General features: G+C 41.0%; 4 protein-coding genes and 1 long non-coding RNA gene across 22 annotated transcripts; 2 read left to right on the top strand and 3 right to left on the bottom strand.

Annotated features, from left to right (window-relative positions):
• The first annotated feature begins 5,986 nt into the window (after positions 1-5,986).
• ranbp3b (RAN binding protein 3b) lies at positions 5,987-24,138 on the top strand. 3 transcript variants are annotated; one of them, XM_085142127.1, is made up of 17 exons: positions 5,987-6,096; positions 7,953-8,008; positions 8,326-8,362; positions 8,455-8,532; positions 8,646-8,717; positions 12,981-13,046; positions 13,898-13,990; positions 14,159-14,268; positions 15,789-15,908; positions 17,248-17,345; positions 17,456-17,531; positions 17,641-17,737; positions 18,204-18,328; positions 18,428-18,548; positions 19,164-19,306; positions 20,382-20,577; positions 21,446-24,138. In XM_085142127.1, exons 1-17 carry the CDS (start codon positions 6,075-6,077, stop codon positions 21,487-21,489), a joined length of 1,554 nt encoding a protein of 517 aa, XP_084998253.1. In that variant the 5' UTR covers positions 5,987-6,074; the 3' UTR covers positions 21,490-24,138. The 3 variants fall into 3 exon arrangements, with proteins under 3 accessions (XP_084998253.1, XP_084998252.1, XP_084998254.1); XM_085142126.1 differs by lacking the exon at positions 5,987-6,096 and having other exon boundaries at positions 6,103-8,008; XM_085142128.1 differs by lacking the exons at positions 5,987-6,096; positions 13,898-13,990 and having other exon boundaries at positions 6,103-8,008.
• Positions 24,139-38,235: 14,097 nt separating this feature from the next.
• On the bottom strand, positions 38,236-47,464 carry LOC146497450 (uncharacterized). Of its 3 annotated transcripts, none has more exons than XM_085142140.1 (3): positions 46,749-47,464; positions 40,886-41,195; positions 38,236-40,431 (listed from the first exon to the last, which is right to left on the bottom strand). In XM_085142140.1, the coding sequence occupies exons 2-3, from the start codon at positions 41,166-41,168 to the stop codon at positions 39,989-39,991; spliced, it is 726 nt and encodes a 241-aa protein (XP_084998266.1). In that variant the 5' UTR covers positions 41,169-41,195; positions 46,749-47,464; the 3' UTR covers positions 38,236-39,988. The 3 variants fall into 3 exon arrangements, with proteins under 3 accessions (XP_084998266.1, XP_084998264.1, XP_084998263.1); XM_085142138.1 differs by lacking the exon at positions 46,749-47,464 and adding an exon at positions 44,054-45,145; XM_085142137.1 differs by lacking the exon at positions 46,749-47,464 and having other exon boundaries at positions 40,886-45,144.
• A 2,328-nt stretch (positions 47,465-49,792) lies between these two features.
• LOC146497449 (la-related protein 6-like) lies at positions 49,793-55,193 on the bottom strand. Its single transcript, XM_085142132.1, has 3 exons — positions 51,197-55,193; positions 50,941-51,127; positions 49,793-50,824 (listed from the first exon to the last, which is right to left on the bottom strand). Exons 1-3 carry the CDS (start codon positions 51,211-51,213, stop codon positions 49,883-49,885), a joined length of 1,146 nt encoding a protein of 381 aa, XP_084998258.1. The 5' UTR covers positions 51,214-55,193; the 3' UTR covers positions 49,793-49,882.
• Positions 55,194-55,341: 148 nt separating this feature from the next.
• On the bottom strand, positions 55,342-217,766 carry LOC146497447 (receptor-type tyrosine-protein phosphatase F). Of its 14 annotated transcripts, none has more exons than XM_085142111.1 (35): positions 217,163-217,765; positions 156,238-156,412; positions 145,577-145,722; positions 144,654-144,795; positions 122,834-123,022; positions 120,411-120,428; positions 118,151-118,261; positions 111,363-111,632; positions 109,585-110,166; positions 109,153-109,286; positions 108,656-108,800; positions 104,220-104,525; positions 103,250-103,443; positions 98,396-98,422; positions 95,262-95,379; positions 94,319-94,903; positions 93,467-93,567; positions 92,612-92,859; positions 91,308-91,386; positions 89,992-90,216; positions 83,699-83,853; positions 80,098-80,210; positions 77,261-77,293; positions 75,771-75,868; positions 72,447-72,570; positions 71,916-72,091; positions 66,602-66,721; positions 65,757-65,911; positions 65,001-65,286; positions 63,542-63,720; positions 59,483-59,609; positions 58,429-58,554; positions 57,226-57,380; positions 56,975-57,110; positions 55,342-56,338 (listed from the first exon to the last, which is right to left on the bottom strand). In XM_085142111.1, the coding sequence occupies exons 2-35, from the start codon at positions 156,335-156,337 to the stop codon at positions 56,270-56,272; spliced, it is 5,772 nt and encodes a 1,923-aa protein (XP_084998237.1). In that variant the 5' UTR covers positions 156,338-156,412; positions 217,163-217,765; the 3' UTR covers positions 55,342-56,269. The 14 variants fall into 14 exon arrangements, with proteins under 14 accessions (XP_084998237.1, XP_084998238.1, XP_084998239.1 ...); XM_085142112.1 differs by having other exon boundaries at positions 94,331-94,903; positions 217,163-217,764; XM_085142113.1 differs by lacking the exon at positions 98,396-98,422 and having other exon boundaries at positions 118,139-118,261; positions 217,163-217,766.
• Positions 201,897-215,124, top strand: LOC146497448 (uncharacterized). Its single transcript, XR_014870973.1, has 2 exons — positions 201,897-205,165; positions 205,323-215,124. It is a non-coding gene; the product is annotated as an uncharacterized LOC146497448 (long non-coding RNA).
• Positions 217,767-254,821: the final 37,055 nt, after the last annotated feature.

The following is a 254,821-nucleotide window of genomic DNA, read 5'->3' as shown; positions in this document are numbered from 1 at the left end:
GACAGATGATAAACTTTGCATTAAAGACACTTGTCAGAATCCATCTATGCATATCCACCCGTGTTAATTCCTGACAAGAGGCTCCAGCGGCACATTTAGAAGGATTCTTTTTGAACGCCCTGTGACAGGTACTAATGAGCCTCAAGCGGCTAAGTGGACATCTGATAGCACTCTTTGGTGTGAAGCGTGCCACTGACCTGTCCCTTTCTTTTTCTTTTGTGCCTGCAGGATACTTATGCTCACTTCAGTTATTTACTGCTCCCACATGCAACCTGCATGTGTCGTAAAGAAAGAATCTGCATTTGATGCCACCCAGGCTCTAAAGACGTTTACATACGTTCAGATTGCTCTGATTAAATTGTCTCTATTTTTTTTTTTTTTTTGGAGGGGCAATTCTGGTCTTGCAGTGAATATTTCATGTTAGATGTGCGGGTTTGATCACAGTACAATTCAACTGAACATTCATTGGCAAACCAATGAGTAACTTTCTAAGAAAAAAAAGGTTGTTGGCTGTGCCGAGCTCTGTTCCTGTATGTGACTGCATATTTGAAAAATCCTGATGGATTAATGGTATTGAGTATTTGTCAGAAGATGATGGTCTGCTGCCAAAGCTACTTGGACTCTGTCTGTGCAAAGATGCACAGTGTTGTCTTCAGCATTCCCGTCAGATAATGTGATATGTTGTTTTATCCCTTCATTATCGCTGTCATTTAACATCTCCAAGAATACATTTATCATTGTGTGAGAAACTTTACTTTGGCACGCAGTACAAAAAAAAAAAAAAGAAGCAGCAGTATAGATGAGGACAGGGCTTTTTACTCGCCGCAGACTGAATAATGATACTGATTTAACATTTACTTCTCTTGCAACGATCCATTTGTAAACTGCAGTGTACCAAAAAAAGGAAAAATGAAAGCAAACACATGGGAAAGCTATCTAAAACAAGTTAGCTTCTACTATTTCTTTTTCAGTTTTATTATTATTGCTTTATTTTGAAGCAAAGGTCAAGGAGTTGGAAATCCGTCCTTTCTTTCCTTCCTTCCGCTCTTCCTTTCTTTTGGAAGCATGCTGGTGAGGAAGCCTTCAAAATTCATTTGAGGTTTAAATTTTAACTGACTGCTTTCTGGAAGGAAAAATAACCGTGTCAACATGATCAAAAGGTTCTTTAATCTCAGGGGCATTGATTTGTGCCGCAAACGTCACTATGTGTGCATGTTATGTAGTAATGTGGATAGTAAGATTAGGTGGATGCATATTCCTGTCCTGTCCCAGACCTGTAATTTATTCCATCCATATATCAGTGATATATTCGCTGAGTGTTGCGGGGGCTTGGATTCTGTTTGAGCTATGACTGTGAGACTGTGAGAGGCAAGACACGGGTCACCAGTCAATCACAAAGCTGACTCTAATGATAGATGAGTAATTTTACACCTGCAGGCACTTAGAGTTGTCTGTCAGAGTCTGGAAAAAATGTATTGCAGACTCAGGGAGAAAATAGGAACACTTGGAGAACACTTCAAACACATTTGGCACACTAGAAAACCCAAAACAAATGACCAAATATGCACATTTTTTGCGGGATTCGAGTTGAAATGAAAGACAACACTGCTAAACTTTATGGACCAAAGAGTATGGCACATTACAGCTGTAGACCATGGACCATGGAAAACCATAGGATGAAGCTCCCAGTGCACTGGATTTGTGCTGATGTTAACACCAGAGGAGCTTTGAAATTTCTAAGCAATATATGCCTCATCACTCATCAAGCTCACTCTGTAACTTTACGGTGCTGTGGTTGCTAAACATTTCCACTTTGCAATAATATCACTGACAATCAATTGTCGAGTATCTTGGAGGGAATCCTGCAGCATTACTATGGTTGAGCTGTTTAGAATGACTCATTCTTTTACAAATGTTTGTAAAGGCAGGCTGCATGGCTAGGATCTTTTATATGCATGCGCCAATGGGGCGGAAAACAGCTGAATTCAAAGACTAAGACATGTGGCCCAATACTTTTGTCCATATAATGTGGCTACGTTGAGCATTTTTGGAGTTTTTAATTTTCCCCTAGCAGTTTTATTTTATTCTAATGTATTATGCAATCAGCTATGCCCTTCAAATGACAAGTTTCAGTCGATAAGATCCAACATTATACCACTGAACAAATAACATGGTTTTGGATTTTGTGGAAGAAAGTTACATAACCATAATTACCCCCTGTTTTTGTAGGGGACTCCCCTCAAGGGTTTCATCTTTAGGTATTAGTTACAAAACTCTGGAAAATGAGAAGCCTGTTATGTAAAAGGTATTGTTAATCTTGGACTACTTCAAAGTAGATGTTATCATTACACAGATATTACACATATCAGGAAGGCAGAAAGTCAGGTTTTGCACCACGCATGGATTCTGACTGAAAGACTACTTTTTACCCTCCTAATAATGCTACAGGATCTGCCATGATGGGTTTTGACTCGTTATGATAGAAACACCATCGAGTGCATTAGAGTTATGTGAGCGTTACAGAGCCAGTTTGCTATTCGTACGCGGGGGAGTGTGTTCCAACTTTTGAGTGAGGGGTGTTTGTTGCCTGTAGACGCAAACACAGTGATGCACAGTGGACATTCGCCACACCAGTGGATAAGTACAAAAGAGAAACTGATATGACCCAAAGCAGAAGCCAAGCTCGTCTGATGGATGACAGCCCTCAGCAGCAAAGAGTATAAACACATGCAGTGGCTTGTTTGAGGGGAGCCTGAGGGGAAATCTTAAGCACGATTATTCCGATTATTATTACCAACTTTTGGTCAACTCAGGCAAACTCTTATGAAATGTCCTTTTTTCAGTGTTCCTTAGCCACATTTGAGCAAAGAAGGCAAAGATCTGCTTTGTATTTATGTCTGTGTTGTATTTAACTATTGTTTTATGCTGAACTTACATTTCTTAATCTAGTTCATAACTAAGCAGATGGCTGTGCCTGATATGCAGGGAAAGACCATTTATTGGAAGATGAAAAGCAGGGGTACTTACCATTATCACCAAATAATGAATCACGTAATACCAATATTCCCACATTACAACATTTCTAATCGTAACAGGATGATTATCCTGTTATCTTCAGGAAGAATGTTGTATTACGATAAGAGATGGTCTGGAAAGTTTAACAAGTGCTATGGGAAATGCAATTTCAAGTTGGCTCAACTTACAAAAGGCTGATGAACATATAGCTGCTAACAAAGGCCTTTTAAAAGAAGGCTAAAATTATTAACATTTTATTATTAGAAAGAATTTCAAATCTTTTCAATTTAATTAAACATTCTCACCATAAAAACACATAGTGTCACAGCTTTGCCTTCACTGTCTGAGCATGCACTATCTGTATTTTATGATATTTTATGAACGTTTAAGCTCTAAGAGTGATTCTTGAGCCTCTACAACCACATCAACACTTGTAGCCTAACTAAATGTGCACATGTACATTCTCAGCATTACACTTTTTTAAAGAAAGTTTAACACAGTTGTCTGTTAAACATGCAAAGAAAAAAGAGAAAAGAAAACAACTCAGTGCTTTACATTTCACTTCAGGCACTTTCCAAACTGCCAAACTCAACACCACAAAGACTATGGCCTGAAGGGTGTACTAGAAAGTGAGATTAATGGCCTACTAAGCTATGTTGGGCTTAAAGTTGTAGTTTCTGTGTCACAGAAGTGCTTGTGATAAATTACCGTGGTAACTTATGCCAAACACATCACCTGGTCAGGTGCAGGTTATGTTTCCCAGTGTTAATTTAAAATCTTATGGAAGCACCATAGTTTGAATGATTCTTTTATTTACAGCATGCAGTATAACGCAATATAGATTCTCTGCTGGAATATATTTTATATGTGCAAGAAAACCACACAGTAAAGTGCAAACTGAAGGTTGCATACTTGAGTCTAATCTACAGCTACGTCTCTTTCACACTACTTGAATTGCAGCTAAAAGAACACAGAACACACACCAACAATACCGCTTCAGTCAGTGAAATTAATTTCCAATTGACTGGCCCACAAACCACAGCTCTTAACTGTCTAATGTGTAGCCACACCTTAATCACTTAACCACCATTTATCTTCATGATCCTCTGATAATGTCTGTGATTGGAATAGGCGTCACTCATAGGGTCATTTAGTGTAGAGGAATCATGACCTGTGAAATGCCCCATTATATGTGACCACGCATACAACTTGAAGCAGAAAACCTGGCTTAACAGAGAATATTGACAACCCCCATAATTATATTTGATAAATCCAGGTGGGGCTTTAGGTTTTATCAAGCCGGCCAAGGCAAACAAGATGCACAAATAAGCTCAGAACTTGCTTTCGTTCTTTCTTTTTATGTATAGCACAAATCTTTTTGTTTTCAACTGCTGTGGTTTTATTGTTTTGAAACTCCTTCAGGAAACAAAGGAAATACCTTCCGCCCATATTTTTCATGATACTGTATCCAGAATAAACATATGTAGTTTACACATTTGGATATCTGCGTGAATGCTTGCTTACTATATGCACGCCAAAATTGTTTTGTACAAAGAATTTGCAAAAAGTACAAAATGCAAACAGCAAACCCCCACGAGTCAATAATTTTATTTATACTGTCACTGCAGAGTTGGTACTTCATGCACTTGTGCAGTTTATGGTTTGTGTTTATCTCATCCACTGGAGAAAATATATATTTTATATATTTATTTATTGTTTTTTACAAAAAAAAAAAATGAACTGCTTTTGTAGTTGGTGTTGTAAAGTTGCCTGGAGTTTCAAAGCTTGTCCCGAAGCCATCAGGAAAAAATGTAAACACTGCTTACCTGTAACAGATTTGCTCAGTTGCAGTAATAGTTCGCCCTCTAGTGGAAGCAAAGTGGAACTGCACTGACAGGACACTGGAAAAGGACATTGAACGTTATTGCACATTTCTGTGCAAAACACATAGCTGTGAAAATCTCCTGACAGCTGAAAAAGTACACACGTCTAGAAAACAAAAACAGAGAAAATGGGCAGAATTCAAATTCATCCTTAGGAAAGGATTTTCATGACCTAATCACTCCTATAATAATGCACTTCATGTAAATAATGTGAGTCATGATCACACGGTGTTTTGGTTACAGGCCTGGTAAATTCCAAGTGCTACATCAGCACAGAGATTGCTTAAATGTTATTTATCTATTTGTTTGTCATCTTGGTATTGCTCATTTGAGTTATCCTTTACCACTCACGATTTTTTTTTTTTTTTTACTTAGGCGTGACGTTTATGGCGTTATCTCTGCACTGCTCTAGCACTTGAAATTTCCTTGCTGATCTTATACTTATGATATCTTAAAGAATGCCGTTTTTGCGTGCACGTGTGTGTATGTGTGTGTGTCTATCAAAACCAATTGGCACTGCAGTATAGTCACTGTAAATGTGGCCTTTACAAACAACCCCAGGAGAAAAAAAGGGCCAATAGATTCAAACTAACAGGACTTTTTACTATGAGGTGACCTTGAATAAACCATGTGTATAAATGTAAGCACAGTGATTACAGGACACACATCGTTTGGAAACAGGAAATATGAACGACGCCTTGGTTGTTTACCTTTACTTTACCGGGAATCTGATTAAATCACCACTTAACACTGGCTGTGGTGATGCCTTTGTGACGTGCTCGGAGGCTGTATTTTTGTTTTTCCGCCAAACCACTGTTTTCTAGGTTAAGAAACCTGAGCCATTCATGTCATCATCTGGTGTTTGTGTGCAGCTTTATCGTAGTTAATAATACCTTTAAAGTCTGTGTTGGTACACAGGGGCCTGGGAAAGCTGTAATAGTGGGTTAAGCGACCCAGGCAAACTTCAAGCTCTTCCTTTGGACCAGCTGAATTATAAATAACCACATAAACATATCGATAAGCATGGACATATACTAGAGTTTTGGTTTACTAAAAGAGTGGTGGCGAGGGCAGGGGTCGCTGGCTGCATTAGCAAACGGGTGTCTCTGAGCACATTGCTGCCTTGACTGGTGTTATCTGCGCGGTGGGTTGTGGGTGTGTGAGCGTCGAAGTAAAATGGCGGACTTGGCAAACGAAGGTGAGTAAGTGGCAGAATGAGAAAAACAATACAGCTACTGTGGCCATGTAAAGCGTGTCTCTTCGCGGTTTGCATATTTGATAGCTGAAATCAAGCAACTGTGGCACACGTAAATGGCGACTTCAGGTGGATTAATAACGTCGCGGCGTTTATAAGGTTACAGCGTTAGCAAACAGGCTAACAATGCTAACGCTGGGCTTGGGGTAATACCTGGAATGTCTCGGAACGCCCTCCAGTTCTGCCTGTCAGTTAGCCGGTTTACCTCCTAACGCTAGCACCCGGCTATTTATAGTCGGTGTGTGTGTATTTGTTGCCATTTGTGGTGAGCTAAACGATCTAAGGTGATTATAAACACCAAACTTGGCTAAGCCATATTTGAAAAGCACAGCTTGTAACGAAGCTAATGTGTAAGAATAACAGTGATTGGAAACAGTGTCCGTGTTTATTTCATGTTGTTAGCTTTACGTTTTAGGTTTGCTTGACGTTCATTTAGGCGCGTAGAGGAAAAATGTCAGCCAGTCAGACAATGCTTCGGTTTAGCCTCTGCTTGTTTGCGCGTTTTCTTATTCCATCAAAATCAGATTGTCATTATGTTGGGCTTCTAATATGGGAGAATGAAGTGAGGACCGTATTGACATTGTTTGTCAGGCGACATGACTCATGCTGGTTGGAGCGCATTAGCAGGCTAACTAGCCATCGAGCTAAACCTCCCTCGGCTTTAAGGAACAACCATTGGCGCCGACTATTTACTGAAAAGGGTCAGATGGGTATATATGCTAACTGGTTAACATAAGCAAGGGACGCATTGGGGCTACTTGTATTTCAGATGTGAATAGAAGTGTTTCATGCCGGAAATCTTATATTCATTGGACAAGTTAGCTGATTGTGAGACAGACGGCAGATACAAAGGTGGGGGTAAAATGTAGGTCACACAACATTTTCTTTAGTTTCACACAAAAATGATCAGCTTAAACCATGCGGAGCGTGTGTCAAAGCGGTGATTGTCGCTTCAGGAAACAATCGTGGCTATGTGCTGCCGGCTTTTGGCTTATATCGCATGCATGCATGTTTTGCGCAGCTACAGCGATGCTACACCTGTTCAGTGTGCAGGCCTGACCCAGACAGAGGAAAACCTTTGTCTGCTAACGTTATAGGATTACACATCTTACACCAGGGTACAGTGTGAACATAGAGTCGTTAAGTGGCTTGAGCTGACATCATGTTATCGCCTAGCCTGGCTTTAGCTATTCTTGTTATGTTATGATCATAGATTATGGAGGCAAGAAAATACCGGTGGAAAGCGTCATAATTTCTCATTTATTTATTTATTTAAAATTACAGTCTCTGTCTAGTTTGCCTATTCTGCAATACGTGTATTTGCATATCTTACGTTTGATCACGTTATTTAGTTTATTGTGGATTGTTCACTCTGGGTAAACTTAATGTGATTTAATTGTTCCAGGAACTTCTAATAGGATTGTATGGTTAAGTTTAGTGTACTCGGTTTGATGGCATGATTTCGCCTGGCTGGTTGACACAGATAAAAATCAGATTGTTGTTAAGCTGCATTTTTGCAGGTCATCTTTTTAAGTTTCTTACATTTAAATGAGTTGTGAACAGTTGTTTAACTCACTGGAATCTTTACCACAGCAATTTTTTAAAAGTTAGACTTTTTATTTTTAATCAGCTGTACAGTCTATAAAATAGAAGATGTCCAAATACACTTACAATGTTCAGGTACACAGAAGAAGTAAGCCACAGCATAGGGTCTTTTGAGCATGAAGAATCAGACAGACAGTACTGCTGCACACCTTAAGTTAGTGTTTAGATGACTAGCCTACATCTTTTCTTAACAGACAAGCCTGCCATAGCGCCCCCTGTGTTTGTTTTCCATAAAGATAAACCACAGAAGGTAAGTTTCTGTTTTGTTTTCCTTTTCTTCATCTATAAGGGCTAACATTGTCTTTTTGAGTTTGTAGATGTTATTTATGCCAACATTTAGTCAAGCTCAGTTTCTGAAAAGCACACATCCCAGAAAAGTTCTTGGATTCAAATTTGTCACTGTTAGCAGCATTTCCTGCAATCTTTCACATCTTTCTTGCTAGTTTGTTTCTAATTTAATTAAGTCAAATTTTCATGAATTTAAGAAAGCTACCTAGGATTTATATGAGTAATGGTGCTCCTTTGGTATAAATAAAAAAAAACCAAACGTTTCGCACTTCCTTGCAGAGATCTGCTGAGGGCTCAAGTGCAGAGGATGGAGAAGGTAAATGAAATATCCAAATTGGCCGCTTTGTTTGTCCATGTTATCTTTCTGTTTAAACTGACATACAGTCATTATCATTTCACTTCATTCAGATTCAGATAAAGATGAGGGAAGCTATACTCCCCCTGTGAAAAGGGAAAGGACCTCATCATTCCCACCCCCACATTCTGGTAAGGGCACGTGATGACTAAGCAAAGCAGAGCGTTTACTTTATGTTGCTTCTTGCCTGTGGTGTACACATTGATTTGTATGCTGATTGCAGTGTCTGTCTGTTACTTTGCAGTTCCTAAGAACAATGTATTCATGCCCTCAAGTTTCTGCCAGTCTCCGACTGGGAACTCTGACTCCGAGCCAGGTGAGCAATCTAGACCACTATTAGTTTTCCTTTCACTGCTTAAAGGGCCCCTGTGGTAAGAATCTCAGTATTAAAAATCAAACACATCAACAATTTAAAGCAGTTGGCACAAGATGGTCACTAAAACTGGTAAATAGTATCTTTTGCTGACTTAAAGATTTTAAGTCACAGATCATTTTGGTAATTCTAAAAGTGTCACAAACGCTTAACTCTCACCAAGTTGACTCTTAGTGCTAGTTGACTCTTATTTAGCTATTTTACTCTGATTTTGTCCATTAAGTTTTGACTGCTGTCCTTTCAGAGTCTTTACTGCATAAACATAAACTGAAAGCTAATTTTTATAAATGTAGTATTGGTATTTACTTTGCAACTTTTTAAATTATTCAAAAGATTTCTGCATCTTGTTTTTGTTTGGTTTAAATGTAAGTCTTTGTATTTAGTCTGGTTTGAGATTTCACTTCTCCTTGCTCATTTCTCATTTGGCTCTCACTGCTCCAAAGATCTGTCAGTTTGTGTCATGTGTTGCACAAAGACCGTTCAGTATACCAAGCAGGGAGAAGTCTTTTTCTATATGTTGTAATTCGCCGCCCTCTCAAAACCTTCAGTAATACAGAGAATTTGTTTTTCTTTTAAGTTATAAGAACAATATGGCCTTGAGTCGCTTGTGATCCTGCCTGCATATAATATAGCTCTGAACTGTCAGATTCAACTGGAAAACAAATGTATGATGCTTGAATTTGAAAAAGGCAGAGTTAAGGTTAACATTAGTAAATACATAGGGTTTGTTATTATGATTTCCTAGTGTCATGTGGTGATAGCTGACAGCAATTTTCCTAGTGCCACTGCTATAGAGGACTAGCTTATTGGGTATTAAAAGCTAGTTTATTTAGCGCCGTCTTAGGTGCAGGGCTCTAGACTAACTTTTTGACATGGGCGCACCAGTACGCCTAACTTTAAAAATTTAGGCGTACCGGCACAAAAGTTAGGCGCACTCAAATTTTTCAACCGCATTGCTTAACACCGCAGTTTTACATGTGCACTTTCTTTGGGTGGAAAGTCCATACAGACAATATTCATTTCTAAATTATTAACTAACAATCTTGTGCTTAAAGTGCTTTGTCAATATTGTAGAAAATGTTAAACTTAATCATCATCTTGGCCTCCTCTGACGACCTGTTTGCTTCTGTCTGTTGCTGAAAGGCAGTGGGGAGAGGGGACACTTGGGCAGTGCATTTATTGCAGCATATAATATGTTTCCTGGATACACTGTGCTTTTTCAGCGTTCAAAGATTGATGGCACTGTGTCAGAGCACTGGCTATGAATTTCAGACAGATCAGGCCTCAACTTAACAAAAAAGTTATCAATCGTTCTTTTCATCTTTCATCCCACAGCTACATCCACTTCTCTCAGGCCTAGGCTGCTCACTAGGGCTGGGTATCATCACTGATTTCTATAATCCATTCGATTCCGGTTCTCAAAGTCCTGATTTGGTTCAATTTAGCCTCAGACAGTCAGAAATATTATAATTCTGATCATTTATCAGTACTGATACATGTGAGACTTCATCAGAATTGTGAACATCACAGCAGATGCCTTTGTGTGAAAAACATGAAGGAGATTTTCCTGGTCTGGTTTTTTTTATAGCAGATAACCTTAAAATATTCTGCAATATTCTGCAATTTTGCATAATTTTAAGAAATTTAAATTTCTTCAGTATAGAACAGCAGAAATTAGGCTTTCTTGTCCGAGGTCATTTAAGTGAAAAAAGAAAAACACAGCGCTGTAAACAACGGTAGACTGGTGGGTAATAAGAGAATGAATAATGCAGAAAACAGAGATTTGAGATGGGAAACTGTTCCTGAAGTACACAGAGAGAGAGAGAGAGCTGTGCAGGAAATATGATTTTTATCGTGGTGGAAGCAAAACAGCAAAAGTCAGAGGGAATTCATGACGACATTGATCAAATGTGAAGCGCAGTTTGCTGCTTCTTTTCCTGCTGGCTCGGCGAATTTTGGTTGGAGAGAGACAAAACCTGCAGCTCAGAATCAGCGCAAAAAAGACGTAAACACAGACCCGACACATCAGAATCGCTAAGCTCCGACAGCGTGTCTGTGTTCGGGCCGTCGGGTGAGAAAGCCAAGAAAGACAAAGCTGATTCTGATGCGTCGGGTCCGCTCTGTGTTTACGTCTTTGTGTGGAATCCGTTAATGAATCGATATCGCTTTATTCAAGCTACTCACCTCTCTCTTCCACCTGCACTTTCAACTGGACCACGGCCAATCAGAGAGGTCCCGCCCCTGACTATCTCTGATCGGTTTAGTCCACGATAGGGGCATAATGTGTGTCTGTTGTTGACCACACGGAGAGTTGCAGAGATTTTTTTTTTTTTTTTTTTTTTTTGTTACCCGAACAGTTGGTCGCACCTGTGCGACCAAATATTTATTTTTAGTCACACCACTGAAAAATTTGGTCGCATTTGCGACCAAATTGGTCGCACTCTAGAGCCCTGAGGTGTCTATGGTGTCTTTCTATGAATACAGTATGACTTGGATATAATAGCTGTTCCCACACTAGATCCTTCTTTGTAGCTGAAGTATTTCTTTCTTTGCAAATTTATAAAATATAACCTGAAATTCTAAATAAGCTGCAACTGGTAGGTTAGGGTAAGTTGGGCTTTAAACTTTAAAGGTTTCCGCTTCATGACCTTGCTTGTGAAAGCTCCTTGCCAGGGTTAGAGGTGTGTCAAACTATAAAATTTGTCATTTTTTTTATGTTGTTTATGCCCTTTTGTTAAGTTAAAAAGCCACGTAAATCTCTCTCCCCCCCCCCCCCCCCGCCCAAACAATAAATTTAGTCATTTGCAGTTTATGTATCTGTTGTTCACTTGCACAGGAAATCTACAAGGCCAAAAAAGTAGTTATATTAGTTGACATAAATTAGGCTGATGGGAACTAAAACATATGCATATTTGTTAAATAAGAAATTAAACAGTAACTGTGAGGAGAGGAAGTTAGGGTGAAGCTGGATTAACAACATTGTTTAATCAGTAGCATATCTCTAACACAAAGCTTGTAAATAATTATCTTGTGGTAACTTTGCTTTGAACTCAGCAGCACTCGTGTGTGTCTGGTTTTCCTGCCAAAGCATTATATTTATAGGACGTCTGACCAGTAAATTTGTTGTATCACTTTAGATGTTAAATGATTTTGTTAAATTTATGAAGCTCAGCTTAATCAGTCATTTGCCGAGTAGCCGTTCATACTTTAATTTGTTGAATCATTTTCATCAAGGTCATATTACACTGGTAAGACGAGTCAAAATGGGGGAAAATATCATTATGAAAAATACTGACTAGTTAATAGAGATATGAAATTATTATTGCAGAAGCACTTTAAGGGAGAATAAGGAAGTATGATTTTATATGGATTTTTTTTTTAATCCCATCTCTTGTCAAAGATAAAAGTGACCCAATCTTTTTTCTTTTTTTTACTTTAATGGCTTGAGCTCAATTGAAAAGTGACGTAGAGGTTTAAATCACTAGTCAACAGATTTACGGAGAGGACTTCCACTTGAGCAAACAAACAGGCTGTAGTTAATAACTGCCTGAAGCATGTTACATAATGTGTGTATTTGAAAGTAAAAATAATGATGAACAGACCCAAAAAATGTTGTTAGTAGGGACGCAGAACTACACTATGTGCTGGAAGTTTGGTTATTTTAGTTGCATTTAAAATGTTTATAGTGCTTTTATTGCTTGTGTGGTTTTTTTTCTTCATTGTTTGCATGCATGTCCTGAGAGTTGCTGGTTAGTAAAAATGTTGAAAGATATTCACGTTCATTTATATTTAATTATGCAAATACTTCTTATAATTAGATTGAAAATGTTTTTCTTTAGCATATGTGCAATCTAAGCTTCACACATTTATGCACACTGGAAGGGTCTCCTAAACGCTGAGGACAAACAGGATGTGGCTTTTCGCATGTGCTTTTGGGTTTCTGTTCTAGTGCTGATTACTTAATGGTATCCCAATAAAGCCACTGAGATGAAGAGACGGAGGTAGAAATAGATCAAAGGCCCTAGAGCCCGCCATGTTACTGAGATTCCAACACAACTCTTAAGGCTGTACAAGGGTTGCTGTGGTAACTGGCTCTGTGGTTACAAAATTTGCAAAGACAGAAGAGCATGCTCACATTAGGTTGTTGTGCAATACCTGAATATGTTTTTTTGAACTTTTGCTTCTTTTTGTGGTTTGTTACACCAGAGGAGAAGCCCGTGGGGTTCCGTTTAAAACCACCGACTCTCATACATGGACAGGCACCAAGTTCAGGTAGATGTTTAAAATGTTTTTGTTATTTTTTTCTATTTATACTATGGTTTTGTTATATTCCTGACCACAAAAATCTAGCAAGTAGCTTTTGCAGTTGGTTCAGTTTTTCTGTTTATTTGCAGTATAATACAAAAGCTATTGCTGGATTTGCATGAAATGTTTTTGCATTAGGTGTTACTTGGTCCACACATACAAAATATTTGGAAAAGGTTTCTACTGTTTTAGATGGAGCAAAATTGCATCATATCTTCACAACTACTTTAGATTTGTTACTGAAATAAGAAAAACTGGCAGATATCATCAGATATCGTCATGAGGCTCAAAAAACCCCATCTAGATGTAAACTCATTGTTGATCCCGACACTCAGTTCATGCACAGGGTGGAGGGAACTTTCATCCTTGGCAGATGTTTACTCAGACCGATCCTGTTCATTATGCATTATCATTTATTATTCAGGCTTTATCTGATGAGGACATTTAATCTTAATTATCAGCACTGACATTGGTACAGTCCTCATGAACAATTGATATGATTATACAAGTTACAACTATGTTTGAAAGCTGTCACAAAAAGTCAAGCATTTGAATGCAGGTTATGGTCTGGAATAACATCAGATTGTGCAAATATGCCGCGCGCCCCTCCCCTCTCAAATGAAGGGATCCCAAATGACTACTAATGTCATATTGACCTACCCCTTACTTGTACTCTACTCCCAGGCAAAGCTTTGAATATTTGCAGATTATTTTTAGTGAATCCAAAAAATTCTTTCTGAGCAGCCCACACATCGACATGTACATGTAAAAGATATAACTGTGTGTACAAAGCATGAGAAAAACTGCCTCGGTTGCAGGTGTCCCTAGTCAGAAACCCAAGGAGCAGCAACGCAGTGTCCTCCGCCCTGCAGTTCTCCAGGCACCGCCCTCTAAATCACATTTAGAGTCCAGTGAGTAAAGCTCAGAGTCTTACACTCATTAGTTAATCACATGTAATTTAAGATATAATTGCAATCGTTGTTCTCACTGTGTACTGTTTTGCTCATGAGGTGTGTCGCTTCAAATGCTATCAGGATAGGTGAAAAGTTGGAATAATTTCCCCTTTTTTCTGTCTGTAGATTCCAGTTGTGGAACCAATGGTGTGAAAAAGTCCTCAGATGGTGCACCTGTGACCCAGTCCCTCTTCCTGAACAACACAGAGCACTCAGCCACGCTGACTAAGACACCGGTGAGAAATAGCGAAACCTAAACAATTTATAATTAGGAGACAAAAATCAAACATGACTGCATTTCCTGCAGTTTTTGTTTGTTGAGTTTTTTTTATTACAGTTTTTGCTTGTGTGTTTTATTTGTCCTGTTGACATATTTGTCTTTTTACTGTGTTAATAGATACAAGTCAGAATGAAAAGCTCCAGCATAGAAAATTCATGTTTTTTAAAAATGTTTTTTGTTTACATTTGATTAAATAATATAAACATATTTATTAAAACATACATGTGTAAACTGTTGTCACAAACATGTTACTACATTGCAACACTTGCTTTTCTGTCATTACCTCAGCTCTCCATCGTTACAGGGGTTTGTTTTGTTTTTGTTTGTTTTGTTTTTTTTAATGAATCCTTCAGCCACAGCTGAAAAAGGCAAACATAATTTGACTAACAAAGAGAAACCACACAGGTTGCGTGAGTTTGCTCCTCGTAGTGTTCAGAACAGCAGTCCAGCCAGTTTCAGTCATTTGTTTAGGCCAAATAAAAATTTGTGCTGTGACTGTTTTTAATAAATTCATTATGATTAGGCTTCGGTTTCAGCACCCAATAAAGTCCAAATGACTTCAAAGTGACTCATTCACATGCGTATCATTTGTACAAGTAAAGCAAACATTTTGGCTTCATTATTTCTTAAGTGACAAGTATTTTAGAAATTCTGATAATTGAAGAAGTAATGAAGCACAGATGTTGCTAGGACACATTTCTTCAAACGGCATGAAAATGAACGAGACCGCCTTGGAGTCATTTGGCCGCACATATATGTGCTTCAGCAGGGTTAGCATAGTTGTATTCAGTTTCCCACAATACTGGATATTACAACTGTTGATACTTTGTGAGGATGAATAAAGGAAATTGTAAGTTTTTATCCTGTGCATAGACCCCAAATCCACTGTCTTTGTCTGCAGCTGGCCCTTCACTAGCTCTTCAGAGTGTCATTACTAGCCACTGTCTAAAGCTATGCAGCTGGATTTGCAGTGAGACCAGAAACTCGGGCAGCTTGCTGATTCTTATTCTTGATTCTTTATGATGGGAACCTCCCACTACATTGCATGAATTAACTAGTAACTAAATTATGCTTTCTGCAGTCAGTTTCATCCAGAAATATTAACTATATTGCTGTGCCACTAATAGGCTTGCTAAGTAAATGGATTTGCATTAGGAAAATTAGGCACGTCTTGCTGCTGTATGCCACTTTTCTAGTATTTTGGCTACATACTTGACAATGACCCAGACTGCTAAAAGTGCAATGTCCCTTTTTTCTAAGTGAGACTGGGTCCCGTTTGTTTTTATGCAACGCACAGTCAACTGCAAACACAGTTAAGGTGCAAGTTGCAGTCAGTGTGGTTTGTGGAAGATATTAATGAAACTTGCTGCATGCAGGGGAAGTTCGTGTTGGTAAAAGATCCTTCAAATCTGATAAAGGCTCAGTGAACACTAGTTATATTAGTTGACCCTGCTGCTCTGTTTCTTCCTGTTTCAGAAACATGAAAATGAGGAAGATGGCTCGAGTGGTAACAAGGACGGAGAAAGAAAAGAGAAGAAAGAGTCAAATGTAGCAATATCATTTGTGTTTGGTCAGAATATCAAAGACAGAGCAAAGGTGAGTTTTCCTTCTGCTGGCTGTGAGCAGGTGAATTCGAAGCAAGAATTTTTGTGTCAAGCAATAGTGTGTGTTTGGTGAAATTGGATTTAAAAAATAAAGTTTTCTAGAGCATGTGTAGCACCATCCTGTTTAGTACATAATGTGACGTCACTGGTTGATTGGTTGGTTGCTGCTAATAGCTAACATATGGTAATGTTAGTCTAACTGATGACACAGTGCAAATGCAACTAAGTTTCTTACCAAAGTGCAATCAAGAAGCCTACCATCATCAGGATGTTCAGAGGGGAATAGATTAATGTGGGCGATGACCCGAAGGGGGTGGGGTGGGGGGCACACAGGAGCTTCCAAGGAAGAGATGCCGTAGTTCTTGGAGCCCTTCTTTGTTTTAGTTTTGAAATTCTGTTGGGAAACTGCTGTGGAAAATTGTTTAGGTGAGCACATTATCTCACTGATTACTTTTACTCACTTCTAATATGAAGTAAATTAAAATAAGTGAAGGGGAGTGAGACGTGAAGAGTCCCACCTGCGAAGATGCTAATGGTTATCAAGATTCCTAATCTTGCTTTGATAAGAAACTTTGTTTGCAATGCATGTAGTAACCAGTTATCTTGTAGTTTCGCTGTGCTTGTGAAAAGAAAGATTTAACTTCGAAATAACTGGGGGTTAAACCTACTGATCCTATTTTCTGGGTATGCACTCTGTTGGCTGATTGGTCGCTCGGTCTGTACACCAACCTCATGAGATCAAATCAAATAGTGGGGAAGGTGCTTGACTCCAGCTAGTTGGTTCAGTGAACATCTGACTTAAACAGGCTCTCCCTCACACAGACCTATTTTACAAAGTCATATACAAACCTTAACATTATGGCTAGTTTTGGTAAGTCCTGTTTCAGTGCAGCTAGCCAACAGTGAAGAACCACTTTCTGCCTATGAGACAGAGTGGACAAGATATTCTAGTTTTTGTTTTTAACATAAAACTCATTGCTGCAGTCAGGGCCACCATAAAAGTGAGCCTTTTAGCTGTCACAAGTTAGCTAGTATATGCTAATAACCAACCCACCTAATGACATCACATTCTTCACACAAGATGGCACTTTTTTTAAGAGTAAGGTTTCCTGGAGTAAATGAGCCTTAATACATGTAAGTGGACATATTTATTGTGAAATTTTAAAGTGGACATGAAACAAGTGCTTATTTATTGCTTGGACCAACATGATGCTTGGATTACATCATATTGGGTTGGTTAAGATTTGTCTGTAGAGATTTCTTAATCTACTTTCTGTCGTAAGATTTCCTTCCTGTGTATTTTCCTTTTTTCTCTTTCTCTCTCTCTCTAGTTGGAGGAAAACAATAAAGACAATTCAAAGGACGGCGTGCCGCTGGACTCTCAATCAGAGGGCACAAATTATTTCTTGCAGTACATCTCTACCACAAGGTAATTAAAAAATGTGTTCTACTTTTACATTTTTAAAATAGTATTTCTGCGTAATTCAGTATTAACTTCGATCAACGTGTTGATGCACACTTGCATTTCTGCCTTTTCAGTTCAAAAAATGCCACAAACAGTGCAGACAGTGGAGCAAAATTTGTTTTTGGGCAGAATATGTCTGAACGAGTTCTGGTGAGTTAATACGGTGAATTCAATAGTCTGTTTACCTTCTGCAATACTGCAGAATTCCTAATGACTACAATTGAACGAGCTGCAATGATCAACTCTGTTGTGTTTTCAGAGTCCACCAAAGGGTGACTCTTCAAATGAGGAAAATAAAGACGTGTCAGCTGCCCCTGCTTCAGAGCCCTCATCGCAGGAAGCCACCCCAGAGAAAGGTAAAAAACCCATCCCTCCTATTATTTACAAAAATGGTTGCTATTTGGATTGATTACTAGCACAAAACTTTACTCCACTCAAGACAAAAACAAGACCTGTGGGCTTATGACTGTATATTAGTTTTATGTTGTCTTAAACTTGGATTGGTTTCATAATTTACTAATCATAGGCTTGTACTTTGTAACCAGGGTTTGTGTCTTTACATACAAAAGGGGAATACTGAGTGAGAGAATATTTTACTTTGTTCGGTGACTTTGAAAAAGAATTTACCATTTCATAGCTACTCAGTGCCCAGGCAATCATTAATGTGGGCGCAGAGCTCAAGTGCCTCTGCTCTGGAAATGATGCAGAGAACATTATCAAGCTTCTCTGTTCGGGGATGGAAGACAGGCCCCTTGATTACTCTGCAGTAGCACTGTTTCTGTGTTGCCAAAGGATCAGTTATATGTTTGTGTTTTATGTCAGTGAACAACGTGTCAGAGTCTTTGGAGGAGTCTGCAGCAGCATACACCAAAGCCACAGCCAAGAAGTGCATCTTAGAGAAAGTCGATGTGAAAACTGGAGAGGAATCAGAAAGCAATGTTTTACAGGTAAAAGACAAGGCGGGGTATTTCGCTTGAAGACGTGCAGCGAGTAACATGGTGAGAATGTTTTATAATCTTATTTTTTCCCCTCCTCTTTTACTTCAGATGCAGTGCAAGTTGTATGTTTTTGAGAAGACTGCTCAGTCGTGGATAGAGAGAGGTCGGGGTTTGCTGAGGCTCAATGACATGGCATCGACAGACGACGGCACGCTACAGTCCCGTCTAGGTAAAAGCACCTTCAAAAAAGCCGCTGGAGAGAGGGGAAAAAAGGGGGAAAAAACCCTTCCTGTTATGAATGTGCACGGTTTGTTTTTACAATTCAGTCACCCAAATGGCTTTAGCGGACGAAAGCATCTGTGATTGTTTTTACTGTTATTCTACCGGGACAGGTAGGGGCGACTATTATCTCAGTAAACCAAAACATACCTTTTGTGACAAAACCTAACAGTGAACACAAGAGGGAGTCTGTTCCTACTATATGGCTCTGTTGACTGGCCACCGCAGTAGTATTGTGGTCATGTTTATATATGGTGGTTTCATTCAGACAAATCAAAATCTAAGTGGACAAGCACTCTGAAGTTTTGTTTTTAATGAATATTCAACTGTTTCAGAAGTTTCCTTTCACTGTATCCTGGTTAATATTTGACTAAACTGTAAAATCCTGGTACAAATCACTTTCTCAGTGACAGAACAGAGCAGTTTCTAGGACTATAGCTGTGTATTTACTGCAAATACTAGTTGTGCCTGTTTAGTGAAGAGATTTTACAGTCAGTGGGCTGAAGAAATGGTAAACACCATGTGCATATTTGCATCTGTATGTCACTGCTGTCGTGTGTTGCAGTAATGAGGACCCAGGGCAGCCTCCGGTTGATCCTCAACACTAAACTTTGGCCCCAGATGCAAGTGGACAAGGCCAGCGAGAAGAGTGTACGAATCACTGCCATGGACACGGAGGACCAGGGTGTCAAGGTCTTCCTAATATCGGTATGTGTTACTAAACGTTTAACATTTGAACATTTCATTTTTCCAAACGGTGTTAGCTTTTAAGTGTTTTTCCCCTCCCTGTGTATACATCAAAAGTAAGAAAAACACAGAAAATTGTAAAAATAGAAAAATTGTACAAGCATTGAACTGGGGAAACATATTCTGCCTCGGTTTCACGCTGTCCCTTCCACTGTTAATGCGTCTTTATCATCTGTCTCATTCTGTTTTTATGTATTTTTCTACTTTAGTAAAAGGTGAATACATTTCCATGTTATTAATTTGATCAGCTCAGTATTGTCCTGTGATATTAAAACATTCAGTGCCTACAGTTGGTACAAGAATACTGCTTTCAGACATATTATTTTGAGGTAGTTAAAAACTGTTCTTAATAAAATGCATTACTTCCTCCCCCAGATGTTTAACATTCCAGCCGTTCTGTGGGTTTTGGAAAGCATTTAATCTGAAACATCTGCGTGTCGAAGTGGCAATTTTATCATTCATATAACACATTTCATTAAATGTAAACTCAGTGTGCATAACCCAAAAATGAAAAACATAAAAACAAATGTAGGCTTACTTAAGTCAAAGCAATAAAAAACAAACTTTACAAGAAAGTTTAAAAAAAGAGGTTTTAAGCTTGTTTTGTAAAGTGTAAACAGTTGTAAATGACCTCAAGTCAGCAGGCAGCTTGTTCCAAGGTTCAGTTTCCACAGTAACTGAAGCACCCTCAGCACACTTGGATCTAATTCTGAGAATAGTTAAAAGATCTAATTAGGTTATAGATACTGAGAAAGTCAGCGATGAACTGGGAGGGCAAACTACTGAGAGCTTTATAATCTTGTAGAAGGACTTGTACAGGTAATTCTGTGTTGAACTGGTAGCCAGTGAAGTTACTTCAGTAGCTGGGTAATATGTTGAAATCTGTAAGGACTCTGGCTGCTGCGTTCTCAACAAGATGAAGTCATCCTACTGATAATTTGGAAAATCCTGCAAATGGAGCGTTACAGTGTACCAATGCAATGTGCATGTGTCATGTCCATGTGGCTGAATTTTGTTTGCACTTTTGCATATTTAGGGTAGCTCTAAAGACATAGGTCAGCTGGCTGCAGCGTTACATCACCGTATCCTGGCCCTGAAGAGCAGGGTGGAACAGGAGTCTGAGACCCCGGCAACAACCATCCCCGATGCTGAGGTACCGCAGTCCAACGAGGATGACAGCGACGAGGAGGACAATGCCTCTGCCTCCGCTTCAGCCTCTACTCCTGCTACAAGTCAGTGATTTTTATTTCTTATTTTGATTTTGTAGTTTTTACTGCAGCAGCTCTTGTTTGTTTTTCAGTGATTCGACTAAGGCTATGTTCACACTGCAGGCGAAAGGGCATCAAATCCGATTTTTTTTTTTGACCCTATGCGACCCATATCCGATCATGGTATGACAGTGTGAACGGCACAAATCCGATATTTTCAAATCCGATCTGGGTCACTTTTGTATGTGGTACTGAATCCGATACATATCCGATGTTTCAGAAAGCGACTGCTGTGTGAATGGTCAAGTCGCATTAAATCCATCTTTTACGTCACTGACACAAGACAGACGCCAATTATCAGCGCTGGAGAAGCGCCCGTTAAGACACCGCGAACGCTTCCTGGCCATCCAGTGTAGATGTCAGTGAAACTGTTGGGAAGACGACGTTGGAGAAACGTTAACATTTTATTTGTACTGTATAATCTGCAGATTCTGACAGAAATCTGCAACTATCCTTTGAAACACCGCCCCTCTAAAACAGCAATAAGGATAATTATTAGGTTATCTACATTATTATGTAAATAACAAAATAACTTAAAGCAAAAATTGGGAAACGTGAAATCCGAAGTCTTTATATTAAGGGCCATCAGTCAAACAATACTGTTTGCTCTGGGTCTAAACAGAGCGCGTTGTGTGTGACATCTTCTTTTGCGCATGCAGGCCGCTTTGAGCGTTCACACTAGAGCGCGTTTGCTGTCGCATTTTATTTGTAGTGTGAACGAGCAGATGACAAAATCGGATTTGATCAAAAAATCGGAATTGAGCATTAAGACCTGCAGTGTGAACGTAGCCTAAAATACCTTTGCTGACATGTTGCCACTCTGCTCCTGCAGGTAATTCAGAGGGAGGAGAGAGCCAGGCAGCTGGAAGCACATAGCGTCACTCTTGGAAAGCCTGCTGAGATGCCGCTGTAGAAGCATTTTGCTGCAGGCATCTCCATGGACACCCCATGACCAACGTGGGTCCTCCAGACCAGTACTTTTGGATATTAGAAGTCTAGCTCCAGGAAATAACCCCCTGTGCCGGAGTGTCTCACCCAACTCGTGCAGTTCATCTTCTCTGCGTTCAGCGTAATATCTGGAGTCGTTTCTTCCCGCCCTCTCCTGTTTTTGTGTTTAATTTTTGTTCTCGAGTATTTTTTTTTCTTCCTCTCCCCGATAGCAAAAATAAAGACTTCAAAGCTTTGGTTTGGGACTTCTCTGCTCATCATATTGATGAGTGTAAGGGTGTTTTCCTCTACATTTTAAAGTACGGCACATGTTAAGACTGCAGTTTCTACTTTGGGACCTTTATACTCACTCTACAGCCGTACCTCTGGACACCACACATCCAGAGGAGCTTCATTCACATTGTATTTGACTCGTCATCCAGTCGTTTGTTGTTTTTTCTTTTTTCTTTTTTTTTCTCTTACATCAAGTCCAGCCTTCCTCTTGCCCCCCTCATCCTGACCAGTCTGTGCGTTAAGTTTTGGCAAATGTAATTTATTTTGGGCTGTCATTTTCATGAGGCATCTCAACACATATGTGCTGTTTGTAATGGCTAGCCAAGACCACTCGAGTTGTCATTAATAGCAGTTTCTTATATTTCCTATTGACCTATATTATAGCGAATAAAAGACTGAAACAGTGCAGTTTCCGCTAATGTGAGTTAATGATTTGGGGACAAAGGGGCAGTTCACCACAATGTTTCGTCTAGATTTCTACGATGTGTTAGTCATTCAGCGTCTGGTTTTTCTTTTTTTCCAAAATTAGAAAAAAACATGAACTCACCCGTCTACATTCTGCATGTAACTGTTACTTTTCTCCTTTTCCAGCATCCCAGGGGTTTATCGTGTTGATTCATATTTTTATGTTGAAGTTTTTTTTTTATCCATTTACATTTGGAAAAAAGGTTTTGAATGAAAGAATTCATGTGTGGAAAATTTGAGTGACAACTGTAATACCCTTTGAATGTCATGTACATTTGAATATATCATCATTTAGTAGCGCACCATGTTTTCTCATCTCCAGCTGCCCCCTTTACAAAATAAACCATTTTGGACTGACCGCTATTGTGCCCTCTGAAACTGGGTTTTCTGCACTAGCAAGAGGGGTATCAGTATAGTATATGTAATACTTAGACATTGTCTCCTGTGATAAGTAGTACCTGTAAGCAACAGTACAATAATGAATAACTCTCTAAAGAGGGAACAAATTTTACCCTTGGACATAATTGAATACGTGGAATGAGAACAGCCTGTCTGTTTTGTATTCATGTGCTGGATCTGGCCTGCAGGTTGATGAATGCTGTGCTGACTGCACTGAGCAGGAATCAGACTAAATCTTGTTTATATACAGTATTCATCAGGCACAAGGTCATGAATATTTGATGCATGTACCTATCATAACAGCCCAGCCTAATCGTATACATCCAAACTAGAAACATAACTGCCACCGCTCACAAATTCTTAGCCTTATCTGCCTTTCTGTGGTGACTCGGCAGGAAAGCATTTTTCTGCAGCGTCTCCTGTAAATGATTGCAGTTGTGTGGTGAAAGTCAAAGCTAAACACTCCGAACTTAGATGCTGGGCTAGTGTAACAAGTCAAGCACTACTAACTTTTTGGAGTTTTACTTGAGGCCTTGACGTGCGCTGCAGATTCTCTTTAATTCTCATCAAATGTGATTCATCTTCATGCTTTTCTTTTAAAAATCGAAATACTGGTAACAACCAAGGGCACGCATCTTTATTGTGATGGTGTTTGTTTGAAAGATTGTTGACTTTGTGAACATGTCTTTAAAAGCAGGGTCGTCGTCAGCACAAAGGATCTTCGCCTCATTGAATTCCCAAACATTAAACTTCACACATAAACCATTTGGTTTTCACCTGAAAGATTGGGCCGCAAACAATAGAAATCTTCTTAACATTTTCTCAAAGTACTTTAAAGTAGTGGGGAAGAGGGTGAGATAAGATAAGCATCAGAGAGGAAAATGAATTGCACAACATGCATACCCCCAGTTCTAAAATCAGAAGAAAGCCACCAAAGGTGAATTAAATGGAAACACACTTGAATAGTTTTTTTCACCTGGCTTTTGTCAGTAGTGAAGTCAAACTATGTAATGACTAAGCTATAACTGCAATGCGTTTTAAAGTTAGTTATACGAACAAAGTAGTTAGTCAGGTTGTGATTCAGCTTGTTAGGTCAGAATAGAGAGATTGGGACATGGTCTCGACTTAAATGGAGCTTAAAACTGGGACTGTAATTATCAGGGTTTTCCACTAACACTCAGCTACTGTGACTAAAAGGGTTTTTCTCCCAGAACTTCTTGGCGATTGGTATCTATGCCAAGGTTTAAACTTACCATAACACCATCAAACTGACACATGAAAAAATGGAGGAACTAATGAAACAATGTGAAGCATAAATTTATTACTAGCATAATTACGACAAAGTTAGAACAGTTTTTTTCAAGGCAATTCTAAAGAAAGACAGAAAATCTTATTTCCTGTTGTCTGTTTTTGCAGAAATAAAATATTTCCTTAAATGCATACCTTGTGAATAGTTTGTTTTAGCCCTGCATCTGTTCTTCATAGAAAACTTGCTGGTCCTGCACAGATTTGGACCACATTTATGTTCCAGCTGATCAAATGGAGCACAAGCACTTTTTAAGGCTGAAGAAATATTAAGACCACAGTTTTCTACTAGAGTTGGCAAGCCACAGACATTCAAGAAGAAATTTAGAGCATACTAAAACATAGGTGAAACATAAATGTGCTAACGTTGTTTCCACTACTCAGTCTGTCCGCTTATCTTTTGTAGTCACACTGGAGCTCTAGCTAGACTTTTCATTAGGCATCTCATCCTAGTTTCCATGTGTTATCTTGGGGATGTCTCCCAAATATAGTCACGAATTCTGCTTTGCAGTAAAAAAAAAAATTGAGCTCCAATAATAAATGAATGAATGAAACTTGAGTATGTGGATCCAAAGCACTGGGTTTAAATGTATTTTGTAATGCTTTGTAATGCTGTTAGATTGGCATTAAATTAAGATTAATTTTTTCCCATCATAGGATGATGAGAAAAATCCTCTTCTCTGCAAGCCTGTGTTGATTTATGGGGTTTGTAGATAGCTTTCCTTGAAAAAAAAAAAAAAGTATTAAATAAACAAACAGTAATCCCCTGGAAAAAGTGGACTTAATATTGACAAGTGGTAGGTTTTCAGCTAGCTCCAAAAAAAAAAAGCGTGTTAGAACATAACTGGTGCTCTGAATCACATCTTTTATTGTTTGCCTTAGGCACTGGTGTCATAAAGAGGTAATAATAATCACAGTGTTTCCATAATCGCCATGTATTGTGGATACTACTAGGCAACACTTTAAGGTAAATATTTTTAATATTGCAGCAGATGATACATATAATTGAAGTGAATTTGGTCTGTTTTGCAAATGTTCAGTCTACCACATTGATCCAGATACAGCAGCTACAGAAATACACGGCTACCTGTAGACATACGGTGCCAATTTTGGGAGTCAGCATTTGACTCGAGGCTTCTCAGGAAAAATACTCCCATCAAGAATTTGTCTGTTCAGACTGTGGTTAACATTGGTAAGGTTGTTGTCATTTTGTCCAGCCTTATAGGTTTTTATTTTATCCATCCACTCTCACTTCTCTCACATATTGATGATGTTGCGATGATGAGTAGAACTGATAAATTCAAAAGAATTGCTAACTTGGTGTCTTTCTGCTCCCCTTTCTTGCCTTAATACATGAAATATATAAGAATTAAATACACATTAGTGCTTTCCACGCTCATAGGAAATGAAAATTACTATACAAGGAGCTTAAACCCTCTTCTTACTTCTCTTAAACGTCACCATAGATTTCCTGACTCTTCATCTGTTCTAACTGAATTATTCCTTCTCAGTTTCATCTGTGGTGTGGTCACACAGAGTGTTTTAATATGGTTTCATTTGAAGGATAATTCGTCATTTTTTAAAGGAACCTTTTGTAAGGAAATATTGTCACAGGTAACTGTGCTGAGATGGGCTCCACCCTGCACCGCAACCGTGATTTGAACAAACCGTTAGAATGAATGAATGGATGAAATTTGTGTGTCAAATTTGCATCAAACAAATGTTAATATTAGACAGCGATAACATGAATACACATAAAATGCAGTTGATGATTTTATTTATTAATACCCCGTCTTGTGTGGAAAAGTATTTGCCTCCTCTTGTTAAATCATACATTAACTGTGATTAACTAAAGTTTTTGGAAAGCTCAGCTCAGTTTTACTAGCCACACCCAGGCCTGATTACTGCCAGACCTGTTGAATCAAGAAATCAGTTAGAGTATAACCTGTGTGGCAATAGGAAGGCTAAAAGGTTTCAGAATGCTGCGTTCTAAAGAAACTAAAGAACAGATGAGAAGCAAAGTTCTAATTTCCAAGGTTTTGAAACCACATTGAGAGCCATTATCCACAACTCATCCAGGAGGTCACAAAAGAACCCAGAACTGCAGACCTCACTCATCTCAGTTATGACCAGTGTTGATGATTCAACAATAAAAAAAAAAAAAGATGGACACAAATGTTTTAAGCCAAAAAAGAACAAAGGCTCGTCTCACATTTACTAAAAAACATCTGATAATCCCAAAGACTTTTGGAAAAATATTCTGACAAGTCAAAAGTTTTTGGAAGTTTTCTGTCTCGTTACATCGGGCATAAAACTAACAGCATTTCATAAATGAACATTATATCAACAGACAAACACAGTCTGGGGCTGCTTTTCTGCTCCTTGGGTGAGACGACTTAATTGACGGAACCATCCTTTCTGCTCTTTACCAGAAAACCTTGAAAGAGATTGTCTTCTCAGGTCTCAAAACAACAAGGAGTTTGTTTTGAAGTGGCCTACTCAAAGTCCAGACTTAAAATCCAATTGTGAGGCTTTGGAACGACCTCAAACAGACCCGTCATACCTGAAAGCCCTCCAATCTGGCTGAATTAAAGACATCCTGTAAAGAAGAGTGGGCCAAAATTCCTCCACAGTGATGTGAAAGACTTATTGCCAGTCATCACAAATTGCATTTTTAGTTCTTGTTGCCAAAGGGCATAACCTGCTATTAGTTTTACAGGGCAATTACTTTATCACTAAGTTGGTTTGGATAGTTTTTTTTCTTCCGAATAAATGAAATAATCACTTAAAAACCAGATTTTGTATTTGCTCAATTTATCTTTGTCTAATATTATTGATCTGAGACATGCAAATGTGAGAAATATGCAAACAAATAGGAAATCAGGGGAAAAATATTGTTTTTCCTCATCACTGTAAAAATAAAAATGTTCCCCTCAGTTTGCACCGTTTCAGGATCAAATGAACACTCAGACTGATGCTTTTCGCCCAACAAATGCAAATGGCGCGCTGTAGAAACACATTACTTCAGACCAGGTGGAAGCTATTGCAAAGTGATACCGCACCTATTATGCATTGTTTAGGAAAGTAAAGCTCAGGAATGAACTCTTATATCACAGCTGAAAGAGTTCCCTTTAAGAATTCCTTACAGAGGACAAATTACAATTGCTAACACAACACTCGCCGCTCTTCTTCATGGAGTCGGCGCTGGTGTTGTAATTCACATGGCACTAAAAGGGACGCCGTGTCTTAAGACCTGTTATCACCCGTGAGCTGAACCGTGTTTACAAAAGGCAGATCTGTAAATGAGTCATGTACTTCTAGCTGATCCGAGAAGTTTTGGCAATGCTTGAAGGACAATCTTGTCAGAGAGGATTAAGTTCTGAGGTAGAAGCTGATAAAAGATTGTGATGCAGGAGAAGGGGGAGTAGTATTTTAATGTCAGCGAAGAGAGGTGAGTATCTATCATAGTTGTATTATATCCTTCCTTCTGAGCAGATTAAGTGAACAGCAGGTGCCACATAAAAACAGCCATCAAAACCAGAGTAATATTTATATGATCTCCCATAAAGAGGCGCCGATGATTCTTTGTGTCATTTATTTCCTTAGAAGGAATTAAGCCATTCCTAGGAGGCCACGGAAAATAAAAATCACTTCAGCATTCCTATTTCAAGTATGAGACATTTACGAGCAGCATCCTCCTCTGGGATGGAAATGTTGTATAAATAAAGGAAAAATATCGTCCAGAATGAATGAGATGCAAAATGGTGTGGAATTTTAGCCAAATGCACAAACCCAACCTAATGATCTAGCATGGTTTTTTATTGTAAGTCTAGACACTAGACAAATGGCTTGTGTTTTTTCTCCGTGCTGATACCCAGGGAACGTTTGTCTGGTGACAAACACTTGTTTGTGTACTGCAGTGCTCAGGCAACAGTACCGACAGCAGAAAGCATCACAGATGTCGAGGAATTGTTTCATTATGCATGAGCCGCATTCAATTTTGTCTCTTTTTCCTCCTAAATTGTAACTACATCTGACTCCTCCTCACTACATGAAGTTTAGATGTTCAGATTTGCATATTTCAGAGCAGTTTAAGGATTTCTTTTCAAAGCATTATAATTCTGGGAAACAGCAGAAGGACTAGAAGTTGTTTAAGAAAATGAAATATATGTATCATCCCTATACTTTTTGATAACAGGTGTAAATTCAGCATGTCCTTAAAACAGTTGGACTTCCTGTTTTTTACATTTAGATATAAAATCACATCATATACTCTTTTTTTAAGCTGTCCTTCTTCTATATTCCACAAGGTGGGGCTATGAAACGAGAAGGATGCCTCAAGTTCAGTGAAACTTTGAGGTGAAACCTCTATGGCAATAATTAAATAAATAAATAAGAGGCCACCTTGCCTCTGTAAATATTTAACAATAATAATATATGAATAACAAACCTTTTTATTATTTAAATCTGACAATAAATTCATTTAAAAAGCTTATTCGTGTGTAAAATAACAGTCATCACTTTATTAGCAGATTAAATCTGCATACTAAATATCTAGCAGCAACTTCCTGTATACAAGACAAACAAACTGTAGTTTAAAATTGGGATTCATCAGTGTAATTATGACCCTAAAAAAGAACATTAACATCTTGGAGCTGAAGTGTGCCGTAAGCTCATTGCTTCCTCTGGCCTTCCAGACCTACACCTTTCCTTTTTTTCTTCCTCCCCTCCCTTTAATCCTCCACTGTTCCATCAAATCCCACCACTCCCAGTGATCACCCCACCCCAAAGCCCCTACAAACACTCATGCACACTACAAACACTCACACACCCAGCATTGAAAAATAAACATCCCTGCACGCACAGGCCTTTTAATATCTGACTCAAATCAAAAACATTTTAACTTAAAACACCTCTCCCCTGCCTGTTTAGTGTGTGAACTGTGAGAGAGCCTATAGTTTACAGATTGCAAGGTGTGGAGCGTATCCTTATCCAGATGGGAACCAATGACTAAACGGAACACTAAATAAACAAATAAATAAGAGCACCACAGCAAGTAGCACAGAGAGCATAAAGGAAGAATGCGGAGGCTGAGAAAACACTGTCAGCTTTACTGCCGATGCCTGACATATCTCAGCATGCTATCGGCACCGTTAATGTTCATTGCTGAAGCTCGCCCAGCTCTCAGTGGCATCTCTGCAGCTACATTCCTTCAACACGAACGAAACACTTCAATAGAACCTGTCTGAGAAAGTGAGGTAGGCTAACAGCCGAGTGTTCACTGCTTGCAGAGACTCACACCGGAGGACATCACAAGCAGTCCTGAGTTTATGGAACATCCCCAGTTCCATAAACTCACACCAGCCTGCCTGCAGAATGGCCGTCTTTATCTTCAACAGCAGAGGCAGTGCCATCCAAGATCTGTTTAGAGACAAACGTTGCCAAATCAAGCCACCGTTTCCCCACTAGTGCTGTGGAATCAGCTCAATCCTGCAGCGGCCCAAGTAGATCTGGTTACGATATTCTGCCGCTCGCTGTGATCATTTATGCCATATGCAACATAAGCTAATCACCGACTAAGGTCTTTTCTGAAACACAAAGTGTGCACAAGTGTTTTTCAGTGATCCGCCATATGAATGTAATGAATTATTAATGATTATTTATGTTTTAAGCACTTAAATATTTATGGATGTGAAGGCAAAATGAACATAAATTATGAATGAAGAAGGATGTACAACTGCATTTCTATGACTCATATACATCGATCTCTATGAGAAAATGATTTATCCATGATCTAAAGTACCCACCCCCCCAAAACAAATCCTATATAAATCAAGTAATTTAATTAAAAATATTAACGCCCAGTGTCTTAGAGGAAGCATACTGTTATACAGCCAAAAAGGGATTGTGCTAATTTGTCTTTGGAGAGTTCAGGGTTGCTCTGGAAGAGGAGAAACACCTGCGCGCTGCAGTTGTTCAGGCTGTTTGGGTTCTCCAGAGTCATTGCTGCATCCTCCGTGCCTCTATCTTCCTCTAAAACTGTCTGAATTCACCAACACGCTGCAGCTGGACATGGGAGGGGGGTTGTAAAACTTTGGCATGTTTATTGTAGATCTTGTCAGTGCCGTTAGCAGCAACAGATGTCTTACATGCACTAACACTATTATCCCCCAAAACACTAATGTTGACAGGAATATTCTGGGGTTTTTCCTTAAATCTGCAAACACAAACAATCATCTGTGATGACTTTCTCCAGCATGTGGACAGCTTACAGTTTGCACAAGAAAGGTCCAAAAAGGTGACATTAAGGAGGGATTATTGCGGTTAAAATGGTTTAACTGAGCGTCGCTCAACACATTCTTGGTTCGGTTTTACTTAGCTGTCGGCGGGAGGCTTCCCTTCTTTCAATTTGGACTTTAATTACCTCCCGCTGGCCCGAAGTCTAACCTTCTTTTAATGCTCCATGAAATCACACAAGGAAAAACAAATAGTTGTAATGATTATTTCTCTGAAAATGTCAAACCACGGTGCAGGAGTGTTACAGATTCCTCTAGATTAATCATACTTTGTGATCAAATGGGTGCCATGTGTCATTATGTAGTTTACATTTCTCACCAGTGTTGCTTTGATTAAGCAGCTATCAACATTTCTTTCCTGCAGGTCTTCCAGTTCTCTGCTGTGGATGCATGTGCAGGCGCTTTGGTTTGACCTCCATTTGCTGAAGTGGTAAGTAGCGGAAATATCTGTTTATGTCAGAGGAACAGATTCTTTTTCAGTGCAGCTATAAACATTTTAAGCACATTTTTGAGGGTGCAGTGTATGAGAAGCGATCAGGAAATTGCAGAAAGAAAACAATGTAAATACAACATGCATGAAGTTTTTCCTCTTCACTCTGGTGGTAACTGGAGTGAGGAGTTGTCAATTCAAGGGCAAAATTCTTTATATTTCAGATCTAATTGCATCCAAATGTTTGAGGGTACTGTGTGTTTCATGCAAAAGAGGCATGCACTTCCCTGCTATTCCTGAAGCTTGACTTTAAAATAAGAAATCTTTCAAAATACAAACTGTTGAAATCATTTCACCCCCACAGCTGTAGTAAACACATTAAGTCCCACTCAAGCTCAAACATGTGCTTGCTTGGCCAAATAAAACCCAAAGGGTTTTGTTTTCTGTTGTTTTTTTAACTCACAAATATACAAAAGTTTTCACTGAGCGTAATCTCTAAGAAGTGTCTCTGTTCAGCTCTAAACTCAGATAACTGAAGCCGACTCCTCGGTTAACTTCAAATACCTGCAATCACGGTTTACGGATGAGCTCCAAGAGGTGGCGTTGCCTCATTTAAACCCAGCAGAAACTTGTAGAAGTTGTGGCGTCTGGAGTTTGCTGGGATTTGTGTCTCCTGGGTATAACAAGCACTTCATGCATGTATAACTCAGGAAGAGCTTTTCCTGCTTAATTTAGTGGGTAGTCGGAGGATGAATAATGGCGACAACACATTAAATTTTAGATATCTTGCAGCCACGGTGAAATCCAGAGTATAAATTTTAAGCAAAACAAGCACACCTGACATACATTACCATGATTTCTGTCCACTACAGCCTCACTGCGCTGTTCATCATAATAAGTCAGAGCTGGCATCTGCTCACCATGCAGATACCTCAAACAAATACAGCTCTTGAATTACCTTCCCATGAGAGGTGTATTTCCAAAATAATACAGTATATACTACACTCGTGTTGCCACATGAGAAACCCTCTGACTTTAAGTTAAAGCCTAAATGACAGCACAGATGCTCATTTAGAGTTTCAGGAACTGTTCTTAATTAGCTTCACTGATTTAACCACATTCCCTTCTCCGTCCTTTTTCCATGGCCATTTTTTACAGCAGGAAAATCATCAGTAAACTGGAATAAAATAATGATGTTCCATTTCAGTATCCCAATAAGTCATAGCAGTGAACCCATCAAATAAAAATAGTAAACACAACTGTTCTTTACCTACAATAACATGAGACAATACCAATCAACCCTATATCCTACAAAGTTCCAGGACTCCACCATAGAAACCCAATGATGTAGGATTTTTACCCATATTTGCTGATTCAAAACTGAAAACTTTCAGGCAAATGAAAGATAAACAGATTTTCCTAACATTTGTTTTACGTATGTAGTTACTAGCCCTTACCAACGATTACTTGTTGATACTCTAGTTGGTTGGTTGTTGTGTTTGTGGCTGTTGCTGCACAGTGTCCTCTGGTGGACAAACTATGCAACACCAACACTGACAACTTAGCTGAAGGGTGTTTCTCCCGTCTCTCCTTTACTTTTTAAATGTTCATTTATTGGCTATTATAAATGCAGGTACTGATATAGCAGTACATCAGTATAGAGGTATTATCAGCCTCAGTCGAGCTCTACTTGGATAGCAGCAATGTTTTGAGTGTGATTGCTGTTTTTAGATTTACTATGCTGGCAGACACAGGAAACCTTCTTGGAAAGACACGTATGGATATGCTGTCCGGGAGGAGCTGGGCTGCATGTGCAACGAAGCTAAACTAGAGAAAAATCAATCAGGTAGGACAGGGTTGTCAAACTCAAATACACAGTGGGCCAAAATTCAAAACAGGAACAAAGTCGCGGGCTAACGTTAATATTTATTGAAATATATTTATTCCTCCAGATATAAGAATGAATCTTTTCTTAGGGACTCAAACATGTTTTGCTGAAAAACTGAATATGGAACAAGCAAAGTTTAATACTAAACAATATATATATTAGCTGTATAATACCAGTAGGCCAGCTCTAATAGTAATTTGGTATGGCTTTGCGGGCCAAATGTAATTAGGCTGTGGGCCAAATTTGGCCCGCGGGCCAGAGTTTGACACCTATGAGGTAGGATATGGGGTGCACGGCAGTCTATGTCCATCGCCTCCAGTTCTCCTATTGTGACTGTCTTCTGCACCAAAGCAGGTAAAATGGAGTCACAGTGGTTTATGCTTCCCATCAGGACAAATCGATACCGCTGAGGTTTAACTGATTTTGTGCTATACTGTGAAAATAAAGTGTTCCCTTAATTTTTGAGCAGTGTATTATATGACCAAACATACTCAAATGCTCACACTTAAATAGGGTTGGATTAAAGTTTTCTATAACATCTTAACAAAGACAAAGTTCACTTTTTAAACACAGCCTCACTAGAGACTTATTTGAAATTACATCAGTTTGTTTGTAATTTCAAGTAAAAGCTCAGTAAATGCAAACCATTACTTAGCCTATTGATGAAACAATCAAGCAATCAAGCTTAATGCTTTATTTAAAGTAACTACATTGGAGGGTATACCGCATGGCCTAGCCTACCGATCTTCCCAGCCTTTCAGTTGTGGTGATGTGGATGCCTAAACTTGTTGATAGTAATGTACAGTGCAAACACAGGATATTTGTATTACAAAGATGACACCTCAGTGAAACATAATGTAATGGGTCCTAATTGTATATAATAATAGATTTTGTCACTGTAGACAAATGCTGTTCAAATGCTCAGAGACAATTCTGAAGTCTTGTCAGTTTACTACATTTCAGCAGCTGTTCATGCAGTATTTAACTTGCAAGTTTAATTTTCCGTGGCAGAACATTGCAGGCACACCAGAGTGCAATTATAAATGCAAACAATGCTGCCCGCTAATACAGGCATTCAAGGTATACAAAAGACAACAAGCCCTACCTTTCTGGATTCTTCCACTGAATACTGCTGTTTGGTGTCTGCGTCACAGACGGGCACAGCTCTACTCAGCAGAGAAGAGCCTACTATACATGAAAATCAGATACAGAATGGGGCTTCCAGGTCAACCTCCAAGGGACTAAATTTAAACTAAAGGTATAGTATTTAGGGTTAGCTAAGCTATATTGCTGCTGTTTTACATATGTGGTATACGTTAACAACATTGTCATTGACCAAATTTAACAAGCTAAGCTATTAGCTTAGCTAGTTAGCTATTTTTTTGCAGTGTAGTCTAGTTAGCTAACAGTTTTGCAGTGTCGTTTTTAGTCTTGTACTGGAAGTAAAACCAAACCTGCACTTAGTATCATTTTGTACTATTACTACTACTACTACTAATAATAATGCTTATTATGTTTCTTATTCTAAACAGAAAATGAGTAAACAAAGACATCAGTCAACATTTCGAAATGAAAATGAAAATGTTAGGGGATTATTTATTTTACATCAGAAATCCTTAAGCTGTAAAATAAATAAAGGGCCCTTTATGTAAAAACCTTCCCATGAAAAAGGTTATGCCCATTCTGTAGATTATCCAGTATAACTGGACTGCTCTTTCTTGTGAATTCTCGTGTGCAATGTTTTCTGTTTGATTTTTCAATGCTACGAGCACAAACAAATTTATCTCCACCTACACTATATTTAAGTGGAGGCAGATGTTGAGAAGCTGGGTAAATCCAAACCTAAACTTTCTGCTTTTCTAAATACTATCGGGTACTGACAAAATTTGTTTTGTTTTAGTTACAGCACAGCGTTGAGATGAGCGTACTTTTTAAGGGTATTTCCCTGTAAGAAAATGCTCTTCAAGTGTTAAGAAAGCATTCTACTAAACCAAAGGCTGCATGGTGGTCAAAAAAAAGTAAGGTTGTTTACTTCTACCTGAAAAAGTTTACTTCTTGAGACAATGTTCTGGGGCTTGGAGGGATGCATTTATGCATCTTAGAGAAAAACATTCCCTGAAGACTAGCTTGCTTATAAAGAATTGTGGGATTTCACTGAGAGGATTATTTGATAGTGTTTTAAATTCTCCCCACATCAAAATCTCCTCTTGACTACTGTTTCTGCAGCACTCTGCCCCCAGGGTCTCCACTCCCAGTCAGTTCCGACTGAAAACTTTAAAACAGGTCTCAAATTTACCATCCATCCATCCATTCGCTTCCGCTTATCCTTTTTTCAGGGTCGCGGGGGGCGCTGGAGCCTATCCCAGCTGTCATAGGGCGAGAGGCGGGGTACACCCTGGACAGGTCGCCAGTCTGTCGCAGGGCTAACACATAGGGACAGACAACCATTCACACTCACATTCATTCGCACATTCACACCTAGTGACAATTTGGATTATCCAATTAACCTATCCCCACAAGCTGCATGTCTTTGGACGGTGGGAGGAAGCCGGAGTACCCGGAGGGAACCCACGCAAACACGGAGAGAACATGCAAACTCCACACAGAAAGACCCCGGCCTGATGTTGGAATTGAACTCAGGACCTTCTTGCTGTGCGGCAACAGTGCTAACCACTGTGCCACCGTGCTGCCCGTCTCAAATTTACAGTTTAGCTTATTTCTAGTTGGTTAAACGGTTTCTCAGACTGGAGTAAACAATAGATCTTGCTGAGGATTATGTTGTCCCTCAGATTCACACATGTCTGAATTATGATGTTGTTTTTTAATGGCAGGATGGTGCTTGATGCGTTTTTAATACTCTTTTGTTTAGTTTATGTGAAGTGCTTTTGCAATGTTTTGACAAAAGACAACATTATAACCACAGTGTTTCATATTGAGATGAAGACTGGCCTTCCTTTGTTTATTTTCTAAATCTCAATAACTCAAAGTAAATACATTCACAGGCAGTACAATGTTTGGTGTTTTGTTACTCCCTGTCACTGTCTGGGTGAAAGCTCTGTGGGCTGCCTCGTTCAGCACCACAGAGCTGCTATAACAGATTACAGTGCTGTGAAAAAGTATCTGACTCCTTCAGATTTTGTAGTTCTTTTGCATATTTGTCACACTTACAGGTTTGAGATCATCAAACTAATTTTAATATTAGACGGAAGATAACATTCAAAAATTGTTTAATGATCTCAAACACGTCATCTCAAACATTGTAATAGTAGACTACACTAGTAGGATAATGTCTGTGCACAGGGCTGGACTGGGACAAAAAATTGGCCCGGGCATTTTGACTAGAGACCGGCCCACCAAAAATGTGACGTCATTCAGGGGTAAAACCGCAAAGGATTCTGGGAACTTGTGGCAAGAGGTACTAGCGCACGCAGGCTTTCAATTGAACTCAGTTACACAGCGATAAAAAGAAACACAAAAAATGGCAAGAAGCTGTTGTATTATTAACTGCAATAGCCGGTGTTGTGCCAAAAAGTGATTGTCTGCCAAAAACTGATTTCTGGTATTTGCCAAAAACTGATTGCTCATATTTAAATTGCTATAAGTAACTTGTTGGGCTATAATATGTGAAACATATGTCAAATGCATCCCTCATGGATGACATAAAGTCATATTGAGCTACAAACAACATTAGTGTAACAAGGTAGAAGCCGCAATCAGTCTTTGGCAGTGACTTTTATATAACCTTTATTTATGCCGTTAAAAATATCGAATTAACATTAAAAATGTCTTTTGTAAGAAGTAGTTGGACAGCAGAAATGGCTCAAATATTACAATAGTTCTGTAAAAATATTTAAAGTGGGGATAAAGGACCGGATTGGTTATAATGTAAGTACAATAACACAGAGTTGTAAAGATACTTGAAAAAACAGCTAATATTTTAATTCCATATATAGCCCCTTTGTAAACGCTGTTCACCGAAGTCTATTTACCAACATACGTAAAGATATTACACATAAAAAATACACGCAAACATTGGAAATCAGTTTTTGGCAGGCAATCACTTTTTGGCACAACACCGGCGGCCGCCTCGGGTCTCTCCTCCTCTTGCCTCCCCTTTCCCTTATCCACCTGCTGGCCTCCACCACTTGCTGATGTTGCTAAATCTGTGGAAGCTATGCCATAGCTACCACCAAACAATTCAGTTATTTTTACACATTTGGCAGCATCTGCCTGAAGGGCTTGTTTCTTTTTGGCCCTAATTTTTTCTGCACCTCCTTTCCTTTTTTTGTTCTCCATTTTCTTTAGTTCGTCTATAAGATTGCTAAACAAGGGGGCGGGTGCATCCAACCTCCTCGGCTGTAATTGGTCCAGCCCAGAGTCGATCATGACCAATTGGCCAATCCAACGCCTTTCATTATTTATACCCTTCCAAAAAAAAAAAAAAAAAAAAATCGATCGGCCCATAAAAACAAAAAATCGCCAGCGGCCCACCGGGCAAATGCCCGGTATGCCCGATGGCCAGTCCAGCTATGTCTGTGCATTATTATGCCAGTACTCTGGCTTCCTCCCACAGTTTAAAGACATACAGTTAGTAGGGTGGTGATTCTGAATTGCTCATAGGTGTGAATGTGCATGTGAATGATTGCTTGTCTTTTTGTGTTACCCTGCGACAGGCTGGTGACTTGTACAGGGTCTACCCCACTTCTTGTTTTATGGTGGCTGGGATGGGCTCCAGCCTTCCCGCAACCCTGGATTAGACACGTCTTAGAGAATAAATGGATGGGCAAAGATAACCCGAGTACTTACAAAATGCATAGAAAGGCTTACAAAGCCATTTCTAAGTCGTGGGGATTCCAAGGACCTGCGATGAGACCCATTATCCACAAATGGAGAAAACTTTAAGCGTTGGTGAACCTTCCCCGGAGTTGCTGGCCAACCAAAATTACTCCTTAAGCACAAGACTTGGGGGGAAAAAAACCTTTGTTCACTGACCAGACAAAAGTGCTAGTTTTTGGAGGGTTTGTGTAAAACTAGCCAGCATTTTATAAAAAGTCATCATCCCTAAAACACGGTGCTACTTGTGTAATGATCTAGGACTGCTTTGCCACTCAGGGCTTGGATGACTTGCTCCACAAAATCCTGAAGGTGAATGTCTAGCTGTCATTTCATAAAGCTCAAGCACATTCAGTTAGATACAGCAAGACAATAATCTGAACATATCAACAAGTTCACCTCTGAATGGCTCAAAAGAATAAAAGGAAGGTTTTGGAGTGGCCAAGTCAAAGTCCAGACCTAAATTTGATTGAGATGCTCTGGCACGATGTTAAACAGACCACAAAAACCCTCCAATGTGGCTGAATTAAAACAGTTAAACCAACAAGAAAAAAAAGTAGGCCAAAAATTCCTTCACAGTGATACGAAAAACTCATTGCCAGTTATCATAAATTCTTGATTGTAGTTCTTGCTGCCAAGGGTGGGACAACCACTCATTAGATTTAGGGAGCAATTTACTTCAACATTGGGCAGGAAGGTTTGTATAGCTTTTTTTTTTCCCTTTAATAAATGAAATGATCATTTAAAAACAGAATTTTCTTTTTCCTTTCACAGAGCACTGTATACACTATCATGACAGTGGCGCTGCATATTTAATCTGCTAGTTTATTTCTTGTAATATGATCATAAGCCAATCCTGCCTTCACCAAAGACGTCACCTTCTGTTTGAAATTTCTGCAATTATCAAGAGGATGATACATTGAAAGTTTATTGTTTTATTTATTTTCTATTTTAAATACAATCTGAGTACAGAATATTTGACACCCCCAAAATCAGTGACTTGGGAGAAACGATAAACATCCATACGTCTGAAATTATATTTATTCAGCAGTCAGTATAGAATGTAAGATAAACATTTTTTGGCACAGTTTCTTAATGATGATAAGCTGTCCCATTTCTGTGTGGTAATCTAAATAAATATGCAAAACCATAATTTATTTCCCAAATAAATACAATAAGAACAACAAAAAAAAGATGCACCGCATCTCCATTTCACCTTCCCGGAAAAAAAAAAAAGTCAAGGAAAAAAACAGACAGACATAATGTGTTTTTACTTCAGGCAGTTGCTATGGGTTCAAACCAAATAAAAATCGGCGAAGGTGAAAAAGATGCTTAATGATTCATTTCAACACCTTTTTCTCCCCTAAAAGTCAACCAGGCAATACAACAAAGGAGGCATTTGAAGGGCCAGTGGAAGGCTGTACTGTGGGTTCTGGATTAGAAAGGTTGCATGGTTTTATGGAGAAGTGTGAACATCACTTCAGATCCCAGCATCTACTTTGCCAAGTTTTTAGTTTTTCACTAAAACCATTTTTCTCTTTTACACCTGCTTCTCAAATTAGCTAATGACCGTGCAAGTGTAAACATTCACAAATGACACCCAGAGACAAAAATGAAACGGGTTATATCACCGGCAACCTGATACGTGCGATGTTTATGAATTTAACTTTGTGGATTCCCGCGCGTGTTGATTTGACTTGGTGTGTTATGGCAATTATTTGGGGAAAATAATTCCTGAAAATTATGGGTAATTGCTTATTTTAGACTGGGGTGTTTTGAGAAAGTAGAACTCAAGAGAGCATATGTGTGAAATGTTTAAATTGCTCTGTTGCTGTTATTCAACACAAATCGACATACACTGGAGTTTTTAACGTGGGCATGAAACCTGGAGCTATAGAAAAGGATTTTCTTGCATTAGCAAATTCTAATCAGTAACACTTTTTTCTTTTACCTGTGTAATAACACTGCAGTTAGTAACATTGCATAGAAGTAGGGAACCAAAGTCATGGCCTGTAATAACAACACGCTTTAAGCCAGATCACAAAACATTATAATCAGGCCACGAGGCTGAAGTGTCCTGTGATTAACACCGGTGGGAATGAAGTCCAGTTACAGCACTGATCTGGTCCCCTACAGCTTATAAATCATAATCTGTTTCCTTTACTACTACTGAAATATGACATCACAAACAAAACCTTGCTACATTGTTGTTACACCACAGTTTACAGTGTTACTACATGGATAGAAAAGATACAAACTTGTGATTTAAGCAGCCATTGTCTGCCTTTGTACATGTCAAGTCTTGCTGTCCACGTGACACTGTCTCAGCTTGTGAAGACTGATGGTCAAATGCCAGAGTCTATCTGTCCAACAAAAAAAATAAAATTATTATTTTTTTAAAAAGCTGCTTTGGAGCATCCAGGAACATATTCACATCTTCCTCTCATTGAGTTTATACTCCATAGATTTTCTGTTAACAGCAACCATGACTCTTCCATCAGAGAGTGAGAGCAGCATAAAGAAGTCCATATCTCTGGGTCATACACATCCGCAGTTCTTTGCCGATACGTTGTGTATGTTCCGATAGCGGCTGGGGTGTACTGTTGTGTCCAGGACGGTAAAGTTCTCAAATGCAGTCGGTCGGCAGCAGGGCTGAATGCTAACTTTGTCCTTGCGGCCCTTCTTTCTGAAGCCCACTGTCATCATGTGCTTCATGACCATGTCATAGTTTTCCCGGTGTTTATCGCATTTGCCACTGCAGTAGCGCAGCAGCACCGTCTCTTCGCTCTTATATTCGAGACCCAGTTCATTAACTTTCACTTCGAGCTGCCTGACGGAGCACAGCTTGCGCTTTCGGGCCCTTTTAGTCCTGCGGCCCTGGGTCTCAGCAAGCCGCCGGCTCTTCCTTCGCTTACTTTCTAGCAAAGTTCCGACCACGTGCTGAAGCTCGCCCTCGGTGAAGCTCTGCAGCATCATGGTAACTGACAAAAAAAGGGGAATAAATCAACAGAAAGTGTTATTGGCAGGTCACGAGGGGGGATTATCTGGTTTCTGTGTCATTTTGTGTCTAACATTTTCAACAATCAGAAATGTCAACGGAACAGATGGCTCACACAGATAATGCACTGAAGTTGGCATGAAAATCAAAGTCAGGTGCAAACAGAGGACCACAAAAATGTTATCTATCATAACAGCAACAAACTATCCTTATCAGCGCTAGCTAAACAGAAAGTGTTTAAGTTCCACAGAGCGAGGTTTGTTGATGAATGTCTTCATGGAGATGTTCTGTGGAGAACCGGTGAACTATGACCGGTGCTAACTGACATCAGTGTGCGAACAGTTAAACCTGCTCCGTAAGCAACAGAGTCAGGTGCTGAGTGTTTTGTCAGAACCCTTTCACAAGCTTGTGAAGATGAAAGCAACAGCTTATCTTACACTCTGAGAGGAAAGATTTCATGTCGTCTGTTGAGCGTTTCCTCCGATGCAGATCACCCATCTGTTGGGGCACTGGCCTTGATTCTGAGGAGGGCGATGACGATGATGGCGGTGAGGTCTTGGATGCTGATTCTAATAATGCAGACGGTCTCGACGAGGGTGAAGATGGATATTTTGTGTTAAGCTTGAACTGTCTGATGGTGGCCATGTTTCTAATGAGGATGGTGGACAGGGCTGCAGCACAGAGCATGAAGGCAAAAGTAGCACCTTTCCATAACTTCATCTTAGAACGTGGAAGAGCATTGAAACTCTGCGGAGAGAGCGAGAGAGAGGCAAAGTGTGCAACATCAGACATGTTTAAACAGTCACGCCTTCAGCCATGTACTTTTGAACTTGTCACGTTAAAGCACAGACACATCAGTGTCGAAACTGCTATATCTACCACCATCACATTTCTGCGACCTTTCCACAAATCTACTTCTCTCGAGTGAGGCTTCTGCAGCGGGGCTTTTAATTTACCACCGGTTTACTTTCTCTGATTCTGCTGCCAGCTCATTCTCACTATAAGTGAGGTCACGATCTGTGAGCTCGACATCACTCGCTGACACCCAAGAATGCAGATGTGTGTTTAAAGTTGTATCACTGCAGCCTGGGAAAGTGAAAAAAGTAGAAAAAAGGAAAAAACAACATGGCTGCCATTCCTTATTTGAGCTGAAGACAAACGGGATGCAACCCCTGCAAACCTGCAGAAAATAATTATAGAATACCTGATGAGAATGAGCATCTGAGCCGCCTCCACCCCTGATTTCTAAAACCTCCCCAAAAAACTTTTGAAAAGAGGGAAAACACATTCCTTCCTTTACAATGTCTCAACCACACCTATTTGGAATTCTATGTATGATAGAACGTGCAAGCGGGTATACCCTTTTATCTTCCCTCCCTTCCAACAGATGCAGCAACACTGCAGCCACAAAACTCAATTTGGAGGACTTATGTGCCATGCTTTCTTTTTTCCCTTAATGTCAAACCACTGGTATATTTTTTTTACAAGCCCACTGGCTTTGTTCTCTTCGCATCATGTCAGCAATGAGCAAAGCATTCCCCCAGAGCCGGAAACAGTACACTGGCAGTGACTAACAGCAAATCCAGACCAGCTTTAGAAAGTGCTTTGCCAGACCGGATTCTGCAGGGGAATGTATGCAGGCAGTCGAATTGTTTACAATGAGAAAACATGTTGCATGGTTGCCCGATTTTTTATAGAAACAAAACTCTAAAATAAGTGTTTACTCTAAAAGTCAGCAACTCCTATAGATCACACGACAGAGACAAAAACAGTAGGAGCATTGCAGTTTTCTCATGGTGGTTGAAAATTCCCTGCACTCCTCTGCATCTGAGTGATTCGGACAACGCAGATGGAAAATAGAAAGGGACTGTGCGCATGAGCTGCAGTGGTGCAAACAGCATATAAACAGGTATAACCAGTCATATCAGCCAAAGCTTGAGTCATCACTCATAATTCCATATGTGTTTGACGTGGTAAGCGGCTTCTGCACAATGAAGGGGTACGACGACAATCATTTGAAAGTCAAACATTTCACCTAGCAACCTCAATTGACACACAGTCTAAGTAAATCAAACATGGAGGTGGCGTGGTAGCTGTGGCCGAATGTTACTCACTGACTGGCCATATGTCTGACGCTTGTTTCTCACCTGCGAAGGCCTCAGAAGTTATATATGGAGACCTAAATGGGAACTTTCATTTTGTTTCTATTGGTTTGACCCCAAACCCTAAGGGCAGAGAGCTCGGTCCACCAGGCATTAACTTGTGGAATTCTCAGTTTAAATGAAGCCGTTTTCTACTCTACACAGCTAAGGATGAGAGCTTTGTTTTCCTATGCTATTAATAGGCCAATTTGGGGCAGTTATTAATCCATGGAGTTAGCGATTTCACATGGCAGAGATGCACCGGTGTCCTCAGCCTCCGTGGCTCATCCTGATAAAACAATTACCTCGTAAAGAACAGATAAGTCTTCCACTGTCTCTGCCACTGGATGGAGATTCATCATCAAGCACTGATCTCATGTCCCTGAAGACACTTTGATTGTCATAATTGCACCACTCAGAAACACATTAGTCACATCTGCAGTCAATTGGCGCCAATAAAAGTGCCAAGGATCACACTGCAGCTTGTTCAGATGTTCACGGATGATTAATCAGCACAGACATTTAATATGTGTAACTGGCCCCCACCGCTGTGGACATACACTTACTGATAGAGAGAAGGGGCACCTGCGTTTTCTTGGGAGAGCAATGGATACGTAAAGGAGTAGCTGACTTCCTGAGGACAGATACTGCTTTTTTTTCGTTCCCTAGCAAACAGAGAAGAGCAGTAAATGCAGAGAGGATATAGTGGAAGCCCTTAGGACTCTGTAGCAGAAGGAAAACTCATCCTCAAACAGAGGTATAAAAGTGCAGATGACTCGCAAAAACAACTAAACCAGCTCCCACACAACATGTCTGGTCCTCACAAAGCATCATGATATGCCCATGCATGCTCCAGTGTGTGCATATGAAAGCCGGTTGATTGTGTGAGGCCCAAAACAAAGGGATAAAATCTTCTATTTACTACGAGAAAACAGTCTGAAGCCATGGAAACGGCCGGAAATGAGGATTTTGTGATTCTAGAGAGAGTGTGGGAGTGATAGCACACCTGACATTTGCTCTGGGCCATATGTCACCTGAAGAGCTACCAGCAGAGAGAAAACAGTCCCAGAAGGCTCTTAACGAGGCAAACCATGAAAGTGAACTGTTCATCCAGAAATGCTTAAGTCTGGCAAAGCCATTCCCGAGACATTATGTATTCTCTAACGCATGCATGCACGCATGGCGCAGTTGGAGGCCGATCTGCAGCGATCAACTGAGCTCTTGTTGATGATCTGAAAGATCGCATTCTTTCAAATGACACAATAAAATCGACGTTTTCGGGGAATAATTGGGTCAGTGGCCTTGCTGCTTCTAAGCTGGTGGTAATGTAATTATATAGCAGCATGGCACCCGTGTCAAACCCCTCCTTCTCTGGCCAGAAGGAGACACTCAACAGAATGTCACAGCCTACGGATGAAGTAGAGATCTGTCAAAATGGGGATAAGCGGCGTTTGTGGTTTTTACTTTTGAATGAAGACAGCAGATAGGGGGGCTTTCCTGTCAGCCAGTCTGGATCGAGACCAATGAGACACGGTCATTGTGACAGAAGATCACAGAACAGCAAAAATGAAGAGCGTCTTTGTGCTGGAAAAAAAAGAAGCAGATACCAACTTCAATGTCTCACCATGCAGCAGCATTTGTTCCTATATATTCTCTAAATACAGCCTCTTCTGTTTCACCCTGTCTCCCTTTCTCTCTGTGACTCATACATACCATAAACACACACGTACAGCAGTTGCGTGGTTTCACTCTTTCCCAGTCATCTGACGCATGCTTGTCTAGAAATTTAGACAAAGTACAACCTTCAATTGTTGGCCAGACACCCACTTCACTTCTATGGTGTACACATGCTAAAATCAGCAGCTCCATCACATAAGACTAGATTATCTTTCTTATATCATCTTGCTGTTTCTTGATATCAAGAAATCTCTCCAGGTCTAACCACAGCGTGTTTGCCACTGCATAAACGTGAGGCTTGTACCTACAGAGCACTATTAATGCACCGTGAGTTGCGGCTTCGCTGGAGCCATGTGACTGGCTGTCTCTGTATTACTCTGAACACACCCCGTAAATACCTGCACTCATAAGATAGCAGTAGCAAACCAAAGAGTGGGAAAGGCACCTACTATGTTGCTCCAAAGAAACAACGTGCTTTTTGGAGTCCTAGAGAGGCTTTGTCTTGTCTTTTCCCTCTTAAGTGACCATCAGGAGACCCGGGGACAGCTAGAGAGTGCTTGGGGAGGTAATAGGGACATATTCCAAAGATCAGGGCGGGATTAGCACTAATGCCTGTCGGCTTTATCTGCAGTCACGTGGGTTAACACCTGGCTGCAGTGTTGGTGGCAGAGCACAGGTCTCGCTCTGTGTGTGTGTCCGTATTAATCCGTCAGACACCTCTAGCTCAGAGGTTAGGCCAGCATGCAAGGTCCACAGAGAATGAGCACCTGCAGGCTCTTCCACCACTAAATCCCAACCTGCCTACAAAATGCCAGAATAATGAAGAAGAAAAGTGACAAACTTGGTGAGTCAGCTTTGTTGTGGTGGCACCAGGGTGGGCTAAGAGGTTGTAAAATAAGCCACATCGGTTGGCTCGTGCTCTGTCACTCAGAGACCATGGGATAATCAAAACAAGCCTGTTCCTTGTTAGCTAGAAAGCTGGTGTTCATTATTGAGCAAAAAGGGGAGCTATTTTGTGACAATTTTTGGTCACATTCTTTGAATTTTAAACACGATTCTGGTACCCTTTTTCGTCCGCTGGCTTTGGGTAAGTGGCTTAAAAAGTTTCAATTTTATTTTAGAAGGCCTACTATCAGGTCCCCAGGATTAGATACGGATTAATCCAGTGACCCAACGGCTTAGCACGGAATCGCACAACTCATACCTATTGCTGTTAAAGCAGGATTATTGAGGAGTGAGGTGAAGGTAGATTTAAAGATGCACATTTGACACCTGTCTCAGTATTTCTGGCCTGTGCTGTTATGGGAGGAGAGAGTCCAAGTGCAGTGCAGACATTACATTTGAATCACCCTTTTGATGTGAAGCGATTGCATTATTCTTGGCAGAGAAACACAAAGTTGCCTCATTATTTTTTTTATGTGCGTCTCAGCTACTTTCTAAAGAGTCTATCCTGGCTCTTAATCTGTCTCTGTCAGATCCTCTTTTAGCACAACAACATCACCTCTAAACCCATGTTAAACATGTTGATATTGCTTTTACAAAAGGCTGGCGGCCATCTGGCACACACTGAATACCACTTTCGAGTATGACCCACGCCAGCAAGCACAAGCAAGTACAAACATCCAAAATATGTTGAAATTTTGCATTTTTTGACCATATTTTCTTTAGGCTACCAGTGTCTGCATTATATGCATGCAGCACATATGTACTGAGGCAATGAGGAATAGTACATGTGTTCAGCTTCCCCATCAGTTTATACTAGTTATGAGCAGCTTTGGGGAGGTTATGAAAGTTGAACAGCTCAACTGACTTTAGGCTTAGCCGCTATCCCTCCTCTCGGAGCACAGCCAGATACAGTATAATCTCCATGTATGATATGGGCTTAGTGCAAAAGGGATCATCAGTTCAGTAAAAAATGCCAAGGATGAGTGTCATCAAGCGCCTCTATTGTGATCCTGATCTTCTTAATTATTTAAACTCTTAAAGGTGCAGAAATCCCTGAAATGATTAATACAAAAAAATAATTAGTCAAAATCCCAGTTTCTTATCAAGTCTAAGTAGGGAACTAAGTTTTGTTAAAGGAGCGTGTATTTGGAGTGCACTCATGCTTTAGAATGAGGCAAACCACCATGTTGGGCAAATGACAGGCAAAGAAAAATATTCCTCCCTCGCAAAATAAACTCTTCTGAGTGTTGAGAGGTTGCAAGAAAATCAGAGTGCTAATTTATTTTTCTTTTTGCTCTTCCAACAACACGGGATACCCCCTTTTGCGACCAGTGAGCGGTTACTGCTCTGCAAGCATTTTGTGACAGGCCGTAGTGCGCTATTGTCATGTGGCTCTACCGAGGAGCCACTTATTGACACGGATAACGTGTGTTTTCTGCCACCCCAGCACTTGGAGAGCCATCTCTGTCAGCAGCACCTAACGCCTTCCTCATAAGCTGCTGGCTTAGACTAACAAAAGAAGATGTGGTGTCCTTACCGTTCGGCCGGCTAATCCAGACTTAGCTGTGTGGCGTCGTCTTCAGCTGACCTCCACAGGCGAGTGCTGGCTGGGTAAGTCCATCATCATCACAGGCGAGGAGTGAGGACAGTACTCCTGCTTGTTTTCTAAAAATCATCACAACTCCCTGTGCCTGCAAGTAGGGGAGGTGTCCTGACTTGATTCAAGCCAAGGGTGTATTATTCTTCTATCATATTTGCACTTCCATAGAAATCTTTTAAGTTGCAAAGATCAGAATCAACATTCCTCTGAATATAAGCATGCATTTCATGGCATTCTGCCTGATCCATCCAAAAAGAGGAGAGCTGGATGTTTAGAGAAGCCACTGAGTGGTCAGTTTTACTTCAGAAAACTCGTGTCTTGATGCTTTCCCGTACAGAACTGGTGGTCTTCTTTGCAAACTTGAACCTTAAAAGGGGAGAACAGAGCAGAACCAGGGTATGGTGGCATGTAATAAGCAGATCTTACAGATTGCTTTACTTTTATCACATCTGTTGTGAATTTCTGTGAATTTCCATTGCCTTATGATTATTTTTTCTCCAAGGAACAACACCGATGAAGGATAATGCACATTTCCTTACCCTTTTTTTTTCCAGCAGCAGGTCTCCTCTTCAGCTCAAGCAAGAACAACTCTGCGGGTCGTGAAGATGGGTTAGGGTGAGGAGGGAGAGTGTAGTTACCGTAAGTGGAGCACAGAGCTTCTCCGATGCCTCTGAGTGCCTTCCCCTTCAACTCATGCTCCTCCTCCTCCATAGTTGTGCTTGTGGGCCGAGTCGGATTACTCCTGACATGATAATCTCTCTCCAGAAGCACTAAAGGATGCTTTGGCCTGAGTAAAGGCTTACATTTACCTTCTGCCGCAAGAGAGCGTGCCATCTTAAGCAGGCAATTGGTAATAGCCTCAAATGGGCAGATCAGTGCAGTTTAGCGGGGTCTGCTAAAACGAGTGTCTTCCAATCTTTTAGTGGGAATTAAGAAAGTTCACAATTGGTTTAAAGGGGGCTAAGACAACATAAACTCCGAGTAAACAGAATTATCACAGCAGAGGTATTTCATGATAACCCAATCTACAGCTGGCTGGAGATAAACCCATTGATGTTGTTGTTCAGGATCACATCCACATCCCCTCCAATACAGTATTTTAGCCTTGAGCGACAAATGAGGAGCAGATGGTTGTGTTTTTGGAAGGTATCAGGCGCTCCACACTGTAATCTAAATAAATACCCTATCCACAGGGGGAAATGCGTCAGGTGTGTCGGGTCAGCGATGTATAAACAAAGGGCGATCAGTCGGGAGACAACTGAGGGGGATACGCGAAGCCTCACAGGTGCTGTCGTGGAGCGGGTTGCATTAACCTACAGGTAAACAGAATGTATGATCCAGAATCGTTTCTGGAGATGGTGAAATAAAGCAGCGCAGTAATAAAGCCAGCACACCAACAGGAAACTAATTATTTGCTAACAAATATCTCATTCTCACAACATGAGTCATTCAGATTTCCTCGAGCCAAATTATACACAAATCAAAGCTCCACTAGAGGGGTGGAGATGTGGCCAAGTGTGAAATTTCTAAGACTTAAAATTCCTTCATCGTTGCGTGGGACAAACCAAAGGAATCTTTGCCCAAAGCTTTGTGTCGTTTGTGTATCAACAGATATTATTCTAAGGTTGTTATCACAGTGACCTGAAGGGGTAGATATTTCTTTTAGCCCAAAGGTTAAGGCAACGCATTTTAACACAGCCCTCAGCAACTTGGAGAAAAGCAATAGAACAAATGAAGAATGGAAAAAAGAAAACATCTTTTCATTACAGTCGGCAGGTGCAAAATATTATTATTACACTAACTTATTTAACAGACATCTCAATAACTGGCCTGAACAGCCTATGTAAAGACATAATGACTTCCACCTAGCAGGGAATATTGTGCTTTTCCAGCCTCAAAAAGGAGCTATCGGCACACAGAGATTTCCTAACATCGGACAGAAACATGCCTACTCTGTACATATTGTTCACAGATGTGTAAAGTTTTCATAGACCTGCCTCAGCTGCAGTATAAACCCAACAGCTGTTAATTGCTAAATCAAGGCAGATACAGTACGAGTGAAAGGCTTGATCTGTATACACGAAAACGTCTCGCTCAAAAAGTTACGATTACATTAGTCACGAAGACAGTCTGACACATGAGAATACTCGAGGGGGGGGGCACATAGCATGTTTCCAATTTCAATATGATAGAATTCCATACACGTTGTGATTGAATCTTTTCCACTAGGCGTGGATAAGTGAAGAAACACATTTTGTTTAGTTTTGGGCAAGATTTTAAGGAAGCCCTCAATCAGTAACACTATAAACAGACCATTCCAGTTGAGGTGTCATTAGAAAGGCTGGAAATAAGGCACAAATGTTGCTACTACGCACGTCTTGCACAAGACGTGGTTTGATGATTGGACAAGTAACCTTTCGCCAAATGTCATCTCGGCGAGTGGAAAACTGCTTTTTAGAGAACCAAAATCTAAACAGAAAACGATGCACTCAGACAATGAGGGCCTTTTATGAGTGTTTCGTGTTGAAAGACAAGCCTTCTGTCTAAGGAAAGCGGTAAAAAGGTAAATCCATCCCTGCCAGAGAACAAATATACAATACAATTTGCAGTTGTGAGCAGACAGGCTGAGGCCCCAGAGGTGCAGAGGCCACTCAGGTTTCAAAAGAGGTGTGTACAGACTCTGAGACACTTTTATTCCAGCTCTTAAAATCCTGAGTTTGGGTTAAAATTTTAAACTTCCTGCTAAAATGTATTCAGTTCAATTTAGTTTTATTCATATAGCACCAAATCACAATAACAAGGATTCAAGGTGCTTTGTATTGTAAGGTAAAGACCCTGAAATGTACTGATTTCAATGTATATGCTGCGTTTGCAGTGTGTGAACAAGTGTGAACGTGGTTAAATGCTGCCCCCATTTGTCAGTGGTTTATAACTACACACCACCCCGAATGAACAAGGTCTTAACAATCAAGATGCAAACATTTAAAGAGCGTGTGCTGTTTATTGCAAAGCAAATATTTTTGCTTCTCAGCTTTTAATTCAAACATTTTTTTTAAATAAATCTGTTACTGTCACTTTTTCCAAGGGAGATCGAGCAGTTCCCGGTGCCTCACTCTGAGCTGAAAACCACTGGTGCCATCAGGGCCAAAGGGCTGACGTATTACCCTCTGAATCGAGCTGGGTGCGTTCGGGTGCCCGGTCTCTTTGCGGTTCAATTCAAGGGCCGCTAATTTACGCTTGAGCACCCACGGACTCTGGGAAATTTCTTTATCGCAGTCTCCAGAGTTCCACATCATCCTACTGTCACTATGATTCCAACCAGGGAAGGACTGGCCATTGCAGCTGCTGGAAATCGGGTCAACATTCTGCGGTGCAGGGTTATCCGTGGACGCGTTTGGCTGATGTGTTTCTGGAGGTTCGTCAAAAAACGCAGTGGGTGAAGAATTCTCCTGCTGGACTAAGTTCTCTGGGATTTCAGGCAGATTTTCCTCCTTCTCGGGAAGGATTTGGCTTGCTTCTTCTGGGGATTCGTCCTCAGTGATGTGATGTATTGACTGGAATCCCATAGGTACAACACACATGCCCTTCCCATTAGACTTCTCCTCTTCTGCTTTCAGGGCACTGTAGGCCTTACGAACGGTCTCTAAACTGTCAAACTTGATCACCGCACATAAGTGCTGGCCAAGCTCCTTGTGACGTTTCCCGTAGCACTGCATGTCTGCGGGAAGCTCCCTTCCAGGTGGCACAATCTGGAATGAAGTCACTCTGCCGTAAATGCTGAACTTTTGGAGCACATTCTCAGCAGGCTCCGGGCCTCGGGCTGCACCGTCGTCACTGCTTTGCTCCTTGGAAAAGTTCCAAGCGAGGAGGTGCTTGCTGGTGGGGGAACACATCAGCCATTTGGGAAGCGGCTCTATGCGCCTCACTTTGGTGGACTCATCATTCACCTCCAGAATCTCTGAGTACAATGCTCCCACCAGAGTCATGTACCAGTTTTTGGTCAGGGTCCTTATCTGCAGCAAACACAGGCAACCTCAGCTTTGTTCGTATTTTACTGGATTGTTTTCATTCAAACTGCTGGAATGTAAACACCACAGAAAGCACACCAAATGTTTTTTGTGTTTTGTACCTTTTTCAAAGAAGTGAGAAGCTTGAGACTGACGAAACCCTGCTTGTTCTTCTGCACATGTTTGAGCAGGAAGCCGTCCTCTGCCAGGTGGCTGTCAGAGAAGAGCTCCTCCAAATGGGTTTTGATCTTCAAACACAGCATCTCACCTTCACAGTCATCTTCACTTTGGAAGCGCAGTTGATCAAATCTGTGACAAATGATTCATAATCAGCAAGCAACTTCAAGAGAAACATTTGTCATTTTTAGATTTCCTTACCTAATCAGATCGCTCATGGTGTGTCGTAAGGATTATGATAGCAGAGCAATAAACTGTTGTCTTTGCTATTTCCTTGGAAATTAAAGGCAGCTGTAACTAACACGGAATCAAGCAACTGTTCATATGACCACAACAACCTCATTTGGTTTCTAAGGAATCCAAAAACAACATTTTGTAAAATGCTATAGCTGAAATTCCACATTACAAATTTAACTTCCACCAGCAACAACAACACATTTAAAAACAAAGACAGCAAAAAAACCTCAAACAAAACAAAATCCCAAAATGAAACAAAAAAAAAAAAACCATCATGAGGACAAACTGTTTGTTGCTATAAAAAATATCACCAGGGCTACAATTAAGGGCCACTGTGCACAACAAAAAAAACAGCAGTTAATCAGTATTACTATCAGCACTTAAATCATTAGAGATGTGAATTTAAAGCAGTTAAAAGTGCACAATCAAATCAAAAGGAAAATTATGATGCCGTCTGACTTTCAAAAAACAAGACAGATACAGCAGCACATTACAAACAGCAACAAAAATGATCCTTTAAATCCATGCTCGTGTGCTTTTGTCTTAAGCTCATTCATCCTTTTTAGCGTGGGCCTGCTACTACACGCTGAAAGCAACAACAGATCCATCACTCGCACGAGAAGGTTTATTTCCATGTTTTAGTCAACAAACTTGATTAATTATAAATATAAAACCCTTTGCAGGCTGTTCTTCAGCTCCACTCACCCCCCCGGCCCCCCGTCTTATTGTTATGAGGCATCAGCAGGTGGTGATTTAGCAGTCTGTGTGGGCTTCTAGTGAGGAGGGGAAAAGGAGATGTCGGGGTGTTCCGAGCACATCCGCTGACACGGATATAAACTGGATATACACACGTGTGTTAAGATTACAAAGTGTTAGCTTGAAATTGTCTGCACTGTGTAAAAGTTCGAAACTTCAACAACCGCTTCATCAAAACTCATCATTATTCAAATACGAGTGACAGCAGCATTTCCATGACAACAGGAGCAAACAACCACCAAACTGTTATTAGGTCTTGGGTAAAAAAAAAATCACTCCCTCAGTGACTCATTTCCTGTATCCCTCCAAGGTATGCAGCAAATTGAGCTTTCAGGCACTGATGAATCAATGTGATCTTGAATCATCACTGACACTCAGATGTGTTGCACCTCTGATTGCAAACAGAAGAACCTATTCGTGACATGGACACTCGTTTTTTCCTCCACTACGAAGGAAAACAATACTTGTAAAGGTGGAAAGGGTAAATGCAGAGTTCTAGACGGAATAAATAGAGGGTTTTACCACACTGAAGCACAAGTAAACAATTGCTGATCATTCCCAATCGGACCGGTTAAGGTGGACAGAAACAGACCAATAGAAAAATGTGACGATCCATTTGAACAGAGCACTCCAAACCAGCAGTAAACAGCAGTTCCTCCACTGGCCGCCTGAGGCTCCCTCCAAAAGCCCCCGGGGAAATCAAACCCTCTTGACTGTTGTGCTGGGATGTCAAACTTCTGAGCAAAAGTAGTTTTAATTTCAACATGTTTTTCCATTTTTCTTCTGCTTATCCGATTCAGGGTTGCAGGGGTGCTGGAGCCCATCCCAGCTGTCAAGGGGTGAGATGCAGGTTACACCCTGGACAGGTCACCAGTCTGTCGCAGGGTTAATACAGAGAGATAGACAACTATTCACACACACACCTATGGGCAGTGTAGAACCACAAAGTAACCTAACCCCATGCATGTGTTTAGAATATGGGAGGAAGCTGGAGTACCCACAAGGAAGGTCACACGGACACAGGGAGAAAGGCTCCAGGCTGGATTCAAACCCAGGACTTTGTTGCTGTAAGGGGACAGTGTCAAAAACCTAACAGTGTGTCTTCTCCTTAAAAACTCCCGTTTACACTTTTTTAAAGATTGAAAGTTTTTATATTTATGCCAACAGAGACTGTAGCTGTGTGCTAGCCCTCTCCTCTGCTAATTTGACAGTGAAATGTGTTTGAGGCGTTGGTCTGTTTTCATGGAATTAAAACAACATGGCCTGCGCTATGTAGCTCATTTTGCTAACAGCACGTCCAAGAAGTTTCTCAAATTTCTATGAGTAAAGTACTAGTATTTTACATTATTTGGCACTAATAACCAGCTTCTGTCTGTGAGTGAACCAAGGTGCTAAACAGGGTTACTAGTGGTCATGGCTAAAACGACGCTAGAGTTGAGGCTTCTCAAGGAGTTACTGGTCATGTCCTACTTTTATGAACAGTTTATGCTACAAATCAGACGAACAATACACAGTTAATGTGAAAATTTGCTAAACACTGAATGACTACTCTCATATAACATTTATTCACTAGTCGTCACTAAAATGGGCTTTGGACAGTTAATAATGATCATTTTGTCATTCGCACTTCACTGCAGCTGTTAAAGTCAGTAAAATGTGGCACATTGAAATGTAAAGCCAAATATACATACATAAAAAAATACATTTTACAAGAGGAAGATAAGACATTATACGTATAAATGAAAAGTCTGAATTTGAGCTCATGTGCTTTTATACGGGTGGTGTTCACTCCACAGCAACAGAAGCAAGGATATCACAGCCCTGCCCACTTCAATCCAGCACCCTCCTCTGCTTCAAACCAAAGAAGAACAAATCAAGCGTTCTCTAATGTGAAATGAACCACATATTTAAACACTTATGGAAGCCTTGAGTTGTGCTTATTTTGCCTTAGACGGTGTACAAAGGTGTAATCAGAAGCTGATTAAGAAATTAAGAAAACTTTTCTTTCCAAAGGTGTGGGGGGAGATTAAAAACTAAAAAGTACTAAGGGGCTGGCATCTTTCAAAAGTCAGAGACTCTCCCCACCACTCCACAAACACACTTTTAGAAATACTTCAACACAAAGGAAACTCAATTAACTGCAACTATAGCAGCCATGCATCACAAAACAGTTGTGAGCGACCACATGCTCAGTGGGCGATAAGCAGGCACGGTCACAGGTGTCTCTTTGAGCGTGAGGTAAAGAGCATCTTGTAAGATGTAAACTTTCCACTTTTAGTAAGAAACAAAGGATCACAGGCCAGTCTTTGTACAAAAACCCAATTATGTAACTTTATTAACATCAATGTTTGTTTTTTTTTATCATCAACAGTTTCTTTTGAAATTCCAGTTCTTTATCAACAAATAGAAAACAGACTGTGTACAACAGATCGAACCCCTACAGCACTAAGCATTCACAAGGTAAAAATGAACATTTGTTTTTTTTTGCCAGCGTTTTCAAGTCCCCCCACCCCACTCCCTCCCATTCCTCCCACCACCACACTTAGGCCTTCTGGATCTGAAGCTCCCCTCCTGCAGTTTGTGTGGGAGAAGCTGTGTGCTTGAGCAGTGCGATGCCCGTGGCGAGTGAGGAGTCGTCCATTTGATGGGGTCGGGGTGTGTGTTGGGGGGGTTTTGTGCTGTTTTTCCTCATTCGGGCGAACAACCGGCTGTCAAAGTTACTATGGTAGTACAGTAGATACAACGGGTGTTTCCATTAATACACACGCTAGGACAGCAGGCTCTCTGCGGTGTCTCTAGGTAGATCAGCAGAATTTATCCTTTTTAACAATATACTTTTGAAGCTGTGTATATATCTATGTGTAATTGTACATATATATAATCAATCATATATATATATATATATATATATATATATATATATATATATATATATATATATATATATATATTTATAGTTCTATTTCTGTATAAAATAATATCAGTCCAAAGGGCTGAGTCTTTTTCCCTCTGGTAGGAATGGTTGATTCTGTACAGGTACCAACGCTGATGGCTCTGCTCCTCAGCCCATATGAACCACTTCCGCTCCCGTCCGGTCTGTGTGGTTCCACTCCAGCAAACCGAGGTTAATGGTGAGTGAGGAGATGGGAGGGACTTGAAGAGCATCTATGTTCAGAGAGCGGAAGTTTATATTCTGTCGCCTACCCTTTGGGTATAAAAGTTTGTCTTTCCTCAGGTAAGTTCTCCTCAGTGGAGTATGAAGGCCTCAATGCCATAGGCTTCTGATGAAAAAAAAACAACAACAAAACAACCCAAAAGAAAACAGGAAAAAAGAAAAAAAAAACAACAACCCAAAAACCGTACAAATAATGTGCTTTCCATTTCTGTACAACTCTGATTTAGTCTCTTGTTAGATATTTCACTTGTGTTTTTAGCTAGCTACCACGTTTACAAGACAACTACAGCAAGTCTGTGCTCTGAAATCAATTTTCTCAGTTGATTTTTTTTTTTCCGTACACTTGAAACGGCAAGTGAAAAGGCAAAATTTGAGCTATTGAACTGAGTAAGACCAAAAACGTTTATGACACATAAAATGATAAAAACAACAATGTGATGTGACAAAAAAACATCTGAGAGCAGCTCAGAGAACAGTGGTCCTCCTGTATTAGTACCTAGGAACATGTTAAAAACACATGTCCCCTCTGCTAAAGTACCCTATAAATGATTATGAAAATAATGCATACCCGAGGCTGCTGGGCAGTTTAAGACAGAAGAAATGCATGATATTAAAACGATTATTAAAAACAACCCCCCAAAAAATGTATACGAAACAATAACGTTTGACAAAATGAATCATAAAAACACAATAAAAACAACAACAACAAAAAAATGAAAATGCTCTCTTTGTGCTACCAGTAGCCTTTGACAATCAGGGAGGATTGGCTTCGGCGGAGCAGAGAGGCGAGCTGCCAGTCTGCGCCGTCGGGTCTGTACAAGAGTTGTCATAGTTGTCAATAGTCACTGTAATGTTTTATTATTTTAAAGCAAAAAAATCTCAGGTGGTTGGTTAACTCGGCGTGTATCTCTGTGATTGGATAAAAACCGTCAACGGGTCAGCAAGCTCATCCCTTTCTCCGCCCCTCCGGTAGCTGCGAGGGGACAGGGTTTGTAGCGGGGTGGAGGCGGGGACTGGGGGGGATCAAGTGATTGGATGGCGGCTGAGATGGGACACTTGGCACACTCCTGAGAGGTCTGACCGGGGAAGGTGCTCGGTGGGAGTGGTTACGTTGCATAGTGGTCAAAGCTCCCCAGGTACTCCAGTGCTGCCCTGTAGCACAGCTGGTACTGGTCCTGAAGAAGAAGGAAGAAGACGGTGAAAAAGTTGTCATCAATCTTCCTGCTGTTAAATATAATGACTGGTCTCATCCAGCCAACAAAATATTCATTAACTTGGTTTAAAGCAGCATTTCTTGTAATCTGCATTTATAAAGGTTTCTTCTAAACAAAGCTTTAAAAAGCAGGCCAGAGGTTTTCTCTAAACTAGCTGTAGTACTTTCGAGTATTTACACTAGAGGTGCTACAATGTTTTTCCTTTTCTTTTTATATCTTAAAAAGACATTTTTATATCATAAACCTTAAAAGGTTTATGAACTCATTTGAATTCACACCATGTCTTTTTCCCTCTAATATCCTTTGTTATGTAACGTATTTATGATTTCTTCACTTGAAGAGAATCTGACGCAGGGCTGCTTTGATAGCATTAGTTGAATTTGCTGTGGGATTTCTTACCCCCCTCCCCTCCTCCCAACAACCTTTTTTTTTTGATTAAAGGAGGATTTGTTAGTAAGTCTTTGCTTTTATGGCACCAAAATGAAAAGGGACACTTCAGATTGCACAGAGTTTAAATCAGAGAAATATACAACGCTGACTTTCAAACGCCGTCTGGTCACTGCGGGAACAATCGCCTGATCAGTACATCGCCCTTACCTCTGTCTGCACCATGGCAGGCCGCTGGGTGCGAAGCGTCTTTACTGTCTGGAAGAGGTCAACCACACCTTCGTACCTCATCCTCTCTAGCACGATGCTGAGGGTGATGAAGACTCCGGTCCTGCCCACCCCGGCACTAGCAAACACACACACACAGACACTGTTACTACACCTGCTGTCTAAATATTCTAAATATGCAGAAATTTAAATCGTGGTGGGAGCAGAGCCCAACGCACAGTCGTTCTCCTCACCTGCAGTGTACAGTGATTGGTCCGTCCTGTCCAAACTGTTCCTTGGTTTTGTGCACCTGTCCAATGAAATCTATGAAGCCTTCTCCAGTTTTTGGCACTCCTTGCTCTGGCCAGTCGGTGAACTGGAACTGGCGGATTGTTCTGGACTGGCCATCCTGAGGGGGGAGCAGATATGGAGCTTCAGAGAGAAGTTTCATTTAAAAGAGAGACCCGATAGCTCTCTGCTGTACTCTGGAGTGGGCGCTTCACAGATCTCGCTGTGCTTTGAACTCAAAAGGGGGGAAAAATAAACAACAACCCAGCAGAGGGTTTCATGTCGAGGTTTATGAGTATCCTGTTGGCTGTCACTGCAGCCATCTGATCATTAAATATCTACCTCAGACGCAGTATGAATAAAGCTGACCACCTGGATCACAGTGACAGATTTGTGGCAGCGTAGTGTCAGAATTATGCGGAGTAAATGAGCACATTTCTAAACATATAATTTGTTCAACCTTTGTTTATACAGGATCGCAGAAGGGACCATAAAATGTGGCTCACAAAGCGAAAACATACATATAGACAAATATTCAGGTCTGCAAACTGCAGAGAGGAACATATATTTATACACACACACACACACACCCATATAAAAGAAAGAGTGGATGTGGGATTAGAGTGTTGCTGTGCTGGGAGCCTTCAGATGACAGTAAAGTATATTTATAGCTCATTGAAACTACTGCATCACAGGGAGTTGCAGTACTGGCCCTCAGGGATTGAAGGCTATGCTTTTCATGTATTTTCACAGCGATCGTGAAACACACATGCGCCGGCGTGCACGCGCACATACAACACACGCTCACATCTAGAAGCACAAAAAAACGCGCACGATTCATAGCACAAGCACGCTGATGCTAAATCCGGGTGAAAATGTTTGATGGCGCATTCACTTGATGTCAGCCTGTCAGGAAAAATAACACAGAGCGCGTGCTGATCATCTCTACCTTGAAATTACAGTCGGTATAATTCTTAACACTTAGCGTGAATGTCAGCGTTCGGATGAAAACCTAAAATTAAGATGGATTTTTGGTTGGACGGCTGTATTTGTGGAAAATGCCAATGAACCTCCCCACCTCCACTGCCTCGAAGACATGTACGTAGATATATTCGAGTCCACACACACGTGGGCACATCTGCAGCGTTTCACACACAGAGTGAACTCACCCTGGCATCTGTGACTTTGAACTCTCTGAGGATATACTGAGGCATGTTGTACTCAGCCATCGGATCCACCACAAAGTACTGGTACCTGGCTGACCGCTCTGCTGGCCAGTACTGATGACACTTCTCCTACAAGAGAAAAAGAGAAGTTTTCAGCTTTCAGCTCTTAAATTTAAACAACCTTTCTCCATTAGGGGAAAAATGACTGCTCCGATTTGTTATTGGTATGTTTTTAGGACGGGTTACTGTACGTCATTAATCATTTGGAGTCATGAGAACGGCTCTGCTTACAAAGGAAAATCCTGATAGACTAATCTGTGGTTCTGAAATATTACCTGATTCGTCTTAGGTGGCAAAATATTTACATAATTTGTTTGTGTTCTTAACTACAGCGATGATTTGCATGAGAGCTTTTTTCATCAGCTGTGATTACGGCTGAGAGGGTGATAAAAGCTGTAAAATGCAGTTGAGTGCTGTCAGAATCACCTGCATAATCACAGAACCGCTCACAGTAAGATATTATGGATTTAATCAAATTGCTGCCAAGATGAGTGCCCCATTTTTTTTCCCTGTAAGGAATGTGACTGATGATCTGAGAGATTTATTCGCCATTTCGCTGAAAGTGAAGTTTAGACAATATGATTTTTATGCTGTACCCTTAAAATTTGGAGGCAACACTTGGTTATTTTAACTTGTCATTACAACTGAAAAGAACCAACTTTGCACTGTTTAAAGGTTAAGAAACAAAAAAACCTCCAAAACAGTCTAACAGTACCTCTTTGAGGGGGCAGTATGCCATGATGGAGCCTGACTTGCGGTTTCCCCCCGTATCCAGCCTTTGTGTTACGCTAAGTGTTCCCTGAGTGCAGCTTTACAGTCTATACTTCGCAGGCATATAATTCAGAGAGAGGATGCGCATCCTAAAACTAAAATCTAAGTCTCAAAAGTAGTGACGGCGTTAGACAATTTGGAGTTCAACCCTTGAAAGAAGAAACGAGCTCACAATGCCCACGTATAGACACTGTCGTCTCATTTTTAGTCTGCGCTCGCGTCTTACCCGTCCCATCTCTCGTAGCTTGGTGAGCATGACAACAATGGTGGAGTTGTGCTCCCACAGCATCCTCCAGAAGTCTTCAGTGGTTTCAGCCAGCGGGCCCTGCGTGGCCAGGTAGGCTTTCTGCTGTCTGAAGATGCAAATCCACACAGAGGAGGCGAAGAGTAAAGATCACACATAATAATTATGAATTTTATGGTGCTTTTACAACTGGCATTAAGAAGCACATCCCAAAGCAATAACCAGAAAGGATTAAATGATTAAAGAAGAGCTGTGGCTGCAGAGTGGTTAGCAAAGGAATTATTCCCACTGTGCTTCCAGAAAATTACGTCTGACAAAGTCCTTGAATACTCAGACATAAACTTATTGAAATGAAACTTAAAGGGCAGAAAAACAAAAACCCAACACATTTGCATGACATTTACAGTATATACACAATGTGATATTTAGTAAAGGTAAACAAAAGCAGCTTGAAGCTGTTTAGCTGGGTATTTCAGATCCTGTTTGCAGGCTTTGTATACGCTGAAAGTGTGACAATGTCAACAAGACATTTCCTGCATATTTACTGTACATGGTAAATAATTGATGGCAGCTATCCTCATTCTTGAGTAATCTAAGCCTGTAGATCCTCTGACCCCCTCTTTCCTCTTTGAAACACAGACTTAGAGAGAGAGAGAGAGGCAGCACTTGATATGCTCACAAAACGAGAGATGAGCTCATCCACTGAGGTGCCAGAGCTGTGCTGGTGTCCTACGTGACTTTGGTCCAGCTGAGCAGTTTGTTTTGTCAAACAGCAGGTGGCAGCAGTGCGCCGATCAACAGAGAGCAGTCTCTGAGTAATCCAACACACAAACCCAAGCAGAAGAATGCATGTGCGCACACACTCTCACATGTTTGCAACACATGCAAACTGGCATCCAGGTGTAGGCATTTTTGGGTGCAGAAGTTCTGCAAGTATATTCACATGCAGACACACGCACGCTGAGCCATGGCTGAACAGCTAATGAAGGTGCTGCAGGCAAAGCGCTAATGTGGAACTGGGAGATTAGAATGTACTCTGGGCCTCGCTCACACAAACACAGAAACAACAGATTGGGGGAGAAGAGATGACATACAGAGAGGGGGAGGCAAAAAGAGTGAGGAATCAAATTAAAAAGATGAAAACGGGGGGGAAGAAAGCGCAAACTATACAGCAGAGATGTGCAAAGTACTGAGAGGATGTTGAGATGAGATGAAAGAGTGAATGCAGCTCTCTCCAGCTGGTCATCAGAGTGCAATGTAGGACTCGCTGCCGAGGACGAGGAGGGTGGAAGGAAGAGAACAGAAGAGAGGAGGCAGGGGGAGAGGAAAAGGAAGAAAAGCAGGAAAGGGGGATTTGAGAGCAGCAGAGGAAGAAAGGGAAGCAAAGAAAAAGCAGAGCTAAGCAGGGGATGAATACTAAAATTTAAATTGATAGGGTGGACCCCTCTAACCCTCCCATAAAATGGCCCCTAACCAAAACAAAAACAATTCAAAGTGTATCACACAATAACAACTTCGCTGCACAGTGTCCCAATGAGCGCACAGCCAAACAGCACAAAGCACTCTCTGCATCATCCCACATGACTGCAGTGCTTCAGGACATAGTGTTTCATTTCAACCTCATTACAATGCTAAAACTCCAGCCCGCATCGGAGCATATCCAGGGCTTGTGCCCCTGATAGCATAGCTGGAATCAATGGCTCGCCTCTCATTAGCTTAGCATATTATTGGCTTTTCTTGAAGGCGCTGGGGTGAAGGGCACTGGAGGCCCCTGTTTAGTTTTTATTTATGCCCGCGTTTAAAAGCAGCTTAATTACACAGTGCCGCTGGTGCACACAACAGGTCCCCACCCGGATGTCTGTCTCTGCCATGGTGTTTGGATGGAAAAATTAAGATGGCGAGTGGGAGAAAAGGGTGGGAGGAGATAGAGAGAGACAGGGAGAGGGGGAAAGAAGTGCAAAGGAGACAGATTAGGGAGGAGAGCAGAGAGAGACACAGATAGAAAGGGGTAAAAATAAAGAAGGTAAAAGACAGAGACGGGCGGGGAAAATAGAAGAGAGAGAAGAAAAAGGCAGGGAGGGTTTTAGAAAACGCACTTCATTACAATACTCTCTTGCTGCAATTATGCCATTTACACAGCAACAATGGAGGGTCTGCCTCTGTGGAGCACCTTCTCATTAATAACAGGACTGAAGATGGGGGCAGGGGAGGGGGAGGGGGATTTGGGAGGTGGGAGTTGACATGTTGTCTCAGTCACAGCCCCCATATGGACTAAATGACATTTCATGCTACCTGACTCTATCCGCTTTACTTCCACCATAGAGGAGCCATCTCTGCCCATGCTTGTATAGATATAAAACAGAGAGGCACCTTTTCATCTTCCTTCCTCTAGGAAGCAATTTGGACTCACAGAGCTCACGGGGACAGCAGCAGAAGCCTCAATATAAAGGCAGCAGTGGCTTACTGAATGAAAGTCACATTGACATAGCCGGGAGTAATTCTTATAGCTGAAACTGCCCACTGCTGCCTCATCTTCCAATCCCCTCCCATACGTTTTATCCACTCCATTGTGCCTTCCTATGGTATTCTTTACACCTGTAACAATGCCAAAAAAAAGAGAAAGAAGGCTGCAGGCCTGCTACATGCAGTATAGTCCAGAAAAGTATCAGCATAGCGATGCATTGCTTTGCTGTTTTAAGCCGGGACTCAAGGACACTGAATTGGAGCATGGCTGCAGAAGAGTGTTTACATCCACGCTGGATGAATCATACTGGAATGAAAACCTCCAAGTCAGGAGACAGAGGCTAACTAGAAAGGTTAACAAAAAAGTAATTATTGTATTTAATATTTGCTTGCAAGTCCCGCTCTATCAATGTCTGCCTGAGTTCTAGTACTCATTAACATTGGCAGACACTTCCCTAGTGATGCTCTGCCAGCTCTGTACAGCATTCATCTTCATTTTCTGCCTTCAGTCTGACCCTGTGTATAAAAAGGGTCTAAAAGCCTTTTACTGTTACCACAAATTAGATGTGAACACCCTCAAACAACCACAAATGGTTTGCCTGGTGTTATTTTGTACTCTCTTAATGTTTATGAATCCACTGACAGAAACAAAACCAACAATTTCTTAATTGCACTAGTTTTGCATCTGTTGCCGAAGCCTGATACAGTTCATTTTTTAATGCATTACATAATTTGTTTTTGTCTAAAAACTGTTAAAAACACATCAACCTTTGAAATGTCTCTTAATTACGATTAGCATTCAAATTGTAGTTTATTTAGAGCCAATCCCAAATACAGGCAGGGGCGCCAACAAGGGGGGCCGAGGGGGGCACAAGAGAGAGGAAGACACCCTACAATAAGTTGATTAACTTGTTATTTATTCCAGCATATATAATTTCTGGCATTGCTATTGTGTCACTCTGTATGTCCCTCACGATTTCCCATCGTCACCCCCTCCCCTCTCACACACACACAGACAGAAGGTTGGTGGCACACCGTGTGACACCCCAATATTCTTAGTGGCCCTAATATGCCATAACCCATACAGGGCTGTCCAAACTAGCAGTATGAACAAGCAGTGAAAGCCTACACACAGCCTGTCTACAGATAATAAACAGGGATGGTGATGCGCAGTGGTGAATTTTGGGAAACACTCATAAGGACACTTCAAAGACAGCGTGGGAAACTCTTCTATTACTTGGTGCTGTTTGTATTTGGGGATACCAACAGTATCTGAATAAATTACCCCATAAATTCTCCACTTAATCCTGTTAGTTTTCCTTAAAGTAATGTTTGAAACAAGGCTTACATTTTGTTTTAATACAATTTGCTTTTGCAGTAGGAACAAACAGGCTTGGAATTGTGAGTCAAAGACACTGCAGTATTTGTAGTGAAGTTAGTGGATGAGTGGTGCTTAGCTGGTTTGGATTTGTTGACAGAAAAACACAATAACGCCACACTCGCCTTTTACAGCAAGCGCAAGATCAGCTGTTTAAATTCACAGCCGCTCAGATCTCGAAGATGAAGTCCTTTACTGACCTGTAGCCATCGATGCAGCTGGCGTTGATATAGTCTGAGCCCTCGACACCTCGGATGGGCTGCAGGCAGACACGCGTGGATTCGAAAGGCATGATGTTCACCAGGCGGTTCTTGAACTTGTTGCAGGGCAAGTTGGCGCTGATAAAGCGTGACGTGTGGGCTTTGGAGTTGGCCAGTCTCTGTTTAAGAAACAGTGGGAAGAAACCAGGCAGGGAAAGAGATAGAGAGAAAGAAATCAGTCAAGTAAATAAACAAGGATGCCTCTCTATCCATAGTTTCTTTTGATTGGATACCCCTACCAAGTAAAAGGTTTAAAGAGCAGGTGGGCAGGGTTACATTGCTCGCAGCCAGAATTATGTGTTTAAGATGACCATAACAGGGATATCTGCTCTCTTTGACAGAGTACCAAGAGTTAAAAAGAAAACTGTTTACAGGAGTCTGAAGCACAACTCGCCACATTTACTATGAGCATTAACCACTTTAAGGAAAAAGCATAACAGGTCCACTCAAAAGTTTACTCCTAACTAGAGATGGTCTGATTCAGAAATCTGCTGTCTGCAGTAGACTGTCTCCCATAGCGTCCCAGAGCTTGCTTGAAGGACTGTAGGCGTGACATGCTCAGTGCTGGCAGTGGACAGAGCACAGATGGACAGCATAGGAGCGTGTATGCCCAGTTATCGTACTCCAGGAGAATTTGTGCACGTGCGCGTGCGATGTGGCCAGACTGTGTGGGCATGGAGGCTGTGGCCCCCACGTACGCCACAATCATTCTCTCACTCTTTCATTCTCTGTTGTTGGCAAGAGTGTAGATGCTATTATCACTTCAAACAGAATGGATCATGGTCATAAGAGGGCTAATGGCAGAGCCGCGCTGGGAGGAGAGTGCGTAATAACATCACAGTCAATGGCTATTGACAGAAGGTGTGCGCGTGTGACTGCGACCTTGAGCACCAGCTGTGTGTATGTGCGAGAGTCAGTCATTTTGTAACTCTCCATGTGTATGTGTGCTCATGTGTTGGTGTTTATGGGTGCTTGTTCTTGTACATTTGTCCCTGAAACATGTGTTGGTCTGTATGCAGTGATGCTGCCGTGCAAACGGCTGTGATGTCTCAGCGCTGATGTCACTGGTTCAAAAAAAAGAAAAAAAGAAAAGAAATTCTTGTGCAGTGGCCGATTGGGGGAATTAATTACTTGTGACACCGACACAGATTTTGCAGCTGCAATCTGTTGCACCTTTGACAAGATTCCACCATAAAAGTAGCAGGTTTCGTTAATGTGAGGAAAAACAGGGAGAATGGTAACTTTATTTTGTAACTTTTGTTATTTATTACCACTTCCTGTGCAGCAATCCATTGACTTTTACACGCTCTTGATCAGTGAAAGTTGTTCTTTAAGATTAAAGTTAAATATGCTTATGTAATTATGAAAGAAATTTCTTTGATGTGTGTGCGTCAATCACCTTGAACTCCAGCTCCATAGCGGTGACCGTCTCTCCAGGTGCGGGCTGGGTGAGTTTCTGGATGTGGGCGTACAGGTTGCGGGCTGGCACCTCGGTGTTGCCACAGGTAGCGGCCTCCAGTAGGGCTTCATGAATAAAGATGTACTGGTCCTCAGTCTGGACCATATAGTTCCTCTGGGCACGCATGCACGTCACATGGCCGTATATGTCTACAGATTTCTCGTGCTTCATGCGCTCCAGCATGGCATCGATCACAATGAAGCAGCCAGTCCTGCCCACGCCCGCGCTGACGGAGAGAAACGGAAAAATTAATATGTTTTCCTGTTTGTACAGACGATCATCATGCGGTGGAAAGACATCATTAACACAAAAAACAAACATGCAGGAGGACTGTAGATTATAGTAAGATTCGCGGTTCTTTAATGTTCTCTCTACACTTGACAGCTGAAAACTCAGCATCTTATCATCTGGGGTTAGTTGTTTTACACCTGCTAACAGTAACAAATTACTGGGGCAAATTAATATATCATTACACTATAATAATACCATCAGCAAATTAATATCAGTGTCCACAAGAACAACATTTTATCATCTCTGTTGCAAATGATGTCCTTTACAGAGCAGATTCATAACTCCCGTTGTTACAAGTACTTCCATTAAATATATTTTAATGGTATTTCAGTTTTTAGTATGTATTTATTATTCTGTTTGATTAATGCACTACTAAAAACACAGCTTGTTTCTTCATGTTCCCACCTGCAGTGGACCACCATGGGCCCTGCATCTGGAGGATTGCAGGCTTTTACCCGCCGAAGGAAGGCCAGGATCGGTGTGGGATACTCGGGCACCCCGTGGTCTGGCCAGGCCATGAACTGGAACTGTCTCACCTCCCTCTTTTCACTGGAGCCATTCTGTGGGTGAATCAGTTTAGTCAATAAAACAGGAAGCCTAGTGGGAGATCCTGGCATGGTAAAGTGTAACTGGCCCCTTTAAAGTAAGACATTGTCATCTTTAATAAGTAAAGGTCATGCTGTTTTTTTTCATGTGATTCATCATTCTTCATCGTTCACGTAAAATCTGCAGTAAAATCTGAAAAGCACATGTGATTGACTATTTTAAGGTCTCAAGTTAACGCATAACTTTGATAGCAGTACATAGAGCGCTCTACTTTTAGGCCTGTGATCATGCTGCAAGTGTAGGTGTAGATAACATGTATAATTTTGGAACTGAGCCCCAGTGGTTTCTCTGAAGGGGTTTCTTGGCATTGTCACCATTTCTGATTGAAACCAATTAATCGTTCCAGCCAGAGACTTGCATTTAATTAGGAATTATAATAATGTTAGAAATTATAAGCAAGTGATGGAAAAAAAGAAATGGAAGAGGAGAAATAAAGGACAAACCATTAGTCACATCATCACTGCACTGAAGTATACGAATCAAAGTGAGAGAAAAAAGTGCTTCTTAAAAGAAAAAGAGATGAATGTTGGAAGTTACAAAAACAATTACAATAATGGAAAAATTATTCATGTATAATAGCCTTTAACTGTCTGCAGAAAAATGAGGAATTGCATTTAGACTGCAAATGAAAAAGGCTACTCTACCTTGTAGAGGGCGAAAGTACGGACGCTGTACGTTGCCAACTCTACAGTGTCCAACATGGTGACCTGGATCATCCCATAGGTCTCTGTTCCTCGCGATGGCCAATACTGGTCACACTTCACCTGGCGAAGCAAAAGAGAGGGCACGCTGTCAGGAGCGAACTGCTGCGAGTATGCACCACGAGGCTAGTGAGAGGCTTGTAGGATCACACTGATTAACAAGGAGGGAACATTAAAGAGGTCAGATCAAAGGCTTTGTCCACTGTCCAATTAAAAACTGAAGACTCGGCATCAGCTCGGGTATCCGCAACAGAAAAAAAAAAAAGAGCACCGCAGAAGCAAGCTTTTGCATGAGCGTTCATGTGTGTCCGCATTTGAAGCGGGCTTCAATAGAGCATAAAAAGTCCACTTTGTCTTTTACCAGCCTGTGATCATTTTCAATTAGCTAATTGTCGGGTGGTTCGCACTCCTTTGTCATGTATGCTTTTGGCGCATTTGTGCTGATTGGGTGCTGCATTGTGGAGGGAGATGTGTCTAAAAGCCTGTTCTGGCCAGCCGTGAATGGACAGCAGGTCCGGCCACCTGGCTCCATATGTGCTCCATATCTTTGGTCTCATCCACAAACTTCGCTGTGGATGAGACTAAAGATTCTCCAAACACTAGCACCGAGTGTCTGTGTATCTCTGAAATGACGCCTGGCCTTCATTTTACTCCTTGTGGCTTAGCAACGTGTAGTTGTCACTACTTTAGAATAAAAAAAAAAATGTTTCTTTTCACAGCTGTTCTTCACTCAGAAATAACTTTTCCTGATGAATTTAATTGCTGAAGGTAACTTGGCAAAAACTGGACTTACAAAAATGCAATCACATAATCAGTCATTTCATATTTAGAAATGCTTTCATCGCCTTCAACAACTATTGAACAAAGTTTGACCCTTTCAAGGCTTTTTCCCAGTCAGTTACAGGCACAGAAACAACAACTACAGAATCAGCTTTAACGTCAGGAATCCTGGGACAAGAACTTGCTGATATTGATTTGGATAACATGAGAGGAAGAGATGTGGCACGGGTGAGCTAATCATATTGATACTGCAGTACAGAGCTGACATTTGGAAGCACTTTGGCTGTCTCAGAAAGCTGGTAAAAATTGACAAACAAAATGCACTAAAATTCACCCCCTCACATTTCACCTCCCCCGGTGACAGCTTCCATTCAGAGGCAGAGGCAGACCTCGCAGGAGAAACTCAATTGAGTGATGGGGAACTGCTTCCCGTACAAACATATGGATTAGCAGTCACCACTGTAATGAATACCTTTGTGCTGCCTGAGGTTGGGTGGCATATTCTCCTACACAAAGAACTACAGAGGGACACACACACACACACACACACACAGGCTCCAGGTTTCACTATCATCTGCTTCTGCTTTGAACCTTGCTTTCTCACATGTCATCACCTGGCCTTTTGCAGCTGGCATAGACCTCTTATCTACACATACACACACACACACACACACCCCCAAGTGAGTAATACCACTGGTCTCATTTCAAGTCCTGACCTTTTAGGGTTTTACTAACTAGTAATGCAAGAGGAAGCAGAAATTTTTCCTGCAGCCGGATCTCATCATTATATTTGTCAAGCAGCTGCTCTGTTTGGCATGAGACGTCAGTCTAACTGGGTGGTGGGAGGTTGACTCACGCACCATATGCGCCTGAGTGGATTTGCGAGAGAGACGCAGACAAATAAAGATTGTGTATTTATATAAAAGGAGTGGACAAAAAAACAAAATTCCCTGAAACAGTGAAGTAAATCCACGTGTCTAATTAGAAGCACAGGCATTATTTTGGGATGATTTTGCAAATGTATCAATGCTTTTCTCTTCATTATCACACTGCAAACACTGTTTGTTTGATACAGTTTGGAGCCTAAGTGTTCAATATTATTCCAAAATTAAATTAGGGAATCTAATCAGTTTAGCTGACTGTTGGCTGTCTGATACTGTCACATACATGCCGCTAATCATGATTAAACTAAATGTTTAATCTTCTGTATAGAGAAAAACTGCTTTGATTTGTATGCACCACGTGTATCATAATATGTTTACAAAGTATTACTGCACAGCTCTTTGTGAGCATTAAGCTATAAGCTATACTGAAAACAGAAGTTTGTGGACGGTTCATGCAAAGTAAAAATGATTTTGGAGGGGTTAACACTGCACCGAGACACCACCTCCTGGTTCGGAAATGAAACTACACCTCTAAAGCGTCATCCACCACTCTTGTGATGTCACACACAAAAAAATAAAAAAATCCAATGTAGTCTGATATGATTTGGAAAAATACTTCCACCCCCAGCTGGTCGAAGGCGGGTTTGGTTCTTTGTGTCTCTCTCCATGGTGTTGGCAAACCAGCGGATTTCAAAATGTGTGTAGGAGGTGGGGATTGGCTCCGAGGCCTATTCATTTTTCTTTAGGTTCCTCATGTCTTGGTGTTTCAGTTCTTTATATCCTTATGTATATGCACAGCCACCACTCTGGGCTCAAAGAAGGAGAGCCTGTTTATCTGTCACAGGGCTCTGAAATTGCCACTCAGACGCACTAAATATACCAAGAGGCGTTAGTGAATACAAGTATGTCCTCCCCATCAAGTGAATGTGCAATAAAACTCATCTAATCAAGCTGAATATATTCTCTGAGGAACAAATAAATGAGTTCTGTTCTGAGAAGACATATTGTGCTCACGATTTGCCTAAATGATTGATTGCACTGATAGCTTAAAATTAAAACAGATGATATGTTGTGAAGGATAGCAAGTAATTTAAAGCTTGACAAAACAATTGCGAAGAATCAGTATAGATGAACTCAGCTTCAGGTAATGATCTTCTCCCCCAAAACAGTTGAGTGTGGGATTTTGGAAACAAACTCTTATTTATACTTCTTCTCTTCTCCCGTTCTTCATCTGGAGACTGTCTTTTATTAGGGTATTGTATGCATACGCTAATAAAACAGCACATACTGGCAGGGCTCCATGCTGATATTTTTTTTCCCCCTCTAAGGAATTCATGAGCATGATTTTGTGATGGTAATTAAATAAACCCAGTCCAATTTTGAATCTCAAGTTGTCTGGTGCTCTTTCTCTTTTTTTCTCCTCTTCTTTTATTAGCATAGATTTATTTTAGGAGCCCACAACTGTTGTTAGATGACAATCCCTTTTCATTCCAACTTCAGAAATTTCATTATAGTGCTGTGGCTTTCGTGGTATTACTATATGTATGGAACCTTGATAAGGAAGTGCCAAAAATAAATACGCAGAAATCGAGTATTGAACAATTTTTAAATAATCAAAGAGAGTTTGCATTATCAGATTTGAATACATAAGCAGTGCACATGCATCACTTTCACGTGGGACTGTTCAATAGCAGGATTGCAAAGTTAGACGCAAAGTTGCCAGGATAACTTCATCGTAAGTGACAAGCAAACAACAGGAGGGGAAATCGGAAACGGTACGAAGGTTTGTGCTGTTACCTCACAAACATATTTAGACAGAGTTCACGCAGAAGTTTTTTAGAGATTGCTGAAGACTGCGGAGAAGAGCAGCAACATGAAGCGATACTGTCCGCAGACAAGCAAAATATCCTTTGAAGTCCTTGTGACTGTGATCAGGCTGACAAATCCAGCTTTAAAGCAGGACTGGGTGTCTATATGCCTTCAGGCTTTGTTGGGTGTAAAGTTCCTCAGTGTGAAGCTACATAAATATATATACACAGGCCATTTGTGTATCAGAAAACTTCATTTCTGTCCACTTTTTGACTTCCAAACATCAGCTGATGGTTGGGTTTGTTTGCAGCATTGTCAGCCTCGGTGGCTTTAAGTTCTATACAAGAGTCTTTCGTTTTGCTCTCCTCTCTGCACCAATAACTAGGGGTGGGTTTTTATAATCGATTTATTTATCAAAATCGATTCTGGCTTGGATAATGGGAAATCGATTCATTAAAATCCTGAATCGATTTTTTAATATAAATTTATTTTTCCCGAAATGCCAGAATCTCAGGTGAAATCTCACAAAATTTCAACAACCACCAAACAGTTAAGACAGTAAATGAGAGCAGAAACACGGATTCTGCACAAAGACGTAAACACACAGCGCGGACCCGCGGATCAGAATCAGTGAGATGTCGCCTTTCTCACCCGACAGCTCGCTGATTCTGCTCTGTTGGCGGGTCCGCGCTTTGTGTTCACGCCCTTTTTGCGCTGATTCTAAAGCTGTTAGTTTCATGTCTCTCCAAACAATATTGACTGAACCAGCAGCAAAAGAAGATCCAAACTATGCTTCACATTAACATCGTCATGAATTTCCTCTGACTTTTCCTGTTTTGCTTCCACCTCGATAAAATCACACTTCATACACAGCTCCCTCTCTCTCTCTGTACTTCAACAACAGTTTCCCGTCTAAAAATCTGTTTTCTGCATCATTCGCTTGCTTGTTACGCACAAGTCTACCGTTGTTTACAGCGCTGTCGGACGCTGTTTGTTTCCTTTCACTTACTTCCGAAAAGAAAGCCTCATTTCTGCCGTTCAATACTGAACAAATTTAAACTTTTTAAAATTATGCAAAATGCAAAACGCTTAGCCGTGTTTCTAATAAAACCGCTGTAACTTCAGAGGTGATGTTCATAAGTTGATTAATGGTTTTCTTTTGTTTTTGATGTACTGCAGAATATTTTTATAAAATCCCAGGCCAGGAAAAATCACCTTCATGTTTTTCTGTGTTTTATCTTCAGCTACTTTGACACAAAGGCATCTGCTGTGATGCTCACAGCTTTGATAAAGTCTTGCGTGTGTCAGCTTCCTTTTTATAGATACAAAAATATGTAAATGTACTGATCTGAATTATAATATTTCGGACTGTCAAAATTTCCCAGATTCAAATCGAATCGAATCGAATTGAATCGAATCGTGGATCGAATCGATTCGGGACCTTGTGAATCGGAATCGAATCGATTATAGAAATCAGTGACGATACCCAGCCCTACCAATAACAGCTACTGGTTTGTTGATTTGTCACTCAACAGTGAACAAAAAAGATAAACAATAATATTAAACAAAATATTTTACAACTAACATATTAACAAGCATTAAACATTATGTACACTTAAAATTCATTATTATCATTGCAATTTATTATAATCACTTTTATGGGGTTCATGATTAATAAATTACATAATGCACATTATGTCATTAAATCAATGCATGATTAATGCTTTGTGCAGGAATTGAATAATGAAGTTGCACATTACAATAATTTTAAGGCTTCTCCTTACCCTTGACTTTTCCTCCAGTCTGGTCATCATGACAATGGTGCTGGATCTCTGCTCCCACACCATCCTCCAGAAATCACTCAGTGTCTCTGGCAGAGGCCCCTGAGTAGCAATGTAGGCATTCTGCTTCCTGTAGCCGTCGATGTAATTGGCATTAATGTAGTCACTTCCTGGAACGGCTGTAAAAAAGACAAACAGTGTGCATAAAACTCCTATTAGTCAGTACGGTAACTTTAATAATATTTCACTGTTCAATGACGGATTTATGGATATTTTCCCTTTGTACACTGTCTGCCAGAAGTCAAAGACAACCTGTCAGTCAATCACCTAGATTACACAGGTCTTTATGATTTACATGCTTGAAACAATATGGAACAAAAAAAGATACTTGGGTTATGTGTGCAAAATTTTCATCTTTTAAACCTGCACCTGCAGGCGTACAACATGTCCTTGGAAGTTTTGAAGGAGGCCTCAATCGATGGCGGTGTCAGTCAATAGCTATCTGAGGGGTTAAGTGGTTACGTGAGCTCTTACCATCAACGGAGGTGAGCACCACTCTGGAGTGATCATAGGCGATTACGTTTGCATAGCGGTTCTTTGGCTTGTTTACTTCCATGTTTGAGTTTTCCCACGTAAACTGCTGGCCCGGATCAATGGACTGTGAGACAGGACAGAGGGAACAACAAAATAAATGAATAAATGAAGTACGAATGATTATGAGAGAATGAACAGAGAGCCACCGAGCAAAACGAGAAGCTGTGCTGTGGATACCAGCTTACAAAGTGAATCCATGATGCTCGCTGCTCTGCAGCTGCTTTTTGTGGATTAACAGTTTGGTTATCTGCGTGACATTTGATGTCTTATGCTAATGAAGTACAAATATAAAGGGTCTCAGTTTTTCATAGGCAAAGGCTTTAGTTTTAGTTGAGAAGTTAGACAGGTTTTAAGTTTTCAGTCCACAATTTGACAATTCCACTGAATTACCTTATCCTGGGAGGTCATCTGCACAATTTGGTGCAGTAACCACAACTGTTCGTTCTTGTCTCTATCGTATCTTCCTAGCTTGTGTTTTTGTCCCATCCTCTCTCTTTCTGACCCTCTTACGTCATTTGTCTCTTGGGCTAACACGACAGCAGGCTGCATATATATCGATCCGGGGAGATATGTGATGGCCTCTTATCCCTTGCTAGATAATGTCACAGAATCTCTTGTTATGCCATATCGATCCCCTACAGCTCACGCCGGAACCATGTCCAGTAATTCCCCGGGCCTTGTGCCTCACAAATCCAGCAGGAGTTAAAATAACACAGTCAAAATTAATTTTCTAACTTCATGCAACTACTTCAGTAATTTAATTATTACAGGTCATTTTACGTCAAAATGTTACAGCACAGCTATCATGTAAAAATACTCGGATAATGGACAAAATCAATGGTGCAAGGTGAAGCCTCGAGAGGAGGAAAATAAAGATCCTGGGCCATTAAATGTTTCTGCAAAAAGTCCTTATATGAACAAAGCAGGTGTAGTTCTCCTTATCTGTAAATCAAACGTACAGCAAATTGCCATTCAGCTGCTTTCTTACAAACACAATGAACTGATAGCTCTCCTAAAGTGGCACCTACATTAGTATAAATGTGGCATAAAATTGAAATTTAAGCTATTCTGGACTTTTGTTTCTGAACAGGACATAAAAATGTAAAATGCTCATATGCAACTACAGCTCCAATTTGCTCTGCGGTGAGAGTCACAGGGGCACAAGCCTATTGCTGCTGATGAGCTCAGCACTGCCAATTTTTCTGTCCGTGGCCGTCAGTGTGAAGAGAAAAATTTTATTTGCAGTCAAAACATGTCATATCGATTTGAGAGCTCAGTGAACACAGCAGGCACACTAGGCTGATGACAACTAGCAAACAAGTTAGAGGTAGAAGTGGCAGAAAGAGGTGAGAGGCAAATGCCCAAGGTACTCTCAATGACACAGTGGAAATATTTTAAAATAAACATAATGATATTGCTATGACGACGGCGGCATGATATTGCTTCCTGCGATAAAAAGACTGTCAGGGGAGCTGCAGCATGCCTGATTGACAAATTCTGCTCATTACCCAGTGTGCTCATTGCTCAGTGTGATGAGAGGAAGTGGCAAAGCCACTAGATATTCTGAGCCTTGGGGTAAGACGCAACGGGAGCAGCCGGCGAACGTGACTGTGACAAAGCGCCATGAGCTCTGCCACAGCGCCATGGCTGGCACAGAGATGGATGGCCATCTGCCGGGCGATGGAGGGGGTCTTCCCTGGCTTGGAATGACTGGTGCAGGAAGGGAATGGTGCTGGGCTGGTTGCCTGCAGTCATACAAGCCACTTCTCTGGCTTGATTCGTTTACACTAACTCAACAGGCCGGCAGGGTGATGTTGTAGAGAGGCACTGAGCAACACAAGGAAGAACTTAATCGAGAGCAGATTTTTACCAAGGCCTAATTATCTCCCTGGTTAGTTGTTAATTTCACAGCGAGTCAGAAAATGTCCTTTAGAAACATATTCTGTACGTTATAAAATGAAAAACTTTGCAGACAAATGTATGCATAATTTGTCGTGCACTGTTAACGGCTACTTCTCAGAGATATTTGATGTTTCAGTGAACAAAAGGTCCATTTATCCATTTTTTAAACTATTATCTAACTTAGGATCGTGGCTGGTTTGAGTCCATCCCAGCTGTCATTGGATGAAAGGTAGGCTACATCCTGCAGAGATCGGTGGTCTATCAAAACATTTCTCAGTAAACCAGGTCCTGTAAACTAGAACCTCCAAAATTCCAACACACATTTTCAGCTCCAACGTGTTGCAGCAAAACACTAACGCTTTCTAAAGAAAGGATTAATCACACAGCTGCTGTGTTAGTTTTAGCTGGCAGTATTCCAAAAAATGAAAACTGAATAAACAAGGCCTCTATCATTCATAAGGCAAAGTACACAAACACTACATTTTCAAGGAAGAATTTTTATAATTGTATTTATCTAGTTTGCTTTGTGGGTCAGCAAGTGTGTTAGAACAGTTATATAAAGCTATCAAATTGATGTCATTTTCCCCGTAATCACTGGACGGGGCAGATAGCTGAACAGCTCAAATAAAATGTTTGCTATAGTTTGGGCTTATGATGTTGCGTGGGAAATGGTTATGAGGTTGGCAAAATTACTCTGCTGTTTCTCTCGGGGTGCAAAATTGCACAGAATAACATCTTGATGTACGGTCAGGAACCAACTGAAAGCGGGGAGAACATGACCTTCTAAATCGATGTAAAACAATCAGTCCAAAAAAAAAAAAAAAAGACTTGTTGGACCCATTGATGGAATAAAGTTAATTAAAGAAAACACATCAAACAAATCAGCAAATAAATAAAAGATGTCTCTTGTTTTTTCTGCATTCAAGGATGCCTCTCCACTTCATCTGGCCTTGCTTAGTACCCAGACGAACAATGTGCCACTTTAAATGCAAATTTGCTTTTGTTTTTGTGAGGAAGAACACTAGACTAGAGATAATCTCTCACCGAGGCTGCCTGTAAAATAACATTCCTCAGGAAAACATCAACACGCACACAGATTGCTTAAGCAACTTGCCACCTACTAGTTTTGTGAAAAGGCATCTCACAGCATTTAATGTAAGTGTTGCTTTCCTAGTGAGATTGGTAATAGAGTTGTAAAAATGACTGAGGAATGTCCGCGTAAGAAGGCTTCCGTAATCTATTAGAATACATGCATATGGGATCAAAGAGAAAAACTTCCCCCCAGATATCATAACAAAGAAACACATTTTCACGCTTGAAGGAGTGAAAATGTCTGATACAGCGTTAGTGCGCTGCTCTTACCTCGTACTCCTGGGAAAAGCGGAGGCCGTCATTGGCCTTGAGTCGCTCTATGTGGTCAGCCAGGTCAGCGACGGGAATGGGGGGGTGCTCCCTCATTCCTGGGAGAGAGGAAGAATGGGGGGGGGGGGGGGGGGGGGGAGAAAAGAGTGAGACCTGGCTGTTTTTGCGTCAAACACGCACACTGACTTGCACAAACACTGGTAGGACCACAGGGTGAGTGAGGCTGCCGGTGGGACCATGGAGTGGCTGTGTAACAGTGAGGAGTGTGCACTTTGTTCAACAATGCATGAGGCGAGGGAGAGAAAAGAGAGAGAGAGAGAGAGAGAGAGTGCACAAGTTGAAACAGGCTTGTGACATTTGGTGACATTTGGTGATATCGTCATGCTAAGTGAGTAGGACAGAGGTGGGGCTGATACGGAGATGCACATGAGTGACTGGGTGAGCATGCTCCTTGAAGGAAGCAGGAGACAGACATCTCTCTGACTCCACAAAGCTCAATTGGTGGCAGAGGTGGGCCCAGAGCAAGAACCCGCAAGTCTCTACAAATCAGTCACACTGTCACTTCCTACTGAGGAAAAAAACTGACTGGTCACCAGCCAAAACTCATTTCTTTGAAAATCCCTTTCCCTACAATAGACTATCTTTCGGCCCAGCCTGGAGCGCTCGGGCTGGATTAATTTCAAACAACCCCCCTGCCGCTCTGTAGATTTCTCATCGCTGGGTTATTGGATGATTTATTGCTAATCTACCGACACAAATTCCCCCTGTGCCTCTGAACTTGGCAGGGCTATGTACTTAAAGGGATTGCTGGGAACTTGGCTCATGTGTTAAAAGTTAACTGTATGTAATGCATGAAGACACTTTAAAGTTATACACGGAGCATCATTAACCTTACACACAGCCTTGAAGTCACACAGATCAGACGCTTTAAAAATGCAGATATATTAACATTAGTGCCTTTGGCTGAGCACATCTATAGGGTCATGGGGTCATGCTTTCAGATGAGAGACCGCTCCAGCCCTAATAATGCTCGAACGTTAATGGTTAATGGCTAGTAACTATGGCCGCTGTACATGATGAAACCTGGCCAATTACCCAAATTGAATTCTATCACACAGAGGAGCCTATGAACACATTAACATCGGTGTGCATGTGTTTGTGCGTTTTCACCAAGGTTTTTTTTTCTACACCAGTGTTGTTGGTTAAATGGAGAGTGAAGCCATAGATAACAAGGCTAATGTAGAGCATGTGTAACTGTCCGCACTGCTCAACTACCCATGAAACCATCTAATCCACTGCTTGTATCATAAAGGTGTTGTGGGAAGTTCACAACCAAAAGAGGACATTGCAGCATCCTTGGAATGCCAGAAGCTATAAGCTTGTAGGCTCATGATGTCTGTCAGGATTGCAACGCGGGAATGGGTTTCGGGAGAGAGGGAAGAAAGACTGCATGTGTGGGAAATACACAGTAGGTGAGAAAGCAGACTAACTTGGAGTGTTGGGGCAGCGATGAGAGCTGGGACCTGTGGAGAGAGGAGAGTGAAGGAGGAAGGAAGAAGAACACTCAATCAATGGAGGTGGCTAAAGACCAGACTAGGGCCAAACAGTATCTGCAAATAACCTTTCAAGCTAGCTGGAGTGTGCAGCAAGTGCTGTTTGCCCTCTTGGGACAATTCAAGTAGTGCAGTTTACACTGTTAAACAAAAGTGCACACAAAGCTTGACTTTAAAGTACTCTCCTGTGGCAGGATGTGTAAACTCAGTGCACTGCATCACAGAGTAAAGGCCACTTGATGTTTCGGCTTAAGTGTCAAGAGGAAATGTTGACATCTGGTTGGTGAAAACTTTACTTGAAGGTAAAGGTTTTGCTAAAATCCCTTTCTGTACGTGAATCATTTGCATGCACAGGTACCCACCCAGTCAATCGGGAAGCCAAGCAACTGTGATGAACAACTTGACAGAGTGGGTAATAATTCGATTTTTTCAGTTAAACTGGGGGCTGGTTTAAATTCCTAATAAGAGTGTTCTTTGCTTCATTAAGCATCTTTTTTTTTTCTTTAATGAAGTTACCACATTCCCAGCTATTAACTAGGTGAGCACAATATAGTTATTATTGATAGATGGCCTGGCCAAACTTAAAATGCAGGTTACGTAAACAAGTGATTTCCCTATTACTTCGGCAAACTGTCTCTAAGTGGTACTTTACCTCCACCTCTAAGGGGTGGCTGTAGCTCAGGTGGTAGAGCAGGTCATCTACTGATCGGAAGGTTGGTGGTTCGATTCCTGGCTTCCCCTAGTCTGCATGCCAAATATCCTTGGGCAAGATACTAACCCCAAAATTGCTCTCCGATGCATCCATCGGAGTATGAATGTGTGTGAATGTTATCTAGAAAGCACTTAGAAAGATGTGCTTGTGCGAATGGGTCTGAATGGGTGAATGCACAAGTTGTGTAAAGCGCTTTGAGTGCTCAGAAGAGTAGAAAAGCGCTATATAAGAACCAGTCCATTTACCATTTACCATTTACTTGATGCTATATTTAAAGTGTTAGCAACAAATGATCTTAAGTAAATATTTGCAAATACCATCTGATCCACGTCTGTCAAGGATAAATCAGGTCAGTTACTCAGAGAACCACACGACTGCTGCTGGAGTGCCAAAAAAATGCACAGCCGAAAGCCTGTTGAACAAACCAACATGCCGGAGACGTGAGCTGCAATCGGCCGGACCGTTTCGACAACAATCAGTATCAGAGCAGGAATGTTCACCTGCTGGGGGCGAATCAAAGAGAGAAAAGAGCGACAGGACAGAGGAATGGGCCGTTCAATATTCTCTCAGCTCAGGCTTGGAGTCTTCTATGATTTCACAAGCTAGACGCAGCCTTGGTAATTTTTGATAATCACCACTCTTGAAGCAAAACAGCGAGGTGGAAAAGGAGAAAAAGAAGGAGATAATGTTGACGTAAAGGGAGAGAGAAAAGGGGGGGGGGTAAGGGGAGAAGAAGAAAGAGATTACCCTGCAGGGGGAAATGGAAGACAAAAGACGAAAGAGGTGGAGTGGGAGGATGGGAGAACAGGGCTCTTTCAGAGCGACAGCACTGCTTAATTCCTCTGCAGGGGTTCAAAGGGGCTCTGTGTGTGCGTGCGAGGGAGTGTATGGCAAATGGGATCTTTAATAACCCGTGAGAAGAGATACACACGCGCTCACACAATCACACACACACACAGGAAAAACACACAGAAACGTGCGCGTGCACTGAGGTTGACATTTTGTCTCAGCTCCATTGTTCCCTCCGCCTGGCTCACCTTGACATCAGAGGCAGCAGGACTCATTATCAGCTGGGGGGAATGAAAGGAGCTCATGGAGGAAGGAGGAGCAAGAGACCAGAGGAGGAGGAGGAAGAAGATCAGGGGGAAAAGGAAGAAGGAGGATGCCGAGGCGGGCACCCTTACACGACGCACACACAGACTTCAGCAGCGTGTGCGGCTGGAATTTGAATTCACTCAGCCTGACTTCACTGATACCGTCAGCAGGGTATGACGCGATCATAGTTTGCTGATTTCTGCTTGCTGCCCCTTTTTTAAAGAACTGGTGAAATTTTCTTCCTGACAACAAATCAAATAAGCCGTACGTGTGAATGTCATAAAGTAACACATGCTACAAAACACTAATAAACAAGAGATCCATCAAAGGAATGAGTAAGGAAGGCATTCACTGCAGAGCAAGATTGCTTCAGGGAAGGCTGTGCAGATTCGAGCTGGGGGGAAAAAAGCAATATCTACTATTTTTCAAAAAATCTTGAAAATAAAAGACATTAAAGAATACTATTAAAGATATGAGTGACCTTTATATATTCTTTCGGCACTGAAGATAAAATCTGTTTTGGAGTTACCGACTGATGAATTTTAGGAGCGCTTTCATTTTGGAAATGACGCTCTTTCAAATCCCTAGTCAAAAAGCAGAATATCCTTTTTTCTTCATTTTGATATTAAAAAACTGAATTCTTTTCCTGCAAAGCACTGATTAAAAAATAAAACACACATGTACAAGTTTCTAGGGTTACCCTTAAACAGACCCATGAGAAGAAGTTGAGGCTGATGCCTTTTTCACGTCTTATCGAAGTTACCTCGACTTGTAAACATCAACCCTCAAGCTTTAAATTACAAAGAGAGCTTCGAATGCTTTATTAAAGCAGAACTCTGTAAGCTTGCAACTGTCTTAATAACACGGATAACTGTGTCACTACTGTCTTAAACCAGAAAGTTCAGAGCGGAAAGCAGAGAAAAGTTTACATAAACTCTTTGTTGTTCCTTGTGTAGCTGTTTGTTACCTGGGGTCTGATAGTTGAGTCTTCTCATTTCTACAGGGTCGGAAGAGTTGCCCAGCAGGGAGTCTTTCACCCCGCCCGAGTGCTCGTCTTTAGGTAAGGGTGATGCACGCTTCCTGTGGTGGTAGAAGCAGACAGTAAGGGCATTTCAAGCTGAGCTCTAAGCTCAAAGTTAGCCGTACGCTGAATAAAAGCATACAGGATGTATGCAGAAAGATTCAAAATTACATCAGTGATTCCTCTATTTAGTTAGAAAAAGAACAAAAACAAACACAAAATGCACACATTTCCATGCTGTTTCACACTTGATGAGGTTAATGACATAGTTGATGGTTTTCAAAGCTACTTTTGAGGACCACCAATTCAAGAGATAGTAGGCATCATCCTCATTAGTTTGAAAAACTGGAGTTTAATGTGTTTGAAGAAACACCGTAATTTTCCTGGAGTGGGCTAGGTTTGGCTTGTTTGCGGCTGGATAGGTGACAGCTGCAGTGTGGGAATGTGTACATGACTGCCTGTTTGTGTGTAGTAAAGACAGAAATGTGTGCTTTCCGCTGCTGTTTGTGTGCGCGAGTGCTAACAACACATTGTGTTTACTGGCTTCCAGATTGAGAGGAAAACAGGCGGAAGCTGTAATTAGCTCATCAGCTGGGTGGCACAACACAGGGTAATTAGACCAGTTCTGCAGCACCTGTGCTGCTGGGCCTGGCCTAGCTGAGTCTAGCATAGCACAGAACAGAGCAGCACAGCTCGGACTGGCTCAGCTCAGTCGACCGTGAAAAGGAAAAGAAAGCATGTTTTCAGACAGCCGGCATCTGTTGACATACACACACAAACAGGCACACAGATGTACGCTTTTCCATCTCTCCAACTTTTACAAGTACAAACACACAGAGACACTCATACAGATACAGCTGCACACTCACAAGCCTTCTGACTGCAAATGGAAATGGGCGGAGGGAAGCATCAGGGTGCCCTGTGGAAATTTCACATCTCATTGCACTCCATTTGCAAGTGGCGAGCGTGGGTTTTAGGAAAGAGCAGGGCCTTCTGTTGAAGCCCAGCGTGGTGAGAATACACAAAGCTGCTGGTGCACACACAGCCTTAACCCGGTCCACCTCAGCCACTGGGGCTGGGGGCCTCTCTGCCACCTGTTATCTTATGCTGCAGAGGCTTAAGTTAATGCTAGCTGCATGACGGTTAATCTATGACAAGCATCACTTCCTCTCCAGCCGAGAGCTGAGCCAGACCGTATCTGGTTTTCCCAGAGTTTGCTCTTGGGCTCGGCTAGACTGAGGGAGGGGATGAGAGAGATCTGTCCTCTGCACACCTCATCCATACCTCTGACCCACTCAGATGCCAATCAGAGCTACATAACACTTTAGTGCTGTCCGAAAGTAAATGTGGTCATCTTGGGCTCAAAGTGACGGTTAAAATGTGAGAATGTAAAGTAGACGCACATGCACACTGTGAGAACATGAGTGTGTTTGCAGTACAGGGTGTGCTTAATGAGGCTAGAACAGGCCCCTTTGTTGCGACTCCTGCCAAGGGGAAGCAGGAAAAGAAGGAGGGGAAAAAAAGGCTAAAAGTAGAGGAATGGGTCTCAGTGGAAAATGTCAGCTTAAAAGATGGGAACATTTCTTTTTCAGCAGTTTCTCTGTCTGGCATTTACTTCACAATGGCCCATTCAGCAGCAGGTGATGCCTTGGCATATTCAGATGGGGCCAGTCTTGAAGGGGCACGCTGACACTGGCTGGATAATGAAACGCAGCGCGGAGACAAACCACAGCAGACAGAACGATCTGTGGGAGGAACACTGGGACTAGATGTGAAACATGCACCGGTACACGTACATGACCCTGGAGCTCCTCTGACCTCAGTTACCCAGGGCTGCAGAGTCTGCTCTTTCTCATGTATTGTACAATTTCTTAAAGTCGAACACATCAGACACAAAGATGATTCCTGAGATTCCTTCGAGATGATGCTTTTGGTGTGCAATGTCAATTAGAGATGAGAGACAGCTAACTCTGCAACCCCATAGAGATGATTAATACCACCAATTTCACAACACGGATGAAAACGACTTGGGCAGTGGGAGATGAAATTGTGATGGATGTTTCAGGGAAAGTACCCACCTTTCCTGTTTGCTGCATTCACAAAGGCAAGAAAGAAGTCGGGGTGTTAATGTGTAATAGTTATGCAGAAGTATTTTTTAACACAAATCTTGATCTAACTGGACTGTTTTCTAAAGACTAAAAAAAAGCCAAATATTGAAAGCAAATGATTTTAAAAAAGCTATCGTGAAAAAATCTCTTGAGACTTTTGAGAATAATCATGGCTTTGTTTGCCGCTAGTGTTGGTCTTGGCGACTCTGCAGGTAGCAATAACAACCAGAGCTACAGTGTGATTATTCCTTTGCACGTTTACTGCCAGTCCACAGTGAAAAGGGCACGCAGCCACCTCCCCACAGTCCCTCCTGTCAATCTGTGTCTACATGAAGAAAGGGCTTCCAGACAGAGGACGTGCTACTCAGCAGTGAGCTGTCTCAAGGCCTATTATTAACCAGTCCCTTTCTAAGTCTGCCGGAGACAGCAGCCACATAGCAAGGCTGCAAGGCTGAGGATGGCAGGTGAGGCACGTATGATGTGAAATTAAGATCTTGTAATGGATCCATCAGGACAAGATAGTAGGTAGGACTTAATCATGAAGAAGTGAAGTGAGGGAAAAGAGTCCTGCAGCCAGTGCAATATTCTTTAAAATTAATGATGTACAAATAACTGTGCATTACTATGATGCCTGAAGAAAGGCTGGTTTTATAGAGCTGCATGAGTTACTTTTTGGTTATTTGGAAAAAAAAGGTTAATTGTTAATTATAGCTCCATTATTTTGTTATTGAAAATCTATAATTGAAAGTCATGTCTGACAGCACAAAAGTCAAAGATGTTCAAAGTGCAAATATTCATTAGAATATAGCTGGAACTCTTCACAGCTTATAAGCAGAACTGAGCAAATGTTTGGCATTTTTGTTTAATAAATCACTTAAAATCATTAATTCTAATTGACTAGTCGTTTTAACATTAGCCATTAAACTTTCTCCAAAGCACCTCGTTGGTCTGTACATAGTCATGGTGTGCTGCACAGGGGCACCCAAAGTGTTTTAAAGAGATATTGACTAAGCGTTTACTTGAGCCCTCTGTTGCAGCCTTCTGTTTCTTATTTCAAATGACCAATGGTGTTGGCAAAAACACATTCCTCACTCCTAACTAAGAGATTTTGACAGCCAAGCTGTGCTTTTTATTAGGGAGGCAATGTCAGTTGCCATTTCTGCTGAGACTTCACATAGTCCTGCTGAAAATAGCCAGCTGGGCCAAAATATTTTGTATAAAAAAAACAAATCAACGTGTCTTTGGCTCTCCTCTCATTACCGTGTATATTATGCAAAGGAAAGTGGATGTTATAGTTTGGTGTGCGAGGAGCCTGGTGCAAGTGGCAGGAAGAAGCACGTCTCATTACCATTCCTGATGCAACCATAAGAAACCTACAATCACAAGTGTCACCGCATTTCAACCTCAACCAACTAATAATCAGAAGCACGGCTTCTTACTTCTTAAAGATGAGGATGGCGATGACGATGCTGATGATGAGCAGCACAGCCAGCACTGGGCCCATGACCCACAGCATTTCAGACTGCTCCATCCCTTGAGCCATACTTGAAGTGACCTCGATTGGATCTGAGTAGGGACTAGCTGAATATGTCATCTGTAAGGAAACAGAAAAGAGAGTACAGGTACATCAGAGAGGCACTTCAGACTTTTTAGTATGTATGCAAGGTCTCCCTTCTTATTTAAGTGTAATCTGGATTCCCTAGGGTGTTTAAAACTGCCTAAAGTTAAAAAAAAAAAGAAGCTCAAACATCAAAGGAAAAGGCACTGGACTCTGGGGAGAACGAGCATACTAGCATGTTGCTAACATGAATTTAAAATTCTACACAGGGTTCAACTATAGATCAACCACTTATATACTTAAAGGACAATTAAAAAAGATACTGACACTTTGAATATGTAGCACTTTCTGTGACTGAAGTAACAAAACTGGAAGCAAAGTTTTCTGCATAAGAGATAAACCAAATATCTCACTTCCCATATCTTGTTTCTGGCACTCGGATAGTCAAGTTGTGTCAACTTAGTAATAGATGACAGTCCAGTGATGAAGCAGAGCAGGCCACGGAGCAATCGACCAAACTCAAATCAAGTTTATATATTTCTGTCTGAAAAAACTAAGACGGCTGATGACAGAGCGACTGTGACACCAGGGTGAGGGAGGTAGAGATGGAGAGGCAGGGATAAGTGTGCATGTCCCTTGGTCGCTGAGATAAATGGGGGCACAAGAGAGGACTCATCTCTTCTTCATTAGTGTTCACACCATGACGGAAGAGGAGGAGGTGACGACGAGGGTGCATTTCCACCTTGGTTGTAAATGAGACATCTTTCCACTCGACGTCTCTGAATGATGGGGGAAAGGGAGGTGGGGAGGTATGCATCGGTGTGTATGTATCTGAGGAGGGGGTACCCGAGGGGATGCAGTATGGTGCGTGGTAAAAAAAAAAAAAGGTTTGAAGAAGAAGGAATCCAACTGCGAGAGGGGGTTAGGTGAGAAAAAGGGAGGCGTGAGGCATCTGTCATTAGAACTCAGCGTGACACCTATTGAATGACGATAGGAGATGCAGGTTGGGATAGGGAGTACAGAGTGTGGAAGGATATGGGTGACAGATCGCAGACCTCTGAGGGAATTGGGCTCCCAGCATGCAGTGGGAATGGTGGGGCAGCAGGCAGCAGTAATCCGGATCATTAGCTGCACAGCAGCCTGCTCTTCAGTGCACAGGCAGATATTAATTGGAAAGATAAGCTGCGATGAGCTCAAAGAGTCCTGCGCTCTGTCATATAGTTCTGTTATCACTCATGCTCTTGGACAACTGCCATGAAAACTTACACTTTGGGTGTGTGTGACACGCCACGTCTCAGTGGTGTACGTGCAAACCACCATGCTCTCATAGTGGGCCCGGAAACATGATAACTCAAGCAGGAAAGTGAAAAAATTCACATTTTCGTGACAGCAATAGTTTACAGCAGCAATGTTTCACATTTGTCTCAGTCTCTCTCTCACACACACGCACACATACCGACACACAGCAGGGACATGAGACCAGCTTTCTACCATTCTGAGCGCCTTTGGGAGGAACCTATTATCCAAGAACAAAGAAAAACGGCACAGCAATGGGACGCTGCTGATGTGACGACACCACAAGGCTTCCTGTTCTTTTGGGAAGGCCCGAAAAAGGCTGTAGGATATGGCCCTGCAGGGATTCCTGGGAAAAACTTTTTTTTTAATGAGGTAACAAATAACTGCAGCTGTGCTTTCAGAGAAGGATAAGAGAGGAAGAGCAAGAGCAGAGGAGAGGGCTGAACAAAAAGAGAGGGCTTTTTGTCTGGTGGTCACGGTGAAGTAGTGGGATCATCCATTTGAACGGCCCTAATATCTGATAAAAGCTCAGTCACGCAGCTCCTAATGCTTCTGCCCTCGCACAGCGGTATCACAATGGAGCAATGGTGCAGTGAAGGAATGTGCGAATCTGAGAGTGAGTCAGAGACAGTGAAAGACATAAGTGCAGCCCTTACAACTCTGGATCAGTGCGCGTCTCTCTGTAAAGTATGAGCATGCAGTGTGTTTGGATATGCGCGACGTACACATGGAGTGAATAACATTGATGATATAGTTACACTGCTGGGAAACACTGGAGCCTTGATGTTTATATGGATGGTATTTTGACATGTGTCACCCACCTAAATGTTGAAACAGAACAAGGCCAAAGAGTTGACCATGTTTGTTTAAATTGCATAATTTTTCTTTTTGTCCACAGAGATGTAGCAGGATCTACATCTACAGGAGGGGCTACAGACGTGGGTAAAAACACAGAGAGATGAAGCTAAACACATTTTGCAGTGCAATCGCATTTAGAAAGTGAATTAGATGCTGAAAACAGATTTGATAAAATTCTATTAAATCCCATCCCCACTAGAGAAGAGATAGAAGAAAATGACAAGTAGAAGAGAATAAATAATAAAAGAAATACTGTAGATAAAGATATATACAACTGTAAGAATTATCAGTGATGTATTTGGTTGCGTATGTGTGTGCGACTGTGTGCAAGAACTGCAAACAAAAGCATGTATGTTTTTATGTGAGCACACCTGGAACATCAGTTTTTCTGAGCCTTTTCACAAACTCCTCTAAGCCTGCACAAGTGAAGGTATTTGTTTTGGTCGCAGCCACTAGCGAAGAGTGTGTGTGTGTGAGAGAGAGAGACTATATTTGTCTGAGACAAAGTAAGAGAACAAGGGAGAGAGAGAGGGAGATAGTGGGTGATGTGAGATGGCAGAGAGAGGAGACAGAGGAAAAGGTGTTGTGGTAGTAGCAGTATATCGAGTCTGCTATCTGGCCCGTGAGCTACACAGCTTCCACAGTCAGCCACTGCTCCTCCATCCCCTGAGCACAGAATCCACTATGCACAGCGCAGGCAAATTTGTTTCAACTCGCCGTTGACCCCGCGAGCTCCTCAACTCTCCAAAAGTGGCTTAAATAAGCTGCGGGGTGCGCGCCAAACAAAAAAAACACAAACGCGCAAAGACGCCTATTATGAATCCGCCGCTCTCTCTGCCTCCCCGGGGAGGCTGAAAAGCCCACACGCTTGTCATCACTGCATGACATAGGGGAGGAGAAATGAAGGCACAAAAACTTGAGAGGGAAAGACGACAGTATGTATGAATATGCCTTTATCCATGCAGAACAGAAGTGTGGCTGCTGGTCTCGTCTACTTCGTACGATGACCTCACTATTTCATTATTACTTTCTTATCCATGCAACCATTCAGCACCAGAAACTACACGTATTACTCCTTTCTAACTGTCTGAATACCAAGCACTCAGATATCTGGAGGCATTGCTACAGGGGAATACCTCCAGGAGTGGATGGGACACAGTGCATTTGAATAGTGACTTTGCCTTTATTTAAACTCCATTCAGTGACAAGCTGGACTTGAATATGCTCGTGTTCCCATCTTGTTTTCCTGTCGTAATTCTCTTTTTAATATTATCTGTCAAAGCCTTTTAAATTATGAAAAAACAACCCCGTCCTCCATGCTGAGGGGATTGTGAGTTTACAGCACCGGCAGATTTAGTGCTACAATATCAATTCTTTTTGGGAACACAGGAAATGCTTGGGTAGCATTGCAAATAGCAAAACACCCCATTATGATTTTTTTTCTCTCTCCCAGAACATCTAATTTCCCTCAAAATAAAAGCGCACATTAAATACGAGCTCCTCCTCAAACATTAGTTCACTTCCTCTCATCTGGGCTTCACAGGCTGGACAGGACGCGAGACACAATTTTTGCTACCCTCTTTTCCTCTATCAAACGCCACCCCTACTCTCTGTCTCACATCACACAATATTTCATGCCTCCTCCCTCCCTCACTCTCTTCTCGCATTAAATGATACTGTTTATACACACCCAGCATCTATCATCCCATTTCACACCTCCCCCGGCTTGTTTATCCGCCTTGGGTGCTGGGGAGACATGAAGGCACCCTCTCTTCTTCTGCCCCTCTCTCTTCCTCGCTCTCTTCCCCCTTTGCCTTCCTTCTCTTCTTCCCCCCAACCACTGCTGGCTGCTTGTGGCCGTTGATATACGAGGGCTTATTAAACCCTGGCGGTCTTGTTTGATCTACACTGGAGGAGTTTGGGTGGTTGCGAGAAAGTGCGGTAAAGACACAAGTCATTTATTCCACTACTTGTTGTCTTATTCTCCTGGGTCTGGTGAAGATCCTGCTCGAGGCAGCTTCTGCTAACTGCTCGATCCTCCTGCATGCTTTACCTTCTGTACCCGTGTGTTTAGTAATAAACGCTCGAAAGCGGCGCGTTGGGGGTGACAAAAACAAACACTGCCGTGTTTCCCAAGGAGTGCAGTTAGGGGATTTGTGCAGAAATCAATGACTGCAGTAGCCACCTCACCATTCAGTATGCTTAAAAGCACACGCAAAGCCAGGATAGGAGAAATGAGAAAATCAAGGTGTTTACATGCTCTATAATAATCCTGTTAGTGTAGATATTGTGCTTATTATATGGAGCGGGTCAGCTATTGGATTTTTTTTTTTTCATCCCGTATTGTATTTTTGAGCCATGGATGGCACATTTTAAGTGAATTTGTGAGATGTAGCCTGAAGTGTTTTTTTTTTTCTGTCAGAGCATTTTGACAGTTCAGTTAGGGGACATGATATGTAGAAAAAACTGACTGCTTTCACGATCTGTATGCACACCTCTGTGAATGTTTTCACAAAAGCACCAACGTTCTGAAATGGTTGTCAGCTTATTTTGATTTAGCTTCAAAATGTGAGTTTTACCCACATTTTGAAGCTAAATGTGGCTCATTTTAGGGCCAAGAATGCACTGCCACGTCTAATGATCTCTCCTTTAATCTTTGTCACGGCAGCACTTTCTCTGTCTAAAGTCTTTGTCATGTGGCGCCGTAAAATGTTTTTTTTAGAAAACCATTTGTGTTTATACATCAGAAGTGCACTGCAGCATTACTATTCATGTTTGCTTTAATCTGCTATCCTAATTCAGGAAATTAAGTGTCCTATTTACATACATTTTAGGAAATGAGTTTGCTGCAGAAAGCTGAAGTGAAGGTAAACACACTGGCTGACTCACAGAGTGAGTGAATCTGATTGGTCCAAGTGATTAAGTTTAAAAGCAGGTGGGTACGACGCAGTTTAAGGAGGGGAAGTGCACAGAAAGAGAGAAATCTTGAGCGCTGCTGATCCAGCATGGTGTATCTTGCAGGTACGGTGAGAGTGTTGTGCAGTGATGGGATTTAAGCATCTGCTTTGAAGTAAAGTATACCGTGGTTGCCCGCTATAGCCTCCCCTGCATGTCCCTCCTCTTTCCTGAGTGAAAGAGTAGGGGATTACTGGAGTAGGGTGGTGGTGGTGGGGGGCTTTAGGGACATGTAAAGCAGCATTTCAAGGGAATCAGGCCTGCTTTACAGACTCCCGAGACCCTGAGACCAGGCCCTCATCTCCCTCTTAGCTTCAGCTGCTCTAATCAATCTCCTCTGCTCTCTTCATGGTAGAGAAATGTGAAGAGGGCGAGAGAAGCAGAGAGAGGGGTAAAGGAAAAAAGCTCAGAGGAGGGAGTGAAGAGAAAGAAATAGGTGAAAAGTCTGGGATTGGGTTTCGGACTTGGAGCGTTCGCTCTCTTCCATTTAAAAAAAATAAAATCACTCAGGGCACAGCTAGTGAATATGCATGTCCCGGGTAGCAGTGAAGCTCCGAGCAATCACAGTCGCTCATTCTTTCTGCTGTGAAGTTTACTCCAGATCGTCCCACGGAGAACTGGGCCTCCATGTTGGAGCTGTTTGACGAGTGCATTGGGGCCCGGCTCAGAAAGCCGAGAGTCTAGTATTAGCATTGTAAAGAGATGTGCGCAGGGCCCTGCTGCTGCCGAAATGGCAAAGCTGGATCTCTGATGTCATTGTCAAGTGATAAGGGAGTTATCCGGACAAGCTACAATGACTTTTAGAGGCAGCAGTATTAAAGGATAATTGGCAATAAAAACAAAAACAATTAGACTTCCCACTGCTATTTTGGAGACGCTTTGAGGAGCAGAGTGATTAGAGTTTGAGGACGGGTGATAAACTTAAATAATCTGTCCGAGAAAAGAAACATTAACATGTACCAAAATACAGAAAAGCTTCAGTGTTTAAAAAACAAACGAAAGTTCTTTACTAAAAAGCAAAATAAAGAAGCAACTTACGCCATCAAGGCTGGATGTTTTACTTACATACTGAGCAGCGCTGTCAGTCCCTTCAGATTGAAGTTCAGCCAAGACAAAGCAGAGATACTGCTGTGAGCTCGTCAGGGGCTTGTTGAAGAATTCGTCGTACCTTTTCTCATCACCCAGCATAAAGGTGGTTGGAAGTGACGCAAGCTTGGCAGCAATGTAAGGCTTGGTGGAATCCAAGTGACGTCGGTGTCTTACGACAGAACTTCTACTTGATTTGAGCAGCTGGGGTAGAAAAAGAGAGATTTCTCAATAATAAACAACTTTGGCTCTTTGGTCAAAAATCTCTCTTCCATATACACAATGGCATCCAACTTCTCTAAATTTCATCAACTCCTCCTAAAGTCTAGAAAAAGCTTTTGCACTGACACTAGACATCCAGGTTTGGTTGCTAGCATGCCTCCAAATAAGAGATAATGATTCAGCACAGCTAAAATGGCCTTTGCACAGCGATATAACTGCAAACAATGCAGCCAATCTACGAAGTGAGCAATTAGCGCTTGCTCTAGCACACAAACTCAGCATGACTGCCAGCCCGGTTAATAAATGAGCAGGCGCATACAGCACTGCGGCATTGTGTTTTCAGCAGCATTTTGTTTTCTGTCAGTGATGTCTCATGCACTGCTCCAGATGTAGCTTTATTAAATCATTATGTCGGAGGGAGGAGACAATGGCCTGCTCGGTGTTTAATGACTCAGGGAGTCCCATCTCTCTCCCTCTCAGTCTCTTCTGTTATTTCTACAGGGAGCTTGAACAATAGCGATTCAGCCCAACGAGCCTCGCAGTTTACTTAAAAATTATGCTATTAATATTTAGGCATGTCATTTAGCTTAAATTCCCTCATGGACAAGGAAGACCTTTATTCAATGGAATAATAAGGCAGTCATAAATCTTTGTCCTCATTTGAATAACTCATGTAAAACTTTGTCTACAGGCGGCAAAGCCTGACTATAAACAATTTAAAGAAGAATATAGAGGTAGAGCAGTAATTCTTTTCACTACAATTGTGAAAATGACCACACAGTTTGATTGCCTAACATCCACAACAATACAAATAATTAAACAAAGACCAAACTATTTTATGTGCACGCAAATTGCTATATTCAACAAATGGGCAGTGTCTGCAGACCTGGCATTCACTCAGGACACTCCCCACCTAGCCGAGTGAGTCATTGTTTAAAATCTCTTTCTTCTGGCACCCAGGAGGGTAAAGCTAATTAGTTTCCACTCGTGACTTTCTACCCAGTTGGACCAGAGAGTGCTATTTTGGACCCTGACCTGCCACATTAGCCAATCAGACATGGGCTGGCACTCACCTCATCCATGTCCATCTCGTCTGGATTCTTCCACTTGCGTGTCACCGGGGACATGGGCACCACAACGATGTAGTACCACCTGCCATGAAAAATAAAGCTTGTGTTAAGAAAGACCGGCCGAAGCACGTACACGCTGAGAACAAAGTGGGCCAAGTGCATCAATAACACAGTCAAAACAAGGAGGCGTACTTTAGCGGTGATCCTTGTTGGGCTGAATTCAAAATTTAAGTAAAACACATGTGGTTCCAACCAAGGTCGAACACCAGCAGATTGGCAATGCATTCGCCAATTAATTGCTAATCACTAAGAACATCTGCCATGTAGACTGGAACAAACACAATCCCAGTGAGGGGAGCCTTCAGCTAGCATAGATCCCCATAGGATTCCTTAGGTTAATAGAAGCAGCTATGTGACTACTCGTGTGTGTTCTCCTGCTTTCATTAAGACAACCAAAATAGAAGGAAAAGAAAGACATTAGTAAGACATTTAAGACTTTAGAGACAAGCTAAGAGGCTAGGTGATGAATAAAGGAGAATGCTTTGGAGAATGCATTAGGTTATGTTTCGTCTCTGCCCCGACTCTGTCTCGGGTACAAGTTTTCCCCCGATGCAGCATTTGACTACTTGTAAAATCAGGTGCTGCTGATAGCGAAAACAGCTGCTTCTCTCCAGACCTCAACTCTGTGATTCAACAGTCACTCAAGTCTAGTAGTGGGAGAGGAGACGTATAACAAGACTCCTCACCCCCTCCCTCTTACCTACACATACACACCCCCTCAACCCTCCCATCCCCAATCACAGGCACTCCGTGGCTGTCAATCTGTGCTGGACCTTGGCCAGCCCTGACAGCCCTGTAATCTTTTTTACCAATCAACCCCGTGTACTCCCCCTTTACACAGACGTGTCGCTATGTGTGTGCGTTCGAAGGAAAAGGGTCAGGTGCAGTTCTCCTCTTAACAATTTGCGTCAAAAGATAACACAGCTCAACCTGATGTTAAGTCTCAATTCTCATCAGCTGCCGTGTCACAAAAATGGCTCAGAGTAAAAGTTGCAATCCTAAGTTCTCGAATAGTTTTAGTAGCGATCGGACACACGTGTGCCCTGAGTGTTGCATTAGGTCCCAAATTTACAGTGTCGTGGCTGTAAATTTTTGTATTAACATCAATTTTAAAATGATAAATGTATAACTTATATGCATCACAATCTGTGTACATAAAAAGCAAAACCTGTTTGTTATTCCTGACTAATAACAATCATTTTCTAGCCCAGCGCAAGCCTGTGTGGTTAGTCCCTATCAGTACGTACTTGACACGAGTGGTGGTCTGGATCTTTGGCAGGGTGATGTTCATCTTGCCACCTTGAGCATGATGTGTCCTGGGCTTGGTCTGGATCAGGTCAGGGGCAGTGCGGATGGACACCTGCTGCTGAAGACCTCCGGCAATGTTGCCCCTGCTTGTCAGTACAAAGGAGTAGTCTGTGTCTGGCTGCAGCTGCGTGATCAGCTTCCTCTTCAGGTTTCCCATCACTTCCACGCTTTGCTGGTTATACAAGATCTGTAAGCACACGGGGGGAAAACTTGGGAGTTGTGATTTACGGCGGCACAGACATACAGCCTGAATATCGTTTGCTCACACGCACCACTCTCTCTTTCCTCTCAAACGCACACATGTGGAAAAAAAAAAAAAAAGAAAAGCAAAAACAGTATGGTCCCAAGGGAGGTGCCCATCTTATCTGACACCTCATCTCAAGTGCTTCAAGCGTCGCACTCGCCCACTGGCGCATATCCAATGTTCTTTTACACCTTAGATTGTCTTTGCTCCCCTATCATTTGGGTGGGAATTGATATATCACTTTGACAGATTATTACACCTCATAAACGAGCATGAATTGGGATTTTCATATTTTTTTGTGCAAATACAAAAAGTGACTCAATCATATTGCGATAAGTGTCAGCACCTAATATTGCTTTTTCATATTACAAATGGCTGTACGGCATGTCAGAACATGTTATTGAAGTAGAATAAGAGTTGTTGTTTTTTTTAATCCAGCGTTTTTTAATTTAAATTGTACTGCAAGTATTTTGTCTGTGCAAACCGAGTTCATATTCAATCTTTTTTGCACCTCATGTCAGCAATGGCCGTCTACCTGGCTGGTACTTACCTTAAAAGGTGCTTGGGGTTTGTAGTTTGGCGGCAAATCCCAGGTGAGCAAGACGGATGTTTTCATGACAGCTTTGACACCAAAGTTCAGGGTGGGGAAAGCTAGGATGAGGAAAATCCACTCATTAATACCTCAAGTAAGACATCTTGTACACCATAAAAAGTAATCTCTGTGCATAATTTCATTTCACACTACTATAAAGCAGCACACGAGCAAGTCGCCCCTTCAGTAAACAACGCGAACATATTCTGCTGTAATTCCTTATGACCAAACCTGAAAAGCCACAGGAGTGTTCAGAGAACATTAACAATCGCATTCACGCTTGATTACCGATCATACAAAAATAGACTCCATTTCCCTGAGCCTGTCCCATTTATTCCCGCCCATTCACAAGACACCCTCAACATGCCGAGATCACTGCGATTACCAAGAAATGCGTATGACATGAGGAGTGGCAACGTGTGTCTTAAAACAGGCATCGTGCATGGTTATAAATAAGAAATCTTTCATTTATAAGATTCTAAAATGCATGAGAAGCTACATGCTGGGTAACATTTAGATTTGTGTGTAATAGGAGGGAGGACGAGGAGGCATGGTAATGTGACTGTAGCGTGTAATGAGATTAGTACTCTATAAATCAATAAACAGTCATGTACTACAGTATGCTGAGTGGAAGATGGGAAAGACTGCACCGATAAAGTTTAAAACAGAAGCGAGTGACATGTGTTTGTGGTGAGCAATGACATAACTGTGCGCGCCTAAGAGTGCCAATGTTTATGCAAGCACGTCATTATGTTTTCATATCAAATATCTCTGAAGTGTTTATGTATAAATGTTAGTCAGATGTCCTACCACTTATCCTACCATTCGACATGGTCCTGCTCTGGATGCTGGGGCTGAGGGGTCCGCCGCCCTTACTGGTGAACGCCTGCACCCGGATGTCGTAAGTGGTGTCAGGTTTAAGGTCCTGGATAGTCATGTGTGTTTCGGTGGTGCGGTTGGTGCTGTTTGTCTGACTGTTGATGTCCCTGTATACCACCAAGTAATGTGTGATCTTGCCATTCCTTTCCGCTAGCGGCGGGGGCTTCCAGGTCAGCTGGGTGCTGGACTGCGTCAGGCCCGTAACTTGGAGGTTGGACGGGAAGCCTGAGGGCACGTCTTCGGGTGTGCTGATCTCCTTAACGTGAGGTTCGCCGATGCCTGCACGGTTACGCGCGCTGAGGCGGAAGACGTAGGTGGCGCCTTTGTGCAGGCCAGTGACAGTATGGTGGTCGTCAGTCTTTCTCATCTCGCGCGAGGTGTAGGTGTCCTCGTCGGTGCGCTTGTACTGCAGCTGGTAGCCCATCAGCTCCCCCACCATATCCTTGGGGGGCTGCCATTGGAGCAGTGCTGTGTTGCCCATGGTGGTACTAATCATCATACTGGGTTTGCCTGGCACTGGTTGAAGTAGAGATTTAAATAGGAAAAAAAATACTTGCACTGTAATTGCTTTATAAGTGAAAGACATATTTTGAAATTCACATCAAATTTGTGGCACTTAATGAGTAAAAACCTGTATTCTATCTAAAAGCCACAAGATGGCGATAGTTGTGATTGTGAAGTCTATGGAAAAAGACTTGACCTCTCTTTGGTCGTACCATGTTTCAACTAGTTTGATTTTCTTTGGTATTTTTCAGTCATTCATTGGCTAATGATTCGTGATTGACAAAGTCATTACCCAATAAGCAAATGATTTCCAAAGCAAGACTCCACACTAACAGATTCACATGAAAACCCCACTAACACTAATTCTGACCTGCTCCAGTTGTGGTGATGACTTTAGCTTTGCTACGAGCACCATCTCCCTTCAGGGTGTATGCTGCTACAGTTACAGAGTAGGTGGTTTCAGACTGCAGCCCACCAATTATGGCCTCCTGTAAAAGTGAAAAAGAAAAAAAAAAAATCACAAGGTCAGATGTTAACAGGCGTCAGTGAGCCTGAGCGAAACCTCTTCAACCACCCTCTCACACAAGCTCCGATCCCCTGACAAACACACAGCACCAAAGGAAACCGCAGTAAGATTAACCCCCCTTCTCCAACCACGTGTGGGTTCTTGAGCAATTAGCCTAAAAACAAAATATGTCAAACTTTTAATAGAGAAAGAAGGCACGCAAACAGGCCCAGGAACTTTTCTTGGGACTGAAAAGCTCCTGTACCTAACTGTAAGGAACACGCTGAACCCATTAACTAACAAACCAACTAAATTAATCAGAACATCACCCGTGTGTCAGTTTTCATGCCTGCTGCATGGATAAGCATGAGATAATACCCAGAGGAGCTTAAGTTCATCACTAAACAGACTAGTAAAACCCACAAAATAGTACACCGACTGTGGGACTGCTGTTAAAACTCTTTGAAAATAATCCTTCAGATAAATAAACATCAGGATGATTAAAAAATTTTTTTAAAGAATAAGATTATTGGTACTTATTCTCCTCTGGCTGATTGCCCAAACAGTCTCTACACAAAAACACAGACACACTACGGTGAATGAACAAATGAGTAACTCAGCAGTCAGGAATGAACAGACAGAAAAACAACTGAGGTAACACACTGTTACGGGTAACCTGCTGCAGTGCTGGCACTCACTTTACCATACTGCATCAGTCTGAATAAAAACACACCCACACGCTGGTATTAAATACTCTGAGCTTGAACAAAGCCCATATCCAAACAAACAAACAAACAGAAACACACACGCAGGAATACACATACTAATATACATAAATGAAGGATACACACAGTATACATGCACGTAAAATGTGCACATCAGCACGCACACATTGGTATACACACACATGCACACGCACAACAACTTAATGCCTTCGGCTTGAGCGCACATGCTGGAGTTGTCCGGTTCTGACTGGGGCCGCTGAGAGGACGAACACACAGATGCCTACGAGCCTTCCTGCCGGAACTTCTTGCAAACTTCTCAGACGCTTGGAATATTATACGGCCTTGCCCTAACGCTGTTTCTCCAACTAATGAAGTTTTAATTTCCTAACCATAGAAGAACATTAAACAGTCTACATAACCCAGCGCTGTTTGACGGTGGTTTTTACTGCCTCTCTCTTTAAGGGACATTTGGTGCTCCCCTGCTAACCTTTAAGAGGGATGGGGGAAAAATGCTAAATTACTGTATCATAAAGCCATTTTCACTTTATGGAGGAAGTCTCATTACTTTAATCATGCAAAATGGCTTTAACAATCTCAGCAGTGGCAGCTGCACAGATCGGTCCTCTCTCCATTCTGACAAGGTTGATTCAGTTCTAGCAACACTTTTAAAACTCAGCAGAAAATAGAAAAACCCAGGCTTCAAAGTTCCCTTTAGAGCAAATGCTTAGAACAGCACCAAAGGGCATTATAGAGATTACCAAGTCGACTAGTTATAGAAATGGATTCTTCTCTTCAAGCCTCTCAACACCACTATCCTCACTAGAGTGGAAAAATACCAAGAGAAAAATGGGCTGCACTGTTAAAACAAATCCCTTCAGATAACTTTTTGCTCAAGATTAATATTTAATGTCCTCTATGTGCATCTTTTGCTTTTTAACACCAGCCAAAATTTCCTGAAAGCTAAAAAAACTCCCTGAGAACAAAGCCATGGGTCAGTAACGCAGGCTTATGTTTTCAGTGTTGACATCTGCCTCATACTCTATTAGCTACCAAGCACAAAGTCTGCTGTGGCCTAAACATGGCTGCTGAAGAAATAATAAAGATGTGTGAACAGATGTCCTCCTCTGACAGCGTGTAGCTCGCTGTCTGTCAGGTGTTAATCAACGCATTAAGAGGAGAGGGAGAGGAGGCGAGCCTGACTCATGCCATGTGGGTGTAGCTTGAGGAATCCGTGTGCCGTGCAGCCAGGTTTCTGTTTAACTTGGTGCAAATAGCAAATAAATACGACAGCGTGCGCACTTCCCACTGGTTCGTATACGAAACTAACTGATATGATGAAGGAAGAACAAAAAGAGATCAGCCTCAGCCTCTACAGGTGGTTACTGATTCATTAAGTTTTCCATTTGAAATGTTGGCAGGTGAAAAAAAGGAGTGAAAATATCCCAAATGAATTCTTTTTTTGGACTTTATAAAAGCTGAAAACCTTTTTCTTAACATATCTTTGCCCTTGTTTATACTCTGAAAATAGGATCCGTTAATCTGGCAGACTTCTATTGAATTTTTTGACTGGGTACAGTAAGTGGCTCTGCATTTATGCCAGTGCAATATGACGTCTAGGGGGTAATAAGCCATAACAAAGAGCTGCTTGACAGCCACGTAGCAGCGAACTGCAAACCAGGCACGTGAAAAGAACATGAAAGGCTGGTGGCAATTTCGGAGATGTGTGGAGCTGATAAAAGACTCAGCTCCTCCCCTCAGATAGACATGTCATCTGAAACAGCGGGGAAGACAGCAGGTTAGGCGAGGCCGATTAATGTCGGCATCACACAGGGATAGTGACACAAAACCTTTGACTGCACTATAAGCTCAATGGGGGAAGATGCTTCATGCGCGCTGTACAGAATTGCCTCAGTTCACCTGCAACTGCCCAGCTGTTTCTACAAGGTTCTTTCTTCTGGTAAAATAAGCCTGCATCAGATCTTGCTTTGAAGTTGTAGGAGCTCTTAGACTAAATCGCACTAACTCTCTCTCTCACACACACACGCGCGCAAACACAAACACACAAAAGAAAACATTTGGACACACGTTTCGTGCTGCGGTTATGATCTTTCCTGAGGGTTCACACAGACTAGATTAAAGTCACACACCTTGCACAGAAATGAACACACATCCACGCACAACTCATAATCCAAACACACAAGCACCCCCAAACTGCAAAAAGGAAAAGAGCTTGCCCTGCAAGAGAACCCAGCAGCACACATGTGGGTTACTCACATGCTCGGTGGATTCCTCAATATTCCACTGATGGAGAGAAGACACAGGACACAGGGTGGGGAGAGAAATGAGTCAGAAACAACACAACAGCCATGGAAAAAAAGCGCTCGTCTTTTTTTCGCCGACAGATGAATGTAGGTGTCAGCAGAGTCGTGTGGTGGAACAAAACAGTGGGATAGAGTGTGATGGAAGAGAAGGAGTAAAAAAAAAAAAGACAAGTTGAGTGGCATACAACAAATTGCGTAACCATAATTGTAATTTTTTTTTTTATTGTTTAAATGCACTGCCTTGTTTTTGGTTCGCCTATGAATCCAACAAAAAGCCCCCCTCTTTCTCAATCAGGAGACTTCTATTCGCTATGATGACTATTACACTATGGATAAGAACTGTAAACTCTGCACAGTCCGTGAAGCATTTCCTTTTTTCTTACAGAAATTGAGGGAAGGCCTTTTATTCATTATATTTCAATATGTATTCAAAATGTTCTCCTTGCTCGCTGTGCCTGGCCAAGTGATTCCTGGGGGAAGTGAAAGCCCATTTTGTGCCGCGGGGCTCCGTCAGTGCCGAGCATGAAATCCTATTACCAGTGCTGCTATGCTAGCCCTGTGACATCAAACCCCATCGATGCAGAACGCCACCGCTGCCGTTTACCAGCAACGTGCTCCACAGTTCAGTTCCTGCAGAGGGGTTCACTGATGGGTGGCCCGGCTGACAAGGGGCAGGAGAGATGACACTGTTGACACTGATGAGGGACAAAGTGGAGAACAGAAAAAAGGGGGTGGGAGTGCGGGTGAGGACGGTGGAGTGGAGGAAAAAAATGTTATCATTAGGGTGCACGAGTATTGTCACAGCTGCTTGTGGACTGTACCACTGAGGCGAACACTCAAAGGGGAGAAGCAATTGACGTGGCTGGGACAAAAATCAATATTTAACCACCAAGAATTACTGTGAATGGGCCAGTGCCCCCAAATGTATTACATAATATTAACTCCAGTGGCGTTGTACTTGCTAACACTTGTGTCCATTAACTATACAAACAAGACCAACTTAATGTCATGCGTTGTCAAACACTGAGAAAACACACGAAGAGCTGTCTTCATCTGCCCAGCATCAACACTTTGCAGGATCATTTCATTAACGTGACCAGAGTTTAACCGGGCAGGAGTCTGCAAAAAACACAAATACTTGGAAGTAAAGCCGGTCCTCCTGATCACCCATCACTCCCTCCTTGCTGTTCTAGGCTTTCACAAACAAAAGGAGCAAGCCTCACACGCTGCTGATTTATTGTGCGGTGGGGAGACGGTGTTCATCATCCTCTATTGACTGTTGGCATATCAAAAGACAAAAGACCCAACTTTTCCTCCTCCCTGTGGATGGTCTTTATTACCAAGCAGTTAAGTGAAGTATGAGCAAGACCTCTGTAAGGTCTCAGTTGTGACTGGTTGAGGCACACGGCACATCAAAAACTGCTGCCTCATGCTCCCCAGACATAACGGGGCACTAAAGAGTACCATTAAAGAACAGCTGCTGCTTAACTCCATGAATAACAGTTTGCAATGTTCCTAATTGCTTAATTTGTTTACTGTCAACTTCACTCAGTATGTCAACAGAGCAAGCAACACATTAAGGTTCACAAGAGTTCCTATCTCATCTCGGGCTTAATTCCTTCCTATCGGAACTGCTTTTGCTTCTTTCTTTCTTTTTTGTTGCTTAAATCCATGGGAGAATTATAAATTATCCTCCATTTATATTTCAAATGCCAACGCAAGCTGAAAACACATCATTGCTGATAAGCGTCGTTTGTGGAAACGGAGCGGTATAATTTGCAGGCGGGTGAATGCAAATGTGATGACATGGGCTGAGATGTGTGGCTATAAAAATGGGAATGAGGGGGGAACGAGTGATGTGGAAGAGAAGGAGCTGTCATGATTGATGGAGTGAAACGGGCTGAGGTGCTTCTTTTCTCTTTTTTTCCTCCCCCCCCCGATTCCTATTCGACGCCAATCTGAGGCGGCGAAGGCCGTAGAGGCAGTGAAGCATTGCCTCGCTCACACAAACTACAAAAACGCATGAGTGGTCAAACAAAATGAACCTGGAAAGTAGTGCTGAATAAAGGCAAACTTGTGAAGGAAGGCAAACTTGTGCAGAAAATGTATGAAATCACAGACAGCGGCTAATGGCTTCAAACTCAATCACAGCACTTTCTGCACACTTTTATGGATGTGTATATGAAATACACTGCCACAGAGGTTGCCGCGAGTGCACCGTGATGGAGCAGACCGTGTGGTGTGGGAGCTGCCAACTCAGGTCCAGGCCACTTTTCCAACAGAAGTATTTGCAAAGGGGTCGATAACATCACACTGTTAACATGGCCTCTGGTTTAAATTTAGCAGGGAAATGAGGGCGCTGTGTGGGCTCCTGCTTGAAAAGAAAAGAGGCGCTTAAACCGCCCACGCACAGCCGAGCTCTCCTAGCTCTCCTCCCAGTATTTCAGCTAACCCTGAGAGAGGGCGAAAAGGAGAGGAGCCAGAAACACAGAGACAAAGAGAAGGGGAAAGGTGATAGCCATTTTGACAGGATCTGCAATTCAATCAGTCGGCTTAGAATCGTGATTGAAGGTGAGGCTCAGGTATGATGTGAGAGCCCTGGAAAATTTGGATTTTTCTTTTCCTCTTGGCAAGCTTACTGTGAATCCAATTCAGGTAAAAAGGGTGGATGTGGAACCGATTTCACAACACATTAGGGAAATTCATGAGAGAAACACTATGGGATGTGCCAGGATAGAAGGATATTGCTTTTTTTTCCGTTTTATTCATCATCAATTACAGGTGTGCGTATGAGGGATTTGCATGTCTCTAGGATGACTCATGAACACCTCTCGGCCAGCTGGAACACCTACTACAAGGTCGGTCTAACAAGTGATCGTGTTTGCGCATGTTATCTTTGCTAGATTTTTTTTTCTAGTTGTTGTGGTGCGTGAATGGAAAGATGTGTGACAAAGAAGGGATTGTTCTAAAACCAGTTGGGCGAACAAGGATAAGGGACCGTTGGCTGACTGTGTGGTCTTTAATGACGTCTGGGCAGGTCCTTGCAGGTTGGTTACTCAGTGCTGTCTCTAGAAAACAATCTGTTGAGATGACTCAATCAAGGGTAACCAACCTGCACGCAAGCCTCTGGTAATTACTCAACCAGCTTTTTAAGCAGCGAGAGTGAAAAAGGAGGTCACGGCAGAAAAGGAAGCAAACCGAAGGGAAGGAGAAGAGGAAAATAATAGAAGGTGTGAGAAGAAATTTAGCCGTCTGCCAGGGAGGGGACAGTCTGTTTGAGAGGTGTCCTGGACACTAGACTGGAACATGAGAGCTATCCTGGGCGCCAAATTACAGTGCGTCTTTGTGTTTATTGTGTGAATATGGCACAAATGAGACATGGCAGGGAGAATTGTTTGCATAACAAGTAGGGTCATGTTCAGTTCAGTTTTTCCACAATGCAAAACAAAATCACGCCGAACATGTCGACGTGGAGAAAACACTTACAGGAAGACAAGCAGCCACCATGTTTTCTCCCTTTCCAGATCAAGCGATGCTGTCCTGTCTGTCAAGCACTCTTGTAGACAGTCTGATAACAATGAACTGTCAGTAGCAGCTGCCAAACACTACTGCTGTAAAATAAAGGCTGACTGTGCTCGGGAGTCAAGGCAGTTCTCTCCGTCCAGGTGCAGACATCGACGGGCTGTACTGTATTCAATCACTTGCTGTGGAGACTTGTGTGAGTTTGACAGCCACATATAAATGATTTATGATGTTTTTCTGTTTGTTTTTTTAAATCACAGAATATGTCATTACACAACTGGAATCCACAAGCTCCTACTTCTCATCCCTTGGGATGTAACACACTGATTCATCACATTGTGACTCTAACAGTGTTTCCACTTGTGTAATGATGAGACACAGGACAGCAAACGAGGGTTAATAACTCTTCTCAAAGGGAAAGGCAGTTTGCACTGCTTGGGAACTGAACCAGCAACTTGTTGGTCTGCCACAGCTGCCATTTATCAGCAAACAGAGCTCAGATAACATATATATGTGGGTGGTTTTCTTGTGGCCAGGGAGCACTTCCTTGTTCAAATTAGATGCTTTTGTGGAAGACCACTGAGGGCGGGAGTGAATGCGTGCTCGTGCAAATGTTACTCCCGGCAAACAATCAGAAGGAGGTTCTTAAGCTGGTCTCTCCTCTCTCAAACACAGAGAGAAAAAAAGCAGTACGAGTGCGGTTTTAAGATATTCATGAATCTCCGAATCCCTCTTAAGGATTACAATCTCTCATCCATCTCATGGCGTTGCACAGCTTTGGGCCATTCCAAGCAGCTTGCATTAATGCGTAAAGGGCGGTGTCAGGAAAATAGCTCTAATTTATAAACATGGTAACAAGGCAGTGCATATGTATTACTGCTAAAACCGCAAAGAGAGGTGCATTGATTCCACTAAGCCACGTCCTGATGTAACACATATAAAATATTTAATAGCTATTACTGCAGAATTAAAGTGGATCTTATTAGGACAGCTAATCCAAAGCTGTAGGAGCAGGGTACCAATTTAGAGTCAAATGTCACATGTGGAGAAAGATGAAAAAGACGAAGAAGAAAAAAAAAGAGGGGAGGATGGAAACTCCAGTTGACAAGATAGAAAATCCCATGTGTGTCACCCAGTATGGGGGAAATGAAGTGTGAACTCAGACAATGGAAGAGAATAGGGAGGCAGCAGGGAATGAAAATAATGGTAAATGAGCATAAAACAGATATAGACAGTGAGGAAGAAGAGCAGAAAGACCAGGCAAGAGTAAAACATCATGCAGTACCTGGGCCTCTGGCAAAAAAACATCCATGATGTTAGGCTGGCCTCGCGGTTCTCCGTTTTCGAGCCGGGAGAAGACGACCTGGTAGCCTCGGATTTGGCCGTGCTGCTTCCCCTGCAGGGGTGGCTTCCAGGTGACTCGGATAGCTGTGGAATTTATGGCCTCAACCTCCACTTTCCTGGGGGGTGCTCCCGGCACTGGAAATCAGACAAGGACGAAGGGCAGATTAAAAGAGTAATACAGAAACACAGACAGATGGAGGGACAGTGGAAAGGATGAGAAGAGAGTAAAGCGAAAGAGACAAGGTCGTGACTTATCTTATTTTACTTCGTTTTGTAAACAAATCTAAATTCTGGGGTGCTGTGTATAATGAAGTGATACATGTACTGACCATGAATTAATAATTTCTAGTCACTTTAGACCTTCTAAGACTACTGCGTCCCAAAAACACCCCATGTGGGACAGCATGTGGTCTAGCAATGTCTGTAATGCTCTTAATTCCAGAATGAAATAAGCCGTGTTGCAGCAAACTTCAAACACATTAATTATAGTCGACACTCTCTTAGGAGAAGCCGCCCTCTATCACACTGCAAACAAAATGAGTGAGAAAAAGGGGAAAGAGAGAGAGTGAAAAAGCGGGAGATTTGGTCCACTTTCATTCCTCAGAACAGTAAAAGAAGACAAGAAGCCAGTGAAACCAGAGTGGTGGAGAACTGAGGCCTGGGAGTGATCAGTCTTAACCCACAAAAGGTGCAAAGGCCATAGACAACAAGCTGGAAAGAGGAGGAAACAAAGAAAAGGTGACCCCTGCTGCCACGACCACCACCTCATTATCTCAAAATTCATCAGAAGGACGAAGGAAATTGTGGTGTAACATCTGAAGAGGGTGAAAGACAATCGTCAAAGGCTGCCGCAAGCAACAGAGAGGAAAACAGTTTGAGAGCACTCTGCTTCAAGGGAAGTATCAACCTACCATCCTCTTTGGTTCTCATCCTCACTGGGGCACTCTCAGGACCTGGGCCCACATCAGTGTGTGCCCTCACCCACACTTGATACTCAGTCCACTTCTCCAGGCCCTCCAGCACATGGCTGGTAGCGTCTGCACCGATCCCAGTGACCTCGTGCTTGTCCGTGTCCTCTCCAGCCAGGGCCTGGTAGCTGACTGTGTAACGCACTATGGCACCATGGCGGCTAGCGGCAGGTGGTGCCACCCAACTCACCTTGAGGCTGGTGGAGCTAAGGCTGACCAGTTGTACGTCCTGAGGAGGGGCGGACGGGGCTGTAGGGGGAGGGGAGCAAAACCACACGAAGGAAGGGCACGGATCAAGCAAACAAAAAATAAAGTACAGCACAAGCAAAAAAATAAGGGGAAATCTATGGAAGCTTTTTGTATAACAGTCAATATCAAAACTTGAAATTTCATATTCAGAATCACAAGGTATTTTTTATATTTCAAATTTGTCATTATACTGTATGAATACAGCACAGCTCTATTCATACCGGGGACCTCGTGCGATGAAAATTTACCCTTCGCTGTCTGTTTCCTGTGGCCCATTCACACACGATAAATATTCTGTTTTTAACTCGAATGTACTAAAATCTGATGTCAGCGTGTGTGTTTCTGTTTCATCATCCTTTGAGATTTCCCTGAGCAGGAGCCCTCCATGAATGGGTCTTCACGCTGTGTAGAGATGTAAGCCTTAATGAAAACACTGGTAGGTAATTTGCAGTGGGATTTTTCACTTTACATATTCACATGAGATTAAGATCATGTGACACCTCCACAATTACTCCAAACTGCTAGAGGTCCACAGTTTACGGCAGTCCCGTGTAAATATGGGTCATGTAAATAAAATCAGGTTCGAGATGAAGACTAAAATTGCTTTTTTTCCCCTTGTGCAGATGTTAATTAAGAAATTCAAATCTTTGTGAACATAGGCACTGAATTTGATATATGGTATAGGTTGTTGCTTTGTCCCATCTCCCTTTTATTCTTATTTCTCCCCTTAACTCCCAGTCGGTCACAGCAGATAGCTGCAACTCTCTAACCTGGTTCTGTCAGAAGTTTTTTCCTCTCACACGGGAGTTTATCCTTCCCACTGTCGCCATGTGCTTTGTTCTGATTTTCTCTCTTACGTCTCTTACACCTTGAGGTACTTTATACTGATGTAGTGATTTGGCACTGTATAAAGAAAACTGAACTCAAAATCGTCTATGTTCATGTTAAAGTACTAGTACAAGCTAGTTTAATGTAAGAATGTAAAAAGTATAACAGGATTGGATGCACACCACACATTTGTAAAAATTGTAACCAAACTGCTGTTTTTCCAAAGTAGTAAAGGCTCATTTAGAGTCCCTTTGTGCATGGGCAATATATTTATCAATATATCATTGCACGTCTGAATATGAAATTTAAATTTTTAAATTGTGACCACAAAAAGCTTCCATACTGCACAGGATGCTGCCTCCAGACTGAGAGATTGGATGCAAAAACACATTAGCGGACCGTTGCTGAAGCTGTGTTTGGCACTGCATTTATGCAAGAGGCCATGAGAGTGCAGGGTGAGGTGAACAGAATATAAAGTACACCAAAATTCTACAGGGCAACGTTTTTATAAAACCGTAATTTGTCCCTAACTGCCCTCTGTGTCGCCTCTTGCAGGAAACAGAGGTAGAAACAAACTGCCACAGATTTGTAAGTGGTGAACAAGTGCCTGATAGTGTTGACTGGTGTTTGCACATTCATGCAGAAGCTCTGGGCCTGATTATGGCACTTGGCTGAAGCTGAGCTACACTACATATTTAGTTATAGATAAAGCTATAATTTTATAATCAATAACCGTTAGAAACATTACAGGCACTGTCCACGTCTGGTTCATACTCACTGCCAAGAAAAGCTGATTTTTTTTAAATTTCTATCAGATGGGATAAATTCCACTCCTCGCTAGAATCACAGCAGGAACGTACCAGTCCACCTCACCCTGTAATGCCTTCTAATGTAATGGGAAAATGGAGTCTAATAACATTCCTCAAATATATAGTTATTGCATTAAATTTAATTATGGACAACAGCTTCAGCTTAAATACAAAAAACTCTCAGGTCAGGAGGTACAAATAGAAAACCAATGACATACAAAATGAAGAACAAAAAGGGAAACTGAAAAGAAACGATTGCATTCAGACACTTCATGCAACTAGCTAAATCTAGAATTTCTTTATTCAACGAAAAACAACCTTCAAATCAAAAGAGAATAAAATGAACCATGAAAATTCAAAGCAAGATGTTTCTGTAAAAGCATGCCTGTGAAATGTATTCTTTAATAAGCAGAGAAATGAACAGTGAGCTCAAATATTATTCCAATAAACGAATGCCCGAATATAAAACTCGGCACCTTTACAAAACAGCACTTGAGAAAAGAGGAGTGAGTCTCACCAGGTGGCCCCTGATCCACCAGAGAGTAGACAGAAAACCACAAAAACTTGACAACACCACATGTATTAAAAAATTAAAAAGCTACAGACTGAATCAATTCTCATAAGAGATTGCAGTGGTAAAATTGGACGGCTCAAGGACACCACCACAAGAAAATGTCTCAGAGGGAAAAAAACAGGGAACCAAAGAGTCGGCTTAAGAAGGAGATACAATTATTGAAGTGACAGAGCCCAAAATCCCATCTCTATGACATTATTATGACCCCGTTTCTGTAAAATGTGAGAAAAACAGAGACACATGAAATGTTGAAACTGGTTACTTGTTACTTTGGCTCTGTATTCCACCACAACAGAAATGGATGACGTCACATCCATTTTTATACAGCGAGCTCTTCCTCCATGAGCTGATTTTTAGTATTATTAATGCATCTTAGTGTTTGATGTGTTGAACCCACTGCAGGGTTCCTACCACCTTTTTTACTAGTAGAGCAATGCACAGCAAAAATATTTAAAAACAAAAACATGAATAGAGCTCAATACTGTTCATTTCTCTGAGTCTGAAAAAAATGATACTAAATATTTAAATGGAGCACTAGAAAATGTCACTTTCCCACCGCCTGCTTGCCTCAGAACCTTCCCAAAGCTGTTGCTTATTTCATGCACACGATCCTACCAGTGCCTGAAATCCAAATTATTTCCGCCAAATTCTGTGTCTACTGACAGCAGAAGGCACAAGGACCATCAGCACTCATGGTCTCTGCTTACAGTCATGTGCAGCTGACAGAGGTTAGGGTTTCATTTATTTTCTCTGTTCTATGGAAGAAATGCAACTGCATATAGTACATATACAACTGCAACGCCACAGGGGTGACAGGAATATTACTGTTCATCTGATTTTTAATTTGTTTTTACATTTTTCTTGAAATTTTTGATGATCTGTGTCTGTTTGTATGTATAACGTACAGAAAATCAAAATCTGATTCTTACTTCATTGTCCCACTTTCCCCTCCTGCTGCAGCACTGCTTGACAGGCAGGTTTATGTGGCAGATACGAGTAAACGTTAGTGTTTGACACCTGATAATTGTTCATTTACACCAGTGTTCACATTCACTATTTATGTTACTTTTTTGATCAGCCTTAATCTTGAACCTTTGATCATTTTCCATCGTTAAACGTGTCTCTTATCAGCCTCATATCCACTCTGTAAGCTGGCGTCGGTACTCCGCTAAAGAGCTTTTGTGAAGGAACAAACTCATGATGTAACACCTTTGTAAAACTCTGTGCCTTTTGTTCCAAATCCAGCAGAGTGATAAATCTCCTCTCTAGTCGTCTGTAGCGCATCAGTCAGTTTTAGGAGTCACTTTCTCAGGAGTTAAACTTTTATTCACATAATCGCTACAATTAAAAGTTAAAAGTGACATTTGTTCTGTTCTCAGTTTTATGTGTGAGGCACACAACCACCGTGGGACAAGCGCCGTGCCACATCAGCACAAAAATTAAATAAATAAATAAAAGAAAGAATCAGTCAGCTGGCAGAGAGTGACATTTTGAGTGCTGGCACTGTAAAAGCACATAATGATATGAGACAAAACAACAGCACAGCTCGCAAATGTGGGAACCAGACACATTAAACGTACCTTTGACACAGGGCCTGCCCTCAGATAGATGGACATGAGGGTTAGTGTTGGTGACAGAGGGGAGGTGGTGGAAGCATGAAGCTGACCGGGATAGCTGCACTGTCAGCATTTTATGTGGCGCTGAAATTGACTTGACATTCAAGTTGCCCACGCTCTTTGATTTAAGCGCTATAAAACTCTACTTTTGTCTCACTCGCTCAGTCACTCGCTCACACTGAACAGAACAACCTAAACCTGCAGCAGCCGGCTGAGGGTGGCTCTGAAATCACTGGTTAGTGTAATAAAAAGTGGAAAGAAAGAGGACAGGGACAGCTTCAAGACAGACGAATGTGTACTTACTGGACTGGGCAGTGCGGGCCTCGATGGGCTGGGTGTAGACACCCAAACCCATTTCAGAACGGGCGGCCAGGGAGAAATAGTACAAAGTGTCTGGCTTTAAGTTCTCTACAGCATAGGAGCCTGCAGGGTTGAAGGTCACGTGAATCTGGAAGGTGTAACAGTGGAAGGAAAAATGTCAGAAGAACTCATCAGAAGCAAAGACATTCACACAAACCTACTCACGGATTGAGCTGTTTTGCTTTAACAAACTGGAGTTACTCTGCCACTGAAGAGCACAAGTTGCTGTCTCTTATTGATATATGCGTTCATATTTGAGAATACGGTCAAATTTGAGAGCCATGTGATTCAAAAACTATTTGCCCTCAACTGGTCCAGTTGAATGAAAGGACAAAAAAGAGACTCTACATCATCAACAGCAACATTCATATATCTGCAGACTCCCTACAGATATAAGAAAAGACAGGCAGACAGATGCACGCATAGATTTTTATTCTAACCTTATTGTCTGAGCCAGCTTCCCAGTACTGCAGCTCATACTTGGTGATGGGGTCCTGTACGGGCCACAGCCACGTCAATACGATGCGCGTGTCCAGCTCGGCTTCAGCCTCAAAGCTGGATGGCTGGGCAGGGACTGGTAAAGAGTAGGTGAGAGGGCGAATGTTAAAGAACAAAAATAATCAAAGCGAGGATGTTACTAAAGCTCCTGCAAAGATCACCTCCATAACTTTTTCTGCGTGGCAAATGAACCTGTACATAAATCACCTAAAGAGCAGTTTCCCAGACACTCAGTATGCATAATGAACACAAAAGCAGGAAAAACTACAGACCTTCAACTCATTGTATATGCTTAATCACACCTTTAACCTTGTATGTGCATGAATAGAGATGTTAAAAACACTGAAATCCAGACACAGTGGTTGGTTGCTCACCTCCCTGCTGGGTCTTGACTTGCAGGATGTCAGATGGTGGCCCATCACCAACAGAGGTGAAACCCAGCACTCTGAGGCTATAGGTGATATCGGGAGTCAGTCCTGAGATGGTAGTTAGGCTGCTATCGTCTGTGTTGTGTTTATGCCAGGCGCTGAGTGGCGCTGTCATGTCAGAGCTGTAGTAGACTCTGTAGCCCCTGATTTGCCCATTGGGTTCCTCGGGTGGCTCCCATTGAACTAACATTGTGCTGGCGCTCAACATCCGCGCTTGGACGTGTAGAGGCGGTGAGGAGGGGGCCTGTTCACCTGTGCGTGTCTCCACAAGGTCGCTGGGAGGCCCGTGGCCAATGTTATTAACAGCCATGACGCGAAACTCATATTCAGAGTACGGACTAAGCCCGCCGATGCTGTAACGGTTGGTAGCCACACCTTCGACTTCCTGGAAGCCATTGTCGGAGGATTTGGCTCTGTACTGGATCATGTAGTAGGACACAGGTTCTGGGTTTCCAGACTCCCATAAGAGAGTTACACTGGTAGCTGTGGTTTCAGTCACCCTGAGCGAGGTGGGGGGTTTTGGTAAGGCTGAGGAGGGAGAAGCAAAATATTAGCTTTAAAGAACTGAAATGAATTACTTAAAAAATAACAATTCTTGTTACCTTGTGGGGAAAATACACGGTACAGTGCTACATTAGGTAACTCCTAGAAAATAGCTGTGTTTCGTGGCCTAATTTTTATAACAGTCACCACCATTATTCCCCAAAATAAAGGAAATAGACTGAAGTCATTTAGTCCAGCCTGTCTATCTCTCAAAACACAAGCAAACTGTTCTGTGGTGACAAATGCAAACAAAACAAAGGGTCTGCATCATAGCTTCCTTAAAGGAGTTGGCCTGGATTGCCGCGGTCCCTCTAATGACTGTGGCATTTTGTGTATTGACCAGTAGACTGGAAAGTAAATCAATGCAGACAAAAACTGATAAGAAAGGCTGCAACAAGTAAACAACACAGTCACAATGTTGTAAACACAAAGACGGTTGGGGACACATTCATGTCGACAGATAGATACCGAAAAAGGTATCTATCTAAAAAGTCTGCTTCGAACTAAAGGAAAGAAGCAAACGTGAAAATGGCCGATCTTCGGGTTGAACTGTAGACGGATGAAGTGCTTTGACGGGGGTGAGTGATGGAATGAAAAGACACAAAGTGAAGAGGAAGACAACAGAGTGAAACAGAAAGGTGTTTCAGTTGACACAGCAGAGGTTAGAAACATGAAACAGAGATCCAACGTAATGCACCAGGGAGTCTTAGACTCAAGCTTAACATCCCGGTTATTATAACAGTGTGATAATGTCAATTTGATCTCATTACCCCACCCCACTTCTACACAGGGGATGCTAGATATGCTCCAGTGCCTTTGTAAAAGTCTTCATTAAGTGACCTGAATTGATTAGCATTCCTCCTAGACACACAAATATACACAAATAGAGCAACATAAGGACACTTTGGTAAAAGAAAAGTTGTGCATTGTGCAAAGTTGCGCTGCAATTTTACGAAAAATGACCTGAGAATGCAGAGAGAAACATAGATTATTGTATTGGTTTCAGTGCTGCAAAAAAACAAGACTAAAAGCCATCAACTTTTATTTCTCAGTATCAACAAAGAGTCCTCGACGAATAAACCTTGGATTGAGCACATTCAGAGGCATGTAGATGTGGCTTATTAAGTGCCATGCAACCTCAGAAATAAACGGCCACTAACTGGTCTGAAAACAGCGCTCACCTTTGACAGTAACCTGAGCAGTGGCTTCAATCATGCCCAGAGAAGAAATGGCCACGCATGTGTAGTTAGTCGATTTGCGAATGTTAGTGACCTCCAGCACATTGCGTCCCAGTGGCATGTCTTCTTCCTTGGTTAGCTCCTCGTCAGGTGTGGTCCACTTGACGTAGGGCATCGGTGAGCCCACTGCCACGCACGTCAGGTTGACGCTGCCGCCCGGCATCACTTCCTGATTGGTGGGTGGAATGGAGAATCTGGGTGGGACTCTTCGCACTGAGGCAATGAAGAGAAGAAGAAAGCGACAGGAGTCAATAGGTAGGAGATGTAAGGTGAGTATTATTCTTTTTGTTAGTGAGAATGATTGTGCCCTATACAACACCACAAGGCTAAAAGCTAACTGAGAAAAGCTAACAGAATGCAGGGATGATCGCTTTTGTCCAAATGTGCAGGCGAGCACAATGGGAATAAAAGGACTGTCACAAAATGCCTCTGGAAATTCAGAAGAAATCTTTGAGGGGGTGTTTTATCCTCTTGCCTACAAAAGGGAATATAATCAAAATAGCCCAGTTTTTGCTGGAGACTGTGTCTGGCCCTCTTTTGTTAGAGTGTCAAGCGGTGGCGAGAGTTGCATCATTGAGAAACCCTGTGGAGATGCTATTGTTTGATTTCTCCTCTCGCTGCCTCTCTCCGGCTCCTTATGCTCAGCCCGTCTTGCTCTCGCTCTCGCTCTCTCTCACTCCCTCTCTTTGTGCGGTTCTGATATGCAGATAGGCTGACATTAAAAAGGGGTTCCCATGGAGACAAGAAGGGCCCGTTGACGTCGCTAGGGACAAGGCAAACACCAGTGCAGAGGCTCCATGCAATACTGAAAAGCTAGCCTAGAATAAACAGGCAACCAGGATTTACATACGACTTGTTTTCTATTTAAATGAAGATGCGCGAGAATGCATCCCATATTTAAACATTTTAGATCTTTTTTTGGTAACTTTTGGCAACTACAACAAAGTTTTTCACTTCACATGAATGCCTGACAGCGCTACGTGAACATCCATCAGTGTCAGACCTGTTACATTTATGACATGCAAGAATATCAATATAGTGCGTGCTAAGAGTAAGGAGGGAGAGCTCTGACTTCTTTAACCGTCAATACAGCGAAGGCGAAGCCTGGCCAAATATTTAGCTCACCGCAACGGATGCATTATTACTGTCCCATTACATCTGGATGTATGTTTTTAAAGACAACAGCATGAAACTATCCCTGCAGAATTCATACTGCATGTTTCCCCCTAATACACTACAATATCGCTGTCTCTCTCTGGAAAAAAAAAAGCCCTTGACTGTAATTGCTCTTTTGCACCGGTCTACATGAAAATGGATTTTCAAATATGAGTCTCCCTCCACCTCCCCCCCACCCCTCCCTCACCCTTTCCTCCCCAATCTAATTTGAACCGGAACGTCGTTACAGCCATGCTTGTTATTCCCCTCATTATGTGGCGAAATGGAAAAACACAAAAGCACCTTTTGAGATTCCAGTCAGGAAAAAGGCTTGTTCTCTGGACTGCACTATAATAAGGGGGACCTGGTTCATATTCATCTGAATTTTCCCATAATAATTGAGGTGCTGTATTTAGACCTTCTGCTGTTTTAATCAACAGAATCGTCTGGGGCTAAACTACTTTGCTCAATACCACAAAAATATTAATATTCCTGGTCTGAGGCACAAAAAGAAAAGAAATCACGGATGTTTTTTCCTGATAACACCGGGAAGACTAAAGAGGTCATTTAAGCTTCAGCACAATATACAATCAAATATTAGATGACAGTTTAATATTCGTAAAGTTAGCGAAGGATATCGGACAACTTTACAGAGTTAATACATTTTTGGAGGAGGAAGAAATTAGCTTAAAAACTTCCACAAATGAGTACATCTGATATCAGGGGATATTGGGAATATGACTGATGACATGCAGAGACTGGACAGGCGGAGTGTTGCCAGGGTGGGAACTGGATGGGTACGACATTCTCAAGCAAAGCAAGCACGGGAGCTGAGGAGAGATATGGAATAGGATAGCGAGTCTGAGTATGCTGGAGGGAAGAGGATAAAGGAGGAACTTTGCACCATTTTCTCACGTTAATGACCGAAGATCTGATTTCCAGCATCGCTAATTTGCAACACCTTTGAGAAAGAAGTGTCAGCATCCCGTTCATGCTGGTGGCCACCTGTGTCTTCCCACACAACTGCAACGCCCTCGAAGTGCAGCAATTTTTTTCTTCATATGCTTATGAAAAAGAGAAACCTGAGAGGAGCATGCCTAATGTAAAACCATTAAGCTCAAAGTATCTGTTATTCTTTCATCACTCCATAGACTAAACAGTGCTAAGAGCAGTCTGTCAATGGGGTCTGCGTATATTGAACACTTAATGTTGTGAATAATTCATGGCGTGCGGTTAAGTTTGGAGAGGTGCTGTGGAACAAAATGACTAGAGGGCAGGTAATTGTTATCGATTCCCCCGAAGCCTCTCTCCTGTTGAGAGCGGTTTTGGAGAGATGGGCTCCGGGACTCTATCAAAACCACAAAATAAGCGCCGTCTCCACTCCTGCCTGCCTGCTTGCTGGATACCTATAAATTTAACTGCCTTGACAAAGTGCCCAAGGATAGCAGAACCTGTTCAGTCAATCAATATCTGGCACACACTGGCACAGATTCAGCAGGCTCTCTGGGCTTCCTGGCAGCAGCACCGGGCTACCATGATGGCTGATCATCCCCCCTGTCAGCACACTGCCAGCTCTTTCTTATATATCCTACAGGTCAGCTCTTTGCACATCAGCGTTTTGCAAATATTGCGCGAGGAGAGACCATTTCCAAAATATTACCTGGGTTGTGGACAAAGCGAATATAATCATTCATTGACTTTTAATGATTTTTTTCAGCCTGTAAACATGGGACCGAAAGTCATAAAATCATTTTCATACCGAGTTATAGATATATATAACACGTTAAGCATATAGGGCTTTCTGCGAGAGTAAACATACTGTATTTCTTGCAGTTACACATCATTTCCTTTTTCCAAACACATGTGTTCTGGGGAAATGTCTCATTACGCTAACATGTGTCTGTCAAATCTGTCAGTCTCTGGGTGGAGGATGCCCATGGTAGTAAAACAGACATAATCCCCTGAGAATGGCTTTGTCAGTTCTGATACCCATGTCCCTCAGTGGGAGAGCAGAGGGGTTTCTGCCTAAATACCTGACAAATCCGGTTGCCACCTGAATACCGGAGTAATCCATCACACACCACTGATGGGCCTACAGAGGCAGATGGAAAGGCTGAGGGTTAAAGCAGCTATAGCTTTTAGTGGAAGCATTGGACAGGGACAATATGGGTGTGGAGGGGAGAGTGAATAGCAACGTAACACAACACAACAGACATTTAATAATGAGTTAAGCTAGCTGCTCAGGACTCCTTTGTATGTTTTGGCAAGACTAATCGAAACAAGGTTTTGGGGAGCGGCAAGGGAAGGCATGCAAGAACTATACACAGATACATGCAAACAACTCGACAACACACGTTTGGAGTTCAGGGGATTAGGGGGAGCTATTTTTAAATGAGGGTTTTTTTGAGTGTATTCACAGAGGGGTTGGGGTTGACCTCACCTAAAGCCTGCTTCAAACTAAAGGGAAGGGACAAAAGTGAAAATGACCAACCTTCACGCTGATCTGTATGCGGATGAAGTGATTTGATGAAGGTGAGCGATGGAATGAAAAGACACAAAGTGAAGAGGAAGACAACAGAGTGAAACAGGCCAGTGTTTCAGTTGACACAGCGGAGGTTAGGCACATGAAACAGAGATCCAACATAAAGCGCCAGGGAGAGAAACTCGCTTTTAAAACTCACTAAATGTTTTTTCTACTGTGTAGAGACCTATTTGACTATTTTAGACTCTAGTTTAACATCCCAGTCATCATAACAGTGTGATATTGTTAAATTTATCTCATTATCCACCCCTCCTTTACATAAGGGATGCTAGATATGCTCCAGTGCCTTCGTAAAAGTCTTCATAAAGTGACCTGAATTAATTAGTTTGCAAGTTTCCCTCCTTGACACACAAATATACACATACATAGAGCAGCATGAAGATACTTTGGTGAAAGAAAAGACCTGCTGCAGCACTTTATCCTCTGTGACATATTGATATGTCACATGGATATATGAAGGAGTGCCAGCAGACAGAAGCTGACATCCCTCCTCCGTTGTGGGATAAGCGCTTGACAAATGAGCGCTCATGCACAATCACAGCACGCTCTCGATTCTGCCCACATTGATGGAGTCCTCCTTGGGAGGAGGGTCACCAAAAAAACAAAAAAAGGGTGCACACGCACTCGCACACCTCCAACCACGCACACAGTCCTAATGGATGAGAAGTGAAAGGACATAAATAGATATGCAGACATGAAGGGGAAAAACAATCCACGAGCAGACCTCCTCATCCACAAAACCACCTTCTCCTTCAGTCTCACAGTCCCCACCCACAGACAAATATGAGGGCATCACTCTCTGTTGGCTGTAAAATGTCAAGACAAGGGTGGTGACGGCAGCATGTTGTGTACCTGCAGACAGGAATCGGATCGGGCGGCGACGATGAGTGGAAAAAGCACAAACACATTTGTAGACAAACCCACAACAAGCACATTTAATGCGAGTCTGACAGCAGAGAGTGTGCGCTTGTGGGAGGGTGTTGGAAGGGTGTTGATAGAGAATAATAGCATTCTTCCTCTTACAGCAGCCCTTTTATATTTCACGTCCGAGCAGCACTAACTTTATTGGCATTTCAAGATTACAAATGATCTCGCGACGCACGGCAGATAAAATTTTAAAAAGGAGCTAAATTTGATCAAGTGACAGATTCCTATTTTCTAATTAACTTACTGACAAGTCAGAGTGAACACATATCTCAGCACTTAATTTCCATTTATTTACTCATACTAGTGAAGGCTGAGAATAACAGTTTCATCGCTTTGTAAAGCGTTTGGCTGACAGCAAACCTCAAAACAGCCCAAATCTCTGAGAATTATATAAACTAGAACAACAGGAAAGGAGGAGAGGCAGGTCAAAGTGCACTCGTCTGAAGTCCCATATGTTTTAAACTCAATCTAGCAGCCCGGTGATAGCATAGCCCCAGGTCTCATCTCCTCGTTCTTGCAGCGGTAACAAAGATGGTGAAAACATGGCTTGAGCCTTTGTTCTCTATCCCAGACGAGCACACTTTTAAAAGGTTACGGTTGGTTTGATTTCTATCTCTCCACTGGTGTGGTGAGGCTGGCGGAAAAAGTTGGTGTTAAGGCCAAAGGGTTGACAGCTACCTGGGTGGTGTTACAGAGTAGCTGGGCCTGGGGGTCTTGCTGGCGCCACAGCACACAACTACTGTAATTACCTCTGAGGGGGGAAAAAAGGCAGCGTCTGCACCTGTGACAGACAAGTCCTGATTAATAGACAAGACTTACATCCCTTCCTCGCCTTTGCTGTTTGGCTGACTACCTCTCTCTGTCAAGCTTTAAGATCTAAACCTTGTGTTCAGTGTTAAATCTGTAAATTTGATTCCTCTCTTATCCTTGAGGAGAATTTTACCGATTCCTCTGATCCAGCGGGATGTTTCTGCTGCTGCTAAAACCGTTATCTTGGAAAAATCGGTGCTAAATATTAGTAGAGTATATCTGAGTGACAATGAAATTTGTTTAAAAGTTCATTTCCACTCCCCAAACTGGTTTGATTATGTTGTTTTGGTGTGGATTAGATGGAAAACAGTGGACACTTATTCACTTATTTTATCCCAGTGGATAAAAGGGAGACAGTGGAATCACTCATCCGTAAATAAGCCTCTATGATACACTACTGTGTGCTTTTAACAAAATTATGAAATGAGAGCCAAGCGTGTCTTTTTCTTACCATAACACTTTCACTCCCTCCCTCCCTCCTCCACCAGCTTTTCTGTTCCATGTACATCAGACATGGTGGTGATATCTGCAGGGGCTGACCCGCACTACTCTCTCCCCTATACCCGCTTTTTCCAGTATGGGTGCAACGCTGCCCTCGCCTTGCATTAGTCTGCTCACAGAGACACCGCAACAAAAACAAACCCTGAAACTCCAGACTCATCCATGCCTTTAAGAGCTCTGGGTTATGCGGGGGGAGAATAATGGAGCCTTTCGATACAGTCAAAATAAAAAAGAAAGGAGGCCTGGCATCAGTGCCAGCAGAGGAAATGGCTTCAATGCAGCTGTTTTCACAGAGGCTGCACCTGGTGGAGTTTGCAGCCAAACAGGAGGTTGAGGTTAGTGCAGCTCATTGGTAAGGAAGGAATGGCATGGCGAGGATAATGCTGAGAGAATTGCTTAAAGGAGATACACAGGCAGAGAGAGTGGGCATAAACGTGGTAAATGAGAATTACACAACAGTTAAAAGGTACTGGAAGCGTTTTTGCTCATCTTGGCTGATTGGAAATCTCTTCCTGTTGAAGGTCAACAGAGCTAAGTTGGAAATTGCTCAATTCATTAATAAGAATTTAACAATCAATAATGAGATGTAATTTGTCCCATTTTGTCAGAGGCAACCAAGGTTGGATGAGAGGAAGGAAGCTGTCAATAAAACACACTCTGCACATTCCCACACAGCAGGGCTTAAATCATATCGTGGCTCGACGAGGCACTTTAAAGGCTTGCGTGGTTTCTTGAGATAACGGAATGATTTTAATGATTGATTAACTCCACGATTGAGAGAGACATTTGACTTTACCTCGCACGTAGAGATTGGCAGGAGCAGAGTAACGGGTCCCGGCACTGTTCATGGCGACACATTCATATTTCCCCTGGTCCGACTCCTCGCTGTTCTCAATTTGCAGGGCTCCTGCATAGAGGATTAGCAAATTTAGCTGTCTTGACAGTTGTGGAATAGGACACATTACTTGGCATGAAACCACAGCAGATATCTGTACAGTGACTTGCTAGAAACTCTGCAGACAACTAGTTTAAGCCAGTTCATGCTCAGACACGGACACAGATCAGTCAAGAAAATACTTACGGCAACACAAGTACAGAGCAGATCTGGCAAGTTTATGACAAAAGATGCTCTTTCTCTTCGTTGTGTTAAAAACGGGGCTCTGGGTCAATATTCGTTTGAATAACATGTCAAAAGCATCACGGTCTAATTAGGTTTTCTGCTTTGGGTAATAACTGACAAACCAAAGAGATTACATGACAAAGGATTATTCTCAGCCAAGTTATGCCGAATGGACTCAACATGTACATGCACAGTCACGCTGCTGTTAGGACATTATATAAACAATGTAACTTTAATTTTAAGTTGAATGTAAATAATGTTTTGTGACATTCTGTCAAAATACATAAATAAGCATATTTCTCCAGAAAGAAGGCTTCTTTTCGTCACTCATTGTTGAGTACACATTAAGCAGTGACCTCATTACTGACCATGTCCCACTGAAAGGAGAAGCTTTAGCTGCCAGATGGCTTAGATTAGTATTCATAATCCTGAGTAGCTCTATTTATCAAAGAGAAGACTAACATCTTGTTCCTAACAAAGCATAAAATCCCAGGAGACCGGTCTTACTTAGGTCCTTCTGACACTCCGTGCCGGAGCTCTTATCTGAGAAGTTGAGAAAGAGCAACGGCACACTTACCTGACCCACCTGATTTCAAATACACTACAAACAAAGCTAATTCTCTCACAGGTATACAGTGAGTGATAAAACTTTATCACATCTCCAAGCAGCATGGCAGTAGGACGAACGGCGGCCAACCACCATGCAGTTTGAAAGTGACAAAGATACTCAGCATAAGATGACGTCAGGATACATTTTTCACATCATGCAGTATGAGATGAATGTAGCAAACAGGTTCACCACCAACCATGGAGGACTCGACTCCAGACAAGACCCCAAAAACAAAAGAAAAAAAACTGGAGTGGGACAGGGACATGTGACAATATCACCTCAGATCTCATGACAACACATCCCTCCAAGGTGTTTACTCTGCTTGCTGAGCTCATCGCTGTCTGATTCAGCACTGACATGTACCTGCATACTAATGCAGATGTCACAAATGTGTCAATCTGCCTGTTCTACCATGGGGGAAAACAGTCTGAGTACTACAGAAATGTAGAAGGTTACTGCTATCACAGCTGTCAAACTGCAACACTAAACCCCATTCAATAACCAAGCGCTGGAACACTTGTGGATCTCCTACAAGGTCATCTCACTGTTTTATAGGGTACAAACTAAGGGGCATCGTGGCTGTCATAACATAACACCAGCTCCTAAATAGTTAAACATCTAATTAAATATGGGTTTTATTAGGACAAACAGACACACAGAGACTCTAAAACATATTCAGCTTGCCCCACAATATCCACTATTGCTTTCATGCTTTCAGTTGGAAGATTTCCATAAAAAGGGGTTCAAACTTCCACCTTAATAATCTCAAGCAGGTATTTTGCACCTATGCTAGCACGTGTGTGTGTGTGGGGGGGGGGGGGGGGGGGGGGGTGTGCATAGGCTGTATGTAAATGCAGCCATTTCACTTCACATTGAGTCTGCACTGAAGCGACAGGTAAATCCTCTTGTGGTGATGGTGGCCTTTAGTTAAAAATGCGACTCCTCACCCTTTTTTTGCTAAAAAGCCATGAGAGAGGCAGAAGCCAAGAGACGTTTGTTTCTCTGAAATAATGCTTGTGTGCGTTTCCTCACGTGTTGTTCATTCTTTACAGTATGGGAAGGGCCTTCAAAAGGCTCATTTACAAGATAACACATTGGACTTCATTTCTATTCTCATGGCATCCGGGTTGGTGATCATTTGTTTGTCAAGGAGCAGACAACAGACAGAACATTTTGGGAAGAGATGAGGGCAGAAGTGGGTGGGCGACAACAGCACTGATGAGGTCGGTGATGTCGGTGGCGTAGGGGAGAAAACAGAGATCTGATGTGGGCGTGAGGGAATGGCGTGGATGTGATATTTTCCAACACACTTTCCATCATTCTTACCTCTAATTGGTGTACCACCTAGGTGGGAGTAATTTCGATGCAAACAAGGTTGAGAGATTAGTTAGTAATCCACTTACAACAGTGGCAGAAAAAAAAACATGGCTTCTGACAGGCCACATATAAAAAGATAAAACAACCTGATAAAGAGTAGAAGCCACTTAAAAGTAATGCTGTAATGCTTAATGCTGTGGGGCAAGGGTAAATTTTGGACTGGCCACTGAAAGAAAAAACTGCAGTTTTTCAGAAGGATCTTCTCTTAAGCAACTATTTTGAAAGGCTCCTACAAAAGCTACAACCACATTTACCCTTGCTTTACAGCAGGATTATAAAAGGATGAATTTGAAGGTGATATATTAATTAAGCTTTCAGATTTAAGATGGCTCCCACTCTGCAGACAGCAGTTAGTAAAAAATGGGCAAGAGCAATTAATGAAAGTCATAGACAGTAAACAGAATGGCAGATAGCAAGAAGTATCGAGATCAGAGGTATTAAACTGAAAGGAAGTTAGTATCTCTATAGAGTGAATGAATTGGATGGTGGGAAAGAGATAAAGAATAAATGTGGCTGCGCGCTCAATTTAAAAAAATCGAGCTTGTGTGATGCAAAAGAAGTGGGTCTTTCTTTTCTGTTAAAGTGTGAAAGCAAATTAATGCACCTTTTTCCCGCTATTGCAAAATTGGCCTCATTTCAGGTCACAGGCAGTAATGTAAATCCTGATAGAGCAGCAGATGTCAAGAACAGGCTAGCGAATAAAAAGGATTGTTAGTCCGAGGGCATTACACATCAGCACATTTTCAGGCACTTTCAATATACGCGAGGAAGAAAACTAATTAAAAAGTTTGCTCTTAGAAGTAGATTTTTTTTAAAAAAAGGTTTGTGCACAATTTAAACGTTGCACTAAAATGTTATGAAACAATTAAGGAGTTTTGTTAGTATCTAATTTGTAGGCATTCGTATTTAATTTGGGTTATTTTGATGCAGCACGGCCAAGAGCCAGCGTGGGTAAGTGAACATGCATGAGTGCCCCTGGCTTCTGCTGTGCAGCTCTAATGCCAGTCTTTTTCTGGAGTAGCTCTCATATTTAATCCCCGGGTCTCAGACCTACAGCCAGGTCTCATGGCTCATAACCTGCTTTTAGACATGCGCTCCCTTTCTATTAATGCAGTGGTTTATGAACATATAGGCTTCTATATGAATGGATGTCCTGTCCTGGTGCAGTGTGTAAGTCTGAGCTGCATGCGGGAGATTACAGCCTGCACTTGAGGGGCAGGGACATCTCTCTCATGTTACTGTGCTAACTAAATCTCCAAAAGTGTAATTAGACTTAAGTAGGCTCTATGTTGACTAAGTAACAAGTCTTATGTACGTGTGGAAAATACTGGGGCTCTTTTGTTGTTCTTGTGAGGAGCAACATACTATATGTCTGGATGACAGACAGATACTTTTGATCGAGAGGTGATTTTACAGGTCACCTGGTTGGACGCAACCTATCTCGGTTCGACTCAGACTGCAATCACTCTCAAACAGGCTGGAGAGGATTTGCAATTAATCACCATTTAATCTATAAATGCGGGCAGATTGCCAACACGCTGCAATCAGTCATAGTCAGTCTGCACTGATGAGTGCAACACGTCTGTTCCATCAAATTATGAAACTTCAAATTGAGCTAAGTTTTACAGCAAAAAGCATGTCTTACGTTGTGATGTGTGTGCAATAGCTGCCACTAAGAGTGTTTATTTATTATTTATTTTAAAGGTAGAGAGATTGTGAGTTGATTGCACAGTGATTTTGGTCTAAAACTACTGTTTTTCCTGGTTTAGTGTAGCCCTAATGAAGGCATCTAGTATGCAGATTGGTGCAAAACCTTTGCCATCTGGCCCAGGCCAGGGAACATGTCTTCAGTGATTAACAGAGCAACTACAGTGAGTGAAGAGCATTCACAAAGTCAAATCCTAGAAAACGCACCACTGGTTGGCCGTACTGTGACCCAGCTGCATGTTTAACAAATAATTAAGGAATGTTTAATGTGATGAAAATTATTTTTCTGTATTTTAAAAAGGTTACAGGAGCATTCATCGCTGTCGAGCATCCCAGATTAAGACGAGAACACCATTCCAACTCCTGAGGTACTTTCAAAGTGACTGCTGTGCTGTTGTGAGGAATAAAATTCTGTAAGAACTCAGCCAAGTAATCAAGGTGACAATGACAAGTTCAATAACACTTTCATGTCCTTTGTGATGAAAGTGAATACATGAAATCATATCAGAACAAAGGCTGTTTGGGTTTTTGTTTGTATTTTTCAAAATCTCCTCATGTCTAACATGATTTATGTGTGTTCGTATGCAGAGCTGCCATTGCAACATTATCGGTATGCCATAAAGTTAAACTTTAAAGGTAATAAATCAGATCAAATAAAACCGTACCTGAGCGAAGTTGTTTGATGCGCCCATTACTGCTGCTGATATCCACAGGAAGCATGTCCTTGAACCATGAGATCTCTGGGTCTGGGTTTCCACTGGCAGCACACAACATTGTGGCAGTTCTGGTCTTTTCGACCACCTTTAGCTGGGGGCCCATATCGATGGTGGGAAAACCATGAGGAACCTGGTTCTCTGAAAATGAGCAAAAAGGCAAATTTTAATTTTAGACACTAGACAGAGAAAAAAGATGTTGAGAAAATATTCGGAGAAAATATATTTCCAGCTGTTGCAAGAGGAGTTGAGTGCAACAAAGCTGTTGAGCTGGCAAGGCCAGAGAGGAGGTTGAAATCGAGCAAATAAATTTCAAGTGCTGCAGGCCTCAGAGTAATCAGACCACACGCACGCAAAAAAACATTGTGCAAGAGCAGGCGATACTACTGGATAACACTAGATCTGGTACTGATTTGGATTAGGTTGGAAATAAGAATGCTGTTTGCGACTGATTATCATGGCGACTTATTACCCAACACAAGGAGTCTGAGGTTTAGACAGAAGGAAGATGCAATCTGCTTCTGGGTACCCATGCATAGATGAGCTGCCTTAGGCTTTGCAAACTAAACAACAGCATTTGAATAATCCAACTCATCATAATGGATGTAAGAGCATGACAACAAGTAAAATATAATCCCTAAACCAAAATTTGGGATCCACAAAAAAATGGGTTTTTTTTCCAGTATATAGCGGCAGTCTTGACACATGGGATTCAAATGTCACAAAGCATACAGTCCCTACTATCCTGTTCCGTTTATGCCTATTAGATTAGTGAGGGGGTGGGGGATGGAGCCTATCTGCGCTACCATAGGGCGAGAGGCGGTGTACACCCTGGACAGGTCACCAATCGGATGCAGGGCTAACACATAGACAACTTTTCACACTCACATTCACACCTCTCTACCACTGCTAATTAAAACTTGCAGTATGCATATGTGGCATTCTAGTCATGTGAGTCAATAGCCATTTTTTCCCCTAGTAACCACTTGTTCGCCATCGCAGTCTTTAATAAAAAATGTGTTCTAGCTCAGATGCTTTCAACCTCATAATAAATCCAAATTTAACCTCAGGACAGCAAATGTCAAGAAGAAACATGATAGCCCTTGAGAGATCTTATTATCAGCTTGCACTTGAACCGGTAATTTAGTTTATCTGTCTCCCCATATGTAAATGTGTCGTGGGGCCATAGTGTTGAGTTGAAGTAAGTGCTAATGACTGTAACTTACCTTTGGTTCACCGTGAAAAGATTTTAAACTGCAGGCTGTGTAACAATAAGCAAAAAGGCTGCTTTATGGGGAAACAAACATTAATACAAGAAGCTGGGAAATATATTGTCCGGACAGGAACCTCGGCTCATGCACTCACACTCGGCAATTATCTGTGCACATGGTCATTCCAGCTCACCTCGGGTTAGAGGCAGGTGAACCCTCTGCACAAGGTCGTGCTGACTGAATATTTTACAACACCTGTGGATTTTTTTTGTTGTTGTTTTATTTTAAAGAATGACAGAAAATCTCAAGGCTGTCCATCATTCTAACAGATCAGAACACAGACAGTGGCTTGACTGTAACATTGAATAATTCACTTGTAACACTACAGTGCTGGCAGCGTTGGCGGCTTGTCTCTTTCATAAAATTACAATAAACACGCACTGCAGAAACCTCCATGAAGATTTCTTGGCAGCTCCTTTCTGCATGAGGTTTACCTCCTTGTGCAGAAGAAGCTGTAAAGTCAATGAAGTCCCACATTCAGAGACTTCTGACTGTAAAACTGACTTAAATGACTCGGGAAATTTCAGGAGGAGGGTTCAGCCTTCAGGATAAAATACAAGTTGGAAAACAAAAACTTGTGTGTCAAGGATAGAGACGTAAACATCCAACATTCATGAGTTTCATTATGCCCAAGGAAGCAGCCAGATTATGTCCACTTAGCTCATAATTTGTCTGTGTAGGTACGATAAATCCACTCATCTGTTTCTCGCGATGGTGATACTTTTTTGTGTATTAGTAATTGTGACTGAGTTATTCTTAACAACATGATGCCATTAAATATCTCTCATGATCACTAATCCAGGATGACCCAGCCTTGGATAAGTGGAAGAAAATGGATAGATGGATAAAAATCACATTATTGTGGATTTGTCTATGACCCTGTAACTCATAAAGACAGGAAATGAGAACGTTTTAATGGAAAAAACAGAATGATCTGCTACAAAATCATTAGATCCAGGGTGTCTGGGATAAACATATTTAATCCTTAACCACTGGAATAGTCACATATGTAAGACTGTGACAGTAAATACACACACGCATCAATAAAAAAGCCTGACTTCTTTCCAAACTTGTGATTAATGGATCATCAAAGAAAAACACATTTTATTTAGATCCTCTAAGGACTATGTGTCACTGATCAAATGCAAGGATTTGTATGAGAAATGATGTTACAAACAAAATAAAAGCCATTTTAATATATAGAACCCGTGAAACCCCATTAAGTAGGCTGCATAAGCCCCTACTTGCCTCGTCTGAGTCAAAAGTCCATATGTAAACCTATATGACGAGCATTAACACGACCACAGGATTTTTTTTTTTTATCTATTCCCGAGCAGAGCAGTTGTTCCTTCTTTCACCCTTGTTTTTGGCCTGTAGCCTAAATTGTCTCATATTCAGATGTAGTTGACAGATCTCTGCAAGGCCTCTTATCGTTGTGGCAAGGCTTACTTCCTGTCTAACGATTTAGAATCAGTTTTCAGACATCCCAACGGAAACCTCTACAAAAGAGGATACCTCTATAAAACACACAAATACAGCACAATGAAACACCACTGCACCGTTTGTCACTGTATGAATAATGGTAAGAGTGTTGTTGTGCCCCGTGTTCCTTTGTGGTTTGTTCTCACTAACCTTCAAAGAGAAAGAAAAGGAGCCAAAGACAGGAAGGGAAACCGAAAAATGCCTGGTAGAAAAAAAACCCTACATAATGTTGAAGCTGCAGTAATTTTTGATATAAGTAAGGAATCCATTCAGTAGAGTTAAAAGTTGATAACTAACCCCAACCCCCACTACTCAGAGAAAACCACTAATTAAGTTAAATGTGCAGGACTCTGAACTCCAGTCTGACCTTAGAAAACATTCATAATGGATCATCTGAGAGGAAATCCCTTTGTGCCTGCTCCCCTGGGTGCACTCACTAGCCAGTAGGTGTGGGTTGTGGTGGTTGTGTTCAGGACAGCAGGTTGTACTTAAGGACTACATTAGAGGCAATGCTTGGGCAGTGGTGGAGCAACACTTTTCCACAATGAATTTTCTCAAAAGTCTGGACCCTTGTAAAAACATTTCATAGATTTAACGGAACTGAATAACACCGTCGGTTGGTTGCTAACGATTAATCATTACACACAATCACACAAGGTGGAATACGCCCCAAAAAATAAAATAAAAAACAGAAGAAGAAAAATCAATATGCGGCCTGTCCATCATCCACCCCTGATTTCCAGTGTTCATGAATCATGCAGTGCCAGCTGTTTGTGCATGTATGTGTGTGTGTGTGCATGCTCAGACCCCCTGGTGTCACTCAGCCTCAGCCAGAAAATTGGGGCTTCTCTCTACACATTGAAAACCAACTGATCCACTGAGACATGACACTGCAGTTACATTTAAAGATTCTTAGAAAATTATATTAAATTTGATGCATTTCTTTGACATATTTCTTGAAAGACATTCATACAGCCACATTAAAGTGGCTGCCTGACTTGGAGAAAATTTATCTCTGTTATTATACACACATAACTACAGAACTATGCCATTCACATGAGAAACTGGCATAATAAATGACAGTGCCCACCCACCCAACTCTGTGGAATTGCTGCCTATAGAATATTTATGATTAACACTATTGGCAAACGTTACTGGACTGTGAAAAATAAACACCAGTGGCAAAACTGGTCGAAAGATCCCAAAGGAGTTCTTACATGATTCAGCGACTCTGTCGTTTCAGGAAGCACAAACGGGGAATAATTTTAAAAGCTTCTGCAAAGCCTAAAGATTAATGCGTCTCTGATTTATGCTTAATGTTTGCATTGCAAGGGAAAGTGCACTGATGTGGAAATTTCTACACGGTAAACTATTAAATGCTACACTGTTCAGAGTGCACATATAGAATATGCTTTAAATATGAAGCACCGCTCCGCTTTTGTGTTGCTTCCGTAATGTGTCCTAAATAGGAGCGGGAAATATCCCAGGTTAGTTAGAAGACAGTAACACGGCTCTTCTTAATGACCAACCAAAGCAGGCTTTGCTTGCTACATAAATTGTGCTCATAGGAGCACGAAGGACAACTGAATGGTTTTAAAAGCAACATCGATAAAGGTGATGCAAAATTCTAAGCCACATGTGCAACGTTTTTCCTAAGAAAGGAGGCGAAACATCTGATCTCTTTTGATAAATTTAAACTGCATGTCCCATATGTTATTGGACTACTGGACAAGAACTGATGACTGTCTTTCCTTTTAACTTCTGCAGGAGCACAAGCTTAAGATCACAGAGAATTGATTTTTTTTTTTTTTTTTAAAAATCACTATCATTTATGCATAGTACATCTGCGTAAGAATAAATATCAAAAGACTTTAAAGCACAGTTAAGCTGATTAAAGTTGTTCGTTGTAAAATCCCCATAACTTTAGAAAATGCCTTGTAAAAGCTAATAACAGCTAGTTATTTCAACTTACTTTAAACATAATGCTCACTGTGAAAAGGTGAAATTTCTCCAGCGGCTCTAAAAGCATTCAGCCTACATTTTACATAAAAAGCTGGCTGTGTCCTTGCCTTTTGGCAAAAAGGAATAATTGAAACTCCTTTCTATGCGCTCATCAAAGATCATATCAAGCTATTGGATAAGATTTGAGCCCTGTCTGTCTATTTCTATTATTGCAACTCCTTCGGCTGGCCTTGTCTGCCAACTTGTCATCCTGAGAAGACAAAGACATGCCTTTGTTCAGTCCTCTTTAATTTGGAGGAAAAAGAAAAGAGATGGGAAAATTTGGAGAGAAACCAATGAAACAGTGCAGTCGTTGCAGGTTGATGTTTGTAAAGATAGAGGGAATTTTTAATAAAAAGCCTCTCTTATGCCGAAGTGTTATTCCTCAAGAAAAGCTCGATTCTCTTGTCTAGTCTATGCAAGAAAATATGAGCAAGGCAAAAATCCTGTGATAATGTCATACAGGCGTTCAGTACTGCAGCAAAAAAAAAAAATTAAAATAAAAAAAAGAATACTAAGATCATGAGCTCCACTTGTAAGGAGATTAATGTGTTCTACTTTTTTAATCTAACTACTGCATTGGTAATTTATTCAGTTTGCATGCAGACTTAACAATCTGCAATCACGCATGCTGGGTACAAACCTTTATTCTACCACTGATCTAATATTGTGCTGCATACTGAAGAGCTTTAAAACCGGTGGTATTTACTGGAACTTTTGTTTCACTTGCAAAGTGTTTCTGTGCCAGAGTTAACAACAAAAACCAGTAGAAACGCCCTGGATTTGCAATGAGTAAGGCCAGAGGCGGTGTCAGGCGGGCACAAGATGCAAATCTAGGTACGCGTGAACAGGTTCTTCCATGTTGTGATAATAAATAGGACCATTGTTCTCTCAACAGCAGTTTATCACGCACAGAGTCATACTGCAATGTGAGCAGCTTAGCGCATGAACATAGTCCGCAGTGGTTATCGCAGCGCAGTAAAAAACTGAATGGGCAGAAGGGGAACACTTAATGTGGTTTTGTGATCGTACTGCTCAATTAGAATAGCAGTGGGAGCTTTGATTATACACAAAAGGCAAGGAGAAACACTGGAAAAATAATTTATTAAGAGAAGAGGCACTGCTACTATGTTAATTAGTCAAATTAAGAAAACTGTAATCATAAACCCTTGTGTCGAGGAGGAATGCCTGTGCCACAAACATAGGCAGGTGAAGTAAGATTTAGACGAGAGATGAGGAGGAAAAAAACTCAAAAGGGACTGGGGAAAGGAGGAGAAGAGGAGGGAGCAGGGGAGGGTTGCATGCCAACCTCCTGCCAGCTCCAATTACCAGTGCGAGCGGAGCGTGGCAGCTAGGGCGATGGGTCTAATCAGAGCCCTGCTGAAAGAGACCCATCCCTGTCCTCTTGTCCAACTGGGAGGCTGCTGGAGCTCAATCCCGCACTAACGTCAGCCAGCGTTTTTCCCACAACCAAAACATACTAATCTCAATGGGGGAAAACACTCCAGACACCCCACTTCCTTTGTAAGAGGGGAGCCCTGACATAGTGGCACAAGATACAAGACTTGAATGCCTGCCTCATTTCCATCTCTGTACGCCCTGGTATCTTCTTCCGTGCAGCGCTAAGGACACAATGGTGGAGCTGCTATTAATATTCTGAAGATTACATAAGAGAGAGGCCCGTTTGGAATGAATATACAGTTATGAAAAACGTGATCGGGGATTACGTCAGCGTGCAGCGTATGAATAGTTAATCAAGTTCGGCGTAATTGTTCGCCTTAAGAAAGTAAGGTTAAAAAGTGCGCCTTTCCAAAGGTGCTCGTTTCATAGATCTGAGCCCGTCTCGTCTCAAAAAAGAAATCTAAGGCTTTATGATCTCCACATGTGCCTGTTTGCCAAGTGATGGATGACAACAATTAAAGGTGATGTCTGCTTTGATAGTGTGAACAAAAAGACCACAGTGGCAGCCACACAGCCACTTGCCTCATGAAATATTACTGCTCTAAAATCTACCCTTTCTGAGCATACATCACTGCTCTGTCTTTACAGAGAACACAAAGGCCATTTTAGCTTTTTCATTTTCAGTGTTGAAATTTGTAGCTTTTAACACTTAAGTGACAGCTAAATGTCTGACAAATGAATCTATTTTAATATATTATTTGTTTGACATGAGCACTAGAACCATTATCATCTCAATGTTTCCACTTCTTTTCTTAATTGTTCACCTTTCTGGCAGCCCAACCTGTGGGTGAAACTCAATATAGTGCAGAGACCGTTGTCGATGTCTCAACTAGTCTTGAGTCAATTTGGCACCGAAAGGCAGATGAGCAGTCGGCAGAAACAAAGCACATGGCCTCCAGCTGTTTTCAGCCGAGAACATCAACAGACACGAGACAGACATTTGCATCTGCCTCAGACATGGAAGTGTGAGAGAGGTGTCAGCGCCAGCAGAAGGTACAAACAGAAAGCCAAACAAGCACAAGTTCAGCCGAAAGAGCTTTGTGGGTAGCAGGATGCAGATAACGTTTTTAAGTCCACCGTGAAAACATAAAACTGCAAACGTAATGGCGGTCACACACTCTGCTGGAAAGTAGTAATGGGCAGAAATCTGGAGATAGCAGCATTTTAAGTTTACAGTAAAACACACTCCCACAGCTGTTGCTTATTAACATCGCCTGCTGTTTAGTAGACTTTGACCTTGTATGTGATAGGAATGGGAGTGTGAAATATGGTGACAAACAGGCAGTGACTAATTTGTAGCTACTCTTGTTCTTTTGACTTGCAAAATGACACAATGTCAGGGTACAGGTTTTTCTCACATGTTGTGCCACGAAGGGCATGTGAGCAGGCCTTTCCTGCTCTTCAGAGGAATACTAGCTGGCAGAGCTCCCACTATAGAGGTCTCCTCGGTAGGGATGGTACGGCACACCCCAACATCAAAGGAGGCCATTGATGTAATACTGTTGTAATGACATGAAAATGGTGAAAATCTCAATGGAACAGAATGAAAAAACAAAACAAAACAAATAAAACAGGATGCAAAGTACAACCAAACAAAAAATTTTTTACAGATGGATGATGTGACTAGTGACGCTGTGGTTCATTACATGACAACTAGACTGACAGATAAGTCAGTTTACTAGATTTGCTACTATAGTTGTACTCTGAGGGGTGGGAAATCCATACAAAGTGCACTGAAATATCCATTGAAATCCACATGTTGTCAAGCCAGTTGGCTCCAGTAAGCTATCTGTTACACCAGGTGTTATGGCAGTTGCTATGGAGATAGCAGCGCATCAAACAAACAAACAGCCCCTTAGGACATGTGAGCTGCATGACAGACACACCTGCATTCAACGGACCATCACAAAAATACAGCCATAACAAAAACATCGCATGCATGGTTGCTAACGCACGCTAATGCACGACATGCTAGTAGTAGTACATCACTGCGCAGTTATTCTCTTGTTTATCCAACTGTACTCGAAGTAAAGAGACTGTAATGCATGCCATGACCTTTGAAATAATACACTTTTTTGTCTGGCTGAGCAGAACATTTGGCCTTACTTCCTCGCCTACAGGCAGATAATCAATAACAGTCATCTAATTCCCCCCAAACTCCTTCCACTTCTTCCTTCCCTCCCTCTCTTCTTATCATCTCTCTCTCCACTTCCCTATTTATCTCCACTTCTCCCTCTTTCTCCCATCTGATATCATACTTCCACTGTCGTCAGTATGATCTACGGCCCTGCCAGATGCCCCGTGCCTGTTATTTATGCTGCGGCGCACCAGTTAGTACATCACCCTGGCCTCTGACCCATTACTGCAACCCAAGGGTGGTCTTCTGATTTCAAATGGTTATGCTGACCGAGTCACCTTCTGGGACAAGCACTGCTGCACAGAATCACATCCTCCATTAACTGTGCTATACGAGTAGCACAGCTGTAGGCTTTCATTTTGATATTACAGCTCCTCTTGCCTTGTGGTCCTACTAACAGGAGTTTGATTGAAGACCCTTGAGATTATGGTATTACAGACTACACGGTTTGTGGTTTACTACTTATTTTAATGTAACTGCCTCTAAGATGGAAAAACCTGAGGGCTCGTGGTAAATGTCTGCAGTAATGCGATGCGGCTAATAAGACAGGCTATTCCTCCAGGTGTCACGGGAAAGAAAAACAAGGACAGGATCAAAAATCAGAAAGCGTGACGGTTAATGAAATCGCTGTACAAAAAGAAGCAGTGCAACGGTTTGCAAATAAATGAATTAATTGATCCTCTCCACTCCTCAAATTAATCATCGGCAGAGCTTTATTGTGGCATGTTTAGTGTAATTATCGCAGATAGGAATGGCTTTTATGAGTTCTGAGAAAGGCAGTGGATGTAGTGGAATGTGGCAGGTTCTGTTAATTAAATCCTCACTGACTGGGCTCCTGTGACAGACTTTACTTATTCTCTCACTCAGAGATAATGAATAATACACAGAGTCAATGTCGACAGCTTCAACAATGATTATGTAGAGGTTTGCAGAAGTGCTCAAAAATGAGGTGCCACTATAGTTCACCTGGTTGAGCAGGCGACCCATATGCCGTAAGCCTCGGTTCGAGTCCGATACCATCTGTGCATCATTCTCCTCCACCCTCTCCCCGCTTTCCTGTCAGTTCTCTACATCATCCCGTCTCATAAACGTTAAAAGGGCAAAAATGTATTTTTTAAAGCGCTTAAAAACATCACACTGCGGCACAACCCGTTAACCGTTAACCACAGCAGATGAAAAACTGCAGTAATTTTAATCGGCAACAGCAGAGAAGAACCAAGACAAACATGACCTTCCGCTGCAAACGGTTTGATAGCTGGTAACAGTTCTGCAGATGCCCAGTTTTCCTGAAGATAGCAGCGTTTAAAAGCCAATTAGATTCACACATTTTCATGGCTAGACCATTTCTTGTAGCTGGTTTAAACACCAGCCTCGACACCATCAGGAAATACCAAGTCAACGATAAGGTAAAAACATAAGTTTACCTCAGGAATCATTAAATAACATGTTAAGCTTTTCTTATTACTTGCTGTGAACATGCCCTAACACTGAGTGCTACGGCAGGCACACCTATAACTGCGCACGCATGTTCAGTGATCCGTTTCTTGCAAAACAGGTTAAAAATATAGACAGAGATGTAATGCATGCAAAACCAATGGAGCCTTTGACAGCAGCAAGCAGACCAATAAACTACAACCTTGAAAAACACAGCTTAGAAGCATAGAGGGAAATGGGACTATTCCTCTTAAACATGGGGAAAACGTGGAGCTTAAAGCCGGCCTATAAGGCTGATAGTGAGTCAAGCCCTTCGCCTCTGCCTTGTGTGGCCCAGTGGATAAGCCAAGAGGGCTCGGTGTGTAAATGTGTGAGGAAAAGGGGTCAGGGTGAAAGGACTCCCATTAGCCAGCTCATTGAGTCTAGGTATTAGACCCCCTGACAAGCAGTCAGCCCATCCATCCATAGCCAGTCAGGGCCTGGGGAGATGTTGACTCATTGGCTTACAGAGCTACACGGTGGGCTTGGCTCTTGGTACATGCAGTGGTAGAGACCCAGGATGGCGTTAGTAAGTAAAAGGAAAAAAAAACATCAGGTTAGTCTTTAAACATTTTTTTGTAACTTTTTTGTTGGACTGTATTGTTTCATTGTTATTTCGACAGAGAATACAGAAACACACATTAGGACAAAATGCAGTTCTTGAAAAAGAAATAAAAAAGTTACATCATATTTTCTTTAAACTATGTTTCTTTAAAATTATTTTTAAGGTACACTGTACTAAATAAATAAGAAGGCAAAACATTTAGACCCACCGCTGAAAATGGATGTACTTCAACGCAACACTCCCAACAATTGTGGGCTAAAATAGACCATAAAAGCAAATCAATTTTCAAGGTTTTTATATTAGATTGTTACTTGCTTTCCATTCTAGAAGGATTTTCCTTTTTTCCCCCTGGTGTCTGTTTGTTGTCTAATCATTGGTTTTGCATGACTCACAGACAGACAAAGACAGACACAAGCAGCTTTCACTGTCACCAACATCAAAGCGTTTGGATGACACCATTTATACTAAACCAATCAACAAAATATACAATTATGAAGTAGGAATTGTTATATGAAATATTTGTTTGAAATCGAAGAAATCAAAAGCAATTCTGCTCCAAGGTCGACACAATCTCAATAAACCACATGTAATCATTTGGGCCTATATCTAATTTACAATTTATAGAGCTACGCTTTCTCCCTGACAAGGAGAGGATATTAAATACAGCAGAGATCTTTATTAACTTTATAAGAAAAAAACCAACACAGAATGCCAACAAGCCTGGCTGAGATTTTGAACTTCTGCCAAGCATAAAACACTTTTCTTTTTTACTAAAGCACAAAGATCAGCATAAAGCAATGAGTAAATTGATTTGATGCAAAATTACGTTATAGGTGTTTGCAGGGCTCAGAGCTCTTGGGTATAAGTACCTATTAACTTGAATTTGACCCTTCAAATATCAATTTGATACAGGGGCACATTTGTGAGTGACAGTTTTCATCAACCTGTGTTTATATTCAGAGAGACTCCCTATATTTCCAGATAAATGTTAGTCTCACATTTTTGATATGTGACTTTTTCTCCCTACATTTTTTTTTAAACTGGTTTAGCTTGAGATATGACACCACAATAAAAACTAAAAAATGCTTATACTTACATTCTAGTAATCCAGTAAAGGAAGCAGGCTGAATGTATGCATCGGGGTGGGAAATTACCCAGTTCACTAAGGCTGTGGTCCCACAAACAAATTTTCAGTAAAGTCTGTAATTGAATGATAAAGGCCAGCTGCAGCTGTTTGTGGCAGATATTTAATAACAGATGACAATTCACAGATATCCCCGTCTGTTCTTGACAATACCCAGACGTAAACGGATGTTCATGTCTTGTCACATCTCCAATATCTTCTTAAATCCAGGGGAAAATGTCCAGATGAGAAGTGCAATCCGTCCTGACAATCATGAAAGGCCATAACTTCATGTTTAATACAGTGACAGATTACAGCTGTGGTCTCATGGCAGCAGCCAGATGCAACAAAGTTTCAATGTACAAGCTATGACACAAGAAAACAAAGCACTATGGAACCCAGTGTGAACAAATACTGGGAAATTAATGATATTTTATGACTTTTGTTTCCAGTCTGATGTATATATATACACACTGTTTTTTTTCCTCAGTGTCATCTCTAGAGTAGTATTTATTGCAGGGCAGTGTTATGATTACTGTGTCCACCTTGTATTGTTATCTACACAAGAGACAAGAAAAATCATTATATCGGTCATTCCGGCTTTAAGCCAAGAGAAACAGAGCTTTGATGCCTGCATTTGTTTAGCCGATTTCTTTTTCCTGCTTTCTTGAGCTTAGAAGTTGAGCAAATGTGTTCTTTGGGAGAAACTGCAAAGCTCACATTGACTGAAACATGCTTTGAAATGAGATAAATTCATCCATCATTAGCCTTTTCTTAACATCTTTCACAATGTCAAAGTTTTTTAGCTGCGCGCTTGAAGTTGTGAAGTAAATTAGAGAAATGTAAATTCGCTCTACAGTCATTAGGCCAGTCTGCAGCTGTGTTTTGGGGATTTAATACAAATTGATATGCTTTCCATGCTGAAGAAAGTGGTGGGAAGCAGACAAACGCTGTAATGAAGCAGGTAACTTTTAAAGACCAGGTGAAATTCACTTAACTGCACAACAAAAAAAAACCCACACAAAAATGGTGCAAAAACAACATCGTTTTGGTAGTAATAAATGCCTGACTTGTCTGGTTCTCCATGCTATCCTCTGCCACCTTTCTCTCGCTCTATCCCCTAAGGGCATAGACAAGATCAGTAATGATGGTGCAGACATACCAGACACTGCAGATACAGCTTGCCAAAAGCACAGAGCAATTGATGGACAAGTACAGATGATTAAAGGCTGCCTCAAAGCAAAAATGACTCCATCCAGATGTCTTGCATGTAACATAAAATATTGAGTCCAGCATCAAATAAATTTCATGGAATAGAGCGCTTAATCAATGTCGATTTAATTGGTACATCCAATGTATATACAACAAGACTGAAGATAATGACTTGTTTGGGGCGGGATTTTTAGAAATCTGCAATGATTGATCACACAAACAGATGGTAATTCTTAAAAGTTTTTGACTTGCACACCTATAAATTCGTGCCAGTTCATCAGCTGTATTCTTGTACACCGGACAAACAAGGCTGGCTAAGGAAAATGGGAATGTGGTAGTAGATGTGTCGGTTTTCTTAATTTTCTTCCTAAACAACAAGCAGCATAAACATGTTTATGTCTAAAAATCGACTTGTCCTACTTATAATCTCCAAGTCCTTGGAAGCAAGGGTGCAAGGATGCAGATTGGGTGGCCAGGAGAGTGACTCCACCCCGCCATATTGTGCAAGTCCTTGGGAGAAGCATGCATAGACAGATGCAGTTTGTTTCTGTCAGACTGGATATGATCTACGATGCTGGGCCTCCAGCCAGCAGATGGTAGGAGAAATTAAATCTGTGACACAGACTGTCACAGTGGACCACAAGAATACATCGGACGCATGTGTGTGTGTGTTGAGTGTGTGTGCATGTATGCATGGGTAGGTGACAATGGGAGACACCTGTAGATCAGTGTGAGTGGGAGCATGTCCCTGGACGGTTTTGTGTGCATGCAGGTCTGTGCTACTGTCTTTTTTCGTCCTATGATATGCAATATTAAATATGAACTGACTACTCACCCTGTTGAACAAGGCAGGTAGATAACACTTTAAATGGTAGGAGAAACCCACCAGTAATGATAAAAAGAGAATCGCAGAGAGTGGAGAAGTAATGTGGGAAATAGCAGTTACACAAAACTGCTTTATTTTGGTCATTGTGGGTGATCTGAATAGCAAAGGAAAGGAAAGTATTAAGTTGTTGGAGGAGCAGGGTTCGGTATTAAAATCATTCCGATATCATCCCGGGCAAGATAGCTTCTGTATGTATTTATCTTGCCCGGGAAGAGGCGCAATGAGATTTCTATGCTGTTTATCCAGTCAGGTTTGTTGTCCGCACTTGCCTGGCTCCTGAGATATTTATTACTGGCATTGTGTCGCAGTCATTTTCTGCCTCTGCACAAGGGACTATAATGCATGGCAAGCAAATAAAGCTCTTTCTAACCAGTGAGTCCGTAATTTGTTTACTGCCACCAAACACAGAAGCACTAAATGCAGTCAACGCAGTAAACCTGGGACACTGTACTGAATTATACTTTCTAAACTCTGTGTACAAAAAACAGATGAGTTTTCAACACTGCTGTATAATTATGGTCTCCTTTCTCCATCTTAAGATTAGAGAGGCATAAAATTGACTCAAAGGGCAAAACTCTATTAATATTACACAGAACTACATGACTCCAAAGTTTGATGTTTGGCATGTTTTCACCAAGGAAGGAACTACTTTTTTCTTTATCAACTACAGAAACTCCAAGTCCTTGCATATTACTCGCTTGACCTTTCCAAAAATTACATTTTTTCTTGATATTGCATGTTCAGAGTAAACCGGGGAACTTCAAAAAACTTGTGGTTTGAAAGGGACCCTTTCTAATTCACCCTCTGACGGTGGAATATTCTGGTAATGACAGGGCTTTTGATATGGTACCATTTAATAACGTTCCTCCTTTCCTTTAAGACCTGTCTGCTCTCTCCCAAAGGACAGGAAAATGTTCTCCAGCACAGCACAGGAAAAAAAAGAAAAAAAAAGCAGTTTCAGCTCATGCAGTCATGGGAAGAACTACAGATATCAGTTTGGCATTTTAGTTAGTTTTAGGGTTTTTATGCTGGAGAGGTTTTGCTTAAACTACCGTATTTTTCGTTCTATAAGGCGCACTTAAAATCCTTTCATTTTCTCAATCGACAGTGCACCGTATAATCCGATGCACCTTGTGTATGAATTCTGGTTGTGCTTACTGACCTCGAACCAATTTTATGTGGTACACGGCCCTCAAAAATCTGTCAAAATTTTTTTAGTATGACTATGGTAAGCTACGAAGCCGCACCCCTTGATGGATTGTCAGAGCATTACGGCTACCGTAGTCAGGAGCCTTGTGGAGTAATCTGGGTCCAAAACTCCGTCTGCTTCAGGTCCCAAAGTCAAACAAACACTGTGGCATCACTGAGAGTTAAAAACTGTCTTAATTCTTTCATCTTTAATAAAAGCGTTGCTGCTTTACCAGGTGTAACAATTAAGTTTAACATCCAGGCATCCATGAAAACAGAATTTATTAAATTTAATGGAGTTAGACATTAGCAGGAAGTTAGCTCGCTAATTTCCACCTAAACATGATATAGCATGTTCTGACAGAGATTTCTGAAAAAAAATTAAAACGTACAGCTCTGCTATCACTTCCAACATAAATGAAGACAAAAACTAAACAGCAGTGACTTTTGTAGGGTTACTGAAGTTGGACTAGCTGGTATATAACAATGCACTATATGATCGCTAGCGACACAGCTATGTTAGCATAACATAAACACAGTGAAGCTGGAGGATGAATGCTAATTTTTTTCCCACTTGATAAAAGTTAACGGTAGAGTTCAGGAGTTCAGTTAGGGACAAATGCAATTGCATGGCAGGATGCTGTAAATGGACCAAACTTCAGTCAGGAGAACAACTGAGATAATAGCAGAGATAAGAGCAGCTGCCAGAGAATTCAGCATTGATGAATCAATGACACGGAAGTGGAGGAAGCGAGAAGAATGAGTTGAGTAAAGTTCGACTTATCTGTTTTGTTTTGCTTAATGCGCCTTATAATCCGGAGCGCCTTATGGTCCGAAAAATACGGTAATGCCAGGGAAACTCATTGTTAGTGAGTCAAAGCAGAAAGGCATTTTTCTCAACTTACTTTGGTTTGATACAGTTTTTGATTAATACAAATAACTACAAACAGTTTTCTTCATGCTTAAAAATGAATTACTGGGTTAATACAGAGAAACTGTCTGCACTTCTATATGCCATAAAAGGAAACAAAAGGCAGCATTAGGATCTATGGACTCTTATTTCACTGTGATAACTGATCTCTAATTAAATGTTACTGTAAAATCTCTGAGCTAAGAATCTTTAAACTGAAAATGAGACCACTGCTGTAGGCCTTTCCCAGAACTTGGCAATTTTGCACTTCCCTGGTAGCTAATGGAAATCAATTAAAGTAAAGCACTTTTAAGGCTTTTGCTCAAGGCAATTTGATGAAAATTTGGTGTTGATTTTGGACAAACCTTGTCGACATACAGTTGCGAAGACTCTATCAACTGGACCACAGAGACAAATTTGTTTTTTATCAATTTTGTCATGACGTGATTCTGACACCGCCTTAGTCCTTTCTTGATCTGAGTCATTGCATTTTAAATTTCATCTAATGTTAGCGGTGATAAATATGAATTATTGCCTTGACATGGAGAAGTGGCATTTAAGACTGATGTTGTCAGCCGAGATGTCTTTTCCGGACGGCAGTAGTTTATTTCATACATCACAGAGACAAGCACCATTTACCTGGACATTTACTGAGGCAGTTCAATTCAAGGGAGGTGGGGAGGTGGCGCTCAAGGTCAGACCACTGGCATCGTTACCCATGTAATGAGTCATTGTTCCTCTTGGTCATCTACTACCTCACTACAACTTCAATTTGCCACCACACCGTCCACGGCAGTGACGCAGAGCAGGCAGCGAGACAGAAGTGGGTAGGCACAGAAAAACCATTATGAATGCAAACAGATGAAGGAAATATAAATAAATAAGAGTTTGAGAGAAAAAAGGAACGAAAGGCTGAAACAGTATTTCTCAATCACAGCTCTCCTAGCAATGCCTGCATCATCATTTAGCCACATAGGTCGGAGCTGCAGACAGGCAACCAATTCTCTCTCTCTCTCCCTCACACACACACACACACACACACACAGACACACACCATAAAAATGACATTTTAGATGTAAGGCAATTGTTCAAAACACTGCAGTTAAAAAAAGAAGACTTGTAGTAAAGGATCCTCACAAGCTGACTTATGAAAGTCTGGCAGTTTTGTACTTTTTATTACGCACCCGCGTGTGTGTGTTTGTCTCTTGCACACACAAAATGAAGAATGGCTAAGCTGACTTTGGGCCCGTATGCAAGTCTCAGTGGTGTGACCCCTTGAGCAGGGGCGTGAGAACTGCGACGAACAAAGAGCAGGGTTGTTACAGCGTGACAGAATTACAGAGCGACTCGAGACTCATGACTGCGAAAGTGCTAAAGCCCGACTTGGCTAGCGTGAAAACGTGCCTTTGCAACTCCCCGCAGGTGAGTATCCGATTACATAACATCTGTACGTAGGTCTCCAACAACAAGTCAGACATAAAGTGAAATAACTCTCATGAAGTCTTGATTTTTTTATACAAAGTTGAGTAACTCAACCACAGAGTCACAATAAGTGACTGCCAGTGAGGTCAAGCCAAAATAAAGTGTAAGGCAATGACTTATCGGGCCATTTTTAAAGAGCCCGAGTCCTTCTGTTACCAGTGCTCCACGTCTTGACCAAGTTTCTTTGCATTTTGCTTGATAGTTTCTGTTAAATCTTGCCCACAAACAGCAAGACTAACAGAAGGTACTGCTCACCTACTTTCACAGTCACATTGTTAAGTTTTTCTACTAAAAAATAAAAAATACAAGCAATAAAAAAAAATCCTTCAAGGAACTTGTTGAAGTATCATGTGGTGCCACAGGACACTGTTACTACTGACACAAAATAAACACGAACCCCAGAAAATGGCTAAAAATCACAGCAAGTGATCCAGACAATAATGAACTGCTGAACCTAGGTGCATACGCAGCATGGTGTTCCTCTGCCAACACAGAAAGCAGGTGTAAAGCTGCTCTGGCATGACTGTCATAATCCATATTTTGCACGACTGGCATAACAAAATAAAGAGCCAGTATATGAAATAATCGTAATTAATGCTCGACCTTCCTTTGCTCTGCTAAAACCTATAATCCAGATCGACTTATAGCTATAATGACTTCACCGTTCTCGCTGCGTGTCTGAATGGGGGTGCTCAGCACTACGGCGGCTTCGTGGGGATACAAAGTCACATGCACTTGAATTCATGCGGAGAGTGTGAGCTTCCTCGTAGTGGAAAGCAAAAACAGGACTGTTTTGCTTATGAAGACATTCTTTTGACCGTGGTTTCTTTATCCAGTGAGGACAGACAAACCCGACATGTTTGCAACAGCACATTTACCGAGTAGCTCTGCTGGTTTTGTGCCTTGCTCGACGACACCACAAAGATTTCTGGCTACAGACGCCTTCACTGTTACTTTCCCCAGACTTTATGATTTGTTCTCGATGTGAAAAGGCTATGTATATTCTGATGTGACACCCACGTTTCAAACCTCAGGCTACTCCTGGCCCATTAAAAGCGAGGGTCATTAGTCTCCATCTGTTTGGTGCTGCCCCAGTGTTTTCTTGTGCTGCTGATATGAACTTGATATATCACTAGGCTACAAACAATAGTCTAAAAATAGAGTGGAGCTGACGTCATTGCTCTGTAAGGGAATGCGTGTTTGTTCTGAGTGTGTGTTTGACAGTGAATATCTGTGCATGTGTGTTTGTATGAACAGTCAGCTCATCGTAAGGCTTCAGGCGGAGTCGAGTTCTTTATTTAAACACGATGTGTCGTTCTGGTCTTTGACAGGTTTTGTGAGAAAGCGTAGAGAACGACTTTTACGAGATGGCTTGTTCACAAATCAATCATGCTAAACATCAGTGGTGACTAGATGGCATCCAATAAATTGTTTAACTAATAAATACAATAATTCTAACAATGTTACTGTTTTGTTTTTTTTATTGAGAATTAGGGCTGCACGATTAATTGTTAGAAAATCGCGATCTCAATTCATACTTATGTGCGATCTCATTTCCAAATGACAACGATTTTAAAAAAAATTTTAAAAAAAGACGGCGACGATTGTACCGCATTTTGATCCAGGATGTGATCTGCATGAAAACAAGCGCTCACTCTTCCTGCTCAACAAATGACAAGGGCGGAGCCTTACACCACGTGATACAGAAGCTGGCTGCTAAAATTGGCAGGGAAAAAACAACGGAGAGCACGTCAGGGATTACGAGAAAGTGACTGGAGAAAATGCGTCCGGGTCAACCACCTAAACATCAATAACGGGAACCTTATACAGCGCTTCCCTATACCCGTCGAACTCCCGCAGGCACAAAGAAATTACGGAGGCTATTACTTATCACCTGACCAAAGATATGGCTCCCATCAACACTGTGCAAAACGAGGGATTTAGGAAAATGATCAACACCCTAGACAAACGCTACACAGTGCCGTCCCGGAACTATTTTTCTATTGTTGCACTACCTGCTCTATACACGCAGTGTTGAGCAACGGTGGAGACGGAATTTCAAGCAGTGCAACATTTTGCGGCAACAACAAAATGTGAGACATTTGTTGTTTTTATGTTCAGTCTCAACTGTTACGAAGTTGATGTGCAGTTAATAAGTGCAATAAATATTTATATTGGAAAAGAAAATCGTAAGAGAATTGTGATCTCAATTCTAAGCAAAAAAATCGAGATTCTCATTTTATGCAAAATCGTGCAGCCCTATTGAGAATGGACAGAAAAGTTCAAAAACAATATTACATCACTGTTATTTACACTTGAACAGCTGTTCTCGTACGTTTGGCAGAGGTTGCTCAGCTCCAACACAAACAAACCAACTTGTGATAGTCCTGCTGGAGTACACGTTCCAAAATAAAAAAGGTATTTGTGTCTGCGCTGACAAAGACTTCTTTACTTTGGCTGTCTGCCATCTCACCTCGGACAGGTAAGTAGATGGGGCTTGCATCAGTCTGTAGACCGACAGGACCTGTTTTTATGATCCTGTATTGTTTTGCTTTGTGCAACTAAAACAATGAGCCAAAACTGCTCCAACCATGCAGAGAGGCGACAACTCAGGTATTGCTATTTCACTGATATGATGACTATAGCACTTCCAAACACTTTCCCTCAGTTTAATATAACAATATATATTAATGCATGTACACATAAGTATAAATTGTCAATTTCAAAAACTGAGGAGTGTATAAAATAAATGTTTCATTTCATTATGATTTGAAGATCAGAAGACTGTGTTGCAAAGACTTTTCCTGAAACTCTCGATTACACAGAACTATGAGGGAAGTAGTCTTTGGAAAAATAGCCGTAATTAGAAAAATACTTGGCAACTGACTGGATCTGAATTACAAAAGAACCTAAAGTGGTGAAGAGGAAAAAGAAGATGCAGTTTGAGTCTATAAAAGCTACCAAGCAGTCAGTCTAGTATGAAGTTAGCATGTCATTAGACAATGCTTGCCATCCTTGCAACACAAAATTGCAGTTGAGAGGAATTTAAAAAAAACAACAACAACAACTTGGCAGGTGATCAGACGAAATATCTATATTTTCACAACTGAAACACCTCAGCTGTGACTGTTGGCCATTACATTTTTATAGGACAGTGTGTGGTTTGGCTTCACGTTCACAGCTTGAAGCCTGGCACAATATATTCCCTCTTGATTTTGATATTGCCAGTCTCACAAGTATCAAGTTCCCTCACAGGGTAACATGGTCATAGTTTAAGGTCTGGCTACTACTCCATGGTGAAAATGTGTGCAGTAAATATGTATCAGTACAGCCTAATAGATAAAAGGCATGAACGACAGATGAAAGAAAGAAGACTGATAGAAGATGCTTTCATGTAAAGTAAGTCTGCTGGTATAAACAGCTGCTCACTGTCGAGTAAGATCATTTTCCGTATTTCACTGAGTAAGGGACTCCAAACTTGACCCGTACACAAAGACTATGATTAAGCTAATCTCATTCATATGAGTTTTATGTCATATTGCCCGCATAAACCTATTTGTTTATGAAACAGCATTCTTCGTGATATAGTGCAAAAGAGGGGTAAAAAGAAAACCTTTCTTTGTACTGAAGAAAAGCACCTACGGGAAGATTATGCAAGCCCAGCCGATGATATCACCAAATCAGCGTGGACAGAGAAAAAAAGGAAGGGTGGGTGTAAAGAAGATGGGATTCAAACTGGGGATGGAAAGGCTGATTTTGAATGAGAGGGGATCTGCTTTAATGCCGGTGTAATGGCTATAGACGGCCTTAATCCTCCCTCTGGCTAGCTATGGAGCTTTTTTTTCGTTTCCTTTAAAGTTTGTAATGAAATCAACTCCTGTGGTGACTAGCTGCCACATGACAAAATTACAATCAATTAAAGAAGAAATTCGCACCTCTAGGCCCATATACTTTGCACATACACATACATGAACTCTATAGGCAAAAAAAGGAAAAGAGGTCCATGAAGGTCAAACTAGCCTGCAGGCACTGAGGGTGCTTGTACATGTAGAAACCACTCAAACATCCAAACATTATTTATATGCATATAAAGAATTTTTTCTTGAAGTTATGTGGGCAGGCAGAGAATTATTGATTTATAAACGTTTATATAAGTCATACATGTTAGCATCAGGCAGTATTTACAGCTGCTTTTTTAGATGATTGTGGCTTTGTTTTTAAAAAGTACTCAAATCCAAGTGACCAGCTGAAAGATCTCGCATTATACCCAAAAACTGTATAAAATTGTCAAAATATATAAAAACATAAGCTAAAGATTGCAGCTCACACATTTGCTGAGCCGCTAGCTTATTTAAAAAATGTTTAACCTTGCAAATTAAGATACCGCTGTTCCTCCTTGGCAAGGGCAATACCAGGAATTCCACCAATTTCATATGTATGAATTATTAAAGCAAACACTCCTATTTCCTTATATATTGACATAAAGGATTTGAAAACCACCAGCAACAGGGAAAAAAGGACCACTGTGAAAGCAAGTGTGGAGAGAGAAACCAAGTGGAAAAAGCAGGAGACTTATCTTACCTTCAAGCACTGTAAGCTTGGCACTGGTGTTGATCTCGCCGGCGCTGTTAGTGGCCGTGCACTCATAAATGGCTTCGTCTCTGTGCGTGCGCAGAGGCTGGATCCGCAGTACGGAGCCCGAACCGTCGTCAAATTCAATCACCTGAAAAAAAACCACAGGAAAGTAAAGATGTAGGAAGTCCATTTTTAGTGGCCTCAATATTACACTACCTTTATTATGCGATATAAACAACATACATTCCTACATGCAGATTACTTGATTTTTTTCTAATGTGGGAGGTAAAGCATTTTTTATTTGTCATTGGTGCTCTTTTACTAGTTTCTATGTATCCCTTCAATCCCCTCTTAATCAAAAGGAAAAATCAGCTGAGGTCATGTCTAAAAACACTGACACAGAACAGAAGAAGTACAAACCAATAGCTCCTCAGGTACCAGTTATGTAATGTCACAGAGGTAGGAGTGGCCAGAAACAGCGAGAACCCCCAGCTAAAGTATCCCCTCCTCTTCAAAGGGGAGCACAAGTGGGAGGGGAAATACATCACATACGTTACAGTGGTGCGTGCCCAGATATGGTGTAGCCGGGGGACACGGGGGAAAGGATGAGCGTGTGAAAAAACAAACAGAGATGAAACAGACTACATAAATCAAGATGGAGGGAGATTAAAGAGAAAGGAAGATTGTCTAGGTTCCCTTGGAGAACTGAAGAGTCGGTGTGATGCTCAATAACAGGGGCAAGCCATTTGTGCGTCCTGTGTGAATGTATCATTTGTGTGAATGCTGCCAGTCCGCACGCATGTGTGGATGCGTCTGGTCTCAATGAGAGGTTATAAAAGCAGTCTAACGTGCTGCGTTTGTTCCTGCCTGCATTATGTTTGTACATGCAAAGGTGCTCAGAGATGTGAAAGTCACGCATGAGTGCCCACCTCGAAGCGCTGGGAGCTGACTTTCTTGCCTTTCTTCATCCAGGTGATTCTTGGTTTCGGCTCCCCTGTGGCTTGGCACACAAACGATGCAACTCCGCCCGAGATGCCCGTCTGATCCTCAGGGGATTTGACGAAACTTGGCAAGCCTGAGGAAGACGAGGTGAAAGGGATAGAGTAAGGGAAATAAGTTATTGACAGGGAAAGAGGCTGAGACTAGAGGGAGAATGTATCTATCGGTGTCACTTTTCTCCACACAAAGGCAACCCTGAGAAAACCCACACAGGCATTGTTGCTGTGCACACCTGCAGCTCAGTCATGAGAGACACGTCTAGTCTTTGTGTGCTTGTCACTGTATCATGTTCTCACCTTTAACCTGACACATGGTTTAAAACACGACGAAGTTTCTCACTAGAAAAAAAAATAGACTTCTGTTAATTGGGCTGTTTAGCTATCAAATAGTTGGCATATCCCAAAATTGGAGATTTGATACTGTACTGCCGTGGAAAACACCTCCAACTGGGATTTCGCCTGTTTGCCTTTAGGGTTCTACAGGGCAACACACTCAGCACCATTGTACATACGACAATGGAGTGTTTCAACAGCCTGTCAAGGCTGACGTGATGCTACAATGTGCATACCTTAGCTCTGCGTAACAACTGCAATGCTTTATGCTTTATCTACAGCCTCAGATGTGCATAATCTTGTCTTCGGCACCATGACACAATGTCCCTATTGCAGCTCTGTCAGCTCGTGTTTCATCTCCAGAGTCATTAAAAAGGGAGGTAGGGAACACCTAGACCACAGATGAGCAGACTGCCCCATGGAGACATGCACAAGGGGGTAAATCATTATGCCGTGTACACACAAGAGGCGCCAGCTTCCCATCTCTGAGTACACGCTGGGGAGAAATCCAGCAATGGCTTCCACCACTGTTTCTTGTTATAGCATAACATTTGTATTTTTTTTGGAAAAGAAGCATGTGGGGAGGTTCACTATCTGGTTAGCACAACGCTGTAATTTTTTCAGAAAAAGAAGCTCCACCTGCTACATCATCACACTCTGCACTCACTTGGCTAGAGAGAGACAGACAGAGGTGGTGTTGGCTGTCCTTGCTTGAGGACATATCCACAGAGGCGCGTCCTTCAATGCAATGCTGCAGTTTTACAATAAAAGGATACGGCAAGGCTGCAGGCAGTTGCATGTGCATGCATACATACCATATGTTACACATATTTAAATTCAACTAGTTGGAGGAAGAAAGGCACTACCACGGTGTGAAACACCACAGAATAATTGATCGACATGCAGATGTCAATATTTTCTAGTGACCTTTATGAAAATATACAAATTCTATTGATTCAAGGTTATTTCTGCTAAAATATCTTTGTTTTCAAACCACTGCAGAAGATTCAAAATGAAATCTTTTGACATTACATTTAAAAATTTCATGAAATTTAATATTAATTTCAAGTCTTGACATGATATCGTGACTTTTTTAGTTTAAAATGAAATGAACAGCAAGGCCATATTTATTCTTTCAAAGGTGAGACAACGTTGCCAGTACTTAGGATAAAAAATATAATATATAATATAATATAACGGCAGTGTAGGTCAAATAAAAGCTAACACACTCATAAGAGTGTGTTACGAAAGGTAAACGTGTTTGTCTCTTGTGATGATGTCATGTTGTTTAAATGCCATGTAATGGCACATAACGGTCATATAACTGTCTAAAAAGTGTAACACCTTAAAAAAAACCCAAACAAATCAAATGTACTACAGCACAGTCAAGTGTTAATGGGAAGTCAACCTGATGTTGATCTTGTCCCCAAACTCACCTGACATTTGAATTCGATTTTTGATTTATTTATTTTTTTTGTCCTGGTTATTTTCAGGAACAAGCAACTGCGAAAGCACAATAATCTATAGCATCAGAATGTGGCTGTGACACACATGCATGTGGCGGCAAGACACCTGAGTTAACAAGTCCACCCTGATAAGCATTAAGAATGTATGCCTGAGCATGCCTGAGGATGCCTGAGCCTGCGCTTGGGTGGTGCTTTGGAATGCTCAAACCCTGATTATCAGCCATCAGTCTTAGAAGAGTTGCTGCCAACATCTGTCTGTTGCAGCAGCATTCAGACTGATGTCAGGGTTTTCACTTTGTTGCACGGCTGAAGGATCAGACAGTATTAAAATAGTTCAGCGCACATGATTCAAATTAAAGGACATAAGCTTGTGTATTGCCACACTCATTTAAGTTAGAAACTGCTGGATCTTAGAAATCTTTAGGATTTTAAGGATAAACAGAAAAACAGTGGAAACTGGACTCGTGGAGCTTTTCCCGTATTAATCCTCTTAAACAAGCTTCCCCTGAATTTCGATAGTTGACCTGTGACTCGCGGGCTAAACTGTGGCAAATTCAGAGCTCTCCATCGTTAATCCAGATCTCACCGAGCATCAATCACAAAATCACAAGTCAATGCGGTGACCCTGAACCACAGACTTACACATGGGGTTAATGGTGGTCCTACCACACTCCACTGAAAGGACAGAGGCATTTACTTTTGAACTGCGAGAGTTGGTGTTCCTCTGTCAGCACAGCCACTACTGAAGGGTGATATCAAACTGTTGGGTTTGTCAGTTCTTTTCTTAGACGAACAAAATCCAGACTCAACCTTTTTTCTTTGCCTGTGTCCCATTTTCTTGGCTGTCAGACAGTTGTCACATGAAAACAATGGCAGGGACGAGGTGGAAAACACATAAGCCTACCTATGCAAATCCTTCTCTCAGCCACTGACTACGAGTTTTGGGCTGCACTCTCTTTATGCTTTGATACAACACATTCAAAACTCATATCTTGACAAGGCTTTAACGCATGCTCTCTTCTCTCTGGAAATGTGTGGAAAGTGCTGCCATAACTGTCAGGCATAGTGCTTTGCTGCAAGCTGCCAGAATCATAGGGTTGGGGTTACTGGCTCACGAGTATTGCTTATTTACCAGAATTTGGCCATAATACAACAATGCTTTAATTAGTATCACTAAACTGGGTTATCAAAATCAAAATCACTCAAATGACTGTTTTAGTTACCAAATAAATAAACCAGAAAGATCCTACATGCAAAACAGTGCTGCTGTACACAAACAGCAGCCTGAATGGTGGTACTGAAAAAAATGTTACTAGAGCAAAAAGCCTTTCATGTTAGAACTAATGAGTGGAATAAATGAATTAATCAAAGCTCAAAACAATACATGCCAGTGAAAAACACTCGGTTTTGGACTAATAGGTGTTTCTGGTGTACCCCCACAAATACAGAAAGGCATTAACCTCATTATCAAACAAATTGAAGGGTTATTAGGGAAACAAATGCTAGGCCTTTATGTTCAAAAACGTCATATAAAGTGCCAGCTTAATCAAGTAACAATATTTAGCATTTATGATTAGTGTGGTGATTGAGTATATTGAGTGTAAGGTGCATTTTTCTGCACTACTAATGTGAAATTTAAATATGACCTCGGGCGCGGGGTATTGACAGATCTGCATAAATCCTGCTTTTAGAAAACACCAAAGGAAACTAAAGGCTATGTATGGAGGGGGGATTAAAAAGCTTCTCTCATTTAACCCAAAGCCTGCAGCAGCATTTGTGAGGTCTGAGGTCATTAGACAGATAAAAGGTATTGGGGTTTCTGAACTGCAGGAGGGCAACAGATCTGGGTTTGTCCTGGCTCAGAAATAATCTCAGTGACATGTCAGTTTGTATGATCAGTATGCACAGTAAAAGCAATGAGCTGTGCTTTGTGTCTCATGCTTGAGCTTATAAAACTGAAAAACTGTTACAACCTTCATTCATTTACTAGTGATATTTTCTTTTGTTGACTCTGGCTAACACCTTTTGTATGCATCATACTTTCCTAACAGCCAGTTTGCCTTTTTCCTAGTCGGGGGCCTCAGAGCAAAGCTTGTAATAAAAGCAGAGACAGCGGGGAGAGTTGCGTAAATGGCACTTGTGTGGCTTACAATTAGTCTATTCCCAAGCTTGCCAGAGTGCCCAATGAGAGCTACTCTGTAGTGTAGAGTATCAGGGATCGATATGCACATGGCACAGTGAAAACCATTAATTCTTATTAATAATGGATTAGCAAGTTATCATTTTCATGAGGCAACACTTAGTGTAAATTTGTCTGATGGCATCAGCACTGGTTGTTTTAATGGAACACTTCCATTAAGGCCTTTTCAGCCCATTAGCAGCCAACTTGTTTGCAATTAATGCCATATAAAGCTGCCTCCCCTGCAAGTTATTTACCCCGATAAAGTCAACTGCACTTCAGGCTGTTTGTTTAAACCAATAAACATCATGTGTGCTATCTGCACTATGGTTTTTACAGCTGAATGCCAAGCATTGTGTTGTACATAGCACATTTTACAATTATCGTGGAAGAGCCATAGGAGTGGAAGTATGACGAGGCTTTACTAAAAGCCGTAAACATCGATATAAGGAGACAGAAGTGCAACTGTCTCTGTGCAAACAGTGCAGCAGTTCAACAGCTATTTAATTTCATGAAGTGTAAATTACGGCTGCAGCTCATATTTTTCATCAATTAATCTGCATTATTTCTTCTTCTTTTTTTCATTAGAAAATGTCAAAATGCCTATTCTAGTCCCACAACCAAATGCTGCAGTTAATATGGTGAACAGTGCAAAACCCAAATACATAGTTTTAACTACTATTACTACATGATATTTCATGCAAAATCTTCAAATTTAAGGAGCAGAAACCAATAAAAGCTTTGACCTTTTTTCCTACCAAACAAAGAAACAAACATATAATATATTATATGGACTGGTTCTTTCTATGTTCTACTTTACATGATTTATACAACATGCCTCACCCACGTATCTAACAGTCGCAGTCTGAAGAAATAAATCAGAGATCAACATGTGGTTCATGCAGACTGGAGCAGCCAAGGATCGAACCACCAACCATCTGATTAGTAGATCATTTACTACTAACTACAGCCACCGCCGTAATCTCAAAACAGTAACCAATTTATTTTTGCCTGTAAGTTCACCGTCTAGTATTGTCACCTTACTTGGTTTCAGACCCAAGAAACGCTTTTGTGGATGGTGCACTATCATCTCCAGCTCATTAATAGTCAGTTCACGCTGCAGTCCCTTATGATAACACAGACACCAAAGGAACTTACTTTCTTAGAATGGTAGCATAGTGGCTGAAGATTGATGGAGCTTTATATGTGTTATCAGAACGTAAGTGAAATCTCAAGAGTAATGCGATTCATCACGACCGAGCTACTGTACTTAAGACAAAATGTCAAAACCTATAGCAGAGACAAGAGAAAAGAAAAACATCAAACTTTCAGTGCCCCCATGGACCACGAAGACAGGCTTTCTATCAAGCCTTCCAGCCTTCCCTGAATTATTCAAGGCAATGGAGAAGAAAAAGAACTCTAAGTGCAATTATCCTTCATTCCTTTCTTCCCAGTGTGAGCAACATTAATGTAATAGCTTTCATCTTCTCGGGCCGATTAGGAACGAGGGAGGTATCTCTCAACCCTGTGCATCTCTTCTTGACTGTCAGTCAAATTATGACATTTGAAGAAAAAAAACAACAACCATGTGCTGTGGTGACTTCTGCTTCGAGTGGGCATTTATAGGAACTGTTTAAAAATATGGAAGGATAAATGTTTCATTGTGTACTTTTTGACGGTGAGAATGTGGGTGTTCCTGATATCACACGATTGGAAGTCTAAGGTGTTTTATTACCTGTGGCATTTAAACTGGCGCCTAACCTAGATCTAGTCAAAGATGATTCACTACCTGCAACTTCTTTCAACCCACATGAGTCCTTAAGGTAAAGATTTCACAGAGATTAGATAAAGTCAGAAACTCCACTATGATTTCTTTGTTGCGCTCTCTGAAGATAAAAATATTTTTGTTGCAGATGCTGTTTTCTTTTTTTAAAAAATTATCATTACAAAATGAGGGCAAACCATAATATGTATTTTATAGTTTCCCTTCCTCAGAGCTAACACTCATAATTGCTTGCTGGTGGGAGACTCATTACGTTATTTTCTGAAAATAACTGGCACAAAGTCTATCGCATAATGTGAATGATGTAAATGTGAAATAAAAAAAAATGGTCCCCATCTTCAGCGAGTACGTTTTCCATCTCGGTGCCACTATCCCACCTACTAGAAAAAACATGCTACGGTAAGGTGTCAAACACCAAAGCTCATCTGCATAACCCTGGGGCAACATCAACTCCCATGTTTGTTTAGTTTGCTTGCTGAAATGTTCTCATTTGCACTGTCACTTAAGTGTCTTTCCCCTCTTTTTGAAACTAAGAAGGATAACTCACTGTTGCATTTGAAGGCATGTGTGGGTGGTAACCTGGGAATACTCAGTAAAACAAAATATGAAGCTGGAGAAGGACATTCTGAATGCACTGTGAATATATAATAAAGCATATTGAAATCCAAAGTTTCCACCAGCACAAAGTGCAACTCATTGACTGTTGGGGGGCTTTGTTAATGATGCTAGTTAAAAGTCTATCCTTGGCTCGGACCCTGACATTAATAGAATAACGTGCAGAAGATGTTAAGTGTGTTAAGCGATCCCGGGAGACGGTGTGTTTGGGGCTCAGCTGCTGAGATGGCTCCTAGCTTCTTCAGTGATTCCATTTTGGGGTTAGCTCATCATCCATCACCGCACACCCCCTTGCGACCCAACTAACCTCATTAATTTGCCTCCCCTAGATTAGCCTTCCCTCTGAGACCACAAGAGCCCCAACCATTGTTTCCGTCTTCACACCCACATGGCCTGGAGGTCTTAAGTAATTCAACTCTCCACTAATCAAAACTGAGGGGGAAATTAAATTATGTTACAGGAGGAACATAAAACACAACAACATGTGGTTTTAAACGGGCGTGCATGTTCTCTGGTGCCCCCCCTTATGATTTATAGTCTTAGGTGATCATTTGCACACAAAATATATCCCACTTGACATATATCCAGGCCATTAGGGTTGAGATAAATGCCTGTAAACGCAGGACACTCTGAAAGCAAACAATACGTAGGTGTGTGCCCCTAAGCTGTCTAATTGTGTGTAATTTAGAGCCAGCTACCATGAATTTCAATTTAACACGTAAAAGGCCTGTAAGAGCTACAGTGGTGCATTAATGGAACTAATGTTTCTTTTGGCAATAAGAATATGACGATAATCAGAGAACTGAAATGTCTTTTTCTCATGTGCCCTTCTCTGGAAGGACACTAGACACTAGGAAACGCCTGTCGTCCTGTGGCAATTCTGAAACCAGGACACAGCATAAGGTTTGGGTGACTGCCTGTGGCTCTGCTGTTGAGCTCCCTAATTAAACTATTAATCTCACATCATTAACCTCTGATGCCCCTTTCCTCCCTCTATTCTGACATTGCTGCGCTGGCTTATGAAAACAACTTCCGATAATTCTCTCCAACCTCTAAGATTTGTTCCTCGGGCACTTTATCTTATACATGTTGTCCTCTTACCCTATATGATGCTTTTTGCCGCTGCTTCCTCAGAGTACATTTTGTATTGTTTGCCTCCTCTCTCATTGTGCCTGTCTGTATGATGTGTGTGGACCCCAGCTGTGCGCTAACTGCATTACTCTCCAAGTGGCTCTCCAAGGTGGATATGGTTACTTTTAATTAAAAAAGAATCAATTTCTATCCCTGTCAGTTTCTGAACTGGGTGACCATATGGACACTTAAAAACACAATCCAATTTTTGGCCCCCCAGCCCCCCATCTGGTCACCCATCTCCAAACCACTTTGGCATCAGTCCATTGTAGCAAATTTAGAAATCACTCTGTTAAGAGTATTTCATAGGTTTCCTGAGCACATTACATGGATTTAAAGGCTGTTTTAAAGAATAATAAAAAAAAAATTCTGCGCCTTGTTAAAGGAAAAGCCTTTGTTTAAAGCCAAAAAGAACAAAAAACTACTGTTTAAATATATAGCATAGATTGCACATGGGATACCTTTTATTTATGGTCGAGCCATTGTTCAGTAACAATGAAATAATAGTTAAAAGCACTGGTAATCTGCAATTACTCTATTTGCAGTGCCAGGATCATAAATAAGAATCTCGAAGATGCATTGTGGGACAGAGAAAAGTTATTTTAAACTTGTTAATTATGATACCGCTGAAGTAGAGTGACAAGAAAAGGCCTGGACACAAAAGAAGACTCAGCAGTCTTGCCGCACCTCACATGAAAAGCAACCCAAGATTATAACATGAGAAGAGCGAGAGGAGACACATACATCAAAAGCTTATTAAAGCCAATGAAATAACTCACAATGACAGCGCTACAAAAAGATAACCATTACATTTAAGTGCTGGGTATGTGACTTTGAGGCTGACCTTGTGGGCCAGAGGCCTATTGTGTAGAAGGAGGCTGTATAGAGAGCTAGTTGATTAGGCAGAGCTCCCTGGGGATCGATGGGACGTCTGTGATCAGCACTCAGAGTAATCACTCTGTATTGTACGCCTATTCAATGATGCTGTAAGATGAATGATGTCAGAAGGCTATAACACTGATAGGGCTCGTGGAGAGTTTCCTGTACCCGTGCTGCTAAATCATGATGAATTGTGCCATCTTTAAGTGTCACGCCAAACAAATAGTATGGAAAGAAATTTTGAAATGTATCAGATAATAAACTATATATATATATATATATATATATATTTATATAGATCAAGACTAATGTATGGTTTCTATCCAAGGGTGTGTTCTGACACTGCTGACACATGTTTGCTACGTGTGGTTTCTCTGCCTGCCTAACTTGTTCAAGGGGGAGAGAAAAAAGCATCAGACTGAATCCATGTAATCAGAAACTTGCCATACTCCGCCCATAATATCTGTCTGGTGTCTGCTCTGTAATACAGGAAATCCAAACCCAAAACATCAGGCTCACATAACTGAGTTACATACAAATTATAGGCACAGAAATGCACACAAACCTGCCATTAGTGGGAGGTGTTATTTTTACACCCCCCTCTCACCCCCCAGTGTCTTATTTTAATTCTATGTCTGTTTGCTTTACAGTCTGAATAATAGTAGTCTGGGCCCTTTTCCCATATGTGCTTACACTAAACTACATGCGTATTTAACCCCAGACCACAGTCAGGCTTTTCTGTAAGTTGCTTTATGATGTGTCCCTTATTTGTCTATGAATATATGCACATGTGCCAGCTTGTCACATCAGACTATATTTGTACTTTAAATTAAATGTTTCACACTAAATAAAACTAAGACAGAGACAGGGGTGGGGTAAAAAAAAAAAAAAATCAAGATTTAGGTTAAACATTAACGCTTTGTTTGAACAGATTAAACACTATTCTGGTTAGCTGTGTATATCTCTGGCCCATAGAACCATCCAGACTGGTGCGTGAAAGAATCAGCACATTTATATACCATCTTAATTTCTTCTATGCCCATGACGTTGCATTTTTTAACTTGATGATCTCTAAAAAGCACATGCTTTTACTTGTGGCATAAACAGCACAAGTATACAACATAATATCACAGTTAACAAGGTGCACGCACGCATTTAGACGTCTGACATTGCACGTCTTTCTCCCTTTTTATAGAAGAGCACTCTGCCAGGTATTCAAAGACCAAATATGAATTTTCTTACAGTTATATATCTTCCAGCAACTCATACTTTTTTAAAATTTGGATCAATTGTCAATGATTTTTTTATTTTGTAGAAGGATACAGTAGTTTTATTTTGGATCATCCACAATTAGTATCTAAGTTGAGCACTACAGCTTCACTTAAGACTCAATTCCATCCAATCAAACTAGAAGCAGAGCAGAGACAGACGTGCCAGACCCCAAGAAAAACAAAAGGCCTGTAAAACTTTTCTGCAAGGTCAAGTTCAGAGCGATGCTGGTCAAGAGTAGACACGCCACAAGAGACAAGGATGATAGCACAGAGCCGAGCGGGAAAAGACAAAGGCTACAGAAAAACAAATCCTATTCGAAACATGTTTGAAAGGACAGGGCAGTGGCTGCATTCGGGTGGGGGAACAGGAGGGGTTGGGGTATAATTGAATTACAGTGACCCTATGACAGCACTGTAGGTGAGGTCATGTGTTGAATTAATTTCGTCCCTGACCCCGTCTTTGGCAGGGCGGTGCTTCTTGGCTGCGCCCGAGACCCAAAGGTACAGCTGAGGTGACATATCTCTTGAAGCGCTTTCTTTGAGCCAAAACTGTCACTCGGATTGACAACCGGGCACAGAGGCCGATGGATCTCCGCTGCCTGCATTGTGTGCTTATTTTTAGTTGAGATGTTAAAGCTCTTTATACTTGGGGACACGCATTAGACAAGCAGCTATTTCTGTTTGCTGGAATCCACTGAAGGCATGAAATGTAAATGGAATCTATATTCTATTTTAAACAAAGCTCTACTCTGCACAGCGTGAGAGCTTGCTCTCCTGATGTATTCAGTTAAAGTGCACCTTTGTTATGTGTTAAATTCCACTTATAGCTACGGCAGTCCTTTTAAATCAAGAGAACGCCTCTAAATGAAGCTCAATGTGTTATTAGACGGTGGGAAAGCCAGGGCAGAACTTCACAGGTACATGAGCATACTTACTGTCTGCTAGAGAAGAGAAGACTATGCAGCTGAGTAAAAGCAGGAACAGCAACGCCCCTCTGGGGAGAAGGGGCCCTGCCAGGTGAATATTAGGCACCATGTTCCAAGTTGGCACTGCTCCCTCCTCGGTCCCCTGCTAGACGCGTCCCACTCTGACAGGATCAAAGACTAACACCTGGGAGAGCAAACACATGCAGAACAGGGGTACAGAACCATTAGTATTCAAACTCACGCTATATTTGCATATATTTGAATGAGCATAATAACACAGTAATGCAGAAATATCAAAAGCAAGTCGCAGAGCAGAACCAAAGACACAGAATCTTTGTAAACTTGTAAGAAAACAACAGCAAACGTTGCTGGAGATCTTTGCTCGCGATCAACAAGGCATCTAATACCCACAACAAATCCTGCTCGGGGCAGGGGGAAGTAAGCAAAGTGAATGTAACACAAAAAGTACATCAGCAACGGAGTCGGGGGGAACAAATGCTGCACAGTTTTACAGAGAAATTATTGGGAAAAAATAAAAAGAACAAAGGGGAGGTGGAGGCGAGCTTAAGCCTCTCAGCGCACCTCTTACAAAGGGGATCAGTTAAAACCCCCAGTGGACCAACTAAACACAACTCCCCAAGGACCACCTTAATGTTCCCCCATTAGGAAATTGAAACGGTGACCAGATGGGTTTGAATTACACAAAGTGCAGTGATCTCATAGAGTGACATGTATGCATACATAAACACTTAACATATAACACACCCCAAGGGGGACATGGCTGACCAACAAGCCAGCGGCAGGTGTACCACAAATGAACAACAATTAAACGAGACAGAGAGCATTTCTCCTTTGTGTTAAGTGGAAACAGAAAAATCAAAAGCTGTCCCTCAAATGGAATGGCACAAGAACCGATGCTTTGTCTTTTCAGGAATTAGATTTAGTGAAGGAAGATTACTAAGCCAACTGATTAAGAATTTAGATATATGACCTTAAGTTTGTTACAGCCTCCAGTTTCGATGCCTAATGCTATTATAAACAAAGTAACTGCGTATCTCCATTAATGAGCTAACTAAATTTCTTATCCCTACTCTCTTGCCCATGGCTATCTGCGATGAGTAATCATAATGCTGTAAAAGAGAGCACAATATGGTATAGATAGATATCTCTCTTTTGATGGAATTAAAGCAGAATCTCCAGAGGACTTAAAAAAAAATGAATTTAAATGAGAAAAGTTCTGAAAGTTTGACTAAATCGACTTTTGTCTTAAAGAGAGCAGCCTGATGATGATTCTGTACAAAGCTTCTACAAGAAGAACTGAACAGAAAACCCAAAAATCTAAGTCGGTCTTGTTCAGTCTCACTGCTCAGTTCACTGCGGTCGCTACACAGTGCCGTTTGCTGATATGTGTTAAAAGACAAAGAGCTCACAAAGTGGAATATCCTGAGGCTTGCTGGGTGGCCAGTCAGCTCCAGTCTATTCAGTTTAGCTAAATACGTTAGAGCATCAGGAACACAATGCCTCCAGTATCTCGTGGAGGAAAAAAACTCTTAATGCTGTGGGCTCTAATCCTGTGGAGGTGTTGAGCAGCCCATTACTCATGTGGCTGTTTCAATGCGGGTAGAAACAAATAAAAAAAACCAAAAATGCACACAACGGGCAACTCTTCGACCGCCCTCTTTGTTAAACAAGGCAGCTGAAAACAGTCTATACAATAGCTATTAGATAAAGTTATTTTTCATTATCTGAGATCTGCTTTCACCTCCTTTGACATGTCACTGGGCAAACAAAAAAGCAGGCACGACCGAGTTAAAGCTATGTGAAGGAATGCACGCGAGTCCCCGCTCATGCCTCACCTGGCCACAGTAGCAGACAGCCATCACTGACAGCTAGCTCTTTATCACCGTTTGTCACTTAAAGGAATGTTCCTCTAGGCTTTTATGTCTACAAAGCCAATCTTTTTTTTTATTCTTAACAAACTTGGCGTCTAAGGAATTTCCAAACACCGTGTACAGTCGACATCATCTATCGTCAGTGAAAGTTCAAGCTGTGATCGTATCAAACTGTATTATACTCCTCCCTGCATGGAGAGTTTTGGAGAATGCCCACAAGTGCAGCGGAAATCATTTAAAACCCCTGTGGCAAAATAATTTCAAAAAGAAGCCTCCCTCTGCGCCTTTCACCTTAACTGGTAATGAGAAAGCGGTTTATTGTCGCTGTGTTAAAGCTGTTGCAGTGTGGGGAAGAAAAAGATACACAAACACTCGGCTCGGGGTGCCAAAGAACTGGATCGCACCACCACTCTGTAACTGGTATTAAAGACATTTAGAACCCGTTTTTATTTCAAGTTAATACCTCAAGTTAGCTTTGCAAAAAGAAAAAAGTTTGTTGGCTGACAAATTTGTTTTGACGTTCGTTTCTGTGTACACCAGTGCTGCGCTGGTTTACGTTGGTGGGTAGAGAAAGAGCGAGGCTGATAGAGCTGGCTACTTGCCGTGCTCCAAACCCTTAGCGGTGGAGGGATATCTTTCGCAGCAGATGCCAGAGAGAGGCAGATGCTTTTCATCTTCAATGAGACAAATTCCTAGAGCGAGGTTTATTCTTTATTTATTTACCTACTTATTTATCCCAGTGTAGCCTGGTCCCTCCCTGCTGCACACGAATACTACGGGACAACACTTGCCACTGTGTCCCATTTGTGTTCTGGCAGTAGTGCAAACGAGAGGAGGACAGAGCACCAAAGTGGAAAGGGTGCAGTGTGATTCGAAATCTGAGCAAGTGGCTCGGCACACAAGGGGGCATTGTTTGCGAGGACGTGGGAGAGCGCGAGAAAAACAGTAGAAACATTTAGGGGTGGCTGTCTGCCCCCGTGCAACTGGATATGAATCCTTCTGTCTCGCTAATGATTTCACCCCAAAGCCTGATTTGTGTGCGCGAAAGAGTGACAAAGTAACCAGTGCATATTTACTGCTTAACTGATCGTCCAGATCATTTCAGCAGAAAGACGATAATTAATGTTCACAATAATTAGTCGGCTAAATTGAGGAGATAAACCGTTTTACAGCAACAGCAATTAATCCAGTTTGAAAAGGAAGTGCACAAACAAAGCTGATTCTTCATGAATTACAATGTGAAAACATGCATCGAAGTTCTGCATATTTTAGATCTGTCAAGATTCATTTTCTAGCTAACAATATTTGGTTTGACATTTCCTACTTACATACATATATATATTGGTTTAAACCAAACGTACTCCGCTGTCGAGTTAAAGAAGTTTATAATGAACAGAATTTCTACTGTAGGCAAGTTTATGGAAACACAATTAGCAAACCACCCATGACAAGGTGTCCAGATTCAGGGAAATAATAAATGCGGCAAAGCCATAGATTTGTTTGTGTCCTCCACCTCATTATCACTTGTAACACACACACACATTTTTTTAATAAACTAAGGGGAGGGCAGGATTAATAAATTCCAGTCTCAAATTTCCTAGACTGGTAAACTGCTGTTAAAGTGCAGACATTCTCAACAAACCCAGACTTTTTCTTTCTTTCTTTTTTTTAATTTACTCCACATAGTTTGAGATGTAAGTAATGATTCGGAGGCCCGCAGCTAGGCGAAACACAATTTATGGTGCGACTGTGGTTCTCTCCAATTTGTCAAAATGCCAAGACCACGCATCCTATAGGGAGGTGATTCTGCAAGAATGGCAGTTTGTTGAAACACAAAGGGAACATGAAAGAGAAGAATCAGTTATTGAACTGATGAAGCAGAAATGAGCCTAAATATAATGCTCCCATTCAACAGGGCATACAGTGACTTACTTCTTATGGAAGAAGCTTTTTGAGCCAAAGTGTCTGTGGAGCTACCACAGAGCTATACTATACAATAGGCAGAAGAGTAAGCGGTTTAGAGATGTAATTAACAAAGAAACAATGGCAGGGTAATATCTAAAATAGTAAACTGTAGAGGACAAAAGAGCTTTGAGTGAGCTCAAAAGGAAGGGGAATATAGACACTTAACAGACACCTATCCTGGTTGCCTTGTTTGTCGTCCACGCAAGTTGCTTGTCATTTAGGTTATTAGTCCCTGTGAATGTGTGTGGCAAGGGTGTGGCCACCCATACAGAAATGTCAGTTGGCAGACAGACAATGCAGCTGCACACAGAGAGAGCGCGCAGCCTGAGTAAACACTACTATTACGCTAACTACAGGTAGCATTTCTGCTCTCCAATGTCTCTTACCCTCCTACTCATGTTCTCTATTTCTCCATCTCTATTTAATGGGTCATCCTGAACGCTGGGAGGTGGGACAGCTGAGATATATGGCTAGCAGCGTGGGGAGCTAATCACGGCCGTCTCTGGGGCTGATAAACCCAGACCAAAGAGGTTTGTGTTGGCGTAGCCTGCAAAGGCTCCATAAACACAGTTACAAGCTGAATTTCAACAGCGGTGTTTTGGCCGTTGATTAGTTTTCCATGCCCTAGAAGGTTCGCACTCCCCCTTTTTTTTTTTTTAAACCTCAGCAGTGAACACAATATCACAACACCTGTGAGAATTGCTCCAAGATGGTGAGCACCATATTGTAAAATGAAAGTGCAAAGTAACCAAATTAGGTTTTCCCTCCGACTCGAAAAGCCTTGCTGTGTCTACGGACTTGATGGTGCACGTCCTCTTTACAGAGCTGCAACAAGACTGCACTGAAATTCCCCCTAACAAAGGGTAATGTCCTGTGACCTATCGAATTTTACAGCCATTCTGTTTACAAGCTGATACCACAAAGTTAATTGTTAACACATTATTGCCGAGCTCAAGATTGCAAGACTAAAAGACACCTACAACAGACTTGTGCACTTAAGTTGAGCAATAGAAACGATGGCGCACTGATTATGCTGACCTACAATGAAAGCATGTGTTATAAATCACACGATAAAGGTGTCTTTCGGTCTAGAAGTTCATTTAGCACTATTTAATAATGAGGCAATATAGGAGATGTGTAAATTTTAAGTCGACATTTACGCACAGTCTCCATGATGCGTTTTGGCGTCATTTGTGACGCATGAGGGGCGGATGTGATGCATCAGGCTACTGTTATTGTCTAACGCAAGCGCCAACTTGCCTCTCAGCAGAATACAAACACCACTGCATATTGGCTTTTCCCATATGATTCACTATCATCTGCAATTTGGCCTGATTATATGAACATTTAACAAAAATTCTGACACTTCCATAAATTTCCGAGTGTGGATTTACAATCGTCTCTGTTGGGCTACCAATCTTTTCAACTGCAAATCAATCTGGGAATGAATTACAATGATATGTACTACACATAGTAGAGGAGACATACCAAAGTGTCACTTCCATTTGAATTTATTGAACAAGGATTATTGGCGTTGTGGAGCAGCACAGCAAAGAAAAAATGGCTTACACAACAAAGTGCTTGCTGGCCAAAGGGGTCTGCAATAAATCAAAAGGCAGGCTCAATGTAAAACATACATTCATCAAATAAAATAAATGCTGCATGTACATGAACCAATCAAGTGCATTAAATAGCATTTTTTAAAGATTTTCCTTCCTTAGCTCCCATTTGAACCAGCTCACTTTAAAAACTACAGTCCAACATTCAAGTAAGAAGGTGAATTACAAAAAAAATTGTCACTCTATCATCTAAAGGCCGTTTCTGAACTCTACAAGCCTTGTATGGAAAATTCAATGTGAATTTTAGAGATTATCTCATAGTAAGCTACAGTTTTTGGAGAAAACTACTATAAGCAGAAGGTTTTTCCAACAATTTCAGCCAGATTTTTCTCGGTTTTAAGCTTCCTTCAGATGCTCCCTTATTCGCAAGGGCTCGTCGCAGCGGATGAATCGGCATGTTCTGATTTGGCACAGATTTGAACTGGAGCTCTTTCACATGTTAGGCAAATGTACTAACCCCTACATTAAATTGACTGAATCTGACGCACAACTTTGGATGGTTAGAAGTTTCGAAAAAGTATTGGGAAAAACTAAAACTAAAGTTATGCGTTCCAAAGCTTCTGACAAAATTAAATACACAAGACCAAAAAAAAAAAAAAGAAAAAAAAATCAAACTAAAAAGGCACAAAGTTCATGTGTACAAACAGCATGCAAGTATAAAATCCATGGGGCCAGGCTGCCTCTTCTTTCTCTTAGAAAGTAGAGGTGCTGAAGTCCAACATAGATTTGTGGATAACGCTTCAAAAGTGTGTGCAAAAAAGAGGCCTACAAACCTCGCTCGTCTATATCAGCTATGTTAGGAGGAATGAGGCAAAATTCCAGAGTTATTTGTGAAAAGCTTGTTGCAGAATAACCAAAACATTTGACCCATGTTAAATAATTTAAAGACAATGCTACCAAATAAGATGTATGTTAACTTCTGACACCCGAGGAATGCAATTTATTTAATAAAAGGTGACATAAATAATTCTAACGCTATTTATCTGACATATCATATTCTTAGAATAAAGTCAAGATTTTAAATAACCCAAGGCATGGGTTAAATGTCAACCAATGTTAAATATTGAGTTTAAATGTAATTGGCCAAGGGAATAAGCTTCCAACTTCAACTGAACATAAAATCTTAATGCTATTTAGGCCAAGCTAGAATTGCTCAAAGTGGGGGCCTAAAAACTGAGGATGGTAAAAGCAAAGCTTTCTATTTACTTCAGGGTCTGTAATAGTGTATAAAGAACATAGCCTTGCCCTAGTTGAGAGATTTAAAGAGGTTTTAAGATTTCTTTTTGTTTAGTATTTATTTTAGTGATGTCTGGAAATGAATTAGTGAATAATTAATTGCTTCTGTGCAAATAGCCAAACATTAAATTAGCAATATAAACTGAGACACATTCTCAACAGCAGATGTGCACATATATATCAAAAGAAAATTCGCACTGTCGGGCAAGAAAGATGAGCTAAGACGTCACTACTTGACAGTTAGCTTGTGGACAGATGGTGCCATAAAATGACTAGGCAGGCAGCACAGAAGGCATGGACCCCCCACTCCTCCACCCCTTCGCACCACGCAGAGGACTTCAATCCCCCTAAACCCCCACCCATCCCCCCACCCCCTGGGCAGAAAGCCTCGTCTCCGTCAGCAAAAGACAAACAGAGTGAAGGCATGTGCACCCAAAGACTGGTAAATATAGAGCGCCATAGATCAATAACTGGCCAAACAAGAGGCAGTTGTTCAGATTCAGCTCATCCACGGATATAATGTGGACAGACTGCAGTGTCCAGAAACAGCAGAAATTTTCCAAAAAGGAAATATTGTAAGAAGTTTAGTTTTAAATGCATATATTTTTTCTTTTTTTACATTTGGCACTAAGGTGGGAATATGGCAGCAAGCTTTGTATAGAGTGTATGAGGAGGCTGTTGAGGATTTCATACTATTCAGCGGGTGTCTGCACTGTTCTAAATCAATTACCTCTAGTCAGTCACTGTTTGGGGTAGGGGGTATTGTAAATCAGCTTGGTGTCAGCCCAGATTAGTAACTGTAAAGCGCTGGGAGTGAAGTTCTTTGGCTGGCATGGACCCTCCAGAGGCCGACATGAGAAAGAAGCTGTGGCCTTAGTGTTCGATGACAGCACAGCAACTCTGGTTATTGTTTGCCACAATGCTTAGTAAGGTTGGGGTGTATAAGGATGTACATAATGAGACTGGCAGATAATTTACGAAGCTTCTTCTCTTACTTTAGTGTATCCTATCAAAGAAAATAATGCAGGACTTCAGAGACTATTGGATTTGCAATTTTTCATAAAATTAATAAAATTCTTTGATGTGTCTAGAACTTAATTCCACATAGTTTTTTTTTTTTTTATTGAGAGGTATATCTATATTGCACACCCTAACTTTTGATTGCACATATTCACCAGACTTCTACCGATGACTAATAAGAAAAAGTGGTCATTCATGAATGAAGGAGTGAATGTTTATCTTGTTGTGATCTTGCAAGCTGCTCCTTATCTCACTACATCTGTTTATGCAGATCTACCTCGAAGGAACTGCTAAGTCAGCCACAATAACACCTTTGAAAATCAACCGCTAAACACAGACGTGAGGGTGCGCAGCTGTAGACTGTATTTACTTTATGACACAGAATGTCCTTTTTTATACAATAGCCTACTGAATGGGCTTTTGTGTTCTCAACGCTAAAACTCACAGATGAAACTGTGCATTGACATAACTTATTATCTATCCCTACATTAGGGCATGTGAGAGTTAAAGGGAAAACAATCCACTGCGGTCTGAGGTACAGAAGAACAAACCCTGTGCTGACACAAAGAATGGTTAGACTAACTCGAGGCATAGTGGGAAAAGCACCTTGTATACAATCAGGCATTTATACCAGGTGCACAAACAAGAACACAAACCAATGCTATTCTGAGCTCTACCCTGAAACAAAAACTCCAGGTGTTACACAAAGGAAAGCTAAGACTCGCGGCCAACCTGAAACAGTTAAGACTGGGCAGATTTAACATGGGTTAGCTGCAATTGCAAATGTGGAAAAAACAAAATCCCTCAAGGTCCTGGTCCAACTTGTGTCCTGCCTTGGATTCCAGACGGCTATCCTCTCAGCTACTGTCTAACGAGTGAAAAGAGGCAGATTCTAATAAGCTGTTCTGTCTTTCTGTCAGTCTCCGTTTCTCCATCCCCCTGCTTCCTCCTCTCTCTCCCTGACCATGCCCTCTTCTCTGTCTCTTTCTCTTTGTCTGAGCCACGAGCCAGTCTGCTGGAGCAGATGGAACCATATATCCCCATCGCTCTCCAGAGGCCGGAGGACTTAAAATGTAAAAGAGATGAGTGTGGAATAGGCAGAGGCCATTCGATAAAGGGCAAGAGAAGCAGGGACTCTCAGCTTGGACAATGTTCATCAAATGAGGATAATGCTAGCAGGAAGTAACTATGCTCTAGAGCCATCAATTAGGAAGATGTAGGCTCTAAACTAACTCGGCATGTCTGCCAATAAGTTTCTAATCTAACATATTCTCCTACATGATATGAACATGAGATATTGACAAGTATCAGGGTAGACAAAACCAATGTTTAACAATACCAGAAAGTTATTAATATCAAATATAAACATCAGTTAAATGCTGTACGTGCTTTAACAAGAAACAACAAATATTAACTTGATTTAGCTCATAAAATTAGAACAATGCCTCAGGTTCTTTGCTGGGCTTTTTTTTTTTTGTTATTAAAAATAACAATAATAATAATAAAAGTAGATGATTAGTTGTAGTCCCAAACCAACTGGATTCTGATTGGTGCTTACTAGCCACAGGCAAAAAATAAATGAATTACAATAGTAATAATTAATTAAAATAGTACTTGGCTATCTGCTCAGATTGTGTTAGATGGAAATTTGGAGGTAGACCTGCCTTCCTCTCCTCAGGCCACCTTTCAGGTAATGAGAAAGTATCTGGACACGGCATCTGTCGTCTGGGAAAAGATTCTGCTTCGTCCTCCATCTCTGGGTGGCAGGTTGACAGACAGGAAGAGTGAAGAACAACAGGCGGCCGAGGTCGTGAGCAGTACAATCGATTGCCAGCTGACTAGTAAGGTCCATTATACTGACAGGCCAGAGCCACAACACGACGACCTGCACTTCACCAACGTCCTCATTACTACCTATGAATCTCTCTCTGGGACCAATCTCTCTGGCCCTCGGCCCCTTCTTGCTCTATCTTGCTTTCTCTCTACGGTCCATCTCTCTGGGTAAAGCACAAAAATCATTTTCACTGCCAGTCTGATGGAAGTGTTTCAAAGGAGGAAAAAGCCACACTTAAGCACATGTTTAAGCACTAGTTTAAGGAATAAATGCAAAAGAAAGACAACATGGGGTATTACATATTGTGAAACACGGGAAAATAAAGCTGAAATGTAAATTCAAGCCTGTGCTATCCTGGAAAGAATTTTAAGTGTCTGCAAAGGAAAACCTCTACTATATTAAACACTTCTTCAACCATCACCCTTTGCCTCTAGTTATACTGAAATCCTTAGTCCTTGGAAGACTTATTTATACTCTCTCCTCTACCCCACCCCCTTCCACACAGATAGGATTTACCTGCAGCTGAGACAGCCCGTAGACTATCAATTACCGCCAGTGTAGAGTCACTGTTCTGTAGCTTCACTAACAAGACGTTGACACAAAACACACACACAGTACACACGGTGTGATTACAGACCTCATCGACGCATCCAGTTAGAGAAAATCCAGGCTGACTATGAGTCAGACGATTTTAATGACTAATCAAATTGTTCGGTAAGAATCCACTTCATAAAAAAAATAATAATTAGCTTCTTCAGAGATTCAGTGCAAACTTACAAATACATCAAATGCAGTAAACTGTTCTAAAGTTGACAAAGACATAGACTTTCATTTGTGGTTTCACATATTACAGCAGCGCAAAGAACAGGAAGAAAAGTGAAGTAAAACATAACATGCCACAGATTTATTGCCATTTATAGACGAAAAAACACAAAAAAAGCTTAAAAAACCCAAGTAAACCTCACTCACAGTCTAACCAATCTTTATAGTCACTAATACACATACATGATGCTCAAAGACATCTTGGGTTAGTAAAAAACAAAAAAGACATGCAATGTGGGACCTTTACTGAAGTCACTCTGTTTAGATGTGATTTCAGACTGTTTGCAAAGTGCTCAAAACAGAGATCTCACCAAATTTCTGCTGACATGTCATCTCACTCTGTGACAACGATTAAACCGAACACCAGGACGTTCCGCGTACAAGAAGACGTGCGGGGACAGGTCCTGTCAGTCATCTCAACAGATCCACCCTGACGCCTAAAGTGCTTCTGTCAGGTCAGCAAATGAAAAGCCATCACAGCCAATGTTGCAGTTGCCATGATGAGGTCATCCCATAGACTAGTTAAATGCTATCTTGCCAAGTCCTGTTAAACTTGGCTGAGCATGTTTAGGCTGAAGGCGTCAGCTTTGATTCCCAGGCTTAGCGTTTTGTTGATGCACCATCACAGGAGATAAACAGTGAGCCGGGAACCAGAAATGATGCAGGGGATGTAGGCTAAAACCAAATGAAACACTTGAGTCTGCAATCAGTAATGCTCGGTCACTTACCAGCGTAATACTGTGAAGTAAGATCTGAGAAAGCGAATTCCTTTTAAGTGAGCCATCGTGTCTAGTCGTGGCAGTAGCATTGGAATAACATATTCGGGTCAAAAAACTAATGAATGTGCATTAACAATGACTTTTATGGAACCGCTCTATAAAGCACAACATTTTCACAGCTCTCCGTCAAACCATTAAAACCACAAAGCTCAAGAGATACTGAACCAGAGGGATCATTTTTATAAGACTTTGACCAACAAGTACAAAAATGTGTTATGCATTATTTACCTCATGCAAGAAACAGATTGCTCTAACAGCAAGTTTAAAGTCCTTTCTCTGGTATAAACAGTCAACTTGGCATATATTTGAATTTAATTTCATCGCACAAAATGCAAAGGGGCTTTCCTCGCTGGTTATCCATATACTTCCCCCTTCCTCAACCAGTCCTCTTGTCTAACAGTCAGCCAAAGCGGCCAAGTCTCCCATGTTTACTAATGTAGAGGCAACCCCTTTATCAGGGAAGAGATTTGTAGGGAGGAGGCAGGGGATTAGCCATCAAATTACCAGGCAGACAGCATCCCTGCTCCAGGGTTGTGAAGCAGTAATCTCTAAGGCTAAAGGGGGAGATCCAGATAAAGGTTTTGGGATTGGTGCTGTGGAACTCCAAACTGTGCATAGGCAGAATATATAAGTGTGTTGTAGGGGTTCAATATTTTTAAGCAAGCTTCCCCTTCACTTGTTTGTTATGGAAACTACCTTCACAGAACAAGACACGACCACATCGCATTCTTTCATGATGTTGGGCTTTGTGGCATCACAACCAAGCCCAACACCCCACAGCGCAAGTCTAGAGGAAAAGCTTTTAAGTAGGAATGTTGTAGCTAGGCAGGGCTGCTGGAATTAGATTTCAGTGGCATTGCCCATGGTTCTTGTATTATCACCCTCCCTTAAACAAGCAGTGCTCTCCTCAGAGAATACCCCCCTGGACACAGGAATGTTTCATCAATGCCGCAGCCTCCAGCATCCTTACCGGGCCACAGCGGGCCAAGAGGCGCTGCGCAGGCAGGCTATAAATAAGTCAGGCGTTATAATGAAGCCAAATGAATCTCCATCCATCTTCCCAAAACAAGCCTGGGACCCAAGAGTTCTGCAGGAGGAAGAGTTATTACCTGTGTTTGAGGATTGAGCCACAAGATGAACAAAAACTAAATGTTTGATCTTGAACGCATCCCACCACAAAACACACATTCTGTGCTCTCCAATGCAAGCATGTCCAAATCCGTGTATGAGTAGCCAAGAGTGTGAAGACTCGTTATTTCATTAGAAGTGACACGCGTGGGCTGATAAAAGAAGTGACAGGAGGGCTGATAAAGTAATGAAGCAGAATGTCGGGTTTAAGCACAGCAAGGCATTAGAAGAAATTGGGAGGCTGAGCAAACAAGGGTGCTGGTGGAGGCCCAGGGATAAATCAGCCACATGATTATACTTCCTGAACCAAGCACAGAATAAATTAAGCCTACATTTTTTCCTTTTTTTTTTGTTTGTGCAGTTAAGCATCACAGTTATCCCGCCGTAATGAAGAGGAAGGTAAAGCTGCAAAGTTCATTTCCCTTTAATGGTCGTCCAAGAGCAAGAAATCTGACCTTGTTTTACTCCAGTGAAAGACATTACCTCAGCAATAAGATCAGTATCAGTGTACCATGGAATAACTGAGTGACATAACAGTTTAGTGCATGAATACTATCATGCAACAGAGACAACAGTGATCTCTAGCTTTCTCCACTTTCAGAAAATAGTTTAATGCATTACAGAATTTCTATTTGCCATGGTCACCGGACGTTTCGGACCTGCGCCGTTGCATAGTGCACATATACAAGTGTAAGCTTTGGCCTTGTCATACATGCAGACTACAGAAAAATGCAGCCACCCCTGGAAATGGAGGCTGTTTCAATCAATGTGGAGGCGTAATGGGATGATGTGGAATTGAAATGAGTTTTGTGCAAGGGGGAAAATGTCCTCTCTGACAAAGCGGATTTGTGTTCCCGTTGAGAAACCCATGGCTGTAATGCAAAAAGCCACGGTTTAAATGAAAGGTGCAAGGCTATGAGCACAAAACAGACTTCTGATGGTAAGCTGTAACAGGCCATAAAAGATACATTTAAAATGCAGAATAAAATATATAATGTAAACAGGAGCGCGGAAAAGGAATGAAGGGGAGGAAAGACAAGAATGTAATCTACGCTCCGAGCGCCCAGATTCGCTTCAGTTCACTTTTAACAATGACCGAAAGCTACTCTTTAACGGATGTAGTGTTTGTTTGTTTGTTTTAAACAGGACGATTTCCATTCGTTGCTTACTTACTTACAACAAAAATAACAATGCCATCCCTAAAATAAACCTGTCTCGGATATGATCTCGTGTCAAAACCTCAACGTGTGCGCGGATGTCAAAGGATACGCAAAGACCTACTTCGATCAAATGAGCTCTCTGCTTGGGGCAGCTGAGAAAAGCATTCTTGTCAAAACACTGGTGATTTTAGTGGTAAAGAAGGGCCTTTTTTTCCGAAACCTTCTCCTCAGCACCTGTCACAACGAATAAGTGGCTGTCTGCAAGAAGGAAGTGTCACAAATAAAACCACAAAGTGACTATCAGCACAGCTAGCACATCACACAGGCAGAGGCCGCTGATTGACATCGCACGTTAAGCGGGATGTATCTGTCACACTCATAAACATGTTAACTGTGTAAACATGTTTATTTAGTATTGAGAATTGGGCCTCGTCAACATAAAACAACTACCTATGACCTTGTCAGCGTCGGGCAACAATTGCTGACACACAACGATTGAATGCCCCCCTCGCCTCTGCCAAGATTTTAAAGTCTGAGACCAAAGAATTTGTTTAAGCATCAGCATCAAAGCTTTGAACTTTAACAACCCAACAAACCCTTCTGTGTTTTCTATTTACAGTATGTGTCGCGGCAAATGTCTTGCTCCGCTGACACAGCCGCCTTCACGGAGATTGATCTGTGATTGTAAGCAACTTCTTTCTTGTCCCAACAGGCATGAGAGTGATTAAGCAAATCTGTCATGCGTTAACAGGCCATTACACATCACCCAATCCACCAATGATGAGAAATCAAGTTCTATGGAAAAATCCATATGCTCAGCCCATAATTACTTTTGAGGAATCCGTTAGGGAGAGAGATTGAGTGACTGACTGTTCCTCACAGGGTAATTTATTCAGAAAGAAAGACTTCAACCAAGACAGCCTTTTGAGCAAAGCATATTATATAGGCCATGTTTGGTCTGGGAATTTAATAAAAGAGCAGTGGTACACAAATGGCTGCAGTTATTTCCTCAGGACATCACTTAATGTTTCTCTGGAACGTTAGTGCTGATGAGGTGACTGAGGCACAGTCGCAAAAGAGAACGGCCTGCCCGGCGAAGGTGAAGGACATCGACTTACAGATCACCCAAGAGGTGGACAAGGGTCGCTCTGTTTCAACAAATGACCACAGTTGACAGTTTTTGTCATTTTTGTGACACTACAGAGCTGCTGAGTGGACATTTTGAACCAAACTGAACCATCTTTTTTTTCAAGTAAGTCTAAGTGAACCACTTGAGATCAGCACTAACAGAGGTAGATTTCACACTGAACAAAAAAAAAACAAACAACAACAACCAATTTTTGGTATAAATAGCACAAAGTTCCCATTACAGCAGAGCAGACTTATGGGGACGTCTGGCCCTTTCAAAGGCCAAACAAAATGAAACAAACATGCTGTCCTGGCTGTGTTTTTTGAAAGCTTAAGACAGCTTTGATGGAAAAGGTCAAAGTAAAAGATTTTCCCACTGACATCAACCCTCCTTTTGTGCTCCAGAGTTACTGAGTAACAACTGCCACATTTTCTGTGGCCAAGATTAAAAAACTCGGTGAAAAACTTTCTCAGTTGAAAGATTTATCACACAACTGCATCTGAAGGGAACATTTAGAGCTGGTTAAACATGAAAAAAAAGGGTCCTGCAGATTTACTCATAACGGTGTACTTCATAATTATAGTAAAAGCAAAACTTGAAGACACACAAAGAAACACCCATTACAGCATATGCTTTGTGGCAACCAAGACTCAAGCATTTTCCACAAATCACATTTTGTGACTTTCAGAAGTTCTCCTCTGCAATTATCTGGGATTTCAAAGCCTTTCGTAGCCAACTTCTAACTGAAATTCTTGTTCCTGAAATTTTACCCTCGAGATTGCCCAGGGAGATATAGACAACTGAAAAAAACAGGTTGTTTAGCCTCAGCGTAGGCCTAATGCAGTGGAGCTGCAGGGTGTCTAACCTTAGCAGCGGTAGCTAAGGGACATTCTATGGCCTTTCTTTTCAAAGTCCTCTGAATACGTAGGGGAGGGCTTGCACCAGACAGGGCAATTTGCCAGAGAGCCAGCCAATAGAGCTAAGCCAACACGAGGTTAAACTATTGTTTTGGCTTCACAAGCAAGAGTGAGCAAGGACAAAAGTAAGGGAGACAAAAGAGTAGTAAGAAAATACCTGACCACTGAAGTGTAACACATCAACTTATATTGTTACTTTTATTATACCACGCAAGTTGCAAGAAGTTAGATCCCAAAACAAAAACCAGGGTACTGGGAGAGGGATACATAGGCAAATGAAGTTCACACCATCTTACACAGTTCACCCACTTTCAAAAAATGCACCTGTGCCTCTTTACTCGTTTTAGGAACTAAAACCTTCTGTTTTTCCTCATGTCAGGCTGATTATGTGGCAAAAAAATTCAAACTTACCCATGTATCTCAAGTAGGTCCACTTAAATAAAGAAATATTTTAAAGAAATACTTTTTATTCCTCTTTATTGCAAGGCACTTATTCCAGAAAGCAAGTTTCCAAATCCTACAAAAGAAAATCCAGCAGTATCGGCAAAAGATTATTCCTGAAAGATACCCTGTGTGAGAGAAAGTCGTCTTCAGTTCCTGCTTAGTTATTCCATTCACAGCATTTCATTAAACCAGAAGAACTGTCTTTTTGCTCTCCAGTAATAAGTTTCCAGCTGTGGCTATATCGCAGAGTAGCTTGGGAAGAGATCCTTCAGAGTCACAGCTTGTTCACACACTGAGGGGCAGTCTGGGACTGCCTGGGAGAAGCCAAACCCACCGTGTGATGTCATGGTGTCAAATTTCAGTATGAAAAGGGAGGAGGCTTTACCTTTTTGAACTCTGACCAATGATCATCTTGTGGTTTACCTGCACGTAGAAGGGAAGGAGTACACGTGATTGTGATGCACTCCCGCTGTTTAGAGACTGTTTCTGGCTCTTATCTATTGATCACCTTCCAGGGAAAAGACTGTCCCAGTGTAAGCTCACACGGGCTAATGAGCCCTCACTCTTGCTTTGAAATGAAACTCAAGCATCTGCCCTGCCATTATTAGTGAAACTTAAGCGGTTAACTAAGTTTGACCTTGAGACTTAAACAAGTATTCCCCAGGGACTGTGATAATACATGCCCGCCAACGTGTTTTGTGGATAACGTAACAGTTACAAGAATATTTTTTCCTTCTCTCTATATATTGAAAAAAAAGGAGAAGATGCGTCAGGGGGGATAAATATGCAAAACCCTCATTCTTAAAACTGCAAGGCATCGAGTACACACACACACGACTCGCAAACACACTGGTTCTCACTCCCTCTGGTCAAACTCTGCTAGCCATGGAGCTAATCATCCACAACAGATGTTCAGAAATGTTCAGTCGGATTTATGACGGAGCTCAGAGGAACAGCCAAGTCAGCCTCTGGTGCTGTTTTCTCTTCTGTCCTACAAGGACAAGGGATTGCACCGAGAGAGGATGTCAGCACAACCATTCTCTTCCCCAAAAACATTCCCTCGCTCTCTGAGCTTCGCCATCCGAGACGCCCGTGCCTTAATAGCTCACAGAGCCTCCGGACCTTGGGGAGAGGTTTGCTCATTTATCCCAATGATACTGTGTGGACTGTAACTTGACTCATTGAACAGCGCTTCAACAATGTTTCACCCTCCACATAATGATGTTTTGTTTTGTTTTAAAATATATATATATAAAAAAAATATATATATATATATATATATATATATATATATATATATATATATATATATATATATATACACATATACAAACATCAGGTGAAACATTGTGGAAATGCTGTTCAATGACTCAATGAATTCAAAGAAAGGATAGGATTTTAAAGACAGGCCATCATTTTGCAATAATATTTAAATTATACATTAAAATCTAAGTAATATAAAAGTGGAACTAAGTTTTAAGAATTGGACTGCTGTTGGCTAGTTTCATTCTGGAAAGTGCCAGTATAGTAACTTTAATAAACTAACAACAAAAGACAATCACAATGAGATTCTATGAAGGACAAATAAAGCTTTTTACCAAGAGTAAGAATGTTGAATCTGTTCCAGGCTTAAACTTTACTGGAGGAAATGGCAAACTGCAACGTGCTCTACATTTCTCTTTGTTGTTAACAATGGAAGACAGTCTGATTTTACTGGAGGCTGCAGATCTGAGAACACAACAGACATTTCTGCAAGAGAAAGAATTGTTTTATCTTTAACATTCTTTCTAGCTTATAACAATTGGGATGTGGGTCATCTGATTAAAAAGTGATTAAATTTGAAAGGACTAAAATATAAATATATTCCAGCTGCATGGGCTTAAAAAAAAAAACAGAACCGAAAGACCAATGGGGATATCCTGCATGCACCATGGATAGAAACTTACTGAAATCTACATCTCAACTATCTGCAAAAAGGAGAAGAGAACAATCTGGATGTTTTGGAAGCCTCGTATTTTCTTAGACTCTCTTGAGAGTTTGAGAGAACCTTCTGGAAAATAATTATTACACCCACACATCCCCGGGGAGAGGAGAAAAAGTATATCTGTGGGTGTAAACAGCTTGTGCCACATCAAATGTCAAATGAATCTGGGATGAAACTGTTGAACAAATCACACTTAAGTAAAAGGCAGGAGTAAAGATCATTGGTCGGTGGTCCCAACAGCAGTGTGGGAGAGAAAATTAATTGTAAGCTACAGTCATGTTTGCTTCTGTATTGTGTCAGCTGCACAGCGTGAACTGTTTCAAATGTAATCTCATTTTAATGCAATGTAAAACTCCAAACACAGATGGAACCTGAGCAGTAAGAACCCCCCCGCCCCGATGCAAGATTAAAACTGTTGCCTCGAGTGAGGTTTTGAGGCTCAGGCTGTTTTAGGACTTATCTTTGGCCCCACCCCCCACCCCCTTCAAAGAGCTCGGATTGAGTTGGAAGCACCCCCACCAAGAGAATTTATAACATTGTGACAACCACCCATCCCCCGCTCATTTCATTAGACTGAAAAAAAAGGGGTTGACAACCTCTTCAATCTGAAGGAGCCAGCCTCTCCTTGATTTAGGGCAGTCTGCAAGCCTCATTTAATACATTTTAGTGTAAATTAGCTTTTTTTTTTAAAAAGATACCTTTTTTTCTGGCTTTATTTTAAATGCATGCATAAAATCTGTTGTGCAACTCCAGGATTATTTGCAGGTGAAGAGCCAATGAATCAAGCTATCTTAACTCAGCTTCTCTGTGGTACCTTCATTCATCTGACGGGATGCTGCACTGGCTGCTGCAGGATGGGATGAATCACACTGGCCCTGGGCTTTATCAATATATCTGTCTGCACCATCTAACAAGTCTCCCAAAACATTTTAAGAGGGTTCTGCTTCGAGGTAAGTTTCTTGGTATAGATCCAGCAGAGTACCAAGCAAATGAATGGCCACGGCATTACAAAAATAAGACATATTTGTTGAAACACTGCAGTCTAAAATGATGTATAGCCGTATGTAAACATATAATTTCTCCACAAAAATTAAAAATCCCTAAAAAGCACTCCAAACAGATGTGGTTTATTTTCCCATTCAGTGGAATAGTTGATGGACAGAACTGTGGCTGCATGCCAGTGAAAAAATGCTGACCCGTGTCGTAAACACTGAGCTGTGAAAGTCAGTGTGCTGCTGCTGCTGCTGATGGGCTCTTAAGACTAGCACTATGTCATCGTGCCCAAAAGCACAGCTGGGTAACACCTGTTAGTTTAGAATTCCCAGTCCAGTTCACAATTTAGTGAGGCTTGGTTACTGCCATTAGTCTGTGAGCTAATTCACCCCCAGATAGTGCGCTGTGGTATTTACATTACATACATGGTTCATATCATAACTTACAAATATGCAGGCAGCACGTAGCAGCAATATATACAAACATACACATATACACTAATATATACATAGGTCACCCAGGGGATTATAAAAACCAGCTCTTGCACAGAGTAAGTAAACCACAAAATGGCTAGCTTTAAAAAGCAGCACAAATGTATCTTTTGCGACTTCTGCCTAACAGTCGAACCACCAAGGACGCACTTTTGGCCCTGATTTTTTTTCTCAAGACTGTCTGCAGATAACACTGGCTCCAACACTGAGAGGTAGTGATGGTACATGGCAACAGGAGGTGTAAAAAAGACAAGGACACAGAGCACATAAAAACACAGATAAGATTGGTTTCATGGAGCTGACCTTCAGTGGGTACTGGCGTGTGTACGTGCTTGTACAACTATAGGACCATGTTATGTAGTTCATGTGAATTTGTGCATATGTCTCTGTGCCTCTTTGCCCTATAATGTCTCCACAGCGCTGGGTGTATATGCTTGCTGTTACTGAGTGACAGAATCAAAGTACGGGGAAAAAAAAAAAAAAAGGTGGAACTTCTACAGGAAAGCACCTCTCGTCTAATACTACTACTACTGGTTGAAAAACAACTAGCGCTCTCCATTACACTGTGCTGCTGACAACTAGCAGGGCAAGCTCTCTAAGGGGAACAGCAGAGCATGCCGCCGAATGCATGAGACAAATCATTTTTATCTGGGACCCCGGCGGGTATTGACAAACCGGGGATGCATTTAGATAGCCCAATTAAAATGGGGAAATGAAGCGACATTGAGGCACTTTACAGAGCTGCGGCCCTCTCTACCCTCTAGCCTTTTGTGCTCCTTGAGCCCTCCAGAGTATGACTTCCTTGCATATGGCACTCGGTGAGGGGGTATGGGGGTGGCAGGCAAAGCAAAGAAGCGGGTGGCTCCGAGAAGTTGCTTTTGGGTGAAATATGCAATATGAGAAGCAATACTGAGCCTGAGTGACATTGCATCATTTATACTGTTTCATCTTGCATGCCTAATTCTTGCACAGTGCTGCTCCCGAGGAGTTGTACTGGCTGCTCTAGCACTAAGATGATCTCCAGTGGGTGAAAAGGCATATAAACAGGGGTCACACACAGCATGCAAGACAGGGAAGTCAGTGCATCTCTGCAACTTCAAAGGGTAATCAATGCTATAGATACTGGCTTCACTGATCCAAACGTATCACAGCAGGTGACCTTCAGTGTCATCCACTCAAGCATACATGGCCATTTCACGTCTCTTCTCACCTTTATATGACTCCCTCTGGTCTAATTTTCCGACCTCTTTTTGTCTTTTTGATCAATGTTCATTCCACAGAGATTACCGTCACATGCATTTTTTTTTTTTTTTTTTTAGAAAAGCTAGTCATCTCATTACTGGCACACACCCACACCCACACAAACACAAACAAACATCCATCACATTCTTGCAAGTATAGTGAAAGGTTACAAGACCAGGATGTCGTTAGATGTTTCACCTTCTGTGTAGGTGGAGAGAGTGATAGCAAAAGCAGCCTAGTTTGTTTTCCAATAAAGAAAAAGTCAGCGTGGAGAAAGCAATGCTGTGGTGTGCTGCGACCAGCTGTTCCGCAGTGTTACATTTCACAGGCTGTCCGCAAAGATGCAAGCTGTTTCTGCAATGCATCCAATTTTGTGAAGATGTTGTCAATGGAGAAATAGATATCTGTCCCTGAATGTTCTCTTGTTTTCACTCCACAATTTACTCAAAATGCAACAAACTGCCATTATTTCTGGACAGCAGTTTTTCAGATTAATCGTGTTTTTTTCCAAGAGAACATTTCTGTATATATGTAAGCCGGCATCCAAACGGGTAATAGAAACTCGAACACAAACATGTACTAAAGAATAGTCTCTGCAATAGCTCAGATGCAGCAGGTATGGCCTGCGCTGAGGAGACTTTGATAAATCTGAAAAGCTTTCAGTGAGAAGCTCTAATAAAAGCCCCACAGAGTCGTCTCTCCCAACCAGAGAAGGCTATACTTTGTCTCTGACAGGAACGCCTTCCAGATGCTTTCCTTCAATAAATTTCCACCTCAAACAGAGCACACTGTGCTAGCACTCAAGAAAATGATTATCCTACGAAGAGAAGTGTCAACTGCTTTTCTAATACACTCTAGGCTTTGTGCGTGTCCAGCGTCAATATGCATTGGACTTCAGCCACACGAAAAACAGAACGAAATGTGCTTCTCGCATTTCTAAGGAATTTTCCAGAGAACAAACCCAATTTTGTTCAAATAAAGCATTTCATTGTCCTAATAATTTGCTAATAGCATTTAGAAAAAAAAACAACTTGAACACAACAGGATGCATTCAAAACCACAAATCAACGTCAACGTGGTTAATAGCTCTCATTAGTGAAATCTCCCGAAGCTTGCTTTGCACCACAGTACATCCCGTTGCTGGAGTAAAAAGAAAGGGGACGTGAAATTATTCCCTCTGTTAGAGGAGGCTGTGTTCACTTATGAAAGAAAACAAACCACAAATTAAATAGAAAAAAAACCAAACAAACACCAACATGTCCTAGTAAGGCGCAGAGTCACAATGTGCCCCCAGAAGAGGTTTGATAAGCCTTTATATTGATTTCACACGTCTCTTAAACACATCTGGAGAGATCAAACACCATTTCTGAGAACTCCAAGGAGGATTTTAGCCAGAGCTGAAAGGAAAATCAACAGTACAGTAATAACATTTATTTTTTTAACCTCTTTGGTTGAATAGGGTTTCATTTACTCAAGTATAACAAACATGAACAGATTTCTATGAAAATAAGCCTCGTATACGCAGACCATTGTTCCCTACTTATATAGTCACTGCCTAAAGGTCTGTTTTGAGCCACGATAACCCTGATAAGATATGATTTGCATCACTTTCATGCTCGTCAAACCAATCAGTGACCCCTTGTGTCCTTTTGTAGGGAGAGACTGTCATCCTGGAAAAGACTGCTTCCATCAGGATAGAAATGCTTCACCGCAGATAAAAGCGATCACGCAGGACAACTATGTTTTCATTTGCAGTGATCCAGCCGTCAAGCAAGCCAAATTCCCTGCGGAACATAACCCTTTCATTTGTCACCCATCTTCTTGTTGCATGAATAGCTGATGTTGGGCTGATTGCTTATAGCTTTCGTGGTGTTAATGGTAGTTAGTTAATGAAATTGCCCCAATGCAATTCAAATATATTTAAATAAGTATCCCAATGTAGATGACAACACAACAAATTTTGCTTAATAATAGCTTAAATGTACACATTTTGTTAAATTTGGAATATTAGCAAATGACAACATGTAATTCAAATTCTGCACGTCAGCCTTAGACCTAGCATGCATGGACCCCTTAGCAAACGCACACACATACTTTCAGCAGAAGAAAAGCCTGTCAAATAAAAGAGTAATCCATCACTGGGCCATTTTGCATTATGCAGGGTTGCTCTCTCCAGCAATGGTTGACTGACAAGGAAAATAAAATGGGCCCTCTGTTGACCAAAATGGGAAAAAAAATGACATCATCGTCACTCCGCAGCTTAAAGAAGCAAAAATAATTTAATTTCTATTTTTTTTTATTTGTATTTATTATAAAATAGTATCATTTTTAAATGCATCTTTCTTTTACTGCAGCAGTGTTAGATTACTCAATAGGTATCTTTATCTGTTTAACTACAATTTATCTAGATTTAAAGGAGACCTCAAAGTAAGACGGATTAATATTTTACAAATATTAAATGATAAGCATGAGAAGATGATGGCCCTATAAGTTAATGCCCAGTGCTATTAAATATACCCAACAGTATAACTAAATAACTGGCCAAAGATAAACACTAATCTAAGCCTTCCACAACTTACTGGAAATCTCGGTGCTTTTCTCCTCAATTAACAATTCATAGCACGGAGTAACAAATGGACTTCAACTGACTAGAAAGCTATCCCAAAATAATTAAGGAAATGAAATATTCAATACAAAACTTCTTATTATAGCATCAGTATCTCATAAATTTAAAGGGAATAAATGAGTGGAATAATCTGTGTGCTAATGGAGAAAAAAGCCAGTCATTTCGCTTTCTTCCAATTCAACTCCATTTAGCCTTTTAAGAGTTACACCTTCTATTACTTATCTCTGGGATTTCTAGCGCATGGAAGATCAGGGAAAATGGGTTTGAGGCATTGTTCTCCATCGTTATATAAAGAGGACTCCGTGGCTAAAGAAGCCAGCTAATAACGACAAAGATCTGAGCTTAAGTGCCCCAGGGGGAAACTGTTTTTCCCCCTCTCTCTTCAAAATGTTCAGAGCTCTCTGTGCTGCTTTTACCTTTTGAAGGGGGAGTTTTACTAAATGTAGAAGTGCTAAGTGCAGGGCTGAGGCAGGCACAGAAATAAAAAAAATGTCGTAAGAAAGAGTTTTTCCTCAAGACCGAGAGGGAAATACCTGCACATCTAATCCTAAATTCACAGAGAATTTGTCAAATCCAAGCATATCCAATTACTAATGTTTAACTGGTTTTTACATATTTCATTGGAAAATTTGTACAGGTACCAACCATACAGCTGAAAAAACAATCCCCAGAAAAAGTCTTACTTATATTTGTGCCATCAGCCCAACGTCTAAGCTTACAAAGACTTTGACAGTCAAATCAGGGCAACTGCCGGCTCTCTCAGACTCCAGTGGATCATATGAGGGAAAAACCCAGGCACTTCAAGGACGTGACCAGCAACACAAAACAGAAATTAAAAGGTACTGAAACCTTTCTGAGTTTAACTTAAACAGCAGAACACTTGGACGTTCTATTCTTGAGATAATTTGTTACGTTATATCCAAGTCCCTTTTAATTTTGAAAATCCCATTTCAGGTTGGTTACCCTTAAAAAATATATTAGTTGCAATGAACATAATCCACTTGAGGTTTTCTTGAGAACCCTCATAGATCACATCGAAAATTAAATTAGATTTATTCTTATTATGGGTTTTCTGCATTAGAGTGTTCACACTGGGCGCGGCAAAGAGATCAGCATTCCTGGAGTTACTAAATTCCATCAAGGCTCCCCACTGTCTGAGGCACCAGCATGGCATAAAGTGGGACACCACGCTGGTAACACTGAAGCAACGTTGTACTAGCCTACCTCCCCAGGCTGAATTCAAATATTTTAGGCAGAGGTCAAAGCCATAGCAGAGGTCACATGGTGGGTATTACTACGCGGCAAACACAGCATGCCACCGTGATCACAGATCAGACTTTTAAGATTCGCAGCATAGTTTAGAGTCAGACTGTAAAGGTACAGCCACTGCGTCCACTATTTGATCAGTTTGCTCTGAGCCTTGCGGCTGATCCCATCGGACAGCCCCAAACTGAAATGTTAGGTGAACCATGATGCAATTTCCTCCAGCATTTCCTGATGCATCCTCGCCTATAAAACGGCTTCCTGCTCAGAAAATGCTCAGATCTCTTCTGAGCTCTTTAATGAGTTTTGCCCCTCCAGTTATATTCCTACTAATATTAAGAACAGCATCACAGTGGACAAATGCCACCTCTCATCATGCTGCGACAATGAACCAGGCTACACTTGTCTTTTCAGCGTGACCTTTGAGTCTAAATGTGTCAAATGTGAAAACGTGCCACCCTGCTCATGAATCCACATTTGACTTTTAAATGTAAACTGTATGTATGGATCTGTAATAAGATTTGCATTTTAATATATTTCTAATAAAATCAGGTGCAACATGCTATGTAGACTGCAGTCAAAAATATGTCCAACTGATAATCAACACCGACAGGAAGGTTACTGCAGTTCAGACCTGATCTCATATTTCAGGTATATACAGCAGACATATGTAACCACAACAGAGGCGTGGCCACAATGAGGATGCTGTCTGCATCAGCCTAAACAATTCTAGAATAAAAGGTGCATTACAAACAAAGAAGATCAGAAAGAGAACTCTCTATAAATGCATTTATTTGTGTTGCATTTCTCATTCTGATTTATGCTATTCAATTATTCAATTATCTGCACATCTAGGCTAGGTTTATGCTTGAGGGCTCAGTTGGCAAAACAACAGCTACAAAGAGGGAAGAGCTTAGTTTCTAAAAGTCTTCCTTTGTTTTTAATAATAATCGAATAATCTGATCTTTATGACCATGCAAACCATTCGTACTTGAATGGTACACTGGGGCGATTCTGGGGATGAGTGTCCCAAGAACAGTTCAACACCACACTAGGAAATCTAAAGATTAAAACCAAGAGTTTTAATGGATGACCCGGTCTATCGCCACAGTCATGCTGGTGAATATTATTATTACAGATAGCAGTAAATGTTAAGAAAATATAATAAAATATATTTTGCGTTTCATGCAAGTCTTGAGCAATTGTTGTCTAATCTTTCTGAAGGCCTCCCAAAGTCATTGGCTACTTTTTCACTCATTTTCAATCCAGTCCTTGTACTTGACCATTTTCAGAGGAATTCTTTCTTTGTTAAGCTACTTAACGTTGACCCACAAATAGGGATGCACCGATACCGATACTGGTATCGGGTATCGGGGCCGATACTGTAAAATGTGTGTGTACTCATACTCGTAAAAGTTAACCGATACCATGAACCGATACTAACTTATTTCATTAGTCAGAGGGTGGCTGGTCATTTCTGTTGTAGTTTTTAGATTGGTCACTAGGGGGACATCCCGCGCTAAACAGGCACGGGGTTAGGCGAGAGAGACTGGCGGCTCCAGATAAAAAAGAGAAACTGGAGGCTGCTGTAGCTAGGCTAAACAAAATGTCAGCAGTGTGGACCGGAACAGCCAACTTTAACTCAGGTTTTGGAAAAGCGATGAAAAATGTCAAGAGAAAATCCACTGGCAGTTAAAATAACAGAGGCTCTGACTCATTTTATTTCTCTGGATGACCAGCCAATGCCGGTCGTGGAAAGCATAGGATTGAAACGTCTTCTCAGCATACTCGAGCCGCGAAATGAAATTGGACACTCTGCAATAATTTAAAAGTTTATTTTATTCTCAAATCGAATTTGTATTTATTTTATTCCAAACAGAAATGTTTATTTATTATTCTGAAAGCTCGAGACAGTGCCCAATAGTTCAGTGATATTTTGTTAAATTACAATGTGGATACTCCGCAATAATTTAACAGAAGTGCTTATTTTTCACTTGAAATTTTTTTTGTGGTCATTTTTATTACGATTTTATTTTTTATCGGCAGAGAATAAAATAAAACCTGTCTTCCAGTTCATTGCATTTGTGTGTGTGTGTGTGTGTGTGTGTGGTAGAAGTATCGGTTTTTGTACTCAGTATCGGCAAGTACTCAGATCCAAGTATCGGTATCGTATCGGTTTGAAAAAATGGGTATCGTTGCATCCCTACCCACAAATAATGTTGTTGTGTTTACAAAAAACCATTCCCATTTTCTTTTTTGCACAGTGCTGAATACACTGTTAAAACAAAACATAATAGCTGTCACGTTCCTGGGTCTGTTGACCCAGCGTTTTAGTTTTAGTTTATTTTGATGTTTGTGTTTAAGTTCATTAAGTTATCGAAGTTCATTTGTTTATTAGATTCCCCTTGTGTTTTCTTCCCCTGTATTTAAGTTTCTCTCACCCTTTGTGTTTCACGCTGCGTGTCTTATGTTATCAAGTTTGTATTGTCATGTCTGCGTCTCATGTTTCCTGTTTTATTTTGAAGGTCTGTGTCCTATGTCAGTATACTCAGCTTTGCTTCCTTTGTCTCGTTATGTCAGATTAGTGTCAGCTGTTTCCCCATGTGTTTCCACTTCCCCTCATTACCCTTGTGTGTATTTTGTCTGTGTGTTTCTGTTCATTCATTGTCAGGTTGTCTGTTGTTCCACTTCATGTTTCCAGGATTTTTCCATGTTCAAGGTTTTGTTCTTCGTTCAGCATTTAATTTTCCCAGTTTAGCTCTAGTTAGGTTCTCTCCTGTGTGCATCTGCCTTTTGTTTTTGTACCTTTTTATCAGCCATATCAAACGGCTCTCTTTTTGTTAACATTCAAGTTTTGTTCCCTGTTCCTTGGTGTCTGCATTTTGGGTTTTCTTCGCAACTTCACACAAAGTGCTACCGCACACTGTGACAAATACCCATCCAGTTGACTTGGGAAAAAAATCTCATCATCACTTATTTCAAGTCAGCTGTATCAAATTCCATTCAACTGTACAGGTGTATATATTAACTCAGACATATAAAAATGCATTCTTGAGGGAAGTAAGTCTTCTGGAAACCCTGTGACTAATTTTCAAGGGGAGAGATTTTGAAATTCTGTCACCAGATGGCCAATACAAGCCACCATGGCAGAAAAATATGTTCACTGCTGAATTAAACTAACCCCGTGTCCCTTAAGTGACTATGCAAATTAGTCTAAATGTCAAATACCTAAACTAAATTGGCAATTTAAATAAAGTTGCTAAACAGTAACTGAATAATACAAGTGGAGAAATAGGAATGGTCTCTGGGGCAAAATATGACTCAAATTTAAACAGCAAGTTGGTCTGCCACATAAAATCTAAATCATTACTGAGGGTTTATTGTTATCTAAATATTGCATATTATGTATCGCCCAGTTAGGCGTGCCATTTGATATACAGTATTTGCATAGGTTTCTCCTTCTGTAAATATTACACATACACTAACAGTGAAATCTGCTCAAACTCTTGCAGCTTTTTTTGGACACAAAAACACACAGGCTTTGATTTGCAAGTGCAAACACGCGGGTAAAATCCAATCAATACACATTATTGGCTTAGTGAGAGTAAGGTTTAAAGAAAACAACAATCCCATCTAAGGGAAAATACTCTGAAATCATTGAAATCCAAAATTAACATTTCCTGTTACCTCTACTGCAAACCTTTTATTCCTAATTTAGGTCAAGTGGAGATTGCACCACAGTTCTCACGTTTAAAGGCTAAATGACACCAGCTTACCACAGGCGCAGCACTGTTGTTAAGATGAAAATAATCAAAGCGGACAAGTATTTCTAAAAACAAGCTACAACCTTTCAAATTTGAAGGGGAAAGGCTGTGTGTACATTTACAAAACGCGAGGGGAAACGAAAAAAATCCTATCACAGAAATTGGGGTGTGACTAATAGGCAGTGAAAGAGCTGGTCTGTAACCTGAACTCCAAAATAATCTTGCTCAAGTCTCCATGGCCACTTTGGGGGAGCAGTGGGGGGTTTGACAAGGGGAATGGAGGACCACCTGCACACCCAGCGGAGCCAACACTTTACTGGCACCACCATTTGTTACGCTCTAGATTCCCATTACTTGAGAGCTAGGTTGGCTGGGAAATCCATCTCCTGGTGTAAGGTTTATCAAACGTCTATGCAAACTGCGAAAGTGGAAAAGGGAGGCTGAAAGATCACAGACGTGCAAGGAGGCACCGAAAAATAGAGATGTCTTCACTTAAGCTGCGAGAAATCCCGTACATCAGTATTCTGGCTCACCTCACTCTTACCCTGTGTTTCTACTAATAACATGAAATATTAAATATCATAATATGATTTTAGGACACTGTAGCCAAAGATACAAGCCTCCGCATTAAAGTTATAAGTAGCGGTATAATATGCATGCAAACCAGCCTTAGCAAGCTTACTGTCAGCCCTAAATTTAATAGGCACTTGACAAAGTGAAAGCTGCTAACAGAGGTAATATATGATGTTTATTAGAGGACAGCAACAGCCAAGTCTTGTAGTCTTGTAACAACTTAAATCTCCATTAGTTTCACTTGAACTAATAACTGAAAACCTCCACTGCATTAGACCTGAGGGGCTTGTGATGTGCTTTCCACAGTTTACTGGTTTTAATCTGAAGTCAAAAATGATTAGTTAATGAATTAATTGATAATAAAAGAAAATTAATAAGTCAGTGATTGTGAAAGTAGCTGTTGTGGTAATTGGAGTTCTGATTTACTGTCTTAGTAACACAATGAGTTAAAAGAATGATCCTAATCATTCAAGATCTCCTGCCTCGAGTATATGTGTAAATGTTGGTGACCTGACACATATGGCATACAGATTTAAAATTTGGGCCCAGTAAATCGTTGATGGGTTCAGAAGGTTAGAATTTCGGGCCAACAGAGGCTTTCCTCCATACATAGAGACAGACATCCTTGAGGGCTATCCTTTCTACATGGTTCTCTGCATCAATAATACAGACTGACATACACAAGATACTCTCGAGGAGAGCCAGTCGGTTTGCGTCGCCAGAGTGCTTGCTGTGAAATAAACAAATGAAAACTGACAATCCTTGTGATAGTCCATACATCCTCATGAACACGATACATCCTCGTGTGCTATATCCAACCCCGATGGAGTTTACGCAGAATCCAGGTGGCTTTGTTTTCCACAACAAAAGACATTACGGAGACAAAAGGATCACCTCCCCAAAGATATAAAAACAGTTCAAACCTAATTGAAGGTTCTTGGCAAATATATAAAAAAAAAAGAACATCAAGTGACAGTGAGCGCATTCTGTAAACGACTATGAAATACACATCAGACGTACCGAGCATCTGGGAGAAGCAGCGCGGAGAACGTGAACTGAGAAAATGTCTGTCAGGAGTTGAAACAGACCTTGAAGAGCGTAGAAATTCTATTAGTTACAACAATGTATGGCTCCCAGTGGGATTTTGCAAAATGTGCGGGAAAGAGCAAAGATGTGCTAAAATGTGTTCAACCGTAACAAAGAAAATATTTGTAAGAGATTTTCCACAACAACGTTTAAACAAAAGACTGGTATCTTAGCAGATTACCAAAAATGAAAGAAAAACACGACATCATTAGCTCTAAAAGGCTATACCATAAACTTGGCAAAGCATTTAAAAAATGTCTCCAATACATGCAGTTTTCTGCTTCTCTTCAGTTCCAGCAAATCTGTTGAGATTCCAGAATTTTTCTGTATAAAATCCATCCATTTCTGAAGAACACCGTATACTCCCGATAATTACGACGGATGTCTGTGACTCCAATTAAAGACATTTTCCCATATCAAGTCTCCTGCCAAAGCTGTTCTGCTCGGTACACTAGTGTCTAGTTGTTTGATTTCAGTGTGAAAATATAGCTAAAAGATAGAAAAAGAAAAGAGGAGAAAAAAAAGAAAGTTTCGTCATGATGCACTACTACAGCTTCGCTCTAAAGTTCCTAATTAGTTGAGACATTTTGCTTAGTGGCTTGGCATTTTAGCCACAGGGGGGATGATACAGTAGATTGTATTGGATATGCTAGCAGAGGGACACAACCTAAAAGGCTGAATCAGGAGTCTAATTCCTTTGCTCTACTACAACTGTGTTTAAAAAAAATAAAAATAAATCAAAAGTCAACCAACCAAGAACATGGAACACAGCAGTAGAAGCGCATGCTAAATATGATAAATATGATGGTGTAATTCGTTGTCCTTTGTGCAAAGTGCACGTTATTTTAGAGAAGGTGTGGAAAATAAGCATTGCACTTACTAATATACAGACATAAGCAATTTGCAGAAACAAGCAATTACCCTTTTTAAATTTCATGCAACTCTATCCTGCATAAACTTGCTATCACAGAAGTCATTCGGCAGCGGCGAGGCTCTGATAGAGATGTTCATTAGCCTATTGCTGAGACAAACACATTTGATGGATTAAACAGTCAAATATAACAAGATGCTTGAACTGCTGTCCTGGTTGTTAAGTGAGATCAAAGTGGGGCCTGGGGGTCTGGTAAGTATGGGGAGCAGGATTGGTTCAGCAAAGCTCCAAAAGAACAAGTGCTGGACCAAGGAGATATGACATCAGACGTGTACACTGCATTCCCCGGGGCCTGTTCTTTGGAAACTGTCAGACTGCCCTGCACCAAATGAGCTGTATAAGAGGAGGGTGCAAACATTACTTCAGAAAGCACTTCTAATCTAACAATGAGTTTCATTTGGTCATGTACCATCTTAGTAAAGGAGTTAAATATGGAATAAATCAATTTAGGTTTTTTTTTAAGACACCTTGTGTTAACTCTCACTCCACTAATAAAAATGTGACACATTTCAGGGGAAATAAGACTCACAGGGGTAAATCGCAATTAATTATCCCATTTATGTCTAAAGTACATGTACATACAGCACACCAGCGCACGCAATAATGCCAAAATGTTTGCAGTTTGAAAAAAGCTTTTAGTAAAATTACATGTTTTGCTTTAACGGAGACCAACAGTTTTGAATTTCAAGCCAAGGACACCAGACATCATGGACATTAGACATATGGATGTGTGTGGCACTCACACTCTGCTGGGGCACTTTTCTCAGTGACACACACTATATTTGCTGGCTGATAGATTGCCTGTCCGGCTGTGCTAGTGCACATAAAGTAAGGAGACAGAAGTGCTGATAAAATGCTTAGCTTTCAAGCACATCATAACATACAGGCCTGGGTTGGCAGTTTCCATAACATCTGAGCAACACAGTTTAGTACTTTTTCTAATACAGGTTCTGACTCTCTAAATTAATTTGGCAGGACTGTGTATATTTTTCCTCTCCTCTGCCGAAGGCCAGAAAACACTCACTGGTCAAACAGAGTTCTAGATGGCTCTCTATCACAAACACAGTTACTTAGTTTAATGGCACAACTCACAGGAGTAAATGTCATATTGGATTGGTTCTGAAACAAATGGTCAATTAATTGACAGCGATCCCAACAGAATAGAATACCTATAATCGTGAGGATCAGTGAGAAATAATTTACCAGGCAAGCCTGCCTGACATTTATTTATTGATTCCAGTGTCATAAATATAAAGATTTACAACTCTGAATCATCATTATAAATTAATTATTTTTGCTGTCTGTGCAGCTGGTTAAACAAACCGGTTGCACAAACAATTCATCAACTAATAAAAGAAAAAAACGCTGTGGGTAGGGCTGTGCGATATGACCATCTCATATCATATCATCTTATATCATATCCCGATATAAGACATCTATCGTCCCAATAACGATATATATATCACAAAAATGTAACATTTTCTGTAAATTCTGTGGATCTCGGGCAGCTCGTCTTGCGTGAAGTGTTTCCAGCTGCGCGTCATGTAGCTGGAGTCGAGTGTTTTATCCGATGCATGAAACTATACATTTTTAGACATAAGTTGTAACACCGCCGTTTTCTTTGTGAGTATTTATTACACGGCGTGCTGCGGGGAAAAGCCTGTTCTAACGTTTGAGTCTAAGGTTTATTTTTTAGCACCTGGCGGCTCTTTTTTACTTCTCATCCGTAAATAATCTGCTCTTTCACGTGATTCAGTTTATTTTGAAAAGTCTCAACAGGATCTTGAGCTTCATTGTGAAAGGTTTATGTGGAACATAAACAAGCGGACACGCGATGCTGTTACCGTCGTTGTTGCTAACCACAACGCATAAAAACAGGCGCTTGTCCGTCTGTAGTGTGGTTATATAAAATATAAGAGAAAGAGAGAACTTTAAGAAATTAATATGTCCACTACAGTGACCATCAAAACGATGAAAAATATTGCCGTAAACAGTTTATTTTGCGACACCACGAAACAAACGATAGCGCAAAATGAAACGATAGACGTTTTTATATGTCATCCGATATATATCGTTATATCGAACAGCCCTAGTTAACAATAAATATAATCTACTAAGTTTATACACTGAATTGAATCTAGGAAGGGGTTTAGAAACTTCCAGCTAAATGTAGACCAAACCCCTGTTTATTAACATATTTTCATCACATCTTTAACTGCAGCTAATTCCAAAAGCATAAAACACTTAGTATATTAATGAAAACAAAAGACTAAGAGAAGCCATGCAGCAAAGGAGTGAAGGATGTTCTGAGAAAATCAGCTGCGGAGCTTGTGCTGGTGCATTAACTTGACCCACCAAATAATTTTCCTAATGTGCCTAAATCCTCGCAGGAATGTATGAAGATATGTCTGAGGAAAATGGCATGCAGTACAGCATTGTTATCACATGAGGACCTATTACTGCCATCCTTATGCAAAGTGTGACCAATCAATTTTACTTCCTCTTGAAAAATAACACTCTGAGTGGGGAAAATCAGCATCTGCTCTGTCCCACCCCTCCATTATATCGGTGGATCATTCAAAGAAGTATGATATCATACATGCTCCGTTTCTGAGAGACGTATACAAGGGAGCAAGAAAGAAGAGGAAACTGTGAGAAAATGGAGGAGATGGAGGCTTTTGTCTCCACATTTCTCACGGTGGGTATCGGAAACAGCCAGATGCTGTCAATCACAACTGAAGGCCAGAGAATAGACTGGCCTATTTATCTAATGAAGAGGTCAAGGGGCGGAGGTGGGGGGTAAGTGGAGCAAAGCCAAGACTGTCACAATAGGCCGTTTTTTTTTTTTTTTCCATCGCAGGAACTAGTGGGCCGTTTAAGGGCGGTACGCATCTTTGTCCATGTTTTGACCGCACGAACTGTCACGTTAAACTTTGGCGCCGTTTCCAAGGGAGGAAAAAAAAGGACCTTCCCTGACGTAGACCTGTGAGTGCCTCCGAAGGACTATAGAGCAGGATTCAGAACAGTATGTGCAAACTAAATAAAAAACAACAATTCAGAGGAACCACAAGAAACTGCCCAACCCTTGTACTGAAGTATTAAAAAAAAAAAGACTCATTCTGGCTGAACTCATTCTTAAGTAGCAGGACTACATCTTGCACAGTACAGTAACTACTGTAGGGGAAAAAACACGATAAAGGACTGAAAAACTAAGTATTTCTAAGCAAAGCTCTCCCGTTAATTAGCCATTTAGTTATACAGTTTGTATTGTAGCGTTAAAGGCTGACTAAAACATATTTTATTTCTTCAACTAAAGAGAATCATCCACTGTCTTGTAGCCAGTTCCACTGATTGCTATGGTACTCAACCAGTATGATATATTGATTCTCTGTCCACTTCTCAATGAGTACTTCCTCTCTAACTGGCAAGATGGCCTGTCCCAATGAATGGTGAGAGCCCCAACGACAACTTGCAAGACGTTCAACTGCTTGTTAATGCAAATATGGGATAATCCAATTACATTGCAGCAACTCAATAAATTTAGGCAGATCGAGTTACTTGATTTATGTTAGTTGAAGATGGTGTGGTGGTTCTTGGTGCCAGATGGTCCAAGTATTACAGAAACTGACGATCTACTGAGATTTTCCCATCCATTTACAGGAAGTTGTCACAAAAAAAGGACAAAGTTCAGTAAAATTTGGATGGTAGGGTGAGAATTTGGTGTAAACGTCATGAAAGCATGGACCTATCCTGTTTGGTATCAATGGTTCAGGCTGGTGGTGGCATAATGGTGTGGGAATATTTTCTCGGCACACTTTTGGCCCCTTAGTACCAACTGATCATCGTTTAAATACCACAGCCTACCCGAGTACTGTTGCTGACTCCATCCGTTTATGAACACAGTGGGATTATAGGCCATGTCTGCAAAGTGTACCTAATAGTACCTAAAAGTGGTGAGTGCACACTGTGTACACTGTACACCTTCGCAATGAAAAACGGTGGTGAAATTTCCAAAATGAGTCAACAAGCTCCAGCATCAACACCACAGGTTAAACTTCTGTTAGGCGTGTGCAATATTTCACAACACCATCACACAGGAAGCTGAAACTGTGCCTACATAGAGATGATGAATTTGAGTTTCCCATTTTGGCTTTTGGGGGATACTGGTGTGATATGACTCAATAAATACTACATTTAGCAATACAGAGTTTTCCATAAATCCCTTTTCTAAATTGTTTTCAGTAGTTTTTTTCCCTAATCATAACATTTTTCATGTTCGTTTTGAGATTATTGCTTTATAGATTTTTGTCAGAGAAAATGTACAAAAACAAAAAAAACATACATGTAGATTTACTGTGGTTTATTGGCCATAAAGTGTGCCAGTCAAAGTGTGGGCAATTTATGAGAGAAATTGAGACAGCTCAAATAAAGCACTTTTGAGACAAAGTTAGAGAGGAAAGGCTGGGATGGTTTGGACTTGTTATAGATGAAGCTCGCAGGCAGGAGGAAAAGAGGAAGACCACAGCAAAGGTTCACAGATGTAGAGCGTGGTGTGACAGAGGAGGATGCTAAGAATAGGGTGAAGGTGGAGGTACATGATTTGCTGTAGTGACCGTTAAAGGAAAAGAGGAAGAAATAGCCTTAACTTCCACATCAAGCGCAGCCCATATGGCTATGACTAATTAATGACAAATTACAAACTTTGATTAAATCAAGTAGAGGTCAGAAGTGATCAAGTCTGAATGCTATCATTAGCTCAGCCTACAGTTCTTCCTGCTTCACAGGTGGATTCTGCACAATGTGTATCATAAATTACAAGGCAGGCTTGGGTCAGCAACACGCAGCCAAATGCACTGGAAAAACTTGGCCGAAACAAGGCCTATTCAAAAAAAGTCAGGAAGCTAAAATAAATCGTGTTTAAAAGAAAAACAAGCTACAAGAGATAATACCGTTACAACAACCTGGCAGTTAGTTTTTATAGCAACTCATTTTCCACTAACAGAGGTGATGGGGGAATGTGGGACAGGTGTGTAAGTGGGTGCAGGGAATTGGATGACTAAACTGCCAGGAAAGGGGGTTGTGGGTTAGGAGTAAGAAGGGAATGAAAAGATTAGAGAGTAAATAAAGAGGCAAGAGCAGGAAGTGAAAAAGCATAACTGTAACAATTAAGTTTAACAACCACCTCTTTTATTAATTCCTCACTTATGTTTATGAGGGTTGCCTTTTAGGGCATTTCTAAGAATAGTTACTGCTGTAACCACATGTTTGGTTTCAAAGAACGAAACTAACCAGGACAGAAGTACCCTGAACAGACCATACTCTGAATCAGCAATGTCTACAATAACATTACAATAACATTTCTCAGATCTCTCCAAATAGCATGTTGACTGACACTCTTACCTTTCTTAGCTGTAGGCTCCACGTCTGAATGAAAACCTCTTGAAGGACACATTTTCTGGTTTTCCAGGAGAGACCCACGGGCCCTTGTCATCCCCATTGTCACCATAAGGTCAATACCATACAGTGCTTAAAGCTTAATGGCCACTAACAGCAAAAGGGCCAACTCGTCTGCACCACCCCTTAGCCTGCCCGACAGGATAAACGCAAAATGTCTTTTGAATTGCCATGTTCCATTTTATGCAGCTTCAAGGCCAGAATAGGCAGCGGAGGTTTAGATAAAAACTTTCAAACAACTCAAGAGGAGAAAAAAAGATAGAGTCCAAGGTTTAAGCAGCTCTGATTGAAATAGCTTGGCCCTTCTACAAAAAAACAGATGATTGAATTTCTTATGATTGCTCCGCAGGCCGAGTAAATTTTCATAAAACGAATCTCAAGCATGGATTTGGGGAGGGGGGAAGCAGACAGTTTTGAGACCTCATTTCAATAAAACTATAAATAGCATCCATAGAAAGATGAACATTTACAGAATTTCATAACCACTCATTTTTTTCTTCATAAAACTCATGAAACTCAATTTCCTCAGGTAGTAGAAGCTGTATACGGTCCTTGTGCTACCTCACAAGGTGTTACATTTATTTGACTACAACATCTGCATAATGGCTATTACTGTAACCATAGAAATACCTGTGATTGATGGCTTTGTTAAAAGGAATAGTTACACACCATTACACTGGTGTAATAGTGCATGGCAGTCATCTTAATAACCTGGGACAAAGCAATTACCAAGTCATTAAAAAAGGAATAGACTAATACAACATGGTGCACACAAGTGACATGCCTTGAGATCAGCCAGTGTGAATGTTTTCTTTAAATAAAAATGAAATGTGTGTGTACAGGCTACGTGTTTTGTGTAATCTCTCAGGATTATATTTTTGTGCAATCTAAACTCATTACCTTTGCAGAGATGCTTTATTTTTTGTTCAAATCAGTGTTTGTTTCATGAGATTTAAGGAAAGTTTATCTGCCATTTCACGTCTTGTCTAGCTTCCTCATTTTACACTACACGTGCTCTAATAGTGTCGTCGTGCATGCTAATTTCCATAGGGAATAGATTCAGTTGTATTTTGATAACAATTTGATGGCTACATCAGGAGCACTTGTTCACGGGAAAATCATCCTTCTCTGTACCTAGCAAGAGAATGAGCACAGCAGCACTGGCAGAGACTGAGACAATTCAAATGAGAGAGAGAGAGGAGATGGAGTGAAACAGATGTGCTGTTGCTCAGAGAGAGCAGCATACATACAGGGTAAAAGCCCACACCACGCACAAAGCTAAAAACACGTGCAAAGAGTGCAGGGCCACTCGATCGTCCTGGTCGAAGACCAATCAATCTATTGCTGGTTGACTGAGATCCAATCACCATTCCCAACCGGGCCACAATGAAAGAATGGCAGACAGCCTGTGAAGACGCTCACTCTCTTGTAGTAGATTGATGGGAGAAATCTTGGAGAGGTTCATGAGGCATCAAGACGAACATGCCAATAAAAACCTTGATGCCATTCAGCACTTACTGTCCGACACAAAATCTTTTCTCGTAGCTATAGTGAAACAACTTGAAATGCTGCTTTGAACCTGACAAGTACGCAAAATGAGAAAATCTACTTCTTCGGTGAGTTTGCCAGCTATCAAGTCAGTTTCATGAGGATATCTTACTGCTAGACAATATAGGTGAGTCTAAGTTCTTCAGACATGCTGTCAGACCAAATTGGAAATCAAATGTGTTTAGTGTCGTTTCTAATGGTCACACTGGGAGGTGGAGCGAAAAGCCAGACGTCATAGAGACAGGATATCACTTATAGTCAGCACAAACTGACAGAAGTTAACTTTATGTCCATTAAAGGCACAGAACAAGCAGAAGCATTTGTGTGGCATTTTCAAGACTACAAAGGTCTAAAAATGAAGAAAGGCTTTCAGCTGAAGCTGAAGATTTTGTTTTCACTCTCGCACAAGCAACCAAACGATTTAATGACTTTGAACTTGTCAGATTAATCCTTTCATTAATTAATATGCGGCGTTATACTGGCTGTTTTACAGGGCAAGACAAAGCCTTTGGGGAAAGTCCTTGGGAAAATCCGTCCGTGTTGCTCTAACTGACTGTGAATAATTTAAAATATATTATTTTCAACAACTCCATAATATTAATTGGTCCTTGCTGCAAATTTTGGATTAATGAGTAAGCCTAACAGAAGCCTTTCTGTAAATATAATCAGCAGTAACATGGAAAATCACAGAGAATGGCTATTCATACGGATTCGTTTTGCCAGAACATTACTGGGACCTGATGTGGGGGCGTGAGGAAGCAGCAATACCAGCATACAAACAAGGTGCTACTGGCTCAAGTTACAGTATGGCCATTTAGTCTGTGTTTGCAGTCATTTTTCTTAAAAATCAGCCAAATACATCTGCTGAGCGCAGTAATTGCCGGAACATGTAAACTATAGATCGTTTTGAACCATACACAATAAAACCACTATCTTGATTGCTTGATAGCACATTGTCATATATGCCCCGAAGTGCCACTCTGACTAACAGCGAGGCTGCCAGAACAAATTTCAATATTCAAATTTGTGAATCCAAGATGAAAATCAAGCTCAAATGAACACATTTCGCAAAATACTTAAAACTCTTGTTTGTTTCACGTGCACGTGACTCTAAGTGCTTTCTGTTTCATTCTTGCAGGCAGTTTCAACAAGAACGACTGATTCCTTTATCTGGAAGGAAAAAAATGTGCATTTAAATCTATTTATGTTCTTCCATTATCTAATTCAGGGTGGCGGGGTCTGTATCCCAGCTGTGATACAGTGACAGGCAGGGTATCCTCTCAAACCCTTTAAGAAAATCAACACTAAAACCCTGTTTTGGATCCATTTGTATCATGTTAAACAATTGATTGTATCGTGCATCACTAATTAAGGTGCACAAAGTCCAAAGCAGCTTGCACAGGTTCATCCACAAAATTACATTTCATTTCAGACTGAGCTTTCTGATGATACAGGAAGTACTTAAAAAAAGCATATAAAAAGAATTCTCACACCTCATGTTTCTGTTACTTTTCCTACCCTTTAGATTTTTGTAAATAGAGACATTCAATACCCATTTAAAAAAATCTGTATTCTTATATTAATACCACATTAAACTCTGACGAACAGCAGAAGAATAAAAGAAAGAGCAGCTTGAATAGCTACCTCTGAGCAGCTTGAATACTAGCGACCTGTCTGAACTTGATGTTTTTATCTGGGGAAAAAAATGGGGGTGAAAGGCTTTTGGAGATTTGCATTAGGCGCCGAGAGGATCCAAGTCAAGCATTTAAATGTAGTAATAATAAACCAGCAACAAAATAAGCTCATATAATCATCTAAAATTACCAACACTAGTTTGTATAGTAAATGAAGTGTTGTTTCTGTATTTTGTGCCTCATACCAGGTGTTTTATTTTTAAAAAAAAGACTTCAATTAAGCACAAAAGACTTTTGAGAAAAATTTAAGTGGATTTAGAGTCAAATTAGGTTTTTAAGACGCTTTAATGCTGATGGAGCTGGTTGGAAGAGGGATCAGACAAGTGAAGCATGGCAGGCCAAGGCAAGCGCAGCAGATTGGGTAAATATTGAATTGAAGCCATAAAGTTTTGGGTGTTTTTTTAGAGTAACTGGCCTCGAGTGACAGGTCGATTGTTTTTGTCAAATCCTGCTGGTGGGTCTAATCCTTATTATGAAGATTAATAACATACACAGCAGCCAAGATACTACATTATTGGGTACTACCCTGAGGCAAAACTGTCATTTACTTTTCCTGACTTTCTAGATTGACAGAAGCAATATAATCCTCATCTTCCCTGGCTGTTTACTGACGTGTCCAAGAGGATCCAGCTGTGTGCGTACACTCTCACTGCTCCTATTGTGTCAGCATTGGACACAAACATGGCACTGACTTGTTAACAGCTTGGTCAAATGGAAGCATCACTGCTGCTAATGCAAAGAAGCACAAGCTCACATTAGAGAAGTGCACCACAGCGAACGAGGGCCTCAGGATAGACACCTACTGAGCTCTGGACCTGTGGCTGCCGCAGCACTATTCAGGCTCCAGCATGAACCCTGAAGTGTCTGTCTCCTCCATCATTTAATGACGGAGATAACCTTGAAATCTATCACACGGGTGAGAACTGTTTAATTTCACAGCTTTTTGTGTCTAATTCAGAGTTGGGCAATTTTTCAAGTGCTCGTCGTGCTTTGCAGTGCTTCTATTCTGCTCATTTTGGACACAGTCACTTAAATCGCTCCCCAAACAAGGCAAAAATGCTTGTGAGGTATTATGATTACTGTATTACAGAACAATAGCCCTGTGTGTGTGCATTTGGTCAACTTCTTGCCAATTTTATTTGACTGTAAAAATACATTATTATAAAAGCACCCTAAAGCTTGTACTCCATGACTTTTGCACAGAAAATAGAGTGAGTGATGAGGCTTTTTTTTAAAAAATAAAAAAGATTAACCTGATACAAATCTACTGTTACTGCTTGACAATAGCTGAAATGCATCCACGCTTCATAAAGAATTAGGATTGTAAAGATGGCTTATTTCACAGTCAATATAAACACAAGCTGCAGCTGAGGAGAGATAGAAAAACCCTTTTCTTACTTCACGTTCATCATTTTGGCTTTCTAGTGTTGGACTTCCCCAAGAGTACACGAACACCCCACATGCCATTGCAAGTGCCAGCACACACAGAAAGCAAAGCCCAGCTGCTATAGAGCTGCTACATCAAGCATCACGAGCACATATTGGGTGGGCTAAAACATGCAAAAATGCCAGAGAGGTCTTTAAACATAGTTACAGAAGATGCACCAGTGCAGAAGAAGCAACAATGAATTCATCATTCTTTTGCCTAGGGTGCTTGCAGCAACACAGAGGAAAGAACACATACACAAATATGTAAAGCACCATATTCACATCTGCATATCCCTGTGAAAAATACAGTGCATTTCTGCCACCACAAATTTTGCTCAAAATATGTAAACAACTACAATATGTCACTGATAAGTCTAATGTTTTCTTTTGCTTGCTGTTTCACCTAAAAAAAATCATATTTATTTTAAACCCAAGAGGCTCAAATAATATATTCATTGGTTGCATTAATATAGGTCTTCAACATCTGTGTTTCCCCCGCAGGTTTACTGCTTTTCTTCTATCAGATGGAGAGAACATCTTCTGCTGCACTTCCAGGAGGCTTATTAGTTGTCATCAATTGAAGTAAAGCTATTTTCTCTCTTTTTGTCTCCTGGATGGTTAACTGCTAGGCAGACTGTATGTATGCAAGCAGTCCCATCCAGCAGGGACTCTTAAATCGAGGCACATAAATTGGGTAAATAAAGTAAATAAAATGGCTTATTTGGGGGTGGATCTGTCTGTTAAGGTTTGTTTTTTGATGATTCAAGTACAGCACAGAAGAATTCAGCTCATCAGTTTTTGTGAAAGTCGCACTTTTCTTTTAACTGGCTAAAAATCAAGAATGATGTGATTTCATCAACAAATCATTGCGCATTTGACATTTCATAACATCCACACTTGTTGCTCATATTTAGGTTGTCACACATCCAACGCAAGACATATTTATCAGCCCAGATGGACTGACATATTATTGACAAACATTTACTTGCAATTAACATCTGTGACAAAAGAGTCCTGCAGATAAAAGCTAGAGGGAGAGAGATAATTGGCAAGCATCTTCCTTCCTTACTACTTCATGGTAAAATACATCTATTGATCTTGCTAATCTGTGATTAAGTTATTAATGCATATTCAGAAACAATTACAAAATACATGCTAATGTTTTTGTTGCCTTAATTTAGTTTGAACAAGGTCAATCACTGCAATGCTTTAGATTTAGAACTGAGTGACTACTCATCTGCTCCCAACACAGGTCAATTTGTCTCTAATCAATAGGCCCATCTCTTTCCTCAAAGAGTAAACTCATTGCAATGCTCCAGAGGTTCACAGGAGGAAGAACACACAGTCCTTGACCATGATATGCTGCTTAAAATGTAAATGAGTCTCTGAATAATGGGACAAGTCAGCAATGAATATGCAGACGACCACAAATAATTTTTGCTTATCTTATAAATCATTTTTGTTTGTTGGCATTTTGGAGGACTTCACTTTATTGATTCTGAACCAAAACCAGGGACTGGAATACATTTCACTGCGAGCTATGGAAAGTCTCTGGGTCTGTGACCTTGTTGCTAACTATGTTTTCCTTGGGTGATCAGATCACAAACGTGCAGCTACAAATCTGTACAATTTGTAAAACCATTATGTTCGAGTCCCTCCAGACAAATTACGACAAAGTTACAATTTCCTGTGTAGTCAGGACCAGGTCCTGGATCGCTTCCAACGCAACCTTTTTTCACCGCAGTGGAACATTGTAAGCAGTACATAATACTATCCAGCCCACTACCTGTCAGAAAGGTTCAGTTATTCACAGTTAAACCTCTGCAAATATTACCTCAAGTACAATGACAAAAGCCAGAAACCTGCACTTACTAAGACTAATGGTTACTGGCATTCAATGGTTTATTTGTTCATGGGTTTATTTAAGCAATACAGAAGGTCAAATGTACCACCATTTCTTTAAGCAGCCAACTGATCAGAAAGAAATTCTTATTTTTCAGTAGCTACCTGGCACAAGGCAAAGCTTCATGAAAAAAGCTGGCAACATACTACAGGAGCAAACATTTCAACATTCCTGCTACCTACAGTGGGGCAAAAAAGTATTTAGTCAGCCACCGATTGTGCAAGTTCCCCCACTTAAAATGATGACAGAGGTCAGTAATTTGCACCAGAGGTACACTTCAACTGTGAGAGACAGAATGTGAAAAAAAAAATCCATGAATTCACATGGTAGAATTTATTCGTAAATCAGGGTGGAAAATAAGTATTTGGTCACCTCAAACAAGGAAAATCCCTGGCTCTCACAGACCTGTAACGTCTTCTGTAAGAAGCTTTTCTGTCCCCCACTCGTTACCTGTATGAATGGCACCTGTTTGACCTCATCATCTGTATAAAAGACACCTGTCCACAGCCTCAACCAGTCAGACTCCAAACTCCGCCATGGCCAAGACCAAAGAGCTTTCGAAGGACACCAGGAAAAGAATTGTAGACCTGCACCAGACTGGGAAGAGTGAATCTACAATAGGCAAGCAGCTTGGTGTGAAAAAATCAACTGTGGGAGCAATCATCAGAAAATGGAAGACATACAAGACCACTGATAATCTCCCTCGATCTGGGGCTCCACGCAAGATCTCATCCCGTGGGGTCAAAATGATCATGAGAACGGTGAGCAAAGATCCCAGAACCACACGGGGGGACCTGGTGAATGACCTGCAGAGAGCTGGGACCAAAGTAACAAAGGTCACCATCAGTAACACACTACAACGGCAGGGAATCAAATCCCGCAGTGCCAGACGTGTTCCGCTGCTGAAGCCAGTGCATGTCCAGGCCCGTCTGAAGTTTGCCAGAGAGCACATGGATGATACAGCAGAGGATTGGGAGAATGTCATGTGGTCAGATGAAACCAAAGTAGAACTTTTTGGTATAAACTCAACTCGTCGTGTTTGGAGGAAGAAGAATACTGAGTTGCATCCCAAGAACACCATACCTACTGTGAACAGTGTTGGGGAGTAACGGAATACATGTACCGCCGTTACGTATTTAAAATACAAAATATGAGTAACTATATTCCGTTACAGTTACCGTTTAAAAAGGTGGTATTTAGAATACAATTACTTTGTTGAAATAAATGGATTACACGGCGGTACTTCCCTGTTTCATATTGTGGCGGGTCAGGCCTGTTTGGGTTTTGTTTGACAGCTACGTTCTGTTGTTCCAGGCGGCAGCGTTACGGTTGCCATGGTTACAGGGTGACGCTCTCTCTCTGCGTGTTTCCTGGGTGAGAGAGCGACTTTTTGTTATTGTTGTTGTGCTAAGCTAACAGGCAGAATGCTACAGGTATAGCTCTAAAGAATGTAGCATCATAGGCAGTGTAGTCCGTGCTGCAGGGAGAATGGACTGCCATACACGTTATGTGTCTGTGAGCGAGGGAGGGAGAAAAAGGAAAAGTACGAGCTGTCATCGAGCAAAAACGGGAGCTGGAAGCATGTAAATATAATAATAACCACTGCAGCCAAGAAGAGAGCCTGACGAGCCCAGTTGTAAGTAAGCTATTAAGACTCGACTGTACACCGTGTTCGTGTTTTTCTCTGAAACAATAAGTCCCGTTGGAGCAGCCTTTCAACGCCTCTCTCTGTCTCTCGCTAGCAAAGTTGACCCAGACAACAAAGTAAAGCTAGTTTTCGGCTACGAGCCCGACACGGAACCCATATTAGTCAGAGGTCCCTTTACTACGGTTCGGAGCCGCGAACCTTCAGTAACAGTAATAAATCACAGCAATAGTACATTCATGTAGTTGTAAACAGCATGATAATATATTAAGTAATCCAAAGTATTCAGAATACGTTACTCTCATTGAGTAACGTAACGGAATACGTTACAGAATACATTTTGGGGCATGTATTCTGTATTCTGTAATGGAATACATTTTAAAAGTAACCTTCCCAACACTGACTGTGAAGCATGGGGGTGGAAACATCATGCTATGGGGCTGTTTTTCTGCCAAGGGGACAGGACGACTGATCCGTGTTAAGGACAGAATGAATGGGGCCAAGTATCGTGAGATTTTGAGCCAAAACCTCCTTCCATCAGTGAGAACTTTGAAGATGAAACGAGGCTGGGTCTTCCAACATGACAATGATCCAAAACACACCGCCCGGGCAACAAAGGAGTGGCTCCGTAAGAAGCATTTGAAAGTCCTGGAGTGGCCTAGCCAGTCTCCAGACCTCAACCCCATAGAAAATCTGTGGCGGGAGTTGAAAGTCCGTGTTGCTCGGCGACAGCCCCAAAACATCACTGCTCTTGAGAAGATCTGCATGGAGGAATGGGCCAAAATACCAGCTACTGTGTGTGCAAACCTGGTAAAGACCTATAGTAAACGTTTGACCTCTGTTATTGCCAACAAAGGTTATGTTACAAAGTATTGAGTTGTATTTTTGTTATTGACCAAATACTTATTTTCCACCCTGATTTACGAATAAATTCTTTACAAATCCTACCATGTGAATTCATGGATTTTTTTTTCACATTCTGTCTCTCACAGTTGAAGTGTACCTCTGGTGCAAATTACTGACCTCTGTCATCATTTTAAGTGGGGGAACTTGCACAATCGGTGGCTGACTAAATACTTTTTTGCCCCACTGTATATACAACAAACACTATCCAGACACTTGTTAATATTTGCAAATTAATTATTAAAAGGTAATGATAATCATAGCTCATTAAAACAAAACTATAGAGCCATCAAATACATCTAAAACAAACACTGATCTTAATTTACACCCACCTGAAGCTGCCCGTGAACTTTGTAGCATTATATAAGAGACCTGACATATCTGATTGGAATAATCCCAACGCCAGAGGGCTGGTGCACGGATAATAAAGTAACAGGCACAAGGACTAACATGGGCTAATATGGTTCATTAAAAATTTCCATCTCCGGCTGTAAAGAACATTATCACTTTGACCAGTGAAAATGGCAGCACTAACATGTGGATTCATTTTATTTTACATGATGCAAAAAAAATAACCTTACCAAGATATTTACCAACAATGCGACACTGTCCAAAATATAAGTCAGAACAATTCTAAAAGTTGTGCGTCATTTCAGAGAACCTAATTATGATAACTTTGACCAAACTGTGGCTACCATATTTGCTGCTTTCTATCAATATCATGCAACGGTTTTCTCCTGAAAGAGTCATTTAGAACTCCAATTATTTTTTCAATTAAAATAATCTTACTCATTTCCCAACTTTCTACTTTGATGTTTGTTTGTTTGGTTGTGGTACCTCAGCAGATAAAGTATGCCTGAACATTACTTTCAGATTAGATCAAAGTGGCTCAGCTTTGTGCAGGTACAAAAGCGTAGATAAGACCTGAAACAAGCAAATGTGAGAAATACCTTTTTTCTGGGTTATGAAGCTTCATAATAGTGGATGTCTTGTTATTCAGTACTTGCCTTAGCCTCATTTTTGATCATTTTTAGAACAAAGATTTAAGGCATGGTGTCATGCTAGTAACTACGCTCTGTGAAAAGGCAAGAATAAAATATTGGGAAAAAAAAGGTTGTAAAGACTGTTGAAATATTGCATCGGGCTTTCTTAAATCAAACATTTATGATTTTCTCAATCGTTGAGAAGAAAAGATAACAAAAACTTTAACAGCTTTTCTTTATTTTCATTGAGTCAGACTTTATTTTCATTGAGCATGTCTCATGCTTTTCACTTCAAACCCCATCTCGTAAGCTTTGTATGGGTGGGCAATGACGCTTGCCTCTATCACTTCAGAGCTTCATACATGAAAAGCAATCACAAACAGCACTATCAATCTACTTTCCCCATTTACTTTGAAAATACTCAGTGAAGACATAGCAGAGTGATATCCATGGGGAAAATGCACTTTTCAGCTAAACATTACCTTTGCCTTTCTTTATCCGAAAGCACCACTCTCAGTGATGGGGCCGAACAACAGTAAGCTAATCAAAGAGTTAGAAAGTGGTCGGAATACTTATTTGTCTGAAATGATAGCCTGCCTGACAACTATATATTTAAAACAAAACAAACAAACAAACAAATACGTATCAGATGTGTAGAAAATGGACTCTACTGGTCTGTGCCGAAAAGGCAAATTAGTGTCTTTTTTCCTCAACAGACACACTTTCAGGTTAAAGAAGAAAATCAACACTAAAAAAATAAGAACTGAGAAAAAAAATGCTTGTATGGAGAGAATTTACTTTAAGAGTATTTCATCAAACAAGTGTTGAACAAACAAACATGACAAAATTTGATGTTAAGCACTCAACTTCCTTCATCCACTGTCATTTATTTTACACTTGAGGCCAGCTACTCATAAGCTTCAGTGCTTTAATGGGGCTCTCAATGGTCTGTTGTAACGCTAACGATCTCCACACAGTCAAGATACACTGAACTCTGTCTTTCTATCTAAGGGTAGTATTTAATCACAGTTTTATTGTTCCGAGTCAGGGGGCTTAGCTCAATGGGACCAAACGAGCATTCTCAACATTCAGCATCACCAGGTAGCTAGAACTACAGTTGGTGGCTTCTCATGTCTTTATCTTCCTTTTACATAAAAAATGAACTTGTTTTAATATAATAACGTAGTCTTATCTTATCAGTTGATAATGTTTTCTTAAAAATACTGGAAAATAAGTTAAAAAGTTCCCTAGCTTGGCCCATATTACACGAAACGAGCTAGCTCCGAAACCTACACACCAAAGCCAGGGAAGGGCAGAAAAACAAGCTAATCAACATGCAGACACAGGAAGCCAAGTGAGCCAGAGTCAAGCTGCCAAGCCGCCAGATAAAGATCTGTCTGACACGGGGACCTTTTAAATAATCCACTTGTAAGTACACCATTTACAAACTTTAACAACCTGCTTGGAAAAGCTGGTTTTCTGATGAGGGGCTGGGGGTGCAGGAGAAGATACATAATAGCTTGGACAAACATCATGCGGAGACTTCTAACACAGAGAGACTTTAAATGTCACTCATTAAAATCCAGAGTTACTGCTGCTGATCCTCCACTGAATTCCAGAGGCTCATCTAAGAGACAAGATTTGAGCTCACATTTTGCCTTCCCTTGGATCTTACGTAAGAATGGTGAGACAGAGCTAGGAATCTTCTAAAAGGGGTTTGCTGCAACGCTACAAGCAGGTGATGTTGGCTAAAACATTCACTGTCAGTTTGCATTTTAGACGTTTCACAAACTAAGTCATATCTAGTTTGTGTAACCTTATTTGTAATATTTCTGGTTCTGCCGGTCCCTACAATTCTATAAGAAAAGGCTAAATGCAATCACAAGAAAGGACATGTTTGATGTCGTTATGACCTTCAAATACAATCCGCCTGTTCATACGCAGTCCTTGTTTACCTGACAATGTGACTAATGCCCCTTTGCGTGTTAAGCATGAGACAATTTCTAGATGTTACATAGGAAACAGCATGGGAATCAGAGAGGGGAGTGCCTGACTTAATAGAGACTAGAGAATCCTGAGCTCTTCCGAGAGGCACGGTGATGTTGTTTGCCACATTAATTGCTTTGTGACAATTGAAGGCTTTAAATAAATGGGCACCATTTCAAGGAACTCAAGCTTTTCCAAACATTTTCAGATTATGCCGTCTTATCTCAAGCACTGTATGCAATATTACCTGGCTGGAACAAATTCAGAGCTGCCAAGAGGATCCAAAGATCAGACATGGAAATACAACTTATTAGGATGGGAAACACTCAAAGAAAATTCTTAAGACTAAGCTGTCCAGAGAAGCTTAACTGCACTGTTTCACACTATTTCTGAAAGAGGAGCTCTATCTTCGATTCAAGATAAAAAGGAATAATTTTTTTTCGGAGGCAATTTCTATTTCTTTGACAGTGGTTCCAACTTCAACTCAAGGATAAGGTTCATATCTGTATATACGCTTTGACAAAGAAAGATAAAGGTGGAAAACTGCTTATCCTTGGGCTGACATTAAGAACTACAGACTACTTATTCTGCTCTGATGTCATAAATTTACTTCTGTTTCTTTTTTCGTCTGCTGAAAACTTCACAACTGCAGATTGAACGCAGTGAACTGGGCGAGGTGTAAGTATACTTGCATTTCTGTGCGCATGTTTAGGCATGCGGTGGTAGTAGGGGCTCATACTTATGCTGGGAATGAGAGCCAAGCCATTCAGTGCATCTTGAGCTATAAATCAGCCTTGGTCAACCTGGCCAAGAGCATTTTCAAACCCATTTGCAGAAGATAATGCCAGCTATTCCTCCCAGCCCCAGGGACAGAAGAGCTAGCCTCATGAATCATTGCCCTTTTAGTGGAGCTGTAACATGGATCTCACCTTGCTAAGTCCATAGGGTCCTCTTGACTCTTCCTGGTAGGCACAAACAAAGGGTGTCAGTAAAGTAAAATGTTTGAGCTATGACTAAAAAAAATCCAAAAAATTAAGTTATAAATCATAATGACTCAGAGCTGACGAAAACCAGGTTAAAAGAAAGAACAGACCCTCCACTGCAAATTAGTATGCAGGATAGGAATACAATACTACAGAATACCAAAAAGAATTTAAAAAAAAAACAAATAATGATAATAAGTAAGATAGTCAACAGTAAAAGTAAGACAAACATCCTAATTGTCCATAACTATTACCATCAGTGAATCTGTATGTTTTTCTCTGTTATTACAATGAAACACCATCGACTGAGTGATGCCACAATAACAGGATATTGGATTTTGAAAGTTGTGAAAGTGAATGGTGTACTCTGCTGTAGTTGTTTCTTGGCACTGGCACTGGCTTACTAATATAAGCCTAAAAGGGATGTCTAACAAAGGTCTTGTTCAACAGCACACAGGTATTTTTTTTTCTTCCAAAACACTGCTTGTTCTATGTCTGTCATTCACATGCAAATGCAGTTTTAGGTCATAGACCTTTGGGAAAACTCCTTCCAGGTCAAATATGTTCAGAAACTCTTGTAGCGTTGACATGAAAACATAAAACTTTTTTCTAGGCTGCTAATCATCAAGAGACATTAAAAAAAAAAAAAGGGGGAAAAAAAAGGAAAAACACAGAACATGTAAATGTGGACTAAGATATATCTATTCCTGTGAAATAGACATATACTGTTTACGTATACGTCACTTTTTCCTGAGGGAAACTTTGCAACTTGCTCTAAGACAAATTTGTTCAAGTTAATTTAATCAAAATCATTTTTGTAGTAGTAAAATAATTGTTTCCAAAAAGATTGTGGATTAGCTTAAATAAACAATTTGACTACACTATTATTTTATAACACTTTTAAATTTGCAACTGGCAATATCTCATTAAAGTCAGGTTCAAAGAAATTGCCAAGTTTTAATGCCATCATTAAATGCAAACTAGCTCAATTCTCAGGTGTATCTATGAAGACTAAGAATGCCTTAGCCTTCTTCTTGTAAGGGTTTACTATTTTATTCTTGCAAGAATCCAAAATTTCCAAGAATTAAAACTAAGATTGAAAACAAAGTCACGTTTGTTGATCCAGTGCACGTAGTCATCAGTGATCAGGGACTTTACATCCCTCTAGGGAACAGTTTGGGTTTTTTTTTTTTATATTTTTGTAGTTTGTCTTGTATAATAGCGTATATGTTGTGTACGATATTAAATACAGTTCTAAGTTAAAGCAAAAATCTATCTAGCAATAAAAGCTGAAAATTAGCTCCAGCTTTAATACTATGATATGCTGTATTTTGCATTTTATGCTTGTGTATTTGTCACTATAAAAAGAAACATAAAAAAATTAGTAAATAAATATTTATTTATTTGGAAGATCTACCACACCCATGAATGTGCGGTAATGGAAAATAACCTTTAGACCTTGTTGAAATGGAAAGCAGTCTTTTATCCAATGTCCATAGACATTAAATCTACAATAAATTCCATTTAGTACCAACAGAGCCAAATGAGTTCCCCTCCCTCCACCACCTAAACCACTCTGTAACCTCATGCTGTGATATTCCATTACTTTCTGACTACAGTTAGGAAAATTCGACAGGATTTCAGCTGTGCACTGCAGTGTGTAACCTTGAAATGTACTTATTGTGAGTCTGATGAATGTTGGTTATGTGCACCTATACACGGGGCCATTTATATTATCATAGCCCATATTTATATATAAATGGGGTCCAGGAAACAACTTATCATGTTGGTCACTGCAAAGATATTCCATTAAAAGCAAGTTCAAAAGTCTCAGTGCTTCTCCATTCCCTCTTACTTTTACTTCACTGCAGAGAGATGGGAGTGAAACACTAAAACAAATCCCTCAAGGAAAGTATCAGACACTACAGCTTTATCTGTTGGCAATTTTTAAAATGCAATTTAAAAATTTTAATTTTTTTTTTTTTTTTTTAATAATATCAGAGAAGTTGGACTTACAATAAAGAAAAGCATATGGTTATTTACTATTAATGTTAAGGTTGATGGGAATGAGTCCCATTTGCTCTGGACTAGGCATTTTGAAGCCTAATGTTCATTACCATTTTGGACACTGCCAAGTTAATATTTTGGAGTTAGTGCTAAGTTACAGACTGATAAAATACTAGAATTTCCTTCATTAAAACTGGAGCACACTCCTAGGACAGTCTGTACCACACAGCAAAGGTATTACAAATATTGGTCCATCGAAATGCTCCACAAGAACCAACAACACAGACTCCAGTTGAGTGACTTGTAAAGTGATATCTGAAGGGGGGGAAACCAAAAAGGTTTTTCAGACCAAAACATAAAACCCCCAACAAAAAAAACCCTATGCTATGTAGAGTTGGGCATTTTAACATAAGAGTCTTTGGTGAGTACTTTACGATTGTTGCTTTTAGAGCCAGCTTCAAGTGGCCACTGAAGGAACTTCATTTCCACATTGGCTTTACAGCAGATTTTGTTGTTTAGTGTAAAACTACCTCCACACGTACATGAGTATTTTTGAAAATGCAGCTTTTTCTATGTGTTTGAGCCTTTCATTCACATGTCAATGGCATTTTGGATAAGTGAAAACTAAGACTTCTAAGGTTTTGCGAGGGCACAAAACCCTGCTTACTCTTTCACTCTCAGGCTTCTAGACTTCTGATTGGCCAACATTTCTACGCGGTTAGGATTTGGCGCATTCTTAACAGTGTTTGACTTCATTTTTTGCATTTACATATGGACAGAGATATTTTTTTAAATCTGCGTGTGTGGACCAGATTTAAAAAAAAAAACCCAAAAACGGTAAAATCTCTGTTTTCAAAAATACCCGTGTACGTGAGGACTAAATGTACAAAATTTTGCAGGTTCATCCCCCTGTTGTGATTGTTGTGGCCATCTTGTTATCTTACTCAAATAACATCCTAAAGGAATCAAACTATCATAAAAGTATATAAATAAAAAAAAGAATAACCATTCACATATGTATGTGATTGTTATCACCTGTTTAACGCCAGAGACCCTAAAGACATAGATGCTATCCTTTATACTCTGAATATATAAAATACTTTACACATTTCAGTATTTCACAAGTACAAGTTAGAGACCTGATGGCACATTATTGACAGCCTCATATTATTAGGTTTTTTGGGGGGTTTGTGCAATGCACGACTAGCTGTGGGAAAAGTCCTCGTTTAAGCATTGCTCAGTCCTTAATTCATTTACTGAATTATTTCATTACATGGCTTTATTGGAGTCACTTGTCTTCACTTGTGTCACAACACTAGCTGTCCCAACCGTCTCACTCGAAGGAAAGGCCAAAAGTCAAGATGAGATTTAGACAGCACATAATTTAGTCTCTTTGTTGTAGCTTGATTGCTTTTGTATTCTTTGTGATTTATTTGAAGTGGATATTTCTATTTCAAATGAAGTGTTGGGTCTGTTCAGCTTTTATAAACTCTGACAAGCCTTCCTGCAAAACGTAGGAGACAAAAATCTTCAGACTCACATTACAAAATCCAGTTTATTTCTCAGTGTGCCATTTTTATTTGCTGCTCTTAGTTATTCACTGCTTCACCGTGAGCTGCAGTGTGACACGATGACATGCTGTCAACACTAATGGTTGTTGATGGCATCAAGGCTCTGTCAGGAGGACACAATAGGTGCTCAGAGCCAAGGCCCTTGGTAGCCCTCCACAGACAAAGAGCTGTCATCTCTGTCCCTCACTGCCAAAGAGCCCCACCCCCACTCCCTAAAATCCTATCCATCTGCCATATCAGCGGGGCAGACTGAGTGCAAGGCATGCACTTTTCTTCCATTAACTGTTGTGTTTTAGCATGACCAGTTAGTGCCAACGAGGGCTCATGTGTCACAATTCACTTGCCACAACCATCTCAAGGTCAGTTACTCAGTTTGTGTGTGAAAAAAATGTTTGTCTTGTCTTGACACAATTTCCATATTGCCAAGCCTCTAAAAACCAAACCAACTGCGAGACTTCAACTGCTTTTACAGCGTCTGTACGCTAAAAGGAATTTGACGAGTGTCCTCTCGTCATACTGATTTCTTACTCTTTTTCGGAAGATTTTTGCACCTTAAAGAGCGCCCAGAATCCGTGTCCTCGTATAACCATATTCTCACGAAAGCTGGTAATGGACTGGACAGTTATTCCCTTGAGCAAAGGAGCTTTTGGGGGGAAAAAAGAAAGCTGGAGTGTACTAACATCCATCTAAAGAAAGAACGCATGCGCGATAAAACTTGCAAAGTCATGATTCTTAACATAACTGGAAAATTGCATTATGACTGTCAAATGTTTCCCATTATCACTTAGGCAACTATGCTGCAACATGTCAATGGAGAACAGTAAAGCACTAAATGAAAGATGGGCATGTTCCCTATTTTTCTAAGGATAATTTACCCAGTGTTAGTGTAGGGCAATATTTCTGAAAATCGAGAAGTCAAACCGTGTTTAGGGTGAAAAACTAGCTCGTTGTGAACTGCACTCGGTGCTTAATCTATGTATGTGACATTTAAATCAGCTTGATAAGACAGCTGACTGTTTGACCTTCATGTTAATGTTCTGCATCAATTCAGGTACCAATCTGTGTGTTTGTGAGACTATGTGAGTCAGTGTGCCCTAATTAGACGAGAAGCTGAAAAGAATAGGTAGTCAATGACAAGCGCAACGAATGACACCAGCCGCTGAACCGCTGCTCCATCCATTTGTCCCCATCCAGCATTTGTCTAAAATGAAAGAGTGCGTCATCTGCAGACTTCTGCTGACTGGGCAGATGAACGGCCAAGGCACTGAGGCCTTAGACGTGCGTTGCATGTTCCTGTCAACGCCCCGGTACGTTTACCAGTACACAGGATGGGATAATACCGTCTACAGTGGCAAGGCCCGAGCCTGAGCATCCACAAAACTGATGTTAACGTCTCCTTCGAAAGAAGTAATAACCCACGAGCGGCAAGTGTAGAGGACATGAAGCTATTTGGACTCTAATTCATAATTCATAAAATTCACAGTTGGATTTGATGCATTACAGTGGCATTATAATTTCATATGTTTTCAACACTGCAAAAATAAGGTCTGCCTGAGGACGAGTCTCATGTTTCCATTTTCAATTTACTATGATACCATCTTTATGAAGGCATAAAACAACAGTATTCGAGAGCACAAAGTGTAACAATGGAGTTTAGGCTCTGCGAGAGGTCTCTCAGTGGGATGATACAAAAACAAAAGCCGCCACATACAATGCAACAAAAACATTCTCACGTAGTGCCAAACCACGAGACATCGCTTCAGATGAACAACCATATCACTGCTGTTGAACAGATACTGAGTAAATTGCATGGTCAACAGCCTGATTTATCACATGTACCAGAGCACTGGTACATGCCGCACTGAGTTATGCTACATTGTACAACGTGTTGCTACAACAGGATTTATATGCTATAATTTAGCAAGCAGAAAAGCAGAAAATATTTTTTTTCTTTTGAGAACACAGAGGCAGTGATATTCAGTGTATTTCAGTTAGTCATTTCTAAGCCACTTTTCCATGGATATATTATCGTAACTTAACTTATTGTATAAGTACTTACGACATTGTACTGTATATTTTTTTCCAAGCCATCAGCAGCATCGTCATCAGTAGGCCCCAAACTCATTATTATTGATAATTCTCTACTAAGAATCACATTCCTCTTAATAAAAGGCAAAAATAAACACAATGCCATCATTAAGAACAAATCCCATGATCCTGATCTTTCTTTTTTGCTTAATTGAAAAGAAAATATACAAAATAGCAGGAATGCTGACAAAAAAAAATAAAACAGTTACTAAACTCAAGACACCCCACTTCTGTGTGTTTTGGTGGTTACGGGTTTTAATTAGATGGCCTTTTGAGAATGCAGAGCCATCTGGGACTGTCTGAGATCACAGGGACAGCAGATGAATAGCAACAGTTTCTACATCTCACTGTAGACTTTGTTATGCATACCAATGGGCAGCTAACTGCACATTGTGTGTATGATGTTCCACAGATGTCCAGAGTTTCCGTTTCTCACGTCAGAAAATTTGTTAACAGGAAAAAAAAGAGGCGGTGATGTTCTGGGCTCTCGGGATTTTAAATCTTCAAAAGTTCTTCAAAAGTTGCATCAAAAACCCTTTTAAAGACAGTATTTAATTAGAATGCAGCAAATGCCAACTGTTTTCACTGATGGTGGCATCTTTGCTTTAACATATGTTAAAATATCCAGCTTTTATTATATATTTTTAAACAAAAGTAAGATACAGCAACACTAACCCAACTTATAAAGCAACAATAAAGCCCTACTCCACCAGAGTCATTGGCCTCAGCTGACAGGTTTGTGAAATTACTGCAGCTTTTCTTGAGTTCTTGTCATAAATAGAGGCAATAACAGATCACTGATATCCTCAAGGCTGAGCCATCAAATTCCAGCATTCTTCACTCATTAGTCTTGGAACTTTTCTCTGAAAACTCGCTTTTTCTTGCTCTTCAGTGACACTTTAACTGTGGAACGAGTCAATTTGTGCTTCAAAGTAAAAACTCAATCGACGCTGCTTGGTCCATTTAAATAATAGCGATGTTTTATGTATACACAAGTGCAAGTCAAGGTGCATACATGTCCATAGGTCTCCACAAACAAATTGGACCATGGCTCTAATTCACTCTCAGCAGCTAGAGAGAAAAGCTTTACCACTTAGGGAAAAGGCTGCCTAATCAAAAGCAGATGGACCCCCTATATCTCCGACTGCCTAAATGAAAACAGACAGAACTGATTAACCTAACATATGACCTTTCAATGTCATCTGTATTCACTACTTCACTCAGTAGCACTCACATAGTTTGAAGTAAAAAAAAACAAACCACACAAGGAATGGATAAAAAAAAGGGGGGCATATGGTAGAGCAGGCCATTTTTAGCCCCTGTGTCTGTTTCCACTTTTCCAAATGCAGAGGTGCCCTGTAAAACATTGGTGTAAATGGTTTATAATGCCACCAGTGGACTCTGCTGATTGAAACCAGGTCTACCATTTCAGTCAAATTGCTCCTACATTACCCTTGCAGACAGAGTAGTAAATCATTCTTTGCCTCTATGCTGCTGACGTTAAGGAACAGGCATTGTTAAAAATCCACCATGCGTGCTACTAAGAGCACCCTGTCTCTATGTGGGGATGGGATGCTAAAAAGGACAATAGCTGCTGCTTGCAGCATCCCCACAGATGCAACGGCAACATATCCTGATCCCCTAGGCGGAAAAATCAGCACACCTCATATGTGCATGTGAATCTGAACCCTTATACCTACAGTTACTGGCCTGATTTGCAGCTCTGATTGTAAACTTTAGCTTACAGACAAACAAATTCTGTGCCAGAAACACATCACAACCAGTTTGAACCAGTTTGAGTGGTTAAAAAAAAAAAGTTTTGGTTTTTCTGTGCCAACGCCCTGACAGTGGGCCAGTGAGGCATCTCAGAACACTTATAATCCCCTATAAACCTGAGAAATGCTGATCCCGCCCACCACAGACCAACGCACTATGGGCAAAACCTCTCATTAGAACTTCGGGGCCCTGAAATTACCAAGATTTTACCCATACTGAAAGCATGAGAAAGCATCGGCGGGGAGAGGGCTGTGCCGAGTGGTTTTTCAGTGTGTGGCCACAGAGGAGCTGGAGCTCCTTAACAGTGCCATTCAGCCCAGCCCCTGCCAGGGAGTACCGGCATATGAGGGAGCTGAGGCAGATGCTCTGGCTACTAGCCCCAAACCAGGCCTGCTAGGAAATACCCTACACGAGAATACACAGATCACCACAAAGGCCAAAGATGTACTGAGGCCAACAAACACAACAAATCAACAACATGAAAAGGAAAGTAAATCCTCAGTGAAAAACCTCATTTTTCACTCAAATATTTTAAAAGCAGGTTAGAGTATCGTTACTTTTATTTTGTGTGTGTGTCCTTGCTAAATTAATTGTGACATCTTTCCACCATTTAAAGGAATACCTAAAACCTGAAACTATCATGTTGATAATGATTGCCTACAGGCCTGCTTTAGATGTATAGAAATGCCATTATTTGTAAAAAATCAAATTTTTTGTTTTTTTCCAGGCTTTGTGTGTGTGTGTGTGTGTGTGGAGGAGGGGGTAAATCCAATCACTCCCTTATCTTTTTCAACTTAAATCTTTGCATTTTCCTGTTTTGTGTTGTTTATTTGCTTGTTTTCGATTAATACAAATGCCTGAGTATCACACCCGAGGAAGTGACATCCTAGGTATTCCAATCTTTAAAAGGAAAGTGGATTTTTCTTCAGACCTGGATGAAACCTCCTTGGGTGGGCACCAAAACTTCCTCTGCAGTATAAACCTAAATTCCCTTGCTAGAAAAGAAAGTGAGTGTCAGCTTAAATCAGCAGCAAGCCAGCCGATTCAGATTACCAGCACATCGATCGGTGCATCGCTACCACTGAATGCAAGATGTCCCCCTCATCACAAAAGCCCATTCTCATCAGCAATGCGAGCTTCAAGTTTCTGGACAACACTGTATATTTCCCAGTGGACAAGGATTATCTTCCAAACTCGATGCGATGTCACAAATCCTGTTCTCAGAATTTGGGTTTAAAATGGCTTACCAAAGTGTATCTAAAAACACACACTTAGGCAAGCTGTGCAGGTATATTAATGACTGTACAAGTATTGCAATATTTTGTAAATAAAAATTTTATTCATTTATTTATAGATACTCTTATTTTGAAAGCTCAGTTGCTACTAGCCATTTAGCCCTGGCCCTTCCTGTCTAATGTTTTCCCTCTGAGAGATCGCTGTTGTGATGGTCCTCAATGTCATTCAGCAACCTTCCACCATCTCTGACTGCATCTGCCAACTGTAGCTCTTGTTCTGCTCTGAAGCTAAACGGTCATTCTGAAGTAGAACCTGCAGCAGGTGGGAAACACCTGTTGTTGCTGCTACGCTGAACTTGCTGACGCTGGAGAGCAGGACAGAAGTCATTGTTTCTACCTGCAGTTCCAGACAATTAAGATGAAGTCAGTTCAAATGATGTGAGAACGACTGGAGGAGAACCAGCAAAGTAATGATCTCTTATCCTTTACATACCTCAAACCCCATCTAATTCTGTGGGAAACACTGCAGAACACATCTTTGTCTACAGTGCAGTTCAAGCTGACCAAAAGTATCTTAACCAAAGCAGTTTTCTTAGCTGATGTTTTTTGATCTGTTTAATATCTGCTCTGAAAACTGTAGAATAAAACAATGAATTTTAATCAGCAAAGAAATTAGCAAAGAGCTGATTGACCTCAGTAATAAGAACTACTTAATTTCAGTGTGCACAATGACGTCACCTCCAAAGGGCCTAGGATATTTTCCTGCACAGGCTCCTGACACACACACACACACACACACACAGAAAAAATCCAAAACAAAACAAGCAAGCAATGGTGGCCCAGACTATAATCCTACGGCAATCACAGTCAAATAAGTCACGTCTTTTCTTGATGGGGGGGGGGGGGGTTAAATTAAGCCTAATGGCTTGTGGGAGTGTGTCAGCATTCAAACAAACATATACCATGGTCAAAAATACAAACACACTTCACTGAAAGCGTTAAAAAGATATAGATTCATTCTGCAATAGCTTTCACAGCTTGCAAAAAAATAGAGTAAACAGGAAAATGAGCCAGTATAAACACAGCAAAAAACCCTCTAACTTCCTTACAATCTATCCAAAGCAATTTGAAGAAAATCTTAACGCTCCAGCTCTGTCAACACACGCTTAATTGATAACATGTCTGTCCACCAGAATAATTCGGAAACATGGAGCCAAACAGAAGCACCATCAGAATCACCTAATTTGGGAAAGCAATGACATCCAAGTTTGACAAATCCGTATGTTTGCTGGTAAAATAATCTATATGCATAAGCCACACACCATCTATAGGACAGCTCACTACAAATGTGGAATAGAAATACACCGTGTCACTTTTTTTTCAGCTGGCAGTTAGAAACCCAAACATGCAGCAGGGCCCAGGATTTAGTTGCAGAGAGCCTCTGATGCAATTCCAAGAAACTAACTCACCCTGTATCATCCTGTTACAGTGTGGCTCGTGGTTAGCTCTCCTCATTGTGTCTGTGACAGCTTTAAACGGATTCGTGTATTGATAAAGCACGGCCATGAGCCCACTTCAGCATATAACCAACCCTGCAAAATTGCTTCCAATCCTTTCTTTAAATAAACCCAACCGGGGCGAGGGATTGATGCAATGCTGAGGAATCTTTCTGTATATCCACCCAGTGAAAAACCAATTCACATCTGTTCACGATCTGAACTGGCCTCTAGGTTATCAGATGATGTGGCGCACCTGCAAATTGTAAACGCTGTCATAAAAATTGCTCTACAATTAAAGTCTATCATGAAGGGCTGGTGATGAAATCTATTCTTTTTCTTGCCAGAGCTGCAAGGAGCAGTTTCTTGACATGAAACCTTCCTCTGCAGCCAGTGCTGCAGCAAGTGTGAGGGATGAGACACACATGACAGGAGCCTCTGCAACTGATGGGCATACAAGGACTCACCGACCTGTCTGATAATGATAAATAAAGACAGAGCAAAGATTTTATATGCCAGAGGGGGGGTGAGGACTCACCGACGTGCCCGCGCACTCATGCACGCTCGCACGAAGTGAAAAAGCCAGGTCTGGAGACAGCTAGGACCTCCGGGCAAATCGTTCTTTAATGTAATGATCAAAATGGGATCAAAATCACCGCATCGCAATTACACACCCTGCGAAAAACAAGGAATGAAAGAAGAAAGAAAAACAGGGTGACGATGGGCTCGCACCCCAAAGACCACCACTGCTCCCCCCGTTTATTCTTTCATTAGTAATTGTCTACAGATTTTCAGCATGGTTGAAGATTTCGGTCCTGCGAAGACTCCTGCTCACTGAAAAGTGCATGCAATCTATGAAATGCGCAGGTTTGCGCTTACAAAAAAAGAAAAGGAAAAAATGAGATTAATATTCCACCTCATCTTTTTCCCTTTTACCTACATCTGAGTGGATAGCTTTCTTTATGAACTGAGAGGCAGGATATTTCTTGGACCGTCTCTCAAGCGGACCACATATTAGTCGCTCTCATTCGGCACTGAAATAAAAGTTGCTGTTAGCTATACATTTAGAGTTAGCATGTATAAAACAGCAACAAACTGTGTGCGTGGCTGTCTGAGGTTAGTCGGAGCCCCATTTTTTCCCCCAGACGGAACGACAGCAGTTCACGTTGTGCACCTTTAATGTCATTTTTTCTAAGTGTTTCCACTTTTAACAAACAAATTCGTGAGCGTTTGAACAATAAAAAGAATCCGCAAGTTATGCAACTTAACGGCACTGCTAAAAGCCGCGTCTCAAGTTCAATGGGGGACATTTAGACAGAGATAACGGTGCACTTACTGAATCTCCTCTTTGTCACCGCCGTTGGCATTTCTCTCCGTCTCTCTACCACAACGTTTAGTCCCGGTTTGAGTTTGTAGCGAGCACAACAATCCACTTCATGTAATTAACAGCCACAAAACGGGAGTTAGAACCAGCCCAAGGAGTAAAAGAAGAGAAGGAGGGGGGGAAAGATACGAGTCCAGTGCGAGAGGAACACGAGGTCCTATCCCGGTCAGCCGACCGGGGTCGTGGATACTGGATCTATTCGTGGCAGCTCCTGCGTCTCGCCGCTAACGGGTTAACGTCAGCTTTAAGTGCTCAGTGTCGCTGCATGCATGTGAGAAAAAAAAACCCGAGACGATAAGAAATGAGACTTCTTCTCTTTTGTGTGAATTTTCTTCTCTGGCAAGTTAATTAGTAAGCACAAGTCTGCGCACAGTCTCCCCCCCCACAGAAGGAGCTGTGGAAGGTAGGGAGTTGTTACGTCTCTCCCTTCACAGTCACGCTTCTTTCTGCCCCCGTGGAGAAAACACATACAGGTCGGTCAGCAGGATTTTCGGATTCACTCGGCTGCACTCGCTTCTGTGTCCATTCATCTCTGTTCCTGAAGTCCTGTAGCCTCTGAAGGCACGCACTAGACACAGGGGGCTCTCAAAACAGTCATTTTGAATATCTCTATTTACACTATAAGCAACTGCTATGGAAGACAAGGCATTTTTCTGCAACGAATACGCGAATTCGGAAGTTAATTATGGTTCAGAAGGCAAACACAGAGTCCTTACATTAAACTGTCTACTAACTGCTGCAACGAGCAAAGTCGTGAATTCCTACCGAGAATAGAAAATTTACTATTAAGTACTGCCCTACTCTTCAGCTAATAAAATGCATCTGCATCCTCAAACCTCATCCTTGATCTCACCTTGTGAAGGCTTTGTACAAAGGTACAATATATATATATATATGAATATAATTTATAAGTGCTAAGCAACTTTGTAGCTCTTTCACCACTAGCTGAAATTGTTTGTTTTTTTTAAAAGGCAACCTTGGGAGACAAGAACAAGAAAAATTCCCCACTGTGCAGTGACACCCAAGCATGTTAACAAGTTTTCTTTGACAACAAATACTGCACTGATTTTAAAGCAATCCACAATTATTTTTAAGAAAGATTTGCAGACTGACTTTGTGCTCTGCAATCCTTGTATATTACGCTATAATTTTTATTTCTGATGGTGATCACTTTAATTCTGGACTTGGAATCCACTTTAATTGTAACCCACTGGCAATCTGTTGGGACCAACAGAATTCACGGGGACAGAGAATGGGCTCTGCTTACAGTGCAGCCTGGCTGTTAGTGCATGAGCACTCAAGCGACACAGCTGAACGTGCAGGTCACGGATACTGTCACCCCCAGTAATGAGGACCTGAATATCTTCAGGGTTCTGACAACCCATCTACTCCGCCTTCTAACCTTACCATGATCAATCGTTTGCTTGGCAGAACCCCTGCTGTACTGCAGCTCCAAGCTATCTGCCACACCTTCCTAATAACTGGTGCAAATGACGTTTACACAAGGTTTTACCCTGCCATAAATGTCTCTTGCAATTGGGCAATCAAGCAGGTCCTGAGTTCACCACACACACAGAGGCTCACGTATATATTCACCTCTACTTCAACAAAATGACTTGCTACCTGACCTCTGAGTGATTGAAAGGGAATTCTGTTCCTTTTGGCTGACAAATGATAATCACGGTCTAATGCATTGTTCCAGGAATAGAATCTTGTTGCACAAATAAGAGGCTGAGCCAGCTTTATTACACTCTAAAGGAGGCCATTGTTTTGACACAACAACCTTCAGTATGTAGGTGCCACAGAAAGTGGTGCATGTGTCCAATAACGCCATTACATATCTCTGGTGGCCAAAACCAGGTCTGTTTTTCAGTTTTAGACATCTCTCGTGGACAGTGTTAGAGACCTATAAACAATCTTTGTTTGTCAAGGTCAAAGAACATGTCTAGTGGTGTGTGTGTGTGTGTTTTTTCAGCAGTACTGCTAAAGAGTTCTAAAAGAGCAACTATATTTTGTCCTTCCAAACATTTGCTTAGCAGTACAGTTTTGTACTGTGATGCTCTTACCATATAAATACATTTTAACTCAAACAGGTTTGAGTAGAACATCTTCCATTTTTTGCACATGTGTGCAAATGTTATAATTATTAAGGGCTAATGTACATCACAGAACCTTAAAACCATTTTTTTTCAGTCAACTGAACAATTACTTTCATCCTAGTACTGGAACGAACTCCCCCGTCTAAACTTCTTTCTCTTCATAATTATTGCTGTGATTTGAAGTTGATTGGTAGCTAAATTAGTGCAAATCAAAAAGTGTCTGAGGTACCATATCAGCCTTAAACCACAACACAGCTAGGAGGAAGATTCATACAGTACATGGATCCCTTTATCAGTTGTTCCTCTTTATTAAATTTTTATTGAACTCTGTGGGGAAATTAGTCAAGAGAAATTACTTGTAAAGAAATTAATTTCTATCTAGAAGACCCTCAGTTGGCACTTGATGGTTTTGAGGCTGACTTAATAGTTGTACAAAAATAGAATATGGACTATGACTAAATGTAAACTGAACACAAGGATTTGACACAGGACTAATATTAACGTGAGACTTCTAAGAAGAAATAGTGTTACTTACCTCTTTTGGCATGTTAATTTACTCATGCTTTGGATTTTTTAAGTGACTAAAACAAATGCATTCTGTGTAGATTAGGGAGGTTTTATTAATCCCAGAAGCAAATGGGAAATTTTCTGATTTGATATTAAAAAAGGGATTTTCTTTAACTAATAACATTGTCAGTCAAGACACTGACAATAAAAAGAGGCTGGCTTCTGCTGGAGAATTATCTAAAGTATTTCTCAAGATTCACTATGAACTACTTCAAGAGACACTGAAGTTCTTTGAGTGGCCCTCACTGTTCCTTTACTTGAGAATCACTGATGTGGGTAGAGCTTATGCATGTTGTATGCACAAGGAGTTCCACAGTGGGTAAAAAAATGTCCATATGAAGGGTTAAAAATAATATTAAAAGAATTCTGCATCAGGTTTTGGTACTTTTACCCAGAAATGTTTACTGATGAGACTGATCAGAGGCATTATTGTGACGCAGCCAAACACAAACTCCCCCAATCCTAACATCTTAATCTCATTCAGACTCTGCATACATATACTTGTCCATACGAGAGTCTGCTTAACTTCTCTGCTCTATTTTCTTATCTATGCTGCAATTAGAATTAAATTGGCTTTTTACGATAAAATATAGATGTTAATTATTTCAAAATTCATTGAGAAAATTGTTCCCCATAAGAGACTGTTACATTATTACCACAATCCCCCCAGGAAAGTGATACATATGATCGGATTTGGTTCTGTCCTGGTTCATAAAAGTTCTCCGTTAAATATTCTTAAAATGAAATCGACATCTCCCTGCACTTGTTTGGATGTTTCCATAATAATAAAATTCAGATTTGACTCCTAATACTAACTGTTTCAATACGTGGTGGATAGACCATTTTCGAAATATTTCCAATGCAGGCATAATTTTTGCATCCTACGCTTGTCTATTGGAACTGGATGTAGTACAATATGTGTCTATTTAACTTATTATATGTATTACCGCAGCTGACGCATCCTAATGAAAACATGTTTTGGATAAGAGCTGAGAAATAATGATAGAAAGACCTAACGCAAACTCCATATAGCAGGATACTTTTATCTTATAGCTGTTGTACAATTAACGCAGGATTCAATGAGGCAGGAAAACAGTTAATGGAAGTTAATGATGAGAACACACAGAGTTCTTGTATCATTAACCAACATGCAGTCAAACATGTTAATGATTGTGTTTACTATCCCTGCAGTCAGAGAGAATAAAGACCCAAACTTAGATACTTACCTTTGCATCTCATTCAAAAGGAAAAGGAAACTGGTAATGAGAATGTGGTTAAATGTGGTTTCATTAGCAATTTTAGACAGGAAATGCATGTGTGACACACACGAATTAGCAGAAAGGATTCCCACTGTGTATATTTCTAGTTAACCCAAAGACACAGGAAAATAGCTCTTCCAATATATCTAAGAAAACATTCTATTAGTCAGGATTTTAATGTTGATAATACAACGTGATCCACTAAACAGCATGTAAATGTACACCTCCGAAGCCATGAGAGAGAGCTGTGAATGATTTGAAATACTCCTCTTCTTCAAAGACTGGAACCATAAGAAACACACAGCAGCGTTTTCACAGAAGTTATATTTATAAGGCGAAATGCAGAGAAACGAAGAGGAAGAGACAGTGCCGGCAAGAGACAGAGAGTGGTGGGTTGGAATTGGATGAAGGACGCATAAGCTCTCATTGAGTTGGCAACGGTGAAAAGAGCCCTTGGTTATTGAAAAAAGAAGAAATCAAAGGCAGAAAATTCCTGCAGAGGGATGGGGGCAGAGAAACAAGCCTGTCCTCCTCTTCTTTGTTTTTTTTTCCCCTTCCTTTTTTCCCAGTGTGGTTAGAGTAGTTAGCCACTCAGCAATAGAAGAGAGATGCATGGCAGCCAGCAGGTTGGCAAGGCCCTTAAGCATAAGGATCTAAGAAGGAATAGGAGGCGACACAGCACAAATTGTTTTCTATTCTGCAATGTGGAGGATTTTGCTGAGTGTTGAACACTGCTGAAAACAGTGACACTATTTGCCTTTTTGCAGTGCAGCACTTCCTACGGCGGCAAACGTGCCATCTTATATGATGACATAATTACTCATTAAATGTTAAACATCTACAAGACGTGAGCGAAAACGCGACATTCTGCTTGGTGTGAGTCCTATGTAGCTTCCACTATACTGACAGTGCACTGACAGTGCATACATATGTAAGGACGCCGGCAGCAAGGTCAGGCGTGCTTCATGATGGCTCAGGAATAGACTGTAGCTTTTTACGGGGGAGGTCATTTTGTTGTAGCCAGCTGTTAGCTGTTACAGATGCGAATCGGTTGTGATGGATGTGATGGAGAGACATTATTTCTTTGTTACTTCCTGCCATCTCAGTCAGCGTTTTCCCTCCAGCAGATTGGGTTCCACAAACCGGCCCTTGCAGGCCATCGCTGGGGGAATCTGCTGTTTCAACCATCCAGAGCATCCCATCAGACAAATGGATAATAGCTAGTTAATTTTTAATTCCTGAGATGCAAGAGAGACACACTCTTTCACGGCTGGAAGGAGAGCTAATGGGCCCGGATTAGGTATCACGGACGGATATCTGGGAACGGCCCCTTGGGAATGATGTGGGTCTCTCCATTGAACACCATTAAGAGTCCTGAAGTAAGGCAGAAAGCCTCTCAAAGACACACTGTCCAGCTATTGACCTTTTGGCAGCACAATGGAGGTCCTCGCTGAAGAGATATTGAGTGGATGCTGAGAATGGTTCATTAAACCATGGTGAGAGTAAAAACATGGCCGCTGATAAGGTCTGTACCCAGTCTAACACAGTCAGACATAGATTTCTGTTTCCCACTAAACAAGTTCCCCGTCCCACCAAGAGAGCTCAAAATGCAGCATCTGCATGGTCAAACAACAGCCGGTTCATTGCGAGGCGGCAATTGGCTTTCACCGCTGAAAAAACCCTGCTGGGGTCATCAATGTATTCACACAAGACAAATACAGAAGATCGAGACTGTAATAGGTTGTCTGGCTAAGTGCACATCAAGCTGCTCCCTGGACAGATAGATTCAAACACCTAAGCCATGTTTTCTTTGATGACCTAAAATAATTTCCTTGCTTTCAGTAGAATTGGCAGTGATGATTGTTTTTATTGACTTAGATGTTCCATTAGGGGAGGAGATGCTTGGGTAAATGGCTCCTGACAGCAGCACAGAGCAGGCTGATGATGCCCCATCACTAGACCTCACACTAGGGTTATTAACTGGCCGCCACTGCAGCAGAGCACCAGCGCTTCCATGACAGTGATGCATACATGGACAAAATCAATGCTGTCCTCATTTTCATCCAGCAGAGCAGGGATGACATTAGATTGCTGAAGATGGGGATGACGGTGTTTTGAGATTAACGACAGCCAACTGAACCTAGATGACAGTGGCACATACATTCTGCATTGTTTACAGCGACGGTGTTGATTTTGAAGGGAGCTCAGATTGCTACACTGTTTTACTCAATGACATAAAAGGCTTGAAAACATCTAATTAGGTGAACATTTTACCAGAGGAAATAATGTAATTATATAACAGCTCTTTTTACGGTGATGGAAGGAGAGTGAAAAATGCATCAACAGAAAATCTTCTAAGACTGCACAAAGTGTTGTTTTTTTTTATTTGATTCCTGTGCTGCTTACTGTTTTTAATGAATCGATGAGGCAGTTAAAAAAAATGCTTGTCACAGAGCCCAAGGTGAAAAAGCTTGTTTTGCCCAAAAAGCAAAAAGATATTCAATTACCAGTGTTAAAAAACTGAAGCAAGTGGATCTTCTGTCTTTTTTTCTGGATAAATAACAAAACAACACACTGGGGATTTGTACCCGTATCTTAACAACTTCTTTTTCAGCACAGCGTTATTCAGAAACCTAAAAAGTAGGGGAAAAAATATGAATTTAAAATACTTTGTAAAAATCTGGTGGTTAAGACCACTGCCATTTCACATCAGCATTTCCGCTGTAAATCAACATGCTGAGTAGAGTGTTTACCACCTCATCCTGTCAGCTGAACTCAACTTGAGAAAACAGACATGCAGGTGCGGCGCAGTGAGTGACAGGTCGCATAGATGTTCACATTGGGAAACATGCGTAGACGCGCACACAGAAACACACACGTGAACATGCGCCTTGTCAGCATTTCTGAATTTGCACAAACACACAGAGCTCGGTGCTGTCACACCATGAACACCTGTGTGTGGCGTCATTACTGCCTGTGGTACCAGATAGAGCCGTGCTGTCACACAGGAATGATTAGAGCCTCCCTTTATAATCTCCCCCCTCTGTCCTTTCTCCACACATCATTACAGTAATACACCAAGCTCTATTACCCCTCAGCATCCTGTCAATGCCCCGCAGCTACTTCCTCCCTCCAGCCTCTGAGGCAGGCCTCAGAGGGGTGATGATGATGGTGGGTTAAGGAAGGATCCAGGGTCCCTGCAGCATGGCAGCTTTAATTTCACGCTTTGTTAATGTCCCCATTGCAAGTGCTTGTCCTGCCCGATGCCCTCCACAGCCCCAACCAGGGCCGCATCCGTCCTGGCTGCCCTCTGGCCGGCTCAAGGACTGCACCCGGCAGACACAACAGGAATTCTTCTTCCCTTTTTTCCTTTTTTTTTTTTTTTTGCAGTACGACTGTCACCCATTTCTTGAAAATCTCTCCCTCACAACCTCCGCCCTTGCTTATACCTTTATCTTATTCTCTCCCCGTTGTGCACTCTGTCACTGTCTGTTTCACTCTCGACCGCCCCCTCTCCCATTCCCTCCGACCCGCGTCGATTATCTATCTCTCTTCTATTGCGGTCTCTTTCTCGTTCGCAGCCTTCCTCTCTCTGGTAAACAGCTCTTTTCTCAGCTCAGCCCACTCTCTGCCCATTCACTGTATCTTCCAAGTGTTCTCTCACTTCACCTCAATTGCTTCTCTTCATCTCGTTCCCTCTTTCTGTCCCATTATCTTCTCCTTTAATTCAGACACACTCTGCTTTCATTTAGGTTTGCTCAGTGTCTCAGTTCAGACGAATACGTCTCATTGCATCCCACCCCCGCTCCTTCCCTCTGTGTCTCCGTCCTTAAGCCTGCATTTACACACCATACCATCTGTATTTGCTAGGCACTGAGAGGTTGCGAATCATCATTCTGTCAACCTGCTCCTTCTGCATGAGTCGGCAGCCACTTTCAGGCGTCCCTAAAAATGCCACCATAAGCACAAACTTGTTGAACCATAGTTTCAGAGTCAGCTTAAATACTTCACTAAAGGGGGTGAAACAAAGGCCTTCAATCTGCTGCTCAAAAACAGTGTCCTTCCCCATCTTTTTCTTTCACTATTATTTTTTACATTGTTTATCACACTGCCCTATCATTCTAGTACTAGACTATAGCTTCAACATTAATAGACTCTATTAACAGACATTAATAGTGCCACAAAGTCGTCTATAAACATCAGTAATCATACCTGATTTAAATTTAAGCCATCTCCTCTTAAAGGTTGTGTCGTTGTGCAACTCTGGACCAGTTCCAGCTTAGATCTCTCTGCAAGTCGTGTTCTGACTATGTTTGTGTGCGCTCTGTGATTTTATTGTGCACCTGAAGCCCCGGCAAGCCGGCGAATAAACATCACCTTTTGTGTCAAAGAGACCTAAATTTCACAAGTGACATCTGTCTTGAGTATCTAAGAGAGGATTTGGTACATTTGTTGTGTGGTACATTTGGTGTGACATGTAGTCATGGCAGATGGCTGCCCCTCCCAGAGCCTAGTTCTGCCGGAAGTTTTTACCTGTTAAAAGGGAGATTTTCCTTCCCACTATTGCAAAAGTGCTTGCTCATCGGGGGGCCATTGTAATTACCTTGTAGATTAACTTTTAAACTTTGGTATAAATGGTAATATTGTTATTGGTATTAGTGGCTACTTTTCAGTGGGATTAGTGACACAGGAAAACAATCCATCCATGCATTTTCTTCCACTCATCCAATTCAGGCTCGCAGTGGGGCTCGAGCCTGTCCCAGCTGTCACAAGGTGAGAAGCAGGGTACACCCCGGACAGGTGGCCAATCTGTCACAGGGCATTCACATCTATGGGCAATTTAGAATCACAATTAACCTAACCCCACTAACTGCATTTGTTTGAAATGTAGTAGGAAGTAAAAGTAGCTGGAGAACCCAAGCAGACAACCATGCAAACTCTACACAGAAAGGCCCAGACTGAATACAAACCCATGACCTTCTTACTGTGAGAACACCGTGCTCACAGCGTGCCGTTACACCCATTACTGCTGCCGTAAAGAAACCGCCAGGTTAACTGGACTTATTTGGCAAAGAAAAGAGGAAAATGCAAGTAAAACTGTTAACCAAAGAACCCACTGAACACAACAGCAAATTGAAGATCAATTTCAGAGACAGCAAGAGACGGGTGGGCCTCTTATTGATTGTTATTCTCTGTACTTTTTTTCCTCCTCCCCTTTCTTTTGTATCTGTTTCCTTATTAGTAGAGCATCTCTACCAGATACGCAGGTAGCGCAAAAAGAGTGAATAATGAAATGAAGGTCCCTTGAAAAGAAAGCGGTTGGAAAAAAAGCACTTTTTGTAAAGAGGTGTCTTGTTTCCCAGACAAGAGGGAGGAGGTAACAGAACCTCTTTGTGGGTGAGGACATGGGGTCTCCTGTGGGAGGGCATTGATCGGAGGTGAAGCACTGAGGAAAAAGGGAGCACCTATCAGATTCTACCCACACATAGAAATACGCACTTGCTCCACACACATACACACTCACACATATCCATTATACACACACTCGTATTGGCATAAAAGTCAAGCTGCAAACTTTTTCTTGTGCTCAACACCCCCTTTTACACACACACACATATACACAGCACCAGAGCTAGACACCAATACTTATCAGTGTCAGACAAAAATCTATTCATTAGTCTTTGAGAAGAATATTTTTTAACCACAGGCTACACTTGAACAAACACACCTAATGCTACAAGTTAGCAACAAGTTGCAACAATTTTTGATTATTGTCGATTTCCAAATCGTCCTGCCACACAATAGCTCACAGTTTTAGCTTGTGCTAATGGTTTGGCAGAAGCAGTTGAGCAATTAACACCACAATGATTGTTTGTCTCTAAATTTGACTTCCCTCTCTAAGCTTAATCATGAAAAATGGAATGACACTGGCCCACAGAACGGAAGCCAGAGTTAGTGTTGAGTTCTCTCTAAGCCGCTTGTTGCTAGGTAACCGGGATTTATCAGCCCCCTCTACTATTTTTTATTGTACTTTTTTTTTTTTTTTTTTAACTTTTATTGCATGTCTTAAGTTGGTACATCCTACAATTGCTACAAGGCCTGTTCCACATTCGGAATATTGTCTTTTGTAGTTATTGTAACACATGCCAGATAGAGCTTAATACCTCGGGCTGTGGTGCTGTGACACATCAATACTTAATCTTGCATTATACTTGTCTTAGATGATACTCTGCATGACTGTCTTCGTGTCTGTGTGTGTTTGCCTGCATGTGTGTGCACTGTAGACAGACTCCAATCCCTCACGTGAATCAGCGAGCAGGCAGTTTTTATCTCTGCAACGCTGTGGAAAATAATATCGTTTTTGCAGAGCATTACAACATCAACATCCTCACCGAGTTTATCAGTTTTCTACTATTTATATTGATACACCCAGAGATGCTCCTGCAGCTAAGATATATGGCATGAAGTATGGCCTTGTCCACGGTGAGAAGGTACTGAACGCTATTTTGTGATGAGATGGGGACTGGGCCAAGGTGACCCTTCAGTAATATATGGGCTGCGGCTGCCAAGGCCTCCCAGGAAGGTATTTGTCATCAGTGTCCCCCAAGTGTAAGGTTACCAGCAAATCAGGTTATCAGTCTACTGTTTTTGGCAGGAATGGCACAAAAACACAGATTATCTTTCCAATATGGCTCAGCACAGCGAAAAAACAGACACAGATACACACACGCACGCACACACACAGCAACAAAACACACACGCACACCATTTAAGGAAGCTCTACTGGTGTACACTATCTTCACTCTCCAACCTCTAACCCTCAAACTCAGTGCCAGGCCTTAACCTTTACCTTAATAAGCAACCTAGTACAATACCTTCCACAGCAATTACTTGATTGCATTAAATGTTGCTGGTTTAATCTGATCTCTACAGTAACAAAACTTTAACTGAAGAAAAGTAAGACAAAGCAATGTTTAAAAAAGAAAATCAACATTAGAGGAAAGTATGTGCACTTCACTTTAACAACAGTGTCCAAGTTCAACATCTGGACTTTAAAAACAACTGGGAGAACAGTCAATCCCTCCTACTTAATATATTGTTACTGTCCTTCCTGGAAGGCATCGATCATTGGTATGCTTCGTTTATCTCTCTCTACAGCCTGGGGCAAACAGCCACAAAGGATAATCACACCAAGAAAGAACTGCGCTTTCATAACTCGGAATATGAAAAATATTTATTGAATAATGAATACGTCTGCCAGTGAGGGTGTCGGCCCCGCACCTCCTTGTTGCTATAAAAGTGAGACTACCACTCCAAAGAGCATGAACTCTCCTCCACATCAGCAGCAGAGCGTGTAGGCGGGAAAGGGGGGTGACAAATGTGCAGCGTTATGTGAGAGGAGGCAGGAAGCTACACAACATGTCAGGATACAGATGCTTGCATCTCCCTCACATCTCCCCTACTGATGTGTTTCAACCCACAGGTTTAATTGTGTTTGCCTTGAAAATAACTATCTCGCTGGCTGCCAAAGTGGTGGCAGAGCAGGGGTTAATGCAGCGGTCAGGCGCCTCTACAGTAAGTGGCGTATGGAACTGCATGGGATTGTGCAAATATTAAGTTACGTATCTGCTGTATATAGGTATACCATGGGGTCAGTATCGCATGCTGCAGCTATTATAGAAGGCCAGAGTCTGTATTGGGAAATGTCCTAAAAAGTTTTGAGTTTAAAAAACAAAATCAGATTAATGCTTTCTGGTGTTCACTGTTGAACATGAAGGAGGATTATAGACGTATTAATGAAAAAAAAAGAAATAAAAACAAATAGAAGCATTTTTCTATTGTTCATTGAGATTATTATACATTTTGCTATTAAACTCAAAATGCTATTTTGAGAATAAGGTTGAAATGTGGAGATTAAAGTTGTTGTTTTAACACAATGGAAAAAAAATCTTCTGTTTGTTTCTTTGTCTGTCTGTCTGTTTGTTAGCAGTCTAGCCTCCACAGTGTTGAACATATAATTTTCCATTTTTTTGTGATAGTTGATACCAACAACAGCTCTGATTTAATTTATTGGAAAACTGGGTCAAGATCAAAGGTCAAGGTCACACATAATCTGTAAAAACTTTAAATTACCCACATTTTTTTTTAAATGAAAAGGTCTTTTTGATGGATTATCTTCAAACTTCACAATACAAAACAACAAATACAAACAAAACAACATACTAGGCCTTGGGGTAGGTCCCCAGGCCTAGTAAGAACCTTGACTTTCATTGTTAAAACTGACCTTGAAAAAAAAAAAATCACCTTATTTTTTCAGTTTTCATTTTTTTCAGTGTGCCCTATGGCATAACAGGCTGACATCATATTGTAATAAACACATCAGAAAACATCAAAGTTTTAGTATAGGCCTTGTCCTTGTGGCCTGTCAGTGCTCTTGTTTCTTAATGTGGCCCTAATACTTTGGTGTACTATTCTCATGTGCTGAGCTTTGGAAAAAAAAGGCACAGCGTCTTTTTAAATCTAAATTTAACCACCTAAACCTTGGACAAGAAGTAGTGGGCAGCCCAGTGAGTGAAGACAGAAAGTCTGTGCTGGCCTTTGTCTCTCTAGGGATGTAAGCTGGAGCAACCTAAGTAGAGAAATAAGCCCTTTTGGAAGCAAGAGCATGACCCATAGCAGCTAGGTGACAGAACTAAAAAAAGACAAAAGCTGTCAAGAGGCTTTGTGATGAACAGCTGACCATACAATCAACAGATGGCTCAGTGTGCCAGGCTGTCTAAGCAGGTTATTAGCAGGCCAGGCATGTGTGTTTTCATGTTTGCTTTTGTGTCTCTTAAGGTCATGGGCATCAATGGGCACGCCTACTTTTTGGGACTTTATTTATTTATTACAGTCTCGAGCTGCTTGCATCTCCAGTTTAGGGATGAAAAACAGGTCTGTAAGCACAAGAAAGAAATGTTTTCCTTCAAAAGTATCAGACTGTTAATGAAATACGCACTAAACTGCATAGGAGCAACAAAATATTTTTCTGTTAAGCTAGCGTATACCAAAGCTGTTGTTTTATTACTGCAGACATATAACCTGTTTGTATTCAATGCATAAAATTCAAGTCTAATAAGTCTCGGCATAGCTGCTAAAAGTGCACTCGAAAAATAATAGAAATCACAGGGCCATTAGAGCAAATCAAAGGCAGCAGAGATTGCCGTTCACTTCAGCTGACTAGCTCAATCACCACCTCACAACAAACCAGACCGGCTGAAGATATGAGGAGTAATATCATCCAGTAAGTGGGACACAGCGCTGGAGTCATGGAATACATCTAAGCAGATTGAGAAGATCCTATTAAACACAGCTTCGTGACACCTGCTCCTCTCAGCTTTGACCAGCAGTCTACCGGCTCTTCTGACCTGTGTCCTCATCACATGAGTTTGAATCACTTCTTTGTGGATCTCCGCTCAAGAGGCAGCCAAAGGAAGGTGCTAAAGGAGCACGGAAGAGCCGAAACCAGTATTTCATAAGGAGCATCAGTCTGCACTTTTGTGATCCTACATCAGAGCCTTTCTGTCTCAGCTTCTGTATGATGAAATTGAAAAACGTAATGGGGTAATGTAAAGCTCTTTTGAAATGGTTCTTTATACAACTGAGCTGAAATGGCTCTAAACAGAGAAAAAGAAAAAGGAAAAAACAACCTTTGAAATGCATGAAACTGTCCAAATGCATCAGAGGGGGAGAAAAAGCCCTGAATCTGTTTTCTTTTTTTTCTTGGGTGGGGTGTTCGAAAGTAATTGTTCTTTGATTTTAACAGTTCCATCAAGACCAACTTTCCTCACCAAAAAAAACTCTTATCAGTGCAGACTTGAAATTGCTTGAATAAAAAAAGGTTTTTTAGGCTTTAAATTGACATTAATTGAAGGTTCTTGTACCAGCATGAGCTGATTTGAAAGATCATTAACTGCCCTGACTTATAAGCTTAGTTAATATTAGCTAAAACCCTCATTTACCCTGCATTTGTTTGCATTTGCCTGCTCATTTACTGCAGAGTAATAGTTTAAAATTGCGATGTTTTAGCACTCCTTTTGACATTCTTTTATCTCTGTTAGCCAACCATTCTCCCACAGGGCACGTGCAGGAGCTCTGCACACATAATCATAACGAGCTCTGTTTATTCTACAAACACTATTATGAAAATGGTCTCGCAATAGGTTATACCCAAGATGGTTGAAGGTGCACAAATAAATGGTCTAAGATGGGTTAAGGACAGGATGAAGTGACTCGGAACAAATATGGATGGTGGGCTCAATGTCATCAATGCCTCTTGTAATTGAACCGATGACATATTGATCTCTGGGTTAATGAAGATAAACTGCACAAGAGATAGGGTGCTTAAATACACCATGGTTAATTCCTGTGAATCGTAGCATGACTCTTAAAACCTTTAATGTGCACTGCATGAATGAGAAGTCTAAAAAAGGTACATGTTTTTGTGTCTGAGGGGGAAAACCTCAATTAAGAACTGTCTTTGTGATTATGTTTTTAACTCAGTGGTTGATGGGTTGGCCCAATTGACCATTTTCTAAGCACCACAAAGTTTCCCAATCTAGCTTTAAGTGTGTTCATATGTAAGGTGTGGTGTTAGCAGCATGTCACAAACACAAACACGAACAGTTTACAAAGAAGACTTGAAGCAACAAAGCTGCTGTACAAAAATCAGTGGTTTGAACACAGGTGACATGAAAAGCATAGTTTAGTCCGGTGCTGAAAAATCTGGGAATCTGTGTAAAATGAAAATAAAAACTGATTGCATAACCCCATATTTCATTCAAGAGAACACCAAAAACGTCAAATGTTTAGACCAAGAAAAATGACCAGTTTAAGAAAAACATTAGATCATTTTAGCTAATTTTGAATGTGATGGCAGCAACACATCTCAAAAAGGTTGGTACAGGTTCATGTTTACTAAAGTGTAGCATTCCCTCTTCTTTTAACAGCAGTCTTTAAATATCTGGGAACTTAAGAAACCAGTTTCTGGACTTCTTGAAGAGGAACTGTGTTCATGCAATGATTTCTGTGACAAAATTGAGCCTGTTTTTAAGGCAGTGCCATCTGAGGACCTGAAGATAACAGGTATCCAGTACTGATTTTCAGCCTTGTCCCTTTGCACAAGGAGATTTCTCCATTTTCAGAATGTTTTGATGATACAATGCAATGCAGATGTTGTTATATTTAAAATAGTGCTGTCAGCGTTAATCTCGTTAAAATGACGTTAACGCCATAACCGCATTAACGCGTCAAAACTCCGTTAGCGACTTAGCGTGGATCGGCCTGTGTGTGGGGCTGCACGGTGTCAATGTGTTAGCGCGGTTAGCTCGTTAATGCGTTAGCACCGTGCAGCCCCAAGCGCAGGGCGATCCGCACTAACTCGCTAAAGGAGATTTTCCGCATTAATGCAGTTATGGGGTTATCGTCATTTTAACGAGATTAACGCTGAAAGCACTAATTTAAACTCTTGAAAATATTAATAATGTTTATTATTTAGATTCCCCATAATGTTTAGAATGCACTGATTCTAAATCCTCGTATATCCCTATATGTTGTCAATGCGAACAATCACAGTAGGAAACATAGTTTTAATTAAGTCTATATAGTATTATTATCTATTTGACCTTCAGATCAGTTCAGGGAAAGTTCAAAGGTCAAACGTGATACAATATTTTAAATCCTCACACAGTACTCTCTCTATGTTGACAGCACACAGCACACTTGTAAAAATCTTTCTTTCTAAGCCTTTTTTCAGTGTTCAACCAATAAATCATTAAGATGACCTTGAAGACCTTGGTGGATGTTAGCCAAATTTTAATGGATTGTTAACATGACCCCACGCTACACGCCTGTAAAGTTTTATCAGAATTCATTCAAAAATGTTCGAGCTGATACACACACAAACACAAACACACACAAACACACACACCCACCCACCCACCCACACACACACACACACACACACACACACACACACACACACCCTCTGAAGGTTGATAATGATCATTTCCATAAATGACGTGGCATCCTTTCTTTCCTAGCATATGACCAAATCCACATCAGTGTGTTTTCTTCCCCCAATGAAATCTGATGTGTTTTTAAAACGTTCCTTTTTTCCATTTCTTGAGTCGGGTATAGTTGCAATATTGATAACATTAATAAAGACAAATAAGTCCCTTGTTTTAAAACCATATATTGAATCTTGAATGATAACATTTCTGCTGCTTGCAGCTAGCAGCAAAAAAAGAGAGGAAGGAATAAAGTTGCTCCAATAATTCATGTTGCTCATCAGGGAAACACAAAGACTTTAAGACAGACTTTGGAAAAAAAAAAACCCCAAACCTTTGATCCTAATACCATCGCTGCACTGGCAGAGACGCTATGGGGTCTTCTGGGAGTTGCAACGCTATTTTGCTGAGAACTTATTAGTCAGTAAGCGATGATACTTGTTGAACTCTTATCTCAAACATAACCTGCTCCGGAGCAGGTCAGCTCTGTAGCAGAAGCCATCATGAGAATGAAGCCTGGAAAGAAGTTAACCACATTTGAAAAGTCGGGGTTAAAACTGGAGCAACCTTGTTAAGCCTCACATCCTGCTTCACAGTGCAGCGTGTATTTCCTCAGCCTCATTATGTAATTTTGACCTCATCGTTTTTCATTAATAACCACACTGTATTTTTGATCAGTGTCTGAATATGAAGTGCTGGTGGTTCCTCCATAACAATATGGATTCTAACATAGTGCCCACTGCTCTGGTGTCCAACTACGAAAACAGATGTCCAGTCTAATAGGCCTGTATCCCACACTCTGACGTGTGCTATTGGTATGAGACGTTTAACACAGCAGTGCTCACTTCTGTGTGCAGTCATAATGTTTTGGCTCATTGGTGTACATAATGGTGTCTCTCCAATATACTTGAACTGTCTGTGTAACTTCATATTACACTCACTTGTGCCTATAAAAGGCAAATTTTTAACATGATTCACAAATACATTTAAAAAATAAGCTTCTGTAGGTTCACTTAACTAGTGTGCATAAGTGCTGAGCGAGTGTATTTGCATAACACATCAAATGTGTCTGAGTAGAATTGTCTATAATGTTATCATGATGATTTTAAGTGCTGGCTAATGTGGAATTACAGCAGAATGGTGAAACGGTGCTTTAATAGCTACCCAATACTAGCAAACAGTTCTTACAACAGAGAATGACAGAGTGCTTCCATACTCTACTTGCCCACATTTTAGCACATGGCTCCTGTCACCGGCTGAGAGCTGGCTAGTGAAGAAAGTGTCACAGAGAGCAGCCGTCCGTGGAATCTCCAAGCAGCAGGAGCGATGAGATAGAGATGAATCATGACTCCGTCCATTCCTGCAGCTTTCAGCAGGGATCAACCCACAACTTATTCCCCTCCATGTGTGACTTCAGCAGGGGCACGACCTTCAAAGATCACAAATCTTGCAAGTGTCACCAGTCATTAACCAAAGCAATATGTCCCGAGTCCTCTCTCTGCGGCCAATTCCGCCGCATTTCACAGAAAGAGCCCTGATAGGCACTGTTGCGCTCCCTCATTTGTACATCCATCTTTTCCATGTCATGTAGTGGCAGTAAAACGGTGTGTAATCTATGACTTTGGGACAGTCAGCATCCTGAGGCAGCATAGACCAGCAAGAGTATTCATTTCTGTTGTATAACTTACATCCACGTTTTATAATTGCCTGTTTTCCCTCTGCATACTGTATTGAAATTTAAGCAGCATATATAAATGTATTACACTGCCACCCCTTGGGCTTCATGACCCCTCAAATATCAGCAATTCTCTAAATACACCTCATTAAAAATTCATGGAAAATATTCCTAATCAATTCATCATGTAGCACAGCAGAAGTCTGGCAGATGTAAGCCGGTGAATACATCACACGCATTAAAACAAAAAGTGGGATTTCAACAATGTCAGTAACACTTGGTTAAGCTGAAGAAATTGTTGCCTTCCTCTTTTGTACTTTTTTAATGAACTGTTTTGGGAAAAGAGTAAAAGATAACAGAGCCGGGGAGAGGAAGAAAAGGAGTTACGTAATTCCATCATCAATACTTTTCTCTTTGAAAGTTGCAAACACGGAATATGAAGCGGGCCTATGCATTCTCAGGCTCGCCACTATATTTTGAAGAAAAACAATTTCACAGCAAAGGGCTCCTGACACTCACAAAACTCACTGGAGCCTTTATTACTAGAACCATGAGACAGATTTTGAGTATCGATTCGCCTCCTCCCACCTCGTGAAAGCAAAGACACATATGTTGAGAGCCATGTCTAATCAGGAGAGCATTTGCTGAGGGTTGGATTAAGACGAGAGGGATGTGAGGTCGACATGCTGGATGCATTTCACTGAGCTGAGCTGTGGGTAGACTCAGTTAGCCGCAGATAAACAGCCTACAGACGCTGCACAAAGGACTGATTAAAACAGGAGCAGATGGAAAGAGGTGTTTATATCACAACAGGCATTCTGTGCTTAAACTGCTGCCTACTGCTGATGTGATGAAGTCACAAAATACTGTACGTGAAGGATGTACAGTGACACACACACACAAAAAAATGTCTACAAATCAACTTAGTTTGATTGTGACGTCATTACTTAATTACTTTCTTAGGTTACCAAGTAACTTTAAGTTAGGCAAAATGTACTTCGCACAATTTCACAGAGCTCTGTAATTACACTGAGAACAATAATGACCATCATTTTTAACTTTTAACAAAATGCTCTCCCAGATTTTGTTAATCGGGGAAATTGAGTTTTATATTTCTTTGTAGCCTTAACTTTTAATTCTTTTATCTTACATTACTGAGTCCCATTGTGAGGGAAACTGATACGTTACAGTACACACAGTTCTTTTGTGATTGACATCATTTAATGAATATTACCTGCAGCAATGACAGCGACTCATTTATAAGAGAATGTTTTTTTTTCCCACCCAGTGGGATCAGGCGATTCCTGCAAACTGACAGATTTATCTCTATGCCATAACCTTGCTCTACTTGCCTCTGATCACAGAGAACTGTCTTTGCTTTTTGAGTCATATGAACAAAGTCAGTTCTTAACTATTCTGAGTGAATAGTGAGTGACTGAGAGACTTTGTCCCCCCTCAGGGCACCTGTGTTTCTACTGACCAGTGTCATCAAACTGAGATGTGCTGAGTCTTTGTAGAGCCCAGGTCATGGGAAGCGAAGAAAAAGAGACGTACCAAAGGGAGGGAAAGGAAAAGGGACAAGAGGCTGAGAGACAAAGGGACCAAAAGAAACTGTTATGGGCATGTGTCTGCTGGTGACAGTGAGAGCTCATATGCAGTTTAATAGCAAGTTGGTTGTCAAAAGTCACACTGATGTACTGATGTGAGATCAGTCAGGTCACCAGCTGGTTCCTTTCTGGCAGAGCTGGATTTTATTTTACAGGCCAGCGGTGACAATGGCATGACAGGTCTGTTTCCATGGGAACACATTTGTCACTTCTGTGGAGCATGGCCAAAGTGTTGGAGGGGAATCACCAATGAGGACTGTAGGACTGGAGGGAAAATTAATCACACTAATGATGATTCAAAGCTTGAGCTCTGGCAGAATGCGAAAATCGCTTCTGCTTCTCCGGGCTTTCAGTTTCCCCTGCAGCCGAAAACTTCCGAGCCGCATCGGGGTTTCTCTCCACAAACATAATGTTACAAAAGTGACGTATGGCATGCACAAATGGGAATGCCAATGCTTTTGAGATGTGTGAGAACAATGCGGTGGTATTTTTGCAAGATGAGTTAAAGAAAAGAAGTGGTGTGGTGCACCACTGCAAGATGGAATTGTTATTCTGTGAAAGCCTTGTTTTCTTGCTTTTGACTAAAATGGGTCATGTGCTGATTGTTGTTCACTACATTTCTAATTTCTGAACAGAGGTGACTTTTAACTGAGCTCAATAGAAAATTAACAGGTAAAAGTAGTAAATTTAACCAAAAAAACAGAGTGTGACAAAACTGGTGGAAATATTTTTGAAATATTTAATATTGTCGCCTTTATGCAGTGTTACAAACAACTGCTTTTTGGGTTCGTTTTTCTTATGTGTTGTTGGCAGTGTTGGGTGTAATATGTTATAAAGGGATATAACACATTATTGTAATCACATTTTTCAGTAACCCAGTAATTGCAAATTTCAAATGCAATCATTTTTGTTACAAAGATTCTTCAGGTATCTGCGCACCGAACGGATAGGAAGAAAAAACACGAACAAACATGCTTGTTGGTTCACCCTGCGGGCTTTCAATCAGCTGATTTCACTTTTTGTGCAGGGGAGATATGGACATTACTAAAGTGGAATGGTAAAGTGGAAACTGCATCCAGGACAAATACAGCCACATTATACTGGTAATCCAACTTTAGGTCATTGAAAGCATCAGCACAGACAGCATGCTAACACAAAGCAAGCCAAGAACAGAGAGTCATGACTGAGTGAATGCCCAGCAGCCAGATCCTGATCTTCAAAAGGCAACTATAGCAGTGATGAGCAGTGAGCCTCTGTTTCTACCTGTTTCTAAACTAGAATCACTGTGGTGATGGCTTTAAAGTAACGAGCGACCCCAACGCTGATTGTGTGTAACGTATTTCAAAGTAATGCACTACTGTAATCACATTATAGTTTTCACTAAGGCAGTAAAGTATTCCATTGCTATGCTTTTATGATGTTTTACTGCAATTCAATAATACATCATACAGTTATGTTGTTACTTGCATTACAAAGACTCATCCATCACATTCTTGTGATGAAACTGCACCTATTACAGAAACAACCGCATTATACTGCTAACATAACTGCAACTCTTTGCAAACATCTACACAAACAACACTCTAACACAAAACTAGCAATGAGTCCAGAGTGCTGTTAAAGCTGGGTGTATGCTGACTCCACCCCAGCAGTTAGAGTCTGATCTTTAAAACATAGCAAAGTCAGTGTTGATCAGTCAGGCTTAGAGCCTCTGTTTCTTCCTGTTCACGTTTCTAAAGTGGAATAACTGTGGTGGTTTAAAGTCTTTTTGGGTTGGTTTTCATCTTTGCTTTGTGTTACTGACTTTGGGTTCATGTCTAAAAATTAAAAGAAAGACCATATGTGTGTCCTGATTAGGATAGGGAATTCTGCTGGCATGTGGGACTGTAGCCTATAGGTCTATATTGTAATTAGTAATATGTGAACATGACTTTCAGTTACTTTTACAGAGTAACAAGAAAGTAATGTAACAAGTAGTGTAATGAATTACTTTCTCCAGAAAGTAATTAAGTAACGTAATTCAAATTACTACTGTAATCACATTATATTTTTCAGTAAGGCAGTAAAGTAACGCCTTACTGTGCCAAATTCAGTAATCACTCGACAGTTATACATCATACATTATACAGTTATGTTGTTACTTGCATTACAGAGACTCAGGAGGAGAGAAACTTTGTTATACTCTTTTTATTGGACAGAAATAAAAGAACGGGATGGTACTGCGCCTAGGACAGAAACAACTGCATTATACTGCTAACATAACTTCAGCCCTTTGCACACATCTACACAAACAACACACTAACACAAAACTAGCAAAGAGCTCAGAGTGGTGTTATAAAGCTGTGTCTATGCTGACCTCACCTCAGCAGCTAGAATCTGATCTTCAAAAGATAGCAAAGTTAGTGTTGATCAATCACACTTTACAGCCTCTGTGTCTACCTGTTCATGATTATAAAGTACAGTCACTGTGGTGATTGCTTTAAAGTCTCTTTGGGCTGGTTTTCATCGTTGCTGTGTGTTGCTGTTTTTGTGTTTAAACTGTTCAAATAACATTAAAAGAAAGGTTGCACGTGTGTCCACATTAGGGCCAGGATTTGTGTTGATGTGTTACTTGCTAATTCATAATTATGTGACATTGCATTTTAGTGTTACAGACAAAAACTATAGTATAAAGAGTAGTGTAATGAATGACTTTCTCTTGTGAGTAATAATGCAACATACTGCCTTACTTTACAGAATTACCTTGCATGACCTTTTTTGAATAATGACTCCTACCAGTGTTGGAGTGATTACTAAAAAAAATCCTCTGAGACTTGGCTGGTCTACTAGCTAAATGAGCTAATTTCAATAATCAAAATAAACTGTGGAAATAATACGATAACAGTGGAAGTTATATTTAAGTATCATTCCCACAGAGTTAAGTCTAGACCAGCAGCATTTAGTTTCCCTTGAGGGATAACAGGTCTCGCCTGCTATTGCCACTGCTGTACAGGGTGGGCCATTTATATGGACACACCGTAATAAAATGGGAATGGTTTGTGGCACATTAGTATATGTGAGGGGGCAAACTCCTCAAGATGGGTGGTGACCATGGTGGCCATTTAGAAGTCGGGCATCTTGGATACAACTTTTGTTTTTTCAATAGGAAGAGGGCCATGTGACACATCAAACTTATTGGTAATGTCACAAGAAAAACAATGGTGTGCTTGGTTTCAACGTAACTTCATTCTTTCATGAGTTATTTACAAGTTTCTCTTTGTTCACAGCCATTGACATGTCGAAGAGGTTAACACGTGAGGAGTGGATCGAAATTGTGTTGATATCTGGTGAACGCAGTAACCGGGTCATTGCAGCAGATTTCAATGCAAGACACCCTACGAGACCACCCATCTCCCATGCTACAGTCAGCAAACTGCTTGCTAAGTTTTGTGAAACTGGTTCAGTGTTGGATTTGCCAAAATGTGGACGCAAGATCGGCGCACAGAATTTGCAGAATGGGCAAAACAAAAATTGGAACAGGACCCTCAGTTCACACAGAAGATTTCGTTCAGTGATGAGGCAAACTTTTATGTGAATGGTGAAGTTAACAAACAAAACCACCGCTATTGGTCTGACACTAATCCACATTGGATGGATCTCTCCAAGACTGTTGGAACAACAAAAGTGATGGTTTGGTGTGGTATATGGGGTACAATAATAGTGGGTCCATTCTTCATCAATGGAAACCTCAAGGCCACTGGATATTTGAAATTGCTACATGATGATGTGTTTCCCTCTTTATGCACTGAAGCTGGCACGTTCCCTGAGTTTTTCCAGCAAGATGGTGCACCACCACATTATGGGTGCCAGGTCCGAACATTCCTAGATGAACAGTTTCCTGGAAAGTGGATTGGTCGTCGTGGGCCAGCTGAATGGCCCCCAAGGTCTCCCGATCTGACCCCCTTAGACTTTTATCTTTGGGGTCATCTGAAGGCAATTGTCTATGGTGTGAAGATACGAGATGTGCAGCACCTAAAACTACGGATACTGGATGCCTGTGCTGGCATTTCTCCTGCGGTGTTGCTATCAGTGTGTGCAGAGTGGGAGAAGAGGGTTGCATTGACAATCCAACACAATGGGCAGCACATTGAACACATTTTATAAGTGGTCAGAAACTTGTAAATAACTCATGAAAGAATAAAGTTACGTTGAAACCAAGCACACCATTGTTTTTCTTGTGACATTACCAATAAGTTTGATGTGTCACATGGCCCTCTTCCTATTGAAAAAACAAAAGTTGTATCCAAGATGCCCGACTTCTAAATGGCCACCATAATCACCACCCATCTTGAGGAGTTTGCCCCCTCACATATACTAATGTGCCACAAACAGGACTTTAATATCACCAACCATTCTCATTTTATTACGGTGTATCCATATAAATGGCCCACCCTGTAGTTTAAAGTTTGACAGCCCCTAGGAGCCCCTCCACCGACCTTGGTTCCCAAGCAGTTGCCTGGTGGCAAGACAGGGAACTGCTGGTGGCAGGCAGCATCTCCAGACCTTTGGTTAAGAGCCTTTGGTTGAAAAGGAGTAATTAAACTGAATATAAAGAGACCACCTGCACAGCTGAGTTTTTTTTTAAATTAGCGCTGTATTTATACAGCTTTGCCTGCAGAAGCAGATTAAGTGTTGATGTGCCATGTTTTTAAAACACTGGGTTCTTTATTTGAGATAAAATAAACAAAACTGTTTAGCAAATTTTATTAGTTGCAACTGTTGAATTAATAATACTGATGTGTGTTAATTAAAACATCTTTAGAGAGGCCGCTTTAATAATTCCACCTGGATTGTATGAAAACAATGGTTTAGTTATCAATTGAAATGATAATATTCTAACTATAGACTAATATTCAAGCTACCTATTGGTACCTGTCATGGCTTTTTGATATGGTTATGTTCCAGTTATCTGGGCATTAAGGTAATGTGGATTAGAGAAAATCCAAAATTAATAAAACCTTAGTTTTTATAGTCACCAATTACGTATGCCGTACAATTATTCCACCCTGGAAAAAACACTTCAAAGAAATCATCAAAAGCCCCAAATTACCACAACATTCATGATACTGATGAGTGCCTGTAAACATCTGATGACAAGTGCCTTAGAAATAACACTTGGCTACTAACTTGTACTTTTATAAAGAACATGCAACTTGCTGAAAACCAAACTATGCAATTCATCCAACGTGTTTGTGCACGTTTTTGTAGGAATGGATATTTTTTTGTAGAGGCATTTTCACACCTCTTCAAAATATAGAGAAATGTAAACTCGACAGGCCTGTCCTGTCTCATTATTAATGCTTAGCTAGAATCTCACCGGGAAGAAATTACATTCAACCATTAGTACCTCATACAAATTGTCTATTTTTTCTGCGCTTTTCTATGAGCTGGCACAACTATCATGGAACGCACTGACTTCTAGCTGGATGCCAGGGAACACGAAATTTAAACAAATATTCGTTTTAAAAAATACTCTGTCAGCAAAAATGTATAAATCTTCCTGAACACTAGAACTTAATGTATAAAAAGGTAAATTGCAATAACCTACAATATAAGCTAAAAGTTATAATCTATCACAAACAGCCTTGCAATATCAGAATCCTTACAGGCAATTTCATCTTAATACACATCTTTGAGAAAGTGTCTCTTTCAACATCATTTCAAGTCACTCAAACATGCCTAGTGCAATCAGCTTAAAAAGTCCACTGCCATTGTTCTGCTGTATCATAATACCCCTCAAAGGCACTTCACTGCTTGGAGAGCCATGTGCATTCATTATGTAGTTGTGTCTAATTTATGCTAACGCTCTGTATTAATGTGATGCAATTGTCACAAAACAAGTATTCATAGGAATACTCATACTAAGTAAAGACCAAGTTTTATGCTTTGGGCGTCATTAAATGAAAGAAGTTGATAAATAATTTATTGTAAGCAACTGAGCTGACCATCTGGATGGTGTCTATCCTCCGCAGCAGTGCTCTCACTGAATCTTTTCAGCTTCTTACCATTCCCATCATCTCCTTTTCTATATTTCTATGCTGGCTTCCCTCCGTTTGGCTTGGCACTCCACACTTTGGCTCTCCTGGTTCTGCTGGTGAAGAAAATCCTGGCATCACTTCTGCAATTCCTCTGCCTTACTCTGAATCCTTGCCTCCTTCTATTTTCCCAGACATGTTCCCAGAAGGCTATTCTTTCATGTCACAGCTGAACTCTCCAGATTCCTCCATTTGGTCTTGGTGAAAACCGACTTGGAGCAGTGCTGAGAGGGTGGTGCAGTGGCCTCTCTCCAGTTGCCAGGCCTGCCAGGATCTACAAGTCTTTCCAGTTAATGGGATGGTGCCAGAGCGGATGGTGGGGCGTTTGGGGGGCAGGAAGAGAGGGTGGAAAGCAGGCAGTGGGATTCTGGGATCACTTCGCTGTGACCCATATCCCTCCGTTCTGCTCTGAATGCCTAAATATAAAAAAAACAACCCAATTACTGTTGACCCCTGCACCGCCTCCAAAACACAGCAGCAGTGACTAATTAAAACTGAAAGGGTTCCCATTCCCTCCTTTGTTTTTTTCTCAGTGTGTGGGTTTGAGTGTGTGTATGTGTACGTGTATGCTTGTATTTAACTGAAAGCCCCAGTTAGTGTGAGTATCTGCATATTTTCTAGGAATAGACAAGATTGTACTCAAGTACTCGTGCTGAGAAAAAAAGGATTTTATTTTTTATGAGCCACTTGGTCCGAGCAGGACAGTTTAAAAGCAAAAACAAACCACAGAGCAATCCAAGTAGGCCGTTTCTTTATCACCAGCCAGACCCTGGGGGTACGAGTCATCAACCTGACGATATGTCTGGCACTGACAGAAGCTTCCAATCCAATCTCTATTTCATTCAATTATCATCCCCTGGAACAGGCCTCTGCGTTGTTTGCTCTCAAGAGGAACTTCTGTCGCACCCACAGCATCTAGTGTGCATTGCTCTCTTGCTGTAGCTCGACTAAAATCCAAAACCAGCCCCGTGAATCACAGAAACATACTGCAATAGAAACTACATTTCTGATGGATTATCTTACTGGACAATAACCCATAAAAACTAATTAAAGGCTTGTTGTGCTAAAATCTTGAGTGACCCCTCATTTATTTACATTTAGCTTTCAAAGTTCCAGACTTCAGTTAATTTTAAAGCGGTGTTAAGCAATAGTTCTCCAGGGTTTCTGAAGGCCTTTCAAAGTTTTGAACAATTTTCAGTCTAGTCCTTTTACCTGCCCATTTTCAGAGGATTTTTTTCCCTTTCTTTTTCTTTTTGTTAAGCCACTTTGTATTAACCATGAATCTTTCAACCACCAAGAAAGTAACTAATTCAAGGAATGAGTCAATGTTGTGTCTGCACATAACAGAAAGTTTATTGAAGAACCTTTAGTATCTTTAGGAACCTTTTAGCTTTCTTTAGTTAAATCTACAAAAAAGGCCAAATATATGGCAAAATACACGACGGCAATAAATCTTGTCAAAATTGATGGAATTATGAATGTAGAAAATTACTGTCAGATTTTGATCCACCATGCAATAACATGTAATAACATCTGGGAAGCATCTCATTAGAAATGGCTTCATTTTTCAGGCTGTAATGTGACAAAATGTGGAAAAGTTCAAGGGGGCCGAAAACTTTTGCAAGCCACTGTAACTGTCTGAATCTGCTCCCAGATCATAGCTAAATGTTCTACACAGCACCGAAACCCTGGAACACTTGCCTTTGAGCAACTGGTGACAATGTAATTATTTTCCAGAAGGTATTTAGACAGCAGAAGATCTTCCCTTGCACATTTAGATTGCGATCCCGCTGAACTGGTTGAGTGCAAAGTACGCTGTACATATTATGAACTAGATAAAATTTTTGATACAACATGTATGAAGCGGAAAAGGAAACCCATCCCTATACGCATATCAGCCACATAAAAACGGGCTAGCAAAATATAAAGAATATAAAGAACTGACTTTAGCACAATACTGCATTAAGTTTTTACTGTGACGGATTGAGTTAAATTGGTGAAGTGAACAAACGCTCTCCAAATCAAGAAACTGGGCAAGAAATCCTGTGATCTGTGACAAAACTTGAAGCTGCTGCACTGACTGTTAATTCTGCTGGCTGTTGGCTCACAGAGTGCTGATCTGAGCTTACAACCAAATATTTCACTGTAGTGCTAAGAGTTACTAAGATGAAAAAGTGCCCATATCGATTGATGGATACACAAAGTTGCCTCTATATTAGTTGTGAAATTACCCAAGGCCATAAAAATAAACTAATTCCGTAGTTTGTTTTCACCGCTGTTAAAAAAGTGTGCATAGCAATTCCTGGTATAGCAAAAAGCTTCATGTAAAGTTTCAAGTATTTTTAATATTGAGCTTTTTTGCATATCAAACGGTGCATAATTGCTACATGTATTTGTCCTTCCTTCTTGTCAGTCGGGTTTTCTTTCTCCTTCACCCTCAGCAGCACTTCTGCGTCTCCTCTGGGAAACTTCAGCCCTCCTCCCACCCAGCAGATGGTCAAGGTTGAGCACTTCTTGATTCAACTGCACATCACATCTTTGTCTTGAAAATAAAGCCACTATTCAGCCTCCTTTTAATTATTCTATATACCTAGACCTATTTCTATCAATCAATGTTGGGTTTTTTTTTTTTAGTTTTTACATTTTGTGTATGTGAAGCGGTGATTCAAATATATTTTGAGATACTAGCACAGCTATCAGATGGGAAAAAAAGACCGTGCTAGCCTCTATACTGCTTTTTACTTTATGTGCCAGTGGGTCGCTGATGTTTATCAAGAACAAAGAAAGCCAAAGATTTTGAGATTTCCCAGCAGCAGATGGTGAGACAAGGGGGAAGAGGAAGAAATTTTCTGAAAAGTTCTGACATGTTTACCTCGTTTTCCCACTGACAAAGACAGAGATTTATTCGAAAGAGCGGGAAAATTATTCATGAGAAATAGGGTCTTACTTTTTGGAAAACATCGCTGCTAACAACACGGCTGTAGCGAGGAAGTAAGATACCGGTCCACTTGACCGAGGTCTTGTTAAATGTTTAAAATGTAGCAAACATTAATGATTTAAACTGGGAAATGGAAATGGAATTGCTGGATGAGCCAACCAGCTTACCTGTTGCTTCTCACATGACTCCTGTTCTTTGAGGGAGAGAGGGAGAGATTGCCTGTCTCCGTCAGATCTGGTCCAGGCCCCTAGGAGCAGAGAGCTTACAGAGCACAGCGAGGACAGCCACATCAGGGCAGCACACAGACAGCTGGCTCCCTCAGATGATGCATTGGCCTTGGCATCCTAATTGGCCCCAGTGCCTCAGCCAGCACTTCAGCCAGGGGACGTGGTGTTTCTGTATGTGTGCACCCGTGTGCGGTTCTGCATGTCTGTCTTTATCTCTCCGTAGTGTAGGTTGCACAACTCTGTGTTTATATTTTCTTTCTCTGTGCATCTGTTCGAGCACTGCACGCTTCTGAATTTTGGTGAAAATATTTTTACTTAGGCGTGATGTGGCTCCTTCCTTACTTGTCTCTTTGAATATACACACCCCATGCTGCGCTTTGGGCCAGGCTGTACTTCATCTGACCTTTCATCTGCGCAATTTGCACCACACACACACAAACACACACACAGGACAGAAAATATATTACAACTGTGGGCAGCTTGCATGTGCACGTGCATTTGGTGGCACATACAACCCCTACGCTATATTTATTTATCATCTACTAAATGTTATTATTACATAAGCAGAAATAAAGTTGCATGCATGTGTGCCTCACTTCACAGCATATATGCATGCTATTAAGCATTCAAGCGTGTAACTGTAGTGTTAATGTGTGTGTGTGTGTGTGTGTGTGTGTGTGTGTGTGTGTGTGTGTGTGTGTGTGTGTGTGTGTGTGTCCTTTTGCTGTCAGGGCTAATATCAGTCAAGTTAAGGATTATAAAGAGAAATGACTTGAGACATTTACATTATCCCTGACTCTACTAAATGGAGTTAATTATTGTTGTCATCCTGCCTGTTAGAGAACTGTCCAGTGACCTTAAGTGGTGGCATTGGCCTGGTGGGAAGAAAACTGAAAACTAAATGAAAAGGTCACACGTATAATTCCAACAACAGTTTATGCATGCACCACTTAAAAGGACATTTAAGGCATATATGCTGCAGGGAGCAGGATGCATCATGCAATCTCACTCAGTCTCAGGGCGAAGGAAAGCCCTCATTACTGTACTGCACATTACACCTAGTAAGAGATTTTCAATGCCAAAACATAAAGTTCATCAGTCCTAAATTCATCAACATGGTGACAGTTGATCACTGGCTTTGCTACTCGTATCATAATTTGCTCCTCCCCCCTTGTTCAATTTCAGGACTCCATAGTGAAGCTGCGGGCTGTAATAACTATTTTAACATGGACCGGTGTCGACTGACTGGAAAAATAGGCTGCGACTTGCTCAGAATTGGAAGTGTATAGTGGACCAATTACCCCCGTGGTGATGGCAATATACTAGTGTAGCTATAGGCTGGAGCTGCTGTGGGTGTAATTGATGTTGCTCGGAGGCTGCCAGAGAGGTTGGAGTCATGTAGACCACAGAGACATTTCCTCTAATAGGCCCTGCCAGGGGTCATGGCACACGCTACAGACCAAAGCGCTTACAACCTCACCGGCACTCTGGTGTCTCCTCCAATACATACTGTATAACACGTTCGGACCGAGGCTGTTTTGGTTTTGTTTTCTAATGACAATATTTGCTGTATTCCAAAAGATAGATTGATACTTTCCTAGTTGAGAGTGAGATATTCTAATTTTGGAACATAAAATTTCACTGTCAAAGTTTTAAAGTATTTCAATACCTTTTACAGGCCTATCTTTAAAGACGTTAGGATGCTTGTGAAATTTAAACTAAAAAAATTGTAATTATAATTGTAAACTGTTTTATAATATCATAAACTGATGTTCTTTTCACAACAGAAAATAGAAAACAAGTCAAATATGTAAACAGAAAATATACCATGCTAGGTCATGATTATTTTGGTGGTTGTCATCTGGATGGCAGCATAGGATGGGAACATGATGTCTTTCCAGGTGTGCAAGCTGTCCATTCCCTATGCCTTAATGCATTACACAACTGGTACAGTTGTTGTTGTTCTTAGCTGCACTGCAACATGTGCCAATAATTAAAAGCAACACTTTAGCTTTTAGCAGTGGCTCATGGTCAAAGCAGCCATTCATTTTACCCGAATCCTTGAATCTGTCCCTTCCTAATTATGTCCCTCCACCTATTTTCTTACCACGATAATTTAATCTTCTTTGTCTCTTTTCACTTCTCCACAGCTGGTGCTAGCAGCAGCCTCCTGTGAGACCTGGTTACTAGTTGTTGCTGGTTCTACTGTTCATGGTGCAGCAGCCCTGACAGCTAACGTGTTGGTTAATTTGACACATTTTTCTGCATCTATTTTTAGTTTATTTTTACTTCCTCCCAGCTTTTCAGCTCCACCTTTTCACCACTTGTTCCAAACTAAACTTTTTCTGCATGCTGCTGTGAGTGCACAGCGAAGGTAGGGGAGGGCCCCATTAAGAGGTTTGATGGGGCAATCCAGTGTCAGTAATGAAAATGAACCAATGGGCTGCTGTCAGTCCTTGTACAGCCGGTGTGCACGGGCCCCTCAGGCTGGCCCATTGGCCCATAAGTGCATCAGCCCACTGGAAAATGGGCTTTCCACTACATGTGCTTTGTGGAACTATGTAATCGCTTCCGAGGTACCTTTTTGACAAATGTTATCACTTTATGACTCTGGTAGAAAAACTTTTTTTTCCAAGTCTACAGTAACACAGGAAGAAACAACAATCACTTTGCCAGAATGTAAGTCAAGCAAGAAAACAAATGACTGTATGACAAGAAATTATACATAAGTAGTGTAAAAAACACAATGACACAAATAAACATCATGGTCTACAGGGCCAATATCACAAGCTAAGAGACACTAGGCTACAAAAAATAGTAGTCATACACCTGGGCTCCCTGATCCACCACCGAGTGTTTGTGAGAGAACCCCTACTAAGATTCCTTACACTAACACAAACACTTCCAAGAAATAATATGATGGTCAAAAGCTGAGCTTGAGGGTGCTAACAGATTACTTAGAGAGACAAACAACACACACTCACACACAAAGCCCAGTGGCCAGATGGGAGAAACCCCTTGGTCCTGAGGCTTGATATTGAGCCCCATTAATGATCACATAACATTCATGTGTTTGGGCAGTCAGAGGTGTGGCAGTCCTGAAATACACAAAAAGTCAGATGGCTTTCTCTCTGAAAACAGGCCAGATATCTGATGTAAAAAAGGATGGCCACAGACAGTTTTATCTAATCAAGGTTCATGGTATGATTTGTGCTACAAAGTATAAGAAACTACTGTGCAAAGATAACAACACCCTCCCATTTTATGAGGACATGAATCATCTAAATATGAGTCTATGATGGACTATGCTTTTGTGGAATTAATGAGCCATAGATGATAGATATGACATTCATTAAGAAAAAGCACGTTCGAATAATTCGCTTTTGGAAAATGATTGATTTCACTCAGAAAACCTCCACTTCAAGGTTTTATAATTAACATGTAACTTAGAGAATATTTTCTATGTTGTTGGTTGAGAAAACTGGTTTCTGTCTAAAGCTGTAGTTGTCATGGCCTGGGTCTAGGACCCAATATGTAACCAAGGCAACCAAAACACCATTTTCCGTGTGGTGTTTTGGTTTTCTCTCCTTTTTCTCCATGTTTCTCCGTGTGAGCTTCCGGAGGTTTTGGTGTGCTGAAGAGACTGCGAACCCGGAAGTGTTTCTGCTCTAGAGACAGCCACACCTGCCGCTCGTCGTCTTCTGCCAGCTGCAGCAGATTACAACGGAGCGGCATTTAAGGCTACGTTCACACTGCAGGTCTTAATGCTCAATTCCGATTTTTTTGATCAAATCCGATTTTTTTTTGTCTGCTTGTTCACACTACAAATAAAATGCGACAGCAAACGTGCTCTAGTGTGAACGCTCAAAGCGGCCCGCATGCGCAAAAGAAGATGTCACACACAACGCGCTCTGTTTAGACCCAGAGCAAACAATATTGTTTGACTGATGGCCCTTAATATAAAGACTTCGGACTTTAAGTTTCCCAATTTTTGCTTTAAGTTATTTTGTTATTTACATAATAATGTAGATAACCTAATAATTATCCTTATTGCTGTTTTAGAGGAGCGGTGCTTCAAAGGATAGTTGCAGATTTCTGTCAGAATCTGCAGATTATACAGTACAAATAAAATGTTCACGTTTCTCCAGTGTTGTCTTCCCAACAGTTTCACTGACATCTACACTGGATGACCAGGAAGCGTTTGCGATGTCTTCTCCAGTGCTGAGAATTGGCGTCTGTCTTGTGTCAGTGACGTAAAAGACAGATTTAATGCGACATAACCGTTCAAACAGCAGTCGCTTTCTAAAACATCGGATATGTATCGAATTCAGTACCACATACGAAAGTGACCCAGATCGAATTTGAAAATATCAGATTTGTGCCGTTCACTCTGTCATAGCTGACAATCACTGTCATGATTGGATATGGGTCGCATAGGGTCAAAAAAATCGGATTTGATGCGCTTTCGCCTGCAGTGTGAACGTAGCCTAAGACTGTAGCTGAGCTGAGGCCGACGCTGGATCCTTGAGTCAGAACTCAGTACAGCCGTGGACTTGGTATAAACCTTCGAGAAAGTAGATTCCCTGCTAACCTGAATGTGTTTCTGTTACCAGGAATCTGGAGCGGAGTGTGTTTTGGAAGTCACGGTGTGGAAGTTTTTGGAGTCGCCACTGTTTCACCTTTCACGAACATCTGCACTGTGTGGGATTCAGGGAGACAACAGTGCCGGGATTTTGTATATAGTTGTGTGTTTTCCACTCCCTGTCAATAAATCCACTATCCTTCACTAAGAGTCTCGCGTTTGGGCCCTACTTTCACTGCAACTCCACGGTCTGCCATCGCAGCCCGTGACAGTAGTCCTGGTATAGCTGTGGGCAAAGTAATCCTCAATGAACCTGTTGAGAGAACCTTGTAGAGGTAGCATGGTACTGTGTCGTGATGTTTTTTTACTGTGCTTTTTATAAATAGATTCTCCTACAAAATCAAATGTATGCAAGTTTTCATTTTCTGGCATTGAGGTAGTGCTGGTCCTTCAGAGTTTATTCTACAGACACTTCACCATTGTACGCCACATCATATTCATGCATTAGCCTTGCAGGAACAATATGTAACCAAGGCAAACATACAACTTAAATTCTGCTCATCAAAGGCTTAAACTTTAATGTTCAGCTGCTATGTGAATATGGTTACCCGCTGACAAGAATCTCAGCTAGAAGTCCACAGAGGTGAGCAACTAAAAAATAAGCTACATTAGTTGCCAGAAGTAAGTTGTATTGCCTTCAATGAATTCGACTTTGCCTGTTCATAAACAAGCGCAGCGAGTTTAGTGAATAACCTCTAAAGGGACGGTTGCCTCATCCTGATTAGCATTATAGTAAAGGAAGGACAAGTCTGTGTGTTCTTTGAAGGAAATTATTCAGTACTTGTGAATCAAACTGAAATGATATTCAAAAGTCCAATAAGTAAAAGACTAACTTGGCTTCGATGAAACACTGAATATATAGAATTACTTAAATTATTATTCAAATATGAGTCTGGTATAATAAATTCCAGAGCTGAAAAACATTTCTGCCCTGACCAAGAAAGATTTTTGTGTCCAAGTCTAAAGTTATACAATCTGAATGTGACCTTGCATGTATTAATTTGAATCATATAGGTAGATAGATAACTAAGATGTGTGTTATAACTACATGATTACATATGTCACAAAATGAATAAAAAATATAGCAAAAGTATGACATGTAAATAAAAAAGACAACTTTACCATAACAAAATATATAAACACATGAAAAAAGTGATACAAAGCTTTGAAAACAACATTATTTTCTAAAAGTCAACCCTGATCATTGGTTTTACAAGTTTAAGAAATAAATTATTGAATGAATTATTAATTAAAAAAGCCCTATGGAAGAGGATTAGGGCCAAAAAAACAAAAGATGTCATGCAATCAGCAATCAAGAGGTTGGACTGAATTCCTCAGCCAAAAACTATAAAATCACAAGACTGTTTCTGGATTCAAGCGGTCAGACACAGGCCTACGGACTGGTCGCCAACTTCCTGGCAACCTGAAAACTGAGGTCTTAATGAAGACCAATAAATTCCTTCATTGGACAAAATATTATCTTAGATCAAAACAATTCAAATAATTCACAGAAATGTCATTATAGACCGCTGGAGGATAGAATGAGCATTAACCAAGGATAGGTTCTTGGCCCACTGCTTTTTAGAGTGGTCATCAGTGACCTCAGTGCTAGCTGCTGAGAAGCTGGATGCTGGTTTTAGGCAGATGATGCAGTCACAAAGACGAAAAAAGGGAAGTAAAGCCTACTGAAACCTACTGAAATATATACATGTACCACTGCTTTGTCACCTAACGAGGCAGCAGCAATAATAACTTCATGTTTAGATGGTGTACATCAGTAGCTGCAACATAAATGTCTTGTACTAAAAATAAAATGTATGTGTTTTTTCCTTTTCTCCCACTTGAAGACAATTAAAAGGCAATTAAGACCAAACTGAAACGTTTTAAGCTAATTTGACACCACATACCTGCTCAGGAAGCCCTGCATCCTCCTTTCTATGACATTTTTTCATTTTTTGTATTGTATAACTGCCTGAGCTCAAGTGTCACCATCTACAATTAAGCATCTGGCATCCTTATACAACTAGTTTCTGAGAATAATGGATAAAAAAGACTCTTCCATGGTATCATTGTCACATTTTAAAAATATGATCTATTTAGCTTTCATTCAATTATGTTTCCTTAAAGCAGTTTTCAAATGGATAAACAGTCTAGCTGTAGAAAGTCTTTCCAGATGCATCACAAGACAGTGGTAGAGCCACTAGTAGCATGGTGAATGGAAGATGTTTACAGATCTAAATTTGGACAATCAATATTCTCCATTAAGACATATCATCTATGGAAAAAAAACAAATCAAAGATGCAGACATTTAAATGAATTATCCTATAATTTTATAGTTATATTTTTCAGTCCATAAGGCGCATCGGATTATAAGGCACATTAAGCGAAACAAAGCAGTCAGATAAGTCAAACTTTACTCAACTCATTCTTCTCGCTTCCTCCACTTCTGTACCATTGATTCATTAATCCTGAATTCTCTGGCAGCTGCTCTGCTCCCATGTTGTTGCAGTATATTAATGACTAACCTTGTATTGTGGATGGATTATCTCAGTTGTTCTCCTGACACAAGTTTGGTCCGTTTACAGCATCCTGCCATGCGATTGCATTTGTCCCTAACCACCAGGAACCCTCCAGTTAACTTTTATCAAGTGGAAAAAAGTTAGCGTTCATCCTCCAGCTTCACTGTGTTTATGTTATGCTAACATAGCTGTGTCGCTAGCAGTCACGTAGCACATCATTATATACCAGCTAGTTCAACTTCAGTAACCCTACAAAAGTCACTGCTGTTTAGTTTTCTGTCTTCATTTATGTTGGAAGTGATAGCAGAGCTATACGTTTTAATTTTTCCGAAATCTCTCAGTCAGAACATGGTATGTCATGTTTAGGTGGAAACTAGCGAGCTAACTTCCTGCTAACTTCTAACTCCGTTAAATTGTATATGTTCTGTTTTCATGGATGCCTAGATGTTAAACTTAATTGTTACACCTGATAAAGCAGCAACGCTGATCATTTTATTAAAGATGAAAGAATTTAGACAGTTTTTAACTCTCAGTGATGCCACAGTGTTTGTTTGACTTTGGGACCTGAAACGGACGGAGTTTTGGACCCCCATTACTTCGCAAGGCTCCAGACTACGGTAGCTGTAATGCTCAGACAATCCATCAAGCTGTGCGGCTTCGTAGCTTACCAAAGTCGTACTGAAACATTTTTGGACAGATTTTTGAGCGCCGTGTACCACATAAAATCTGTTCGAGGTCAGTAAAGCAGGTCAGTAAGCACAACCAGAATTTATACATAAGGCGCACTGTCGAGTTTTGTGAAAATTAAAGGATTTTAAGTGCACCTTATAGTGCGGAAAATAACTGTATTCTTAGAAGTTATATTTTAATTCATGTGTTTATATATTTCATTCTGATTCTGCATTTGTTTCCATTTTTTTCTCAGTCAATGTGTATTTATTGCATATTTTATCTATGTTATGTTGCGCTTTAATGTATTTGACTATTGTCATACTTTGCGTTTTGTGGATGTAAAACCCAATTAGGGACATATTAATACCATGTTAAACGGCATCCCTTTCAATATTCATGTCATGATCCTGGGCCATGTTGGCCCAGCATTCTTAGTTTTCATGCATTTTTGTATTTTGTTCTTTATTTAGGCCATCGGTCCTGGGTTGCTCTGTTAAGTTGTTTCTTACTTGATTTCCCCTTGTGACTTTTACCCCCTGTGTGCCCCTCTGTGTATCTGTGAGCCCTCGTCTCCCCTCCTTGAGTTTTATTCCATGTTTCCCCAGCCCGCTATGCCTGTGCTCTCCTGTCTCTCTCTCTCCTCCTGTCTGCACCTCTGTGTACTTCCTGTTTTACTTTGACAGTCTCCCGTCAGTGTTGTGTTACTCCTGCCATGTCTTGTTATGATTATGATCTGTGTCAGCTGTGTTTCCTGTGTGCTCCCACTTCCCTCGTTAACCCTCTGTGTATTTATGTGCATGTCTCCCTCAGTTCGGTGTCGCGTCGTCAATGTCTCGTCCCCGAACCTGTGTGTCTTTCTGTGTTCCCTCGGTCTTCTGTTAGTATTCCCAGTTTAGTTCTGTTTTGTTGTAAGGCCTGCAATAAAGCAGTGATTTTGAGTTCAGTTCCTGTCTCCGTGAGTTTTGCGTTTGGGTCCTCATCTGCCTCCACACAGCTAGTTCATGACAATTCAGTAGTACATTCAAATTCAGCTGTACTTTTGAATGAAGAGCCCAGCAATGCTGGCAATTAGTCTAAACCAGATTAAATAAGGACTATTAATTTAGCCTCTCCCAATTCTCTGCTTCACCTGCCTAAGAGTACCTACTGCAATAGTTTATTTGTATTATTTGCAATGTTTTTAGTTTTTGATGCCTTCGGATTTTCTGTGTATATGTATTAGCAGTAACAGTTGACTGTGATACCAAACAGCAAAACTGGGAAGATGAAATAAAGCACAGGTTA

Source organism: Neolamprologus multifasciatus, chromosome 18 (assembly GCF_963576455.1).
Source record: "Neolamprologus multifasciatus chromosome 18, fNeoMul1.2, whole genome shotgun sequence".
Taxonomy (NCBI): domain Eukaryota; kingdom Metazoa; phylum Chordata; class Actinopteri; order Cichliformes; family Cichlidae; genus Neolamprologus; species Neolamprologus multifasciatus.
Note: the sequence above shows the minus strand (reverse complement) of the source record. Positions and strands in the feature narration are given on the sequence as shown.

What these genes read in the sequence shown, in the direction of transcription:
- ranbp3b (XM_085142126.1), top strand. Translation starts at nt 7,925, where the DNA reads ATGACTAGCCTACATCTTTTCTTAACAGACAAGCCTGCCATAGCGCCC. An exon ending in ATTCCCACCCCCACATTCTG is followed by an intron (nt 8,533 to 8,645) that starts GTAAGGGCACGT and finishes GTTACTTTGCAG; the next exon opens with TTCCTAAGAACAATGTATTC. An exon ending in TGGACAGGCACCAAGTTCAG is followed by an intron (nt 13,047 to 13,897) that starts GTAGATGTTTAA and finishes CCTCGGTTGCAG; the next exon opens with GTGTCCCTAGTCAGAAACCC.
- LOC146497450 (XM_085142137.1), bottom strand. Translation starts at nt 41,240, where the DNA reads ATGTCTGATGTTGCACACTTTGCCTCTCTCTCGCTCTCTCCGCAGAGT. An exon ending in GAAATCTTTCCTCTCAGAGT is followed by an intron (nt 40,432 to 40,885) that starts GTAAGATAAGCT and finishes TTTTTTTGTCAG; the next exon opens with TTACCATGATGCTGCAGAGC.
- LOC146497449 (XM_085142132.1), bottom strand. An exon ending in TTCTCACTTCTTTGAAAAAG is followed by an intron (nt 50,825 to 50,940) that starts GTACAAAACACA and finishes TGTTTGCTGCAG; the next exon opens with ATAAGGACCCTGACCAAAAA.
- LOC146497447 (XM_085142111.1), bottom strand. Translation starts at nt 156,337, where the DNA reads ATGGTGCCTAATATTCACCTGGCAGGGCCCCTTCTCCCCAGAGGGGCG. An exon ending in GATGAGAACCAAAGAGGATG is followed by an intron (nt 103,444 to 104,219) that starts GTAGGTTGATAC and finishes TCTGATTTCCAG; the next exon opens with TGCCGGGAGCACCCCCCAGG. An exon ending in AGCTGCATCGATGGCTACAG is followed by an intron (nt 59,610 to 63,541) that starts GTCAGTAAAGGA and finishes TTGCATCTTCAG; the next exon opens with ACAGCAGAAAGCCTACCTGG.